General features: G+C 40.8%; 1 protein-coding gene across 1 annotated transcript; it reads left to right on the top strand.

Moving 5' to 3' along the window:
• Positions 1-49,530: 49,530 nt before the first annotated feature.
• Positions 49,531-221,718, top strand: Rps6ka5 (ribosomal protein S6 kinase A5). The gene is made up of 17 exons (XM_021178733.2): positions 49,531-49,836; positions 97,489-97,560; positions 120,043-120,261; positions 154,444-154,559; positions 158,000-158,107; positions 173,017-173,100; positions 175,066-175,169; positions 189,644-189,794; positions 193,160-193,321; positions 195,299-195,424; positions 195,802-195,935; positions 196,537-196,630; positions 200,026-200,196; positions 211,958-212,149; positions 216,153-216,312; positions 217,006-217,169; positions 218,475-221,718. Exons 1-17 carry the CDS (start codon positions 49,737-49,739, stop codon positions 218,712-218,714), a joined length of 2,397 nt encoding a protein of 798 aa, XP_021034392.1. The 5' UTR covers positions 49,531-49,736; the 3' UTR covers positions 218,715-221,718.
• The last annotated feature ends 7,603 nt before the right edge of the window (positions 221,719-229,321 follow it).

The following is a 229,321-nucleotide window of genomic DNA, read 5'->3' as shown; positions in this document are numbered from 1 at the left end:
CAGGTGATGATTAGAAGGGCTCAATGGGAGGTAGAAGTAAGAATTCAAGACTTTTTTCCCCCCTCAAACCTAACTAGACAGGAAGATTCTAGACACCATCATGTCTTTATTTTCCTCCAAATTCGTATGTTGAGACATCCACCTTCCATGCAATGGAATTTGAGGAAACACTTAGGGCTAGATGGGCTCCTGAGCGTGGGTCCTTCTGTGATGGTGTTAGTACCTTTGTCAGAAAAGATACTAGAGAGCTTCCCTTCTTAACCACATGAACACCATCCACATACCACCACCACCACCACCAATCGCAGCCTGATACCCACTATATATTCTGATGTTCCTCTGTCTCAGGGCTTTCCCAACCAGCAGTCAATACCTCCCAGTGACAGCACAACCCTAGGGCCAAAGCAGAGAGCAGGGCAGGGCTTCCTGTACCCACTCTGTAAACCTTCCTGCTTTTCCAGTGCCTGATGGCACCTGCCAGCCACTCTCCCCTGCGTGCTAGGCTCATTTTCCTTTGTAGAAAGGCTAAGCAGCCTGTCTCCAGTCTTGTGAATCCAGCCACTCTTGAGTCTCTTCAGGTGTCAGAGCCAAGGAGATAATGGTTCCTGCTGGAACAGGGTCCACGTGACAGGAGATATATGTGTGTTTGTACAAGTGAGCTTATGTGCAAGAGACCCAGGGTTTGCCATTTTCCAAAGTTCATTTCTTAGCCACAAATAATGCCCACTGGCACGGTAGCGCTTCCTGTTTTTCACAAATTAGTCATAGTAAAAACAGAAGGAGGCAAAGCCAGGCGGTTACTGAGTCTGTTTGCCTGTGGGGAATGCTGAGTTCCTCTGGTGTAGGGCAGGCAGAGGAGACCTGAGGAAGGCAGGGGTAGCCAGCTTCCTTCTGCACCCACTGCTGGCCCCGTGCCTCAGGCTCAGCCTGCTCAGTGAATTTCCTGACTGCCCTTTGCTCTCTGCCTTCTTCCCACCTCTCCACTGCCTCCATGCCAATCATCCCCAAATGGTGTCCTGCTTATATCATTTATTTGCTCCAGAACCTCCAATGGTCTTTGTACTGACCAAAGAGTCAAGTCTAAAGACTCAACCAGGCCTTTCTCTGGAGACTCTGACCATGCCCATACCAGCTCTGCTTCACAGGGCCAAGAGGGCACCAAACAGTTCAGTAACCATACATGATAAGACCAAGTTTTAAAAAGCCAAAGTTCATACAAAAAGCTCCGTGGTGACAAAATTGTAACTATGGACAGAGGTGTCCCCACGTCACATTCTGTTCTTCTGTTCTCTTCACAGAGCTTCCTGGCTGGGCCAGCTTGGACCTCCTTCTCAGGTGGTACCACCTCATCTCAGAAAACTCTCTGTGCCTCTGCTCACACAGACCTTTCTGTCTTTTGGCTCCATTCATTTCTTAAACCTTCCTTGCCATCATCTGCTGTCTGGGTTCTAGTTCATGTCCTTTGAGAACTTTCAAACTCCTTTAGCAGTGGCAGCTGAGAGGGTTGGGGTGTAACTCAGTAGCAGAGTAGATGATTAGCCTGCTTGAAACCTTGGGCTTGATGGAAGGAGGGAGGGAGGGAGAGAGAGAGAGAGAGAGAGAGAGAGAGAGAGAGAGAGAGAGAGAGAGAGAGAGAATATTCTAGGAAGGACAGATGTCTAGGCTGGTATGTAGCTCATGAGTGGATGCTTGCCTAGCATGCATGAAGTCCTAGACTTGATTCTCACCACCACATAAGCATGTCTGGTGCTGTACACATGTAATCCTAGCACCAGGAGGTAGAGGTAGGAGGTTCAAAGTCATCCTTTGCTACACTGTGAGCTTGAGGCCAGTATGGGTTATATGAGATTTTGTCTCAAAATAAACGAACAAACTATATTAGAGGAGTACTTCCCGACCAAGGCCTGACCTGGCCTCCCTGTGAGGTCACTCCCTGGTCTCTGTTTCCCAGGCCCCAAGGGGACCTCTCTTGTCTTGCTTCAGTTTCTGGCAACACTTACCATCAACAGAGGCGTATGCCTATGTCTTTCTCTCCATCTGTTGCCTGATTCTTCAGCTGGAATCTGAGCTTCCAGAGCAAGGCTTTTCCTGTGTTCTCACAGCTGAACTCCAGAGCACGCAGCAGAGCCTGGTGTGTGACACGGACTCAGGAAACCATTATCAAACTGAAGTTCTTCAAGCCAATTCTTAGATATGCTCTCCATCTAGAAAAGGCAAACGAAGGACCAGGGAGATGACTCAGAGAGTAAAGGCATTGCCACCAAGCCTGCCAACCTGAGTTTGATCCCAGGATACCAGATAATGGAAGAAGAGAATCCAGCCTCTACACATGTACCCTGGTACATGTGTGTGCACACACATACATGCATACATACATGCTAAATAAGCAAAATAAATGTAATTAAAATAGTTTAGAAATCAATTATGTTTGTGGTGAGCCTGAAATGATTTATATGCCCGAAGGCATGCGACTACTTAGGCTGCCAAAGGAAGCGATTGGTCGGTTTTATATTTTGAGATAAGTTCTCACTGTGTAGCCCTCAGCTGATCTGCACCTCACTGTGTAGGACAGGCTGGCCTTGAACTAGAGATCTTCTTGCCTCTGCTTCACTATTGATGATATTAAAGATTTGTGCCACCACATCTAGCCTTATTTTGGTTTGGTTGGATGTAAAAGTATGAAAGCTGATGCTGTGGACACTTGTGGCAAGTGTGGTGTGTGTGTGTGTGTGTGTGTGTGTGTGTGTGTGTGTGTGTGTATGTGTGTGTTACTGTGTAGCATGGGGAAAACAGAGCCTTTTTTTAAAAAAAAGATTTGTTTATTTATGTATTTAATGTATATGAATACACTATAGCTGTCCTCAGACACACCAGCAGAGGGCATCAAACCCCATTACAGATGGTTGTGAGACACCATCTGGTTGCTGGGACTTGAACTCAGGACCTCTGGAAGAGCAGTCAGTGCTCTTAACCACCGAGCCATCTCTCCAGCCCAGAACAGATCTTTGACTCTCATTCCTCAGCTGCCAGCCACCTCATTTATAAAGAAAGGGTCTCCAGCTGGGTGTGGTGAAGCCTGTTTGTAAATCTAGTCCTTGGGAAGCAGAGGCAGGCGGATCTCTGTGAGTTCAAGACCAGCCTGACCCACATAGTGAGTTTCAGGACAGCTACGGCTACAGAGTGAGACCCTGCCTCAAAGAACAAAAACAAAAGACAGGGTTTCTCGCTGGCTTTGAATTCACCACTCCAACAACTGGCTGGCCAGCGAGCTCCAAAGATCAGTCTGTCTAAACCTCTTCAATGCTGGAGGACACGTGTCACACCCTGCTTTTTATGTGGGTGCTGGGGATCCAAACTCAGGTGCCACTGCTTGCATAGTAAGCACATTACCAACAAAACTATCTCCCCAGTCTCTTTTTGTTTTTCTTCAAAAGTCTGTTGAAATATAACTCATTTACCATACAGTTCACACATTGACAGTTTGGGAGTTTTCACAGTTACAACTTGCAACCGTCGATCTGGGCTAAACCAAAATTCTCTTTAGTCTCTGTAGCCAAAGAAGATGCAAATTCAGGGGATAGGGAGGTGGCTCCGTGGGTAAAGTATCTGCTGCGTAGGCGTGAGGGCTGAGTTTAGATGCCCTGAAACCACATTTTTTTTAAAAAGGAAAAACAACCTGGGACAGAGATGTGACCTTGTTAAGCCACTGGGGAGAAGCAGAAACAGGAGAATTTCTGTTCAATCAGACTAAGCCAGCCAGTGAACTTCAGGCTCTAGGAGACCTTGTCTCGACAAAATAAGGTCGAAAGGGATCAGAGCTATCCAGTGTTGATCTCTGGCTTTCAGGTGTACACACAGACACACACACACACAGAGAGAGAGAGAGAGAGAGAGAGAGAGAGAGAGAGAGACAGAGAGACAGAGACAGAGAGAGACAGAGAGACACACACAGAGAGATTAAAGCAGTAGAAAGACAAAGACACATGGTCCTAGGCAGACAAAGAGGGAAACTGATGCTCAAGGGAAGATACAGCACAGTCACTGCAGCTCCCTCTGGTGTTGTCTCGGGTGGGTAAAGGGCTGTCCACAGGGAGGAGACAACACAACCTGCCTTTGAAGGAAGAGGGGAGAGCCTCACATCTTTGCAAACCTCTGTCCTGCTTAGAACAAGCAGAAAGTTCCCCATGCCTTGTCTTCAGAGCAACGGTCTTTCCTATCTGTGGGATGCTTGTGGTTTCCTTCACTCTCAGCTAAGAAGTGAATAGTTATGAGGGCTTTTGTGCCATAAAAACAACAGAGAGCGTGAAGCAAGCATGGGACTTATTTGGAGTCTGTCACTCAGCTATTGCAGGTGTGTGGAGTATCAGCGCCATCATACCCCCCAGTCTACTGAAGAAGAGACCAAGGCTGCCAAGCAACAGGAAGGAATTGTTACTATGAACACACAGCTGGGAAGCCGAGAGCTGGGACTCGAGCCAGACGGGCTGGCTCCTCATCAGGCATAGAAACCACGGAGGTCATTCCTTAGGAAGAGCAAGAACTCAGATGGCGAGTCAGAGGGAGGAGGCATGTGTCAAAGAATGGCCATAGTATAGGAATAAAAGAGAGAGGGAGGGAAGAGGTAGAGGGAGGGACAGAGAGAGGGAGAGAGAGGGTGTATTTGATGAGCACAAAAAATTATTCCTCAGACTTGGCATTCAGAGAGTTCTCCCTAAGCTTAGCAAGAGTCTAAGGGCTCCTCACCGATGACGCATTCTGACTTCTGTGCCCAGGTCATTCTTTTTTTTTTAATTATTATTAATTTTTTTTAATTATTCACTTTACATCCAGCTCACTGCTCCACTTCTCCCCCCACCTCCACACATCCCACAATCTTTCTCCCATCTCCCCTCTCCTTCTCCTCTGAGCAGGTAGGGGCCCCCCTTGGTCTCCCCCACACACACACTTCAAGTCTCTGCAAGGCTAGGCACTTCCTCTCCCACTGAGGCCAGACATGGCAGCCTAGCTAGAAGAACATATCCCACATACAGGCCACAGCTTTTGGGATAGCTCCTGTTCCAGTTATTTAGGACCCACATGGAGCTTGGGGACTCTTATAGAAGAATAGGGGGAAGAGTTGCGGTCCCTGAAGGGGACAGGAACTCCACAGGAAGACCAACAGAGTCAGCTAACTTGGACCCTTGGGGCTCTCAGAGTCTGAACCACCAGTCAAAGAGCATACATGGGCTGGACCCAGGCTTCCCGGCTCTTATTTAGCAGACACGCCCAGGTCATTCTATACTGTAGGATGCTCACCAGTGTCCCTAGCTCTGCCCACTAGATATCAGAAAAAAAAAAAAGTTCAGATACTGCCAAATGTCCCTTGGGGAATAAGTAAAAGTACGTTGGGCCGGGCACTTCATAGAGTGGTGGGTTGAAACCAGAATGGAGCAGAGAGATGAGGGGGTGAGAGATGAGGGAAAGAAAGCCAAAAAGCTTAGATAAGTGTTCGGAAGACTGATGTGGGAGCAGAAAGCGTGGCCAAGGGGGCTGGTGGTTGATCAAGTATATGAGGTTAGAGAGTGCAGAGAAGGTCTAGGACAGGTGAAAAGGATACAGGAGAGAGTGAAAGCTTACAGACGAAGAAGGAAGGAAGGAAGGAAGGAAGGAAGGAAGGAAGGGAGGGAGGGTGGGTGATACAAATGGATGTGAATTCCTGGCATAGACAACATGGAGTGGGATTCTCACCACGTGTTCGGAGCTCCACCTTTGAAAGCAGTAGATACTCCTACTCAAGGGACCAAGGAGAAAAGCCCGTGTTTGAAGATGCAGGATGCTGTGCATATTTAGCAGTGGCAAGGAGAGAGAGAAAGAGAGAGAGAGAGAGAGAGAAGAGAGAGAGAGAGAGAGAGAGAGAGAGAGAGAGAGAGCTCATCTGTTGCTTCTATTTTCCAAGCCAGGCATGTAGCATGGTCATCCCCAGAGCTGGGGAGGAGCCTGGGAAAGAGGAGGAAGGAGGCAGGGAGGCAGGAAGGAAAGTCAAGAGGGGAACGGTAAGATGGCTAGGTGCTGAGAGCCATTTAAAGTCTGGAGCTGGGAATTGAATATGAGGCCCGCCTGTGTTGTGTAAAGGTTTCCTATAGCAACTTCATGCTGTTTGGGGAATAGCATCGATCACATGGGCAGAAACCCTGAGAATTGACAGTAGCTTCCCCAGGTAGTCTTAAGGAGTAGTTATCCAACAGTGAGTGGGTCTGCTCTGGCCGGAGAGATAATGTGAGCACCTGTTATGTCGAGAAGCGGGAGCCCACAGCATCCTGTCATATTCCTTGGGATCAGAAAACAACTCCCTAGACCCCTGGAATCCTCACCTCCTACTCTCTGTGACTCCTGTGTACCCCAGTAAGATGGGACCAGAGACTGTTAACTTCCCACAGATGGAGAACCCTGCTTCTCTGCAGGCCGTGCCTGCCTCCCACGCAACGGCGCTTTAGTCTGGATTGGCAATGCCCTCTGAAGCCAATGTATCAAAGCTTTGATCCCAGACTACCAGCATTGGGAGATGGTAGAAGCATTAAACAGCGGGGCCTGGTGAGAGGTCTTCGGGCCACTAGGTATATACTTTTCAAGGGACTGTGAGCACCCTGTTTCCTGTCTCTACCATGATGTGAATGGTTTTACCCTTCTTCAGGTTCCCCACTGTGTTGCCTTGTCTCGCCTCAGAACCAAAAAGCCACAGGGCCAACTGACCATGAGCTGAACTTCTAAGACTGAGTCAAAAGAAACCTATGTCACTTTATAGGTGACAGTGTCAGGTGTTTATCACAGCAGCAGAAATCTGACTCAGAAGCCACCTGCGCTTAGGCAGCTGTTGCCCAGCCCTAGAGGGTTGGAAGCACAGTGAGCAGAGACCCCAGGAAGAATCAACATGCAGAACTCTAGTCAATGCCATCTGCTTGCTCATCTTCACCTGAGGCAAGCCTGAGATGGACATGGACCAAAGACAAACTCCACGAGAGACATCTAAATCGGGCTCCAAACCCTTTCTTCATCCATGCATCTTCTCCTTCATAGCTTTCACAGTAAGAGAGTTCCAGAAACCTGAGACACTGTTTATTCTATTAGAATCAGGTGCAAAGCAATTTGACTTGATGCAGAGACAGCCTGAGGAGGCAGCTGTATGCTTGGTGTGACATTTGAAATTTCCCTCAGCAAGCACAAAGGTTGGAAAACTATAACCACACCAGGGACATGGGTTGTCAAGAGATCACTGCTAGGGTGGCTACTAACCAGATAATGACAAGAGCTCAGCATCACACAGGGGCTCTCACAGAAGGTAAGACAAGCCAGGAGTGTGAAGACAGAGACGGCCTGGTTCCATTTCCACCAGAAACAGTCCAGTTCCCATCCGCAGGCTCCAAGACCAGAACGCTGATTGCCAAGGGACTGAGGTAAGGGAAAGGGGCATTTATTTACTGATGTCCACAAAGTTTAAGTCAAGCAAGATAAAGAAGGTTCTGAGACTCTATACAGCTCTGTACCCATAGTCAACAGTGTTTTCTGGGCGCTAGAAAAAAAAATGTGCTGAGAGGTTAGAGTGGCGCACGCCTTTTATCCAGCACTGGGGAGGCAGAGAGAGGCTGGATCTCCGAGTTCAAGGCCAGCCTGCTCTACAGAGTGAGTTCCAGGACAGCCATGGCCATATAGAGAAGCCCCAGAGAGGAGTAGAGTTCTTGACGTGTGCTCTATCAAAATAAAAATCAAAATTTCAAATACGAAGAAAGTAGTGTGAAGAGATGGGGGAGGGATGGAGGAGGGGAAGAGATGTGGAGAGTGAGAAAGGGAGTGCAGGAGGAAAGAAAGCAAGAAGGGAGGAGGAAGAGAAAGGAGAGTCAAGGAAGAGAGGAAGGGAAGGAAGGAGAGGGAAGCAATGGGGAGATGAAGGGAGGGAGGGAGAGGCAGGAAGGAAGAGACATAAAGTAAAAACTCTTCCCACTCCACAGCTTGTTAGAACCCAGCTCCCGAGCCCCACCCTGAGCTGACTCAGTAGACCTAGGCTGAGGCCACATTTGCGCTTCTGAGCGCCCCACCCCCCAGCTCCTGCTAGGGATGCTGGCCCAAGGCCACCTCCCTAACCAGGAGCCCTTTGGCAAAGGCAATAGGTAAAGGTGTCAGAGTCAAGTTTGAACTCTTGAGTTAGGCCCAGTTGGCAAGTTCAGTGCCTGTTCCTGTATGCCCAGGGCACTGTCACACTGCGCACCTTGAGAAACTATTTTGAAAGTCAGAAAGAAATCATGTCAAGTTCAAAGCCTTGAGGAGGCACCCTGTAAAAGAAAACGGGAGGCTATTCTCGTCCCTAACCTAAGGCATCACAACTCAGGGCTGTTTGGATCAGGCGTTCATGACAAGCACCAACGCGGCCTCAGCCTCGGGAGTCGTGAGGAGGTTACTGAATTGGTTCCCTTCCCACTCTCTCTTCCTCCTCTTCTGTACACCCGGGCACCGAAATAGGCCTCAGCGCCCACCGAGGCGCTGCCAGCGATGACATTTTTAAGCGGAGGAGCGAACTGATCACTTTCAAACTTGATATTATTTTAAGTTCATTATCTCTAAAAATCTGGGTCAGGATAAAAAAGATGAACTTGTGCTCGTAGGATGTTACAGCTGGAAGGAAACTTTAAAACCATCTCATTTTCTCATCAAAGGTGAGGAAACAGAGTCCCGGAGAGGGGCAGCGACTTGCAGAAGGAGGCGCAGCAAGCTAAATGATAAGTAAGGGCAGCTCTGGTCACAAAGAGTACTGCCTGGGTGCTAAGTGGATGGTTTTCCAGCCGTGGTATGCTGGCTAGGTTTGTTGTTGTTTTGTTTTGTTAAAGATTTATTTGTTTAATGTATCTGAGGGTTTTGTTTTCTTGCACGTGATAACTGACTGTTCTTCCAGAGGTTCTGGATCTTTATGCGAACTTGATACAGACTGGAGTCATCAGAGAGGAGGAACCCTCAAATGAGAAGGTGCTTCCAGAAGACCAGGCTGCAGACAAGCCTGAGGGGCATTTTCTTAATTAGTGATTAATGGGAGGAGAGCCCAGCCCATTATAGGTTCTGGGTTTTATAAGAAAGCAGGCTGAGCAAGCCGTGGGGAGCAAGCCAGTAAGCGGTGCTCCTCCATGGCCTCTCCCTCTGGCTCCTGCCTCCAGGTTCCTGCCTCCTTTGAGTTCCTGTCCTGACATCCTCCATTGATGGACTATATGACAGGGAAGCCTAAGCCAAATAAACCCTTTCCTCCCCAAGTTGCTTTTGGGTCATGGAGTTTCTTCACAGCAACAGAAACTCTAAGAAACCTGGGTCAGTGGGAAGCACCAGAGACTCTGCGTACACAGGCTCCTCAAATTAAGGTAATACATCTCTTTCCCTAGAAGAACGGATCAACATCAGAGTCTCTAAAAATAAGAGATTTGCAGGAGGGTGGGAGTGGGTTCTATAGATAGAGCCCTAGGTCCAGTGCATGCTAAGCCTGTGGTTTGTACACTGAGGACTGAGCTATGACCCCCAGCACAGGAGGAGTTTTTTGTTTTTTGTTTTTTTTTTTTTCACCAATGAAGCACATTTGTTAAAAACAATGGCCCCACACCACACTTCCTTTCTAAATTTGTTTTTTTTCTCTGGTGACTCAGAAACCTGGCCAGTTTCTTCCCCTTAATTTTTCTACTTCCTGCTTCAGGCAGGCCCTTCCTTTTCCTCTTTGCCTTCTCTCCTTCTCCTCTAACATTTTACCCCAAATCAGAAAGAGCTTGCTCCGTGCCAGGGCAGAGCACACATCTGTGCCTTTAACCGATAAAGATAAAGAAGCTAAAGGCAGCTCCAAATTCATTTTTCATTTTTGCCTTTTCTCCACTCTTCTTCACATAGCCAATGTTTATAGAGGCCAACAACTGCCAAGCATTCAGGAAATGCATCTGGGCTTACAGTCAGCCCCTTTCAGCAAGCATGCTCTACATGCCCATGCTCTGGGGACCACGTTCTGTTGGCCCCTGGGCAACACCAGTGATTCAGGGAAGAACAGGATTGACACAGTTCCTGTCGTTGGCGGTGTCCAGGATGACTTTTGAGAGATAGCTGATTTCTGAGTAGCGTGTAAGCACCTGCAGCAGGGGTCAGGACTTGGCAGCCGGTGTGGGAGCTGGTTCACACAAGCCTGTGGAAGTCTACCACTCATTTTTGCGGGGATCTTGTCAAGCTGGTGATTAACAGAGCCAGCATTAGGAATTAAGTTACATAACAATAAATGATATCGAAACAGCAGTCACAGACACTGACGGCTTAGCCTCCTTTCTTAATTATTTTTATTTCTGTGTATGTGGGTGTGGCATGTATTCATGCATGTTTGCATGTTCAAATGTCTATGAGTAAACATGTGTGTGTGTGTGTGTGCGTGCGCGCGTGTGTTGGGGGGCAGAGGTCAGTGTCGGATGTGTCCCCCCGACTCTCCAGTTTTTACTTGTTGAGGCATGATCTTATCTCATACCCAGAGGTCACTCTTTAGCCAGTTTGCCACAGGAATCCCTTGTCTCTGCCTTCTAAGTGGTGGGATTACAGGAGGGTCACCATTCCCACCCCGCATTTATACTGGTACTGGGGATACAAACTCCAGTCTGCTTGCACAGCAAGCAACTTCACCCAGTGAGCCCATCTCCACCGGCTCCTATTCTACAGTTTGCAGCAAAGTGTTTTGGACTCTCATATACTGTGACATGGGAGGACAGTGAAAAGACCACCGGTCTCAGGACATGCCAGCATCTATCTGCAACAGCATTTGAGGTCACTGTTATTTCTGTGAGCTATGCCATTATCCTCAGAGGGCACAAGAGAGACTCTCGGGCTTGGGCTTGGGTCGTGGTGAAAGATGCCAGCACCTACCTCAGGTCAGGAAGGTGTTTCCTTGCAAAGCAGGGTGAAGCCCCTGTGTAGTGGAGAGAGAAGATGTGAGCTTTGGATCAGAGCAGCCATGAGACCTTTAGATTCTACAGATAGAAGGTGGGCTTTTGGGATAGGTAGGTCCATGATGAGCTGAAGGAAGGGATGGGCCAGTGGAACAGACCACTGAAGCTAAGTTGAAAGAATCTTCCATACTGAGCAGAAAAAAAATAAGACTAGGATGTTAGCGCTGATCTGGCTATTCCAGCCACTACTTCTCCCGCCCCTATGTGAATTATCTCCTTTCTCCCCATTTTTCTCCCTTTTTCTCCCACACTATAAATAATTCCACGTCTTTGTTCTTTGCCTTGGGAATAGCTTCCCCAGCTGTTACTGTGTTTCTGAACTGAATAAAGCTTCTCTTGAAATCTACAAAAGAAATTGATTGAGCTCTGTGTGTGTTTTAAAGTGGCTCAACTCCACTGGGGAGGGGGAGAAAAATTTCAATTGCAAAATGAATAACGTGGAGTGCATCTAATAGCCTTTTGTCCCCCATGCGGGCAGATGTGCTGAAGAGCTCACGGTTAGAGTGGCCCTCTCTGCCACCCACTTTGCAGTGGCAGAGTGAGAGGAACAAGCACAGGCCAGGGTGGAGCATATCCTTGGACCCTCCAAGGACCCCACGCTTCTCCTCTTCAGCTCCTCCAGCCCCAGGAAGCAGCATTTACCAGCCACATCTCTTGGAAGAGCTTCAGGACTAGTTTCTTAGCAAAAATCACTGTTTTCTGGCATTATGGGAAGTAGTTCTAGAAGGCAGAACTGCCGAGGAATGACATCTGCTCAGAGAGGATGCTGAGGAGAAAAGCAAGCAGTACATATGGTCTCCTTTCAAGGCCAAAGGAGCCGGAGGCGGATTTCTTGTGGATGTTGGCTCCATGAACTGGGAGATGGCTGGAGTTTCTCATCCAGGGAAGGGGACTGGCCACTAGTGTCACTAAGAGTGCTTCAGACCACCCATGAGGAGCTACAGGAGGAGATAGCATTAAAGCACAGAAAGCAGACACATACACACATATACACACACATAAACAGACACAGACACACTCACACACACATACACAGACACACATACATACAGACACACACACACACATAAACAGACACAGACACATACATACACAGACAGACACACATACACACACAGACACATATACACACATACACACACACATACACACAGACACACACAGACACACACATACATATACACACAGACACACATACATACACACAGACACACACACATATAAACAGACACTGACACATACATACAGACATACACACATATACACATAGACACACACATACAAGCATACATATACACATATACACAGACACACACACATACATACACATACACACATATATACACAGACACCCGGGCACACATACACATACATACACACACATACATACACAGACACATACACAGGCACACACATACACACACACACACACACACATTTACTTGTTCTTCATGCTGATTCCCAGATGGTCAAATGATGGCTGACTTCTGACTTCCTCTAGATCACGGTGTGGCTTGTCACTACAAGCCTGGAAAGATTCCAAGGTGCTCCATGGTCACCTCTGCCTCTGGGATCCCGTTTTTGTGTGGACTGTTGTTTCAAACCTTGTTTTTGTTTTGTAGTAAAATGTAAACAGAATTTTTTTTTGCCAATTTTAAAGCACAGAGTTCAGAGGCATTAAATATACACGCAACGTCTCGCAGCAGTATCACTATCCGGTTTCAGGAATTTCCATCACTCCTATGGAAACCCCACATCTGCTAAGCAGCCACCCCTGTTCCCTTGGCACTTGCTCATCTGCTTTCTATCCTATGGATTTTTCTGCTCTAGACATTGTATGCAAGTGGGATGAGTATAGAGCATGTGACCTCTCATGACCGGCTTCTTTCCCTAAGCATCAGGCTGCTGTGTGTGTGTGTGTGTGTGTGTGTGTGTGTGTGTGCTGATGTCCATGTGCCACAGCATGTGTGAAAAACAGAGGGCCAAGTTTTGGGAGTCAGTTTTCTGCTTCCGCTGTGGGATATAGGACTTTCACCCCCTGAGCCACCATCCTGTAGTGTGCCCCTTTTGTGTTGAATAGTTTTTCATTGCATGGACCCATCCCAGGGTGGCTATCTTCTGTTACATTTTTGTCCATTATGTACCCAAACACAGTGCTCAGCCCCTTCCTCTATCACCACCGTGATTTCCACTACTTCCTGTGGCTAATGATATTTTACAGTATGTTGTGGAGGTTAAATAATATGTACCACATGAAGTCACCAAAAGCATTTAGCAATCAGTGTTCATCAGTATTACTAATATATAGCCATTATAATCACTCTATATCTTTACGAGCCTATGAATTCCTTATGACCTCTCCTTTCCTGCTGTGTTATATCATTTATTTTACGATATATACCTTAAGTAAATTGTATATACTCCGGGACTTGACAGCCCCAGAAAGAAGGTAACTAGATGAGGTACCTTTCAGAACAATGTTGAACTTCATCCCCCATCTTGGAAGGGATGGGGTGGGGAGGATACTACAGCCATGGTTCCCACTATACTGCTACAGCAACAAGTTCCTGACCTGCACAGGAAGCAAACTCGTGCCCAGGAGCTCTTCTTTTTCTCACACACAGGCACAACTGTTTCTCAAATGTATACTGTTGTTGTTAGGACAAATAAAAGATAACTGGTATCAAGCGTCTTACCTTTCTTTGTATGACTTCTCAATCCAATAATCTTAATATTGGAGATGAAAAACCACTAGCATATAGCAACACCACGAGAAACTCAAAACAGTCAGCTCAGATGGAAATGAGACCATCAGTGTGAGTTTAGTGAACATTTATTGTGAGTTTGGTACCAACTCACGTTCTAGGTAAGGTAATGGGGTTATGAGTAAGAAGTGGGAGGCAGGTGTGGCGGCACACGCCTTTGATCCCAGCACTTGGGAGGCAGAGGCAGGCGGATTTCTGAGTTCGAGGCCAGCCTGGTCTACAGAGTGAGTTCCAGGACAGCCAAGGCTACACAGAGAAACCCTGTCTCAAAATAAATAAATAAATAAATAAATAAATAAATAAATAAATAAATAAATAAAAAATAAAAAAGTGGGGGACTGACTTTTATTGTGCACACTGTAGCTGAGAAGACCAGAGTCAGTGAAATGATGACCCAAGTGTCAACCTAAGACCCGCCACTAACACCATCCTTCAGAGAAGAGATGAAATCAATGTGAGCCGAACTCAGGGAAGGCTTCAGACAAGAATCTGGAGGGATAAACTAGGTTGGAAAAGGGCCTGGGGCTCCAGGTAAGGCAGAGACTGAAATGAGGAAGGAGTGTGGAGCTATAAAGTTGGCTTGCCTGAAGTAGAATGTCTGATTTGGAATGTAACTTCCACAGCCCGTAGGTCAAAAGACAGAGCAGTGAAGCTGGAAGGAGGCTTGACCAGAAGACAAAATCTGCTGGAACGCACAGTGGAAGGGGCGGAACGCAGTCTAGCTGAAGCCGGAGATGAGAACCCGGAAGGGATGCAGGCAGACTCGATGATGTTTCCATTCCACGTTGTGGTTATTTCAAGAACTCCATCAGGATCAGACTCTGCCTGCAGCACCGTCTCTTTGACACAGTATCTTTGCCCTCTACACTCACAGTCTTCTAACACAGACATGCAAATTCGCATTGCTCAGGCGGGCTGCGGACCTTGGCCCCATTGCATTATTTCCAGGTTCGGGGAAAGGGCGTGTGCCCTCTGGGAGTAGACAAATGGCTCGAAAGCTTGCGGGGTTGGCTTTATAAATGTCTTCCCACCCTCAGTACTCTTTAAGGCAATGGCTTTCATGGATTGAAGTCCATCTTGACCATGTTCCTCCCTGTTCTGTAGAGGGCAAAGGGCAGAATATTGAAGACTGGTATGTTTGGACAGGCCCACACCACCACATCATCAGTTGATTAAACACCTGAGGATAAAGCCTCTTGGTAGCTCTCTAGTAAGTTGCCCTAACTTACCCTGGAGGAGAGACATGCCTGCTCTTGTCTGCACATGTCTGGGATTCTGAGAGGGACAGTATTAAGAACACACTGGACTGTAGAAGGCCTGAACATCCCCTCACCATCTTCTTACCTGTGCTGGAAGCTCACTTGTGTGATTGCTCAAACAGTACCACATGGGGTCAGAAGGATTGGGTACCACTCACTGAAGGCACTGCTAGATACTCTTAGCATCCACAAACCTACGCTTGTGTCTATCATCCTGCATCTCACTGCTGCAGCTCAGCTCAGGACCACCAGCCACTCTCCAGCTGTGCATATTAATATCTTAGGTAAGCATTCCTTGCCCCTAAATCAGATCTCTGTCTCTGCCTCTGCCTCCTTGAATTCCTTGAACTCTGTTGTGGTCTTGTTAATACCTTAATAGCCATTCTGTAAACTCCCTCTCTCTCTAGATATCGTTACTATGTGAGGTGTAGTATTTAATCTGATAATTACTGTTATTAATTAGACTTGGAAGAACCCAAGTTTGCTAATGATCAACTATCAAAGTTGAGATGACTTACCAAATGGCAGCCAAAGAAGCCAGCATAACTTGTGGGTTTATTGGTAGCCAATAAATTCTGACATTGTGGAAATGCACACTTATGTTTCCAACAGCACACTTGAGGCAAAGTCCATCGGCTTTGAGAACCATTCTTGTTTGTAATCTGTGGCTTTCCCCCATATGTTAATTTTCTATTACTATAATAAAGTACCCAAGAGTTTTATATGCAAAAAGGTTTATTTAGCTCATACTTCTGGAGGTCTTGGTCTAAAGTTAGGTGGACTCATTGCTGAGGATTTCTGATGGGGGTGTCAGATGGCAATACAGGAAGTGCATGGCAGAACAAGTTACTTACCTCATGGCCAAGAAGCAAAAACAACAAGAAGAAGGCAATGTCCCACAACCCACATCAAGAGCATCTCCTAATAACTTAAGTGCTTTGCTCCAAGCTCTGCTTCCTAAAATCCCCACCATTCATCAATACCACCATAGCAGCTGATTCCAGATTCCATCCACAGCATCCCGCTCCTGAGACCCAAAGGTTCATTTCCATCTTAGTATGCACAACTTTGATCCATCACCAAGATTCTCATTAGTGTTTCAGCCATTGCTTAAAAGCCTAAATCTGAAGTCTCCCCTGAGATGCAAGGCCAACTCAATAAGTGAGCCACAGCAGAAATAAAAATGAAAGTTGCATATATCCAAGATATGATGGTAAGCTAGCCACAGCATAAATACTCCTATATTGAAAGGAAGGAGCAGGAAACAGTGAGAGAGCTGTGCTCAGGGCAAGACCAAAACCCAGGGAACATTCATTCTTCAAGCTCCGTGCCCAGCATCTGGGGTACACTGAAGTGGAAGGTTGGCTTGCAAGAGCTTGGGCAACCCTATCTCTCTGAATTTGCTAGTTGCAGTCTAAATGACCTTTAAAAAAATTTTTTTTATTATATTTTTTTACTTATATTCTATGTGCATGCATGCACATATGTGCCCTGGCACATTTGTAGAGGTCAGAGGACAGCTTTAGGGTGTTGATTCTCTTCTTCCATCATGCAGATCCTAGGGAATGGACTCAAATTGCCAGGCTTGGTGGCAGGTGCTTTTGCTGGCTTTGATGTCTAGCTGGCCCTAACTGGCCTGTCCTTTCAGGTTGATTTTTCTTATTGCATATAGCTTCCCTTAGCAGATAGACAACTGAGCATGGCGGACACCCGGGGAGTCTCTATTACAGTTTAGATTCATGTTCTTTACACTAGATTCACATTATTCTTTCACGGGTTGCTTGTAAGGCCTTGGACCCTACCACAAACTGCCTTCCCTGCACTCTCCTTGGAAAGCTGGTGGAAGCTGCCATGACCCTATAACTCTTACATTCTGCAGGCCAGGAAAACCAGCATGGATGGAGCCAAAGTCTGCTGCCAGTGCAGGCTGTACTTGAACCTGCTTAAACTACAGCTTTTACAGGCACAGAACATTTTGTCAGTTGAATATGTGAAGTGTGTGTGTGTGTGTGTAAGTGCAGATCACAGGCCATGCTGGTCACACAGGACACTTTTGAAATTACTCTGACCTGGAAAGCTACTTGGTATTTGCACATCTCTGTGACTGTGATGGGTGAGGCACCTCAGCAGATCTCTGAGTTGTCCTCAAGGCATCCTTCCTATTGTTCTTCATGCAAAGCACTTGGCTTCTCTTTATGGGTGCTAATCCCTTTGGCAACCATGTCCTCACAGGGGCTCCTTTTTTCTGCCAAGTCTACCCTTTTTGTTTTTCTCCCTTTCACTGCTCCTCATTCTCACTAAACTTGGCTGAAAACAGCCAGTAAAACCCATGCTTCAGCTGGAATATTTCATTGCTTTGGATTTCTCCCATCACATAAAATAACCCATGATTTTGAAGTGTGACCTTCCACACAGCATCGAGACAAGGATAAGACACAGCCAAATGATCTCACGGTGTAACAAGGATGCCTCTAGTCTAACCCCCAACAGAGTCCTCGTTTACATCTGAAACCCCCTCAGCCTCTTACTGCCTATATTTCTATCAGCATTTCTATCTATATTTCTTTTCAGCATTCATCAGAATTGCCTATTAAAAGTCAAAAATGCTAAAAAAAAAAAAAAAGCCTTTTCTTTTTTGGAGTGGTAAGCAAATGCCTCACAACTGAGCTTTATCCCAGCCTCACCACTGAAAACATTTTACAACTTCTCTCTCTTGTTCCTTCGAAGTCTTCTAAATCCATCCATGAGAAAGCATACCTCCCTACCATCGAGGAGCCACAATAGCTACAATCGGCAGTTCGCTCTCGGTACCTGGTTTTCTATTAGTGTCCCATGACTCTAAACCAACAACAATAGCAAATCCAGAGATAATTATATAGGAAAAGCCTTATTGAGTTTATGGTGCTTGGGTGGATTCATCAGTTTGGCCTCTCTATGGTTGTCAGATGGTGATGTTGGAGAATACACGGCAGGAAAACTGCTTAGCTCAAGGCTAGGAAGCCAAAGCAAGAGGACAGGGCAGAATCCGGAAATTCCCTTTTAGGACAGGTCCCACCAAGCTAGTGGCCTTTGTTAGTTGCTAGGCCTAGGAGTTAAGAGGTAGCACCTCCCCAGACCTTCTACCTTCCTATTGGAAGTGTCCACTACTGCTAAGAGTTTAACTCATGGACCTTTAGAAAATACTGTAGATGTAAACTATAACACCCCATAAGAACATAATGTAATTTTGTTTTTTTTTTTAATGGATGCTTTTTATTTTATTTTATTATTTTTTTTAATGTAGAAGAACTCTGCTGCATATACACCCACATGCCAGAAGAGGGTGTCAGATCCCCTTATAGATGGTTGTGAGCCACCATGTGGGTGCTGGGAATTGAACTCAGGACCTCTGGAAGAGCAAGCAGTGCTCTTAACTGCTGAGCCATCTCTCCAGCCCTTTGTTCTGTTTTTAAGTTTAAATTATTTGTGAGGCAACTTGGGACCAGTTTGGAGCAAGGCATCTTCTTCACTGTAGTGATGTGAAAGGAACATGACTAGGCGGAAGGAAGAGAGGACAGGTTATTTAGACCCTTCTTCCAGATAACAGTTAAACAATCAGATATTTTCGTGGATCACTGCATCTTGACACAGGATAAAATGATTGTCTCCATCTTCTTCTTCTTTCTTTTTAAGATTTATTTATTTATTATATATAAGCACACTGTAGCTGTCTTCAGACATCTTTTCTTCTCTCTCCGACCCGGCTCACTCAGTCCCTGCTTGCTCGCGCCCCAAAATTTATTTTTTATTATTATTCATAAGTACACGGTAACTGTCTTCAGACACCCCCTAAGAGGACATCAGATCTCATTATGGATGGTTGTGAGCCACCATATGGTTGCTGGGATTTGAACTCAGGACCTTTGGAAGAACAGTCAGTACTCTTAACCGCTGAGCCATCTTTCCGGCCAAGTCTCCATCTTCTTAATTAGTGGGTTATAAGGAGGGTGAACAGAAGTCTTGCTTTATCTGGGACCAGGTTATATCTGTTACTTCAGTCTAGTTATAAAGACTGACTTACATAAGGCATAAAAGTAGCTTAAGCAGAAAGAGGATTTTACTGCCCAAACCACAGGCGAGTCAGACAGGATGGGAACCAAGGACTCAGCCCATAAAGGCCTGCACTGGGCCTCCTGGTTTGTTTGTTTGTTTGTTTTTTACTATGTGGCTTTAGTTGTTGCTTTTCTTTTCTCTGCCTGGTAACTTTTCTTCAAGGCAGAGTTTACACTCTCCCTGAGTGGTACACTTGACAGTTTCTATTACTAGAGAGCCCAGGAGTTTCTTAGTCGCTAGGCCCTAGGAGATAAGAGGAGGAACTTGAGGGCAGTGGGTAAAGCCAAGGGAATCCCGGTAAGATTGGGGGAAAGTGCAGTTTTAGAAGAGGTAGAGAGGTGCAGTTACTTCAGGGTCCAGAACAATAAGCACCCCATGTTTTAACAATAAGCACCCATGTTTAACAATAAACACCCCATATTTAACAATAAATACCCCATGTTTATTGAGTATACTTCCTGGCATTCATCTTCAACAAATATCCTGGTTATTACTTTATGATCCAAAGGAGAGTCTTATTTCTCCCTCACTCCATACAGAGAGATGCCATCCGCCGTGAAGTGGAAGATTATTCTAGTTTGCTTTGCTTTTTTGTCTTGCTGTGGTAACTACCATAAATACCAAAAGCCACTTGTAAAGCAAAGGGTTAGGCTTAACATTTCCAGCTCACAGTCTATCTTTGAAGGAAGTCGGGGCAGGAGCTCAAACTGAAACTGAGGCTTACTGGTTTGCTCTCTGGCTCTGCTCAGTTAACTTTCTTGCAGACCTTGCCTAGGGATGGTGCTGCCCACAGTGGGCCGGTTCTCTCTACATCAGTTATTATTTAGTCAAGCCGCTGCCCCACAGAGGTGATCACAGGTGAATCTAGTTGAAACAGTTTCACAGTTGAGGGTCCCTCTTCCCAGGTGCGTCAGGTTGACCATTAAAAACTAACCTTGGCAGAGACAGGGCTGGCCTTGCAACAGGAAAGGACTTCCTTTGGGGAAAGATGCAGTTCTTCTGAATGCGTGTGGTTTCAGGTGGGTCCTACTTTGCCCTTGGAAGGTGACTCTGTTTACCTCTCTGTGCACATGTGTTTACCCGATAAAGTCAACATTCTAAGACTGAGAGCAGAGGTCAGTGTAGCTGACAGAGACTCCTACCTACGGAGAGTGACCCTATTGATAGGGTCACGTGTTTCTTCTTCCTGACCATGGCTGTCATCTTCCCCTAGAAGATTTTTCTCCCGTGGACAACCTCTGCCTTAGGTTCCAGGTCCTGTTGGCAATGACAATAGCAATAACAAAGGCAGAGAATATTCCCTCTGGCCCATTCATCTATCCATTTTTTAAATTTTCTCTTCCTGGGGTAGTTACTAACCTTGACCCAGGATACCTGAGATGTGGAACTTACCACAGAAGTTGGAGATGTCTCTGGAAGGGAAGAAAGGTAAGTGTCAAACCATATTCCCAGTCAACTGAAGTGGAACCCAAGGTTCCAAATGGTCATCTTTTTATTTTTTTTACTGTAAATTCCTTGAAGTCAGGGTCCCTTTTTTTTTTAATTTGTTTTATTTTGTGTAACCCCAGAGTTGGCAATAGTATTTGGCACATATGCTGAATTCTCAATAATTACTTGCAATTCCCAACAGGGCCCTGTTCTCTTCTCTTCTCTTCCAGCTTGCCTCCTCTGCCTGGAACATCTTCCTTTGGCACGTTGCCTAACTAACTCCTCCTCCTCCTCCTCCTCCTCCTTAGAGGTTCCACTCATGTGTCACTTCCCCAAGACACCTCCCCTGGCCTTCCCTCCCCTCCCCAAGTCCTGGCTCTGTTAGATGCTTCTTCCCTGGATTGTCTCATTAGCCAGCCAGGGCTGTCTCTCCTACTAACCAGAGGGGCTTCTAAAGAGAATAAAGGTCCTGGCTCACAGCAGATTGTCAGTAAATAGTTGCTGAATGGGTAAAGATGGTTTTATAAGCAATGTCTGATCCTAGGCACCGATAAGATGAAAAAGATAGTGGTCAAGTTACTTGAACTTTTTTGAGGCTTAACTTTTTCAATCTCCAGAGATGAGACCAAGTGATAATACCACCTCCACCTATATTGTAGCAAATTATAGACTCTCTTTGAGCCTCTAACATTCCTAAGTAGGCCCCATGATTTGCAGCCACTGCAGGTTCATGCCTTGATTTGGACCCTGGGATCAGTCCTGTGTTCAGGGGAAATTTTGACCAGCCAAGCTTCTTTATTTATTAAATGGTATTTATGGGGTGTCTTGTCCTTGAGGCCACTCAGTCTGACAGAGTGTCTGAATAGCTACAAAATATGGACCCACAAGAGCTGCCAACACAGTACAGAGGGCCTACAGAGTGGGGGGTGACTTCTGGGGAAGAGGAAATGACAGCAGGGCTACCCAGGGCTGGCCCTCCAGTGGTCTTTGAAGACTCTATGGCTGAAGCACCAAGGGGCAGACTTTCAGGGCCTGTTTAGGAGAGAGAACAGATGGCAACTCCCTTAACTCTCAAGGAAGCCACATCCTAGTCCCTCTGATAAGCACACAACCTCAAATTTCCCTTAACCACCTTCGACACACAGAGAGTTAAACATTGTGAGGGCAGAACAAAGCTAAGGGGAGGGAGAAAGATGATTCTCTCTGTGCATATCCCTGCACTGCCCTAGGCCCTAGGTTCCTTACATGCTAGCCATCCATGGGATTGGTGGAGTTAGCATGGAACACAGGGTTTATAGAGAAGAAAGCAGTATGCAAGCTTCAGGAGGGACACCCACTGGCAGGGCGGGACAGAGTGGGACAGAAAGCACAGTTAATGCCATCAAAATGGCTGCAGCTCTTAAACATTAATACAAATTGTGAGACTGCCTGTGAACCTCTAAATTTCCCAGGTGAGTCTCAGAATCTGCCCTGCCAACTTGGACCTATGACTAGTCCTGTCTTATATAGGGTGGTAGAAGAAAGCTGAGGTTTTAAAAATTGTTAAAATTTATTTGTGAAGTGTATAATTTTGGCCATCAGAGCTTTGGACACAGCACTGAGGGACTCCACTGAAGTTGAGGAAGATGCAGAAAAAGATACAGGTAAGGAAGGCTGGAGAGGGGGCTGGAGAGGGGGGCTCAGCGGTTAAGAGCACTGACTGATCTTCCAGAGGTCCTGAGTTCAATTTCCCAGCAATCACATGGTGGCTCACAACCATCTGTAATGAGATCCGATGCCCTCTTCTGGTGTGTCTGAAGACAGCTACAGTGTACTCATATAAAATAAATAAACAAATCTTAAAAGAAAAAAAAAAAGGAAGGCTGGAGAGATGGTTCAGTAGGCAAGAACACTCAGTGTGTACAGTGGGGACCTGGGTTCAATTCCCAGCACTTACATTAGGAGGTCCACACCTGCCTATAAGCTCAGTTCCAGGGAATCGGATGCTCTCTCATTTCTGAGAGCACTTGCATGTATGTCTTTAGTACATGTAAGCAAATGTAATCATGCATACATCTTTTTTTTTTTTTTAAAAAGTGTGAAGGGATGGTGTGATGGTTTGTATATCCTTGGATCAGGGAGTGGCACCATCTGAAGGTGTGGCCTTGTTGGAATAGGTGTGACCTGGTTGGAATGGGTGTGTCACTGTGGGTGTGGGTATAAGATCCTCACCCTAGTTGCCTGGAAGTCAGTCTTCCACTAGTAGCCTTTGGATGAAGACATAGAACTCTCAGCTCCTCCTGCACCATGCCTGCCTGGATACTGCCATGCTCCCACCTTGATGATAATGGACTGAACCTCTGAACCTGTAAGCCAGCCCCAATTAAATGTTGTTTTTTATAAGACTTGCCTTGGTCATGGTGTCTGTTCACAGCAGTAAAACCCTAAGTAAGACAGATGGATAGCAGAGGGGAGCACTGCTAATACTTGGATTTTAATAGAAGCGGGGTACCCGGGGCCTCAGGAAACACCCCTCATTCATTCACCAGTGACAGTCGTTGGCTCTTCTATGTGCCAGACACTGAGCTGAGTACTGCGAGGTAATAAAGGACAAGAGAAGCCCCTGTCCTCTGTAGAACCTGGGGGTTTCCTCCTTCTAGAAGGGGAAAGAGGATGGGCGGCAAGCAAATGCACGAACGAGATCATTTCAGAAAGTGGTCCACGCTGTGAAGACAAGAGAGGGATGGGCGAGTTGAGTAAAGGATGCTCTACTGCATCAGGAGGGATTGGGGAAGTGACCCTGTGAGGTGGTCGTGGGCATGGATTCTGAATGATGCTTTAGCAGTGAGCATGGGAAGGTTTTTAGAGTGTTAGACAGAAGGCTCCAAGGCTACACCGCTTTTTTTTTTTTTAATTTTAAAAAATAGGGTTTTCTTTCTTTCTTTCTTTCTTTTTTTTTTTTTTTTTTTTTTTTTTGGCCAGGAATGTGTACTTGTATGTTCAAGAGCATGCACCCATGAACACACCTGCAGGGTCCGGGAGGGGCTGTCAGCTGTGTTCTGCTTTATTACTCACTGTCTGCCTTATTGCCTACATAAGGAGGGACAGGGAGACAAATGAATCTGAAGCCGCCCCGCCCCGCCCCGCCCCGCCCCGCCCCGCCCGATTTTTTTGTCCCCTAGCTGGCCAGTAAACTCTCAGGATCAGACTCTTTGACCAGTTTTTAATGAATCATGGGATTCAGACTCTGGTCTTCAGGCTTGTATGGCAAGTACTTTACTGAGTGACTCATGTCTTCAGCCCAGGTTACTGTATTATTATTATTTTTTTAATTAAAAGAAGAAACATTGGGGCTGGTGAGATGGCTCAGTCAGTAAGAGCACCCGACTGCTCTTCCGAAGGTCTGGAGTTCAAATCCCAGCAACCACATGATGGCTCACAACCATCCGTAACGAGATCCGGTGTGTCTGAAGACAGCTACAGTGTACTTACATATAATAAATAAATCTTTCAAAAAAAAAAAGAAGAAGAAACATTGACAACATCTATGCTGTTAGAGTTGGTATAAAAGTGTTGGGGGGGGTCTCCATTCCTTAGGAAGGTACTCCAAGACATGTGTTCTTTTGCTTCTTGCTGACAATATGACATCTGGGTCATTACCTTCTGTGTTTCTCTCTGTGTTTTAGCTGTGAGATAAGGCAGACTCTCAGATGTGGAGGAGACTTGCTCAGGGTTGGCCCCTAAACACATCTCTAGGTGTGGATGGGTGGGGCATACAACACCTGCCGATCTCCCAGAACTAAAGATACACAGCCTACATATCCATCAAAGGTCACCAGCACATGTGTTCTGGATGACACAGCCAACTCTGAATATGGTCTTTACTGGGGCCTTTGAGTCTGCCCTTAATCAGTTTCCAGCCTTGAATGGTAAGGAGAGTGTGATCAACTGGTGCCACCAAACCTCTAAGCACTGGCCTGGAACTTAGGGAGCATAGTTAAGACTAGAAAATATCTAATTACAGGATCACCACCTATACACATTGAAAGTAGTCACATGTATCAAGGACTAGATGGTGTTCCTAGTGTTGTGACCTAAGAGAGATGTCCTCTCCTGAGGGGTAAGATGAAGTAGGGTTTCTTCTATATGATGTCTTTGATGTTACACCACAGCAAGCTTTATAGGATCATCTCTAAGGTCTTTAAGTGCAAGCCCAAGAGGAACAGAATAAAAGAGAAGCGATCTAGTTAGAATGAAGAGTAGAGTCAACACACTTCAAACCTTAGGTCCTGAGCCTCTCTCAAAGGAAAAGAGGTTTTATGTTTTGTCTTGCATTTACTCCAAGTAATAAAGGATGTTTGTGTATTTGTGGTCAAATAGGCAAACTTCCTCTCCATGCTCTATCACAATTTCTTTCTTCTCTACTCTTTCAAGTGTTACCCAGCAGTGGCAGACCAAGTAATTGCTTCTCCCACAAGGCATCCATACACCAATCCTTGTAACTGTGATATTGTCACTTAATATAGTAAAAGGCTCTTCAGAGAGGTGATTGAGGGTCTGAAGATGGAGAGCTATTGGTGGGTTTTCTGGGTGGGTCTAATGTCATTCCAAGGAGGGCCAGAGAAAAGGGAGATATGACAAGATATGGAGACTATACAAATGGGCCTTGAAGATGAAGAAAGGGCCATGAGCCAAGGAATGCAAGTGGTCTTCAGAACTCAGAGGACAAAGACATGGTTTCTTCCCTAGAGCCTCTGAACATATCACAGCCTTGATGAAAAGTTGATTTTAATCTGAGAGACACACTCTAGACTTCCGATTTTCAAAAACATATGGGAGCTGTTTTAAGCCACTATAGAAATATGTGTGTGTGTGTGTGTGTATATATATATATATATATATATATATATATATATATATATATATTATGTTTCTTACAATAGCATAAGGAAATCTGTCTACCAGCTGAAGTCCTTCAGTCTTCAGAAAGTATCTGTGCATTTAGGCCGTGAATGTATTATGACTGCCTACTAATTAGCATGCAGCCATTTGAAAGTTAGAACTTAGCTGTCAGGTACTTTGGTTAGGGCTGCTATTGCTGTGATAAAATACCATGACCAAAAGCAAGTTGGGGAGGAAAGGGTTTATTTGGTTTAGACTTCCACACCATAGATCATCAGGACAGGAACTCAAGCAGGGCATGAACCTGGGGCAGGAACTGATGCAGAGGCCATGAAGGAATGTTGCTTCCTGACTTGTTCCCCATGACTTGTTCAGTTTGCTTTCTGCGAGAACTCAAAACTACCAGTCCAGGGGTGGTTTCACAACCAGGGGCTGAGCCCTTTCCTGATCAATCGCCAATTAAGAAATTGCCCTAGGAGCTAGCCTACAGCTTGATTACCATTATGGAGGCATTTTCTCAGTTGAGGTTTTTCTCCTCTCTGATGACACTGACTTGTGTCATGTTGGCATAGAATTAGCCAGCACACATGGGATGGGCCTCTTGATTTCTTCTAAGTGCTTCTTTTGCTTTGGTAATATGACATTCATTCAATTATGTGGAACATAGAACAAAGATAGTCCCCTTCCTTTTTTTTTTTTTAATCTACACATGGTGTAGATTATGCCTTCAACTCACCATGTGTTGAAGAGGGACTTGAACTCCTAATCTTCTTGCCTCTGCCTCTGAAATGCTGGGACTGTGGGCATTGCCACCATGCCTAGCTTGTACTTCCTTAATAAACTCTTTTGAATAGATGAGTGAAAACTGAACTGATTTCCTATATATTTCCTTTGTGTCTCAGAAAAATTGAATATGATGTATGCAAAGACACACTCTGTTTGCCGAACATTGTCCTAAAATCTAAAATGTTTCCTCTAGGATCCCACTTTTGCACCCTGGTCCCACAGTAATACTCAAAGCCTGTTTAGGAAATGGTTGTGTAACAAGATTTGGTTAAAGTAGAGAAATTGTTTAAAGTGATGTTCTCTAAGCATTAACTTGAGCTTAAAACATAAAAGCATGTGTTCAAGGGCTGGAGATATGGCTCAATAGTTAAGGACACTTGCTGTTCTTGTTGCGGACCTAGGTTTAATTCCTAGCACCTACATGGCAGTTAACAACCATCTTCAGTTCCAGGGGATCCCATGACCAAGTGCATGCCTAGTACCCATGGAGACAAGTAGAGAGTGTCAGATCTCCAGTAACTGGTGCCATTCCTCCAGCCCCTCATTTGCTATTCTTTTGATGGGTTACCAAGGACTTTGAATTTATGTCTATAGACAGAAATCCCTTTTATATTTTGTATATGTACCATCCAAATTTCAAATTCTGGTCCCTAGAGTTTCCTCAAATCTTAAACATAGAATTGTGATATGATCCAATAGTTCTACTCTTCAGGAGATAACTACAAGAACTGAAAGCGAGGACCCAAGCAGAAATTTGTACATCAATGTTCACTGTAGTATTTGTAACAACCCTGAAAGTTCAGTGTGACATAGCTCTTACTTATTTGGGGTAGGTCATCATTGATTGTATGAGAAAAGTCTCACATAGTCTAGACTGGCTTCTAACTCACTACAAAGCTGAAGATGACCTTAAATTCCTGGTCCTTTTGCCTCCACCTCCCTAGAACTGCCATGCCTAGTTATCTGTGATGCTGTGGTGGGCTTTGTGCAGGCTAGGTAAGCACCCAAGTACCAGAACGACGAGAACTCTAGAACTATGTCTCTAGTCCACCATCTTCTTTTGTGACCACTGTCCTTTTAATATTAGTTGTGGAGGTCAAGCCAACATCTTTAAAGCATTCTCCACAAAAAGACAGACTGTCCAATTCAGTAAATGAATAAATGAGAGGGTTGAGGGAGAAGAGAACTCCAAGAATTGAGCCTCACTCTGGGGGAAAAAACCCTTTCATTTTCCTCCACAACAACTTCACCATAAAAACTTAAGTTCCTAAACCACCAGCTTTCATTTTTAGGACAAAAGCAGACATCCAAGTCATTTACCGACAAAAGAGTTCAAAGTTATTAAATTTGGTTTTGAGGGGAATTCAATTAAATCGATCATTATCTATTCAAAGTAGACACTGTTTCAAAATTTCAAAAATAAAAATTTTAAAGGATCATTAAGAAAATAAGTTTCTTAAAAGCCTGCCAGTATTAATTGCAACTTTAATCAGAGTCTATGTGGGGAATCTGACTTGTATTATTTTTTTTTTAAGAAGTTATTTTAAAATGTAATCTTCCCGAAACAAAAAATCTCCCTGTGGTACCATCCTGCTTCGAAGGTCTCAGTGGTTCTTAGATCCTGAAGGTCACCTGTCATAGAGACGTGGCACATAGACCTTGTGGCCTGGCCCGCAGTGCCTTCCCTCCTGGCCGCATTGCTTTGAAGCTCTGTGCTTTCTCCATTTCAGTGTTTGGTGCTTTTGTTCTGACTGTTCCTGTGCACAAAATGCTGACTCTATGCCTTGCCTCTATCAGCTCAGCCTTTCATCTTTCACCCAGGTATCATCATGACCAGGAGGGCTCCATTCCCTGGGTTTGGGAACTTTCCCCGTTCTTCTACTGATAGTTCCTAAGCATGGTCCTTTGGACTATCCAAGGGACTGCTGTATACACTTGTTGTCATGCCTTCTGCTGCCTGGTCAGGACCTCCTCAAGACCAAGTGCTGCTTGTGATCCATCACTCTAACCTCTGTAGTCCTGGGTCCCAGAAGGGTCTCAAGAAAGATTGTGTAATGAATGAGCAAACTAACCACCTGGGCTAGTACTGTGTCTCTGCTGGTAACAAGATGTGACTTTATCATCTCACTGGGTCATTACCTGCTGAGCCATTTGATGACCCACCATTATTTGTTTTTATTTGGCATTTACTATGTACCAATCACGTTGCATATACTACTCAATGAACTCTTACACAATCCAGTAGGATGCACACTATTCGTATTTCCATCTTAAAACTTTTCAGATGAGACTTAGGACGTTTGCCTGGTGTTCTAAGACTGACTAATGGCTGTTTAAGCATTTGAACTTGGTAGTCTAACTGCATAGCCTCATTTATATATTTATAATCCTATATGTATATGTTGCTTATATATATTAGTAGTGACAGGCAGGATCTACTATGTAGGTCAGGGTGGGATTGAACTTTCTATTCCCATACCTCAAAATTCTGAATGCTGGGATTCCAGTGCCCTCATACCAGCTCATGCACCAAATTGTCACTGGTGAAAGTATGATGTGTGTGCATGTGTATGTACTGTGTATGTGCATAGTGTGTACATGTAAAGTGTGTGTGTATGTATGTGTAATGTGTATGAGTAGTGTATGTGTAATGTGTGTGTCTGTGTATATGTGTTGTGTGTTTCTGTGTGTGTCTGTGTGTAGTTTGTATGTAATATATGTGTGTGTCTGTGTATATATGTTGTGTGTGTCTGTGTGTATGTGTGTGTGTGTGTGTGTGTGTAATGACTTATTTCAATCACTGACTTCCAAGGGCAGCAACACTTTTTTGTGATGAGCAAAATAGTAAATATATAATAATAGTTGAATATAATATTTTCTTATTTAGATCTATTAATAAGAATGGAACTCTTTATTCTATGGAATAAAATTCTTCTTCTTCCTCCTCCTCCTCCTCCTCTTCTTCCTCCTCCTTTTTCTTCCTTTTGTATTTTTCAAGTCAGGGTTTCTCTGTGTATCCATGGCTGTCCTGGAACTCTTCTTCTGTACACCAAGCTGGCCTCAAAGTCAGGGGTCCATCTGCCTCTGCCTCTCTAGTGTTGGGATTAAAGGCCTGCACCATCGGCCCGGCTTGGAGTGATTCTTTATTCCCATGAGGTTTAAGGCTGTAGTTTGTTGACTTCCAAATCAAGCCACTCTTGCCAAAATTAGTGCCAATTCCTGCACAACACAGTCCAAGATCTGGTCAGAATCTTGGTTCTACGACTTTGGGGGAATTATTATTATTATTTAAAAAAATTCTTCTCCTTACCTCAGTTTCCCCCATTCATGCATAACCTGCTTTTAAAGCCTCCACTTTGTGTGTTCAAAGTTTCAGTCACTCACCAGTTTCTCATACTGGACCCTTAGCTCCTATTAACACCTCTCTCCGTGACTTCAAGCCACTCCACCTACAAATCTGATGAAACCTATACCTGCTGGGTGATACCATAGTTCAACCAGGGACCATAGACTCTGCTGCTATGACTCCATCCGATGTCATTCCTGATGATGTCCAGATCCTGCCAATGACCCCAGAGTGGTGTGGTTGGTGATTTTGGATGGATCAGAGTGGCTGCCTGTCCCATCCGTGGTTCACAGAGAGAAGGGCACTGGAGCAGTATTACCTAAGGTCTGACATTTAAAAGAGTATCCACAACATAATCTTTCTTATGGCAGTCCTGCCTCTACATAACCCACAGTGATCATTGGGACCTGAGCCACCCGAGCCCTCCAAGGCTCCATCAGGAGACAATTGTTAGGACTGCCCTATAGCTTTAGTGAACATGACTTTGTTTTTCTAATCAGGGAGAACTCTTTTTTTTTTTTTTTTAAGATTTATTTATTTATTATTATATGTAAGTACACTGTAGCTGTCTTTAGACACTCCAGAAGAGGGAGTCAGATCTCATTATGGATGGTTGTGAGCCATCATGTGGTTGCTGGGATTTGAACTTTGGACCTTCAGAAGAGCAGTCGGGTGCTCTTACCCACTGAGCCATCTCACCAGCCCCAGGGAGAACTCTTTATGTTTTGCTGAAATGCTGCTGCTTCTGGATTGTTCATCTGGACTCCCAAACCCTTTGAACACAGTCTTCTCCAACTTAGTCCCCATCCACTGGATTTGGGGTGAACACAGAGCTTCTACTGTGTGATACATATGTGTTTCTCCTGGATCTCCTGACTGCTTCCTGTAAAACGACACTGCTGACTGGGTCATATCTTATATGCATCCCTTTCAGGAAATGCACACTGCTGAAGATGTTCCTGGTGCAAGTATGCCTGTATGTCACCTCGTAGGTGGGTAGATATGTCCTCCTGATGTGAAGAGCCCCACCTCTCACAGTTGCAGGCCTCACCTACCCATGGTTCCCAGAGGCTCACCATAGTGACACAGCTAGGGGCATTATTTAAAGTCATGCTTCTGTGTGGTGAACATTTCTAAAAGGCTGCAAAAGCCTTCATGGTAAAAAACGTGTTATTTAGTCATTCCTCTGTTTTCTGAATACGTCGTTTTCAAATTGTTTGTTGTTATATAACAAATTGCTTCTGTGAACATTTGTATGTGAATCTCTGCCGTTTGATGGGAATGTGTATAGTCATCAATGAGGCAGAATGACAAAAAAGGAGCCATCAATGTAAGAGTAGGTCAGACTCTCTCAGCTAAAGGAATTTTGTAAGGGCCTGCTCTCAATCACCAAGTTGAAATGGAACTCTGTGCACCCTTGACACTATAGTGCTGTCAGTTTCCTGAAAGATCATGGAATGTAAAAGAGAGTCTCTGAAGCAGACCAGCACACACACAAAGTCCCAGAAAACCAAGAACTTGTGTGTTCGGAGCAGCTCCTCACACCACATTATTTAGATACAGAAATCAGGACACTCCAAGGACTTCCGGTGATGAGTCTCTCTAACTTTCCTGATGTATCTTGTTATTTTAAGCATTGTGTTATGGAAATGGGCTTGATTATATAAAATAAACTATAGCCCATTGCATCAGAAGAAATGACATGGATCCTGAAATGACTGGAAATTTCATCATGAAATAACCTTGGGGTATTTGTCAGTTTTTGTTTTCCTCCTCCAACCTTGTGCAATCCAAATGCATTCTTAATTTCCCCAACAGAGGCAATGGTTTATTCACAACAATCCCTGCCACCTTGCACATTATCTCACTGGATTCTCGGAACAGTCCTCCGAAGTACAAACAGTTATTTCTATTGTCCCAGTTTTATGGCTGCAGAAGCTTGGGCTTGATGATATAAAATGATTTCTGGTCTGTTTCCCAGTTTCCAGGCAGGCTGTAGCTAATGACTGAGATGCAGCTCTCAGATAATGATGAGAGGGCCTGAGTCCTCCTCTTGGTCTCCCCTAGTTCCACCTGGCAAGTGACAGTCCCCTGTCACAGACAGTCCCGAAATGGAGCAGAGTCCACGGGCATATGGCCACTGCTCAGGGGCTCTGATCTTGACTTACTTTCCCACTTTCTACCATGACTGTGTGGAACAAGTGAATTGTACTAATGGCTCTGCCATCTCAAAAAAACGAGGGTGCTTGGGTGGGGGTGGAGGTTGTTCTTTGAGCAAAGTGACTCAAAAGCTGAAAAGCAGAGAAGCTTCCTGCTCTTCTAGCTGAGTTAGAGATGCTATCAGATTTCAGTGTTAATTTCTGTTACTATCTCCAGAGGGAGGAAATCAGCATATGCAGTACTTCCTAGCCCTCAGAGCATTCCAGTTAGAAGCCCTACCTACCATAACTGACAGGTACTTGGCACACACTAACCCAGATACAAACCCTCCCAGCGACAAGAGCAACTTGCCTACAAGATATGCTGGTGTAATAGTGGCACAAAGCTTATAGGAGTAACCAAGCACTACCTGATTTGAGTTAAGGCTCAGTCCATGGGATAGAACCTATACACAACACCATGGTGGCCAAGAACCCAAGACTAGATAGCCAGGGGCCTAAGGGAAAACCAAACACTATTGTTCTGCTAAAGCAATGTAGCAATAAAATGATGCCTAATGACTATTCTGCTATATTCTATTATACTTACTTATTATACTTATTGGCCTTGCTTAGCCACCAGCACAGAAACTTCCTTCTGCAGCAAATGGGAAAAAGTGCCGAGACACACAGCTCAAAAATATGCAAAGTGTGAGAGACCTTGGCATACTCAGCCCTTAAAGGGATATCTCCATCAAATCCCTCTGGTCAAAGCTGTACAGAACTGTAGAGAAGAGGAAGTGGAAGAGGGCAAGAACCAGAGGGGATGGAGGACACCAAGGAATCAATGTCTTTAATCCACAACAGGGCTGGCACAAATGTAAACTCGCAGAGATTATGGAAGCACACACATCTCTTCGGTCCTAGAACAGAAAGGGGACATGAACACACGCTCCCATCCCTAACCCAGAGGGTATCTCCACTAGTAGTCACTTGTAAATGAAAAAGTAGTTTTTTCTACAGCAGTCTCATTGGTTAAACAAGCCACTCTTTTTTTTTTCCTAAGACTTTTTTTTTTTTAATTTTTTTCTGGCCCTGCTCGCTCTGACCCCACTTGCTCTGACCATATTTTATTTCATATATGTGGGTACACTGTCACTGTCTTCAGACACACCAGAAGATGGCATCGGATGCCCATTACAGATGGTTATGAGTCACCATGTGGTTGCTGGGAATAGAACTCAGGACCTCTGAAAGAGCAGTCGCTACTCTTAACTTCTGAGTCATCTTTCCAGCCCTAAACAAACTACTCTCAAGGGTAGGCTCCATGCCCAGCGGTAGATGGCTAACAGAAAATGAACCCAATGGCATCTTTGGAGGTTCTTTGTCTCATATTGTTAAGTCAGGACACTTTCCCCCATCTTGAAGGTCCTTCATGTATATCTTATGGCTTCTGGTTTGAGGCTTTTCTGAGAGTCCCTCTGAGTGTGTGAATGTGTATGTCTCTGCATCTACATCCATTTCTTGTGTTTTTTTTTTTCTGTTTCCTTTTGTTTGTTTTGTCATATTCTGATTTGTTTTTTTATTTATCTTATTTTATTTCATTATTGTTCTTTATATGCCTTTTTTTCCCCTAAGAAGAGACAGAAAGGGTGTGGATACAGATAAGAGGGGAGTTGGGGAGGAACTGGGAGGGATAGGAGGATGGGAAACCATAATCAAAATATATTGAGTTAAAAAAAAATCTATTTTCAATAAAAGAAAAGAAACAAGCCCTACCATAGTCAGCTTTAAAAAAAAAAGTGTGTGGTTCATTCTCAAACACAAATGAACAATAAGAATATCAAGGCATAATCAGAACAACACTCCATAATGAAATAGAAAAGCTACAATTAAGAGAGAAAAATAAGTCCAATTAGCTAGTCTAGGGGACACGGTTACTTAGGAAGAAACCCCAAATCCAAGCAAATTGAACCATTACTGTTTTCAGAATGACTCATGATGAAGATGTTTCCACAAAAGAAGAAATAGGACAGATGACAGAGGGAGCACAGAAGAGCTCGTATTGTTATATTGTTAAAAGACATGACCATTAAATTATAAAAGAACCACTGGACCATGGGAGGGTTACACTGTGCTGCTCTCCCAGAAGTGAGAACTTAAAGCAATTCCCTTAACTAACAAAACTAGGGGAAAAAATATAAGGAGGTCCAACAGTCACTGTTAGTAGAGTCAGGAAGAAAAGTCATATGACATCAAGGCAGAATGGGTTGTGGTGGCTCACACTTGTAATCCCAGTATTGGAGATGATGAGGCAGGAGGGTTCCAAGTTCCAGGCCTGGGCTTCACAGCAAGATCTTATCTGAAAAAAAGCCAAACACCAAACCCAAAGTAACATGCCAGGAATAACAACAGAATAACCAAAGGAGAGGAAGAAATGAAGAAGGGGGAAAAAGAGGAAGAAGAAGAAGAGGAGAAGGAGGGAAGGAGGAGGAGGTGGTCAGAGAGACAGAGACTGACCTTAGCTGATGGAACAATAAATGAAGATGCAAGTTATAGAAATGTCACAGGGTGGCGTTTGTCTGTTTGTTTGTTTTGTCAGTGAACCAAATTTCACTCCCTGAAAATTAGTCATCAGTATTTGGAATATATCATCTGACTAAACCTGTGAAAAATAGTATCAGATAAAAATTAGGTTTTATTTTATAGAAAAATAAACTGGGGAAGGAGAAAGAGTGGGATGGGGAGGAGAAAGGAGAAAGAGGAGGAAGAAAATGGAGGAGAAAGAGGAGGAGTCAGAGGAGGAGGAGGAGGGAGAGGAGGAGGAGGAGAAGGAAGAAGAGGAGGAGGGAGAGGAGGAGGAGGGAGAGGAGGAGGAGGAAGAAGAAGAGGAAGATAAGGAAGAGGAGGAGGAGGAGGAAGAAGCTCTCCCAGCATTTATTTCCACATATCTGTACTAAAAAGGCACAGAGCTGGGGGTGGGGGATCTCTAATTTGTCACATAATAATCTGATTTTTTTAGAACATCAAAGATAAAGAAAACAATTGAAAATTTAAAATATGAAGAAAAGATTGGCTATAAAGGAATGAAAACAAAACAGACATCAGACTTCTCTCTGACAACACCAGACTCTAGAGGCAACAGTGTGATGCCTGTAGCACTCCAAGGGAAAATGACCTTTGATCTAGACTACCATAGTTAGTCAAAATATCAGCCAAGGGTGAACACAGGATAAAGATCTTGTGGGACAAACATGGCTTGGAAATTGACCTGTGACACACTGGTTCTTAGGAAGTTGCTTGAAAACTCGTTGGGGTAAAAACAGAAGTTTAACCTGAGAAGTAGGCAGAGAGGATCCTGGCAGACCTGGAATTGCCCCGTGGATGCCACAGCGTTAGGGATGCAGCATGGGAGTGGGGGCGGGGCACAGAGTCTTTTAAACGCAAAGAAAATTGACTGGCTGAAGAACCAGCAATAAAATGAGCTACCATATAGAAATGGCAAAAAGATAAAAGAACTGGAGATAGAAAACCCAAGGGGAAAACATTTGCTGAAATGAACTGCAGCCCCTACAGACATTTTGTCTTTACAGGGAACAATCTGTAGATTCACTGCAACGTGGGTGCTGGTTAAGGGAGTCTCGTTTGTTAAGGATAAGTATGTGGACTAGTTAATTACGCTCAAGAATAGAATCAGCCCTTTAATACACAGCGAGACACTGGGTGCTAGGCAGGAGAGAGACTCTGAAAGAAGTGTAAGGATGATGTTGCTTTCATCTTAGAAAATGAAGAATCAAGACATACTTCTCAGGGGATTTGGCTCAGTTCGCAGAAAGCTTGCCTTGGATTCGTGAAGCCCTGGCTTTGATCCTGAGTACTGGTATAAACTGGATCATTACGCCAAAGTGAGTTGGAAAGAAGCCTGAGATATGGGGAGATTCTCAGAGAAAGAGGGAGGAGGGGGAAAGAGAGAGAGGGAGAGAGAGCCTTTGGTTAATGAGTAAGAAAGATAATACGTATATGAATGTTACAAAGTGTTTGTTGTGTTTCTGTTTTGTTTTTTGCTTTTTTTGTTTAGTTTTATTCTTTGGCTCACTAAGTTTCACTTCCTGGAAGCAGTCCATCAGTATTTAGAATATATTGTCTGAATGGGTCCCTGTGCAGAAATGAAGCAGAAAGAGCAATTGACAATGGTGGGATTTTACTTGCAAATTAATTTTAAATAAAATTTAGTTTAATTGTACAGGAAAAAAAAAAGAAGCTGACCAAAATTAGAAGGAATTTCTGAGCTTCAGCTAAATGTCTTTATGGCACACAAAGTCACTATTTTTCTTTGTCTGTGTACGTATGAATTAGGGTGCACACTTACCACAGAACATAAATTGAGGTCAGGGGTCAGCCGGGGGTGCCAGTCCTCACCTTTTTCCGAGTTTGAGACAGGATCTGTTTTTTCTTTTTTCTTTTTTCTTTTTTCTTTTTTCTTTTTTCTTTTTCTTTCTTTTTTTCTTTCTTTCTTTTTTTTTTTTTTTTTTTGTTGTTGTTGCTCATGGTTGTGTACACCAGGCTATCTGGCCCATGAACTTCTAAGAATTCACCTGTCTCTGTCTCCTATCTTGCTGTAGGAACCCTGGGGTGGCACACTTACACTAATGTGTCCAGTGTCCCCATCAATTCTGGGGACTTATTCTGCAATCTTGCTTGGCAAACACTATACTCACCAAGTCAGCAACCTCTTCCCTGCCAAAAAAAAAAAGAAAAGAAAAAGAAAAAAATTCCTAAACCATGAACTTTAAAGATAAGAAAATCACTACAAATATCACCCAGAAATTGTAATCATGCTTTCTTCAAGAAGGATTAAGTAAAACAACAACAACAACAACAAACTGTAGTGTATGAATTTCTTTTTCTATCCCTCTCTCCCTCCCTCCATCCCCCCTCCTTCCCTCCTTCTCTTTCTCCTCCTCTCTCGTTCCCCACACCCTCTTTCTTTTTAAAGGCAGGTACACACTATTCACATTGGCTGGACTACATGGGAACTCTCCATGTAGTCTAGGCTGACTTTGAACTCGTCCGAAAACTACCTGCCTCTGCATCCCGAATGCCGGGATTAAAGGTGTGAACCACCAAGCCTGGTACATTCTATTTTGGGGGGTGAATTATTTCTCTGCCATCAAGAATGAGTACATATTTAAGAGAACTTTCATAGACCTTTCTCCTAATTTCTACTTTTTTGTTTGGCATATTCTTACACTGTAAGTGTTTTTAATTTTCATTTTTTATTTAATCATAGACTCCATAGCTCCTTAGTCCTAATGCATATGTAAAATCAAAATTTAGTCTTAGTAGTTTCTTGGAATCTTCAGATCTCCTCATGAGTCCTTTCTTTTGGTTCATTTCTTGGTTGACTAAATTTCCCCATAAAGAGCATAAAGAATGAATTTACTCATTCTCATGAATGACAGTTGGTGACCAAGGGTCCCACCCCCAGCCCCTGCTCTTGACTGCTTTTATCTTGTATAATGTATTACTGATTACTCTGAAAATATTTTACCTTGACACACAGTGTGTGCTTTTTACCTGCTGTCTTAAGTCTTCACTTCAATTAGGTCTCTTCTTCTCTTGTTCCACGTTCTCTCGGTGCCTGGGGAATGCCAAGTCAGCACGTTAGAACTCCATTGCCCATTTTCCTTAGCTATCAGGTTTTTATTTTTTATTTTTTTGTATTTTCCCATAGTGCTCTATTGTGTTTTCACTGTGTGCATCCTGGTTTTGGTAGAACTGAAACGGCTTCCTCCCCCTCCTCTTGAGTTTTGTAGCTCAGTTTTCCCCCTTCTTTTGTTCTAGAGTCCCTTGTTTCTAGCCCCTGAAACTTCTGATTCAGTTGTTTTTATTTTTCATAATTTCAGAGAAAGGAAGCTTTGTAATTTTTCTCCCATGCAACAAAAACGTTATTTGTTAAGTAGTACTGCCAAAGGAGGAGAAGGGTTTGGAGCCAGTTGACAGCTTCACTTTGCTGTGATTCAGAAATCAGTGTGTCTTCAGCGTGTCTTTGAGATTTTCTCAGATGTTGCTATGTGGATGGCGGCTGAGGCCCCTAACGAAACCCTGCACCCTTTGGTTCTGGCTCATCTATTGGCTCCCCTAGAGGCCACAGACTGCAGAGATAGGTAATTACAGCCTGGTGGCTCCTTGATTTTTGCCTGTGGAGATGAACTGTGTCCTACTTTAAGTTACTCCAGTTTGTGTGAAACAGTGACTCTCTTCTTATGCCTTGCCCTGGGTGACTCTGTTTTTCGTTATTGCTTTGATTGTAATATGATCCCATGATGTATCCCTGGATGACCCAGAGCTCTCGATGTAGACCAGGATAGCCTCAAACTCTCAGAGCTCTTCTGTCTCTGCTTTCCAAGGTCCCTGAGATTAAAGGTATGTGCCACCATGAAGGACTTTCTGGTGGCTCCATTTTAATAAGCAGCGAGTGACTCCATTCTGAATATAAGCACAGAGGCAGAGTGACCCGGCATCTTGTCTGTATACGCAGGCACCACCACCTGTCCAGCCTGAGTCACAAGGAACAGAAATGATAGTTATCCACTCAAGTGAAAAACAGTCCATCTCTTTCTTTCTTTTGAAGTAAATTGGGAACATATCAGAAAAACTAGGCCTGTGAACTTATGGAACACACCAGATCAACGAAAGCTGCAGAGAAAAAAAAAATCACCTGGAACCTATCAAATGAGAAACAGCCAACACGGCAGTGGTAAATGTTCCCATTTACCACTGCATTAAGGGACCAATAGACAGAAAACTGTTTCCAGGGCTTCTGCTCAGCACCTTCCCACTGCCTGAGGTGAGTCACACCGATTGCTGTCCGTCCATCCGTCTGTTTCAGCCCAGTCCTGTGTCTCCCCTTCTACAATTAATTCCTACGCCTGGAGATGGGACTTTAGCTGCTCTCAGTAGCTCTCCAACTGCTAATTAGCTCTAATTAGGTCATCTAACCACCTGCAATGATGCTTTCAGCATCTGTCTCAGTGCTCTGGCTCTGGCTCCAGAAAGGCCACTCTGACATTTTTCTAGACATTCTGTGTTTACGTGTGTGTGCATACATGTGCATTACTCTGAGAACTGTAATGTGTGAGCTGAGAGTTAGCATTAACAATTGAGATTGGACTAAAAGTGTCTGTGACTGACTGGGGAGGTGGCTCAACAGCTCAGAGCATTCTGCTCTCACAGGGGACCTGAGTGAGTTCTCAGTACCACATCCATCAGCTTCCAGCCCCCTGTCACTTCAGCTCCAGGGCATCCAAGGCCTCCTCCGGCCTCCTTGGGTACTTTCGTTTCTGTGTGCGTGCATATTCATGTATGTAATTAAACGGAAAAAACTAAATCTGAAAAATAAAAACAAGCCTGTGATTCCCAAAGGCCATGCTATCAAGGGCAAGAAATCACGATTACTTGGTAAATTGCACAGTCTGTGAATTTACTGTTAATCCATAAACTCTGACATGTGGGAAGATATGACCATGTCTGCTCGTGGTTTTGACAGTCAGTGTGCTCATGACAGACTGTCCTTATCCTGCTGGTGTTTTACAAAAATGGTACCGTTCTCCTGTGGGTGGAGTCATGGAGGGTGTCAGGTCTCAATTTCAGTCCCACATCTATTGTCACTCCCATTAAAATCAATATTTTCTAGGTCAATTTCTGCTAAAGCCATACCACTATCATAAATGGAGAACCTGTGTCATGTTCCTTAAATAGGAAGTAGCCTTCCTTCTCTCTCTCCTTCCTTCCTTCCTTCCTTCCTTCCTTCCTTCCTTCCTTCCTTCCCTCCCTCCCTCCCCTCCCCTCCCCTCCCTTCCTTTCCCTTTTTCTTCCTTCCTTCCTTCCTTCCTTCCTTCCTTCCTTCCTTCCTTCCTTCCTCCCCTCTCCTCCCTCTCCCCTCCCCCTCCCCCACCCTTCCCTCCCCCTCCCCTTTCCTTCCCTTCCCTTCCCTTCCCTTCCCTTCCCTTCCCTTCCCTTCCCTTCCCTTCCCTTCCTTCCCCTTTTCCTTCCTTCCTTCCCCTTTTCCTTCCTTCCTTCCTTCCTTCCTTCCTTCCTTCCTTCCTTCCTTCTTTTCTCTGAGGCAAGGTCTCATTCTGTAGCACTGGCTGTCCTAGAGCTCACTGTGCAGACAATGTTAGCCTTGGACTCAGAGATACGCCTGCCTTTTAAAACAAATGCAAGGAAGACAAAAAAGATTCTGGCTAGATCTATTTCCTGCTGGAAGCTAAATCTTTCCTTTGTTAGGAGATTAGAGTGAATTTCAGAGATACTAAAGGCTACCGGCAGCATTACTACAAGTTGGAGACCATCCTTGTCTACAGAACACTATACATCATGAGACCCTGAAAAAAAGTAAAAAACTACATTATCAGATCTTGATGTTCTTTTCACCCTGTCAGATCTTCTTGATGAAATCGAATGGAAAGGCGGCTAAACAAAATTGTGCCACTTTCAAAAATTATGTTACGTAACACAGCTAGACGACTGTCCCAATATAAGTCCCTCTCCCTTTTGAGACACCAAGGGCCAATGATGTTATCCTTTAGGCCTGTGACAATGACATCCAAGGAGACATATTTTCTACTCAAGGCTGGAGGCAGGGTATGTTAGAGCTTAGCATTTTATTAACTTTGCAGTATCTGGCAGACATACTTTATGGTTTGTGGTTTGAGGTTCTCAGAGTTCCCTTGTTTCATTAAAAAGTAGGATGGCTCCCCCCCCTCCCCAACCCCACCCCTGGCTACATTTTTGCTTTGTTTTGTTTCTCTGTTGTTTTTGGAACAGGGAGAGGGAAAGGAAAGAGCTTAAAGTGTCTTCTGTACCTTCCATTAATAACTGCAGATGCTCCCTGCATTCTGTGTGGCTTCTTACAGCCGAGGACTGGTTCACCTAATAGTGGAAGCCGCTCTCGGACTTGAGTCTTCTGATTTGGTCTGGAACTCAGCACCTCTAGGTTCTGTCTAGGGTGCCAGATGGTAGAGTGAGAAACAGTTTGTTTGCTATTGTTCCCTGCCTGAGATTCCTTCAGGTCTGTGAACCTACCTCCCGGCATCCTGACTCCAGAACAGAGGCAGCATGGGAACATCAGCTGAGAGTGGGAGACCTTCAGTCTGAATCTGACACCTATTAACTGAGTGGCCCTCTCTATCCTGTACTTAGTCCCTTAAACTGATTGGATCAATATTGCACAATAAAGATCTGACAGGTTCAAAAGAGCATTAAGATCAGATAGTGTAGTTTTTTACTTTTTTTCCGGGTCTCATGATTTATATATAGCACTAAGTAGGCAAGGTTGGTGTCCAACTCTCTGGGCTGTTGTTGGCAGAGTTAAGGGACAGTGTGATATATTTTACTTTGCATTATTGTGACCCAAGCCTACAAGAAACACTTTGTAGGAGTAAAGATATACTGCAGTTCATAATTTCAGTCCGTTATGGCAGAGAAAGCATGGCGGAATGGCTTGGTTCATGGCAGTAGGAGTGTGCATTGGAGACTGTTCCCATGGCAGCGGACCAGGAAGCAGAGAGGAGGGCAGGGACCAGGGTGGGGCTTATTTTCAAAGGCTTTGTTCATCATCCCAGAGCAGTGGTTCCCCACCTTCCTAATGCTGTGACCCTTTAATATAGTTCTTCATGTTGTGGTGGCTCCCCCAACCATAACATTATTTTTGTTGCTACTTCATAGCTGTAATAGTGCTGCTGCTATGAATCATGATGCAAATATCTGTGTTTTCAGATGGTCTTAGGCAACCCTGTAAAAGGGTTGTTTGACTCCCAAAGGGGTTGAGACCCACAGGTTGAGAACCACTGTCCCAAGGGTTCCACAGCTTCTCTGTAAAAGAAATACACCGGGGAGCAAGCATTTAGGAACGTGAGTGTCTGGGGACATTTCAGAGTTAAGCTACTACATCTAACACAATGAATCTAGGCATTGCCCAAATCCCAGAGTGAGGAGCTTCTTGCTTTTATTACTTGAGGGAGGAGATTCATCACGTTGTAGTGGCTCACAGCAGGTCAAGCCTCTCATAGTCTTCAGCCCCTGTGCTAATAAAAGGGAAGTAGCTGAAATCTATGAAGCTACATGGAATGGTACCACAGATGCCTGCTCATAACTCAGAGGTTGAGTAAAGATGTCTGCTCCCCAAGCAGAGGAAAAGTCATCGTTAAAAGAAAATGAACACATCCAAGCTTTCTTCTTGATTCTTCTCAGCTTTAGCAGGGACCTCATTTCCCCTAAACTTTCACTTTCCAAATGTGTTGTGAACAGAACCTGAACCTGCTTGTTGCACATGCCCATCTCTTAGGGCAGTTATGGCTTCCTTACTTCTAATTGCTACATACAGCCCAAAGTGCATTCATTACCTCCATATTTCAAAATTTTTCCTCCTTTGACTTCTTACTGTCACTCTTGCCTTGATCCAGTCAGTTAAATTAGCCATTTTTTTTCAGTGTTTTCAGCCTATGCTTCAGTTGGTCTTGTGCAATGTGTATTCAGATGCTGAGTTTTGACCCAAGATCCATCCCAAGATTAGGTTGCAGTCTGGACATGGGCATTGTACTGACCAACATGCTGTAAAGAATGCTCCCCCACTAACCTCTGATTGGATAAGAAAAGGCTATGACTGCAAAGGAGAGAGGAAGGTGTGACTTGAGACTGAGTAGGGAGATCTCAGGTATGGACCATGGAAGAGGAAGGTAGGGGGAGGAGAAGGTCTCCAGGAGGCAGGATGGACCGTGAGGATGGACCATGAGCACATGGCCAAGAGAAAACCTCCCTGAGGACACACATGGAGCAGGACAAACAAAACAAGAGTCAGTTGGCAAGGAACACTGGGTCTGTGGCTGAGATGGGGGTTAGAATAGCTCAGAACCTGCCCAGGTTAGGCTCATAGCTTGTTAATAAAAATACCAGGTTTCTGTGTCTCTTATTCGGGAACTATATGGGCTAGAGTGGGGTAGATCCCTCCCCAAATTACATATATAAGTCTGGCTTTATGATGGCTTTCCTTATGTGATCTAATAGTGATACCACCTCTGGAAAGCTGCTAGTTTTTCAAAATTCCACTGGTTCTTATTTATCATCCTCTAATGGAAAGGCTGTACAACATAGCTGTGCCTTACAACCCAGATATACATTATATTTACTTGGGGACCAGCTTTAGGAAACACCCAAAGTTCAGGCCTGGCCCAGGGTTAATTATTCAAGTATTTGTATTCTCCTCTCTCAAAGGTGTTTCAAGTGGGGACCCCATAATGCAGTTGGGTTTGGAGGATCCCCTGTGCACCTATGTTAGCACCAACTCCTGAACCCCATCTATCCTTTCCCTGAGGTGAGCCCCATTCACTCTGTCTTCCATAGCCTTTGTTTCTCACTTAGGCTCTGGGGTCATTCATTTGGGCCAGGTTGTTGCCCAATTGCTGACCTCTAACCCCAAGGGAAATTACATTGCTAGAGAAAGACACGCAGTGGTGATCAAGATTCAGGGTGTCTAACTCCATCTGAGACCCCAGTGCTAGTCAGCAGTGATCAAAGCTGCTTCGCTGCATCTATTGCTCTCAGTGGCTGTTTCAAAGTGCCCCCAGCTCCCCCAAGTCCCTAACGCACCCCTTCCATTTTCTCTTGTCGCCCACCACAGTGTTGGGTATGAAAGGTAGTACACAGTGTTGGGTATGAAAGGTAGTACACAGTGTTGGGTATGAAAGGTGGTACACAGTGTTGGGTATGAAAGGTAGTACACAGTGTTGGGTATGAAAGGTAGTACACAGTGTTGGGTATGAAAGGTGGTATACATCCTTATTGCTAATCTTGGTTAATTTGTGCAACTCTTCTGCAATTTTATATTATCTAGAAATCAGTAAACTATGCAGATCTGGTGTGTGGGTAAAGCATTTGTTGCACTAGCGTGAGGGTGTGAGCTCAGAGTCCCAGAGCTCAGGCTCACATTAATGTTCCCAGTGTTCCTATGGCAAAATGGGAGGCAGAGACAACAAAATCCCTGGAAACTCATGGGCCAGCAAGGCTAGCTATCCACCACAGTGACAAAAATACCCTGCCTCTGACTAGGTACAAAATAAGGACTAGGACATAAAGGGGTCGGAGTACAATTTCAGGAGTTGGTCCTCATTTTCCACCTAGTTGGAGGCAGAGAACATCCAGGGATAAGGAGCTGGCACACTTGTATAAAGCACACTACCTCAGTAAGCCAGGTCACCAGCTTGCATGTGAATAACAACTGTATGACCAATAGGGGTTGGAGGACAATTTCAGGTGTCACACAGACAGACAGACAGACAGACACACACACCATATACACATACCACACACACACCATATACACACTATACACACACACACACACTACACACACACACACTCTACACACATACAGTGAAATAACTTTTTAAAAACACTGTCCCAATTATATCATTCTTTAAATCCCTTTCATGGATAAATCTCATAAATATTAATAAGGCCAGGCATATACCTTGTGCTTATGTCTTTGCCTATACATCTCATAGCAAGCTCTTGGTTATGGTAATAAAAGCTCCACTGGCTTTCTCTTGGTCTCTCAAGTGCAACAGGTTCTTTATCTGTCTAGGAACATCATCTGAAAACTCTCTTTCCCTGAACAATGCCCCTGTGAAATAGTGTAGGGTACATAACACTTTTGTAGTGAACCGTCCTACCACCTCAGTAGCTTGTACTTAAAAAGACTTATTGCAGGTCAGGTGGTTTTTCTTCCAGAAAGAACTCAGCCCAGGAGTCTTCCAAAATGAAGTTGCCTCTGTATTCAAAATGTGGCTTGTTGTGCATGGTGGCACGTGCCTTTGATCCCAGTATTCGGGAGGCAGAGGCAGGCAGATCTGTGGGAGTTTCGACCAGCCTTGTTTACAGAGTGAGTTCCAGGACAGCCACAGCTATAGATTGAGACCCTGTCTCAACAACAACCAAAAAACACTAAAACAAAATGAGAGAGGTGTGTAGAGGAGGGGGGGTGCGGAGGAGGGGAAGCTTTCTTGGTTGCTACAGAAAGGCAAAAGCTAGTGTGGGACACTGCAACTGTGCATGGGGTTATTTGGCTAGTTTTGAAAGTGTCTGGCCGTGTCTGCCCACTGGCCAACTGTCATAAGAACCAAGCTACAAAAGGACTGAAAAAAGAAAAATGTTCTTCCTGTTTGCCCAAGAAGAGGAAATGAGATTGGCGCGCATTAGGACAGTTTGTTTTTTTTTTTTTTTTTTTTTTTTCAAAGTTCTGGTTAATCTTATGCATCTTTAAAGATTCTGAATAAAAAAAAAAAAAACTTCCATACAAAGGCTTTCCAGCAACTCTAACCTAAACAGGCACTCCTGATGCATCCCATTACAGCACGTTGATATACATTCTCAGTGTGAGCAAAATGAAAAGCTTGCAGTTTCTTTATGTAGAATCACCTAGAATTTATTTCCATTCCTAAACTGTAATCTCTATAAGGAACAAGGATGGCATCTGTCTTGTGTACACTGTGTCCTTGACACCCACCACAGTAATTGGCACATAATGGGAATGAAAGTTGTTGCACAAACAAATGAACAATTGCACACAGCCATTGATCAGCTCCGCATAGCACTGCTAAGTATGAAGTCACAGTGGAGCAGAACAGACATCCCAGGCAGGTTCACCCAGGGAGCTGTGGGGCACTGATCTAATGGGGGCACCTAGATGTCTCCACTCTCTCTTTCTCTTTCTTTCTTTCTTTCTTTCTTTCTTTCTTTCTTTCTTTCTTTCTTTCTTTCTTTCTTTCTTCCTTCCTTCCTTCCTTCCTTCCTTCCTTCCTTCCTTTCTCTCTTTCTTTCTATTTCTTTTTTTTAAATTGGGTATTTATTTCATTTATATTTCCAATGCTATCCCAAAAGTCCCCCACACGCTCCCCCACCCACTCCCCCACCCACCCACTCCCACTTCTTGGCCCTGGCGTTCCCCTGTACTGAGGCAGATAAAGTTTGCACGACCAATGGGCCTCTCTTTCCACTGATGGCCGACTAGGACATTTTCTGATTCATTTGTCCCTAGAGACACGAGCTCCAGGGGGGTACTGGTTAGTTCACATTGTTGTTCGTTCTACCTATAGGATTGCAGATCCCTTTAGCTCCTTGGGTACTTTCTCTAGCTCCTCCATTGGGGGCCCTGTGATCCATCCAATAGCTGACTGTGAGCATCCACTTCTGTGTTTGCTAGGCCCCGGCATAGTCTCACAAGAGACAGCTCTATCTGGGTCCTTTCAGCAAAATCTTGCTAGTGTGTGCAATGATGTCACAATGGAGTACTACTCAGCTATTAAAAAGAATGAATTTATGAAATTCCTAGGCAAATGGATGGACCTGGAGGGCATCATCCTGAGTGAAGTAACCCAATCACAAAGGAACTCACACAATATGTACTCACTGATAAGTGGATATTAGCCCAAAACTTAGGATACCCAAGATATAAGATACAATTTGCTAAACGCATGAAACTCAAGAAGAACAAAGACCAAAGCATGGACACTTTGCCCCTTCTTAGAATTGGGAACAAAACACCCATGGAAGGAGTTACAGCGACAAAGTTTGGAGCTGTGACGAAAGGATGGACCATCTAGAGACTGCCATAATCCGGGGATCCATCCCATAATCTTTCTTTCTTTTTTATATGTAAGTACATTGTAGCTGTCTTCAGATACCTCAGAATAGTGTAGCCTCCCCCAGCCTGAAGCAGTACAGACCTTGTCACCACTGAGGTGGGGCCACCTGCGGTGCAGCTTTCTGACTTGGCTGGCTTCTTTTGAAGTGACAATTGCCCTGAGATTCTACTACCTGCTGAGAGGCTGAACCTGTCTTCCTGAGATGTTCTTGAGATAGCTGACTACCTGTGAAATTGGAGACTTACTGCTAATGGCTCTGGCAGACTAGTGCTAACAACTTGGCAACAAAACAGCAAGAAGCCTGGCATGGCAGGGGATGGGCTTCCCCCCTTTATAGTGCAGACTGCTAATAAACATTGAGCCTTGAACAGGGAATTGGCTTGGCTCCATTATTTCTCTGTCTAGTTTCTCTCTTTCAGCTCCAGCCTGCCTCCCCAGTGTACCCAGTCCTTGTAAGCCGAGGGTCGGCTTGCTACAGAATAGGACATCAGATCTCATTAAGGATGTTTGTGAGACACCATGTGGTTACTGGGATTTGAACTCAGGACCTTCGGAAGAGCAATCAGTGCTCTTAACAGCTGAACCATCTCTCCAGCCCCTCCAATCTCTCTTTCACGGTACTTTGGTACAAAAATCTGACAACTATGGAGACTACCAAATATAGACCAGTATCTACTTTTTAAAGGCCCATGAACTAAGGATGGGTTTTGCATATTTCAATGTTTGAAAAGATATTAAAACAATAATATATTATGGCATGTGAAATTCAAATTCCAATATCCATTAAGACATCTTAGGGGAACACAGCCATTTGTTATTGTCTTTCTGTTTTCTATTGACCACTTTCCAGAAAAATTGAGTAGTTATAAATGAGAGCCTACGGCTCACACAGCCTTGGATTTGCTATCTGTCCTCTAACAGGAAGATAGTTTGCCCATCCTTCATCTAATCCATGTGATATTTAGAAGATCATTTTTGCATTGCTTATGCTCGTCTTTTCTTTTCTCGTTATCACCTACTTCTGCTGTCAGTGCTACACTTGCAATACTTTCTTTCCCAGTAGTCCTCTCTTCCCGTCAGCCTCATGGGATTCAACAAGTTATCAGAGAGTGACTTTGCTGTTCTAACTAGTGTAGGGGACTTCATTACTAAATTACTTCTGTGCTTCAGTATAACATTTAAGATTCCTCATTGTCTTAAGGACACGGTTCATCTTCATTCTCAGTTTGACTGGATTTGGAACCACCTGGGAGACACACCTGTGGGTGTCTCTTTAATGGCATCCCCAGGGAGAGGCTTAACAGGGAAGATCCACCCTAGCTGTGCTGGGTGTCCTGGATTTAATAGAAAGACTGCTGAGTACCACAGTTTAGCTCTGTCTGCTTCTGACCACAGACACAACTTGACCAAGTGGTCTCCTGTTCCTCCATCTTCCCATCTCCATGATACACTCTATCCTTAAAATGTAAGTCACTCCCCAACCCTGCCCAGGTCTTTCTTTTTTCTCTTTTGAGTGTTTTCAAGAAAAGGTTTCTCTGTGTAGCCCTGACTATCCTAGAACTCGCTATGTAGACAAGGCTGGCTTTGAATTCACAGAGATCTGCCTGCCTCTCCCTCCTGAGTGCTGGGATTAAAGGTCAATGCCACCACACCTGGCAACTCCTGTTCTTTCTTTAGATTGCTTCTGTCAGGTGGGTTTTTTTTTTTTTTCCCCCAAGAAGGAAAATATACACTCATCTTTCCTATACTGCTGTTTCCCTTACACTTCATTTAGCCTGCCCATTAGGCTACCAGCATTTGATCTCCTCTAGACCTAGGCTCACAGCTTACCTCCGTGTGAAATGTCTCCAGTTTTGTCTTACTTGCCCTTTAAATTGGCTATCCAGATTTTCTCCTTGCCCTAAAAGCCTTGAGAATAATCGTTGCCATCTGTGCAATTCTCTAACGCTTAATACTGGTTCACAGTTTTGTTTAAATTCTTTATAGTTTCCTGTGCCTGTATACAAGTTGCCCATCTCTCAAGTTCCATTAATAGCTGTTCAGGAGCAGAAATTGAATCTTATTTTATGATTCACCACACTCTTTGAGTTTCTTAAACATGAAAAATTGGGATGAGGATGTAGTTTAACTGGTAGACTGCTTGCCTAGCATTCATAAAGCTGGAGAGTTCAATCCCCAGCATGTCATAAGCACAGCATGGTGGCACATACTGCGAATTCCAGCACTGGGAGGTGGTGCTAGACATACCAGGGGGTCAAGGCTAGGCTGAGCTACACTCCCCACCCCCACAAGTTATTATTCCAGATTTCTCATCGGGAGCCAGAACCTTGACTTTTTGTGTGTAGGAACTACCTGTACTTAATTTTTAAACGTAATTTAGTTTTGCCTTGTGTGAGTGATACATGCCCCTAATTAAAGCTTGGGTGGAGGTCGGAGGTCAACTTGTTAGTTCTTTTTCATTATATGGGAATTGCACTGTGGTTGTCCACGACTGGCCGCAAGCACTTTTACCCACGAAACCATCTTGCCGGCTCCTACCTGCATTTAAACACAAAATTCATTTAATTTATTTAGTGCTACAGAGAATAGTATCATTCGAAGACATGCCATCTTCCAGACAGTCACACATTTGTGGACCGTTCCCTAGGACCCTCAGACGCGCGCGAGCGCAAACACGTGGGTGACAAGTGCTTCCCTCCAGGACCCTCCTTTGTCCACTGTGATTGGCGGACCAAGCGGTCCAATCGTCTTTCCCCGCCTCTTTCCGCAGTATCCAATCAGAGGTCCGGAGCGCCTCCTGACTACTAGATACTGTTTACTAACAGATCGAAGCTGGGAATAAGGGGTGTGACCATTCTGGGGAGGTCAGGAGAGGGAAGGCCTTGCCTGCGCGTGCGCACCAAAGCGAGTAGGTGGGGCCGAATCGTAGGTCTTGCCAATCGGAGCGTTCGCGCTCCTCCCTCTCCTGCCTCCCCGCCAAGCAACAACAATTCGAGCAGCGGGGCGGGGCGGCTCCTGAAACGTCAGATCCAGCCGCCCAATGGGAACGGGCGCTGGCAGACGCGCGCGCGCTGCGCCCAATAGCGCTGGTAGCTCCGGGTTGTCTCCTGGGCTGGCTGTGGGCGGAGCGGCCTGGCGGAGGAGGTGGAGGCGCAGGGCGCGGGGTTGTGCCGTACTAGCGGTGCCCGCTGAGGGGAGGAGGCTGAGGAGCTGCACGGCCAGAGCGGGAAAGAGACTCGCCTCAGTGTCGGAGTTGTGGCGCTGCGGCAGCTCGGCTCCTGGAGCTGTGGAGAGACGGGGCGTCTGCTGTCCCATCAGGTTCCCCTAAGAGCGACCCGCGCGATCGGAGAGAGGGTGAAGATGGAGGGGGAGGGCGGCGGCAGCGGCGGCGCGGGCACCAGCGGGGACAGCGGCGACGGCGGCGAGCAGCTCCTTACTGTCAAGCACGAGCTGCGGACCGGTGAGCGACCCCGCCCTCTGCTGGCCGGGCCAGCCGCGGAGGCGCGCCTGAGAGCCGGCATGGGTGCGCGCACAGGCCAAAAGGGGCGCGGGCTGGGGGGGGGACGGGCCCGGGGCGGGGCTTCGCGGGCGGGGAATAGTCCGGGGGTCCTGGGAGGCTCTGGGCAAGGAGAAGAAAGTTTGCTCCTGCTGAGCCCCCAGTTTCGGACCCAGCCTGGGAAGATGCCTTCATGCCCCCTTTCCTGCATAGGTGACATATCTGTCACTACACGCTGTCTTGAGGGAAAGGCACTCTTTCCCTCAAGAGGTGAGCTGTGTGGAGCTGTGTGTGATGGAGCTTGAAGCTTGAACTCACTTTACCCTGCACGTCTGTCTGGGATGGTTCAGGTGTGAGGGGAGTGTGTGTGTGTGTGTGTGTGTATGTATGTCTGTACCATCCCTAAGGGACAGCGATCCTGCGAGAGGGGTATTGGTTCTCGGTTAGTCTCTGGTGAAGGAAAAAGGCTTCGTGGTCCTCTGGAATTAAGTCCTTTCTCTCAGAGTTATCGTGAAATTTGCCAGCGTCTTTTGGCAAGCAGCCTCTATACATGTAAAGTTTTGGGTGAAAGGCTTCACTAGGCAACTTCAGTGCTTGCATCCCCTGTGCTGGAGATCAGTAAAGCTCTGTGTGCTAAGCTTTTTACTTTTGCTTTTTCATTGTGTAATTCCGAGGTTTGTTTTGGAAAATTCTTATCTGGACCAATTGGTAAAGTCTGGGTCTTCCCCAGCCCCATGGAGTCAGGTCTCCCCTTACACTATCATTTCTGCATGGAGAATGTGTTAGAGTGGCTCGATAGTTATTAGTGTCAGTGGTTTTAAGATTTTTGACACTTAAGTCTTTGGCACATTATATTAAATAGACACAAATGGCAAATGGCAGGTTTCAGGTAGAAACCGGGTCCATCTTGCTGCTGTTTGGAACAGATTGATAAAGTTAACTACAACCCACAATTCTTGATTGCCCATTAGTATCTTTGGTGCCAGTCCTATGACTTAGTATAAGATGTAAATTCATGCCTTCTCATTTATCGGTTTAAGCACTGCAGTTTTGATGGTTCTGACTCTATAATGTATCCTGACCCAGTTATTCCATAGTATTTTTGAATTCCTCACATAACCAGTGTAGATTCCCTTGGTTGAGATCTTCACTCCAAATGTTATCAACAACTGATATTTTCAACAGGATTTTAAGTCACTTTTCTCAGTATACATGTATGTAGTGTTAATGCCCAGTTTACACCAGGTGCAGTGTCACATTTTCTAGAGTGAGGATTTTGGTCCCCCCACCCCCATCTTACATAATGATTCCTTGCTGTAAGTGTGTGGAATCATACAGTACAACAAATGCTGCTTGAAGTCTTCTATGCTCAGCCATTGATCATGCTGCAGCAAGCAGTCTTTTGCTCAAAGACCAAGGGGCAACCTACTTGTTAGTAGTCAGCCAACTGCTCAGTTTCTGGATTTTGCAAACAATGCTAACTCTGTAGAAAACAATGAGCGCTGTTTTATTTCCCTTTGTCAACTAACTGCGAGTGAATCATCAAGTTTGCATTTAGAAATTCTTCTGATGGATGACAAGACTGCACTGAACTCACTAGTAATGTCGAAGGACAGGAACGGCCATTTAAATGTACTGCTAAGCACGTGGACAACTGATCAGATGTAATGGTCAAAAACACTGTTAAAATATAACTTGAAAGAGTAACTCCTCCCTCCGTCACCAGCCAGCTGGGCTCCTCTTAACACATGGTGCTCTGATAGGAGCTAGAGCAGTGTGGTAGCTGGTGGCTATATTGTATGCCATAGGACAAATGATAATGGAATTAGAAACCCAGTATAAGGGCGTGGAAATGGCTCCATTATGGAGACTGAATAGTATGGCATACCCGGACATGGAGTTGGAAGACGTGATGATGAATACTAGCTCTGCCACTTAGCTGGCTGTATAGACTTGGGAAATCACTGCATTCTTTCAGGCTTACTCCTTTTATCTGTAAAATGTGGACATTGAATGAGACACTACTGGAAAAATGTTAATCAGGCTACTTGGCACATAGTAGGAAATATTTGTTGAATGAAAATTTAAAAAATGATTCCATAATCAGATCTTATTGTAAAACATACGAATTAATCTAGTGTAGCTGGGAAACGAGCTAAGTCATTGGGTGGTTAGCATTATCATATGTGTCTTTGCCTTCTCAAGCAGAGTGTAAACTCCTTGTAATCTGTGTTGCTATTGAATAGCTTGTATTTATCTTGCCCATCACAACACACAAGTAGTACAATAATTTCATTTGCCTGGGGTTGAAAAGATGGCTCTTTGGGATAGAGTACTTGCCATGTAGTGTGAAGACCTGAGTTTGAATCCTTTGGGCCTACACAGAAGCTGGGTTTAGTAGTGTGTATCTGTCATCCCAGTGCTTGTATGGCACCGTGAGAGCTGGAAAAGACAGAAGAGTCTCTGGAAGCTTGTAGGCCAGCTAGCTTGGTACACACAGTGCTGAAGAACAAAAGAGGCCCCGTCTTAAACAAAATGGAAGGTGAGGATGGATGTGGTGGCATGTGTGTGCTCATACACTCATACATGTCCCCAAACACACAGTTTGTCTGTGTGAGGTAGTAAGGCCCTTGCTGGCAGAGACTTTACTTTTTGTCTATTTGTAGCCTGTGGCGTGTGGTAGATGTTCAGATATTTGTTGAGTGAATTCAGTTTTGGATGAAAAATAAGGGCAAGGTTTGCAGATGTCAGGTCTTGATAAATTGATGGCAGCGACTATAAAAGCTGAAGAGTACAGAATTCAAGATTAAGCAAATCAATTAAACATAAATTCTTGAGTATTTTCTGTTTTCTGGTATTGAAGATACCAAAGAAAATATTCTGTGTCCAACTGTAAAGGAAGAGACCATATAAACTAATAATCAGGATATATTATTTCTTAAGTATAATAATAGAAATAAAATGTATAAATGCAACAAAAGAAAGATTAAAGCCATTAGCCTTTAAATAGTCAAATGTAACTTTGTTGAACACTAGTGGAAAAATGGAAATTATTTTACCCACTCGTTTATTCAACAAATATTTTGTCACCTCTTATGTACCGAGTGCTGTTTTACATGCTGTGGTTAATAGCGTGGCCTCTCCACTGGGAAGGCAGGTCTGAGGAATCACTAGCAGCAGACACTTGTATTGCCGCTCCTGTGTCTTAAATCTCTTCTAATCCATATGCCAAGTCTTTTCATTGCTGTCCAGGTTCCTCCCAGGAGGTAGAAAATGGACAGGATTAAAGTTCTATAGACACCATCCTTTTGTCAGTTCCAGTTCAATTCTGAGAGAATTTATTGACTTTATTGGCTTAGTTTTGATCAGGTATCTGCTTTTGGCTCATTCAGTTAACATTAGGTGATAGAATTGTTTCCTACTAACATGCCAACAACTACAGCAAAACCATGGGTAAACATAATCTAAACCCTTTAGAAGATGAAGGGTTGCTGGGGGATAATTCATTTGATTCCATCTTTGGGAGTCTGCCTAACATTAAGGAGAGGGTTGCAGAAGGTTGTTGTATTGTAACAATGGAAACTCTAATGGCTTTTAGAACGTGACTTCTGTTTGTTAGGGTTGTGTGAGCTGTTTAGTTGGTGGTTCTGACTCAGACCCTCAAGAGCGGGAATTCACACTAGGCCCTGCCCCTAGATGGAGAACTAGGAAATTGATGATTGTCCAGGGAGGGAGAATCAGTATTCCCCAGGGATGAGCCTCCTTATCCAATACAAGTGGCTAGCCCTAAAATCATTTACATATGAACAACACTAAATGGACTCAGCACGTTGCATTTATAGCTTTATTTGTATATATGCAGCAATAGTTGTTAGAGAAAAAGGGGTCTCAAATTTGAGAGGGAGCAAGGAAGAGGTATGGGGAAGGTGGAGAGGGAAAAGATGCAAACACAGCATACATATGTGAGTTTATGTAATTATGTAAAATTATGAAATGACATTTTAAAAATAAATTTAAAGCTCCCCTAATAATTAAGGTGTTAGCCAGAGCCACAGCTGAACTTACCTGGGGCTGCTTGCTCCCTCATTTACTTGGCAGGCTATATCAGTTCCTTTCTCTGTGGATCTTTCCGTAAAGGTACTTGAGTGTTGGAAGGACACAGGATTGGGCTTCTTCCCAAACAAGTGATCCAAGAGAGCAAGGTGGAAGCTACATGTTGCTTTTGTTAAATAGCTTTGTCTAAGGTATTTACATACAATTTACATATGATACAATCCTCTTTAAGTATACAACAAATTGTAGCATAGTTACAGAGACAAAACCATTGCTGTAATCTGACTTTAAAATATTTTTTCAACCTATAAAGAAACTTTATACCCATTTACATTAGCTATCCTGCATTCCCACTATCTAGTTGCTAGCCAGCCACTAATCTATTTTCTGTCTATATATTTGCCCATTATTTTATTATAATACAATTGTACACTTTTATAATTGTCTAATTTTTTTCAGTTAACATGTTACTAAGATCCAGCTACATTGTAGCATGTATCAGCACTTAATTTTTTTGCTAACAAATTGTATTTCTGTGTATTAGATAGATCATATTTTGCTTATCCATAAGTTGATTGACATTTGGGTTATTTCTTCCTTTTGTGCTATGCACGTTTGTAGACAAACTTTCCCACAGATCTGTTTTCATTTTTTGTGGCAGTTTACCAACAATAAATTTTTTTGGATTTTTATGGGGCCAAAGTTTTTCAAACTGTGAACTTTTTCCAACAGTTGTGTATGAGAGATTTTCACCACAGCCTAGGCAGTGTTTGTTATAATCTGTCTTTATGCTTTTAGCCATACTAGAATAAGTGACGCAGTATCTTTTATTATGGCTTTGACTGTATTTCTCTAATGATGTTGTGTATGCACCTAGTCCACTTGTGCATCTTCGAAGAAGTACTTACTTCTATCCTTGGCCTATTTTGCAGTTGGTTTCTTTCTTTCCTTCTCCCACCCCAAACCCCTGTTTGGATACAGAGCCTCACAGTGTAAACCTGGCTGGCCTGGAACTCCTGTGTAATCAGGAGTTCTAGCTTGGAACTTACAGAGATCCTAATGTCTTTTTTATTATTGAAAATTCTTTATTTTAGATACACATCTCTTATCAGATACAAGATTGCAAATATTAATTTTTCATAAATTGGATAGGCTTTTCATTTTGGGGGGCGGCTGGTATTCTGGGAAGTACAAGAGGCTTTAATTTAGATTAAAAACCTAGTTTTTTCCTCCCATTGTTTCTTGTTCTGCCTTAGACGTGCCTTCATTTTCTTCTAAGCGTATTGTGCTTTTTAGCTGTTACAACTAGGATTTTGATGACTTTGAATTGTTATGTAGTGTATGAGATAGTGACCCAGATTCACATTTTATATGTAGATACTCGGTTGTTCTTGTGCTAGTTTTGAACAGTCTACCCTTTTCCTATTTGTTTTGGCACCATCTTTGGAAAAAAAAATCAATTAACCATAGATGCATAGATTCATTTTAGATTCTCAGTTCCATTGCATTGGTCTGTATGTCTTTCTTTAGCTAGTACCGTAAAACTGGAAGTTATAAGCTTAGCTTTGAAGTTGGAAAGTATAAATCTTTCAACTTTATTTTTTCCAGGATTGTCTTGGTTATTTTTGGTCCGTTGTTCATTTTTCCATAAGAATTTGGTATTAGCGTGTCCGTTTCTTCAGAGAAGCTATCTGGGCAATGCTCTGATATAGTCTGTGTTGAGTTACTAGATTAGTTTGAGAGTGTTGCTCTCTTTGCAGTGTTAAGTCTGACCCATGAATATGGGATGACTTTCCACTTGTGTAGCTCTTCTTTCATTTGTTTGACAGTGCTTTGTTAGTCCTAGAGTATAAGTCCATCCTTTTGTTTAAGTTATTCCTAAGTATTTCATTTTTGATGTACAATAATATAATGAAACTATTTTCTTTTAACTTTGGAATGTTGTGTCTAGAGATCTATTTTGTCTTTCAAACTTGTTAAGCTAGTTTATTAGTTCTAATAGTATTTTAGTGCACATCTCAGTATTTTGATTCCCTAGACTACATAGTGATTGTCTTTATATACATATATACTTATATATATGGTATGTGTGTGTAAGTGAGAGAGAGAGAGAAAGAGAGAGAAAGAGAGAGAGAGTCAGTTTATCTTACTGCATCCTAACATGAATGTTTTTGTGCCGTTTTCTTGTTTAATTGCCCTGGCTAGCAGTGTTAACTAACTACACTATTCAGACATCCTTGTCTAGTGCAGTATCTAGCAAGAAAGCTTTAATCATCCATCACTAAATATAGGGTAGGCTGCCCGTGGATGCCTTGTAGAAATTGAGAAAGCTCACTTCTGTTCCTAGTTGGGGAATTTGTAAGTGGTAAAAGGGTGCTGGGCTTCCTGAGATGCTCTTTCTTCATCATGAGATGATGAGGCTGTAGTTTTGTTTTATTGATGAGGTTTATTGCATTGATTGATTATTGTATGTTAGGATGGCCTCACACTCTAGGATAAACCTCACTTAACCATGATTCTTCTTACATGCTGCTGGAGTCAATTGACTGTTAGTTTGCTGATGACTTTTGTGTTTATTTTACACTAGAAGTATCTGCTTTCTTACTCTGTGATGCTTCTCAAAACATCTTGACTTTTTTTTTCTCTACCAACTATAGAGTTTCCCTGTAGAGTTTGATTACTGATATTCTTTTTTTTTTTTGGTTTTTCGAGACAGGGTTTCTCTGTGTAGCCCTGGCTGTCCTGGAACTCACTCTGTAGACCAGGCTGGCCTCGAACTCAGAAATCCGCCTGCCTCTGCCTCCCGAGTGCTGGGATTAAAGGCGTGCGCCACCACTGCCCGGCGATATTCTTTTTTTTTTTTTTTTTTTTTTTAAGATTTTATTTATTTATTATATGTAAGTACACTGTAGCTATCTTCGGACACTCCAGAAGAGGGCACCAGATCTCGTTGCGGATGGTTGTGAGCCACCATGTGGTTGCTGGGATTTGAACTCTGGACCTTCGGAAGAGCAGTCGGGTGCTCTTACCCACTGAGCCATCTCACCAGTCCCCGGCGATATTCTTATTTGGAGTATTAAGTAAAGATTTAACAGCCGGGCGTTGGTGGCGCACGCCTTTAATCCCAGCACTCGGGAGGCAGAGGCAGGCGGATTTCTGAGTTCGAGGCCAGCCTGGTCTACAGAGTGAGTTCCAGGACAGCCAGGGCTACACAGAGAAACCCTGTCTCGAAAAACCAAAAAAAAAAAAAAAAAAAAAAAAGATTTAACAGAGGCCAGAGGAGAGGTGTAGTTTTGAACCTGCTTCTAGTTAACTTGCTATATGACGCGGAGCACATTATTTGCCTTTCTGAGCCTAAATTTTCTTATTCACAAAGCAACAGTGTTACACTGGGTGCCATCCAGATACCCAGAACTAAGCTGGTTCTGTGCAATAGACAAGGCCAGGGATTGTTATTTGCTTTAAAAGTTACTACTTTACCAGATGAATCATGTAGAATGCACTGAAGAAGAGAAGCCCCCTGCTGTGTGTGGAGTTGGTTGTCTCCTTCCATTTTCACATGGGCTCCAGGGATTGAATCCAGGCCACTAGGCTTTAGGTTTACCTGCCAAGCTGTCTTGTTGCCAGCCACCCTCTCTCCTACCCCCACCCTGCACCTAGATGCTTGAGAGATGTCTAAAAGACAGCGACTTTTAAAATTTCTATTGTGAATGTCATAGATTGAGAAAATAATCTAAGTAAAGAGAGCGGCATCTCTACGTCCTATAAAGGGGATTCAAGTGTATTTTATATTTTCAGCCTAGGGAAAAGCCTTACGTGATCTGATGTTGTATCAACCCTCTGCTGTAAAGCAAGGAAGCCTGCTGTGAACTGCAGACAGATATGTTTTGATGGGCAGAGTTGAATTCTTTCATGAGAACAAGAGATCTGTGAGAGCTTCTGTAGGGAAAATCTGACACCTTTTTGTGTTGGTTAATTTCACAGTTAATTTCAGGTTGAGCAATGTCGTTCCTCATATGCAGAGGGGGAGGGAAGAGGCTGCCACAGCATCACCCGTGAATTCTCTGAATGACTTACAGATCTTTATATTCACTGCAAAGGTGTAGGATCTCCTGCATTTATTGTGTTTATCAGGGAACATGAATAGGGCCTAAGATAGCCTGGCTGTGTGTGTTTCTAGCAATGCCTGTCTTGTTCAGTTGGCTGCCTCCGCAAGCCAAATGAGTTTCTGGACTTCATAAATCCTTACAACTGTAAGTGAAGTCTCACTTTTTCCTCTTTTTTTCAATCATCCATTAGATATTGTCCCTGAGACTAAAGGGAGAATAAGGAGATAAAGTTCTCTGTGTGTGCTCAGGGCTCATTTTTTTCTAGGCTGGCTGCCAGAAGGCCCATGGGATCTGTTTTTGCCTCCTAATAAGGGGGGTTACAACCAAATGCCACCACACCATCTTTCTTTCCTTTTGTTTCTTTTTCTTTTTCTTCTTCTTTTTCTTTTTCCCTTCCTTCCTTCCTTTTTTTTTTTTTTTTTTTTTTTTTTTGACAGGGTCATAGCCTTGGCTGTTCTGGAACTTGGAGTATAGACTGTCGTTGGCCTTGAATTCACAGAGATACACTTGCCTATGTTTCTGAAGTTTCAGGATTACAGCACCACCATGCCCAGGTTGTGTGTGGGTGCTAAGAATCTGAACACAGGTCCCACTGCAGTCATCTTACCCACAGCCCTCTCGCCAGCCTTCCAGTCCCAGTTGTTAGTACAGTACTTGCTGTTTTATCTTATCACAGTCAAGTTTTGTCTCAGGCCTCTTAAAAAAATCTTGACCTCTGAAAAGTTATGTAAATGGTATTTTGAGTATCAAAATATTTGGAATAGAGAAAGTAAACTTTGTTTTTAAAAGAATTCCATTATTAGCTCTTTTATTTAAAAATCTTTTCTGATTGGGTTTCCCGTTGTGACATATACTATTGTGTAGGCTTTTAACATGCTATCTTTGTAATTTAGGTAATGCGAATATGTTTTTAGGTACATGTTCAAATGTATATGTTTGCAAGTGTGCAGGCATACATACACACGTATGCATGCCTGTGAAGGACAGTGAATAAACTCAGGCACCATCTTTTTTTTTGTTTTGGCTAGTGAGTCTAGGGATCTGCCTGTTTCTGTCTTATGAGTATGGGCAATTTATAATCTATGTGTTCCTGACCTGAAAATAATGTAAATAATATTTTATACCAAATTATTTGGAATATAAAGGAGTGTGTATTCCAATTATGAGACCCAGATTTCTTTTCTTAGATGTGTTTCTAGGATCAAACACTTTACTAATTCAAACTGCTCCTTAGCTCATGATGAAATCTTGTGTGGTAGACTGAGAAATGACTTTTCTTCCTCTTCCTGAAGATACTCACATTCTAATCCCAGGATTCCTGGGAGAATGCTACATATGACATGGCAAAATAAGCTTGCACGTGTGATTAAACATCTTAGGGTTAAGAGATTATCCTGGTTTATCTAATCACACTGGTAGAGCCAAAGTCAGAGTTGCCTCGAGGGTGGAAGCAGAACAGAGCAGGTGATGCCTCAGCTGGAAGGGTCAAAACCTAGAGCCTCTTGATGGTGGGTGACTAAGTTTTCTCTCAGATGTCCCAGAGGAACACAGCTCTGTGGTCACTTTGATTTTTACCTCATTTTCAGACTTCTGATTTCCAGAACAGTAAGAAAAGAGATTCATGTTGTGAATAAGGCATCAAATTCATGTTAATGTTCCCAGCAGCAGTACAAAACCAGAACATTTTCCTGAAGATGGGTTGACCCAGCAGCTCAGTTTGTGCCAAGAGACAATTTTGTCCAAGGGCTGTGATGACAGAACATGGAACAGTAAATTAAACCATTTATGTTGAAAATAATAACAGTGCCATTCTCTGTAGAGGTAGCATGTTGTCCTTTCTGGAGCCTTAGGACATAACATTCCTTTCTGGTCTTACCCTAAACTTTGAACCAGCTATTCTGTTTTCATAGGAATGCTCTGAGTGGGTGCTTGAGTAGGTTTTTTTTTTTTTTTCCTGTAAAGGTTCTTGCCATAACCTGGGCTAGCCTCGACTTACAGTGAACTTCCTGCTTTAGTTTTCCAAAGGTGGGATTACAGGCATGTACCAGGGTTCCTGACCTACAAGACTTGTATTGGGGGATGGTACCCTCATCTGACAGTGTGATTGTAGCCTCAGTTCCCCTTTGAGCCAGTTGTGCTTCTCTTGTTTTTTTCTTTCTTTTCTTTATTTAATCCTAATAATATTCCCTTTATCCTTTCTATACCAAATTGTGGTTTAATACATATAACTAAGTACCTTTATAGTTAAATACATGTATACATAGCAGTAATAACATGGAAAATGTGGGAAGACAGTTGACTTTCTAGTGTTTTGCTTAAGTAAAATCTTTGTCATTCTATTCTTTTTTTTTTTTTTTTAACTTTATCCTAAGGGGGTGGGGAGTGAATTCCCTGTTAATTAGTAGAACTTTTATTTTTTGGTCAGATACAAAATGATGAATCAGTAAAATAAAGGCATACTCAAAGGACTTCTGTCGGCAGGAAACCTGAGACTGTATACAGGGCTCAGACATTTTTCTATATAAATGGAAAATTTCATCAGTAACTGAAGTATTCAGTCAGTTGAAAACTGTGTCCTCTAACCATGTAAGTCATCTGACCTGGACTTATGTGTTTTTCTTAAAGGAAGATTAATCAAAAGACATTGTAAAGTGAATATCACTGCTGTTCAAATATACAGAGTCTTAGCAGTGTACCTGATTAACCAACTCCCATGATCTTAGCTTGTTTTTTCTTTATACTCACACCATTTATTTGTAAGCAGACATCATAGTTAGGATTAAGGTGGAACATATGTAATTGGCCTCCTATGTATAAAAGTCAGAATTTTGAGCCAAGTTTCTCATTATAAGTTGAGCAAAGTGGTGACAGTTTTTATTCATCCATTTGAGGGTTATTAAATTTTTAGTAGAAAACAATGAGAAATGGCTTCTACCATCACTGTCTAATACTTGACACAGAGACCCTATATATCTGATCATATAAGTATCTTTGGGATTGCAGTATTCATAAATAGGTTCAAGGTTTTGTCTAATGGTAACAACATTGTACGATGGATGATTGAGTCTGTGGATGCCAAGCAGCTATAGCGCTGGCTGTCGTGGCTAGGGTGAAGGATGGCAGAACAAAGGAGCAACACAGATGGTTCAAAAGTCAGAAATGGGTTGGTACGCTCAAGTTTCTGAAGAAAAAGCTTCAGAGGAGACTACCACACCTAAGAAAACTCCAGGAAATCTGACTGGAATGGTAGCCAGGGCCATGTAATGTAAGATTTAGTAGGTTATGGTAAACTATTTAGGCATTGTGTGAAAACATGAAACCAGTTGGGAAATGATTAAGTTAATTTGTGTTATAAAAAATGATTCCCACTGCTTCGAGGGGGATGTGAGAAGGCTGGCTAGGACCCTATTGCAGAAATTTAGATGGAATATAAAGGTTAAGATTAGGTGATAATTAACATTGAGAATTGTGAGTATATTTGTGAAGTATATAGGAGGTAGAATAAATAGAACATGGTATTATATTGATATGAGCTCTTTGGCAAGAACAACTGTGTTTGAAGATACTATTCGTTTAGGTAGCGTATTAATCATAACTCACGTTTGGGTCACTCTTGGTCTTCCTGACCTGGCTGGGTTCTCTGCTTAGGGTATCACAAAGTGGGGGCCTAGGAGTTAGTCAGACTTGATTGTTGTTTGAGGTTCTGTGTAAAAACATACTTCTAAGTTCCAGCTTTTTGTTGATACAATTCAGGACCCGTAATTGTCAGCCTGAAGTTCCAATTTCTTTGTTGGCCATCAATGAGGAATCACCGTAAGCTCCTAGAATCTAGATAGTATGCATTCCTTTTCCAGTGCCCCCTCCTCCTTTAAGTCAGCAAAAGCATGTTAATTTCTTCAGGCACTTTGAAATTTGGGTCTTCTCTGACCTATAGGCCCAGATTTAAAGTGGCTCGTATGATTAGCCTAGCTCTGCCTGGGTTATTTTCCCATTTATAAAGTCAATTAATTTGGTGCCTCATATCTGTAGAGCCCCCTTTTTTACAAAGTGATAAATTTACTTACTCTGGGAGGAGAGAGCATGAAGAGTGGTAGTGACATGACTGGGGTCATTTTAGGATTTCTAGATGGTGAACTAGGAGAGATGACTATATAGCTCTGCAGAAAACATAGAACCTAGTTCAACAACGTAACCAAGGTAACTTTTAGGAGCCTTTGCCATATTATGATGGATATATATATATGTATATATATATATGTGGTGGTAGTAATTATGGATGATGAACCGTATGTGTCACAGTATGTACTCATTTAGCTCAGACAATAACATTGTGAATCTTGTCCTGTTATTCTACTTTAGCAAATTGGGAAGCTCAGTCTTCAACAGGTGATTTGCTCAATGTTACCCCAGAAGTGAGTAAAAGAATCAGTTGAAACCCAAATAGGTTTGGGCTCAAATAAGAATCCTGATGTCACAAAAATATAAATACCCCTAAAGCCAAGTAAGCGGGGAAGTTTTCTTTTGGAGAAGCTATAGAGAGAGGATTTAGAACTAAGTACTGAAAACAAACAAAAAACAAGAAGTTGCTAAGACAGACTACAGAGGAAGAGCCTGGATATAATCTCACAGTTTGTGGTTTTGGATGTGGATGGCTACTAAAGAGGATGGGGTGTGTATGTGGGATGTCCGCTCCATTGACCAGAGGAGCTGTGTTAAGGGCAGGCTGGTGGAAGATGAGTGGGGCAGAGTCAGATTGGAATGTTTGAAGGGTGAATTGCAAGGAGGGTAACTTTTGAGAGACTTTGTTCTAGAGGGGATTGAAATAGGGACTTCAAGGAGGTTTATTTCCTGTTTCCTTGTTTTAGGATGACTGATGCTAGATCGTGCTGAAACATCCGTGTGTCACAGAGACTGAAATTGCAATAGACCATAAATGATGATATCAAGAACCCCGAGAAGGGGAGCATTTGGTTTACCTGGGGGCTGCAGGGCAGGCTGGTGTCTGATAAGAAAACTGCTTTTGTTAGGAAAGGAATGGGGAGAGGATACAGGTGCATTTGTAGATTTGGTGACAGGAAGATATGGAAGTTTTGAGGGCATGATTGTTTTGTTCCTCTGTGAATTGTAAAGAAAAGGCAGTGCTTTATTCAGGATAAATAGCTTCATTGTTTTAAGAAAAATGTTATTCTGGTCTTTGGAAAAAGTTCTAAGATACAGAAAAACATCCTAAGAGTATTTTTTACTTGCAGGCTCTGCAGAAAAACTTGTAGCATGTTGCAGAGCAACTTACTGAAGACATTTTCAGGCCCGGCCAATGAGGCGTTTCTGTGCTCTCTATGGTCAGAGAACTGAACATAGTCTCTAGCTCATGCCAGGTTCTTAGTAAGCTTAGTTTTTTGTTTCTTTTTGAAGTGGTTTAAGTTTAGTTTAGTTTTAAATTATACTTATTTTGGTACATGTATTGGGGGAAAAGACCATTACTGTTTTGTTTTGACTCAGTTTTTGCATAAGTTTTGCATATGTTTCATTGTGTAATTCTAGAATCACTGGGATAAGTGATAATACACTGCTGTCTTCCATACCCAGAGTACAGTACGTCTTCGAGGTATGTGATCACAGCAATAAAGTGGGCAGTGTTGTTTAAAGTGCACAGATATTAAATATAACTTTGTTCGACTGCCAGTGCTCTCCAGAGACATGGTTTGAGGCCCAACCACAACTCGAAAAAGCTTCACAGCAGTTTACCACCTGGCAGTTGAAGGGAACTCGGTGTGCTGGCATTTTCGCCGAGTTTTCAAGTTCCCATGCATTTACTAAAAGTGCACTACTTGGACTTTGTAGATAGGAGTCAAGGCTTTAGCATACAGTTAATGTGTGTTGTTAGGACTATGCTGGGCACTTCCTAACTGTAGCTTATCTGGTAAGTTACTTCATAAATATTTTTTCCCATGACAGAAAAGGGGGAAAACAAACCCTTCAAATAGCAGCAGCAGACTTTTTTTCTCACTGCATACAATTGTCACCTTCGGACTGAAATTAAATTAACCCAAGAATATTATGTTTTGTAATACTGAATAATCAAGGATAAGGTTTTATGGGAAGAGCTATTTTATAATCTTACTTGGTTGGTTCCAGAAAATGAGATTATAAAATATACATTTTCTAGTTGGTATATTAAAAGCAGATTTTAAGCATATTAAATGGGATCAAATCAGATTGTTTTCTACACCTACTAAAAATTGGCTAATTAAGAGTTGACCCCCTTCCCTGTTTTCCTTCCCATAAACATACTTGTGTCTTCTTATCATATGAGGCAGCCAGCTAACCAGCCAACCGTTCCAAGTCCTCTAGTTACTGAAAAGTCTTCTTTGCACAGGGCTTTGCATAGACTTTTTATTCCACTAGTTTCTATGTTTTCTCCCCCTAGACTCTGATGTGCTTTAGTCCATTCACAACTGCTCCACGGTGACGTAGCTTGTCCCTGCTTTGCTGGTCTGATAGGATGTCTCAGTTTGAATCTAGTGTCACTTCTTTGGAGCACCTGGTGCTTGAGTGTTTATTGGTCTCCTTGTTTAACAACAGAATGCTTTTCTGCCTAGTTCTTTTCCCCACTGGCTTGCACTATCTCCTTCCTTGGGTGTTTCCGATTCTCTCTCTGAGTGAGCCCTCTTTTCTTGTACCCACTCTTTTTTTTTTTTTAATTTTTTTTTTTAAGATTTATTTACTTGTTTTATGTAAGTACACTGTAGCTGTCTTCAGACACTCCAGAAGAGGGAGTCAGATCTCGTTACAGATGGTTGTGAGCCACCATGTGGTTGCTGGGATTTGAATTCTGGACCTTCGGAAGAGCAGTCGGGTGCTCTTACCCACTGAGCCATCTCACCAGCCCCCTTGTACCCACTCTTACTGCAAGATAAAATGTTATCACTGCTTGAATGATTAGCTGAGTCTCTGTTTCTAGTTTAGATCTCTTCTTGTATTCTTCATTATTCACTTCCATCAGCCTACTGCACATAAAACATTCAAATTGTCCACAGATAACTTAGTCACTCAAGCTAAACAATGTTTCTTCTTTCAGCCTTTATGTTTTATTTTATGACATTGCTATCCTCATCCTGCCAAGACTCCAGCTAGAAACATCAAATTTCTCTCTATATGTTTCTGGCTCACCAGTTTACTCTCTCTGTTGTATCAATTGTAACTGACGTATCTCCTTTATTTCTTCCTCATTATTAGAATAGTACAGTCTTAGTTTAAGGTCTTAAGAGTCACAGCTAACAATTATTTAACTGTGTGTGTGTGTGTGTTTGTGTGTAGGTCACAGGCACCATTTTGCACTGGAGACACTTGAGGATGGTAGTGTCACATCTGTTTAATAGATACTGTATCTCATTCCTCTTGGTGCACAGTCTTCCCACCTGTTTGTCTCACTTTGGAGTCCCAAGTATAACTGTCATAAACAGTTCTATGTCAACATCAGTCTGTTGCTACCCCACCTGACCTCTAGGATAGGGTCATGCTACCAGTCCCCACGTCACTTCCCTTGAATCCACAGATAAAAGACATATACAGAGTTGTTTGTTTGTTTTATTGGATATATGTGTATATATATATACATATATATGTATACATATATATGTATATGTGTGTGTGTATATATATATATATATATACACACACATACATATATACACATATATTTCAAATGTTCTCTCCTTTCCTGGTTTCCCCTCTGGAAACCTCCTATCCCTTCTCCCCTCTCCCTGTTTCTATGAGGGTGCTCCCCCACCCACCTACCCACTCCTGCCTCCCCACCCTGGCATTCCCCTACACACTGGCACATTGGGCCTTCACAGGACCAAGGGCTTGACCTCCCATTGATGCCAGATAAGACCATCCTCTGCTACATATGTGGCTGGAGCCATGGGTCGCTCCATGTATACTCTTTGGTTGGTGGTTTAGTCCTTGGGAGCTCTGAGGGGGTCTAGTTGGTTGATATTGTTAATCTTCCTATGGGATTGCAACCCCCTTCAGCTCCTTCAATCCTTTCTTTAACTCCTCCATTGGGGACCCCATGCTCAGTCCAATGGTTGACTGCAAGCATCTGCCTCTGTATTGGTCAGACTCTGGTAGAGCCTGTCAGGAGACAGCTATTCAGACTGCTGTCAGCAAGTACTTTTTAGCCTCTGCGATGGTGTCTGGGTTTGGTGTCTGTATACGAGATGCATCCCCAGGTGGACAGACTCTTGATAGTCTTTCCTTAAGACTCCGCTCCACACTTTGTATTTACTCCTGTGAGTATTTTGTTCCCCTTCTAAGAAAGACTGAAGCATCCACACTTTGTATTTACTCCTGTGAGTATTTTGTTCCCCCTTCTAAGAGAGACTGAAGCATCCACACTTTGCTCTTCCTTCTTCTTGAGTTTCATGTAGTTTGTGAATTATATCTTGGGTATTCTGAGCTTTTGGGCAAATATCCACTTATCAGTGAGTGCATAACATGTGTGTTCTTTTGTGACTGGGTTACCACACTCAGATGAAATTTTCTAGTTTCATCCATTTGCCTAAAAATTTCATGAAGTCATTGTTTTTAATGGCTGAGTAGTATGCCATTGTGTAAATGTGCCACATTTTCTATATACATTCTTCTGTCGAGGGACATCTGGATTATTTCCAGCTTCTGGCTACTATAAATAAGGCTGCTATGAACGTAGTGGAACATGTGTCCTTGTTATATGTTAGAGCATCTTTTGGGTGTATGTGTGGTATAGCTGGGTCCTCAAGTAGTACCATGTCCAATTTTCTAAGGAACTACCAGACTGATTTCCAGAGTGGTTGTACCAGCTTGCAATCCCGACAGCAATGGAGGAGTGTAATTTTTTTTTCTCACATCCTTGCTGGCATCTGCTGTCACCTGAGTTTTTGATCTCAGCCATTCTGACTGGTGTGAGGGGGGATCTCAGGGACTAAGGATGTCGAACATTCTTTAGGTGCTTCTTGGCTATTCGATATTCCTCAGCTGAGAATTCTTTGTTTAGCTCTGTACCCATTTTTAGTAGGGTTATTTGGTTCTCTAGAGTCTAACTTCTTGAGTTCTTTGTATATATTGGATATTAGCCCTCTATTAGATGTAGGATTGGTAATGATCTTTTCCCAATCTGTTAGTTGCTGTTTTGTCCCATTGACAGTATTAATTTTTAACTTGCCTTCTTAGCACAATTACTATCTCCTGCCTGGAAAACATGCCCTTATCATTATTCTTAGCTCCATCCCTTCCACTGCTCTAAACTTTATCCCTGACTATTCACCTGTAGGAGTGGCCTGTGTGGCCAGTCCATATGGAATCTCACATGACTGCTCAACTTTTCTTCATCAGAAGCATGGTGAACATTGTCTCCCCTTCCTGTGTCTCCCTTTTCCTCCAGGGACCTGTAAGTCCAGTCTATACCTTCTGCTCAGCAATTGGCCCATAGCTTTCTTTAATGACAGATCAGGAAACAATTGGGGAACAGGACCTAGCATCAGAACCACTCCTTCATTAGTCCACTTCAGGTTGATGGCATTTACTTTAATGGTCACATACTACATATTTTGCATTTTCAGCTCAAGACATTGATTCTTGTTCTAAGGCCTAGGTTCTTGGTGAGAGCTAGCTCAGCAAGCATGTATATTTGCCTTCAAAGTAAAAAAGCATTAATAGTCCACTGGGGCAACCTTTAACTAGTGGGGTGTGGGAGCTGATAACATATGCATTGCTCTGTATTGATTCTAGAGGGGAAAGTTCTCAGACGCATTCCATCTGTTCTTCAAAGGAACTAGATTAGATTGAGATGATAATGTACCCTTGTTTTTCTCTTGTCAATTTCTCCTTATTTCATCTCATTGGGATTACCTTCCAAATAAATCATTTGCATAGCAGTCTAGTATAAGACTGTTGTTAGTGTTTATAAAGAAGTTTAAAAAGCATACCCTCAAATGTGGTATTGTAGAGGTATTGCACTTTCAGCTTAAGACATTGATTCTTGTTCTAAGGTCTAGTGTTACTCACTAGAAACCGTAACAAGGGTCCCATTGTTGGTAGCAGTAGGTGCTGATCAACATATGTGACCCTGTCATATGTGACAGGATCAAAACTAGCATGGAATAGAAGGGGAAGGTTTGGACATGTGATAGCTCTAGGATTTGAGTGTTTGACCTCTGAGTTGACTGACTCAGCTTTTGAAACTTTGGTAACAAAAAAGAGGATTTTCATGGAAGCCTTTGGAAAGACCCTCAAAGCATATGGGCATGGACAAATTTTGGTTAAATATCGGTCCCAGGATTTAAACATAAGGGTAGCAGAACTTTGTACCCATACTGTGGTAAGTTTGTATTGCCATTGGGCTTAACTGAAATTGTTCCTCAGAATTTCCTTCGGGATTTTGAGCTAATATTTATCATAATAAACATTTTGGGTGAGATAGACAGAGGGACAGAAATGAAACAACAGCTGAGTTTCTTTCACTGATGGTATAAAGTGATGTTCTAGACCCTATGTGTTGTTGCTAGCTAATCTGCTATATCATATTGTTGGCAGGGAGCGTTGACTAGCCCTGCAGTTCCCAGTTCTGTTGAATCACCTCCATCAGCCTCTGGGCATCTAGGGCCAGTGTGTCTAACTTCTTGCAGGTCATTAGTATCTTTCAGGTTAGAGTTCTGAAGATACCGAAAGATATATACTTGTGTGTGTCCTTGTGGGTTCCGGCTTGTTCTCAGGACTCTGGTTTATCCTTGCTCTTTACCTCTTCATATCTGACTTCCTTTTCAAGCTATCTACCGTGCTCTCCTTAACCTTAGCTTCAGATATAGACTACAGAGAGACTAATTCCCACACTTAGGTCAGGCACAAACTCTATTTAAGCCTTTTACTATATATCATTTACAATGCTCATACTGTTGTTTTTTGTTTTTGTTTTTGTTTTTTCTTTTTAATGTTCTCTTAACAGATGTTCAGGACTAAAGACAGGGCCTTAACATGGAAAGACCCCATGGTTCTTAGGAGGCCTAGCAAAGATCCTGTTGAACGGAATGCCTCACACATTTGTTCTTACGATTTGCCTCCTATCTTTCATCATTTCCCCTAGTACAGTAACTAGACATAAGTCTCAATATAGTTCAACAGGTGGTCATGTTCTTCTTATGGAAGAAATTAGATAATGCTGTTCTAGCTCCTGGTCATATATATGGCAACAGATCGAAGGATTATGTCGGGGAAGTGGATCTGGGAGGTAGTGAATGAAGCAGGTATGGCAAGGTAGAAAGGAAATAGGCTGGATAAGGGAGAACATATTAATCTTTTTTTTTTTTTTTTTTTTGGTTTTTCGAGGCAGGGTTTCTCTGTGTAGCCTTGGCTGTCCTGGATCTCACTTTGGTAGACCAGGCTGGCCTCGAACTCAGAAATCCGCCTGCCTCTGCCTCCCGAGTGCTGGGATTAAAGGCGTGCGCCACCACGCCCGGCTAATAGGGTGGATATTTATTTATTTATTTATTTAGTTATTTAGTTTTTTTTTTCGAGACAGGGTTTCTCTGTAATAGCCCTGGCTGTCCTGGAACTCATTTTGAAGACCAGGCTGGCCTTGAACTCAGAAATCCGCCTGCCTCTGCCTCCCGAGTGCTGGGATTAAAGGCGTGTGCCACCACGCCCGGCGAACATATTAATCTTAAGCCTGTTAGTAAAACTCACAATTAAATAGCCTAATCACTTTGTCCTAATATACTCCTGGATGATCTTTAAAGTGTGAACATGAGTTTTTGGCACAGTATGGTCAGAAGTCTCATAGAAGAGAGAAAATTGGAATGGACTTAGTATAAGTCAGGAGAATCTACTGTCTGACTGTGTTCATAGGAGGGCCCAAAGAAGAAGCCTCACCAGGTAATAAAGAAGTTTCTGATGAAGCAGACAGTCTGGAATTACTAAGAGGTACTATTCTGGAATTTCATAGGATTCAGTACTATTCATAGAAATGATGGTATTCTTCAGTGGCAGAGACAAGAAAATTGTATAGTGCTTTTACCATTTGTAACAAGGTGGATGTAACTATTATAACAGACTGGAGTGGCGTTTGGGATCCGCTTACTGGTATGCAGTGAATGGCCGAGAAGTCGTGGAGAGCTGAGCATTGCTTGACTAGTGTAGATCAGACTCTCGTCTCTGAGGAATATAAATCTTCATCTGGCTTTCACTTGTTGGTTAGGGTTGTTTCAAGCCTTGTTCATTTTACAGTAATCATAGAAGTGACAAGAAACATCAGTCTATCCCTTGAGATCTAGGTAACTTCTTTGTTTTTAGTATGTATTAGCAACTATGATCCCTTGTAAACTCAGTAACAAAAGACAGGAAAAGATTTTGTCAGTTGCCTCTTAAGCGCTGACTCTTATATCATACTCACACTCTTCTATTGCAGGGTTTGGCTTGGTCTTCCCCAGCAGTGTCTAGTCTCAGGCATGCTCCTGTGCATCTTTTGCTCTAGGATTCCCCAGTGCTCACTCAGCAGGAAATAAAGATGGGAGGGTCTGTAAGCACAAAGTGCTGGGAGTGTAGGAAGTTAATACAAATCCTAAAGCAACTTTTATCTAGTATGGGCAGAATTCATTAGAGAAATGTTTCTATTCACCTTTGCCCACACACTGCTATGAACATTCCAATCATTCTTCAGAGAGTGCCAGCTAGATTAAGCTCCAGTGTCCACAGTAGTGACTGTGTCAGCAAGGGTCCTTGCATTGACTTATGCAACATTTTGGTTTTACCATCCTTAGTCTTTTACTTCTTCCAATTAAATTACCTGTAACACAGTGTTCTGATGTTCCTTTTAAAGGAGGACCCTTTATTTAGACAGGTACAATTGTCATTTGGGTATGTATGTTTTGTCACCCACCCATCCATTCATCTGTCCAATTACAGATCAGAAATAAGGGGCTTAGAATGGTGAAAATAATTATCATGCATACCTTTAATTATCTGGTACAGCTTGAGTTCTGAACTGGAGTCATTTGAAACAAAACTTTTTTTTCCCGAGTAAACCTCTGCCTCACCTTTGAAGATTAAATTGATAGGCCTTAGTTAGCTTGGTCAACATTCTCAGTGTCTTGTCCTGTTGCCTGTGGGTTAGAACGGTTGTTTATAGTGCACCAGTCTAAACTGTGTTAGTCACATGCTCAAAGCTAACTAATTACTTCCGTCCTTTCCCCGGGCTTCATTGTGGGTCACCCCCACTGTCTATTTGGAACATGTCTGTATACTTGTGTTGCTTTTCTGAGTTCAGTCAACCCTTGTATTAGTTGTTTCTTTTTGGTTTGTTTGCCTCTTTCTATTCTTAGTTTTTATATTTCTTCCTCAGGATTTTTTTTCTTCACATCCTAACTGGTTGGTTGAAGATTTTAAGTTCAGTTTGGAGTGCTATATTCCTGTTTCCTTCAGCTGCATATGTGTTTCTTTCAGGAAGGGTTCATCAGCTGAAATGTGTTATCATTTTGTGGTAGACATTTTTTTTTATGACCCATGATAGCTACTTTTATTTCTTTTCATAATAGCAAGTAAAATATAAAATGTGACAAGAGTTGTTAAGTTTTGCATTGCTGATTGACCCTGGGCCACAGCCATGCCAATATATACATTCTTTTTTTTTTTTAATTTATTTTTTTATTAGGTATTTTCCTCGTTTACATTTTCAATGCTATCCCAAAAGTCCCCCATACCCCCCCCCCCCCACTGTGGTAGACATTTTTACAGCCCTTTTCGTGTCTGCTGCCTGTGTTTTTGGTGCTGTGCTAGTTCTCTGCTTCCTACTTGGAATAATCCATAGCGCTTTCATTCATGTGCTCACCGATGGTACTGGCAGACTGGTGGCATTGTTACATCTTCTCTTTGGTTTCTTTTGGATCCTTGACTTTTTTCTATCTACTTTCCCTTCATTACCATGCAGCCAAGCATATGTGCTGCTCTATCTGGTTACTTACTGTCAGAAACTGCTCCTCCAAGACTGACCCCTTTCCTAGCTGGGGTTTAACCCACCAACTCTGACCTGTTCTCAGTGTATTGGTGTACCATTGTACTTTTCTGGGCATGGTTTGTCTCACTCTGTCTAAGTTCTTGGTGCCCTTCTATTCGTTCTCAGTGTTGCAGAAGTCTTTCCCCTGTCTCCAGACTTCCTGTGGAAGGGAACTCTGCTGGAATTTGGCTGTTTTTTTCCATGACAAACAATTTAGAGGCTGTGGTATTATCTTTACCATTGAAGGCATGACCCAGAATTATTTTATTTGCTTTCTTTGTTCTCTCTATATTTGTCTGTCTGTCTGTTTTTAGGATGGATGGATGAATAGGCAATTAATAGACAGTATTAGTTGACCCTGAAATCTAGAAATTTATTGTACTTTCAAGGCTCTGGTTAAAGTCCTATCTTTTCTTCTTTGAAATCTTATCTGCTAAATGACTTAGTACAGGATAGAGACAATTGATGAATGCCACCTCTGTCAGCCATGAATAATGTGAATATTTTGCATCAGATTGATCTTCAATTTAAAAAAAAGTATAGGTAGAAAAGTTACATAATGATTGGGTTTATTATTGTCATAATACTAAGATCTAAGGCTGTAGTTCTCAACCTTCCTAATGCTGTGACCCTTTAATACAATTGCTCACACTTATGTGACCCCAACCATAAATTATTTTTACTTCAAAATTACTTTTGTAATTTTGCTACTGTTATGAATCATTGTATACATATCTGTGTTTTCTGATGGTCTTAGGCAACCCCTGTGAAAGGGTTCTTTGACCTCAAAGAGGTTGAAATCTACAAGTTGAGAACCACTAGTCCAAGGTAATAAAATCACCTCTTTCTCCTACATAGTTTATAATGTTAATTTTTTAAGATTTAAAGTGCCTTTCATCATTTCTCTAATGATGTTAAATAGTTAATCTGGAATCTAAAATAAATTTCTTATATACTATCTGTAAAAAGGCTTCTGTAAAAATACTGTTTTTTAAATAAATCATTTAAATATATAAGTTATCTAATATAGTTTTGTATATGAAATGTATCCTACCTGTCAAATGGTTGAAAAATCTCATAACCTTGTGAATTTGGGTTCTTTTTTTTTTTTTCTTTGCACTGGGAAAGCATACTAACCATACTGGACCTTAACCGTACTGGGAAAGCTCCCTAGTACTGAACCACCAGTGCCAAACTTTGGTTCTTAAGTGTATTGTACTTGGTCTTCCACCTTGGCTTTGGATGTGGCTATGCAGAATACCATTATATGCTAGGTAGATATGCTTTTTTAGGGCCTATGATTTTGGTGGGCTTTTTTTTTTTTTTTTTGTAACTGGTTTTGAACTGAAGGGTTCAATGATATATCCTTAGAAAACTGATTATATGAAAATTTAGATTCTATGCATGTTAATGTTTCTAGTGATAGAAACATTAAAAATGTTTTACATTTTTTAATTCAAGTTTTCATGGCATTTAAAAAGTTTGACTTTCCTTCAGATCAACAGATCCACTTAATCCATTTGTTTTTTATAATGTTCCATTTTATGTTGTGGCAATGTGTTGGACACAAAAATCAAGTGAGATTTTGGAAACTCAAGTAAGAGGTCTGTATATAGCTCTATGATAGTTCTCAGAGCTCTCAAAAGGACCGTCTTACTTCAGAAACCCCTATAGAAAAAAAATACTTTTCTAAGTGGTAGATGCTAGTGTTGGACCTCATTGGTTTGCTGATGTATAAATCAGAAGGAAAATGGCCCTGACACGAATTGGTTCAAAATAGATTTTTTTTTTTTTTTTTTTTTTTTTTTTTTTTTTAGTTTCCGGTATTCTGAAATTAAGTAAAAAGAAAAGGGAATAGGGTGGATATTTATTTATTTAGTTAGTTAGTTAGTTATTTAGTTTTTTTTTCGAGACAGGGTTTCTCTGTAATAGCCCTGGCTGTCCTGGAACTCATTTTGAAGACCAGGCTGGCCTTGAACTCAGAAATCCGCCTGCCTCTGCCTCCCGAGTGCTGGGATTAAAGGCGTGCGCCACCATGCCTGGCGGGTATTTATATCTTAGCTACATTTGTTCATTTTTTCTTTTCACTGAAAGATAGTTTTCTTTACTTTGTATAACTTAAACTGTACCACTGTATATGAATTTCTGCACATATCCACCTTAGAAATAGTAAGAAATATAAGAGATTATACTCATGTAGCAATTTCTTTGGAAATATTTTAGTTCTATTTGGTCATTATCTCTGATTTGCTCTGCATTGTTTAGCACTGTTGTTTGTAAGTCATTCAAAATTGTGAGCCTTTCTTATCACTTGGCTTTGCCTTTGTAAAGTCATGAAGTCATGGTAAATACTCATGTTACCCCGTGTTTCAGAAAATGAAACCAAGCGTAAGGGATTGCTCACACATCTTGTAAGTGGCTGAAATTGATGTGAATCCATAATTCTCGACTTCAGAAATTGTGTTCTGATGTTTTTTCCATGTTGATTTTGTTTTAGTCCTGCCTCAGAAGAGCATAATTTTATTTGTTTATTATCTGCCTGTTTCTTAGGGGTTGATACGTTATCTTTTCAATTCAAATTAATTTAATTTACTTTTGAGATAGAGTCTTGTCATGTAGCCTAGGCTTGCCTTGGACCTCTAGTGCTAGGATCACAGATGTGTGACCATGCCTAATTGGTCAGTTGGCTGGTTGGTAGGTCTTTTGTTTCTGTCTGATTTCTCCAGTCCCTCTTTTCAGCTCAGGCAGAAGAAGAGGTGGTTTGTGTACATGTGTTGTCCTTTGTCACAGGTGAGAACAGAATTAGTCTAGGGTAGAGGTTTAACAAGGACTGTTTGAGTTGTAATCAAAGAAATCTCTCAAAGATGATCGTGAGGATGAGATACTAGTGAAGTTCCAGATCCACTGAGACAAACTTTTTGACAGTAGAATGAACACTATATTCCTTGTAGAAACTCTTGCATTGTGGAGGTGACTGAAGAAAGGTGAGACAGAGTTCCAGGTAAACTATCTGTGCAACTATGGAGGCTCCAGGAGCAGAACCGAGGAACGATGGATGCTAGGACTCTGGTTCAGATGCTGGTCTCTTAGTTTTTTATAATGTGCGGGTGTGTGTGCGTGTGCGTGTGCGTGTGTGTGTGTGTGTGTGTTTGACTGAGTTTATATATGTCTTACACACGACCAGGTACCTGCTGAGGTAAGAAGAGGGCTCCTCTGGTTCTGGAATTGCAGACAATTGTCAGCTGCTACATGGATGTTAGGAACTTCAGTTTCATGCTCTTAACTCTGTAGGGCCATCTCTCTACCCCATGGTCTCTAGTTCTTATTTTTTGTTTTTGTTTTGACAGATCACTCAAAAATTGTGGATCTTTTCTGATGACTCCCATCAGAATAACGATGGGTATATATACCCATAAAACTACAAACTTAACATTATCTAATCTTAGCATTACTAATTTAGTTGAAGCATATATACATATACATATACATATACATATACATATACATATACATATACATATACATATACATATACATCCCTCCATGTTCATCAGCTTTTTGTTGCAGAGAGATAATAAGTTAAGGTGGGGTCATAGGCTTTCTATCGCCATGATAAAAGACTGTGTCCAAGGCAACTTGGGACTTGTGTGCATGTGGTGGGGGTATTTCAGTTTATGTGTCCCAATTGCAGTTCATCGTGAAGGGAAGTCAGGATAGGAACTCGAGGCAGGAACTGGGAGGCAGAAACTGAAACAGAGACCATCGGTGTGGTCTTACTGCTGCTTACTGGCTTGCTCTCTATGGCTTGCTCAACCTGTTTTCTCCATACAATCAGAACCACCTGACCAGGATGCAGGCGCTTCACAAAGTGGGCTGGGCCCTCCCTCATTTACTATTAATCAAGAAAATGCCCCACAGGCTTGCCATAGGCCAGTCTTATAGAGGCATTTTCTCAGCTGAGAGTCCCTCTTCCCAAATGATCCTAGTTTGTGTATAATTGACAAAGAACCTAGCCTACAAAATTAACTTCTTATCATAATACCCATTACTATTCAACCACAACTTTCATTTTTTGTTTGTCCCCAAGATCTCATATTAATATCAGCATCACAATCTAAGACATTCTAACTTTTAAAAGTCCTACACTCTATAAAATGTCCTTTCTGAAAAGTCCAAAGTCTTTATAAAATTGCAACAAGTTACTATAACTATAGTTATTATAAAATCAAAAGTAAAGTTACTCCAAGATGAAGAATCAGGGCACAGTCACTATCAAATCAAATCAAAACCAAATTTAAACAATGTAAAAAGGTTAATGCTTGATGTCTGTGACCCACTCGTGATATCTGGGCTCAAAGGGTTTAATTTTCCCACCTCTGCCCTTGGCAGAGCACCAGCTTGTCTCAGAGGCTCAGCCTGGCTTCACTCCACAGTTGTTTCTTTAGAGTGACTAACCTTGCCACATGGTGCAAAGCTTCAACTTCTTTCAGTGAACTCTTGCAACCTGGTGGGGCTTCTACTGTAGCTGAAACTGCATCTTCACCAGTGACTTCTCCTGGCTCCTCACAGTACCAGCCCTCAGCTGTTCTCCAAGACCCTTTTATGCTTTCAAAACTGCTACCATGAGAGACTCTTACACATGACCAATTTCATCTGCCAGCATGAGATGCAGCCTTGGCTTTCTCTGAACCACAACCCCTCTGTGCTTCCTAGAGGAAATATTCCCAGAAGATTTCACTTCAGTTTTGCTGGCCTCTTAATCATATTTGATTTCTCAGCTCCCACTGACTAGAGCCACATATTCTCAATTCTGAATATCACATGAACAATCCCAATAGAGTTTTTGAAGAAGTTTCAAACTTCCCTCTGCACTTTAACAAGCTAGGCATCCATTGTCTACATAGCCCTCAACATTCTTTTCCAAACTTCTACAGAACAACTTATTAAGATCTGAACTTTAAATGGCATTTCCAGCCCTAAGTTCCATGTCCCTTCCACATTCCTCCCCCCAAAACGTGGTCATGTCTGTTACAGCCAATACTGTATTCTCTGGTATCATTGTCTGTATAGTTAGGATCTTTACTGTTAAGACAAAATATCATGATTAAAACAACTTGGGGAGGAAAGGGTCCATCCAGGTTACATGTCCAAATTACACAGTTCATCATGAAGGGAAATCAGAGCAGGAACCAGAAGCCTGGACTAAAGCAGAAACCATGGAGGAACCCTGGTTATTGGGTTGCTCCTCATGGCTGGCATTTGTGAGAATTCATTCGTCTGAATGGCCAGATCTTGGAGCTCAGAATTAAGCATTTGTATACATAAGACCAACCTCCAACATTTCTCCCTTTTGTCTAATAAAAAGATTCTTTCTCTTATAAGAATAAACTGCATACAGTGATAACAATTATGAAAACTATCATGTAATAATTATATTTACAATTTTTAGTCCATGGGATAAAGTACTCTATTGTCTGTCCTATCTTGGTGAATTCAGAGTTCTGTTGCTAAACCATTTTCTGTCATAACTTGCATTACTAACCTAAAAATACCTTTTTAGACTTAAAAACAACTTTTTAAATTCTTTTTTTTTTTTTTTTTTTTTTTTTTGGTTTTTCGAGACAGGGTTTCTCTGTATAGCTCTGGCTGTCCTGGAACTCACTTTGTAGACCAGGCTGGCCTCGAACTCAGAAATCCGCCTGCCTCTGCCTCCCGAGTGCTGGGATTAAAGGCGTACGCCACCACGCCCGGCCTTTTTTTTTTTTTAAACTTTTTAAATTCTTAATAATTTAAGTTTAGTCATGAGACCATAACTATCTAGTCTTTAGCCCCATCAGAGACTTGATAAAGAGTAAATATTACCTTAGTATGCAGGAAGTGTAGACAAACAGCTTCCACAACCATAGAAATGACAGAGGGGCTGGATGCCTGAACAGTTCCCCCCAAATGTCTCTAGAACATTGGAGCATCCATCTTTAGCTTTCTGGCTCAGTATGTTTGTCAGACTTTTTTGTGGCGCAGGAATTATGAAAGGCTAGTTGACCTTGTCTTTGCAAAGCTTGGCAGTTGACTTCCCTGTGACCAGGTTTGTCCATTTTGGATGGCATTCTGTCTGCAGTTGAAGCAAGGGCAGTTTTGCCCAGTGGCAACTTGCCGCATTTGAAAGCAAACTCCATAGGAGGGTCTCTGGTGCTCATCATCTTTTATGAAGTGGAGAGGGGTGCTGCCAAGAGCAGACCTGTCTCATTGTCAAAAAAGGCATTTTATTAAAAAAAATTTTTAAATGCTATATTCTGTGGATCTCTGAAGTTTAATTTTTAAGACCACCTATCTATCAATAGTATATCTAAATAGGCAAACTTTTTTTTAAAGCTATTTACTATCTAGGAAGCATATTTTATGATAAATTAGTCTAGTATCTAACATGACCATGAGTTGTTTTATATAATTTTTCTCTTATTAAAATTTGGATTATTCGATTGTCTTTGATGAGTTCTTTATGTACAGCATAATGTTATATTCTTGTGCTTATCTATACTGTTGTAGGTATATTTTATTCATTTTATGGTTTTCTATTGTTACATTTATGAAGACTACAATTTAATTGATTATCCAGTCAGTGGATATTTTAGCTGTTTTCTTTTTTGTGTTAAAACCAGTTCTACTGTGAACATTTTTTGCTATATCTCTTGATGCATATATGCTAAGAGTTTCTCTTAAGATAACACCTTTGTTCTCTTTAGTTATAAATTGTTTATATATGTTCTATTACTATTGTTATCCTTTTGTTATTTATATCCCTGGCTGGTCTAAACTCACTGTATAGACCAGGCTGTCTTTGTACTTGCCTAGTGTTAGAATTATAAATGTGTAACACTGCTCTAAACTCTGCTCAGAACTTTTTATTGTCAGATTAAAGAGTAATCTTTGGTTGGACATGTAGCTCATTTGGTAGAATGCTTGCTTAGGATACAAGAAACTAGATTTTGTCTCTCTCATGACCTAAACCAAGTGTGATAGCACACATCTGTAATCTTAACATTCAGACTGTGAAGGCAAGAGGATCAAAAGTTCAGGGATATCTCTGCTAGGTGCTGTTTATGGAGTTCAGTGCCAGTCTGGGCTACCTGAAACCCTACCTCAAAAACAAAACAAAACAAAAACCAAACCCCCTAAAACCTAGCCTGTAAAGTGTGAATATCACTGTTCTTATGATGTTGGAGTTTTTCTATTCTGGGTTACTACTAAAGAGGTCATTTTCTACACTTATTTGACTTTTAAAGATCTTTTATAATTTTTCCTTTGGATGTCTTCTGTTTCTTTTTCTATGATGTCACTACCTTTTTTATGGGGGTTCTTTATACATTCTGGAGGGTAATCCCTTGTCAATGCAGAATCTTTTGCTTTTCTTGGGCATGTTTTTTATTTCTACTGTATATTATGTTATTTCTTTGTCTGGATGTATGTTTCTCTAAGAGTCACTTAGTTCTCCAGGGCCCAGAGCAGTCAGCAGATGGAAAGCAGTCAGCTGGAGGTTCTTCTCCCTCCAGCCGTTTCACTGTTGTATTTACTGAAGCATATGCATTGAGCTTTAATAGGACAGAGTCATGGAGCCATCTGGGCAATGAAATTGAACAGCTTACATGTAAAGTTTTTTTTAGGGCTGGTGCATTAATTGTCAGTATGATTTTTTTATTAAAACATTTTGTTCCTATTCCTTTAAGATCTTGACAGTTTTTTAGTTGAAGACTTCTCTGTGACCTTGTGTCCTATGAAGACTTGGATTATATAACTTTTAGATAAGCCATGCTGACCATGTAGAATGAATGAAAAATAAACTCGTTTTAAGCTGCTGACCATTTAAGCTAATCCATAATAATACTTTAAGGTAAAGGACTTTGAGAGATGATCTGCTGTGAGGAGGCTTGGTAGGAAGCGTCTCAGAATGACTTTCTAGGACTTTTGTTGCTCCAGAGGGTCCACTATATTATTAAGCACAAGAAAGTATTCTGTTTTCACTGAGAGTTAGATGCAAAAAGGACTGGAGGATTTTAGACCTTTGAAACAATACTCAGAAACTTGTAGACCAACTTGGAAGCTTCTAGTTTGCCTTGGGAATTTTAGGAACATCAGAAATTATATGTTAATAGTGAACACAGGATAGATGTTAGGTCTGGAGAATGACAATTCCATGTTGGAAATTGCTCATACCCCATCCAAATACTGAAAGAAATGCAACTGAAAGCGTACATTGCCCATACGTTCAGTATTGTTGAGAGAAAAGGAATTACACTACAATCTTTAGATTACTTATCATTAGGCAAAGACAAAAAGCATAAATTCTGTAGACTCTGTACTCCAAGTCGGGGGGGGGGGCGCAGAATGGAGGAAGGGAATCTTAAGCAACACTGTGGAAAAAGAGGAAAGTGTCCCCCTTAATTTAGGCCAAAACCAAACCAAATGAAACAAGCCCTAGAAAACATCAACAGTGTGTGCCAAGATACTCAGCTCCAGTTTGGGACTTGTTGTCTTGGAGTGTTAGCTAAGGAAAGGGGCATGGTAGTAAGAGGGCCAGGAGGGGCAGCTCTAGGGAATACTGCTTCTAGGTAAGAACTAGATAAACAGCAGCAGGTGGACAATTCGGAAATTTGACCAGTAAAATTTGAAATGATTAGATTTTGCAAAAACAAGATAAATGACATACCAGTCCTTCTTCATCATCATCTCCTAAGCCAAGTAAACTTCACTTGAATGGCTAGAGATACAGACCTTTAAAAGTGTTTTTATTTTTAAACATTTATGTCTGTGTATGCACATACATATGTACATATCATATAGTAGGTGAGTGACAGTCAGCGCACACCTTGTGAGAGTTGGTTCCCTCCTTTTACCATGTAGGTCCTGGAAATCAAGCTCAAGTTGTCAGACTTGGCTACAGTACCTATACTCACTCAGGCTTCTCACCAGGCTGCACTGGCCTTTTGTGTTCACAACCCTGAACACTGAGTGATTACAAACAGGAAAAAGAAACCCTATTGTAATAATAAACCAGAAAATACAAATCAAAACAGGTTTCCACACTGTGCAGATAAAAACAAGAACATGTTGAATAAATATCTTCAGGCAAGGATTAGGTGGTATAGAAAAAACAAGAACAAGCTAAGAAAGAAGTAGATTTACAAAGAAGAAAATGCAGTGAGAATAAACTGGATTCTGGGAAAAAGAATAAGAGAAAGACAAATGACAGCTATGTTTATATAGTTTCCGAGGAGGAACAGATAATAGACTCCAATACAGTTTTAATACAGACATTGAAAAAACAAGGACACATTGCTTTTTAAAAGTAGGAGATACCGGGTGTGGTGGCACACACCTTTAATCCCAGCACTTGGGAGGCAGAGGCAGGCGGATTTCTGAGTTCGAGGCCAGCCTGGTCTACAAAGTGAGTTCCAGGACAGCCAGGGCTACACAGAGAAACCCTGTCTCGAAAAACCAAAAAAAAAAAAAAAAAAAGTAGGAGATACAGGAGCTGGAGAGATGGCTCAGTGGTTAAGAGCATTGACTGTTCTAGAGGTCCTGAGTTCAATTCCCAGTAATCACATGGTGACTTACAACTATCTGTAATAGGGATCTAATGTCCTTTTCTGGTGTGTCTGAAGACAGCTAAAGTGTACTCATATACATAAAATAAATAATTCTTAAAAAAATAGGAAATATAGTAAGAAAAAAGTGTTTTCTTTCAGAGTTAAAAATGATCGAAATGGATAAAAGTAAAGACGATAAACATAAACAGCAGGAAGAAAAAGTAAACTATCCAAGAAAATAATCTAAGGAATCAAAGAAGACTTAATTGTAAGAAGGAGTATAGAACATGAGTGCCCAAATGCCTAATGTCTTTTCTTCTTTAACCACCACCTGTGTTCTCTAGTTGCTGGTGATTCTTGGAAAGACAGCTTATTTAATGTGAAGTGGCTTGGTGGTTTTATGACAGGCCAGGCTTTTATAACACCTAGAAACATGAGTATTATTGGTATAATTCACATTCTGTTGCTTCAACATAATACTTGGGTTTTATCATGCAGTTAGATCATGACTCTTGTGTTCATATTCTTATTTGGTCAGGATAAGTAGGCCATATGCTTATTTGTTCATTGGAGATGCCTTATGCCACTGTACAAGTTTAATGTCCAGTAATTTCATATCTACATAGTTTCCTATATGAGGAGATTATAAGCAAATTCTCCACAGAATGGTATTGGTTGCTAAGCTTGGAATGAGTGGAAGAGTTGGAAACCCACTGTTTTGTACTCATGAGGCTAAAGACTGGCTTGGGTAAGAATCATCAATGACTATCAAATGCAGGTCTTAAGATTTGGCAATTGTGCCATTTTGCATGTACTTGGCCCATGCACTATTAGGAAGGTGTGGCCTTGTTGGAAGTGCATCACTGTGGGAATGGACTTTGAAGCTCCACCTAGTGCAGAAGAGACCCTCCTCCTAGTTGCCTGAAAGACAGTTTTCTCCTGGTTGCCTTTGGAACAAGATGTAGAACTCTTAGCTTCTCCAGTGCCATGCCTGCCTGGACACTGCCATGCTCTTGCCATGATGATAATGGACTGAAACTCCAAGCCAGCTCCAATTAAATGTTGTCCTTTATAAGGATTGCCTTGGTCATGGTGTCTCTTCACAGCAATGGAAACCCTAAGACAATGATGAATAGGGCATTTTAATGGTCTTACAGTATCTCCACACAGGTTGCTTACTATATGGGGAAAATTAGTACCAGTTAGTGGAGAGCCTGGGCAGCATTCGGCCTGGGTGAGCAAAACTAACATCAGATGGCCTGACATTAGATGCTGCTGGCTGTGATAACACCAAGATGCATGTTACTTAAATACTGGACACTTACAACCCAAATCATGAGAAAATGACAAAATTTTAGATAAGTCATAACCCAAGCCGCTATTCTGCAAGAAGTTAGTCATAAGAAACAAAATTTGAAAACTTCTGCCAGGTGAAATATGACAAAAGAAACATGACAAAATAAAGGAACATCTTGGTCCTAGAAAGTGCTGTAGATGGTCCAGGACACTCGGTGGTAAACACAGCTTACCTTGGCCTCTGGTTATGATGGTGTGAAGGCACCTAATATTCATACTTTGAATTTTTTTATTTTAATCTCTTTCCTGGAGAGTGATACATGACTCAGTCCTGTCTTCTGATGCTAGGTAGCTGAAGAGCCTTACTTCCTTGTGGGATCTCAGCCAGCCTGATACTCATGAGGGGAATTCTTTGATTTTCTGCCATGTGCTGTTTTGTTAAGGTGGGGAATAAAGCAGGGTGTGTATATTCAGGGTTTTTTTTTTTTTTTTTCTTTTTTTACTTTGGGTATTTTAGACTTCAGACAGGTTTATCAAGAACATAGCCTATTGCAAGTCAAGAAGCATCAATGTAGTGTAGATAGATACTGCCCCCATAGTAACTTTCCTTTTATTCTGAACGGTAACAAGGATAGTGTCCCCCTAAAAGCTACAGTCAGCCCACTTTCCTTATACTTCTCACTGTTGTGTGCTCATTTTGTCTTTGCTGTTGTGCCCTAGTTAGATGGGGCTTGCCAACCCCTGTTTACTCTGACAAGTGGACTCAATTTACTTAGTGCTGAGGACTGTGCAGGCACAGTGCCTCAGTTTCCCTCAGCTTCTGTGACCTCTCAGAGCTATTCGGTACCATTTCTTTTCTGTACTGCATGGATTCAGATACCACATGGGTCTTGTTTAACCCTTGTATTAGGAGAAACAATCATGTTCAGATAAAGCATTCTAGACTTCTGCTAAGAAGTGTGAAGAAAGATAGGGGCAACAACAGCTGCTCTGGCAAGGCCAGAAAGAAACAAAAGCGGCAGCATTTGCATCTGTCTGCATCATCTGGCCTGAGGGAAGGAAGGGGAGGTTACCCTCTGGTGCTTCTGGCCTGGGCCCCAGCTAATGTCCACACTCACGGTGCTCCCTGCCTTTGGGAAAGAGCATGGCATTAAGGTAGTCCTCCCAGTGCAGATCCCCTCTATACAGGGAATTCTGCCTTCTGCTGTGATGTTTTGCTTTCCTGGCTGTATCTTGTGTTTCCTGTCACCATACTCTGCATGTAATTATACAGGCTACCAATTGAGCAGGCATCCTGAAGGTTTCCTTGTATCAAGTGTTGTACTAAGCACTGACAGAAGTAAGACAGACCCCCCACCCCACCGCCGAGCCCAGGTACCACTGAGTCCATAGGAGACACTTAGGACTATTTACTGCCCTATTTACCCTTAAAAGTGATCAGATCTAAACATTAGGAAGTCTCAAGTAGATAGTGTACTGATGAGTACAAGAAAACACCTGAAAGTTTGGTGACTTTCCCAAACTTTTGGTGACTGCTGAGGGTAGGGAAAAAAACCCTGAAAGTCAGGAGAGACAGAAAATCACCAAGACAACAGAAGATTGCAAGACTGGGAGTGTGTACAAAGTATAGACCTAGGCTGCCAGGAGCAAGGGGCAAGCAAGCACAGGACACCACCAGGAAGGAACCGGCTTGGGAGAGAATGCGTGTGAGTCTGGAAGACTTTAAGTGAAATAATAAGTCGGTTGTATCTTAGAAAGACTAGAAGCGATCGTGTAGAAGATGGAGCTAGCACACCGTGTACTGATTAATACAACAGTAAATACGCAAATGGCAGGGCTGCCACAGACCCCAGGAAGAAGGGAAAGGGAAGAAAAGCAAATTCCTTAAATGTGTTATTTAACCAGTTCTGCACCAAAGAAGACATTAGGGATTACTAATTACCGGTTTCTGACTAACTGCACTACGTTCATTTCATTATGGCAGTCTGTGATAATCCTTAAGTGATCCTGAGAGTCTATAAAGTACTAGGGATTAAAAAAAACATTTGTCTATTAAAGTATTATTTTCATATGTTGCAGGGTTTTGGCTTTGCTTTAGTGTTGTGATTTAGTAGCACATTACTGTTACGTGTAGCTTTATGCAGATGTTTAGATCCCACATAAGCTTATGAGCTTAGAAAACATGTATATAGCATTTTAAAATGAAGATGGCCTGTCAGCAGTAAATCATTTACTATAATCAAATTACTTGATATCTTGTAGCTATTATAAGACATAACTTTATTTAAAAGAACTTTACATTTAATTACTGCATTTCCTGGCTGTGTAATGTGACTGAACTTTAAATACTTACAAAATTATTTTTAAAAAGATAACTTAGGGAACAATACTCCAAATCAAAAGGAATGTGTAGAGATGTTCAAGAGCTTTATTTATAAAAATGCATTTTTCCTATTGTTAGCTCATAAATTATTAACCATTTGATATGTAGATTTCAGATAGCCATGCCTCAGATCTGACTCTAGGATACAGAACAGATCCTCCCTGTTTGCACTCATCTGCATTTCTTATTAAATTCAGACTTTAATTTACAATGCAAATCATACTTTAGTATTTAGCAAGTAAAAATTAGCTTTTTAACAAATGATAAATTCATTAAAACAAGATATGTATATTAGCTTCCGAAGTACTATCAAAATTATTTTTATTTACTTTATACAAATTTTGAATGTTTTCATGCAAGATGTCAGTTTTTAATAGTCCCAAGTAATGTTCCCAAGGATCGGATTTCAGCTTGATACATGAAAGTACAGTGGCTTTTTGTTCCTCTTGAGTTATGACCTCGTGTTTCCATTCCAGGTCTTTGTCACCTCTGCACTTATTTCTTCTGTGAGAGAATACTTGATCCACACCCTTCCCTTTGCTGTTCTCCAGATGACGCGCTGCTAATAGAGCCAATTTGAATTCTATTGGTGCTACATGTAGCAACCTTGAATCACATGTTCTTTTGGAATAATTTGTGCTTACAGCTCTAAAACTTTCAAAAGGCTACTGACAGCTCATTTATTAACAATAATCCTACTTTAAAATGTTAATTTTAACTCACAACGGATTATATAATCTGATGCTGTGGAAACCAGGGGCCAAAGAAACTGGATGTCTAATAAATACCCCCCTTCTTGTCTCAGTTTTGCTGTCAACCCAACCCATGCTCTAGCTCCAGGTCTAGGCATAGGCTCCCCTACTTTTCCTATTTCAAGGTTTGTGTGAACTCTAAAACCACATAAGCAATGCTTCTAATTTTCTTACAAGGTGTTATGTTAGCACAGTGCTGCCCTGCAAGAAGTTATAGGTCTTTGTGTTTCTAAACACAGATATCGTATATAGTAGTCAATTTAAAAATTATGTTAAAAGAACTAACTTCCACAGATGCAAAAGTAACCAGATAGCGCTGGTCAGTGGTGACACACACCTTTAATCCCAGCACTTGGGAGGCAGATTTCTGAGTTCAATGAGCCTGGCCTACAGAGTGAGTTTCAGGACAACCAGGGCTACACAGAGAAACCCTGTCCCGAAAAACAAAACAAAGCAATGACAACAAAAAGTAACCAGATAACTTGCACATTTATAAACTTTGATTAATTCATAACATAAAGGAATCATGTATTTATTTACCCTTATTTGTTTGCTTATTTATGTTTTGAGCAATGTCTCAAGTAGTGCAGACTGTTCTTATAGTGGACATTGGCCTTGAACTCCAAGTTCTCCTGCCTCCACCTCCCAAGTGCTGGAATTACAAGTATGTACCACCATGTGCAGCTGTTCTCCCTGATTTTTAGCATTCTGTATTGTTCATCTTTCTTCTTATTTATCCGTAAGAGCTCATACACATACACACATTTACATTCAGCACTATATTAGTTTGTGGATCTAGACTGCCCAGACAGTGGTTAAGTACTATTCTGGATATTTCTCTAAGACTTGTTGTGAAAGTAATACTTAAATTGGTAGGTTTTAAGTTAAGCACACTTTCACAAAGGTAGGCATTCATAGCAGCATTCTATCATGAAATGAAAGTTTTATATTAAGCCAAGCAAGTTCTGAAGGTAACGTTACATGAAGTGGCCTAAAAACCTATGTTTCTCATTCCAGTTAAACTCCCTGCCTGTGCCTGTGATCTCATGGACAGTCCTTAATGGTTAATTGCCAGAGGAATAGAAAATTTACACATAGCTTATAATGTTTTTGCATGATACTCAGGTACCACATCACAGAGGGCATTTGTAGCTTTACCACTTATTTCTGAGACATCCCTGAGAGGCAGTAGTGAAGGGATTTTAGGAGTGCAGGACTCTTGAGTAGTGTATATGGATGCTTACTTTGCTTGGAAGGAACAATGATCATATATGGGTGATTCTACACTAACTTGGGGACAATATAGCCATTAGTCTGCCTGGCTAGTCAGGTTAGATGGAACACCATTAGAAAGTGGAGTCTAGGAAGGCTGATGATGTTTGTGGTTTGGACTCTTTAAGTGAGAAAACTCATGATGATATCTGTGTCATATATCAGTGCCCACCAAAATTTTGAACTCAACAAAAAAAGATACTAATAATCACTGCAGTATGGTTCAAGAGACTAATGAACAAAATGGCTATGGTACAAAGGGATCATACATGGGCTCAGCAACATGGGTTTTTACTCATGGAAGCGAGTCTGGCTACAGCTGATGGCAAGTGTGCATGCAGCCTGCTTTCAGCAGAGACTAGTACTGAAACCTAATATGGCAACATTGCTCAGAGTGATAAGGAACTAACTAGTGGCAGTTTGACAACATTGAACTGTGTATATGGTAGAGGGGCAGTATTTGCTCTTACTGGGTCCTGGTTTCATCTCCAGTGTATTGACAGATAGCCACTTAAGGGAGAAAGGAGTTTGTTTCAGCTTACAGTTCAGAGTTATAGTCTATCATCAAAGCTACAGCGAGGGAAGTCAAGGCAGGAACTTCAAACATCTATCCCATCTAGTCTCGAGCTGAGAGACAGAAGTGCACACACAGGCTTGCTGGATTTCTTCTGCTCAGCTGGATTTCTTCATTTGTAAACAGTTTAGGACCTCTGCCTAGGGAATGCTCAAGCAGCCTTCTGTTAAGAATCCTAAAAAGATGGGGGGAGGGTATGGGGGACTTTTGGGATAGCATTGGAAATGTAATTGAGGAAAATATGTAATAAAAAATATATATTTAAAAAAAAAAAGAATCCTAAAAAGAAAAGAACCACCCTGAGTTAGGGCTCTCCGTCTTCACTCATCTGTATCATCCTGGTGTTGTAGCTTCAGCTCTATTTCTCTTTATTGATGTTCTCTCTGTTTACTTAGATTCAGGTGGTGGCTAGTTTTGTAACTTTTTTTGTGTCCATCTCTTTCTATTTGTCTTATAAGTCAGGTAATAACTGTGGGCTTTGTTTGTTTGTTGTGTGTGTGTGTGTGTGTGTGTGTGTGTGGTCTCTTAAAAGTTTTTCTTAATTTAAGTTTTAGCTCTAGTGCCCTCCTTACAACTTTATTCAGATGTCTGCACAGAACTTTAGTTTCTCATCTAGAACAAGCACACCAGCCCTTTGGGATGTTCTGCCATTACTATACATCCATATTGAAACTCCAGAATCCCTTTTACCTTTAACACAGCTATCCATCAGACTTATATTTCTTGTACTCTGCTGTGTGACCATGTTAGTCTGTTTGGGCTATAACAGAATAGGTGGATTAGGCATTTGTAAACAATATAAATTTGTTCCTCACAGTTCAGGAAGTTCAAGATCAAAGCCCTGGCAGACTAGGTGTGCCATAAGAGCTCTGCGTCATAGGCAGCCCTTCTTGCTATGTCCTCACATAGGCTTGTTCAAGCTCCTGTATAAGGAGATTACCTCATGCATGAGGGTGGAGCATACCATTTCTAGAGAGCACCATCACTTAGTACCATCACATTTGGTATTAGATTTTCACATTTTTTTTGAAGGTACATAAATATTCAGCCCATAGCTGAAGCCAGTGGAGAAAAATGGCTGAGCAAGTCTTTCTGCAGAAAGATATTAAGTCCTTTGGATGTATGCCAAGGAGTGGTCTAGCTGGATTATATTAGATGCTCTTTTAGCTTTTTTTTTTTTTTTTTTTTGGCCCTCACTGATTTCCATTGTGGCAGTACCCACCACAGGATTTCAATGAATCTTTGAAAGTGATGCTCAGATGTTTGCTTTTTGTTGTTTCAGCATACAAGGCATCTATTCTGTGGTTTTGTGTTTGAACTGAACATTACAATGATTCTTGGATTCATTCTTTCCTCCTCATTCTAGTTTGTATTCAGGCCAGACTCTTACTCAAATATATATATCTTATTTTGGTAACCTTGCCATCTTTCAGCATTGAGGTTTTCTTTGCTTGTAGCTCCATAGTATACTATTGCTAGAGTAACTTTTTCTGGAGCATTATTTTTAGCATGTTAAAAGCTGTTAATTACTTACAGATTTAATTAAGACAATTAGTTGGACGTTCTAGGTATTCAGTCAGCTAGTGCCTTTTTTATATTATAAAAGTTTTCCATATAATATAGTTAATGAAAACAGCCCTCCTCCTCATCTATTAGGGAAATAATTACTCCTACCTCGGTGCTTTATTCTGGCATCTTTCTCACCTATAATTCCTCAGCCATTCCCCAACCTCTTTTGTGGTATAAAGAGCTGACTCTAGGACCTTGATGTATGCTAAACAAATAGTCTACCACTGAACTGTACCCCTTCAGACCCACACTAGGAGTTTGTAAACTTTTCTGCAGCGAATGGATGAGGGCTGTATATTGACAATGACTGTTCTGACTAGGTCCATGTGATAACCATGCTTGACGTGTTATAGAGTCCGTTAGCCCACTAATTTATATTTCTCATAGTCATGCAAATTTAATATAGAATTTAGTTAATTTGTTAACTATATTGGGGTTCTAATCATATAGCAGGAAACATTTGACATGACTTCAAAAACATCATTATTCTTATTTCTACTTGAATTTGAATTTTCAGAAACACATTTAAAAAAATTAAGCCTCTTCATAGCTTTAACATAAGTGAATATAATCAGATTGATGTAATCAAATGATTTTAGCACATTGGATTACATGTGTTTAGCAGAAACTATGGCAACAGAATGAAAAATGTGTTCTAGTGATTGTTTTTTCCACAAGAGTGGAGAATTCAGAGTTAAACATTTATAATTTAAGAAAAAGATTATGAAGCCAGTCGTGGTGGCGCACGCCTTTAGTCCCAGCACTTGGGAGGCAGAGGCAGGTGGATTTCTGAGTTCGAGGCCTGCCTGGTCTACAGAGTGAGTTCCAGGACAGCAAGGACTACACAGAGAAACCCTGTCTCGAAAAATAAAACAACAACAACAAAAAAAAGAAAAATGAAAAGAAAAAGATTATGGGTGATAGGTATTATAAATTATATTTGATAATTGAATTGTCTAGAAAGTTGGATTAAGAAACTATTCATCAGTCACAGATTTGTGATTCAAATATGCCATGAAGAATATGGTAAAAATTAATGGTATTTTTGAGGTATAGGGTTATGACATATTTTGAAGATCTGCTTAATTATTTTTAATGTTTACATCTATTTTATTTATCTATATTGGTGTTGTGCATACATGTGTGTGTGTGTATGTGCCAATGCCTGAAGAAAATAGAGGATGTCAGATCTCTTGGAGCTGGAGCTAACAGATGGTTGTATGCTCCTAGCACGGGCGCTGAGAACCAAAGTTTGGCCTTCTTAAGGGCAGCACATGTTCTTAACTGCTGCCCATCTCTCAAACTGCAAGGTTTACTTTAAACCTATTTATATCATCTTTCTTTTATTAAGCAGTGATCCTAGATAATAAAAATTATTTAAATATGGGGCGAAAGTTTTAAAAAAATTAATGCTTTTTAAATTACATCAGTTTTGATTTTAAAGCTACCAAGATGGCTTTTATAAAAAATAAAATAAAATAGCAAGTGCTGGTCACTTAGGGAGAAATTGACCTTGTGCAGTATTGCTGGAAATTTAAAAGTTATATAACAGCCTTCATGAAAAATAATGTGGAAATCCCTGAAAAAAATTAAAAACAGAATTACCAGTAGTACTTTCACTTTCCCTAAGATTTCTGTCTATATAATATTTGAAAGCAGTCTCCATGTTCATAGCTAATAATTGGAAAGCAACTCACATGACTATTGACAGATAAATTTACAAGCAAATGTAGTATATACATATAATGATAAACTACTTAGTTTTGAAAGGAAGGAAGAAAAATTGACACATGCTTTAACATGGATGAAATTTAGAGACTTTATGCTTAATAGAACAAGCTAGCCACAATAAAGTATGATATCACTTAAATAAAGACATATGGAGTAGCAAAAGTCATAGACATAGAAAGTACAGACTTGGTTGTCATGGGCAGTAGCTACTTACCGATCATAGGGCTTTTAATGTCACAAGATGGAAGTTCTGCAGGGGTGGTGGCTGCACAACAAAATGAGCGTGATTAGTAAGGGTGCCTGGTACACCTCAAATGGCTGAGAGTCAACTTTCTGTTACATGGATTTTACTATGAGAAAGATTGAAAAGTCATACTTTCCCAAACTGCACGTGGCTGTATTAGTATGTATTTATCAAATGCTGAGAGGGCTGAACGAATCAAATGATGGTGTAAGGAACCCCATCCTTTTCTTCCCCTTTCTCTCCCTTGAAGGCAGGATTTTACTTTGTAGACCAGGAAAGTTTCAAATTGCAGTCCTCCTGCCTCACCTCCCTAGTGCTGGGACTATAGACATATACCATATCCTGCTTAGGACCTAATTCTTTTAAACCTGTTATGTAAGGAAAGTTTTTTTTTTTTTCTCTATGACTTGTTAATAAATCAAACTGTTTTAAAAGTGAATCATTTTAGTGATTATTTGAGTTTTGACATTTAAGAAAATATCATTGGATGTGCCTGTGAAGAGGGAGCGTAGTTAAACTCCCTTTCAGGGAGGATCACTGAACCAAAGAGCGTGCATTAGAAGAAAATAATGTTGATCAGAAGTAAAGGGTTTTCAGCGTATTTTAATGAGAAAAGTATTTAGTTAGACTTGTTTTGGGAAAGCACTGAAGTTGTTTACTCCCCTCTTTTCCTAAATAATATTTAGATAAAGCCCAGTAATGTATTACTTTAAAAAAAAAAAAAAACTATGAATGTAGGGAGCTATGTGGGAATGGAGACAGAAAGATTGTAAGAGGGGATTCAAGACACAAGGACACAGTGTCTTCCAGTTGCAGTAAGACTGACACATATAGGAACACACAGAGGCTGGCAGCATGTACAGGGACAACACAGGTTCAAGCCAGACATGGGTTGGGGTGGGGGTGGGGGTGTCTGGGAGGAGACGGAGAAGGGGAAACTATGATCAGAATGTATTTTAGGAATTTTTAATCAGAAAATTCTCTTTGTGTAGTTTTAGGTAGGGTCTTATTATGTAGCCCCACCTAGCCTGGAATTCATTTTGTAGACCAGGCTGGATTTGAACTCAAGAGATCCTTCTGCTTCTGATTCAGTTAATTAACAATTGAGACGGGCTAGTCGGCGACCTTAGAAAAATATAAAATATTTTAATCAAGCTTTACTAATATTTACATGTTTACCTCCTGTGGGTTCCACATTCAATCCCAGCTCTGAAAATCTGATGAAGCTCACACTCCTGTGGACTAACTGGCCAGCTCCAAATTATGTCTTTAAGTCTGTTAATGCACTTTTTTTTTTTAATGTTTCATAAGGTGGTGTTTGTGAGGGAAAGAGTTAACTCTTTTAGAGTTTAGGCTCAGGTTCTGGTTTGGTGTCATTTTGCTGTTCTAACCAGAAATGCCCAAACTCTCGTCTACCAGGAGCCACAGGGACCTGTCCATGTCCAGCAAGCAGCAGTCGCTTCTGAGAATCCGAGTACTTAGCCACCTTAGCAGTAATTGTGCACACTTCCATTATGTCAGCATAGAACTATTATATGAATTTTCCTTCCCGACCGGCTCTGTCTAGTCATGATCTCAGGACCAGCATATCTAGGCATGTGGTTTATAATGTTAGAAGGGAAAGGAAATAGTTAGTGAACTCCAGTTATCTTATTCAGACTTTCATAATAAAAATACCATTGACATATAAGTTAGGAATGGGGCTCACACTCATACTCACCGTACCTGAGAGGCCAAGCAGAATTGCTGCTGATGTGAAGCTAGCCTGAATTACATCATTCCAGGCCCACCTGAACAACAAAGTGAGTTTATGTAAAGTGACCTTCTCTAAAACCAAAAATATGTTCCCAAACAACAACAACAATAACAAATTCAATAAATAGCCATGACTCCCTTCTGGAGGCTGAAATGCCCAGGATCAGACATTGTCAGCTGTAGTCCCTGGTGACTGATTTCTCATGTGGCAGGAAACAGAGCAAGAAAAGAAACATATTCTTTCCTGTCTCTTTTTAGAAATTATTTTTTATTTAAATGTTGACAAATTTATAGATGTATGTAGTATATTGTGAACATATTCATCATGTTATCCTCTTGTCAAACAAACAAACTGGTCAAAACATAGCATCAGGACAACCACATCTGCTTTGCTAACTGCCATACACACTGAGGAAGAAGACCGAGAGAGCCGTCTGTCTGTCTTCCCTAAGAAGTCAGGCCGTGCTGGAAATGTGAGTCAGAACTCCTCAAATGGGGCAGGTGAGGTGGTTCAACAGGTAAAGGTGCTTGCTGCAGTGACTGGAAACCTGAGTGGTCATGGGACCCACAAGGTAAAAAGAGAGACCTGGTTACCAGAAGATATGCTCTGCTTGTCACATACATGCCACAGCTCATACACATAAGTCAGTAAGTAATAAGTGTAAAAAATGAAGACCCATATGATTGATTATTATTATATTACTTTTATATTTTTACAGTCCAGTAGTTACCCCCTTCTACTCCGCCCTCCCACAGTTCCTTATCCCATTCCTGCTCCCACCTGTGGGAGGATGTGTCTCTGCACCCCACCCCCACCAGGCCTCCCCATTTCCTGGGGCCTCAAGTCTCTGGAGAGTTAGGTGCATCTTCTCCCACTGAGGCCAGAGCAGGAAGTCCTCTCTTGTATAGGTGCCCGGACAGGGGTGAGGGGGACAGGGGGCTCGGATCAGCTTGTATATGCTGCCTGGTTGGTGGCTCAGTGTCTGAGAGATCTCAGGGGTCTGGGTTAGTTGAGACTGCTGGTCTTCCTATGGGGTAGCCCTCCTTTTCAGCTTCTTCCAGCCTTCCCCTAATTCAACCACAGCCCTTTTCAGTCCAGTGGTTGGGTGTAAGTATCTGTATCTGTCTTAGTCAGCAGCTGATCTTTTTAACGTAGGAACTCTACCTGCTACCTGCCCCTCTTCCCCATTCATGTATTGAAAACAATGTAATTTTTAGTTTTCTTTCAGAATTTTGTACTTACACAGGCTTACTAGCCCCTCTTAGCTGTGGGGAGAACTAGGAAAGGAGTGTGCTGGAGGCATAATCTGAATAGGAGAAGGAACAAAGGTTGCTGTCCTCTTACAACCACAATAAAGTGCCATCACCTTTGTGGTGGGGACAAGGACAGTGGCAGTTGTAACTGCTCCAGCCGTGTTGGCTCTGGTGCCTTGGCCCCAGGCCTGAAGCTCATCTTCTGAGCAACATGATTTGGACTTATTAAGCCTGTGACTGTCTCACAAATGTAGAAAACAGTTATGAGTTGGTAATGTTTATTTCACCTCTAAGGTGAAATAATATCTGTAAATATTTTGTCTTATTCTAATAGTGTTAGTATTTTTATTTGGAAGTTTGAGATCTTGTTCTTGAGGCTAACAATTTAATTAAGAAAAAAATACAGTTTATTTTTAGCACTTCATGTTCAAAGGCTTTAATTGTACTGACAAAACAATAGCATAGAAGTGAGAACTGTTGAGACTCACATGTTTGATTATGTGTTTGTTTCAGAATCTATGTAATTGTAATACAATGTTACTGTTTGCTTCTTTAAAAAAATCCTTTCCCTGTCTTAGTTACTGTTCTATTGCTCAGAAGAGCCACCATGACCAAGGCAACTCTTGTCAGAGAAAGCATTTAATTGGGGCTTGCCTACAGTTTCAGATGCTGAGTTCATCATCATGGCAGACATGGTGCTGGAGCAGTAGGTGAGAGCTTTACATCCTGATCCACAGGCAGCAAGCGTGGGAGTGGGCTGCAGACACTAGGCCTGTTGTGGGCTTTGGGAGCTCAAAGCCCATGGAGGCAGCTTTCTCCAGTTCTTTTCCCAGCAAAGTCGTGCTTCCTAATCCTTTCCAAACAGGTCATCAGCTGGGGGCGAACCATGCAAATATATGACCCTATGGGGGCCTCTTTTAATCAGAGCACTGCATACCCCAAACAGAAACCTTAGTCATGGTGAGCTGGGTGGACCCACTGATCTGCTTAAGACTTACTGCTCCCTTTAAAATTTTTAAATTAAAATAATTTAAAACTTAATTTAAAATATGAATCTAGTTAAACTTTGACAAAATATTGAAATTACTTACTGCCTCATACTTGTAGCTCTTAAATTTCTTACTTGAGCCAAATTTCCTTAAAGTTATTGATGTTATTTCTCCTTCAGTGAAATGAGCCAGTTCAAGCCAGATTAGGTTACATTAAATGAAGGTTGATTGGGAAGCTGCTCTTAGGCAAGTTCACTGGCCCCAAGGACCAAAGCCAGGGAAATCACTATGGGAAAAGAAAGGGGAAAGGTTGTGGGCTTGTGTGTGTGTGCATAGAGAAGAGGAAGAGGAAGAGGAAGAGGAAGAGGAGGAGGAGGAGGAGGAGGAGGGGGAGGAGGAGGAAGAGGAGACAAGGGGAGCACTGGGAGACAGAATGTCTGGATTATATTGGGAGGGACGTCTGGGGGAAGCTGGAGAGTTTAGGGTTGGGGGCAGGGTAAGCCAGGGAGGGACTGAGGGATGCTGGGAGAACCTGGAGGCCAGGTCTGCTTTGGTATGTAAAATATGCACCTCAGTCCCTTGTCCCCAGGTCTGAAACCAAACAGGCCTCACAGTTTATTTACAAACACTTGACTTGTATATATCAAGTACTGTATAAATTTACTGTATAAAATTTGACTCATTCAGTCCTCATCACAACTCCATGAGGTAGGTCTCATTCTATTTTCTGTTATTTTAGACATTTTGAAAGATTTGTATGCTGAACACCCTTTATACTCACTGTTTGCATTCTGTATTTGTTATATCTGGCTTATGACTTAGCTGTTTATATTCAGCCATCAGTCCGCCTTACCTGTTTAATGCTTTCAAAGTAGATTATAGACACCAGTGTGCTGTAAGGGTAGAGTTTGTGGCTGTTGTTAATTGTCTATATCTTACATTATTGGGAACTGACACACAGAGAAGTGTGAAGGGTTCATAGCATTTAGGTGATCTAGTAGTTGGATCAAACATTCTTGACGACTTCTACAGAAATTGTCACATAATATCCATAGGCATTATTATAAAGAGCACTTTGTTCAGTCAGTTTTAAGACTGCATTATCTCAGCCTTGAAGTACAAGATGTGTGAGGTCCTGTGGGAAAGAGGCCACTTCACTCTGCAAAAGGCAGCCATTTTTCATTTTTCCCGCCAGAGTATCCCAGTCCCTCTTTCCTCCCAGCAGCATTTTCACATGTGACTGGGCAGGACTAGAACTCCGTGGAAGACGACTATGGGAAGTGTTCACTTTTAGCACATCCTTTCTTTGCTTACTTAGGAGAGAATATGTTCTGTAGAGTGTGTATATTTCAGCCACCCCTAGAATTCTAGAGCTGACAGGAGTCTTACAGTTCTCTAGCCAGCACATCCACTTCAGAAGGGGACTGAGACAGAGTGTGCACATAGCTAGTGTAGATTAGCACATGCCCACATTCTTAGGGGCACAAATGGAACTAGAATGTAGTCCAGTATTTAACATGGTAGTTACACACTTAGTATGTGTTGCATAAATAAATACTTGTCAGTCTATCCAGTTTTCACTACAAATCTACCTCTGTTTAGACTTCATGTTGATTTACCTATGGTACAAACAATGTCTGGTCACTGCAGTTTAAAGAAAGCTTCCTTTATTTATCTGTTTATTTAATTTTAATTTAATTTTATTTTATTTTGAGACAGGGTTTCTCTGTGTAGCCCTGTCTATCCTGGAACTCACTCTGTAGATCAGGCTGGCCCCAAACTCTAAGAGATCCTTCTGTGTCCCTCCCACTCCACGCTTAGTGCTGAGATTAAATGCTTGTGCCATACCTCCCCCCCCATGGTTTTATTAAAATTAAGGTACAAAGTACAACCATACAATTTAACAACTAATTACTTAGAAAAAGCCCAGGTTAAGAAACAGAACTTTGCTGATCCTCTCAAAGTCCCCAGTGACTCCTCTTGTTGCCAACCCCTTTAATTTTCTTTCTTTTTTTTTCTCTTTAGCCAACTTAACAGGACACGCAGAGAAGGTGGGGATTGAAAACTTTGAGCTGCTGAAGGTCCTAGGAACTGGAGGTAAATCTCAGGTTTATCCCCCCTTTAAGAACAACACACACTTGTTATTCTGTGACATAGCGTTGATAGCCTTTATGTGGAAGTCATTGGCAGTTTTAGAAGCATGAGGCATCCATTAAGAGAACTCAAGAATTTCTTTTGCCTGATACAGTCCCAGTATGTGAGATGCCAGGGCAACACTAACCAGAGTTTCAGGCTAGCAGGACCTAATCTCACAAACATGCCAACAACAAAGAAAGCCTTTTAAATCTTTTTTATGTGTTGGGAATATAAATTAGTCTTTAGAAGTCACTAGCATAGGTAGATAGCTTATTATATGCCAGCACCTTATAAGTGATTTATGTTGATTGAATTAAGCCTTCTTTTTAAGACTGTTGTAATTCAGGGCACATCATTGTAATAATGAACAAGTCAGAATTCTTCTCTTCATTAACCCAACACTTAAGAGTCTGGCTAATTGAAGCCTAGTTCTATTTATATTCCATCCTCTATGTAAGATTGAAATGATCTGTATTCATTAACATTTTAGAAAGCTTTTCCAAGTCATAAATTTAAAACAGTCATAAAGGAGAACATATACTATACAATTATATAATAGAGACAATTATATTAATGCCTACTTGTATTTGCATGGAGAAGAGCCTCTGGAATGTATCCTCAAACAGTAACATGATATGATGTCTGGGTGATCTTGTATTTTGAAAATTCTCTGCCTCAACTTCTCTTGTTCAGAAGCCCGGCTGGTTTCCAGGCATAATATCAAGATCCTGCACTCAGCCTGTGTACAGTGTGATGCTCCACTGTCACTCTTCTCTAGTTAATTCACAAACTAAGCCACACATTTGCACTGGGCCCTGCCAGTCTTGTAGCTGGTTTTATCAATGAGTACCTGTCCTGGCCCTGGAATGTCCTGCTCTGCCGTTACCACAGCCAGGCGAGCTGCTGTTCTCATTCTCCTCCACCAAGTCCTATTGAAAAAGTTCTGAATTCTTTTTCTGTCCTTAGCAGACTGTGGCCACTTCCATGGAAGGAGAAGCAAGGCCTTAGAGGACAGACCATTTTTCCTTCCCATTAAAGTTTAACTTCACAGTTTAAGGAGCACCTGCCTTTTTAGATTTTTCAGGTCTGATAGGAGGTTGCTACCACTACCAGCATTCCAGCAGAAGAGAAATCTGGGCTTCTGTCTCTACCCTTGCTTAGCATCACATATATTTGTATTCACATGAACAAATTACCTTAAGGTAATTCAGTAGTGAGCTTTTGTGCCTTGGGTCCTGTCATACAAAGTTTTGTTTTATAGCTATCTGTAGTTATTTAGCATACATACAGTGTAGAGCCACCTTTTATAAGTACCAACGAACAAGCCTGATGGAATATTCTTACCAGCTAAGGCTATGATGCCTTGAAAGGGTCTTAGTGTTAAATCAGATGCTCAGCTTGCGCATTCTCCGGATCATTTTTAGGTATATATTCTTCAGGAACAAAGTTAGGCCCACCTTATCTAATTCACAAGGTAGAATGCTTTTGGAATATCAAAGTAATGTTGGCTAGTCCTACCTTTGTTTTCTGTTTCAAAGGTAGTACCTATCTACGCACGGGGGAAACAGTCCAGAGCCGTGGTGAATGGCTCCCTTAAAAATAGTGTTTGCAACATACAGTCAAAAACTTTTCAGGTCAAGTTATGCTCACAGGGTGTGGTGCATTTTCGTAGTTTCTTTCTTTTTGGTGACAGCTTAGTTGAGATATAGTGCATGTGCCATGCAGTTTTCCCATTTAAAGTATCCAGTGCATGCTTCCAGTGTGTTTAGACCTGCGCAGCCAGAGCCACAGTCAGTTTCAGAACTTTTTGATTTAACCTCAATAAGAAACCTCAAGTCCTTTAGCTGTTACTTTGTAAGCGTGCCATCCTATCTGTCCCTAACAACCACTAAGTTATTTCCTATAAGTGGTTTCATACAATATGTGGATTTTGGTGTCTGGCTTCTTTGGTACAGCGTAATATTCTCTAGGTTAAAGTATGTTATAGCAGATAGCACCTCTTTCCCTTTATGACCAAGAAGTTCATTGTATGACTGTAGCACGTTTTCCTCGTCTGTTTACCAGCTGATTACAGTGAAGGTTAGCGTGATTGTCAGCTTGATAGAACCTGTAATCCCATGGGAGGAGAGTTATCTGCATTCATTAGGTTGGTGGTGGGCGTGTCTGCTGTCTTAAGTTAACTGAGGTGGGAAGACCAAGCCCAGTGTGTGTGGCTCCATTGTCTAGGAGAGGTTCCTGAGCTGTTTTAGACATGGAGGAATTGAAGTAAGCAAACAAAAGCATGCATCCATTGCTCTCTGCTTTTGACCATGGGTGTGGTGGGACTAGCTGTTGCTCATTCCTGCCTTGACTGCCCTGGAGTGATAGACTGTGATTGGAAACTGAAATTAACTCCCCTTCACCCTATGTTGCTTTTTGTTAGGATATTTTATCGTAGCAGCAGGAGTGAGACTAAGACAGTGACTCCACTTTTTATCAGAGAATCATAAACTTGAGTGCTGTCAGCATCAAACTCAGTGTGTCATGTCAACCTAGGTTTCCATTTCTTGGGTATAATCCTAGAAGCGAATTGCCAATTTAAATAGCAACTCTGTGTAAATTCTTGAGGAGCTGCTAGACTGTTTCCCAAAATGTCTGCACCATTTATATTCTCGTGAACAGTATGTAAGGGTTTCAGGTTTTGCACATCCTTGTCAACATTTGTTATCTAATTTTTTATCATTTTATTACATGTAAAATCACTTAGGTCAATCTTCAAGGAAAACATCCATTAATATTTCTTATAGTCTGGACAAATGATTAAATTGTATTAGTGGATTTATTGCCCATTTTCAGATATTTTACAAAAAGTCATACATAATTTTACATTGGTTGCATAAAAATTATATAAATTTCTGCCTAGATTTTCTCCAGTTTTAAGTCATCTTTAATGTGATAGTGGTTTTGTTTGTTTACTGAAGGTTGGGTTTAACAATTCATATATTGGTTATAAATCTGAGGCAGAAAAATATTACAAGTATAAATTTCACTTTTTGTCTATGTTGTTTGGAGAGTTTATAGCATCTTGGTGTTTTGAAGAGATTCTCAACTAAACCAGAATTCCCACCAGAGCGGCTGGGAGCTCTCCCATTGCCATAGGATACTCCTCAGTGGTACTTAGCCCAAGGCTCACGTGTTTGCTCAAAGCCAAGGAGACACACAGGAAAGCTGCTGGAACTCTCAGACGTCCGTCTGTCACCTCTGTCTGCTCATGTGCACTTCAGGTTTACCTGCTCACTTGCTGATACCAGACTCAACCCTGTGTTCTTGGCATCCCAGGATAAACCCAGTGTGGCCCTCGTTAAATGGAAGGCCCAGTCTGATGCTGGGGCAGCGTAAGTTACAGGAATTCAGTACCCCTGGCACACCTTTTCCCTATTTATTGCTATTTCAGGAAAATGGGCTTTGGGTAAATACCTCCCCATTCATCATTGCCTTTATTTTATTTACAGGAAAACTAAGTTATTTTATAAGTGGAATCTACTATATAATACCTAATACAAAGATCTTAAAATAGAATTTTTTTTCTTTTCTTTTCTTTTTTTTTTTTTTTTTTTTTTTTTTTTTGTAGCCTTTGCTGGCCTGGAACTTGCCATGTAGACCTGGCTAGCCTCACACTCATAGATATCCATTTACTTCCTCTCTGAGAACTAAATTGGAAATTAAAAAAATAACTCATATTAAAATACTGAATGAAACCCCATTAATCTAACACTGCTATCTTTCTAACCTCTTTGCATTCATTAACTGTTAATGAGTACTCTAAGGTTGATAAGTTTATAGAGCTTCATATATTTAAAAATAATAAAGTATATTTCCTTTTGGGTAACATGAACGTGAATGCTGTTTGGTCTAAACTGAGTGTTATATCTTGATTATTAATCTGAGTCAACTCATCACTAGAAAACATTGTTATTCTATAAAAGCTGTCTCAGTCCTTATTCACCATTTGCATTAATGCCTCTCCTGTGGCTCTGATCAGCTACCTGGCACACATTAGGTAGAGGGAGGAAGGGTTTATTTTACTTAATAGTTTCTTGGAGAGAAGAAGGCATAGTGGTGTACATGGTGGCAGAAGCATGAGGCAGGCAATTTGCTCACATCTCTGTGGGTCAGGAGGTAGGGAGCAGATACTATAATCCTCAGGCAGGGTCCATCCCCCAAGGGATCCCTGAATATTTGAAAGTAGACTACTTTGCATTTTGGAGATTATGTTCTGGAAAAGACGTTAGATATTTTTCCATAGAAAGTTTTAGAAATGTTAGCTTTTGCTATGCTCTTTAGTAAAAGTAGAAGTTAGCAGCGTAATTAGCCAAAAGAAACTGTTTACATACTTTAACCTCTGCTTTTATCAATTCAAATACTGTCCATTTTACTTCAATAGAAGTATACCAGCTACTTCAAAAAGAAAATTCATACTGAGGTCATGTTTTATTCCAGCTCTGGATAAAGCCACATGACACTTAAATCAATGGTAATAGATAACTTCTGACTTCTACTGAATTTTAAATTTAAAAAGCATTCTGTGAAGATGAAATATTAGTTTTCATATCACATTTTATAGTATGTAACAAGACTTGTAAAGTTAATTCAATTTCTTGATCTGGCAGTTTTATATATGGCAGAATGTTCTAGTTACAGAAGTAGAAAGGAAGAGCTACTTTATCTTCTCTTTTAGGTTAGATGACAGTTAAGATGTTCTGAAAACCCCTTTATTAAATCCCCAAAGTGCTAGATAAAATGTATTTTAAAAACTAGGTCTGCCTCTGACTGCATAGGTTAACTCACAGAAATAAGGGAAAGCCTCAGGTTCACAAGAGTCAATGGGAACAAGAGTATAAAGAACCGAATAAGCTCCCTGAAGACAGGAGTTTCGCTGGGAAATCTACAGTAAAGTGAGCCAGTTTTTAAATTTGCAGTTTGCATGCTTGGTGTGGTAGATTGTATCTAAGGCACAGGAGAGATACCAACAGCTACTGCTCATTAAAGAAAGGAATCAGCCTGCAAAAGGATGGAAAAGAAACTTTCTGGTCAGCATTGGCTCAAGAAATGCAATTCTTTAGAGCATGCTCAGCTACAAGCAGTCTCAACAATATATGCTATGTAAGAATTAAGGTCAAACTGGAATCTAACTTTATACTAGTATTTTATAGAAAAAGCAACCATTAATCCTCTCAGGAGGAATATACTCTTCCCACATCTCTTTCTATGTAGTGGACTGTGTGTGTATTTGTCTGGTGTGTGCCCGTGTGTGGAAGCCATTATTTGCCATTAGATATCTTATCAATCACTCTCACCTTTTCTTTCCTCTCCTTTCCTTTCTTTCTAAAACAACCTCTTGCTAAGCCTGGAACTCAACAATTCAACTAGGCTCTTTCCCCAACGAGCCCATCTAATCCCCCCAGCACTGAGGATGCAGGCCAAGGCTGCCGCATCCAGATTTTACATGGTCTTTGGGGATTTGAACTTAGCACTTTACAGACTACATAGATATCAAATTCTGGAGAAAGTTATACAGGTAAAGACCGTACTACAAACATTGCAAACATCCAGGAACAAGGGAGTATGTTTGAGAGACTGGAAATAACAAAGAAACATAGATACAGATTATTTATTTTAGATTTGAAATAGGATGTAATTGCTTATGGTTGTTTTAATAACTCATTTCAGTTGGAAAATTCAGTGTATATTTATGGGTTAGAATATAATGTTTCCATTTATTTATACATTGTACAGAGATTTACTGAAGATAATAATCTAACATGTTTATCACTTCACTGACATTTTTATAGTAAAGATGTGAAAAACATCTCGTAGCAACATTGAAATAAGCAGTACATTGTTGTTTTTAACTGTGGTTACTCTGCAGTACGATAGTATAATGCTGAAGCTTCCTTTGCCCCTCACAGGGTATGGTGGTGTATACTTTTAATTCCAATACTTGGGAAGCAGAGTCAGGCAGATCTCTGAGCTCAAGGCTAGCCTGGCCTACATAATTCATTCCAGGACAGCCAGGGTTACATAGATTGGACCCTGTCTCAAAAGGCAGACAACAAACACATACATATGTACATGCAGGCAGAATACTCATAGACATAAGTAAATCTTTTTAAAAACACAAAACATGCTATCTGGGTTTGGCACATGCCTATAATCCTGGCACTTGGGAAATGAGGAGAGGAAGACTGCGATTTCAGGGTCAGTTTAGGCAATCTCAAAAAGAGAGAGAGAGAGAGAGAGAGAGAGAGAGAGAGAGAGAGAGAGAGAGAGAGAGAGAAAGAAAGAATGAGTCAATGAACAAGACATGCTAAACAAACTACTATGCAGATTTTCCGCCCCCCCCCCCCAAAGACCATGGGGCAGGAGAGATGGCCCAGCAGTTAAGAATGCTTACTGTCCTTTCAATGTGCCTAAGTTCAAGTATCCCCCAGCTGTCTGTACTCCCAGCTCCAGGGGGTTTATACCCTCTTCTGGACTCTTATGTGCACCTGTACACACACACACACATGTACAGGCACACACAGATTTAAAATAATTTTTCTAAACATCTACTTAAGGTATAGACCAGCAGAATACTATTTATTTTACCAGTGCTACTATTGTAAGTAGAAAAAAATTATTCAAATTTTAAAAACTGTAGATTTTTAACTTGAAGATGAGATAAAAGTAAAGAGAATTAATGAATTGGAAGATAGATTTGAGCAAAAGATGCATAATAATATATTATGAGGGAAATGAACATATATAAAAAGTGAGGTCAAAGCAAAGAAGATGTAACAGTTGTCTATCCACAGAAGAGATAACAGAATAAGGAAAGACCTGTTCAGAGAGATGACAGCTGAGTATTTTGAAGTTTGATTAAACATGAATTCTGAAAATTAGGAAACACAGAAAATCCTCAGCAGGCAAGTAAAAAGTTCTTCTGTAAATAAATGAAGGAAGCTGGCTGAACATAAGGACATAGAGATAACCCAAAAGCAGCAGTGAAGATATGTTTTGAAAATAAAGAACAATTATTATTTTTCTTTTTAAAAAATTCTCTCATATATTACATCTAGACCACAGTGTTTCCTCTCCCCTATTTTCTTCCCCCCACCTCCCCACTCTGTCAGATCCACCTCTGCTCTGCTTCCCCTTAGAAAAGAGCAGACCTCCCAGGGACATGCCGACAAGCATAACAAGCTAAGATACAGCCAGGCACATAACATCTTATCAAGGCTGGATGAGGCAGCCCAGGTAGGAGGAAAAGTAGGCAAGTAGGCAAGAGTCAGAGCCAGCACCCACTCCCACTGTTAGGATTCCTACAAGAGCACCAAGCTACTCAACCATAACATAGATGCAGAGAACCTAGGTAAAACCCCTACCAGCTTCCTGATCTCTGCTGGCCCCATGAGTCCCAGTCAGTTGATTGTGTGGACCATAACTAGTTTAATTTAATCATAATTGCTGTCTTCAATTATGCAGCCATAGAAAGATCTTTGCAGATTGTACAGTGAAATGGCTGTTCATCTAGAATTGTGTCTCTAGCCGAACTGTTTTCCAGAGGTTTAGACAAAATAGATTTATATATGTATGTATGTGTATGACTGTGTATGAGCATGTGTGTGTGAGCATGTAGGTATATGTGTGTTGTGCATATGGAAGCCAGAGCACAATCTTGGCTGTAGTTCCTCAGCTACAGTCCACGCTGTGTTTTGAGATAGGATCCCTCACTGGTGTGGGACTCAGTAATGAAGCTCGGCTGGCTGGCTAGCAAGCCCCAGGAATCCTCCTGTCTCTGCCTTCCCAGTACAGACGTGACAAGTGTACCCATGTTTTGCTTTTTTATGTAAGTTCTGGGGATCGAATTCAGATCTTCATGCTTGTGACAGCAGACACTTTACACTGAGCTGTCTTTCCAGTCCCAAATAGATACTTTAAACATATAAATGCTGAATATGTTTTACACCAATAGTTCCTCACGATATAAAGGATGAGCTATTAGGGGTAAGAAAAATTATGCCAGGAGAGTTTCTGAGATACAAAAAGGATTAAGAGGAAATAAAATATAAACAGTATTACTTATGTAAGGCCATAATGTCTCATTTGTGTAATTAAATTAAGACAGCTATGGAATATTAGATAAAAGTTACATGATTTCAGAGGTGACAGGAACTCATTTTCTGAGGTACATGCTATAAAGTGCATATGAATATAAGTGTATAAATAATCAAACTGCTGGGTGTGATAGTGCATGCTCTTAATCCTGGCTCTAAATCTCTTAGTGTGAGGCCAGCCCGGTCTACATTTCCTGTTCCAAGACAGAGACCCTGTCTTAAACAAATTACCAAACTTACATCAAAAAATGAGACAAGAAAATCTGCATGGCCCTGTAACCATTAGTGTGGTCAGTAAGCAACGGTCTTCCGAGTGGAAGCTGTGTGGTGCAGTTTGAAAAACAAGTTGTTACCAGATCTTAAAGATAGTTCTAAGTTCTACAAACTCAGAATAGAATGAAGTTCCTTCCTCCCACTCATTTTCTCAGGATACTAATACCTTGATTCCCAGAACATGCCAGGGGAGTATAAGGAGGGGAAGCCAGAAGCTGTTTCACATGTGAGCATCGTGTCTAATGTTTGCAGAGCCAAACCCTGGGCTGCTTTCAGCACATCTGATCTTTGACTAATGTCCTTCTTGCCTCTGGGTGTTTGCTCACGGGCCTGCAAGGTGGCCCTCAGGGGAGTAATTGTGTTTCTGTCTTGAACTTGTCCAACCATCTCCCTTTCTCTTCCCCTCCTGCCTTAATGGGTCTATTGTTAGCCACAGATGCTGCCCCTCTCTCTCTCTCTCTCTCTCTCTCTCTCTCTCTCTCTCTCTCTCTCTCTCTCTCTCTCTCTCTCTCTCTCTCTCGGTGACAGTGCAGCTCTTAACTAAGAACTGTCACTGTAGACGTTTCTGAATTTAAAATCAAAGTTTTGATGACTAAATGGAGTAGGTGGACAGTTTCATTATGAATATAATAAAATCAATTTTTATTCAAAATTTCACCACTAATCTTTCGGTTTTATTACTTTTTTAAAAAGATAAGTTTTTCCAGCACCACTTAGAATAATAGAAGAACTTCATCACGTGTCTTTGTGTGTCATGTAAGGTTTTTCTTAGGAAGTAAAACTTAAAACTCTTTTCTGATAAATTAATTTATATATATTCTGAACTAGAAAAACTTGTTCATTGAATTGCTGAAATGTGGCATTGCTGAATGTTTGAACATTCAGAGGCTCTGCTATTTTGTTCTTTTACTGCTGATTGAACCTAAGGCCCTGTGCCTGGTAGGCAGGTGCTACACCCCTGAGGTACACCACCAGCCCTCTTAACTTCTGCTTTGAGGTAAGAGCTCACTAAATTACACAGGCTAGCCTTGAAGTCAGTGTCTAGTTTAAGGTAGCCTTGAACCTGGAATCCTCCCGAGGATCTGTGTCATAGGCCTGCTCTATAAGACCAGCCCAGGTTCTATTGTTTCTTTTTTTTTTTTTTAATCTTATATTTAAATTCATGTGATATTCTTAACCCTTTACTTGGAGCCTGGTTGGTTTCCTTTTGAGAGTTCTTTAGTCTGTTACTAGCCTGCTGATTACTTTCACAACCTAGAAACTTTGAGATAAACTAGACTCTTCTCTATCATTTTTTCCTTTTAGTTTCTCCTGAAGTCGGAAACATGGCGCTTAGGCTGTGTGTACAGTAGGGTGTTAGAGTACCTATCATTTCTCAGAGGTTAGATACGGAGTCAGAAATCCATAGTGAAATTGTATCCTAGGTTGGAAAAATAAAACTATTTAGACCTTCCATGTAAGGAGAGATTATCAGTTACTTCATATAATTGCTTACTTTGTTAGCATTCCTACAAAGTAGTATTTCTAATAAAAATACAACTGTGAACAATATTTTATAAATGAAATGCTTGCAAGTTGAAAATTTTATTAACATTTTTAAGACATGGGTTTGAATGTTGCCTTCATGTCAATTAAAAAGAATGCATTCTTTATCTTTTTTTCCCCTAACCATTTAATAATTGGAGTTCTGAAGCATAATAAAATCTCAAACTGTATTGTGGACTAGCAGATACATTTTAAGATATATATCTATACAAGTGCTAAAATGCTCAGATCGCTTGATACATTCAGCTCCCAGGTTCTCTTGCTCCAGGGAGTATCATCATCATCTTCATCATCAGGATCCCAAGTTCAAGGCCATCTAAAACTAGAGACTGACTTGAAGGCCAGCCTGTGTAATTTTAGTGAGCTCTTATCTCAGAAGTTAAAAGAGGGCTGGTAGTATAGCTCAGGGTTGCCCAGAATTGACTTGTGACCCCTAGAGGGATTCAGAAACAGGGATCTACAGCCACCACAGCACTTGGGATCAAGTTGCCCCTTGCCAGTCCATTGTCCATAGCAAGTGAGACTTATCTTTCTAAAGTACAAATTAGATCATAATACTTTTCTACCCGAAAATTATCAGTCCACTTCTGTTACTTGTTAGATTCATTCACTCATTTATTGGCATTAATTAATTAATTAAATGCTGGGAATAGAGTAGTTGATTTTTTTAAAAATTACTTTAAAAAGCTCACAATGTAGTGAAACAGACTTTCATGTAATAATAAGGTTTGTGAAACCTTGAAATGAGGCTAAGTGTGGAAGTCTAGACTTTATTCATAGTAGTGTCTAATGAGTAGGACCACCTCTTCCCATCCTCCTCACTGGGGCTCTCCTTAAAATCCGAGTTTTTCCTTATGTGGATGATATCAATTAACCAGCAACAGATTTTACCAGTTGTACTGTGGAAGTGATGATATATGTGGTAGAGACTCTTTGGGTTGCTTACCCTAGATCCTGTGAGCCACCTAAATAATGTACTCTGTAATATGGCGTAACCCAACAGCTCCAGGTTCTGAAAACTCCATCAGGGTATGTCTCTCTGTGTGTGTGTGTGTGTGTGTGTGTGTGTGTGCGCGCGCGCACGCGTGTGTGTAGCAAGCTTACAGTGTGTATATAATTCCTAGAGGTTGTTTATGATGTTTTGTACCATATGAAAAGTATTGAGATACTTTGCCTTCATAGTATAAATAACAGTTTTTGTTATTGATTCCATATGAAATCACTGTAGCTAGCGAGAGCCCAGGGTGGGGTTTGAGTATATAGGATTTATTCTGAGAGTGCTTCAGGAAAGCAAGAGTAGAGAAGACTGGTGAGTGGGGCGAGCCTAAGCAGGTTTGTGTCTGGATAGTCTGTATTTAGCTTGAACTCATGGGTAGCTCTGGATAGGAAAGAGGAAGCAGACTTTCTTTTTTTATTATTAATCATTTTATTTGTTTATATTTCAAATGATATCCCCCTTTCCGGTTACCCCTCCACATACCCCCCCCAATCCCATCCCATCCCATCCTCTTTTTCCCCTTCCCGTTTGCCTCTAATAAGGGTTCTCCTCCACCCACTCACCCACTTCCGTCTCTCCCTCTAGCATCCCCTACACTGGGGCATTAAGCCTCCTCCCCCTTCCCATCGATGTCAGATAATGTCATCCTCTGCCACATATGTATCTGGAGTCCTGGCTTCCTCCATGTATGCTCTTTAGTTGATGTTTTAGTCCTTGGGAGCTCTGGGTGGTCAAGTTAGTTGATATTGTTCTTCGTACAGGGTTGCAATTCCCTTCAGCTCCTTCAGTCCTTCCCCTAGCTCTTCCATTGGGGTCCTGGGCACAGTCAGATGGTTGGCTGTGAGTGTCTGCATCTGTATTGGTCAAGTGCTGGTAGAACCTCTCAGGGAATGGCCTTACCAGGCTCCTGTCAGCAAGAGGGAAGCAGACTTTCAATGCCCTTGTTATTTGCTGGCTGAAGGCTGCTTGAACAGAGGTGAGGTAGAAATAGAAAATGGGGCATGTAGTTAGAAAATGGGGTGTCTCATTAGAAACCAGGGCAGCTGCTGCACCATGCTAGGGGACTTGGGGATCATGGTTCACATCTGCATCCTTTGCAAATGCTCATCAACTATAGTAGTTAAGATTATTAATTATAGTAGTCTTGATTATAAAGAATATGTGAACATTATTTATGAATATGCCATTTTCGATTTCTTGCTCCTCATTGGAAGCTTTCCTTTTAATAAGATCCTTTGGGAATTAAATACATGGATAACTTTTTCTAGCCTAAATTTGGCAAAACTTACCCATGGAATCGATTCCCAAAGGATCTTATTAAAACTCAGAGTAAAACATATTGGTTTCCTTTTTTCCAGTTACTCACTCTCTCTCTCCAATTGGACAAAGACTCTTTGAATTTTCAAATTATTTGGGACCAAGTACAAGAAATAGCACCTTCTGGCTTCACCCACTGGAGAAAAGTGACCGCTTCCCCTAGTAACCATTAGCTGCGTTCAGATCCTCAGGGAGGGAGCGTGGGGCCTCGTGAGCTCCTCCCTTTCTCTGTGGCAAGCTCTCGATGGGGCCAGTCCTGTGTTAGTCTTGTTCAGATGATGACATCTGCTGTGAATTCAAAAGTGTGAAGACCATGTGATAGCAGCCAGTCTGCCCTCCACAGTACTCCTTCTGGCCCTTCTGTTCTTTCTATTCCCTCTTCCATGACGTCCTGAGTTTTAGAGGGGATAATATCAATGTATATTTATAGCTGAGCATTCAGCAGTCACTTATTTTCAGCATATTGACCAATTAATGGTCCCTTCAGTATTTACCAGGCACGGTAAAAAAAAGAAAAAAAAAAAAAAAAAACTTCTCTGACCAATGCTGAAAATAGCCGTAAACTCGGTCATAAACATAAATATTTAGAAGTCACTTTGATGTCCATTTAGCAAAGCAGTAATTAACAGGAGCTTCTATACTAGGGCCTGTGACCTCTCCAACCATGGCTCTTTTGACCATGTTTGTGATGCCAGGTGTGTGTAGGAGGCCTCAAATGCAGTCAGAAAGTGTTTGGATAGCCCTGCAGCTGACTTGCTGCTGTTCTTTCTTGGCAGGTCAGTAGTGTTAGCATGCAAGGTCCACAGCTAAGTAACACTGTTGATGGTAACCTCCACCCCCAGCAGCCAGCATAGCACTTTCTGACACCAGCAGAGCTGACAGCAGGGACGGCACCTCCAGCTTGATTTCTTTCTGTCCTATGCCTAAAGCATGTGCTATCTTAAGCAGAGGCTCTTAGCATCTAGTTGTAATGGACATCTAACAGCAGTGGCAGTACCCTGTGTTGTTTTGGGGACTTGAGGGAACTTTCAAGTTATTTTTTTGTGTGACCTATATAGCAAGAAGTAGATACATTTTTGTGTGTGTTGAAACTCGCTATTATTTTGGAATTATGTATATAAGCACAAAGATACACATAGGTTTGTGGGTTTTTTTTTTTGTTTTTTGTTTTTTGTTTTTTGTTTTTTTGCGACAGGGTTTCTCTGTGTAGCCCTGGCTGTCCTGGAACTCACTCTGTAGACCAGGCTGGCCTTGAACTCAGAAATCCGCCTGCCTCTGCCTCCCAAGTGCTAGGATTAAAGGCATGCACCACCACTGCCCGGCTCATAGTTTTTTCACTAATAATTAACACTGGTTTTTATCTATCAGGCCCTCTTCTATGTAACTTAATTTCCAGACTGCATAACATGGGAGTTGTTTCTAACCCAAATGAAAGCTGAGAGACAGACATATTAAATATTTTTCTAACCTCACATTTAGTAAACTACAAATCTAGGCTTCAAATGAATATAGTCTGACACCAGAATCTGTTCTTCATTTCTGCACCGACTCTCTCTCCCTCCCTCCTTCCTCCCTTGGGCTCAGATTTATTTACATTTAGATATATATGCACATGTGTGTGTATGTTTAAGAAGAGGAAATGAACTGGGCGTGGTGGCACATGCCTTTAATCCCAGCACTTGGGAGGCAGAGGCAGGCGGATTTCTGAGTTCGAGGCCAACCTGGTCTACAGAGTGAGTTCCAGGACAGCCAGGGCTGGAAACCTGAAACCCTGTCTTGAAAAACCAAAAAAGAAAAGAAAAGAAGAAGAAGAAGAAGAAGAAGAAGAAGAAGAAGAAGAAGAAGAATTGGATCTTTCATGAATTGCTTTTAGTATGCTTCATCTTCTTTCATTTCTTAATGCATCGATACAGTCATCCACAACCAATACACAGCCAATGTTTAAACGAACACTAGTGGACAGACTTAACAAGAACTGAAGTTATCAGATGGCTTCTATATCATGAACATTAAATAATGAGAATGGCATCTTTGGTGAAGAGAGACTCTTGGAAACATTACATATAGATTTTTATTTTAAGTGACAGAGGGGCTAGAGAGATGGTTCAGCAGTTAAGAGTACTAGCTGCTTTTTCAAGATCTAGGTTTAATTCTTAGCACTCACATGATGGCTCACAACCATCTATAACTCCAATTCCAAGAAATCTGATGCCCTCTTCTGGCCTCCATGGGCATCAGGCGCACACGTGATACACAGACAAACTTGGTTCTACTATGGTGGCAGTGAAGTTTCCTGAACTCACTTTCATCATAGAATATAGCAGGAACTCAGATTTAACACCACAATTAACAAACAAACAAACAAACAAAGAAACAAAAAACACCAGAATTAAAAGATTACTTCATGACAATCCATTGTTCTTCCCAAAAGAAAAAGAGTTGGCCAGCCATTGCTTTGTGCTACAGATGTAAGTCACAAGATTATTCTATTAAAGACCCAGTTTTAACTTTACGTCAAAGTCATTAACAGACATTTTGGTAACACTCTGAAAAGCTCTTTCTCTGGTGTTCTTTTTTTTTTTTTCCATGAACTTAGCATTGTATTTCCATGATGTGTGAGTTCCAGAGCTCTTTGCTAGTGAGAAAGTAAATAAAGTCATATCTGATCTGGGATTTTATCATTCCATTGAGTAATGGAAAGTCAATAAAATAATCATAGAATTAAATGTAAAATACATTTGTGATCATTTTCATGAAAGAAATACCTTGGATTATGAGAGTGCAAAGTAAGAAGAAATGTGCTTGTCTGGAAAGTCAGAAAAGGACTGAACCAATGTCCACAGAAGTAAACCAGTGTCAGGGCGGAGAGGATGGGAGAGGCATGAGCCACCTAGCTCAGAACTGGGCTATGCTAAAGATGCTGTCAGTGTCGAGAGCAGTGTGGCATGGAGTATTTGAATGCAAAGGGTGGTTTTTTGTTTTTTGTTTGTTTTTTAAGTTAGAGGACAGCACAAAAGATGTGTTTATCAGGTTATGGATAAGGCAAGCTGGGAAACATAACTTGAAGGATTGATGGGCCTGGCCCTGTTTAAAAGATTCTAATAATCCAAGATAAGGAGAGGATTACATTTTGTCAGTAGTGTGATCCTTTAATTAGTAGTCAGGCTCTTGTTTGACAAGATTGAGACTTGTGGTTGTCAAAAAGGCTGGAATCATTAAAGCAGGGTAGTTACATGCATTTCTTGGAATACTTTTCACTTAGAATTTACCCATATACATTTGTTGCCAAAGTTTAGCTGTAGACATATGATTTTGAGAACTGGCTCATAATGGTTTAGTTTGCTAAAAAGTCATGTTTGGGGGGCTGGTGAGATGGCTCAGTGGGTAAGAGCACCCGACCGCTCTTCTGAAGGTCCAGAGTTCAAATCCCAGCAACCACATGGTGGCTCACAACCATCCGTAATGAGATCTGGTGCCCTCTTCTGGAGTGTCTGAAGACAGCTACAGTGTACTTACATATAATAAATAAATCTTTAAAAAAAAAAAAAGTCATGTTTGTACTGATTCATCTAAAAGTAACAGTGTCAGATTCTTTCAGGTGTAATGAGAGCTTAGACATATTTGAAGTAATCCGACTACAGAGGCATCTTGGATTTAGTTTTGTCCTGGCCTTTCAGTTATTTCACCCACAACTAATATTTTAGAAGTTCATTTTTTAAGTGTCTTACTTTTAACTATCTGTTCAGAACAATTGGCCTATTTTTTCATATTCACTTTCTTGGTTTATGTAATATTTAATGATAGTGCAACTACAGAGCAGCATATACAAAAAGCATAGCCCTGTAGGGCAGCAAGTGTCTGTGACAGGTGGGAAGCAGGGAGTGAAGTAGGCTCAGGCGTTGATTATGCCGTGCACTTAGAGAGAGAATGCCAGTCTGGAGCATTCTAAGTGCAAGTCCCTTAGAATTTCTGCTGTTTAAAAAAAGCAGCTGTTTGATGTGAGCTTAAATAATAAGAGGCTTGTACAATGTATAGTTTTAAAGAGCATTAGAAAAATTGAGTGACAGGAAATGGGTCTCAGGGTAGTTGTCACATTGAAATCCCAGTGAGAGTAGCATGCCCAGGTTGAGTGACTTAAGGAAGGACATGAGACAGAGGCTTTCTAAACAGTTGCCCTTAACCTTTTATGACCTGTGAATGCTTCACTCAGAAGAATGCATGTGAATAAAAATTAAAAGTTTGCACGCCTTCAATTACAGTTGTTTCTTTGTTACTAAACTTTCTGTAGCTATGATTAACATGCCTCCCAGAACAATGTAAAGGGAGCAGTTGTTTGCTTGGCTGTCAGTTTTCAAGGTTTTTGGGTTTTGTTGATTCCCTAGTCCTTGCCTTTGCTGATTTTTGGGCCTTTGGGGGGAGTAAGAACATCATGGTTGAGGGAGCACACGAGAGAGACCAGCCACGTCGTAGCAAACAGGAAGCAAAGAGTAAGGAACCAGGTAATAGTAAGCTGTAGACTTCTTCCAGATAGTCTCTACTGCCTCCCGGAGTAGAGCCGTCAGTTAGCAGCCAAGTAGGCAACACATGAGTCTATGTAGGGCACTTGATGTTAAAATTATAATACTTTCAGAATTTATATATTTATAGGTGGACTACAAGAATATGTTTGTTTCCTCTGGTGTTTTCTGTTTTTTTTAATTGATTCACTTTACATCCCAATCCAAGACACCCTCCTTCCTCTCCTCTTAGTCCCACTTCAGTCCCATGCTCCTTCTCCCTTTCTCTCCTCCCCTTCTCCTCAGAGAAGGGGGAGGATAGCCCATGAGTACCAGCCTGCCCTGGCACATCAAGTTGAAGCAGGACTAAGCATATCTTCTCCCACGAAGGCCAGACAAGGCAGCCCAGCTAGGGGAAGGGGATCCACAGGCAGGTAACAGAGTCAGAGGCAGCCCTTGCTCCTAAATTGTTGGGTGACCCACATGAAGACCAATCTTCACGTCTGCTACAAATGTGTAGGAGGCCTAGGTCCAGCCCAGGCATACTCTAGGTCCAGCCCAGGCATACTCTAGGTCTAGCCCAGGCATACTCTAGGTCCAGCCCAGGCATACTCTAGGTCTAGCCCAGGCATACTCTAGGTCCAGCCCAGGCATACTCTAGGTCCAGCCCAGGCATACTCTAGGTCCAGCCCAGGCATACTCTTTGGTTGGTTCAGTTTCTCTGAGCCCCCATGGGCCTGGGCTAGTTGATTCTGTTGGTCTTGTTGTGATGGTCTTGACCCCTCTATCTCCCTCAATCCTTCCCCTCACTCTTACACAAGACTTCCCAAGCTCTGCCTAATGTTTGGCTGTGGGTCTCTGCACTTGCTTCCATCAGACGCTGGATGAAGCCTCTCACAAGACAGTTATGCTAGGCTCCTGTCTCCAAGCATAGCAGAGTATCACTAATAGTGTCAGGAGTTGGGTGGGTCTCAAGTTGGCCATTCCCTCACTCTGCTTCATTTTATCCCTGCTCATCTCGTAGCAGGACATTTTTTGGGTCAAAGGTTTTGTGGGTAGGTTGGTGGCCCCCTCCCTCTACTGGAAGTCCTACCTGGCAACAGGAGGTGGCTACTTCAGTCTCTGTATCTCTAGCTGCTAGGAGTCTCAGCTAGGATCATCCCCAGAGACTCCCTGGAACCTCCCCTGTCTCAGATCTCCAGCTTGCCCCAGATATGCCCCACACACACGGTTTTTGTTCTCTTTCCCAGTCTTCATCTGTATGCCCTGGCCCTATAACTGGTCCCCACCCTGTCTTCCTCCCCACCCCCTATTCCATCCAATACCCTCCCTTCATCCACCTCCAGTGTCTATTTTATTTCCCCTTCTGAGTGAGATTCAAACATCTTCCCTTAGGCTCTCCTTCTTACTTAGCTTCTTTGGGTTTGTGGATTGTACCATGATTATCTTATACTTTACAGTTAGTATCCACTTATAAGTGAGTACAGATCATGTAGATCTTAATGGATCTATCCTCACTCAGGATAATATTTTCTAGTTGCATCCATTTACCTGAAAATTTCAGGATATCTTTGTTTTTAATAGCTGAATAGTATTCCATTGTGTAGATATGTCACATTTTCTTTATTCATTCTTCAGTTGAGGGACATCTAGGTTGTTTCCAGTTTTTTACTATTATAAATAAAGCTGCTATGAACATGGCTGACCAAGTGACCCTGAGGTATAGTGGAGCATATTTTGGTTATATGCCCAAGAGTACTCTAGCTGGGTCCTTGGGTAGAACTTCTCCCAGTTTTCTGAGAAACTGCCAAGTTGATTTCCAGAGTGGTTGTACAAGTTTGCACTCTGAATAGCAATGAAGTGGTGTTCCCCTTTTTTCCACATCTTCACCAACCTGTGCTGTCATTTGATGTCTTAATTAGGGTTTTAATTGCTGTGAACAGACACCATGACCAAGGCAACTCTTATAAAGACAACATTTAATTGGGGCTGACTTACAGGTTCAGAGGTTCAGTCCATTATCATCAAGTCTGGAACATGGCAGCATCCAGGCAGGCGTGGTGCAGGAGGAGCTGAAAGTTCTGCATCTTCATCTGAAGGCTGCTAGCAGGATACTGGCTTCCAGGCAGCTAGTGGGTCTAAAAGCCCACACCCACAGTGACACACCAACTCCAACAGGGCCACACCTTCTAATAGTGCTACTCCCTCGGCCAAGCCTGTACAAACCATCACACTTTGAGTTTTTGATCTTGGCCATTCTGATAGGTATAGGATAGAATCTCAGAGTTATTTTGGCTTGCATTTTCCTGATGACTAAGGACATTGAATCTTTCTTTAAGTGCTTCTCGGCCATTAGAGAGATTCCTCTGTTGAGAATTTTCTGTTCTATACCCCATTTTTAAATAGGGTTATTTGGTTTGTTAGTAGCTAATTTCTTGAGTTATTTTGTATATATTAGATAGTAGCTCTCTGTTAGATGTAGGTTTGGTGAAGATCTTCTCCCATTCTATAAGCTGCCATCTGGTCCTATTGATGGTATCCTTTGCCTCAGGAGCTTTTCAGTTTCCTGAGGTCTCATTTATTAAGTTGTTCTTAGTAGCTGAGATATTGGTGTTCTGTTCAGGCATTTGTCTCCTGTGCCAATATGTTCAAGGCAGTTCCCCACTTTCTCCTCTACTAGATTTAGTGTATCCAGTTTTATGTTCAGATCTTATTATTTGCTGATGAGATCACATATTTTAAGGTAACCAACACAAACAGATCTAAGAGTGCGCACCTAGAATTTGGGCTGAATGGGCAAGTGTGATCATGAACGACTGGGCAACTCATCTGTCCTTGAGTTTCCTCCTCTATAAATTGAGATGCTCATCAGCACCTCTTAGGAAGATGTTCTAAGAACTGAAAGAGTTAATGTGTCTAAAGGCTCTGACACATACTTGGTTTGGGGTGCTTATAGCCTGTATCTCTCACAGGATCCACGTTCTTTTGTTTTGTTTTGTTTTGTTGCAGACAAATATGGTGTGCTAAGAAGGTGTTTGAGAGACACAGAAAGGATTCTTACTTTTCAGATGCTAGATAGATTACATAATTTCTAGCACTGTAACATTCTAGAGATTGGCATCTGGGAGAACATAAGTTAGTGGTAGGGTTGTGTATGTATGTAAGGTATATGGAAGCACTAAGATTGCCTGAATAGGACTTTGCTTCCTCCCCAAATTGTATAGCACCTTCTTCTACTGGAAGATAAAATATATGTTATTAGAGTGGCTTCTATCTTGGTTTCATTGCTGCTATACAGAATATGCTGTTCTAGCTTCATTCTTTAGGTTGACTTGTTAGATCCTGAAAGTTGTAATTTTCTTTTTTGATTCACTTCAGCCTTTCTGAGATCTCAACCTATAATTATAACACATACCTAATACAACACAGACTTTTATTCAGAATATGCTAAACGTTTTATAGCACTGATTTTATTATAATCTAGAAAATCAGGTTCCTAGCATTCAGGAAGATTTTGATTTTTTACTCATTTACTGATAGACTGATTCTGGAATTCACACTACTTGCATTTGAATCAGGGTGGTGGCTGCTGCTGCTGCTTAAATTATTTTTTCTCTCTTGAAACTGTCACCATAATTATCCTGGGAACTTCTAAGAGGGACAAAGAGAGGTAGGGAGTAAGGAAGAAGCCATAGGATGGAGGACTCCTTTGCCAACCGAGGCCATAAACTGGAATGGACTAGCTCTTCTCCACACACTTGATCATTTGTTTATCTTTCCTCTAGATCACACCTTTTGGCCAGTTTCATTAATTACTATGAACTTATTTCCTTATATCTGAAATAGAATACCTGAAAGTACCACTTCACTGGCTGTGGTGAGGATTGTGAGTCGGTATGTAGAAGGGTGTGCTTAGCTGAGGGCCTGGCATGGCCTGTTCCCTCTCAAGGGTTGGATTCTTTCCCTCAGGATTAGTCTAGTCTAGCATTAATCCATGGCATATCAAGTGTTGGTACTGATCTAGTTCTTAACTGAACTGAATCAGAGTGGAGAGCCTTTCTCATAAAGCTTTCTTAGTCTAGTAGGTAGATGATAATAGAATTATGGGTTAGATACAGGGAGTTGTTAGCAAAGTAATAGGAGCAGTGATCTGGATTAAAACTGAGTCCAAACTCAAAGTGGTCTCATTAAAGCATTTAACTCCTGAAATGGTATTGAGCATAGCCATTCCAAGACACATTTGAATTCCAAGCCTTCCTCCTCTTTTCCTCATCTCTCTTCCTTTATCTCTTTTCCTGCTCCTTCCTCCTCCTCCTCCTCTTCCTCTTCCTCCTCCTCTTCCTCCCCCTCCTCCTCCTCTTCCTCCTCCTCCTCCTCCTCTTCCTTGAGGAAAAACATTCAGGGAAGCTGCTCTACCCACAGGGCTAATTCTTCAGTCTGGAGGGGCAGTGCCATATATAGGATTGTGTCTCCCACAGGCTTTACTTATGAAACACATGATATTGACCCAGGAAGCCACAAATCATTTCTGCCTAGAGATTTAAAGGAGTTTCTGTCTATATGACCTTCAGTTCTGGGTATTTTAATGTTTTTAAGTGTAAAGCCCTCCTTTGTTTTATATGATGTCTTTATATTGCTTGGTTCTAAGAGAATAGATAGAGAGGAATACTTGAAGTACTTTATTTATCTGAATTATTAGACTCATATTAAGAACTGTCTTGGAGGACTGGGAAGATTGCTCAGTGGTTAAAATGCTTACCATGCAAGTGTGAGGGCCAGAGTTTGAATCTCCAGAACCCACAAAAATGATTGGTTGGCTTTGTGACCTTAATTCCAGCAAGACTGGGAGATAGACAGGATTCCCAGAGCAAGCTGGTTAACATATTGGTGAGCTCTAGATTTGATTGAGTCTGCCTCAGAGAATAGGGTAGAAGAACAATCAATGATGATACCTAACATCAACTTTTAATCTCCATATACATGCGAACAAGCATGTTCACATATATGCAAATATGCATACATGCGCACCACACACGAATATGAAAAAGAAAAGGGAAAAAAAACTCTTGGAGACTGGAGTTAATGATATTAATAATGATAATATTGATATTATTATTATTAATGATATTTAATAATAATAATGATATTCACCTAGAATCTCAGACATTGGGAGGCTTATGTAGAAGGATCTAACATCAAGGCCAGGCTGTGGAACATACTGAGACCCTTTCAGGAAAAGAAAAAAAGAAAAACAGAAAGAAAGATAGATTGATCCAGAGGTAGATATATACCTATATACCTCAGTGTTTTATCTGATGTCTAAAATGTTCTACTTGTTCCTGAGTTAGGCTGGTTAGCTGGCCATAATAACAGTTACTTTCTCAGACCTAAAAATATTGAGGAGAGAATAACATTTAGATTGAAAGCAGAACTTCATCAGAAGTGGCTAGATATGTAAATACTGAGGGCTAGAGCTAGAAATATGTTTGGCAAAAGGCTAAATAAATTATCAAAGAACTATTTGAAATAGCACCAAGCATGTTTTTCCCTTGAATGAGTGTTTGTATGTGTTGGCTGAGAGCATTAATTTTATTTCCATAAAATACTATTCTGCCAATGTGGTATTTTAATTTTTTTCCTTTTCTTCAGCTTATGGGATTTTTTTTCTTTTCTTTTTCAGCTTATGGGAAAGTATTTCTAGTTCGTAAAATAAGCGGCCATGATGCTGGAAAGCTGTATGCTATGAAGGTTTTAAAAAAGGCAACAATAGTTCAGAAGGCTAAAACTACAGAGCATACAAGGACAGAACGACAGGTTCTGGAGCACATTAGACAGTCACCATTTTTGGTGACATTGCACTATGCTTTCCAGACAGAGACCAAGCTTCATCTCATCTTAGGTAAGTGTCCATTGTTGTCATACTTTCTCTGAGAACATTTTTCTTTAGGTCTTGAGGCAGCATAGTTTGGACTTAATGAAATTGTTTTGCCTCTCATTCTCTTTGTGGTGGCATTTCCTTTAGCATCTTGCTCTGGAAGTGAAGACTCTTCCCCCACCCCAGCATGAAGAACTTTGTACACCTCTATTCCACACTCCGTGATTACTCAGTGTGCATCCAACCAGAGTAAGGAACTTGACAGCCCTGTGGGCCCTGATTGGTACTTAGTTCTCAAGATTGCACAGGTCTGGGTTGACAGGGGACAGTTATGGAAGCTGATAGTGAGAAAACATAAACAGAATGGTATTTCTGGGGCTACTCTTCATGTTCTGGTGGGAAGCCTGAATATAAAGGGAGTACCCTGCTAATCCCTAAACCCTTTCATTCCCCATAGGTATTTTCTGAATCCTTTCCTTTCCTCCTTGGCCTGTTGTTTATGATCTTTGGGAAAGCCCCAGCATATAGTGCCATAGAAAAATGGGACACTTTTCTGGTCCTACTAGAAGTAAATGCCAACACTCTGAGTGTCGCACTCTGACATAGTTGCAGATTTCACGGTACTATTTGCAGATATGTATCATAACTTCCTCCTGGAATTGGTGTGAGAATTAGATAAGCTAGAATTGCATGTTGCTCTGGAAGCAGTATCTATTTAAGTGTCAAGAGTATGTTCTTGTTACTTAACCTTCACCATATCTGACTCCCAGCAAGATCCCTTGGCCCTACAAGAGCCCCTCTCCAGTATGTAGAGGTGTTGGAAGCTGCATGTACTGAGCTTGCATATCTTGTATACTCTTGAAAGTTAAGATTGGGACTCAGGTCTGACCCAGTGTAAAGTCTGCTCTCTTTTGGTGAAACAAAGCTGTCTCCATTTATTGATTAGTTGTAAGAGTTTTTAAATATGTATGTGGCAATTTTATTATATGCTCTTATTATCTAAAATTTGGAGTTATTTTTCTGCCATGAAGTTACATGTTAGGCTAACTGTGCATTGTTTGTCATCAACTAAGAATACCAAATCTTATATATGAGTATAAGACAATCACTCATGTCCTATCAGAGTGCCTAGCAACCTCATCTTCTTCCCATTGTTCCAGTGTCAACTGGCCCTGTGTTCTGCCTCCTGTGTACATCCACTGTATTAAGTGACTATTTATATTTGTTTTGTTAAATTTTTTTCATACATTATATTTTGATCATTTTTTTTTCATTCACACTGTTTTTCAAAAGACCATTTTCACACTATTAATCCTATCCAGGAGCATGGGAGATCTTTATATCTTTTGATGTCTTTCTCCAATATCGTCAAGGTTTTACTATACGGGTCTTTTGCTTGTTTGATTAGAGTTATCCTAAGATCTTTTTGAGTTTATTATGAAAGCTACTGTTACTCTGATTTCTTTCTCAGTCTGTTTATCATTTTTGTATAGGAAAGCAAGTGATTTTTGAGTGTTATTTTTCTGTCCTGCTCCTTTGCTGAAAGTGTTTATGAATTGTAGAAGTTTGCTGATAAAGTCTTTAGCATCCCTTATGTGTACATTCATGTCATCTACATAAAGATTCTTTGACTTCTTCCTTTCTTGTTTGTATTCCCCTTGACCTCCTACAGTTGTTTTGTTGCTGTAAAATAAGACTTAAGTACTTTGAGTTTTTTCTGTTTCAAGTGCTTTCTGTAGAGCTGGTTGGTGAACAGAGATTGCTTACATTTGTTTTTTATAGTAAAAGGTTTTCTCTCTTTGTGGATTATAATTGCATGGGATACTGGTCTGAGCTTGTATGTATGTGTTTTCAGAAGTTGTTAGAACATTCATTTGCCTCTTCTGGCTTTCAGAAGGAAAAGTCAGGGTTATTCTAATGGGCTTGCCTTTCCTAGTTTCTCCTCTGAAAATACCCTATCCTCTCACCTCTCCCCCTGCTCCCCAACCCACCCACTCCCACTTCTTGGTCCTGGCATTCCCCTGTACTGGGGCATAGTACCTTCACAGAACCAAGGGCCTTTCCTCCCATTGATGACCGACTAGGCCATCTTCTGCTACATATGCAGCTAGAGACATGAGCTTTGGAGGTACTGGTTAGTTCATATTGTTGTTCCACCAATAGGGTTGCAGATCCCTTCAGCTCCTTGGGTACTTTCTTTAGCTCCTTCATTTGGGACCCTGTGCTCTGTCCAATCGATGACTGTGAGCATCTGCTTCTGAATTAGTCAGGCACTGGCAGAGCCTCTCAGGAGACAGCTATGTCAGCAAGCGCTTGTTGGCATCTGCAATAGGGTCTGGGTTTGGTGGTTGTTTATGGGATGGATCCCCAGGTGGGGCAGTTTCTGGATGGTCCTTCCTTCAGTCTCTGCTCCGAACTTTGTCTCTGTAACTCCTCCCATGGGTATTTTGTTCCCCCTTCTAAGAAGGATCAAAGTATCAATACTTTGGTCTTCCTTCTTCTTGAGTTTCATGTGTTTTGCAAATTGTATCTTGGGTATTCTGAGCTTCTGGGCTAATATCCACTTATCAGTGAGTGCATATCATGTGTGTTCTGTTGTTATTGGGTTACCCCACTTAGGATGGGGTATCCTCCAGATCCATCCATTTGTCTAAGAATTTCATAAATTCATTGTTTTTAATAGCGGAGCAGTACTCCATTGTGAAAATCTACCACATTTTCTGTATCCATGCTTCTGTTGAGGGACATCTGGGTTCTTTCCAGCTTCTTGCTATTATAAATAAGGCTGCTATGAACATAGTGGAGCATGTGTCCTTATTATAAGTTGGAGCATCTTTTAGGTATATGCCCAGCAGTGGTATTGCTGTATCTTCTGGTAGAACTATGCCAATTTTCTGAGGAACCACCAAACTGATTTCCAGAATGGTTGTACCAGCTTACAATTCCACCAGCAATGGAGGAGTGTTCCTTTTTCTCCACATCCTCGCTAGCATCTGCTGTCACCTGAATTTTTGATCTTAGCCATTCTGACTGGTGGGAGGTGGAATCTCAAAGTTGTTTTGATTTGCATTTCCCTGATGATTAAGGATGTTGAACGTTTTTTAGGTGCTTCTCAGCCATTCGGTATTCCTCAGTTGAGAATTCTTTGTTTAGCTCTGTACACCATTTTTTAATAGGGTTATTTGAATTTCTGGAGTCTAACTTCTTGAGTTCTTTATATATATTGGATATTATTCCCCTATTGGATTTAGGATTAGTAAAGATCTTTTCCCAATCTGTTAGTTGCCGTTTTGTCTTATTGACAGTGTCTTTTGCCTCACAGAAGCTTTGCAATTTTATGAGGTCCCATTTGTTGATTCTTGGTTTTACAGCACAAGCCATTAGTGTTCTGTTCAGGAATTTTTCCCCTGTGCCCATATCTTCAAGGTTTTTCCCCACCTTCTCCTCTATAAGTTTCAGTGTCTCTGGTTTTATGTGGAGTTCCTTGATCCACTTAGACTTGAGCTTTGTACAAGGAGATAAGAATGGATCAATTAGCATTCTTCTACATGCTAACTGCCAGTTGAGCCAGCACCATGTGTTGAAAATGCTGTCTTTTTTCTACAGGATGGTTTTAGCTCCTTTGCCAAAGATCAAGTGACTGTAGGTGTGTGGGTTCATTTCTGGGTCTTCAATTCTATTCCATTCATCTACCTGTCTGTCATTGTACCAGTACCAGTTTTTATCACAATTGCTCTGTAGTACAGCTTGAGGTTGGGGAAAGTGATTCCACCAGAGGTTCTTTTATTGTTGAGAATAGTTTTTGCTATCCTACGTTTTTTGTTATTCCAGATGAATTTGCAAATTGACCTTTCTAACTCTGTCAAGAATTGAGTTGGAATTTTGATGGGATTGCATTGAATCTGTAGATTACTTTCAGCAAGATAGCCATTTTTACTATATTAATCCTGCTAATCCATGAGCATGGGAGATCTTTCCATCTTCTGAGATCTTCAATTTCTTTCTTCAGAGACTTGAAGTTCTTATCATACAGACCTTTCACTTCCTTAGTTAGTGTCACACCAAGGTATTTTATATTATTTGTGACTATTGTGAAAGGTGTTGTTTCCTTAATTTCTTTCTCAGCCTGTTTATCCTTTGAGTAGAGAAAGGCCATTGGTTTGTTTGAGTTAAGTTTATATCCAGCTACTTCACTGAAGTTGTTTATCAGGTTTAGGAGTTCTCTGGTGGAATTATTCGGGTCACTTATATATACTATCATATCATCTTTAAATAGTGATATTTTGACTTCTTTCTTTCCAATTTGTATTCCTTTGATCTCCTTTTGTTGTCTAATTGCTCTGGCTAGGACTTCAAGTAATATATTGAATAGGTATGGAGAGAGTGGGCAGCCTTGTCTAGTCCCTGATTTTGGTGGGATTGCTTCAGGTTTCTCTCCATTTAGTTTGATGTTGGCTACTGGTTTGCTGTATATTGCTTTTATTATGTTTAGGTATGGGCCTTGAATTCCTGATCTTTCCAAGACTTTTATCATGAAGGGGTGTTGGATTTTGTCAAATGCTTTTCAGCATCTAATGAGACGATCATGTGGTTTTTGCCTTTGAGTTTCTTTATATAGTGGATTATGTTGATGGATTTCTGTGTATTGAACCATCCCTGCATCCCTGGGATGAAGTCTACTTGATCATGATGGATGATCGTTTTGATGTGTTCTCGGATTCAGTTAGTGAGAGTTTTATTGAGTATTTTTGCATTGATATTCATAAAGAAAATTGGTCTGAAGGTCTCTTTCTTTGTTGGATCTTTGTGTGGTTTAGGTATCAGAGTAATTGTGGCTTCATAGAACGAATTGGGTAGAGTACCTTCTGTTTCTATTTTGTGGAATAATTTGAGGAAAGTTGGAATTAGGTCTTTGAAGGCCTGATAGAACTCTGCACTAAACCCAGCTGGTCCTGGGCTTTTTTTTGGTTGGGAGACTATTAATGACTATTTCTGTTTCTTTAGGGGATATGGGACTGTTTAGATCATTAATCTGATCCTGATTTAACTTTGGTACCTGGTATTTGTCTAGAAATTTGTCCATTTCATCTAAGTTTTCCAGTTGTGTTCAGTATAGGCTTTTGTAGTAGGATCTGTTGATTTTTTTTGGATTTCCTCAGGTTCTATTGTTATATTTTCCTTTTCATTTTGTTAATTAGGATACTGCAATATTAATATTCTTTCTGTTCTGTACATTTAGTGTTTTGATTATTTTATGTCATGGGTATTTATTTTCTGGTCCTGTCTAGTCGGTGGTCTGTATTCTACTTTGATAAGGTGCATGAACCAAAAGCTGGTAAGAGTCTAGATTTCTCCATCCTGCATTATTGCATTATACCCTGCCCTTCTCTTTCTCTCTGATGTCATACTCTCTCCTTTCTTCTGGCTGGATCCCCTCTTCTTCTTTTGTTTTTTATTATTTATTGCAACTACTTCAGTTTTCTCTCTTTTTAAAAATAAATTGTATTTTACTTTTAAAAGAAGATAGGAATTTGATTAAATTCCCATTAAATCACTTATTTTCTATTATTTTTAATCTCAGGCATTATCCCATAATCAAATACAAATAAAATAAGGAAATATTTCTTATACCAACCCAAGAATGGAATATGGCCCAGGCAACATTTTCTTTCCACAGTAAGTTTCAGTATAGTAAAAAACATGCCATTCTGTCCACTAGATTTATTTGCACAGTTGTTCTTTGTCCACGGTGAAAGCCATTTTTTTATTTGAGTTTAAAATTGAACTTTCTAGATATTCAGTACAAGAATTGTTATACACTATACTTTGGTTCCGTTATTGTTCGCAGTACTCTGATACCAGGGATTTCCAAATAAGGTGTTATGCTTAGTTCCTATGTTGATCTCTAAGACTGCCCTAACAATATCACGGGCTAGGTTGCTTACCCACATGGATTTATTTTCTCAGAGTTCTAGTCACTACAGGATTCAAGTGTTGACAGGGTTGGTGTCCTCTGTGGCTTATAGATGACTTTCCTCTTTTTGCCTCTTTTATATGGTCATTCCTCTGTGCGTGTGTGGCCCTGATGCCCCCGCCCTCTTTTTATATAAGTCCTGTTCTTGTAAAGATACTGAGCTAATGATCTCATTGAAATTCTAAATAAACTCATTCTCAGTTACTTGGGCTAGGGCTTCAAAATATGAATTTTGGATATCCTCAGTTAGACCATTAAAATCCCTAATATTTTTTTTATGTTATTATTAACTGACTTTATCTAGTATTTCTGTGAGGTTATAACAAGTCTTTACATGTTTAACTCTTTAAGGCTTTGTCTTATAGGAAAATATCATAGATGTTTAAAACAAATAGAGAATAGCACATTTAAAAAATTCTGTTATGAAAAGGTATCTCACACACATACACACTATATAGAAGAAGTTTTTTTTTTTAATATTTTTTATTACTTATTTTCCTCAATTACATTTCCAATGCTATCCCAAAAGTCCCCCATAGCGCCCCCCACTTCCCTACCCACCCATTCCCATTCTTTTGGCCCTGGCATTCCCCTATATTGGGGCATATAAAGTTTGCAAGTCCAATGGGCCTCTCTTTCCAGTGATGGCCGAATTAGAAGAAGTTTTATTACCTTACACTGTACAGTTATTGACTGAAAGTTTGCCTTCTTGTTCTTCAGTTTTAGGATGGTGAAAGAGTAGTATGTATTCAGGAGTAATTGTTCTCAGATTCTGAACTTTGATTCCCCCTCAACCAGGCTAGCAATATTTGACACTCTTCTCCTGTGATGTGGTCAGTGTCATTGAGTCACAGTGCAGTCACAAGGGGAACACATCTAAAGCTCTGCTGCATTGTATTGCTAAGCTAGGCTATTAAGTATATTAGGTATATTTAATGCATTTCCAACTTAGTATTTCAACTTAAGTGGATTTATCAGGACAGAGTACTGTCATAAGTAAAGAAAGCATATGTATCCTTTTGTTAAGACTTAGAATAGCCTAATAAGTCTTTAAAAATATGTGTATGTTTGATCAATGAGAATCTTGTGTAATTAATTAATTATTTATTTATATTAGTTAGTGATATCTGCCTTTTCTGTGGTGGTTTGAATAAGATTGGCCTCCATAGGCTCATATATTTGAGTGCTTAGTCATCAGGGAGTGGCGGTATTTGGGAAGGACTAGGAGGTGTGGTCTTGTTCCAATAGGTGTGCCCGTGTTGGAGGAAGGTGTCACTAGGAGAGAGGGGGGTGGGCTTTGAAGTTTCAAAAGCCCAAGCCAGACCTAGAGTCAGTCAGCCCATCAGTCTATACCTGTCTGTCTCTGTCCCTGGATCAGGATGTAACACTCTGCCATTACTCCAGTGCCGGCCTGCATGCTGCCATACTCCCCACCATGATAATAATGGACTAAATCTCTGAAACCAAAAGCTAGTCCCCAATTAAGTGCTGTTTTAAAAAATAGGAGTTGCTTTACTTATGTCTCTTCACAGCAATAGAATAGTGACTAAGACATTTCCCAACTAATATATTTTTATTTTCTTCAATACTCAGTTGTTGAATTATTCTACAGCTGTCAAATAAACTACCTTGAATGGAGTATCTAAGCAATGATTTAGACTTTTTTAGATTAGAATGTTTAGAATTCTTATCATTCTAGGGAGCTGGGGAGGGCATTTCTCTACTGCTTTGGCTGCTCTCATTTTCATGGTATGTAGTAGAAGAGCTAACTGGTCAGAAGATCCATGGTAGATACAGTTTCATATCTGATACTTGGTGTTATTGTTGGCTGGGCCACCTTGTTTCTCCCCAGGGCTACTTTCCATCCTTGAGGACAGCAATTCAGCTTCTTTAGTCTGGCAGTCTGAGAGTAGCACATGAAGACTGGTGGAGGTGGCACAGCTCATCCAGGAACTCAGGCAGTCATTCGATCAGCACATGATCGCCTAGATTTATCTCTTACTGAGGGGGAACAGCAAAGAGTTTGTAGTCATCTACCAAACAAATATGCATTCAGATGTAACAAATTAAAAATGGTTTGACTAATTCAGGAAAACTTCCTTCCCTATGTCTTTTTTTTTTTTTTTAAATTGGATATTTTCTTTATTTACATTTCAAATGTTATCCCCTTTCCCGGTTTCCCTCCCTCCCGGAAACACACCTAACACATCCTCCCTCCCCCTGCTTCTATGAGGGTGTTCCTCCACCCTCAATTACCCTACACTGGGGCATCTATCGAGCCTTCATAAGACCAAGGACCTCTCTTTCTATTGATGCATGACAAGGCCATCCTCTGCTACATATGCAACTGGAGCCATGTGTACTCCTTTGTTGATGGCTTAGTCCCTGAGAGCTCTGGGGGATCTGGTTAGTTGATATTGTTCTTCCTATGGGGTTGCAAACTCCTTCAGTCCCTTCTCTAACTCCTCTATTAGGGACCCTGCACTCAGTCCAATGGTTGGGTGCTAACATCCACCTCTGTATTTGTAAGGCTCTGGCAGGGCCTTTCGGGAGATAGCCATATCAGGCTCCTGTCATCATGCACTTCTTGGCATCCACAATAATGTCTGAATTTGGTAAATGTATATGGGATGAATCCCCAGGTGGGACAGTCTCTGCATGGTCTTTCCTTCAGTCTCTGCTCTACACTTTATCTCCATATTTGCTCCTGTGAGTATTTTGTTCTCCTCCTAAGAAGGACCAAAGCACCCACACTTGGGGCTTCCTTCTTGAGCTTCATGTGGTCTGTGAATTGTATCCTGGTTATTTTTAGCTTTTGGGCTAGTATCCACCTATCAGTGAGTGCATACCATGTGTTTTCTTTTGCTATTGGTTACCTCACTCAGGATGGTATTTTCTAGTTCTATCCATTTGCCTAAGAATTTCATGAATTCATTGTTTTTAATAGCTGATTAGTACTCCATTCTGTAAATGTACCACATTTTCTGTATCCATTCCTCTGTTGAAGAACATCTGGGTTCTTTCCAGTTCCTGGCTATTATAAATAAGGCCAGTCAGAATGGCTAAAATCAAAACCTCAGGTGACAGAGATGCTGGCGAGGATGTGGAGAAAGAGGAACACTCCTCCATTGCTGGTGGGAATGCAAGCTGGCACAACTACTCTGGAAATCAGTTTGATGGTTCCTCAGAAAACTGGACATAGTATTACCCAAGGACTCAGCTATATCACCTCTGGGCATATACCCAGAAGATGTTCAAACATGTAATAAAGATACAGGTTCCACTATGTTCATAGCTGCCTATGTCTTTAAGCTTATTCTTCTGTTGAAATTGGGAAGTTAGATATAAAGGCTAGATAGATTGAAGTTAGACAATTGGGGTTGGACTATACAGTAGAAGATGCTGTATATTTTATATTATAAAACATTAGGAGAAATCTATAATCTGGTCATTTCTAATTCAGAATGCTATAGTTGGATTAGTAGATGACTATATGATTCCTTCATTACCTTCTTACATTTTTCCCTTAAAAGTGAATATGTTCTGTGTGGTGTTTTGACAGTATATGATTTCAACATACTAAAACAGATGGTTCATGTAGCAAAAAAAGTTCTGTAAACTTTATATCAATTCATAAAGATTTTCCTTGCTCTTTTAAATTTCTGCACAGTATTCCATCCACTCCATTATGTACTCACGCAGTTCCCTAATGCTGGGTCATTAAGTTGTTGTTTGCCGTCTTATTGATGCTTCTGGGTTTAACTTACACATCCATTGTTCTCAACTTCTACAGAAAAGCCACATGGGAAAAATCTGTATTCTAACCATCTGTGATTGTGTCAAATACCATTCAATTGTATGAGAGTATGCATTTCTTTTTTTTATTATTATTATTAGATATTTTCTTTATTTACATTTCAAATGTTATCCTCTTTCCTGGTCTCCCTCCGAAAATCCCCTATTCCCTCCCCCTGCTCACTAACCTACCCACTCCTGCTTCCTGACCCTGGCATTCCCCTATACTGGGGCATCGAGCCTTCACAGGACCAAGGGCCTCTCTTCCCATTGATGACCGCCTAGGCCATCCTCTGCTGCATATGCAAATGGAGCCATGGGTCCCTCCATGTGTACTCTTTGGTTGGTGGTTTAGTCCCTGGGAGCTCTGGGGTACTGGTTAGCTCATAGTGTTGATCCTCCTGCGGAGCTGTAAACCCCTTCAACTCCTTCGGAGTATATCACCAAATTTCTGTATATTTGTGGATCTCTTAAACAAGGAATCACGGTGTGTCATTGTAGGGTCAACTTTCTTTTTACTTGCTTCCCTGGGCTAGTGGCATCTTCATATATTCTTGAAGAACCATTTTATGGTTCTGAGAATTATTTATTTGTACTTTTTGCTCATTTTTTTCTTAATTTCTAGGATGTCTTAGAAAGATTAGCTATTTGTGATAAGTTGTTAGCATATTTTTCATTTCTTAACTTTGCTTATAATGCTTTTATCAAGCAAATCAAAATTTAAATACAGTAGAATTTGTTTTTAAAATTATCTTTATGGCCTTAGTTTTGAATCATAATTGAAAGACCCTCTGTCTCTTAAGATTAAAAGGAATTTGTTGATTTCTTTTTTTCTTTAGCATTTTCATGGGTCTAGTTTTTATTCAGAGAACTTTGATCTATGTGGAATTTTTGTTTGTTGAGTATGACAAGAAATAAGGGTCTAGATTTTTAGATGGCCACTCAGCTTTTCTGCATTATTGAGAGAGAGAGCTCATTGTTTACCCTGGCTTGAGTTGCAGCCTTTTTCATGTGGATGTATCTGGATGTATTTCTTGACTTTCTGTTCTGTTTGTCTTATTAGATAATGCCCAAGCACTGTACGTGCTGTGATACCTTTATCAAGGCATTACAATATATTCTAGTAGTCTGTACTGCCAATTCTCCAACATCCCTTGTTTTTTTATTGATGATACTGAGAACTTTATGAAGGGATCTTTTCTGTTATTTTACAACATGACCCTTATAATCAAAGTATCTTGTTCTAGGGAGAGAAAAACTTGTTAGTGGTTTTACTGGGTTGTCTTTGAATTAAAAATTTTAACTTTGAGCAAACTGAGATTTTGATGATACTGGTTATTTGAAGAAGATGGTATTTCCTTGTCTGTAGGAATCTGCAACTGAGATTGTCAAGAATGTTTTAACATTATCTTTCTACCTTTGTCTTTATTAGTATTGAACATACCATCATTTGTTGCTATTGTGAGCATGACCTACTGTATCTTAAAGCTGATGGATTCCACTTTTCTGCATTAATTTTATATCTTGAGATCTTTCAATCCTGCCCCAGGACATGTTGTTCGGTTTCTATGATGTTTCTTTATCTCTTATTTTCCTGATGTTTAATTCAAGATTTATAGCCATCCATAATGTATTAAGGGATGTTTTAGAGATTCAAGTCAAGGCTATCATCTGGCTCACTGCAGAATGTTTGACAGGGCTGACTCTAGAGGGATAAAATTTGCTTGGTTGGCACAGGCTTCTCCAAATAAGATAATTGTGATCATAGTGGTATCTTACCAGATGCTATCTGTGACATTTGTTTTTAGTATCCAGTTATGGAATAGACTAGCATTTTCTAACAGAATTGAGCATGTATGATTGCTTCCCACAATAAGCTTTAATTATAATTATCTCTCATTTGTTTATATTCTATCTTCCATTCTCTAAGTCAGTAGGCAGTACTTTTTCTGACCAGTATAGGGCCAGATGGTAACTATTTTAAGCTTGCAGGCTTTCAAGTCTTTTTGACCATAGATTGTAGTAAACAAATATAGTACAGTTCCAGCAAGATCTTAATTATAAATTGGTAGTGGACTAGATTTGCCCTCTGAGTTATTATTTGCTGTCCCTTGCTCTAAACTCACCTGTTGAAAGGTAGGTGTGTGTGTGTGTGTGTGTGTGTGTACACATGTGGAAGGCAGAGGTTGTTACATTAGATGTCGTCCACAATCTATCTTCACCTTATCTTTTCAGAAAGGGTCTTTCTCTGCACCTGGATCTCATCAGTTAGGCTAGCTTGGGGATTTAATAGGGTCCATATGTATTCTCTTGTTTTGAACTTCCCCAGCTCTAGGAGTACAGTTGTGTACCTCCATATCTGACTTTTTTCATGGGTTCTGGGGATTAAACTCAAGTCTTCACACTTAGAGAGCAAGCCATTTACGGACTGAGTCAAGTCTCTAGTTCAGTTAAGTCACATTTTTCTATAAAATGTTGTTCTATAGCTTCTTATGTTCCTTGTTTTATCTTAACTATATGACATCATATATATCTGATGTTCCCCCTTTTGTATTTCTTGCAGCTTTTCCAAATGTTATAATATGAATAACTTTTTTTTTTTTTTTTTTTGGTTTTTCGAGACAGGGTTTCTCTGTATAGCCCTGGCTGTCCTGGAACTCACTTTGTAGACCAGGCTGGCCTCGAACTCAGAAATCCGCCTGCCTCTGCCTCCCGAGTGCTGGGATTAAAGGTGTGCGCCACCACGCCCGGCAACTTTTGTTTTATATAAGTTTCTTTCTACCTATGTTCTGATACAAGAAATATAAAAACATTTTCATCTATTTTCTGGTTTTTGGAGCTCATTATTTCAACAGAAGTTGAAAATCTATGTGGAAAATAATCTGTACAAAACAGTTTTTTTCTTCTAATAGTCTCTGAAAATGGTGATTTTTCAAAACACTGGCTGATCTTTGACTTTAATAATCAGTCAGGTTAATCAGTGGGATTTATCAGACATAAAAGAAGCTAATTCCAAATGTATTTAGAACATTTTTAACAAATGCTACCTCAGTCTTGTAGACAGTTTTGTCCTGATGTGTCATCCTTTTCAATAGGAGTTAGATGTTTTAGAGATTGAAGTTCATGTTTGAGTCCTAGTTTTATCTCAGAAATTGCAAAGGTGTTGATGCTTGATGAGATAGTAACAATGGTTCATTGTGCATTGTAGTAGCAGATGTCACGGAACAGACAGGAACTGCTGTCAGACATCCCTTCTTTTAAGTAAATACAGCTGATTCACAAGAGAAGGCTCCCTGTGGCGGGTTTGACGAGCTGCAAGGTGTCATCATGTGAAGAGTGGGCATACAAAACTAGAAACAGAAAGGAAAGCAAGTGGGACTGGAGCCTGAAAGCAGAAGAGAGACTTTCCTTGAAAGCAGGAGGTTGTAGTTTGCCTGTCAGCTCTGCTGCTTGCCCTCCCACAAGTAGGCTTGTAGAAGCTGTGAGCACGGCAGCCCCAAAGCAGCTCGTGGGCTCCACCTGTGGCTCTTGCACTGCATCCTCAGTGGAAACTGCACTGGAGCGGTTCTGTAGTTCCAGCAGTACTCAACATTAGGTAGTGTGTACAAACGGAAACCTGTGAATGTGCTCTACCAAAGAAAGATGTCAGCTCCCTTTCATCAGAGGGAGTTACCCGCTTTGCTCCAACAAGGGCTTCTTGTCAGGGAGAGTAAGAGCGCCAGGAGGGTCCTTGCTTCAGCAGCACACACGCTAAAATGGGAAGCGTACAGAGGTTAATATGGCTCCTGCACAAGCAGCACAGGCAATTCCAGAGACAAGGTTGTTACAAATACGGCAGAATCGGACCTTTTAGTTTTGAAATATACCAAGTGGATAAATACTATATATTTGCTATTCACAGCAAGAGACTTTGTTTGCAGTGGTGGTTCTGTTTAATAAACCCTTGAAAAGTTTGATTTAAGTTATCTGTTCTTCAGAATAAGCCTGTAGACTGTGGTTCCTTACTTGTTTTAAAGGGTTTGTTGTGGATGTTGACAGTTTCAAAGGTGTGTATACTGAATTTTAGTTATTCTCCCCCCATTGCTTTACTTTCCCAGCCTCTTCACTGAATCCTTTCTTCTCCCAGGAAGCCTTCTTCCTATAGTCTTGTCTTCTTAGGCATGTTACCCACTGTACCTGAGCAGGACTTCTGCATGAGCCTGCCTAGTTACTCACTAGACAGCTTTATACCACCAAAGAGTGACACTCCTTCCTCCAGCCACTGTTAACTTTGTAATTCTTCAGGGAGGTGTGAGGCCTCATAAACTCTTCCTCCTTCTGCGATGAAAGTTTGATGATTCTGATCTTGTACAGGGAACCTCAGCTGCAGTGAGTTTATATAGAAGGCATGTCCTGTTCAGAAGATGTTTTTGTTAGGCCCCGGCATAGTCTCACAAGAGACAGCTATATCTGGGTCCTTTCAGCAAAATCTTGCTAGTGTATGAAATGGTGTCAGCGTTTGGAAGCTGATTATGGGATGGATCCCTGGATATGGCAGTCTCTAGATGGTCCATTCTTTCGTCACAGCTCTAAACTTTGTCTCTGTAACTCCTTCCATGGGTGTGGATGCTCACAGTCAGCTATTGGATGGATCACAGGGCCCCCAATGGAGGAGCTAGAGAAAGTACCCAAGGAGCTAAAGGGATCTGCAACCCTATAGGTGGAACAACATTATGAACTAACCAGTACCCCGGAGCTCTTGACTCTAGCTGCATATGTATCAAAAGATAGCCTAGTCGGCCATCACTGGAAATAGAGGCCCATTGGACACGCAAACTTTATATGCCCCAGTACAGGGGAACGCCAGGGTCAAAAAAAAAATGGGAATGGGTGGGTAGGGAAGTGGGGGGAAGGTTATGGGGGACTTTTGGGATAGCATTGGAAATGTAATTGAGAAAAATACGTAATAAAAAATATTAAAAATTAAAAAAAAGAAAAGCACAAAAAAAAGATGTTTTACATCAGCTTTCCCCAATATGGCTCTTAAATTCTTTTTGCCCCTTCTTCTGTGGTGTTCCTTTAATATTGAGGGTTTGTGTATATGTGATATGCACTTCCTTTAACAGCTGAGCACTCCATAGTCACTTATTCTCCACACTTGTAACCAGTTATGAATCCTAGTATTTTAACCACTACAGAAAGGGCCTCTGCTGAGGGCTGCACTAGTCTATGAGTAAAAAGATAAGTCTATAAAAGGCAGTTCTTATTATATCTGTTTAGCAAAATAATAATAGTAAGTTCTCCCCTTTGGACTATGGCATTGGTTTTGTGGCTGGGCTTACCGTCCTAGACAAGAGTGCTGTCCTGTGCGGTAGGCTGTTACATCAACCAGAAGGCAGTATGCTGCCCCGTGCCATTATGCCAGGATTGCAACAGTCATGCCGGATTGATTAGTACTGTAGCTCAGAGTTTATCTTTGGGTAAGAATCTTAAAGATTTACCTTCTAGGAGCCTTTATAGAATCTCTTATACCTAAAGCTTCATCACTGTCTTTCTGTCCATTTGCAACAGCTTACCCGACTTCACTGAAAATTTATCAGATCCAATGCCTACAAACTCAGATTTACTTAAAATTATCTGTATCTTGGGACTGCGTCATAGATCGACAGTGAATAAGGATGTTGATTGTGATGGTTAGTGCAAATTGCCTATTTAACAGAATCTACTTGGGAGATGAGCCTCCAGATATGCCTGTGGGGAACTGTATTGCTTAGGCTGATATGTGAAGACACACTCACTGTGGGTGGCACCACTCCATGCATGGGATCCTAGACTGCCATATGAATGTAGAAAGTGAGCTGCGCAGCCGTATGCATTTGTCCTCTGCTTCGTGATTGGATGTGCTGTGACCAGGTGCTTCACGTTCTGTCACCTTGACTTCCCCACTACAGATGGTAGCAAGCACTTTTGAACTATGAACCAGAATAAACCCTTTCTCCTTAAGGTCGCATTTATCAAAGTATTTTATCACAGCAATAGGAAAAGAAATTAAGACACCTAAGAGTTATAGGGGTTTTGTTTTATTTTGTTTTTTTTTTTGGACACACTGTTGAATATAAATGACTTCTAGCTTTAAGAAAAAAATTATTTTATTTTTAATGAAGTAAATATGTGTGTGATTGTGTGCATGTGGATGCAGTGTCCAAAACGTTCAGAGAGGGATTCAGAACCTCTAGAGCTGGAGTGAACCTCTGATGCCCGATGTGGGAGCTGGAAACTCAGGGGCTGGAGAGATGGCTCAGGGGTTAAGAGCACTGACTGCTCTTCCAGAGGTCCTGAGTTCGATTCCCCAGCAACCACATGGTGGCTCACAACCATCTGTAATGAGATCTGATGCCCTCTACTGGTGTGTCTGAAGACAGCTACAGTGTGCCTATATATCTTAAAAAAAAAAAAAAAACAACAACAACAAAAAAACCCACAAGATTATAACATCTTTAAGCTTGTTGTGGTGGCACACGCCTTTAATCCTAGCATTCGGGAGGCAGAGGCAGGCAGATTTCTGAGTTTGAGGACAGCCAGGGCTATAGAGAAACCCTGTCTCGAAAAACAAAAAACAAAAAAACAAAAAAAAAAGGACACTCTCTACTCTTAGCCACTGGGCCATCTTACCAACCACAGCAACTTAATAAAAATTGGCAGTATTTACTAAATTAATATGTAAATATCTTGTGACTCAGCAATGTAGTTTTAGATATCTGAGCTACCAAATACCTGCCCACCTAGATTAAAGTATATTTTGAGAACATTTCTTACTCTACATATTATAAGAATGAGAATGCAGGTTGTCTGTAAGCCAGAGAATTTTAGATTTCTTCCTCCAGAATCACAAAGGAGTGGGGTGTGATAGGAATGTGGCAACTGTTTTTACAGTCTCTTTTTGATTGCTTTAGTATTTACTTGCCACCAGGCACCACTTTGGGTATTTTTCAGTATAGCAACTCATAGGTCTTTGCAGGCAGCCCTTAGGGATTGGTGTATCGCCTTTGTGGTACAGATGAAGTGACTTGAGCGAGATGGCCGACCTCTAAAGAAGTAATGTGGCATCTGTGTGTCCAGCTCCTGGGTTATTTTGGTGCATCAGGAGAAGCACATTTATTTTAGTAACAGATTGTGGAAAACAACTGCAATGTCTATTTTTGTTACTTTTCTTTATCTTTCCCAGTTTACCCTTCTTCCTACTTAATAAGCCTTCTTACCATGTCATCACACTTAGGCCACTGCATTGCTTAAAGAAGCTCACTCACTTGAAGCAGAACAATGCATGTTAAATAGAATTGTTTTTTGTCTCTGTGACAAATGACTGAATTCAAAAGGGAAAGATTTTTTTTTTGACTCATAATTTTACCCTATAGTTTGCCAACTCCGCTGTGTCTTGGCTTGTAGCAAGGCTTAACGTCATGGTGGAAGGGCATAGTAGAAAAATACTCTTCACTTACACCATCCAGGAAGCATAACAGTAACAGGAAGGGGCACGACCAAGATATGCCTGACAAAGACCTGACCACAGCAACACATTTCCTCTTACCAGGCCCCACCCTGCACCATCTTTCTACAGTTTATATGGATTTTTGAGTTTATCAATTGATTGTTAAACTGTTAATAATTAGACTGCATAGACATATGGGGTTTGGGGTGGGGGCTTTAGTGCAATCTCAATTCAATCTAATTGCCAATCAGGAGTAACCATGACATACTCTTAACTCCATAGTCAGGTTTTCAGACCACTCTGACATCCTGTCTCCTCTCCTACCAATCTCCTGTTAGTCTGCTCTCCTACCCCCACTGTAACCGAGCTAAATTATTTACCCACTCCTCTGTAAACATGCAGTTTTTGTTTAAAAATTTTTTCTGTTTGAAAACAACTTCGGCATTTCCTAACTGAAAGTGTCAGGTGCAATTCTTGATCTCCCCAGCCCTCGGCTAGCCCACTTTTTCTGGAGCTGTTTGACTTAAATGATTTGATGTCTGTAAAGTGCTTAGTGCCATCGCTGGCAGATAGTGATCCATCAGATTAACTATCAAAATAAAGTTGAGAAAAGTACAAGATGGAACTAGAACATCTTGTTGTGGTATAAAGAAGAAAGTGTAATGGGGGCAGAAGCAAAGCTCTCCCTTGTGGAATAATACTGACGTAGAGAGGGAAAGAGAGTTATAAAATCATCACTCCACACTAAAATGAGTGGGTGGTAGTTTAGTGAGAAGCAGGATAGTTTTGCATAATCTCAGTTCATTTCTTCATGGTTTGCCAGTTGAGTACAAGGAGAAACATAGTAACTTTACAGTGGAGAAAACTGACAATCAGCACTTGAATGACTAAATTAATGGCATGATCAAAATTAACTCTAGTGTTGGGGAAACTCGTCTGTATTTCCCATGTGACCTAAGAAGCTGGTGTCATCCATTGGTATTTGTTTGAGGAGTTTATTACTTTCATATGACCATGACAACATCATATAAAATCTACATTGAAGATTAGTGCACACTCAGGATGTATCCTCTTTAAAGATGTCAGGAGTAAGAAAAGAATGGCGGAAGCATCCACACATGTCTTATGTAATTTCCAATGCGTTGTGTGATCTTGAGCTGGATTTTAGAGTGGAATAAAGTCACTACAAAGAATCCTGGGCAAATGACAAAATTTGAGCAGGAAGTCTAGATAAAGTAATGGTATTTTTATGATGTGGTTATGTGAGAGAATGTCTCTGGAAAGTTTTAGGAATAAAGAACAGTATTCTCAACTGGTTCAGGGAAGATACAATGTTAAAAGCAGAGAATTCTACAGCAAATGAGCAAATAGAGGAGTGTTGGATTTTTATGGGGGTTCTTTGTACTGTTAGACAGTTTTGTTAAGTTTGAAGTTGTACCATTAAGCTTGTTTTGTTTGCTTGTTTCATTCTGTTTTTATAAGGCTATAGTTGAGACACTGTATCCTAGGAGAAGCTTCAGTCTTTCCTCATTTAGGAGCACTGTGTGGAGTAAAGGATTATTTTCTTAGTTTCTTAGACTAAAGGCAGAAACTGTTTGAGAGCACCCTGCAGGCCCTCATACTGTGTACCTGAAAACAGGATGCAAGTTTTCTAAAACCATGCTTCCCATGTTTGTAGCTTCCTGCTGTTTGGACTTTGTCCAAAGCCATTAATAGTGTATCAAGAAAGATGTATATATTGTAGTATCTGTTACATTAGTATAATAGATTATACATCATTTCTCAGAACTGGACATTCGATGTCTCTTGGTTGTAAACTATCTGAGATTCTAATCCCTAGTGAAAGCATTGACTGTAGATCTTCTCTCTTACCCATTTCTCATCTATCTGTTTGCACAGGTAGACAAACTAAAATGATAACATCTCAGGACAAGTTTAAGAGGTTTGCAAGTCTGCAAGCATTCTTGTAGGCAAAGCCAAGTCCTATTTGTTTCTTTCTCCAAGAACACACAGCTCTGTTTTCAGTAGTCTAAGACACAAATTGCTGCCTTTGAATTTCCTACCCTAAAACTCTACCACTGATTATTGTACTTTAGCACAGCTTTAGGGGGAAAAATTAATCTGAGAATGATGGCACACACACCTATAATCATAGCACTTAGAAAGCTGAGTTAGGATGACTGTTAGGAATTCAAGGGTACCCTGAGCTATATAGTGAGTACCAAGCCAGCCAAGATTCCATAAAACAGATTTACACTAAGTGTTTACTATACATTTTTAATCCTACATAGAATCCCCATAGACTGTCTACTCGGGGGTTCTTTGACTGCAAATGAGCCTTCAGAAATTTAACTGGGACAAGTGGGTTCTCTGGAAAGTCAGTTGAGTCAGATGGTGTTTTGCTGGGGCAAATACAGTAAGGAGTATTTTCCTGAAGCAGACACAAGTGAAAGGATGTGTTCCTAAAGCAGACACATGAAAGAACATTTCGCTGAAGCAGTTTGAGAGCAAGGTGAAAGGCTAAGGCAAACTTGTGAAGGAAGGTTTTACTGAAGCAGACACAGGTGAAAGGATGCTCTGCTAAAGCAAGCACGTGAAAGGACACCTGATGGAGGGGTCTTTGCTAACAACACACATGTCATGTATTGGTCAGCCTTACATTGCATAGTTGAGCTGGGTTTGTCGGGACTCCATAGAGAGAAACATACCAAAAAACTTCTGGTGAAGTGCTGCAGCTTCTTGCCTATTCTGTGGACTCGGGCTGATTGGCACAGTGATGTCAGCTGAGATAGACACACTTGGAGTTTTGCACATGCTGAGGCAAGACAGGTGGTAAGACAAGAGCCGTGGAGGACTCGTGATGTCTGGAGGGTGTCTGACTAGTACTCAGCCAACTGTGAGAGAGGCTTGCTGGTAGAACTAGCTATGCAACACTTGTTGGTCTCAAGTCTTTGCTGATCTTTGCTTGCTGAGAGAGGCACAGCTGAGAACTTCTGATGTTCCTGGTGTCGGCTATGGTCTCTCCTGCTGACTTGGGCCGATTTGGCTGAGTCCTGGCTGGCTGCTGATCTGTGTTTGCTGAATCTTGACTCTGCCAAACTTGAATCACTGTGATTTATCCCTGTGAGCTGAGCTGCTGAGTTCCTGACAACACAGATGGGGTTTGCTCCAAAGAACTATTTCTAAACAGGTCCACTTCCCCCATATCCTTTCTTTTCTACTACCTCTGTTGGGTAGTGGGCTAGAAGGGAGATTAAAGCATTTAAATGCCATCATTAAAAATAGGGTTTGACAGAGAGTCTCAGATACCAGGAAAGCCAGAGGCTCCCAGAACTCCATGGGGATGACATTAGCTGAAATGCCCCACAAAGGAGAGGGAGAACCTGTTGAGACCATATCCAGGAATTAGGCATGGCCCCTTAGTTGAGGGATGGGGCCATCCACCCATCTCCAAAATTTTAACCTAGAATTGCTCCTGTCTAAAGGAAATATAGGGACAAAGAATCGAGCAGAGACTGAAGGAAAGGCCATCCAAAGACTGGGGATCCATCCTACATGCAGACAGCAAATCCAGACACTATTGCTGATGCCAAGATGTGCTTGCTGACAGGAGCCTGATACAGCTGTCTCCTGAGAGGCTCTATCAGATCCTGACCAATACAGATGCAGATGCTCACAGCCAACCACTGGACTGAGCATGGGGACCCCAATGGAGGAGTTAGGGGAAGGACTGAAGGAGCTGAAGGGGCCTTATCTGCCATCACTGGGAGGAGAGGCCCTTGGTCCTGTGAAGGCTTGATATCCCAGTGTAGAGGAATGCTAGGGCGATGAGGCGAGAGTGGGTGGGTGGGTGGGGCGAACGCTCATAGAAGCAGGGTAAGGAAGGATGGGATAGGGGGTTTACAGAGGGGAAACAAGGAAAGGGGATAACATTTGAAATGTAAATAAATAAAATATCTAATTAAAAAAAAGAAGTAGATAGCAAGAAATAATCAAATTTGGGGCCGAATTCAATAAAATAAAAACAAAGGAACAATACAATTTAAAAAAAATAGAGTTTGAAAAAAAAATTAAATTTACAGAAGATAGTGAAGTTATGTGACCAAAATAGAAGATTACATGACCCTAAGTAATTTAAATATTGCAAAGTAGCATAGTTGCTGTCAGGAGGTTTAGCTAAGAGTGATCAGCAAGGTCAGCATTCTGAGAAGGGAAGCAGCAGCAGAGCAGAGAGGGGAGAAGAGATCCCCAGGCAGCGAGTGGTACGGAGCAGTGTTTCTCAGTCTCGTCATCTTTGTTCTCCACATAGTCAGATGGATAACTCTGAGAAGTTTATTTAACCTCCACGTTTCACTTACCTCTAACAATTACTGTATTTTCTCTTAAGACTATCATATTACTGTAATAGTACCTACTTTATAGTGTTGTGAGGATCAGGTATTTCCTTCCTAAACAGAATCAGTATAAAATAAGTGCCTGGTGTCTATAGTTGCTATTCTTAGGCTAGTCTCAGAAGCAGTAAGTTAGGTGTTCAGGCCAGTCTTAGACACTGGATTGAGTTCCTTTCAGGAGCTTTTACTTTGTCCCCAATATAGGGAATTAAGGTACGACTTCTGTGCAGCTAACAGTAGCAAGAGTGTGTACTGACAGTATCACTCAGTCCATGTTTGTTGTGATTTTATTTTGTTGTTGATTGTAGTATAAACTAATAATTAAAGAGGCAAAAACTAAGACATCACATGCTATTCCTACAGTGTTCATATAATAAGAAACTAAAACTAGCATTGGCTTAAACAAAACAAACAAACAAAAGACAACTCAGGCGTACAAATTGTGCCACAAGTCAGTACAGTACTTATGAAATTTTTCATAGTTTTATCAGGAAAGTAACTGCGGGCAGACGAGAGTCCAGCAGGCAGATGGCCGTGTGTAACTCTGGCAGCCGTTCTTACTCAGCTCAAGTGTTCATTGCCTCTCCAATGTGAAATGGGATTTGTGGCCAGCTCAGCAAGCTCATCCACCTAGCCAGTGCCGGAGCAGGTTTCCTTGAGCTAACAGGCTGAGAACCCTAAGCCGCTGAGGGCAGTGAGGACTGACTACTTGTGGTATCACTGACCATTTTGAAGTGGGAGGGCTGCAGTTGGCTTGCAGTAGTTGGTGCAGATGCTGTTTCTGTTGTTGTTTTGAGATGAGACTTTGTCTTTCTACCTCAAACTCTCCTTGGGTAGGTTATTTAGGCAGGCCTTGAACTCAAGATACTCCTGCCTCAGCCTTCTGAGTGCCGAAGGACAAACATTTACCATTGTACTGGGCTCACTGCTCTCCTTTGAGAGAACTGAGGTTCACCTTGGTATAGTGCTATCACCAGACTCCTTTTCTGTCTGGTTTGTGGTTGCACTGCCAGGTGGGCATGCTTGAATTTTACTCGAGTCATCTGGCCTACTGAAGTGTGAAGGCCCCAGAGCCTCAGTTTCAGTATATCCTTGGTAGTCAGCTGCATACAAAGTGCTCCCTATTACAGCTCTGAAGCTCTGAAGCCCACCAGCTCAATTGTAATTACAGTTAAAGAGTACAATAGCTGTGCCAAACTTGGTCATTTAAGGGTAGATTGACCAAGTGCTCAGGAAAACGGCCTTGTGTGAGTGCTTGGGCCGGTATAGCATCCAGGTCCAGGAGTTGCCCTTCGACCTTCGTACATGTATGAAGCTATATATATATATATATATATATATATATATATATATATATATATCTTTAAAAATGACTTGGATTACAGTTGATAAAGGCTGTAGCCTTTTTGCTATCTAATATCAAAGAAGTATGTTTTAAATTACTGCATTCATCTTTCTAAGTGTTTCCCTCCAAAGGCCATCCCAGAGGTCAAAATGTAGTTGAGAGGTGACAGACAGGGCTAAGGAGTTAGAAATGGTGCTTTGGGGCCAGTAGAGGGGCTGTTGGTTATGGACGAGGAGAATTCTGCAAACAAGGGAATGAGTACTGGAGAAGTCACCCAACTCCTTAAGGCAGAGATACTGAATGGAGATTCTAGTAACTCCTTGATTTGGGGGACAGAGAGTTTGGGATTAATTACTCTCAAGATGTTTGGACTTGGTAAACACAACACAATTTTAGTCAGAATTCTAGAAAGAGCATGCTTTAGCAGTAACCATCACATCCAGGGCTGGAGCCATTGCTCAGCAGTTAAGAGCTATATTACAGTTGCAGAGGACCTTTATTCCATTACAGAACTCAGGGTGAGTACCTCACAGGTATCTGGAATTCAGTTCCAGAGAAGTTTCTGGGTTCTATAGGCATCTGCATTCATGTGCATTCATGCATGTGTGTACTGTCCCCCATACCCCAAAATACAGAGAGGGAAGAGGGAGAGAAAGAGGAGGCATTGTATTTCATCCCTTTTATTCTAGCACTCAGGATTCGGAGACAGACAGTTTTCTTTGAGTTCAAAGCTAGCCTGTTAGTGCTACATAGTGAGACCCCATTTCAAACAAACAAACAAATAAACAAATAAAAAAGATGGCAGTGAGGCATTCAAGGGCTGCACAAAAAGGGCAGAGTGATTAGATTTTGGAAAGGGCCTCACAGTGTCATATTTACTTTGTGTTTTCACAGCAGAGCCAGCAGTTTTATATATTGAAACACCTAGATTGTAAAACAGAATAGTTACAAACTTACTGTTAATCCTGAGATTCATGAGAGAAAAAAATAGTTACACAATTTTGAGCCAAATTTTAAGGATGCTGTAATTAAATACTGGCCTGGTTGATGGACTTTGGCCAGGTCCACCCTTGTGTTCCCAGAGAATGGTTACAAGTCACATTTTGCAAGAGCTTAAAAAGGCAAAACCCGCTTTTATCAGGAGCAAGTATCCATCCTAATATATTTTCTGCCTATGTACCTCCTGCCTAGATGTGGTCAAGCACATCTGGTATGGATGTGTCAAACAAACTTTTTTAGGGAAGTAAAAATTATGTGGCTTATTGTTTCCCAAGAACTATAGCACCCAGCATTCCAAGAAGTTATCTATCCTTGGGCAATTGGGACTTATAGGTTAACTTTGGATCTTATGTTACCCTACTACCACAACCATAAACAAGGACCTGAAAACTGGACTTGCCTATTAAAGGTAACTCATAAACTATCTCCAACTAAGTTTAGATATTAACCATTCTGACTGGATAGCCCCTATTTGCATGAAGTGCTTGGATGGAGACCTTTGCTATGAACTTGTCCAAAATTAAACTACTCTTTTTTCTTTGGTCAGGGAGCCACTGGCTTGATTTGCTCTTGGTCAGTGTTGTGTCTCTCATCAGCTCAAGCTGACATTCCTGTAATGACTTCCCCTATATTCTTCTGGATCTAGTCTTGTCTTATGATTTCTGGATCTAGAACTTGGTAACTAACAGTGGTACATCCTGGCCTCTTGAATAAAATAAGAAACCATGAATTTATCCAGCTATAACTAAAGAACTAAATGTTTAATGAGGTCTAGGGTAGCTATATACTTTAAAATTACCTTTCCAAAAGTGAGTGCTAATTATAAAGATGAAATGTGTGCTCTCTTTCTTTTGTAGTAGACAACCCAAAGAAATCTACCTTACTCAAATGATCAAAGTAAAACTCACTGTGAGTAGGATGAGTTGAAATAGTGTACCAACCAAGAAGATACTGCAAGGTGAGCATGCTCCCAAAGATGCACACCTGAATATGATAATGGACCTGTGTGAGGCCAGCCCTGTGTGACACTTGGCACTGTAACCTCAAGTGCCAAGGTTATGGAAGCCAAGGAAAGAATGAGAATTTGTTGCATATTTGAGAAAATATGTTCCAAGTTAAACATATTCACTATAGAAGATACTTGTGGAACAACTTAAGTAAGAAATTTAGGCTTGTGGATTAGATTGTAATGATAAATTCATGTAAACTTCCTGATTTTTAAGTGGTTATGTTGTATGAAAGTGTATATTAATGATAAGGCATCAGTTTGTTTGGTTGGTGGCTTAGCTGTTTTGTAAAAAGAGTCCTACATGCTGCACTTACAAGTCTTCTGTGTGTTAATAGTTGATTTAAAGTAAGCAACAAGGTCCAGTTCTATATATGAATATAAAGCAAGTATAAAGTGAAAACTGTAGAGTATACTTTTAAAAATATGACATACTTGGCTAATAAATTTACTCAATAGAATAGAATGGTTTTTTACATTTTTTTGCTGCTTAGAATTGTACCATGTTTAACAACTCTATGTTGTTTAAATGCTGTTTTCTGTTTTAACCGTATTGAACTTTGCATTCAAAGTTGTCCATGTCAAAACCTCAAACAAGCCTTTTGTGTTTGTAGAGAAACAGATGTTATAATTCCATGCAAATACAAAACAAACTAGAAAAATAGCTATCTTGAGCATGCTGTGTCAAAAACATAGGTCGGCATGTTTATAGCTTTCCACACTGTAAGAATTTATTGAACTGTAAATTCACATGCTATGTTTGTTGTTGGCCGCAGTTTCCCTAGTATCCCTGATTTCCCGTGATAGCTAGTTGAGGCAAAAATGGTTTCTTGGTTTCTTTTATTATAATCTTAAGTTAGCCATTAGGCCACATACTACCTATCACAGTAAATTGATCAACCCATATTAGTGTCAATGTGGGTTAAGGTTAAAGAAGTTGCAGCAGAGTAGAAGAGAACTTCCTGAGAAATTGGGAAGCAGATATAGATGCAAAGAGACTCACTACAGGTATGTAAAATACTAAGACTCCACCAGGAGCTTTGGTGGTAATTTAGCTTCCAAGTCCAGCCATAAGGAGTCTCAGGGTAAAGTGGAGCTGCCCAGACAAAGGGTAGGATCATGGAGGCTCTAGAGATAAAGCACAGAAACAGATCTAGACTAGGCCTTGCATAGGCCCAGTCAGCAATGAGGACAGAGCCCACCCTATGCCCCAGAGAAACTTGGGAATTCAGTCTCTTGATGTGTACAGTGAATAGTCAGATGACAGGTTGGTGAGGGCTTTTGATAGCTCCTCTTTATGGGGTCCAGATGTGAGCATTGTAACACCTCTTCCAAAGTCTGCTATGCTCAGTAAATTCTCAGGCCTAGTTTTTCTGGTGTGATTTTTAATATGCCCATGTGCTCATATAGTCCAGTTTTACTTTGATAAGTTTTAGGATTTTATTTGTTCTACTTTTAGGAGTAAATTCTGGCTGTCTCCCCAGTCCCACCCTACTCCCAGTGCTGGAGTTACAGGCATGCTCTGAGTTGCCTGTCTTTGTACCTGAGTGCTGTGATCTAAAAATCAGGTCCTCTTGCTTGTGCAGGAACTGGGCCACTGAGCCATTTCCTTGTTTAGATGCCTGACAAGAAGCAGAGTCATCCTGCTGCCATGTTTGCACTTAAAGTGGACTCAAATGAGGCTTGCAAAATGAAGACTTTTAGTGCAAGGCACGGCCTTAAGAAAGCTTTTACCAATATGGAGAAATTTAGAGTAGTCTGATCTCAACAATAACTCAATAAAAATCCAGTTCTGTAAAAAGAAGACATGGAGAATAACTAAAATATCTGAGAAGTTGAGAATTCCTTTCCTCTAACACCTCATACTGCTAGGGTGCAAACTCTGTGCTGGCTCAGGGCTCTGGTCACCCCAGTTCTGCTTTGTTTGTAGGGTGGGGTTCCATGCTGTTAGAGGGAAACTAAGAAGGGATGGCACTCGAAGAGAATCTGGCCACTGTCCTAAGGAAGTTTTGGTTTTGGTTTTGCCAGAGAAAGAGGTAGTTCATAAGAACAGAGATGTCCTGGGCACTTACTAACAAAACTGACGATTTGAGACAGAGAGTGCATTAGAGTATGGTGGTGCTTATGCGGAGTATGGTATCTACATTATGGCAATTAGTGGAATTTTTGGATGTAGGCAACTTAAAAAGTCCTCTTAGGGTAAGAATAGGGCTCAGACACTGTCCTCAGACTACTCATTTAAGAGCCTGAATTTATTGGACCAGGCTGTGGAACAGTTAGTGCCCCAGAGAATTATTGGAAACAATTGAGCAATCAAATAGTAATTAGTGAAGCCTAGCAGCTGTTTGTAATACTAGTAGAGGCAGAGAACCTAGCCAGTGAGGGAAATTTGTTCAAATTCTCAGGGCTCTGTTCTCTGAGGAGCAACATTGGAGGTCTATGTTGAAGATCAAAGAGACTTGACTAAATTGCCAAGCCAAGCTATTAAATAAGGAAAGAGCCAAAACAATAAAAACAAGCCAAGCTGAGTATGTGGCTTCTACTTGTAATTCAACATTTAGAAGTCTGAGGCAGAAGAATCACCACAAGTTTGAGGACAGCCTGGGCTACCATGTAAGACTGGCTCAAGACAAAACAAACACACATTGCCAGGGTGGACTAGGGGAGTTGGAATCAGTTCATAATTTGGATCTCCCACAAAAACAGAAAATGAAAAATAACTAGGAAGACTGATATATAACAAACTATAAATATGTACTTGCAGAGAAAAAAATGTAAGGTAATAATCATAGCAACGTTTTAGATGTGGAACATACAGTTGCCCTCAGTATCCTTGGGGATAGAGGCTTGGGGACATAGCCTCTACCTGCGGACCAGAGCCAGCAAATGCTTGTCTCCTTTACAAAGTGGTTCGTAGTACTGTGTGTACCTTGTATGTGTTCTATTGAATATGCTAAATCTTTTCTAGATTGTTCATAACTTACACAGTGCAGATAGTTGTTATCTGTGTTTTTTATTGAATAATAACAAAAACAAAAGTCTACAAGTTCAGTTCAGACACAGACTTCCTCCCAAATATTTTCAATCTGCAGATCATTGAATTAATAGATGTGAAATCTATAAGATCCAGAGTGCCAGCTGTGCATAGTTATGCTGTGTGTAATATTAATAGCACAAAAAGGAGGAGTGAGGATAAAGCTGATTAGAAGTAATGTTTTATACATTACTATGTCAATATGTAGAAAGCTAGCAAGAGAACATTAGAAAATAAAAATTCTTTTAAAAATTATATATAGTATATGTTACTATATATCCAATGAAAGATATAGAAATAAAAAACAACAGAGGAACAAAAAATGGTATATGTAAAGTGACAAACACAAATCTAGCTATAATCAATAGCAACATTAAATACAAATAGCTACCTATTCTAACTAAAAAGCAGAAGTTGTCAGACTTGAGCAAAAAAGATTTAAAAAAATTGAACTGCAGGATGTTAGAATGAGGTACACTGTGGATTTTAAATATATAAATATTCTAATGGGAGAGAGATGGGAACATGGAAAATGTTCTTCTGCAGAAAGTAACCACAAAGATGGATAGTGTCAGGTCCAAAGGAAATGAGAAAATTTTAAATAAGTAACAACATATGTATGATGAATAAATACATTTGATCAGGGTTTATATGTTCCTATAAAGGTATACTCAGGGGAGGGAATAGGCAGAGAGGTTTTGGATGTCAGCAGCATGGTTTCATTAGGAGGGATTCCCCCTTAGAAGGGGCCTCATGTATTCCTCTCTCGAGTTTTGACACCAGATGAATGAAAGGAGGACATGACCTCTCCAAGGTATGGGTGAGAAGAAGGATTTTATTGTAGATGTAAGGGAGAGACAACCAGAGGCATCTGGAAGAGTCCAGAGCAGAGAGAAAAAGTAGACTGAACATGACCAATAGTCTGAACATGGCTGGAGAGGGACTGGTAGCATAAAGGAAGAGAAGAGAAGACAAAAGAAAACCAAGAGAGTAGCCAAGGACTAAGAGGAGGAGGGGGATGAACCAAACCAAGAAAAGTTCCTGGCTGAAATGTTAGGGTTATATAGGAATGAGAAGCTAGGAGAAGATAAGGAAGGACTGTGACCTGGAGAGGTGCAAGGTAGGGTATGGGGTATGCCAGCCAGGATGACTCTGAAACAAATGCTTGCTGAGAGAGCCTAGAGGCCAGCTTGAGCTTTAGTATGTTCATGGGTATCTCAGCCATTTGTCCTTGGTTTCTTTGGGACCTGACAGATAATTAAACACATCTCAGACAAAATGGTCATAAAAACAAAACAAGATATTACTAGATATTGGATGGGACATTTCACAGTGCCTAAAGAGCCAAACTCATTATCAAGATGTAATGATTATAAATAAACATGCATACCAAATACGTAAAGCAAAAACTGAAAGAAATAGAAAGAGAAATAGACAATGCAATAATACTGTCTTACTTCAATAATTGTAAACATACCTAGGAAAATATCAAAAAGGAGATAAAAATCAGCACTTTACCTACACTTGTAACAGACTTGTATAGAATTCTCTTAAACAGCCCCAGTAACAACAAAGTACAGAATATTTTGGAACAATAACAAAGTACATCTATTTGAAACATTAAATAGGCCATTTTCCACACCATAAAAACCTCCAAAATAAAAGGAGTTTAAAACATTAAGAAGTGTGTTTTCTGAGTACAGGGTAATAAAATTAGAAATCAATAGCAAATAGAAATGTGTAGTCCTTACAGATGCAAATTCAACAACATATTCCCAAATTGAAAAAGAAAATGTGTCAAAGAAGAACCAAAAATAATTTAATGAGCGAATATGAACATAAGACTTATTTAAACCTTTGAGGTGTTGCTAAGGGTGTGCTTACTGGCACATGTATATCTGTAATCGCCCAAGTTTAAGAGAAAAATTAAAGCACCATAGTCGGTAATTCAATTCTCCACATTTAGCCATTGCAGAAAGAAGAGCAAACTAACTCAAAGCAAAGAGAAGAGAGGTAAATAATAAATACCAGAAGACAATTTCAACAGAGATCATGCAAACAATAGGGAGATATCAATGAAAGCCAAAGTGGTCTTTGATAAGAAAAACTAATAATAAGCTTTTAACTAAACCAACTATTTTTTTCTTTTAAGGAGAAAATCTGTAAAATCAGTAGCGGTATAGAGAGCATGACTTCTGAATTAAAATGAATCACAAGGAATTCTGTGAACAACTAAGTAAGAACATAGAGTTTACTGGGTGTTAAGGTAACCTAAGTGCCCAGCCAAGGATAGTGACCCATGGCTGTAATCCCAATACTCAGGAAGCTGGGGCAGCAGGATTGTAAGGCTGAGGTTAGCCCAGGCAATTTAAACGAATTCCTAGAATAATACAGAGTACTTAAATTGCCTCAAGAAGAAACACTTTATGTTACTACTGTTGGTGAAGATTTCAAGGAAGTGGAGGCATACTTGAAGAAAGCTCAAGGTCCAGGGTCTTCATGAGTGCATGTAAACTAAACATTTACAGAAGACTTGATACCAGTTTTTTCTTAAAATTGTCCAAAAATAGAAAACACTTCCCAACTTGACCTTTGAGGCCACTCTTATCTTAGTATATAAACCAGACAAAAACATCACAAGAAAACATGAACTAATATCTCCTATGAATAAAATACAAAATTACTCAACAAAATACTACCAAACAATTGAGGAATAAGTAAGAAGGATTATATAGCATGACTAAGCAGGATTAGTTCTAGGAATAAAAGACAGTCCTAAAAGCCTCCACTCAATTTACCACGTCAGTAGAAAAAAAGATCGTATGGTCTTCTCAGCAAACACAGGAAAAGCATTGGCTGAAACTCAGCGTTCATTTACCATGGTAAACATTTACTAAAACAGGCAAAGAAGTGGGCTTTTGGATGGGATCAAAGCATGTATGAAAACAAAGCAAAGCACAGGGAACATAGTTTTAGTGATGGAAGACCAAGTGCTGCTCTCCTGAAATCAAACGTGGAATGAATATCCGTGTTTACACTAAAGCCTGTAGCTTGCAAAGTAAAAAGACAACCTTAAGATGACATGATCATATAAAGCCCTAAGGAATCCATTAAAATATTAGGTTCAATAAAGAAGTTAAGCAGAGTTGAGATTAGTTTAATCCATTAAAATATTAGGATCAATAAAGAAGTTAAGCAGGATATAAAGCACCATACAACTAAGTTTTGATATTCTTTCTTTTTTAAAGATTTACATATTTATTTTATTTGAGTGAGTACACTCTTGTTCTCTTCAGTCACACCAGAAGAGGGCATCAGATCTCATTACAGATGGTTGTGAGTCACTGCGTAGTTGGTGGGAATTGAACTCAGGACCTTTGGAGAGCAGCAGGTTACGTGCCCTTGACCTCTGAGCCATCTCTCCAGCCCTTAAGTTTTGATATTCTTACATTCCCATTTAGTTTAGAATAAATACAGCAAAGCATTTGGCAATAAAGAAGTGTACAACTTTACACAGTGTTCCAAGAATGAAAGTGATCTATGTAAATGAAAAGACATGACGTCTTCCAGGAACATTAGGAGCGACAACATTCCTAAATCAATTATCAGACTTAGTATTCAGCTATTTTCAAAACTTCAGGTCATTTCTTTATAGAATTAACAAGGCGATCCCAAAATTCAGGTGGAAACTTAGGGAGCTGAGGAGAACTTTAATATATATTTTTTAAAAGAACCAGAATAGAAACCTCACTTCATGAATTCAAAATAAGATTGTAAGCCAGGTCTACACCTGTACACCTGCTGCTCGAGAGGCAAAGGAAGGAGACATGCTTGAGTCTAGAAGTTGACGGCCAGCCTGGGCAGTACTGAGACTTTAAGCCAAAACAAAACAAAACAACCACCCAAACAAAACAACAACAATGAAAAGTCGGCAGCATTACTCCGATTGTCAAAATACGACTCGAGTGTAAGGCTAGACCTGTGACTGATGTGGTCCTAGAGTGCAGAGATCCTTATGTTTACAGTCCACTGGATTTTCAGCAAGAGTGGCAGTGAAGAACAGTTGTTCAACTAATGGTGCCGGAACCATTGGATCGCTGTATGATACAGTATGAAATTGAACCATACCTCACAACATAAACAAATGTTAACGCAAAAATAAATGGTCAAAGATAAAAAGTAAGAATTTTTTTAATTAGATATTTTTTTTATTTACATTAACATCTTGATTTATTAAGCTTGTCTTCTTAGACTTATAGTTTCTTTTTCTTGAGTCTCCCCAGCAATGGAAAAACACTTCCTATATCCCAAGCAACAGTAACTCACAAATAGCTATTGGCTCTGTTTAATAGAGAATTGGAGATTAGAGGGACTTAACTTACTCACAACAGAGCAACAGTAGAGTGCTGTCTATTTGGAGTTCTTCAGTTACAAATCTCTCATTCCCCTCCCTGAATGTGTCACATCGCCTCTGAGACAGGAGTATGTTGAAGGTGTTTTGTTTTGCTTTACACTGGACTGTCCTGTGGTTTTAATAATTATTTTCAGAGAGGGAAACCATCATTGGGGGCTGGTATTTGTTTGACAAGAGAACATACTAGGGTAAGGAATATGAGCAGAGTTCACCATACATAGAAAGATGTCAGAATGAAACCCATTGTTTTGTGTGCTGAGTAAAATAACAGGAAACAAAGATACACATACAGAACAGCAGTAAAAAATAATTTTTTTTTAAGTTAAAAAAGTATTGAGTGCTGGATACAGGCATTTGTTGTGACGTAGTGTGGTGACTATATTGGTCTTAATGCTTAAAACTGTAGTGTAGCAGAGAAAGTACAGCCAACATTGGGAACACAAGGAGAGAAATGCATTGGTAACGAGGTCTTTACTGATACGGTGCTGCCATGAGGGAGAGGTTGGCTCTGCTGAGTGTGAGCACAGATGATGAGGTGACTGAGCTGAACATTTGAGACTGGGTGAGAATTTGTCCTTTTATAGGTTGGTGTATATTTCTGTGTCATGACGATGGAAATTTAGGCTTAAGTAAATAACTACTTAAAAATAGAAAATTCCTGCCAGGCGGAATTCCTGCCAGGCAAGTGCCTTTAATCCCACTTGGGAGGCAGAGACGGGCGGATTTCTGAGTTCAAGGCCAGCCTTGTTCTACAGAGTGAGTTCCAGGACAACCAGGGCTACACAGAGAAACCCTGTCTCAAAAAACAAAAAACAAAAAAAACAAAACAAAAAAAGAGAGAAAGAAAGAAAATTCCCTTGTTCATTTGTAGGAATGTTGTGTTCCTTTATAACTAACTTTGTGTTCGTCTACTTTATAAACATCTCAGTAAAATACAGAAGCCTTAGTAAAGGGAATGTCCTTTGTGGTTAGTCTCTGATGAAAGTAGCCATCAATTTTTTTCTTTGAGATCATTCTCTTGCATGATTTTAAACACTTTATAATAATAATCTGTTGTTACCTAAATTCATCCATTTCAGTTTTTCAAGTAATCTCAGTGTTTCTTTCTTTTCCTTCAATGAGGCGACCTTCCTTCTTAACTTAGGCACTTTGCCTCCTCTTTCACCATTTCCCTTGTGATAAGAAGAAATGGCATCTCTGGGTTTGAGGACTGATGCAGCCATGCTGTGCTTCTTTTCCCCATAGTTCTTTTTAGTCCTCTCCCTATGGAGCTGTGAGACTGCTGCCTGCCGCCTAACTGTATTCTTTCAAAATGTGTGCAGACAATTGTGGGAAATAGGAAATCGATCCACAAGTCTTAACACTAGTGATTGGCAGCCATTGCATGGAACAAGACAGGATTTTGCTAATGTTCTTTTGGGGATCTGTGTGGGGTTTTTTAGGGGAGGGTTTGGTCGTCATATGGCTGATGTTTGACGATCTACAGTAAGTTACACACTGGTGGCAGAGGACTTGGAAAAGTATTCTTAAATCTGTGTGGATTTTGTGTCATAGTTTTAATGGCAGTACTCCTTGCACATTAATCTGGTTTGGTTAGGATGATCATTGTTTTAGGAAATTGTATGACAATATGAAATTAATAATACTGTCTAATGAAACTGTCATATACTGAGAATTACACAAAAAATAAATTAATGGTTAGCCCAGAGTGATTAAAAGGAGTTATTTCCTTTCATTTATGAATGCAAGTCAAAGAAAGAAAAATATATTTCATTTTTAGATTATATAAATGGTGGAGAACTTTTTACTCATCTTTCTCAAAGAGAGCGTTTCACAGAGCACGAAGTGCAGATCTATGTTGGAGAGATTGTGCTTGCCCTGGAACACCTGCACAAGGTAAGGCGCTTTGTCTTTGGAGTTTCTTTTTGAATAGTCTGTTAACAGAGGTGTTGATGGAGCTGAACAAGTTGATGTTTCCACATGTTGTCTTGGGCTTATGAATGTTACTGTTCTCTCAGTTTCATAGTTCCTTTCTATGCATTTTACTTTTTGCTGGGCTTGGTGTGGTATGCCTACAGTCCCAGCACGCTGGAGCTGAGGTGGGGTCATGAGTTGAAGCTAACCTGAGTCACAACATGAGACCCCAACTCAATAATTGAACAGAAAATAAATAAATTCTTGTCTGAACAAAACATAACCAAAAGAAACAAAATAATGAGCTTTTTTTCTTATTCTTTGCCTTTATGAAAAAAATCCCAGTACTTCATTAGGGGGGGAAAAAAGGTCTTTGGTCTTTAAAATGAAGCCCAAGCTGTACAGTATATTTCCTTGATTGTGACTTGCTCCATGGCACAGTCCATCTGTCTGTACTCAGAAGGCACTCCCTGGCTTTGCTGCTGAGTTAGAGTGATTCCCTCCCTCTGTGCTAACTTACTCTGCACCCGCTCTACCCTGCTCCCCCTCATTGCCTCTGTGTGCCATGCACTCAGATACGGAAACTGATACCTGGCCATTGTATCTATGATCTTCTCAGAACTATGTACAAATTAGTTTAAACTCCATGATACTCTTAACCTTTGGTCCATGAAATTTTGACTTATTTAAGTTAGAGAAGCAGATGGTTTCTTTGTTGCTTCAGTGTGTATGGTTTTCTTCAGAAATAGAAATGCTAAAGTAATTTATATCAAAGGTGTACAAGTTCATAAAGGAACAATAGGATTTGAGTCACTAAATTTCAACAACCCAGATATATTCTGAAGCCACTCTTTGTCATGTCTGTCATGCCTCCCTTAGTTAAGATGAACAGATTAAAGTTCAAATATATAACATAGAAATCTTGGGTGCAGGGAGTTTTGACCAAAATTGAGTCAAAGATGGAAATAGTAGATGGGAGAGACTGAGAAAAGATTCTGAAAGGTACTTGAAAAAAAAAGGGCAGGAGTCCAACAATGGCTGATCTAACCCAGAACAGAAACAAGACCAGACAGGTAGAGGGAGACAAAATGATAATCTTTAGAAAATTCCAGCACCTGAGAGCTTCAGGGATCAGGGTTGTGAGTTTGAGGTCATCCTGGTTTTATGGAGTGAGACCCTGTCTCAAATGAAGACTGACTAATACTATGTGAGAAACAGGAAGAGAAGAGAGCTGGAGGGAGAGGAGGAGAGCAGGGGCCATAAATGGCCATTCTCTGCTGCTTTTATAGAATTTTCACTATGGTGACATGCTTAATGGCTGTGCTTATTTTTGGGTGACATGATTTAATTTAAACATTTTTATATCAGAAACATTACTATTCAGAGTAAACCACAAAGAACTTTGTAGCTTATAATTAGGTATAATATTTTATAATATAAAAATGACAATAAAACTCACCATAAGTACTAAATCAAAAGCAAGACACAAACAGGTAAGCTGGAAAATAGTCTATAAATTATATACTTCAATTGATTAATTTTATTTACTAAAGGAAGATTCCATTTCACTCATTATTACTAAATAGTAATAAAAACATGGATGTCGATAACATAATGGAACTGGGAATAAATGTGATAGCTACACAACGAATGCAGTATAGTAAACAAGTTCTAGGCTGTCTTACCCAAAAAAGATTAGCCAGCAATGCTAATCTTAATAAAGATGCTAGTACTAAGTCTTATAGGAAGAAAGAAAGTATACATTTATTTGGAATTGATGAAGTCAGCTGGACTACATAGTTTGTTTCTAAAAGTCTTTCCAAAGAGGTTGAGAGATGAATGGCTGCTGGTTAGATGTGTGCAGTGCTTCAAGTCGAGTGTCTGTTCAGTGCATGCTTGTGTTTTCCTTCCCACCTTTCCCATAAACCACTTTAGCTCTCATAGGAAAACTGCCTACTGATATTTGTTCTTGTTTTTGCTTGAGGGGGGTTGTTTTGGGGTTTTGATAAGGGAGGTATAATTTTGATTTCAGTTTTGAGAAGTTATTAGAAATCTGTTTCCCTGTATTTAACACTGAGGAAAGCAGTATTTCAAAGTATCAAAACATTTCATCCATGCAGATATTACTGACACATAAAGTAGTATTGAAGTGGATCCGTCAGTCACAGCTTAGATTTACATTTTACAATAGAAACGTTTCACTATGCTGCTTACATGAGAAACAAAACACAGGCTTACAGTCTTGAACTGTATAACATTTTCACTCAGCGATGGACCAGACATTTGACTGTGACCTCATAGGATTGTAATGGAACTTAAAATTTCCTGTCAATTAGTGGTTTTGTAGCTGTCCGATTGCTGTATTTGATCCCATCCCTGTTACATGAGGTTGGTGTAAATAAACCTGCTATGGCCCCATTCATATAATAACGCAGCATGTGTCATTAAGTACAGCAGAGTAGAGCCCTATAATGGCCAGTAGCCAGCCATGCTTCTGACTTATGTATTTAGTATACATTTAGCCATCTTCTTAGAGGGTTTACTGTAAGACAGTGTAAGACAGTCTGCTGCGTACACTGGCAGCAGCTTTATACATCTCATGTTTACTCTGTGATCCTTTCTGCTTGATTTGCCCATTTGTTTTACTCTGTGGCCTCAGGAGGAATGGGATTTTTTTCACTACACTATCAAGGTTTGTGTAAGTACACTCCATGATGCTTTCACAATCAAAATCACCTAACAGCATATTTTCCAGAACATTCCCTTGTCATAAAGCAGTACGTGACTGACTGTATAAATGTTATTTAATGATTTGTTTTGCTGATTTAGAACTAAACATAAAAATTAATCTGTGCTCTTTAACCTTTATATTTAAGAACTTATTACTCAAAAAACCTTTATTAAATGCCTGTTCGATAATTGCATTATACAGGATACTAGATAAGTGTATAAAATCTGAAAAAGGAGACAGTGCAAATATAATATGATAAGTAGTACATCCCTAAGAAATATGTACAGGTAAGTACACAGTTTGAAAACAAAGAAATGATCAGCATAGGGTAGGCTCTTTAGGAAGCTTTGCTAAAGCCATGGCAGAGTTGTGGGTGAGAATTGTCCAAGAATGCCTGTGAAGATGATTTGGAATGAGTGTGAAATAAGAAGAGAGGCAGAAAAGGCAATAGTCAGCAAAGAGACCCCGAAGAAGCTGGTCCCGGGGATAGAGCATCGTCACAGAGAGAACTAAAATACGTTTGGAGAGCCTGGGGAAAGCCAGCCCCTGAGCCCAGGGTGGAGCATTTGCTCGCAGAGTTGCCAAGAGCCACAGGAGCCTGAAGAGGAGCCTCCTTAAAGGTAGACAGATGCTGTCTTAATTCATCTGGAATGTATCTTAAAATGCATCTTGTTTTGTTTTGTTTCTACAGTTGGGGATTATATACCGTGACATTAAGCTTGAAAATATTCTCCTTGATTCTAACGGCCATGTGGTGCTGACAGATTTCGGTCTGAGTAAGGAGTTTGTGGCCGATGAAGTAAGTATTCTATTTTAATTTAAAGTTAGTAATAGCAGAATATAAACAAAGATGAGAGAGATTCATTGCCAGCAAATATTGAATATGACAGTAGTGCTGTAGGGGCTGCAGGTTTTTGTGCAGGCTTATTCAAATATGAGACTGCTTGAGTGGCAACTTACTGTCACAAATGAAAAACATCATACCTGTCATACTGGGATGTGTCACAGTCAAAACACAGGAACACAACACAGTTTATTCAATGTCCCTCGGAGACAAAAGTCTCTGTCCCTTGTGGTACATCTTTTGCACGAATGCCAGGTTCCCACAGAAGATAGTAAGGTGAGACATATGCAGCCCCATGCACAAGAACAGCTTCTTGAGCATGCTCCTGCCACTTTTTGCCAAAGCCTGTGTATGTTACTCAGTTTATTTTTATTTTAATGTTGACATATTCTCTGTGGTGTGGTGTAAAGATCCATTGGGAGTCTCAGACAGGGCTGCAGATCCTCATGGAGTACAATGATAAGAAAAAGAGGAAGCATTCATGTTTATTTCTCCAGCAGAAGTCAGGCTTGCTGCAGAAGCTACACAGCAGTGCTGATGTGAATGGCTCATTGAAGAATATTGTGTGGGAATAGCCACTGAATCAAACTTGAGGAAACAGGAGGAGGAACTGTTAACATTTAAAGCAATGAATAGAAGTTAGTGAAAAATAGGGAAATGTTCCAGCAGGGTCCTTATGAATAGAGGTACCAGCTACCAAGCCTGAGTTTGATTCCCAGGACTTACATAGTGGAAGGAGGGAGTCAGTTCCCTCACTTTGTCCTATCACACACACACACACACACACACACACACACACACACACACACACAATTTAAAAAATAACGAAAGGATAGCTTTATTAGTATCACAGTGAACTCAAGACACTTCATGATGTGATGATTGTAAAGCTAGCAGTATTGTATTGTGGTGAACTAAATCTGAAAGTAACTATAAGTATTCAATGGCTTGTTGTAGAAATTTAGGAAAAGACACAGTTTTAAATTTTAAGATTCATAACCACACAGCCCCTTAACAGCCTAAATAGGGACCACCGAAGAAAACTCTTTAAAACTGATAGGATGCTGAGGTGGCATTCTCCACAATAGATGGCTTCCAGCAGGGGTACAGGAGGGGATGGACTCACCTCTGTTTAAAGGACAGACCACTGAGAGTTTGCGTATACTCACTCCTGTGAGCATGTACATAACACAAGGTGGACTTTTTTTTTCTGGGAGTGGGTTATGGGGGGACAGGGAGGACCAGGAAGTAAATGTGATAGGGATGTGCGATGTAGAATCTTCAAAGCATCAATAAAAACATTATGTTAGAAAAGATTTATGGTTATAGCCAGGCCTGGTGACTTAGACCTAAATCCCATCTCCTTGGGAGGCTGAGGCAGGAGGATGTCAGGTTCAAGGCCTGGCTGTACAACCAAGTGACCTTAAGAGCAGCCCAGGCAACTTAATGCTGGGCTTAGTTTCAAAGTAAAAAGGGTTGAAGACGCAGCCCTGTGGTTGAGTGGTGATTAGTGTGTGCACGGGCCTATAGTTGGTCCTAGTGATGGACAGATGGGTGTTAGGTAGACAAAAGCACACAGATTATTATTACAACGTAGCTCCTTCTCATAAGGCAGCAGGGGAACCCTTCACACACTTGCCGGGGTCATCACCGAAAGGAAGCTGATGCTCCAGCAAGTCTGTAAGACTGGCAAAAGGTCACCCTTTGGCATCGTTGCCCAGAAAGTCACTGGGCACAGATAATTATACAACTCCCAAAGGAATTAAAATGGCCACAAATAGAGTAAATCTGGGGTGTGGCATGTTGCACAGATTGTAAGCTTAGGGTAGGAGAAGACTATGTCTCTGTGCTGTTTTTGGAGATGAATTTCTTACAAGTCCATTATTGCACTAGCAAGAAAGCTGGGTCGCTAGAGACCTCTCTTTTTTTATTGGGTTCACTTTTTTTTGTACCGGCATCCAGTGGGTATTTAGGGTAGCCCCAGATCACAGAGAAGTAAGTATAAACATGCTTGCCTGAATGGCATGCTAGTACAGTGAACAGAGGCATAGGTGTCAATCAGCTGCCGATGGGTATCTTCTCACCAGAACTTCCAGTACAGGATCTAGTGACCTTGACACCTCCTGGCAGCCAGCCCAGGGTTCTGGACAAGCCACTGCGCTGCATGATGGTTTTCTGCAGTAAGGGGATGCCATATATTTAGTATAAAATACAGAGTTGTGAATAAATATAAGAGTGATTGCTCAGTGGTTGTGTATAAACTTAGACCCAGTAGTGAAGCTGATATCAAACAATCACAAGTTGTCCACGTGGGCAGCTGAAGTAGTGGTAACTCTAGCTTTCTGATAGGTTAGTGTGTATCAACTTTGCTTCCTGCACAAAATCATTTATAATATCTCATAGAATTATATTTAAGCTCTGTCTGTTTTTACCTTTTATGTGTGTGCACACATATACACACTGTATATAAAACCTAAATAAATCCCCCAATTAGAATTGTGTCTTATTCAAGATATCATTTTTTCTTATCACATATACATTTTTAAAATTGATTTTTAAGAAATTTTACTGCTTTTTTTCTTTACACTCCAGTCTTTGTCCCTCTCCCAGTCTGCCATCCCACAATTCCTCATCCCATTCCTCCTCCCCTGTCTCCAAGAGGATGCCACTCCCCCAACCAGGCCTCCCCACTCCCTGGGGCCTCAAGTCTCTCAAGGATTAGGGGTGTCTTCTCCCAGTGTGGCCAAACCAGGGAGTCCTCTGCTGTATAGGTGTTTGGGGTTGGATGGTGGCTCAGACCAGCTAGGGTATGTTGGTCTCAGTATCTGAGAGATAGCAGGGGTTAATTGAGACTGCTGGTCTTTCTATGATGTAGCGCTCCTCCTCAGCTTCTTCCAGCCTTTCTCTAATTCAGCCACAGGGCTCCCTGACATCACCCCAGTGGTTGGATGTAAGTATCTGCTTCTGTCTCAGTCAGCTGCTTGTTGGGCCTCTAGGAGGACAGCCATGCTAAACTCCTTTCCATAAGCACACCATAGCATCAGTAATAGTGTCAGGCCTTGGAGCCTCCCTTGAGATGGATCCCAATTTGGGCGTGTCACTGGACCACCTTTCCCTCAGGCTCCTCTCCATTTTTGTCTCTGCAGTTCTTTTAGGCAGGAATAATTCTGGGTCAGAGTTTTTGACTGTGGTATGGCAACCCCATCCCTCCACTTGATGCCCTGTCTTTCCACTGGAGGTGAATTCTACGAGTTCCCTCTTCCCACTGTTGGGTCCTTCCCTTTGAGTCCTGAGAGTCTCTCACCTCCCAGGTCTCTGGTACTTTTTGAGGATCCCCCTGCCTCTCATCCTACTCCATCCCTAAGGTTCCTTATTTCCATTCATTCTGCTGGCCCTCAGGGCTTCTCTCCTGCCCCCCTTCCAGATCATGTTTCCCTCTTTCCCTCCCGCTCTAGTCTCCCAGCCATATCCCTCCCTCCCTCTGCCTCACACAATTGTCTTCTCTTCAATCCCAAGTTGGATTGAGGCATCCCTACTTGGGCCCTTCTGCTTGATAAGCTTTTTGAATCCTGTGGATTGTATCCTAGGTATTCTGTACTTTTTTTTTTTTTTTTTTTTTTGGCTAATATCCACTTATTAGTAAGTACATACCATGCATGTCCTTTTGGGTCTGAGTTACCTCACTCAGGATGATATTGTCTAGTTCTGTCCATTTGCCTGCTGTCCTTGTTCATAATAGCTGAATAGTACTCCATTGTGTAAATGAACCACATTTCCTGTATCCATTCTTCTGTTGTGGGACATTTGGATTGTTTCCAGCTTCTCTGGCTATCACAGATAAGGCCGCTGTGAACATAGTAGAGCATGTGCCCCTGTGGCATGGTGGGGCATCTTTTGGGAATGTGCCCAGGAGTGAAATAGTACTGGGTCAGATAGATCTACGTCCAGTTTTCTGAGGAACCTGCAGACTGATTTCCAGAGCGGTTGTAGCAGTTTGCAATCCCACCAGCAATGGAGGAGAGTGCTCTTCCTTCTCCACATTTTCTTTCACCTGGATGAAATGGATGATTTTCTAGACAGATACCACGAACCAAAGTTAAATCAAGAGCAGGTAAACTATCCAAACAGGCCCATATCCCCTAAGGAAATATAAGAAGTCATAAAAAGTCTCCCGACCAAAAAGGCCCAGGGCCAGATGGCTTTAGTGCAGAATTCTATCAGACCTTCAAAGAAGACCTAATCCCAGCACTCCTCAAACTATCCCATGCAATAGAAACAGAAGGAACGCTACTTATCTCATTCTATGAAGCCACAATTACTCTTAAACCACACAAAGACCCAACAAAGGAAGAGAATTTCAGACCAGTTTTGCTTATGAATATTGATGCAAAAATACTCAAGATTCTAGCAAACCAAATTGAAGAACACATCAAAACCATCATTCACCATGGTCAAGTAGACTTTATTCCAGGGATGCAAGGTAGGTGCAATACTACAAAAATCCATTAATGCAATCCACTACATAAATAAACTCAAAAAAAATCATACGATCATCTCATTAGATGCTGAAAAAGCATTTGATAAAATACAACAGCCCTTCAAGATATCATTTATATGTGATAATATGCTAGAATCCAGGTTTAAAAATTGAAATCTAAAGCACTTCTGGTCTCAAGCATTGTAGGTACGAAATAATTAATTGGTCTTCAGGTCTGACTGCTTTTTAGAATTTTCCAAAACTAGTCCTGAGTGTCTTGTTTAGGATTTTTGTTGCTGTGATAAAGCATTATACCCACACATTACTTGGAGAAGAACGGGTTTATTTTATCATACTTTTTCCCTGAGGGAAGTCAGGACAGGAATTTGGAAGCAGCAGTTGAAGCAGAAGCCCAAAAGACGTGCTGCCTACTGACATGTTCCTCGGGCTTTTTCCATCGGCCTTCCTTAGACAACTCAAGACCACCTGGCCAGAGTGTGCAGAACGTCCCACCCCATGGACTAGGCCCTCCCACATTAATACTGAATCAAGAGACTAGCATACGAACTTCCTACAGGCAATTTGGTGGAAGCATTTTCTCAACTGAGGCTCCTCCTCCCAGATAACTCTAGTATAAAGACTAAAAGTCCTAAATTTTTATCATAGGTATATTAACTTTGTTTACTCATCCAGTATGTATTTACAGATCGCTTCTAAGCTAGATAGCAAAATGAGAAAAAATTAGGGAAGCTCTTACTTTCATGACACTGTGATTGTAGCTATAAATTTTCTTGGATATAAAATCATAGTTATAAAATAGATTTAGATGGATTTTGATTACTTCCATTTGATTTGTGTGTGCGTGTGTGTGCATGTATGAGTATTTTTCCTTCATGTATGTCTGTGCCCCACATGTTTGCAGTGCTGTGGAGGCCAGATGAGGGTATTGGATTCCTGGAACTGGAGTTTTAGATAGTTTTGAGTGGCTTTGTGGGTGTTAGGAACTGAACCTGGGTTCTCTGCGAGAGCAACAAGTGGTCTTAACTGCCAGGCTGTCTCTCCAACTCTACTTCCAAGTCTCTTTTTTTATTTTAAAACATTTTGTTCCTTTATAAAAGTTTTAGTGGCAACTTTATTAAAATGAAGAGGATTACATGTTTATTGTTTCCTCTTCTTTAAACTCAATTAAAGTAAAAAAGAGAAGTGTTTATACACTCTTAAAGGGAAGGGCAGATAACGGGAACTACATTTTGGTCAATGAGATGGCTGTTTGAGCTGAATCCTAGAGCAGTAAAGGAAGAGGTTCAAAAGCAGACTGCTTTGTTCCTCTGCCTCCTCAGAGCTGCTCTGGGTTATAGCCACCAGTTGTTTCTCAAGCAGACATGTAGATTATTAAGGAGCTGGGAGGATTGTTTGGGTGTCCTGTAAGAAAGATATGAGTCCCTGTATCCCCAGGTCCTAGGCCACCTCTGTTGATTAGGTACCTATGAGGGAAGATGGTAAAGGTCCGATGGACTGCATTCAAGGCACAGTTGAGAGTGAGGATGCCATATGGAAATTACTGGGGAAAACAAACTGTGACACCCTGTACTGTCTGGGGCCCGGGGCCTGTTCCATCACCTCACTGTAAGCACAGGAGTGTCTTAGACAGGGATATAGAGGGTTCCCACTGAGAAACCAAGAGCAAAAAAATTAACAGATCAGGGCTGGAGAGACGGTTCAGTATTAAGAGCACTTTATGCTCTTGCAGAGGACCTGAATACAGTTCCCAGTGCTTACATGGCAGCTCACAACCCTTTGTAACTCCAGTTCCAGGGAATCGGATGTGATTTTATGACCTCAGACACACTTTAGATACATATGTTCAGGAAAAACACTCATACATATAAATAAGAAGGAAGCCCTGTTTTAGAAAGTTGACAGATGCTGTCATTTGGGGATTTTGAGCGTGAAACTTCGCAGCCACACCTCTGCAGAGGAGGCTGCGCAGAAGTATGTCTGTGGTGGTGTCTTGGTCCTGTGATAGTTTTATGTATATATTTCAGTGCAGTGGGTTCTTGTGAGGTGGCATGTTTAAAGTATCTGACCACACTGCTAAAGTGTCCTTGGCATGTAGTGTGTGGGCTATCCCCTGACAGCGAGACCTAATAATTACTTTCCTCTCTCCCCATAGATGCACACATCCATTTGCTCATTTATTCTGTGTGTGTTTGTTGAGGACCCTTCTACGTGCTAGATAATTAGGCTAAATACAAAGCTGAAAAGAATCACTTGGTGAGTATTTATAGGCACATGTGGCTGGTTATTTAGTAATAGGAGAAAACAGACTAGGTTCCTACAGAATGGTGAAATGTTGGGACTCAGAACAAAAGAAAGCTAAAAAACAATAACCAAAGCTGACCAGAATTAGGTAGATCTTGGATGGAATAGTCACACATCAGCAAATGTCCTGTGACTGCAGCAATTGCTTCTCCTCTTATGAGAGAAGGGTCCTTGTTTTCTGCTGGTCAGGCCAAGTGCTCTCCCCTAAGAGAATGCCAGCATTTGTTGTTTAGAGTTCAAGCTAAACCAGAGAAGTAAGTCATTGATAGGTTCACTACCTCACTGACTGCAACCAACTATATTTTGACAGAAAATTACACTCTTGGGTTCTCACAACTTACTGCCAACTCATTCTTTCTCTTGGCCATAAAGATCATACTGTCAGGCGTATATTCTCAGCGTATATTCTCAGGGATCAGATAGGAATTTTCTTTTCTGGAGTCTTCTAAAACTTGATCTAATGGCCTTTTGTTTCCCACCCCACCCAGCACCTGTTTATTAAGTGTCCTGACCCAGCCCCTTCCCTTTTAACGGATACTCCTTGAGACTGTTCTGTTTGGGTTAGCATTTCTTTTTAGGTTCCTTTTTGGTTCATGTGTCAGCCTAAGTCACTTATACCTAAGTCTTGGTAGGAGCAAATGGATTCTTTCCCCCATCCCTTCAGCCTGAGTCTGTCTGTATGTGCTTCATCTCATCTTCCACTCCTCCATTCACACTCTGGCCTTACTCATCCTTCAAGCATGCCTAGTAGCTTCTGTTTTAAAAAATTTAAAAATAGGGAGATGATGGACAAATGAACTGACTTAAAAAGACAAAACAAACAAAAACCCCTGGGTGTCTTATTTTCCCTCTAGCTCTTTTGCTCCTGTTGTCTGTCCATGTCTGTATGTCTAACTCTTTTATTCTTGTTGTCTGTCCATTCCTGTAGACTGCCTCCACTTACACGTCAGCATTCCTACGTCTACTCCTCAGCAGTTAACTGATGCTGTCTAGCCAGGATCACTTAGTGCTTTTCCTTCCTTACCTGGCTTATTTGTATTGCCTTAAGCAATACATGACTTTTGACCTTGGAGCTGCAGTTCACCAGCCTCTGGCTTACTGTTGCTTTGCAGTTTCTTCTCCTACTACCTTAGGCTTCTCCATGACTTCCTTTCAGGTCTTGTTAGCTGTCCTCTCTCCTTGTATGCCATCCATAAGTACTGCTAACTCTGATCTCTCTTCTGGGCTCAAGCCCTAAATATGTTTGTAGTATTGTGTTCCTTTAACTTCTATGCACCTTGAACTCTACATTACTAGAATGGAACAGACCATTTCTTACCCAGATCTGCTTTTTTCAAAATCTGTAAATTCTGACCTCACATGATCTGGGAAATGTACTTATGTTTACCTTTTAGCAATTTACTTTTTATGTATGTTTAATGCGTTTTTAACAGCATAATACTGTTTTAATAGCAAAATTATTTTATTTTCAAATGATACCAAGTACCTCCTATATGCAAAGTATTATAAGGGACCCTAGAAACAGGATGGTGACCCTAACAAATCATACATCTTAGAGGTATTTCTTATATATATGCTTGATTATTTCTAGATAGATTTGCTAATTCTGAATTATATACAGAACAAATTTTATTTTAGTAATTTTAAACATCTTTTTGTGATAATAGCTACTTTGTATAGTTTGATAACTTTTATTGGTATTTTCCTTTTTTAGTTGTTTTTTTTTTTTAATTTATGTTTTCTTTTTCTCAAAATTTGGTTAACCCCTTAAGGTTCTGGAAGTAAAAGACAACATAAGTCTCTATAGACTAGGGTATGTCATTTGTAAGTGTTGCTTTGATCATTAAAAATGTTGGCTGGGTGATAGAGAGATGGCTCAGCAGTTAAGAGCATTTTCTCCTCTTCTAGAGGACCTTGGTTTCATTGGCAACACCAACATGGTAGCTCACAACTGTCCATAACTCCAGTCCCAGGGGATTTGGTGCCCTCTTCTGGCCTCCATGGGCACCAAAGAACACACATGGTGTAGACAAACAAGCAGGCAAAGCACCCATAAATATGAAATACAACCAACAAATCCTTTTTTAAAAGAAATGTTTGTTGAGCTAAGCAGGCAATCTGCTATGTATTGCATTTTTAATTCTAATATGGAATAAGACAGTTAAAATAATAATAATATGAAGATAATATCCTTGACAAAATTATCTTCTTTGTTCATACACAGTAAAATAATGTTGAGAATATATGTTCATGTATTGTTCACTATATAAATATGGCTTAAACATACTTTTGACATTTTGGCAGCCAATGTTTAAAATTTTTCTTAACAAACAAGAATCCTCAGGTAGACAAAATTTTAAGTTTTAGTTAAGAAAAATAAATCCCCAACACTTAAAAGTGAGATATCTAAGTTAAAGCCCACTGTCATGGTATTTATGCTTAAAAGGAAAAGGCTAGAAGAGCATGACTAAAAAAGCAAAAGCAAACCCTTGAACCTTTGATGGATCCAGGAGCAGGGATTCGCTGACGAGTTATCTGAATGTGTAAGCAGCACTCTGTTGTGTTGAGGGTGGGATCTTTGGGCCTTTTAGTTATTAGCCTCCAGATCCTAATTTCTCCATGTGTAACACAGGAACTACCTTAGCTACTTACTGGACTGTCCTAGCTGTGTAGCAAGCTCCTCATGCAAGGGTAGTTTGTATGTAAACATTGTAAGCATCCACTTCTGTCTGTAAGGTATATTATTCAGATTTCAGATTATTGTGAGAAAAGTTAAAATTTATACACAAGAATCTTGTTATTCTTCCTTTGTTTTCTTATTTGTAGAAAGCTTGTATCTTTCTCTAATAAATGTCTAGTTAGTAATGCCATTTTCAGGCTTTGCTTAATGTAATGTATATCTCGAGATGGCTAGATGTGTCACTTTTCTTTTGCTGTAATCACGCATTATGACTGGAGGCAACTTATGGAAAAAAAAAAAAACAGTTGAAATTTGGCTTACAGTTCCTAAAGAATGAGTCCGTCATGGCCAGGAGGTGTGGTAGCAGACAGAGGTGGCAGCTGGAACTGGAAGCTCAGGTCACGTCCTGAACTGAAAACAGTAGGCAGAAAAAGCACATCAGAAGTAGGGCAAGGTTTTAAAATCTCAGAGCTCGCCTCCAGTGACATAATTCCTCCAGCAAGGCCATTCCTTCTAAAAATCCCCAAACAGCATCACCAACTGGGACCAAATATTAAAATACCAGAGCCTAGGGCAGACATTCTCTTTCAAACCACAGTACTGGATCGGAGTTGGGATCCACACAAGCATTTTCACATTGAGAAATAAATACACAGTAACTATGGCAGTTTGTGATTACCTCTACCTCCTGTCTTGATTGATTTGTAGTAACATGTATTCATGATGGATTTTCATATATATATGCTCCTGAAAAACCTACTAGGTCTCTCTTAATTACTCCTGTCATTCATTTGCCAAAATAAGTGACTCTGGATAATAAGAACACTAGAGTATAAAGTCTGTCTGCCCTTCACTTAAAACAGTTACAATTGGGCCAGAAAATTGGCTCAGTAAGAATAGGGACTTTATGGGACACACAGGGTGGAAGGAGAGAACTGACTCTACACAATTGTCCTCTGACCCCCAAACACATAAATACATAAACATAATAGAAATAGAAAAGATATACTATAAACTATTCCAATGTTACCATATTTCACTCTAGCCAGTTGTGAAGTTTCTGCATGTGCCTCCCCCATCAGGGCAGACGCTTTGCCCCTCCACAGAGCAAGGACTAGATGAAACCACAGTTCACTTTTGCTTTTTCTCATATCATAAATGACTGGTTTAGGTTAACCTTACTCAGGATATTGTTTTCTTTCCCCCCTCTTTTTGAGTCGATGTATCTGAGACAACTTTTGAACTGACATTTTCCTAGTAACTTCTAAGTACTGAATACTCAATTTGTTCAAATAATGTTAAATATTTTTATTTGCTTGAAAAATATCTATCTTCTAGTTTTATCTTAACTATCTTCTTTATTATTTTGGTTTTTATTCTGATGAACTGCTGTTGGATACTGGTGTCGCTGAGAGTAGGCTGGTCACACTGCCTTGGAGATCAGGGAAAGCATTTCCATGAGGTGTCCACTAGAGGGCCACTGGCCACAGCAAGAGTGGATGAGGTGCACCTGCCAGTGTAGGACTGTCACATTTACTTTCTGAGAAGCAAACAGAAAGTATTTAAAACTATGTTGAGTGTCAGGAATAAACCCAGGGAAATTTAACACAATTTACTCTGGGATAATAAGATTGAAAATGCATGATTAATGTTTGCATTCTGTAAATTTCTCTGTAAAATACTATTTATCAGATTTTTTACAGTTTTCATATACTGTTTTTATCGTAATCACCCTCCTTACACAACTCTTTCCAGGTCCTCCTTACCTCCCTATCCATCTAACTTCTCTCTCTCTCTCTCTCTCTCTCTCTCTCTCTCTCTCTCTCCCCTCCCTTCCCCTCCCCTCCTCTCCCCTTCCCTCCCCCCCCTCCCCCCTCTCTCCATGGAGTTCAGTTTGTGTTGGCTGAGTACTCCTGGGCATGGGGCTTGCTCTGAGGTGTGGTCAGTGTACCAGCTGTCACACCATTAAAGAAATGGACTTTTCTTCTCCTGGCAGCAATTAAATGCAATAGCTCCTTGATAGTAGAAGGGCCTTCTGCCTGTCTCCCACCTTCGTGTTAGGATTTTGTCTGGCTTGAACTTTGGCAGATATTATGCAGTCTGCCCAGTTGTATATGAAAAGAAATTACAGTGACCTTGAAATGATGCACTCCTACCTCTCTGGCTCTTACAAGATTTTGTGTGTGTGTGTGTGTGTGTGTGTGTGTGTGTGTGTGTGTCAGGGTTGGGACAAGGTCTCACTATGTAATCTTGGCTGGACGGAACTTGCTATGTAGACCAGGTTGACCTTAAATTCATAAGAGATCCTCCTGCCTCTGCCTACCGAGTACTAGAATTAAAGGCGGGTGCCACTATGCTCTTGGCTTTCTTACATTCTTCCTGCTTACCCCCACCACACGCATAGATCCTTGAACCTGGAGAGAGGGGTGTGGTAGGGACATCCCACTTGGGTCCAGCCACCAAACTCTCCTAGTCTCTGCATGCTGACGAGTTGTGGGTGTCTGAGTTAACTGTCCTCTACTGCAGGAAACTTCAATGATGAAGGCTAAGGGAGGAGTTCACTGATGGGATAGTAGCAAAACATTAGGAGTCATTTTGTTGTGTTGTCCATTTAGCAGAGTAATAGCAGTACATTTCTGCCTTGTGCATGTCTGTGTGTGTGTGTATATCCATGGCATGATGTGCGTATGAAAGCCAGGGGGCGAAGGTAATACAACACCATATAAATTCAGCAATCACACTTTCAACTATGTACATTTTCCATTTTTTCCTGCATACTCAGGACTTAGTGAATCATTGTCTGCCAGTGTTGTCAAGATATGGGGAGCTAATAGTGAGGCAGAGACACAAAAGTTTCCCCTCTAAGCAGGCAGCAGACATGTGTAAGTCATGTACCTAGATAGTGTATCTGTAATTGGTGTCACGGAATCAGATTCCATAGGAAAGAAATGGAAGGATCAGGACACACTAGGTTACCCTGGAGATGCTTTGCTAAGAAGGGGGCATGTGAGAAGTGATAGTGGCCATGTGGGTATCTTGTGGGTATCTTGTGTAGAACAAGTGATGGTTAGAGTAGTGATCTAAGGACATGGAACCATGCAGAATAAGACTATTAGGTCAGAAAGGGCCTTGTAAGTGTTACAGCTTCTCTGTACAGACCAGTAGCCCCTAGAGAATCTGAGTAGCATGGCCTGAACCGAGCTGTTTTAGAATGTAATTCTGCTTGGCATGGAGGGTAACTCAGAGGGGGACAGGAAATAGGTTAAGGAAGCTCTTATAGTATCGGCAAAAGATGGCATTGCCTGAGCCAACAGTGATGGAGAGGAGTTTCAGAGGTAGGCAGATCTGGAGTGAATTTTGACAATAGAACTAATGGAAATTTTTATGAATTAGATATGGGATATGATTGAGCCTGAAGAATCTAGGGTAGCTGCTAGAGCAACTGACAGGACTTGGGGTGGGTAAATGAGGTCAGTTGGGTAAGCTGAAGTTACCTGATCCACAAGACATAAATACTTCATATACTCTTAAAGTCAGAGTTACAGATAGTGTTTTAGAGAAGAAAATCCAGATTTTTAAGACTTTTAATTTGAAGTTTGTCTGCATCTATTCATTGTGTATGCATGTGTGGACACATATGCCACAGTGCACATGTAGAGATGAGAGGACAACTTAAAGGAATCTGAGTATTAAACTCCCTTATTTACTAAGCCATCTTACCTGCCCTAGTTTGGACTTTTTATCAAATTAAACATAGAAACCCTGTCTCAAAAAAAAATAAAACAAAAAATAAAAAATAATTGATTTTCATTGTGTCACACTGAGAAGGAAATCAGCATAATTTTAAATATGTGAAGCAGAGCCACCTATAAATAGAAATGAAAGTTTTACTAAATTTTCCTACAAGGTTAGTTTTCTAAACAAAAATTAAGAGAAGCAATACCTTTAAATTCATCATAATTTTTGAGTTTCTAAAACTTGACTTAGCATTTGATGTTTTAGAGATGTCTTGATGGCATCTTTAAAAGTAATATCAAATGAAGCTGAAGAGATGTGTCTTGCTTGCTGCTCTTGTATAGAACTGGGTTGGATGCTCAGTACCCACATGGTGGCTCAAAATCTTCTGGAACTCCAGTTCCAGGAGATCCAGGGTCCTCATCTGGCTTCCTCGGGCCATAGGCAAAGACTCATACACAAAAAATAAAAACTAATGTTTAAAAATATGAATAGTAACAAATAACTTTGATTCATTAATTTTTTTATATATTGCTGGAGGTTGGCTCTGCAGTGTTTTTGCTTTGTGTTCAAAAGGAGATATAGCATACTAAGTGCTATATTAACAAAAACAATTTAGTTTTAAGGATTTTTTTAGAAATACATTTTGATGTGTTTTTAATAATCTGATGAATACGCCCTGAAACACATTTTCCCATGTAATAAACTGTTTAAAATCATTGTCTTTTGTATATAAACTTAGGTGAATTAATTTTATTTAATTCTAATCCTTTTGGTAGTTGTTTCTGTAATATCGGTTGGTCATGAGATGATGAAGCAGAGAGATGTGGCATATGTTCCATGACTTACATTGGCTATTTAATGCATAGTTCTGCAAGCTATCAACAATTCCCTATTCTCCCATACCTGGGTTACTAGTGTTAGCTCCTCGGGGAAATAATATTTCAGTGTCCTAGACTATAAAGGGAACAAAGCCAATCATTATATTGATGTTATTCTTATGTATATGTGTGTTATGATTCACAGTTTTAGTTCATAGTGCTTAAAAGCACTGTTTCTGTGGGGGTTTTTTAACCTTGAACCAATAAATCAGGGGCTTCTGTTAGGTCTGTGTCACAGCTTCAGTAGTAGTCATTCTTCACGGTTCCGCTGGGACATAAGAAGACAGTGCTGACTTTGCTTGGGACTGACGGGGGGATAAAGTATAAATCAGAGATCTTTCCCCATGAAAGTGTTGAAAAAACAGTTTTATAGCCCTGGCTGGCCTAGAACTCACTAGGTAGACCAGGCTGGCCCAAACTCAAGTATTCCACCTGCCTCTGCCTCCTGAGTACTGAGATTAACAATGTTCATATACCACCACACTTGGCATTTATGAAACATGTTTATGCCACCAAGGTTCAAAGGACAGCAAAGAAGCATTAATGAATGGGTTAATGTGGGAAGGGTTGACGGACGCCAGCCATCAGTGTTTCAGGCAAAACGTTTACCCAGGGCCCTCCAGAGTAGGCAGTCTGTTCTGTCCTGATATAGAGCTCTGCCGGGCAGATAGTACCACTGCTCCTGTTGCTGTAACTCAAGCACTGACTGACGTATATTGCTTGCCACGCCAGCTTGAAATCACATCCCCTTTTTGTTTGTTTGTTCAAGACTGAAAGAGCATATTCTTTTTGTGGAACTATTGAATACATGGCTCCAGATATTGTCAGAGGGGGTGATTCGGGACACGACAAGGTAGGTTCTGCCTTTGATCCTTCTTTGTGTATTTCTAGAAATTGTTCAGTAAGAATGAATCCTCATTAATAATTTTCTGTATAAACTCTTAATCAGGGCCATATTTCTGATTTGTTTCTCCATTCTGTGTGCTTGAACACATTATGAGTTTTAACATTTTGTATTGAAAAAACACAAAATTTAAGACAATTTAGGTTTTCCTTTTAAGGTTTTATTGATGAAGGCTTTTGTAGAGTGACATTTTTGTTAAAGTTGGGACTTTGAAGTTATTCTTCAAACAATTATTTACAAACAAATAAATAAATAAAATTTATTTCTATTGGAAGAGCTTAAACAAAGCACCAAATGTGACTCCATTTAAAAATAATTTCTGTTGTATGAGGCTCATTTGAACCAAGCATAACATAGAATTGCAACTGAATCCCTATGTATGTGGCTCCTCTGCGTCGTGGGGAGAGATTTTGAACAAAGTTTTATTGTCACAGCTAAGTTCTTCAGGAAAATACAGGAAAAGATGGAGGCCGTGCTTGCCACCTTTGGTTAATAAACCCTAATTAGATGTTGCCAGGCCACTTAACAAGAAAACCACTCATTTTATTCCCAGTTTGCCTTTAGCTTCACAAAGATATTGATACCTTTGTTGATTACTCTCTTAACAGAAATAGCATTTTTCATAACCTGGAAAGGAAAATTCTACACTCATAATAGTCTGTTTTCCTAACCCACAAAGCTGCATTTCTTTTTCCTTATCCTCTCCCTTGTGTATGTGCCCATGAAGAGAGAAGAAAGAAGCCGTCAGTTCTGAGATGTTATAAAACCTAGCTCATTTTCCCATCGTGTATTAAAGGCTCACAATTTCCTCTCACTTTTGATTTATTAATCCCATTCCCAGGTGAATCTGGCTGGTTTGTCCTTACTGTTTCTCTCTCCTTCATCCCCCTTCAGTACACCACATATACAGTCTCGGTGTCTGTGGTGAGGGCTTGGTCTTGTTGTTATGACCAGTCCTCCAAGCACATTCTCCAAGTTGCAGTGGCGATGGTTACTGACCCATGGCTAGCACCTGATCTCAGGTGTGTACTAGCCAAGCAGCAGGGCTTCATGCCCTGTGCAGGACAGTCTGAGAGCACCGACTCAACTGGCATTGGAACGCCTTCTAGGAATTTGGGAATTAAAATGCTGGTTTAGCTTGCTTCATGGTATAATTTAAAGCTATTGTGCAGCTTAATGTGAATTTATAACTTAGATTTTGAAATTTTTCTTCTAAAGCTTAAAGGAACTGAGGCTGGATAGATAGCTTAGCAGTTAAGAGCTTAGTGGAACTAATTTTCGACTAAGAAAACTTTGTATTATACCTAGAATTTCTGCATGATTAAGATCCATGTTATAATGAGCCAAAAATATTCTCTTGAATATTTATTGTTCAGATAATTTATAAATAGTTTTCTAGTTTAGAGTACAGTTTATTTTTTATTATTTTAAATCTCCCCATAGGTGGGAATACTTAGATATATTCTGTAAGAGAATTGACTTGTAAGGGGGGTGTTTAAAAATAACACCCTTGTGTAAGATTCATATATTTTTGCCTTTGAGTTTAAGGAACTCCATCTGGTTCTTTGGGCATGAATACTTTATAAAATGTGGTTGATACTTTCTCCCACAGATCCTAAGTCCAGTGTTCCACCTATCTTAACTTTTAGAAAAACATTTTTAAGTTAAAGTGTTTGAAATTAACAATGGTAAAACTGATGGATTTAGGAAATTGTTACAGCACTTTCTGATCTAGGAATACGTAGGCATTTGTCCTCTATCTCTTATATGTAGTAATTTAGTACCCTTGCACAGAAAACTATGAAAACTGGTTTTTGTAAAATATTTTTAAGTATATACCTTTATTTTGATCCTTTTTTGTAATGTATATTTTAGTTACTAATTCTACAAAATGAAATTGTTATTGTTTTATAGGCAGTTGACTGGTGGAGTTTAGGTGTTCTAATGTATGAGCTACTAACTGGAGCATCTCCTTTCACTGTTGATGGAGAAAAAAATTCCCAGGCTGAGATATCTAGGTAAGACTTAAACAAATGCCATCAAAATAACCTCCTGCAGGGCTCCAGAATATTACCCCCTCTGCTCGTTCATACAAATATCACCGTTGCAGTGTTATGGTTTTGTCCTATTTTTACTTGAATTTTCTAACATTGAGAACAGATTTGACAGAAGTAAATATTGAGTCCACTTCAATGAATATGACATAACAGGGATCAATTTGCCTTCTTGCCTGAAACAATTTTAACAATGGAAAAAAATGTGAAACAGCAGTTTTGAGGACATCGAACATCTGACAATGGAGGGCAGAGGTTTCAAAGATACAGAAAATAAACAAGGAATGCCCTAAGATTGTCCCACATGACTACCATAAGAGCGCCCAGGATGAATCATAGGGAAGGACAAACCCGTGAGCCATTGAAGAAATGGAACTGATGGTCTAAGGAGACCTGGACAGCTAGGTTGCTGACTGGATGGAGTGCCTGAGTCCAGAGATTTGCAGAAGTATTGTTATATGGAAAATGCACACCATAAAATGCTTATTATTTTATAGTTATTTATATCATAGTTACTTTTCTTCAAATTGATCTACATATTCAGTACAATTACAGTTTCTACTGGCTTGCTTTGTTTGTTTGTTTTAGTAGAAACAATCTGACCTAACTTGACAATCTGATCTAAAATTTAGGTAGAGATGAAGAAGACCTGTACTAGTCAGATTATCTTTGAAGAAGAACAAAACTGATTTCAAGACTTATCCTAAGCTGTAATGATTACACACTTCAGGTTTTGGTATCAGGACAGACAGATGACTACTGGAAATGATTTGTGTGCCTGCAATCCCAGTACATGGGAGGTATAAACAAGAGGACTGCTATCAGTTCCAGGCTAGCCCACCTCGTCAATGCCACAAATGTAGAGCAGCCCCATCTATCTATCCAGCGTGACCTGTTCTCTGAAAAGAAAAAAAAAAGAAGAGAGAGAAGGTGGAAGGAAGGATAAGAAAAGAAGATAAACTAAACAGCATAGAGAGCCCAGAAATAGCACAGGCAACAGACTTTTGACAAAGTGTCAGTTACCTGTCACTTGGGAGGGGCTTTTCAATAAGTGATGCTAGAGCCACTGGCTGCTCCGGTGGGAAAACATGAACTTCAATAAATGCTTAGTACTAAATAGAAAAAAATGCACTCAAGAGAAACAGTAGGCCTAAATGGAAACGTTATAACTATAAAATGTTTATTTTTTTTTAATCTGTAGGACTGGGAGATGCCTCAAGTCTAGTGACTCCCCAAACCCACATAAAGGTGAAAGAGAATGTCATGAGGTCTTCTATGACCTATGTGTTGTGACACTTGCATCCCCCTCCTCTAAGTTAATTAATTTCTAAAATTCCCTGTGGCCTTGCATCAGCTAAAAATTTCTTAAGTAGAACAGTCAATAAAAGAACGTGTATATAAACTAGACTGTTTCAAGATTACATATCTCTGTTCTTTAAAGCACTAAGACAGTAAAAGTGACAAGTCACTGTAATAAAAATTTTAAATCATATATCTGATAAAGGTCTGATACAAGAAACACATAAAAACGTAGGGAACAACCAATCCCAATATACAATAGGCAAAAACGCTGAACAGACATTCCAGCAAAGATCATCAGTGAATAGCAAATAAACATGTAAGAAAATGAGTAATGCCATTGGTCTTTAGGGGAAACGGATTGCAATCACAGAAAATGCTACCATGCACTCGCTCAGTTGACTGTGAGTAAAGGCAGTGGCCATGCTAAATGCTAGTAAGAATATGGAGGAGATCGGGCAGTGGTATCACACACCTTTAATCCCACACTTGAGAGGCAGAGCAGGTGGATCTCTGAGGTCAAGGCCAGCCTGGCCTACAGAGTGAGTTCTAGGACAGCCAGGGATTCAGAGAATACCCTGTCTTGAGAAACCAAAATCAAAATCACCCCCCACAATAAAAGAATATGTAGGAAATGCAAGGGAATGTGCACAAGGGGAACATACAGTTCAGTGTAAGTAGTACCATGTTAAAAAGGGCCAGTTTCTTTAAAACTCAAAACATTATCTAATACGTGCCATCCATTCTAGCCCTCAGTGTTTATGAGGGAGAACAAATGTGCTTACAAAACCTCCTAGAGCAAGTGATCCCAAACTGGACACGTATCTGTCAACAGCAGCTAAACAAATCATGCTGTATCCATGCAAATGAAGAGCTACCTAGTGGTAAAAGTGTACACTACATTAATACATACAAACAGTTGGATAAATCTCAAAATAATTGCAGTGAAAGAAGCCAGACAATATAGAGCATTTACTGTGTGATTCCAGTTCTGGAGAGTGTCAGCAACAGGAAGCAAAATGGTGGTTTAGTGTGGGTCTGGCGAGGGAGAAGAGAAGGAAGAAACTTCAAAGGAGCATGAGAAACTTCGGGTGGGGTTGCGTTTCTTCATTATCTTGAGTGTGGTGCCAGTATTACACTTACATACACAAGGCAGACCTCATCCACTTTGTGTGAATTCGTTGGTCTTGTACATCAATGAAGTAAAGTAGTAAGGTGAACCATTTCCAGGACAGACTCAGAAGTAAATAACTTCAATATTTCAGCCTACTTAATACCTAACTTAAATGAGCAGAAACATTTTTAAAATCAGCTAAAATTATATCTGTTACAAAAAATTCTAAACACTATCTTTAAATTGTAATTTTAAATGAAGTTTTAGTTTGAAAATTCTCCAGGTGGAGTGTGGTGATTCGCATCTATAATCCAGCTGTTTTTGAAGCTGAGTCACAAGAGTTACAGATTTGAAGACAGCCTAGACAGAATTGTGACACTCCCATCTAAAAGAAAGTAATCAATTTTGGGAAAAATGCCTCAGGGTTATAGGGGATCTTGGCCATCACTGTGAGAACTTGGCTCATGGTTTCCTCCCACTCTTGCTCTGCCTGCCTGTAGAGAGAAGTGCAGCGCTTGTGATATCAGAGACTTTTTAAGTGGCATTCACATTGAAATTGATTTTGTTTCCGTTACATCAACCATTTCTTATCCTGAATCAAAGTCTATCTGAAGTCTTTAAACTAGAACAAATAGATTTTCAAGAACCAAATACTCTCCTTTACTCGGTTCTCTCCTTTGTCAGGTTAACTCCTTTTGGTTAAAGCTTGGTGAACACGTGATCTTTTGGCATCTGGGTGGCTGGCTTGTCCTACTCGATAGTCCTACTCGATAGTCGTTCTGGTTGTACCACTGAGTCATGTCACTGAGAGAGGTGTATTGTCTTCTCTCTGAATGGTTTCATTGGTGAAGGCCTTGTTTTTTTCCATTGACTTCTTATAGTCCCTAATTTTTAAGACAGGGTCTCACTGAGTAGCCTGGGCTAGTTTGCAGTTTATGTAGACCAGGTTTGCCTCCAATTCATAGAGATCCACCTGCCTCTGTCTATCAAGTGCTGGGATTAAAGATATATGCCACCATACCCTGCCTCTGTCACATAATATTTTTGATTTTCAGGATCTTAGCCTACTAAGGACCAATTCATCCTGTACTTTTTAATTGAGATGCTTCAAAATAATGTATTATCCATGTTATTTGCTTGCTATTGTTATCTACAGATAGTCTAAAATGTTGAATAAAAGTGTTAGTATATAAAATTTCAAAAGATAGTAAGGAGTCCAGCTTTCTTCTTCCAGTTAGACTCTTCCTGGATGTGGGTGCAATCCCTTACTTGCCCCATGCTGTCCAGGAAAGGATTTCTAGGTCAACGTTTTCATGGATGCTGTGTCCCATATTGAGTTGGTTTAATTGTGTGTGGTCCCACCACCTCCCTCCAAAAAAAATGGGCCAAAATTATCATTCTTTTCACTTCTGACCTTGTGCTCTCAGGAATGTAGAAGAATTCTGCTTATTCTTTCTAGACATTGAAGCAGGCAAGCGTAGGGATAGTTTAGTAACCTGGGATATTATGTGGTTTAGGCTATGCACACATTCCTCTTCTAATAATGCACTTAACAGCCTGAGACCCTTATCTGTACTAAGATACATAGTCCTCTCTGAACAGTCCCACTTGACTGTTAAACTCAGTTTCTCTTCAGATGTATTCCCAACAGACACAAGGACCAGTTCATCCATTAGTTTTGGGTGAATGCTCATTAAAGCAAAACTCAGGCGAATTTTTAGATATAATCTGCTATTTACCATTTTATGCCTATGCATAATTGGGTGTGCATTTGATTAAAATTAGATACTTAATGGGAAAGGACATATACAGTAGAATTATTTACATGATCTACTCTATCAGCAAAAATAGAGAATCTGTGGCACCCCTTAGTAACCTACTTCTTCTCTTAGCCCCATCAAAGGAAGCCCATACAGTAACCAAGGCCCCTGAGTGTCACTGTTGAGGCCTGCTGCACCCCTGTGCTGCACTTCTGTGCTCCGTTCTGACCTGTTCTGTGTAGCTTGTCTTTGAATAAAATTTCCTTACTGCCTCTGCAATCTGTTTGAGTTTTTATTTCAAGCCTTTGATTAGAGTCTGAGAATCAGGAATCACGTGGCTCAGACTCCCAATCACTGGTAACAATATTACTGCAGATATTTGAAGAGAGTTTTATGTAGGACAGACTTTTTCAGTTCTGTTGACTGTTCCTAAGAAATTATTTCAGATCCCTCACACCGTGTCAGACAGCTAACTTGTTGACTTAGACTTGCGTGGTTGCTGTTTAGCTTTTGTGTACCCGTTTCTTATCTTTATCCATGTATGTATCATGGGTACATATCTTTCTTATGTGTCTTCCCACTAACTGTCTGTGTAGAACTTTGCCTTTTAGAGCATGTGTTACTTCTGAACAGGAAGATACTGCCCCATCAAGAGAGTCGTTCTTCCTCCTACAGAATGGGGCCATGAAAACCATGATAAATGAGTATCTTTTCACCTGAAAATCAAGATGTAAATGTTTATCTTCCAAAATCATCTCTTGACAACTGTTTCTATTTTTCTCTGCCTTTGAAGTGATATAATACATTTGCCATGAGGTGTTTATTTGGTGTTTCATTTTTTTCTCAGTAAATTATGCTAGATTAGTGTTTCATTACATTTTTATAGGTATAGTTGTATTTAAGTCTAGATCTAAGTGTTATCAAAAGTCTAAGCAGCCCTCAGTATCCATAGGTTCCACATCCTTGGACCAACCATAAATCAAAATATTGGAATAAAATGCATCTCAGGAAGTTCAAAATGTAGAACTTGAATATAATGCACACAAAGCACTGTGCTAACCCTGTATGAATATAGTGATGTATAGACCCTGGTTTACCCTCTTGCCTTTCACAGCCCTCAGTCTCTAGTTCACATTGCTTGAGCATTGCCCAATTCAAGTCTCACTCATAAATGTATAATTAGATCTATAATTGATACATCAGTATTGAACAAGTTCAGATTTTTTATAGTTATCTCCAAAACAATACAATGTAATAATCATTTACACATTTATGTTGTATCAGGTATTAGAAATTGTTTTATACAGTGAGACTTTCTTGACCCACCAGTAGTATAAATAATGATATGGAAGTTTCTAACATAGTTTAAACCTTAGGCCTTTTGCTTGGGCATTCTACCAACCACTCTAAACTTAACCCAACCATTCTAGCCTACAACCTACCACATGGCTAGCTCAGTACCTTTCTCTGCTCTGCTGTAGTCCTTATCTCTTTCTTCCAGGTCCACTCACAGAATCACCTGTGGCTGCCTGTTCTCCCAATGCCCCTCTCTCTGCCTGGGAATCTAGTCCTCCACTTCCTGCCCAGCTATTGGCTGTCAACTCTTTGTTACAACTAATCAAAACCTCTGATGCAATTCTAGTTTGCCTTTAAGTGGTTGACGAAGGTTGAATATTTACAAAATATAAGTGATAGGCCATAGAAATGGCAGTACCAGTAGCCTGCCAACATTTAGCTCTCTGCTGGTACAGAATTAACAATTGAAAATACATAAATTCTTTACACAATGTGAAGGTTCCCCCGAGAGTTTTGAGTCTGTGGGAAAGTGTGCATGGGTTGTATGTACATACCGTGTCCATGTTCTTTTATATAAAGAACTTGACATCCTCAGAGTTTTGTATCCCTGGGGTTTGGGAACCAATCCCTTCCAATGCCAAGGATAGCCATATCAAAAAACAGCCTTTAGTATTGTTTAGTAGTGGTCAGCTAACTATAGTTAGTAGGCAAGAGTTATTCTTTTTGCCAGTTTGTTTTGTTTTCGCATTTTGGTTTTTGCTGGGGAGGATGGGAGTTATGAGCTAAGAATGCTGTTTACATTCTTTAAAAAGAAAAAAATTCGTGATGTGAAAATTCTGTGAAATATACATTTGTATCCAGTAAAACTTTATTAAAACATAGCCATGTTTATTTATTAGTATATTTTCTTTTACAGCTTTTTACAAGAGTCACAGAGTTAAATAGTTAATTACAGAGACCTTGCAGCTTACAAAGCCTAAAATACTTATTGCCTGTCTCTAGTATTCTCTTACCCATTAACAAGTAACAAATTGCCTCAAAACTAAGTGGATTTATCAATATACATTTTATAATTTCTGTGGTTTAAGAATTTAGGGTATAGCTCAGGTGTATGTTCTACTTGAAGGCTGTGGCTAAGTGTCTTGGTTAAGCTATAGTTATTTCAAGGCTCATCTAGGAAAAGATCTGTATCCAAGCTCACATGGTTGTTGGAAGATTCAGTTCTTTGTAGACTGGTGGACTGCAGGCCTTAGTTCCTTGCTCACTGGTGGCCAAGAGCCATCTTCATTTCCTACTGTGTAGGCTAGCCCAATGTGGCAGCTTATGCCATCTAAGCATTATAACATCATGAAAGGCATTTAACCCAAACATACCTAAGGGGCTGTCAATTCAGAACTAACTGTGACATCTAGAGACCAACCTAGACATTCTATCTACCATTTGTGCTTTATGAAAAAAAAATTACCAACTCCTAGTTTGGGTGATTAATTTATAGTTGTTCTGCCTAGGACTTTTTTCTTAGAGAATCACTGTAATACAGTAATTTTTATATGACTTTTTATGTCTTTCTGATTAAAAAGCTGAAAAACAAGACAGTGATTCTGGTATGTTTTATTTTCTCCAGATTGATTTGTCAGTTATCATTTTGAATTCATTTGATTGTTAAAACTTTGTTCCAGTTACAAATGTCTTGCCTTGGGGTGATGTACAAAACAACTGGAAGTCTCCTGGGTTCCGTTGTCATTGTTGCTGTTGTTCAAGAGTAGATGCACAGCTGGACCTGGCGGTGACCTCTTTTCAGCATAGTTGAGTCAGACAAGCTTACGTCCTTGTTTCTCCTACCTGTGAGAGACAAAGACTCTTTTTGACTACCAGAAGCAGGGTAGGAATGGGCACCTGTCAGGCATTCCAGAAATTGGACTAGAGACATAAGAGGTTATGGAGTGCGTGAGGGAGGACATGAGGAGCTATGTCGCAGCACGGTACTTACAGGGCTGTGGCCTGCAAGGGTATCATGCGGGCATGAGGAATGCACTCTTTGGGGCTCGTTATCTCATGCGGTTGGATGGCTTCCTGGGAAGCTGGAACGTTATAAAGTACATAAATGTATATATAACTCAAGATGGCCAAGTGTAAGCAAAGAGCCTTCAGAAGCAGACAGAGCTGCCGAAGAATCTTTGTTCCCAGTGAGTGAACTGCTTTGGCTGTGAAGTTACAAGCTATAGAGACCAAATGAGGGCTTCATAATACCCAAAGTGAAATGATAGCCTGGAATTTTCTGCCCCCTTGGTAGCCAGTTCCATATCTAGAGAAAGGTACACTCATGAAGTTGCCCCCATAGCCCTAGAAGCCAGGATACTGTGTGTAAGCATCTAAGCTGAGAAATTGCCCACATTATATCTCAGTAAAGTTTCTTTTTTCTTTTTTTCCCCGTTATTTATTTATTCATTCACTTTACATCCCAATATCAGACCTCCCTCTCCTCCCAGTGACGCCCTTCACACAATTCCTCCCCTATCCTCCTTCCCTTTTCCTCTAAGAAGGTGGAGGTCCCCCTAGGTTTCACTGCACCCTAGCACATCAAGTTACTCCAGGACTAGGTGCATCCTTTTTCATTGAGACCAGGCAGGGCAGCCCCTTTAAGGAAATGGGATCCACAGACAGGCAACAGAGTCAGCAACAGTCACAGCACTTGCTCCAGTATTTGGGGGACCCATATGAAGATCAAGCTGCACATCTGTGATATATGTGCAGGGGGCATAGGTCCAGCCCATGCTCACTCTTTGGTTGGTGGTTCAGTCTCTGAGAGCCCCAAAGGGGTCCATGTTAGTTGACTCTGTTGGTCTTCCTGTAGAGATCCTATTCTCTTTGGGTTCCTTAATTTTCCCCCAACTCTTCCACAGGATTCCCCAAGCTCCAGCTAATATTTGGCTGTGGGTTTCTGCATCTGTTTCTATCAGCTGCTGAGTGGAGCTTCTCAGATGACAGTTATTCTAGGATCTTGTCTGCAAGCATAACAGAGAATCGTTAATAATGTTAAGAATTGGTTCTCACCCATGGGATGGGTCTTAATTTGGGCCAGTCAATGACTGGGTAAATTTGCAACCCGGACAAGCAGACAGCACCAACTGCTGTGTTCCTAAGGACTCAGCTACCGTGAGGTTGGGCTGGGATCAAGCACATTGTGACTGGGAAGTTACTTCATACTGTCTCACTGGAAGTGCTTATTTTCATGCTGCTGGTGTTTTTTTCCTGGGCTGGTAAGATGCTCATTTCTGAGAAAAAGCTGTCAAATTATGGCCTAAAGACAGTAGGACACAGATTTAATTGGTGAAGTATTTGCAGAGTATTTTTTTTCCTAAGGAAAAATCAAAATTCCTTGTCCTAGGTAAACTTATGTAATGTGTAGGAAGATAAGGGAAAAAGACATGAAAGATCACGTGGGAAGTTTTGATAAATGTCTGAGTGGTAAGACACTCTTGAAAGTACAAAAGAGGTGTGGTTCCTTAGGGACCAGGTTGTCAGGGAGGTATTCATAATGGAGCTACAGCGTGGGCTGTACCATGCAGAGCAGATGGTGACAACTATGTACAGTGGCACCCTAGAGCCTATGCATGGAAAGTTCTAGATTCCTTTGTCACACTGTGTTCTCAGTGAATCTGTGAAATGAAGTTCATCTTAATCCTATTCTAAAATTAATGTGTAATAGTTTAAAACATACCCAACAGGTGCTGTTGATAACAACACCAAGAGTGATGCATAAGGCACACACCTGTAATCTTAATACCTTAGACATAGAAATAGGGAGAGCTCAGAGTCACTCTTAGCCATATAGCCAGTTTAGAGCTATCCTGAACTACATGAGATGAGACCCTGTTTCAAAAACAGACAAATACTGGTTGGAACATCTTCTGGATATATGCCCAGGAGAGGTATTGCTGGATCCTCCGGTAGTACTATGTCCAATTTTCTAAGGAACCGCCAGACTGATTTCCAGAGTGGTTGTACAAATCTTGCAATCCCACCAACAATGGAGGAGTGTTCCTCTTTCTCCACATCCTCGCCAGCATCTGCTGTCGCCTGAATTTTTGATCTTAGCCATTCTGGCTGGTGTGAGGTGGAATCTCAGGGTTGTTTTGATTTGCATTTCCCTGATGATTAAGGATGCTGGACATTTTTTCAGGTGCTTCTCAGCCATTTCATATTCCTCAGGTGAGAATTCTTTGTTTAGCTCTGAGCCCCATTTTTTAATGGGGTTATTTGATTTTCTGGAGTCTACCTTCTTGAGTTCTTTATATATATTGGATATTAATCCCCTATCTGATTTAGGATAGGTAAAGATCCTTTCCCAATCTGTTGGTGGCCTTTTTGTCTTATTGACAGTGTCTTTTGCCTTACAGAAGCTTTGCAATTTTATGAGTTCCCATTTGTCGATTATCGATCTTACAGCACAAGCCATTGCTGTTCTATTCAGGAATTTTTCCCCTGTGCCCATATCTTTGAGGCTTTTCCCCACTTTCTCCTCTATAAGTTTCAGTGTCTCTGGTTTTATATGGAGTTCCTTAATCCACTTAGATTTGACCTTAGTACAAGGAGATAGGAATGGATCGATTCGCATTCTTCTACATGATAACCGCCAGTTGTGCCAACACCATTTGTTGGAAATGCTGTCTTTTTTCCACTGAATGGTTTTAGCTCCCTTGTCAAAGATCAAGTAACCATAGGTGTGTGGGTTCATTTCTGGATCTTTAATTCTATTCCATTGGTCTACTTGTCTGTCGCTATACCAGTACCATGCAGTTTTTAATCACAATTGCTCTGTAGTACAGCTTTAGGTCAGGCATGGTGATTCCACCAGAGGTTCTTTTATCCTTGAGAAGAGTTTTTGCTGTCCTAGGTTTTTTGTTATTCCAGATGAATTTGCAGATTGCCCTTTCTAATTCGTTGAAGAATTGAGTTGGAATTTTGATGGGGATTGCATTGAATCTGTAGATTGCTTTTGGCAAGATAGCCATTTTTACTATATTGATCCTGCCTATCCATGAGCATGGGAGATCTTTCTATCTTCTTTAATTTCTTTCTTCAGAGACTTGAAGTTCTTATCATACAGATCTTTTACTTCCTTAGTTATGAATACAGAAAATGTGGTACATTTACACAATGGAGTACTTCTCAGCTATTAAAAAGAATGAGTTTATGAAATTTCTAAGCAAATGGATGGACCTGGAGGGCATCATCCTGAGTGAGGTAACCCAATCACAAAAGAACTCACATGATATGTACTCACTAATAAGTGGATATTAGCCCAGAAACTTAGAATACCCAAGATACAAGATACAATTTGCAAAACACATGAAACTCAAGAAGAATGAAGACCAAAGTGTGGACACTTTGCCCCTTTTTAGAATTGGGAACAAAACACCCATGGAAGGAGTTACAGAGACAAAGTTTGGAGCTGAGTCAAAAGGATGGGCCATCTAGAGACTGCCATACCCGGGGATCCATCCCATAATCAGCCTCCAAACACTGACACCATTGCACACACTAGCAAGATTTTGCTGAAAGGGCCCTGATATAGCTGTCTCTTGTGAGGCTATGCTGGGGCCTAGCAAACACAGAAGTGGATGCTCATAGTCAGCTATTGGATGGATCACAGGGCCCCCAATTGAGGAGCTAGAGAAAGTACCCAAGCAGCTAACGGGATCTGCAACCCTATAGGTGGAACAACACTATGAACTAACCAGTACCCCCCGGAGCTCGTGTCTCTGGCTGCATATGTATCAGAAGATGGCCTGGTCGGCCATCAGTGGAAAGAGAGGCCCATTGGTCGTGCAAACTTTATATGCCTCAGTACAGGGTAACGCCAGGGCCAAGAAGTGGGAGTGGGGGGATGGGGGGGAGGATATGGGGGACTTTTGGGGTAGCATTGGAAAAGTAAATGTAGAAAATACCTAATTAAAATTAAAAAGAAAAAGAAAAGAAACCAGACTGTGAGAGCCAACAATGTCATGAAATAGAAAATTGAGCCAGGTGATGGTGGCACATGCCTTTAATCCAAGCACTTGGGAGGCAGAGGCAGGCGGATTTCTGAGTTGGAGGCAGGCCTGGTCTACAGAGTGACTTCCAGGACAGCCAGGGCTATACAGAGAAACCCTGTCTCGAAAAACGAGAGAGAGAGAAAGAGAGAGAGAGAGAGAGAGAGAGAGAGAGAGAGAAAGAGAGAGAGAGAATGAATAAGGAAATTGTAAAGTTGCATAAAGACACAACCGTGTGTCATAGTTTCAATAGGAAGTGTCTCTCACAGACTTCGGGGGTTGAAAGCTTGGTCTCTATTCATCGTTGGTGCTGTTTTGAGAGATTGTGGAAATATTAGGAGGTGGGCCCAGTTGGAGGAAGTGGGCCTCTGAAAATTGTGTCTTGTCCTAAACTCTTCCTTATCTCTATTTTCGAGTCCCCATGATACAGGCATCTCTGCTCCACTCCATTTTCCCCACCACAATCAAGGTGTTCAGCCTCATCCATAGTGACAAAGCCATCAGAGTGAGGGCTGAAACTGTGAGCCGAAACCAACCCTTGCTTCTGAGTTCTCTACCCAGTAGGCTGAAGGCCTTGTAAGAGAAAGGGAAGCCTGAGGTTATGTTCCTGCAGGGCAGGAGCTAACTAAACCCTTTTTCCTCACTGCTCATCGCTGGCTGAGGATCCATCCTGGACCTACACCTGTGCAACAGGAATAGACCAGGTATTCTCCACCTCACACACCAAAAAGGAGGGGTATCTCACCACCTTCATCCTGGAGGCTCCTTCATGCCTCTTCCTCTCCATTCCCAATCTGTAGAGGGGTGCACATCACCAACTCTCAAGTTAACTCCTGGTTTTGGCCATATTGTGACTTGAGATTGACTCGTGTTTCTCCACACTTCTTTACCAGTTTTCACAGAAATTCCTTCAGATTTCAGCCCAATTTTTCTTCCTGTTGCACTCCCTACTTCACCAGTACCTCTGAATATGGGGCATGCCCTCTGCACACCCTTCTTGGTTCATGTGTGCAGGACAAAGCTCCCAACATGGGCCGCTGTCCTATGAGCCTGTATCGAGGCTGGGCATAGCAGCAGAACCATCTTGTTTTCAGAGGCTCCTCCTGACATACCCACAGGGGTAGGTTCTTAGGCCCTGTGTGTTGTTTTAGGACTGACGGTTGCTCTTAATCTTTGCTAGGTATATAGTAGAGAGACTTCTAGTGGGTATTACAAACCTTAAGAGACATCAGCCATGATATATATTTCTCTGTCCTGATGCAACAATACCAGATGTCACCAATACACAAGGAATTCTTTCCTCTAAAAAGTATAGCAAAAGTACAGTAATGGGAAAGAATGTGTATGCTTTTCTCTGAGAAAGGCCACTCTAACAAGTGGCCTGCCTCTGCTGGAGGTGAAAACCCTGCAGTTATTGAGCAGCAACAGACGAATTGATAGCTGATAGCAAGAGCGGGATGGAGTCTGTCTGTCTGTCTGTCTGATCACTCTTCTCTTTGGTTCCCAGAATAGAGTTTTAGGAGTAGAGTTAACATCATGGCTATAATTTTCTGACAAAACTGTAGTTCCAATATCATTTGGTGATTCTCAGTAGCAGGCTGATACAAATTCTCTGTCGTGATATCCCTTTTAGATAGATACTATTATTACTATTACCATTTTATAGGCAAGGAAACTGAGAAACAAAGGAATCCTTTAACTACCCAAAGGTCAAACGGCCAGTAAAGAACAGAGCAGAGCCAGCCTTAACCTCCATCCTGCCTCTAAGTCGATGGTTTTACCAGGCTATGCTTTCATATATTTAGGTTTTATGGTGGGGGTCCCCTATTTTTATTTCTAGTTGGTGTTTTGTTTCTGTTTGTTGTATGGTTTTGTGATACTGGATATTAAACCTAGGGACTCATATATGAGCCTAGGGCTTTCCCATTGCACTCTCTCTCCACCCCAGTGATACTTATTAACATGTACAACACAGGATCTTGTTGTAAACCAAAGTAATGAAGCTCATCATGATGCGTACTGTGCTAAGTAAGGTTCTCATCTTGCTGATCTCATTGTTTCTCTCATTAAGTTACTGATTTGCCTCCTCACAGGTGAGAGTGTATGCTTGGGTTGGATTATTAAAACTATGATCATAGAATACACTTCTCACACAAACACAGTTGCCTTTTAACTTTCCCGTAGTGAATGCATTTTTCTATCTGACTCCCACTCTCCCATGCACTGGATGGGCTGTGTTGTGGAAACACATGAAGAAACAGATGCTTTTGCCACTGAGAAACCAACCTGTAGTTGCAGATGACAAGACTTAGCCCTTAGTCACATGGTACTGGCTGTCCTGTCATGGCTGACTTCCCTGGTGCCTTTTAGGTCTTTAAAGTTCCTGCTCACTGGGAAGAAGTGAGGTAGAGGAAGATTATAGTTCTCTCGAGTTAATTCTTCTGATATTGTTAAAGAGTTGTTAGGATCACTCTGAACTGTGAGCGGGAGGTGTAATCTAACCCAGGTCCCCTTTTTAAATTTTTTAAGTGAAATATTTGAGATAATAGGTTTGTTTGTTTGTTTGTTTGTTTTAAACCAAGATTGACTTATACTGAATAGCCCAGTGGCCTTCCATTAATTCCTGCTCATACCTTTATTTATTTGATTGACAGGTTGTTGTTTGTTTGGGGGGGGCAGTTGTACACATGTTCCCTGCCCTACATGTGGAGATCACAGGACAGCTTGTGGGTCCAGAGTTTGAACTCAAGTGCTCAGGCTTGCCAACAAGTGCTTTTATCCTCCGAGCCATCTCCCTAGCCTGTGCTATCAAATAGTTTTCTCACATATGTAGTTCGGTTTCCAAATGCTTCACCACACTCACTTTTAGCCAAATATCCATTGTTATGACGTCATGATCCAGTTGTACTAACAGTAAACTTTATCCATCCACAGGAGAATCTTAAAAAGTGAGCCTCCGTATCCCCAGGAAATGAGCACAGTAGCTAAAGACCTACTTCAGCGTCTCTTGATGAAAGATCCCAAGAAGCGATTGGGATGTGGCCCACGGGATGCAGAAGAAATCAAAGAACATCTCTTCTTTGAGGTGAAATTTTGGAGATGAGTATATTTAATCCCCCTTGGGGTCACTTCCCCATTTCGCCTATCTTAGTCCCCTAATTCTTATTATGACAGATAATGTTTAGGAGGGACCAGACTTCTACTTGTTTAGACCTAAATGGCTTCCCTCCTAAAGCACTAGGAGGGAAGGTTGTGATAGCATTGCATCTTCTCCACAGTGACATCCAGCCTCTGACACTAAGACAGGATGCTGTCAGCTACAGAGCACATGCTTGAGATTAGAACAGATGAGTTGCCCAAAATATTGCCCCTCAAGTCTCATTATGCTCAGGTTTGCAATGTGTTAGGCCACATTCATGTAGCCTGGAGGTTGGACACAGCTGGTAAATTCTAGGCAGTGCTTTCTGTAGGTTTTTCTGTAGGCACATGAACGGATGAGATGTGTAGCCTTTGTATGATTCATGAGCTGTTGTACTGGGTTCCACCTTTTGGTTACCGATTCTGTGCCTCTTTCTGTTTCCAGGAGAAATCTTAGAACATTCCCTCCTGCCTGGTTCTCAGTCAGTGTCGGTGGCATACATTTCCATTTGCTTTCTCTGTCCTGTAACAGCGCTTTGTTTGTTTTTTATGAAAAAGTCAAGGGACACTATTCCACAGAGCACCAGCACATCCGCCAGCTCCGTAGTCTCAGCTCTCTCCGAGTACAGGCGTAAACAGTGGGGAGGATGGCTGGGCTGCTTGATAACTTCAGCCTAAATGGTAAAGCCTGACATGGCAAGGCCTCCATTTCTAACATCCTAAACGTTACAGCGTTTAAATAACTTCACAGATCAACAAGCATGGCCTTGGTGTTTAATGGTCTGGTAGAGTCATCCACGTTATGTTTTTGTTCTGTAAAAACGCATTATTATCACTAAAACAAATAAACAGGGTATAGCAAGCAAAGAAGAAACAATTATGTCAGCTTAGCTTTCATAGTGTTGCTGTTGCTTGTTAAACATAAAAATGCAAGGCTGGGGTGTAGCTCAGTGGTGGAGCATTTGTGTGGTATGTAAGAGGCCATAGATTTTTGTCCTCTGTGTGGGGGCTGGGAGGTGATTTCCTCATTGAAAATGAGGTCTCTTCACTTCTGTGAGAACAGAGTATGTTTATTTTAGTCTCTCCACCCGTTTTTTTTTTTTTTTTTTTTAATATTACTGTCAATCTTTAAAGTTCGGTAACACAGAGACAATGAGTTGAACTCAGTATTGTACATTGGCTGAGAACTATTACTTTTCAAACATACATTATATCTTGTTCATACTTGAGCTTAAAAACTAACAAGTATGTAAAATTAAACAGAATGCTCTATTGTCCTTTTCTACAACTTTTTTTTCCTCAGTTGTTCCCTGAGTTTGTGAATATTATGGTATGTCTTTAGTATAGGAGGTACTTATCTTCTTGACAGCTTGGAATAATAATTTTAATTTATGTAATTGCTTTCACTTTTAAATGATGGGGTAGACCAGAAATCCACTTACAACGATCTGAATGATCTTTTCTCTACAATGCTGTAGAGGTGGGAAGAATCATAATAGCATTCAATTTTCTACACATTGAACATTCTTCTGGTAACAGTGTGTTTCTTTAAATTACCCCTTTACTCTAGAAGCTTGTCAGTTTTCAAGATTCTTTGTGTTGGTGCGTGTGTGTTCATACATTCACTCATGCTCGTACATACACACACATGTGAAGGAGAAAAGACAACTCATGGGAGTCAGTTCTTTGCTCAGCCATGTGGGACGCTGAGGGACAAACTCAGATTGGCATGTTGGCCAGCAGACATCCTTACTGTGCCAAGCCACTTCACCTGGCACAGAATTTTTCTTGGTGTATCTTCAGTAAGGGAAGCACAAAGCAGATGGCTGTAACAGAAGCTATCACAGCCTCACAGAGGAGTGAACACTAGCTAGAAAGTGGACAGAACTCTACTCCACACTTCTAGCAACAAATACTTCAGTGAAAAATATTTAGCTCTTATTTCTGAGCCTCAGATTATTTCTGAGACAAATAAAAAAGAAAGAAAGAAATTACCTCTAACTCTCATCATAACTGAAAAGCTTGAAGAATTACCACATAATTATTTCTACTTCCTTTATAAAAGAACCTATTTTGTTAATTTCATCAAGTGTAGGTTTCACATTTCCCCACCACTGAGTCAATATCCATCTCTAAATTGGAAATCACTTCTCCTATTGATGGTGCTTCTTTCTGTCTTAATGGTATATAGAATGATGGTATCATCTTATTTTGAAGACTGAGTAAGAAATCTTTAAAATTCAATTCAGTGAGAACTGAGAATATTTTAATTAAAGGAGCATAAAGAAACAACAGAGGATTGAATTAGAATAATACAGAACGTGTTAGTTACTCAGACAGTGTGTATGGGAAACAAGAGGCAGTATCTCACTAAATATTGAATGGGGTTGAATGAGCTACAATAGCAAACCCTCCAGTATACACAGACACTTGACTCATGGCACTTTTACTTCGTAATCAGTCCAGCGACCCAAAGGGAAACCAGTGTAAGAGGACTCAGTGAGTCCCTAGAAAATAGGGGTTGGTATCACAGCCACAGAATACACTTCAGCCATTATAGCAGTACTTTAAGGTTTGAGGGAGACGTCGGTTGGACGGTTGGTCGGTTGGTTGGCTTTCATTTTGGCTTAATTCTTTTCTGCCAAGGCTCAGTACAAAAGTAATTTATTCTGTTATCTCTGAGGTTATGTCTTGGTGCCCTCTAGAGGACACTGAGATTCCTGCATTAAGAAAGCTGCAGGCACCTTCCACATACTACAGACTGAAAATGGGATCATTCTTGGAAAAAAAAATATTTTTAATCTTTAGTTTGAAATATACACTCTTATTTTTAATCAGACTTGCTAGTAACTGCGCTCTTAGCTAAGAGTGGTGGCGCACACCTTTAATCCCAGCACTTGGGAGGCAGAGGCAAGCATATCTCAGTTCAAAGCCAGTGAGTTTAGATAGAGTAATGGTTCTCAACGTGTGGATCGTTTGACCACCAAACCTTTCACAGGGGTCGTCTAAGACCATCATAAAACATAGGTATTTACACTATGATTCATAACAGGAGCAAAGTTATAGTTACAAAGTAACAATGAAAATAGTTTTCTGGTTGAAGGTCATCACAACATGAGGAACTATAGTAAGGATCACAGCATTAGGGAGGTCGAGAACTACTGCAGTAGAGAGTTCCAGCCTGGTAGAGCTACCAAGTAAGACTCTGTCTTTAAAAAAGAAAAAAAAAAAAAGAGTAATCATATCTATTGTTCATAGCATAGTTTGATTTTTTTTTTTTTGACTTGTCCCAATCTTCTTGCTGTGCTCTAGAAGATAAATTGGGATGACTTAGCTGCCAAAAAAGTGCCTGCGCCATTCAAGCCGGTGATCCGGGATGAGTTAGATGTGAGTAACTTCGCTGACGAGTTCACAGAGATGGACCCCACCTACTCTCCGGCTGCCTTGCCACAGAGCTCCGAGCGACTGTTTCAGGTAAAGGTGCAGCATGCCAGACATGCTTTGGAAGAAAGCCAGTTTCCCTAGTGAGGTGGTTTGTTGGCATAAAGTCAGAATTGTATAATCTCTTCAGAATTAAATTTAGAGATATGTTGAGGTACTATCTGGAAGTTTGCAGTTTACTAAATAGCAGATTTTATTATAGTTTTTAATGTGTATGTTTTAGGTTTTTTGTTGTTTTGTTTTCTGGGGGATTGGTTTTGTTTTGTTTTTTTGAGACAGAGGTTGGATTTTGGGGATTTGGATTGTTTAGTGGGATATTTTGTTTGTTCATTTGAGACAGGGTCATGCTATGGAACCCTGGCTGTTCTGGAGCTCACTATATATAACAGACTAGTCTTGAACTTCTGCTTCTCCATAGCTCTGATCAAAGGTGTACATTTGAACAACCAACCTGTGTTTGTTTTTTATGAGGAAGTATTCATTTTATACTTGAAAATTCATTTCTGCTGAGGCTCATATGAAAATTATAATGCTATTTTATTTTTTACTCCATTCTTTAATCTACTCAGTGTTACCTGGACCTTTATCTTCAGTGAATAATAAGTTATACATGCTCTCTAATTCTTAAAGTCTTGAATCGAGGGGGCCAGAGATGTAGAGTGCTCACCTAGCCGGCAGGAAACTCTGGCTTTGGTTTCTAGTACTGCATAAAACTGGGTCTGGTGGCACTCATCTGAAATCTCAGTGTTCCAGAGGGTAAAAAGTTCAAGGTCACCCTCAGCTACACAGTGAACACAGCTGCCAGTAGAACCCTGTCTCAAAAAAACAAAAACGGAAGGGAGGGAGACAGACAAACAGATTTATTTCTAAAGACTTTGGGTTTCAGTCCATGGTCTCCCTGCAGTGATGGCTGTAATCTGGGAATGCGAGCTAGAATAAGCCCTTCCTCCCCAAGGTGGTTTTGCCGAAGTACTGTTTAAAGATTTATTTTTATAGTTCTGTACATGCATGTATGTATGTATATGTGTATGTATGTATGTATGTATATATGTATGTTGTATAGAATTCCTTGGAGCTGCAGTTTCAGCTTGTAAGCTGCCTGATGTAGGTTATGCTTTGAACTTCATGCCCTCTGAAAGAGTAGTGTGCACTTTGACTCTCTGTTTACCTGTTTGTTTTTGTCAGTATTTTATCACAGCAATATGTGTAGATGTGTGTATGTGAAATATTATATAAAACACATTGTTTTGTATTTTAACTTTAAAAAATTAAAAGTACAGAATATTTTTTAGGAAATGTTCCTTTTTCAGATGCAAGATACTCTCTGCCCATTGAACTGTGTCATAGCTGCACTTCTCTGACCACTGACAGTGCCTGTAGTGTGCTTTGCTCTGGCCATTCAGAGTGTGCCTCTCACCTATCCTATGACACTGGAGAACATGGCCAAGTATCTATGTAGGTGTTTGTTTTTTAAATGTCCTAGCTTGCACAGAGTAATCATGTGTCATTTATCACTCTGGCTTACCACATCATCCTTTCACTGGGCTTATTATTTTCCAAAACTCAATTTTAAGTTTAGTTATTCTGAAAACATAGAATACAGATTCAATAATTGCTAAATTAAAGATGAACTTTTATGAAACTTGTTATTTTTCTACAGTTCTTGGGCCACTTTATGTGATGTGTTGACTGTATCTTTTCTGAGGTTAGATGTGTTTATAAACAGATATTATCAGCAGTGCAAAAGGTTTACAGGCTTGCATCAGATTTGGGAGTGGAATAGGGAGGAAGTCTTTCTGCCTTTATTTTTGAGTTGGGCTAGTTCTGCCAGAAGATGGCAATATCTCCTTCTGAAAAGCATTTGCTATTGAGTTAATGCTGTATTCTGAATGCAAATAAAATTATCTTCATCTGAACATTTTTTTCTATGAGAAGAAATGATCGCCATCTAGACCGTGCCTAGCTGTGAGAGTGCAGAGCTTTGAGCTTTAGCATCTCTTCTCTTTTCAGGGCTATTCCTTCGTTGCTCCATCTATTCTCTTCAAGCGTAACGCAGCTGTCATAGATCCTCTTCAGTTCCATATGGGAGTTGACCGTCCTGGAGTGACAAATGTTGCCAGGAGTGCAATGATGAAGGTATATAGGTCTGGCTGCCTCAGTTTGGATCTGTGGTTTTTGTGAATATTTAAACACCAACTGATGTTCTTAAGTCTAGTAAACTTACTAGATTATCACTCAACTAAAAGGCAGCTTTAGAAAATGAGTAAATAAGTGGGAATAGCAGTGTTTTCCCCAGAAGATTGTCAACTGCCAACCTGTATGAGCTCCTTTTTGCCATGATAAAACATGGTATATTTTGGACAAATGTATAGATGAAAATATAAGCATACTAAATGAGTTTTAATTTATTGCTTTCAAATTTCTGAATCATTTCACATTAAATTACAGCTTTACATATGCTTTGTGTAGTACTACCAATTTTATTAAATTAAATGATGTTGATCTTTTACCAGGACTCACCATTCTATCAACACTATGACCTAGATCTGAAGGACAAACCTTTGGGAGAAGGAAGTTTTTCAATTTGTCGCAAGTGTGTACACAAAAAAACTAACCAAGCATTTGCTGTCAAAATAATCAGCAAAAGGTATGGCCAGTCCTAGCGGACTTTCTCGGGGCTTTCTACCACTTGGGAAGTTCTGGAAATTACGGAGAAGGAAGTCAGCGGTTTCCTTTGTGAGGCTTTTTGCACCTAGGCTGTTATTTGCCTTTTTAGCTGAGGTCCAATACTTCTAGCACTAGTGTTCTCTGATGATGTAACCAGTTTTGGACGAATCAGAATCTGTTGTGTTTTTTTTATATGAAAACTGTCTTGTGGTAATGATCTATTTAATCAGATTTGCTTGGTACTTTTATTTGTTGAATATTTGAAGTCAAGAGTATTTAGCAAGCTTCCTGATGGCTTTAAGAACAGAGCTAGCTAGTTCTGGTAACAGGTTATTACCACTGCTAAATTGTCAGCAAGAAGAGCATCCATTTTTTTTGTATGACTAGCTCTCTTCTGATTCAGAGGGAATAATTTTCTTTAAAACAAAGTTTTCTTTTCCTGGTGGGTGGTATGATTACTACTGTTGTGGATATGTCATTTGGAGACTTTGACACAGGCATTCTGAATACACTGTAAATAAAAACAATCAGGGAGAGAGCACTGACGTGAAACTCTGCTGGAAAACTATTTGATCTTGTAGGATGGAAGCCAATACTCAGAAAGAAATAACAGCTCTGAAACTCTGCGAAGGACACCCCAATATTGTGAAACTACATGAAGTTTTTCACGATCAGGTATTTCAAGGACTCCCTCTATCCGCGCACATGGGCTAGGTCAGATACAGGGTTCAACTTCTCACCAGTTTTATTGGTGCCACTGAGTGAAGCTCAGGGGTGTCTACTATCACCCAGCCTCTGGGAAGGGGAGAAAAAGTAGCGCACACACTCTCACCTCTGCATCAGTTCATCCTTTACTTCACCCATCTTGGCATAGGTGGATGCCAGAGGGGCAAGAGGCCAGCGTGCCACTGTCACAGATTGCAGTGTGCTTATTGTGAGTGTGGCTGCCATCCACCCTCACTTAGTTACTGCGTAGTCAGTACTTAGTGACTTTAAGCCTTCAACATTCTTTACATTTCTAGCATCAGACAGACTGACTCTTAAGCCCACATGGTGCAAGTTAAGGACAAATGGGAAGCAGAAAGACAGATGTTCCCTTTCATCTTGTTCCAGGTGGCAGCATCTGCTCAGCCCCCAGGACAGGTTTGTCCTGTGCTCTCTTCTACTCTTAGCTCTGCTTTTCAACAGAAGTCTCACACGGAAGCCTGTCACTTGGACATGGCTGGTCCATAGCACCTCCCATGCCAGAAATTGTGCTATTTATTCTTCTCTCTGACAATGGACAGGTATCAAAGCCTTCTTAGAACCTAAGCTTGTTACCATTCTATGCCTATTAAGGCACAAATACCAAAACAAGTCCTGAACATGTTTGGTTTTTTTTTCTTCTTCTTCTTCTTCAAATTTTAACAACAAAGGACCTGAGATTCCTAAGAGGCTTGAGACTTGTACCAGGATCAGTAATCAGTGACAATCTAGAAAAGAGAACCTTTCCAGGCACACATTATTCTGTTGTTGTGACATTCTTGACTAGAGTAGCTTTGGGGACTCAGTTCTGAGTAGCACAGCTAAGAGTGACTCATCATGGTGATATCAGGTGGCAGCAGGAACACATCATAATTATAACTTTTGCCTCCGTTTATGCAGTATGTGGTCCAGGCATTGTACTGTAAACTCTACATATATTATCTTAGTCCTGGCTTAACACTGTGAAGTCAGAAAACAACTCATAGAAGTTTAGTTACCATTAGTTAGCCTTCATGGTAAGGCTGGTATCTAAGCCCCACTATCCCAACTTCAGAACACAACAAGCTTTTAATTACTTTGCTATGCTAGTCAGAGGAGGCAGATACACAGCCAGTTGTTATGTCAGGTAACAAACATCTGAAATTGGTATCATCTTCTCCTTCCCCTGGTTCTCATGAGAAGAGAAGCTTTTGAAGCAAGAGCTCTTGAGGCTGCTGCCCTTGTGCCTCCACTGCCTTGAGGCTGCTGTCCTTGCACCTCCACTGCCTTTTGCCTTATTGACCTACTCAGTCAGACTCTCATGGGAGCAGTGAAACCCTGGCCATTTGAGGTGCACACTAAAGACAGCGTCCTGTTGATGCAAATACAGAGAAAACTCACCTATCAATCAAGAAACTGATGGATGACACCCCCACCTGCAGTTTTGCAGATCACTGTATCTCAGTCCAAACTTTGGATCTTGGAACTTCTGACTAATGTCTTATCTCAAGAATTCTATACCAAGTTTTAAAATTTATGTTAAAAGTTTATTTTTGTCAATTTTTAAATTTAAGAGTCATTGGAGTAGGACTTTTCTTATGATCTAATGCCACATGTAGTATAAATATAATAATTGGCTGCTATGCACTTGATAGCTAGATATGTCTCTAGAGTTTTACCCACGATAGGTGATCCTCATATCTATCCAATCCTTTTTCCAACCAGGGGTGATGGTGATCAAGAGTGACTCTTCAACCTTTGGCTGCACAGTAGTGCAGCTCATTTGTGTGCTGTGATCTTTTTATATCCTCTGTATGTTCCTAATTGCTGCTGTAACAAATTACCACAAACTTAATATGTTTACTGTTAAACGATGAATGGAGATAACAAGTTTGCAATCAGGTTCTCTGATCTGTAGTCAAGGAGTGGACAGAGCTGGCTCCTCCTGGAGACCCTAAGGACAACTTGTATACCTGACTTAGCTTCTGAAGGCCACTCATTTTCTTTAGCTTGTTAGCCCTCTATTGCAGTACTCTGATCTCTTCTTGCACAGTCTAATCTTATACCTTAGATGCTGGTCAATAACTCAGGGTAACCATCCCATCTCAAGAAGATTAATGATGGGGCTAGCCAGATGGCCCAGTGGTTAAAAGCTCTAGGTTCAATTGCCAGCACCCATGAGGCATCTTACAATCATCTATAACTATAGTCCCATTGGATCCAGTGCACTCTCCTGGTGTGTAGACACATATGCATACATACTTATTTACGTACATACATACATAACACATGCATACATTCATATATACATATGTACATATATGTGTACATCTTTTCAAAAAAAGAATTTTAAGTGTGGTAGTACATAATCCCAGCACACAGGAGGTAGAAACAGGCACATCTCTTAAGTTCATGGTTTGCCTGGTCTACAAAGTGAGACCCCATCTCAAGTTAAAAAAAAAAAAAAAACAGCAATAGAAGAACCTTAATTACAATTACAAAGTCCCTTTGCCATCTATAATAAGAAATATGGATTTGAAGGTTAGGACATGGCATCTGGAGGCCATCATTCAGTTCCACCTGTGGATTTTCTTATCCTCTACATTTTATTCCTAAGGGTCCTAGAGTTTATAAAGGTGTCTCAGTTGGGTTTTATTGCTGTGAAGAGACACTGTGACCAAGGCAACTCTTAAAAAGGCAAACATTTAGTTGTGACTGGCTTACAGTTTCAGAGGTTCAGTCCTTTATCATCGTGGTGGGAAGTACTTGATGCTAGAGGAGCCAAGATATATCTTGATCCAAAGGCAGCCAGAAGGAGACTATGTTCTGCAAACAGCCAGGAGGAAGGTCTCTTCCACAGAAACATATACAGTGAGATGCGGGTATTTGCAGTAAATATTCTCAGAAATCCTGTAATTAGTCATTGAGCCCTGAAGTTATCAAACACTGCCTTTCTTTCATGGGAAACTACCCATTAGCTGAGTGGCAGCAGTTGCATATATCACTAGTTAGCAACCCCCTGCATTATTTACCATAGATTTTGTCATCTCGGCTCTCAGTTTTAAAGTGAAAATATAAAAACCCAAGAGAAGATTAAAATAGAATTCAACAGAAATGAAATGAAGTAAAGGAAAAGACTGTAAAGATTTTGCTTAAATATTTGAAATTTTTCATTGCTAAAATAGAATTCTAAAAAGCTACATTATTCTTTAACTCTTTAAATGCAAGGATTGTTATAGGTTGTTTAAGCAAGGGATTATTTAAAATTGCTGAATAATAAATAACCTATAAAGTAACCTTATCTTTTCAGTAAGACCCCACTTTATTCTTTCTTTTCATCTTTCTAGCTTCATACATTTCTTGTGATGGAACTTCTGAATGGCGGAGAGCTGTTCGAACGCATCAAGAGAAAGAAGCACTTCAGCGAGACTGAGGCCAGCTACATCATGCGGAAGCTTGTGTCAGCTGTGAGCCACATGCACGATGTTGGAGTGGTGCACAGAGATCTGAAGCCTGAGGTGGGCCTCTGTGACCTTGGACAGCTCAGCCTGCTCTCCTTGCTCGCTAGCCTTAGAGTAGCTGCCAGGCTTTAGGGCACTTTCTCTTTCTCTTGGGCCATAAGTAAATACTGGAAGATGTTTCTTAGGATCTTTTCTTTCTCTTCTCTTTTCTGTGTCAGTCTAAAAGGAATTTGTTCTTTTTTCCCCCTCTTGCCAGCTGATCATCTTGAGGTTATATTTGTAAGTGTGAGAGCCTTTTATGGGAAAAATGCTTCATGCAACAGTTGTATACTAAAAATAGCGATGGAAAATTTTGTAGCAAAAAATAATAGCACTGCTATATGTATTCCATCTTGGGGAGTTTGTTGGCTTGATAGTGTATTTTGAAACCTTAATTTTCACATTTTTAAATCAAATTGATAGCTCCTAAACAGTAATGTATGGGATTCTGTTCTACATAGTTACACATGAGGCCCTGCCTTGGTTTAATAAGCTGTCCTATCTATATGTGCTTCAGGATGCTCACGACTGTGGTATTTATAGACCTGGAGAGCGGAGCAGAGCAACAGCTTTTTATATTTCCTTAAGAAGGCTAATTAAGAAGGTTTTAATTCAGAATGATCCATTTTTAGTATCAAAAATATGAAAATTCCTCAGTTTTTAAAAATAAGTAATAATGAGCTTGGAAAACAAAAGCCAATGACTTTTTTTAAAAAATTATCCTTTACCATATGAGAAATTATATATATTTCTGCTCTAAAATAGGATATTATTTTTAGTTTCTATGTGATCATAATATATTTTCAAGTCTATTTAAAATATTAATGGGCTTGATGTTCCTTTTTATTAAATCAAAAAAGAATATTTCTGTAAAAGCAATTTTTTTAATCTTGTGCTTAAATTATTTAAAAATGTTTTAAAAGATGGGCAGTAGTGGCACATACTTTTATCCCAGCCCTTGGGAGGCAAAGGAAGTGAGATTTCTGAGTTCAAGGCCAGCCTGGTCGACAGAGTGAGTTCCAGGACAGCCAGGACCACATTGAGAAAACCTTTCTCAAACAAAATTGATATTTTAAAAGTGGAAATGTAGGGCTGGTGAATTGGCTCAGAAGGTAAGAGCACTGACTGCTCTTCTGAAGATTCCTGAGTTCAAATCCCAGCAACCACATGGTGGCTCACAACCACCCGTAATGAGACCTGATGCCCTCTTCTGGTGTGTCTGAAGACAGCTGCAGTGTGTGTATTCAAATACAGCTCTCCCTCTGTATCTGTGGAGGATTGGTCCCGAGGCTCCCTACGCATATCAAACCTCTTACATGAAATTGAATATTATTTTATTTTCATATAACCTACATGATCCTTTTGTATACTTTAAATCCTCTCTCTAAGTTATTTATGATATCTATTTTGATGTAAATGATAAATATGTATATTTTAGGGAATAATCACAAAAAAAAATCTTTGCATATTCTGTACAGTATTTGAAGGGGTTTTTGTTGCTGTTTTTGTTTTGTGGGTAGATTGTTTTGGTTTGTTGTTTTGGTTTTTTTGTCTGTTTGTTTGAAGTTTTTAGTGGGTAGTAGTTTGAACCCACAGTTGTGATCCTCAGGGGTACAGAAGACAATTGATTTAACCCTTTAAAGGTTTTAAATTTTTGAGTACTTTGTATTACTGTTCTTCACATTGCTAGTAATTAATCAGAAGTGGCTTGTGTCGTAGGAACTCGCCGCTCTGCTAGCTCCCCTCGGCTTCCTTCATCCCAGTTCTCACTCTCCTACGTAACACCCACTGGAAACATGGTGCTCTGGGCTCCGAGATGAGCTGTCTAGTTTAAATGTGAGAGCACACGACTTTACTTAAACGTTTGCTTGATAGACAAGGAACAGGCATGCAGTGTTTTAATGGAAAAGATCTGTTCCATGACTGTATAGAACTCATTTTCACATGTTTTATTCTTTGATAACTGGCCATCTGTCATCTCATGGTGTCTCGAATGAGGCACATGTCCTCTGCAGCAGAATTTAAATTTGTCTTCTTCCTTTCCTGATCAAAAAGATGCTTCTGTAGCGTGAAGTGGGGCAGACCTGTTAGATTACACTGTATGTCCCACCATCATTTTATTCTTAAACTAGGTTGTAGGAAAGTAAAACTGTACCTTTGAACTGGCACTTTCCTAACTATAGCTCTCACTTTGACTTTTAAATGGCAGAGTATATTATTTCCAAACTACACGTTGAATCCCTTTCCTAGGCAGCATTTTAGTTGTGACTGTTTAGATAGTTAGATGGCGTTCTTTTTCTGCATAGACAGAACTCTAAGCTCTAGGTGAGAACAGACAGATTTAGAAGCTGGCTGGCATTCTTAGAGGGCTGCTTGGTAGTCTTCATATTGATCCTCTTAAAGGATTAAGAAAGTTCTGGATGTGATAGTATTTTCAGGCAGGAACCGAGATGAGGATAGAAGTGGCTCAGCCGTTACTTTTGTCCCTTCCTGGCCATGTACACACCCATGTGGAACTGTCCTGACACTTCCCTTGCTACCCTGGGGCAGGAGGTCGGAAGTAAGCAGTAAGCTCTGGTTTTATGTGTTATGAGGAGGGTTAGAGTCGCCAGTGTAAAGGGAATGCCCTCGCTTCCGACAAGATGACCAAAGAATTCCTTCATTAGTCTTAGTGGAACAAACCCGTTCTTTCCAGAGCCTTGACAGGCCCCGTAGAGATGGAGCCAAACGTGCTTCTGGTAAGATGTGTAGCACACCGCCTGGCACTGCACAGAGAACCTTCAGTATAATTGCTGAAGGACAGATATGTCCCAAGAAAACACCCATGATTGGTGACCTCAGTCGTCAAAAATCAAGGTCTGAGTATTGTATGATAGAAAACTATTTCAATTTTTCCTTTCTTTGTTTTTTCTACCCCCTTCTTTTTTTACATTAAGTTTTTTTCTGTTTTATAATTTCATGACTGAGTACTGTCTTTACATCATTTGCACTTACCTTCTCCCCACTCCACCTGCCCTGCCCCCTCACTCCTGCTGACTGCGAGAGATTAGGTAATCCGTCAGGGCTTATCCTTGGAGAAAACTGAGTTTCCCTTTCTGGGCAGCTATTAGTTGCCTGTAGCTGTTCATCCAAGGCTGGTAGGGCTTTGTAAGAGTTCTCTCATCTATATTGGAATAGCAACTGATGCTGTCATTTGCTGCTCTTACGTAGGCTACCAAATTGTTACAGTTGCTTGGGTACAGCTCCCTGTCACACACAGAAAACATTCTCACAGCAAATATTCTGTCCGCTGGCTCTTAACCATCCCCCGACTCCTTTTGTGGGATGTTTCCTGAGCCTGAAATGTAGGAGTTGTGCTGTAGAACATTGAAGATGAGCACCCCACGGTTTGATGCTCTCTATATTTTAACCAGGTGTAGATTTTGGTGATGGTCTCTTGACTGCTGTAAAATGAAACTTCTTACCTGAGCATGGTGGCACACACGTTGAATTCTACCATTCAGGAGGCAAAAACTGTGAGTTTGAGACCAGCCTGGTCTACATAATAAGTTTCAAGTCAGCCAAGGTTACACCTTAGTGAGACATTGTCTCAACAGAAAGTGTGTGTGTGTGTGTGTGTGTGTGTGTGTGTGTGTGTGTGTGTGAGTGAGGGGGATGGGAGGGAAGAAGGGAGAGAGAGAGAGAGAGTGTTAGTTCTTTAATGAGAAGTGAGAGCTACACTTACCTGAGGATATAGGAATGACAATACAATTAAGAATACATAGGTTTAGGAATGTGTCATTAGCAGATTCTCCTCTAGGGCCTTTGACCAGTCATAGCAGTTAACTTTGGGTATATGTAGCAATGCTGGTCATTGCTGTGGTTCACAGACATTATACGTGGGTAGGACTGCTGATTGCTTTTCTCCCTTGGCAGTTTGAATGGCAGCTTTGAATACCATGACAACATTTCCTCAGGAGGAGATTTCCAGATCAGCTTTAGTCCAATTCCTCCAACTCTTGTGTCTGAAGTGTAGTATCTTCTTCAGCAATAGTCTTAGGCACTAAGGTCAATGGCAGTAGCCTATGTTTGGGGAGTCTATTGAACTCCTATGACCAACAATGGTAAGGAAGGTTTCCCATGCTTGGCACTGAGTTTCTGTTAGTCTATGGCTCTTAGGGGAGATCATTATTACCAAAAGTAGAATAATTTCATTTAAATTTTATACACACACTCACACACACACACACACACACACTTGTATATAGTTTGATTGTTGTTTTTTAAAAGAGTCTTTGTGTGTAGCCCTGGCTGTCCTGAAACTCACTCTGTGTACCAGGCTGGCTTCAAGCTCAGCAATTCATCTGCTTCTGCCTCCCTAGTACATGTACCACCACTGATCTGGAAAACCTCAGGGATGTGTGTGTGTGTGTGTGTGTGTACACTGATTAGTGTTTTGCCTACATATTTATCTATGTGTGTCAAATCTCCTGGAACTGGAGTTATAGACAGTTGTAAACTGTCATATGGGTGCTGGGAATTGAACCTGGTTCCGCTGGAAGAGCAGCTAAGGCTGAGCCATCTCTCCAGCCTCTGTATATGTATTTTTAATGAACATAAAATAATGTTTTCCTACAGATTTCCTAAAAGTCATTGTTCCCTTTCTCTCCCTCCCCTTCTGTGCTACCCTTTTTAACCCTCCTCAGATTAATAACCTCTTCTACCTGCTTTTCTTATTTCTTCCTTCCTTCATAACACCTGTGTCCTACTGTCCTCCTCTGTGGAGCTGCTCCCCACCCTGCTCCATGGTCTCATCTTACTTCCTACTTTCTGCAGGTACTCACATCTGAAAATCTGCAGTTAGAGACCTCAGATGAGAGAGAATATGTGACTTGTCTTTCTGGATATATAAGCACCTCAATATGCTTTCCATTTCTGTCCTTTTACCTAACATTTTTATGATTTTATTTTTCTTTACATTAAATAGAATGTGTGTGTGTGTGTGTGTGTGTGTGTGTAAATAGAGATAGAGATATATACACCACATTTTCATTATTCACTCATCAGCTGAAGGACATTAAGGCTTTTTCCATTTCCTGTCTGTTGTGAGTAGGCTGGCAATGGTCACAGCTGAGCAAGTATCTGTGGAGTGGGACAGAAAGGCCTTTTATTTTCTCCTTTAAGTAAAAAGTTTAGTTTAAGTATGTCAAACCTCAGGATAGCTGTGAGTGTGGCCCAACCCAAAAGAGATTGCCTTGATACATTATTAGATATTTTTCTGTGTGTTTGCTTTTGCTGCTTATTTTCATGCATTTATTGTTTTCTTTCACTTTATTGAGACTGTTTCACACAGCGTATTCTGATTACGGTTTTCCCTCCCCCACTTCCTCCCAGATCCTCCTCCCCTCCCACCCATATCCTTTCTCTCATTAGGAAGCAAACAGGCATCTAAATAAAAATAATAAAATAAGATGAAGTAAAAACAGACAATCTGGACTAGGACAGAATGAACAAACAGAAGAAAAAGAGTCAGAGGAAAAGCACAAGAAACACACAGACCCAGACGTTTGCAGTTTTAACTTGATCTGTCCATTCTTGAGCATGAACTTTCTAGACTTCAGCAGTGTGCTGTCAACGGGTTAGACAGGCCTGGAGGTTTTTTTTCTTTGTATCAATGAGACATGAAATGTTCTTTATTTCAACTAGATCAGTAAGAACGTAAATGATTGTCCAGAACTGGAGTCGTTTAATCACAGTAAGAGCTTAACACTGTCTAAAGACAAAATAGCCAGATTCGCTTTGACACACTGACTTAAGCTATCTGTATCAGTAGTTAGTTAGCATTCTCTAAGCACATCTGGAACTCCAAAGTGTTCACTCAGCCAGAGCAGTAGGGCCCTGAGTGAATGAATGATTGAAAACAGTACTTTCTGAACAGTGCAGGCAGATTTCCAAACATCAGACTATTGCCTGTTTTAGCAAAACTACTTAGGAATATAATACAGATCACTGTGATTTCATTAATAGACTGCAGTAGGTACATATTTATTTTATTTATGTGTTTTTGTGTTTGTGTTGAGGGTGAGATTTGAACTCAAGTACTTATGCTTGTACAGCAAGCATCTACCCACTGAGCCACCTCTCTGGCCCTTCATTTATTATTTCATTCAGCAGTCCCTTCCGAGATAGTATGGTCTTGATTCCATAAAGTGAATATCACAATAAAGCAAATTGGGAATTTTTTTACTTCATGGTACACATAAAGTTTTATTTTTGCTATACTATATTGAGTATGCCTTTTAAACAATGTACAGATCGTAATTTAAATTTTTTGTTACTATTGTTGAAGAATTCTAGTTATCATTTGAGCTTTCAATAAGTCCTGATTATTTTGCTTTAGGATGCTCTGTTGCTGTAGTAGTTGACTCTGCCTTTCCTGAAAGACTTCACTGTAGCATGTTTACCCGTGGTAGAACTTCTATCAGAATTGGAAGCCATGTTTTCAACTCTCCCACTGCTTTATCAGTTGAGTCTGTGTGAGATTCCAGATCCTATGCGGTCATTTCAACAATGTCCACTGCATCTTTACCACAGCAGACACCAACTCAAGAAACTACATTCTTGTTCCAACTCCTCCTCATGGTCTAAGGCTTTTGAGCAATCGCGTCACATCTTCCGGCTCTGTTTCTTTGCTGTTTCTACTACATCTGCTTTTACTTCCTTCGTTGAAGACTTGAGCCTCTCAAGACTATCCATGGGGATTGGAATCAACTTCTTCCAAACCTTGTTAGTTGATATTTTTATCTTTGAAATCGCAAGTGTTCTTAATGGTATCTGGCATAGAGTATCTTTTTCAGAAGACTTTCAGTTTATTTTGCTCTGATCCATCAGAAGAATTATGACCTATGATAGCTATATCCCTAAGTGTACGTCTTAAATACTAAGACGTGCGTGCATAAATAACAGTTGGTGTAGGGGCTACCAAATGGGTGTGGTGTTGGCAGACCCTTGTTTGTGCTTAAGAGGTTACTCTTAAGCACGGAGCTTTGGGTGACCCGTTACATGGTTAATGAACATATGTATTCTGAAAGGTGTCTTTTTCTGAGCAGTTAAATGATCAGTAAATCATGTTGTAAGCACAGATGCTGCCATCCATGCTGTTGGTCCACTTAATGAACATTGACTTCAGCTTAGCATCACCAGCTGCCCCCTCCTCTAACAGTACACCACCCTGTCCTTTGCAGCTCTGAAGCCAGGCATTGCTCAGTTTACTCTCCAGTTGTGATCTCAGTGAACTCAGCTGCCTTCTGGAAAACTTGCTGCAGCTTCCACATCAGCACCTGCTGCTTCAGCTCGCATGACTTGTCATGGGAAGGACTTTTCTCCTGTAAGCCTTAGGAGCCAACTCTGCTAAATAGCTTTAAACTTCTCAACAGGTGGCCTACCTCTTTGTCTTTACAGAATTTAAGAGTTAAGGCCTTGCTTCTAGTCAGCTAAGGGAATGTCATGGCTGGTTTGATCCATCAGATTTTCTCTGTGTGAACAAGATGGCCTTTTTGGTTTTTGTCATTTATGTGTTCACTGGAGTTATACTTCTAATTTCCTTCAGTACCTTTGACTATGCATTCATAACTTAGCTAACCGGCGGCACAAGAGGCCTTACTCTTGGCCCCTGCTGTCCGTCTTCTCTACCTGCCTTCCTCGGTGAACTTCAGCACTTCTTTTAAAGTGAGGGATATTGTAGATCCCTTTTATTTACTACCTTGTGGGTTCTTCTTTCTTCTACCCTTTCAACCTCCTAACACTAGATAAGAGAGAGAAAAAAAAAAAAGATAGAGAGGAAAGGGGGAAAAAAATCCATGAATAAAGTCAGGGATCATAAAGGAGGTGACATTAGACTATTTCCTGATGATTAGGGCCATCGAGTTCCTTGGGGCAAGTTTAATCTTTAAAGTCAGGATAATATAATTTGTTCTTGTTGTTTCTTCTTTTTGCACAACTACTAAACAAATCACAACCAACTAACCCACAACCACCTCCTGGGGCCCTAGCATTTATGAACCCTCTAAGAAGTCCCCAGAATTCCAAACATCACACAATCGCAGAAACTACCTGCAGCTGGCAAAATCACATCCCTCCTAGAGCATGAGGCAAATCATAGTCAACTGCTATGGACAATCTGAAGCAGCCCCATATTTCATACCTGGGATTAAGACAAAAACATATTCTTATCTGTGGGGTTTTAAATCATTTATTTATTTATTTATTTATACTCCAGATTTTATTCTCCACCACCACCCAAGTCCACCCTCTGACTGTTCCACATCCCGTACATCCTCCCTACCCCATCTCCATAAGGATGTCCCCACCACCCACCCAACCAGACCTCTAAACTCCCTGGGGCCTCCCATCTCTTAAGAGTTTGGTACATCTTCTCTGAATGAACCCAGACCTGGCAGTCCTCTGCTATATATGTGTTGGGGGCCTCATATCAGCTGGTGTATGCTGCCTGGTTGGTGATCCAGTGTTTGAGAGATCTCAGGGGTCCAGGTTAATTGAGATTGCTGGTCCTCCTACAAGGTCACCCTCCTCCTCAGCTTCTTCCAACTTTTCCCTAATTCAACCACAGGAGTCAGCAGCTTCTATCCATTGGTTGGGTGCAAATATCTATCTACTTGTTGGGTCTTCTAGAGGACAGTCATGATAGGTCCCTTTTTGTGAGTGTTCCATAGCCTCAGTAATAGTGTCAGGTCTTGGAGCCTCCCCTTGAGCTGGATCCCATTTTTGGCCTGTTGCTGGACCTTCTTTTCCTCAGGCTTTTCCATTTTGTCCCTGAAGTTCTTTCAGACAGGATGGGAACCCCATCCCTCACTTGATGTCTTGTCTTCCTGCTGGAGGTGGGCTCTAGAAGTTCCCTCTCCCTACTGTCAGGCATTTCATCTAAGGCCCTGGCCCTTTGAGTCCTGAGAGTCTCTCACCTCTCAGGTCTCTGGTACATTCTGGAGACTACTTCCCAAGGTTGCCTGTTTCCATTCTTTCTGCTGGCCCTCAGGGCTTCAGTCCTTTTCCCTCACACAATACCAGATCAGGTTCCCCTCTTGCCTCCCACCCACACCCATCCACTTTCCCTCTCAGGCCCCTCCCTCCCAACTTGTGTTTGCTTTCTTCTCCCTCCCAAGTGGGACTGAGGCCTCCTCACTTGGGCCCTTCAGCTTGTTGACCTTTTTGAGTTCTGTGGACTGTATCTTGGGTATTCTGTACTTTTTTTTTTTTTGGCTAATATCCACTTATTAGTGAGTACATACCATGCATGTCCTTTTGGGTCTGTGTTACCTCACTCAGGATGATATCTTATGGTTCCATCCATTTGCCTGCAAAACTCAGGATGTCTGCATTCTTAATAGCTGAGTAGTATTCCACTGTGTACATGAACCACATTTTCTGTATCCATTCTTCTGCCATGGGACATCTGGGTTGTTTCCAGCTTCTGGCTATCACAAACAAACCCACTATGAACATAGTGGAACACGTGCCCCTGTGCATGGTAGGGCATCTTTTGGGTATATTCCCAAGGGTGGTATAGCTGGGTCTTCAGGTAGATCTATTTCCAGTTTTCTGAAGAACCTCCAGACTGATTTCCAGAGTGGTTGTACCAGTTTGCAATCCCACCAGCAATGGAAGAGTGTTCCTCTTCCTCCACAACCTCACCAGCATGTGTTCTCACCTGAGGTTTTGATCTTAGCCATTCTGTGTGGTGTAAGGTGGAATCTCAGGGTCATTTTGATTTGTCTTGAAAGGCAAAAAACCCAGAATAGCAAAAACAATTCTTAACAATAAAAAGAACAGCTGGGGGAATCACCATCCCTGACCACAAACTTTACTACAGAGCAATGGTGGTAAAAACTGCAAGGTATTGGTACAGAGACAGACAAGTTGATCAGTGGATTAGAATTGAAGACCCAGAAATAAAACCACACACTTATGAACACCTGATCTTTGACAAAGACACCAAAAATACACAATGGAAAAAATAAAGCATCTTCAATAAATGGTTCTTATCTAACTGGCTGGCTGTATGTAGAAAAATGAAAATAGACCCATATTTGTCACCTTGTACAAAGCTCAAGTCCAAGTAGATCAAGGACCTCAACATAAAACCTATACACTGAATCTAATAGAAGAGAAAGAGGGAAAGAGCTTTGAACTGATTGGCACAGGGGGAAATTTCCTAAACAGAACTCCAATGGCTCATACTCTAAGATCAAGAATTGATAAATGGGACCTCATGAAACTGGAAAGGTTCTGTAAGGGGAAGGACTTAGTCAATAAGACAAATCTCGGCAATCTACAGAGCATGAAAAAATCTTCACTAACCCCACATATGGTAGAGGGCTGATATGCAAGATATATAAAGAACTCAAGAAGCTAACCACCAAAAAACTAAACAACCCAATCAAAAAATGGGGTATAGAACTAAACTGAGAATTCACAACAGAGGAATCTCGAAGGGCTGAGAAGCACCTAAAGAAATGTTCAGCATCCTTAGTCATCAGGGAATTGCAAATCAAAAGGACCCTGAGATTCCACCTTATCTGTGTTTTTTAAAGAAGTCAAAATTCTCACTACAGGATATATGACTCTTCCTTTCATTTGGCCACTTTATAGAACTGTTGATTGGCCTAATTTCAATATTGCATTCCAGGGATTAGATTGGCCTGAGGGAAGGAGAGAGATGGGAGACATCTGTCCAGTGATATTGTCAACACATATGTTTCTTGATTAATTCATTGTCATATATGCAATTCAAAGTCCCCAAAGCAATGACAATAGTAATAGTAATAGCAAAGATTACTTGTCACTGGGGCTAGCCGGTTAAGAGCAGTTGTTGCTCTTCCAGACAACCCAGGTTCAATTCCCAGCACTCACATGGTGGCTCACAGACTTCTGTAACTACAGTTTCAGAGGATCCAACCTCTTCTGGCTTCCAAAGATACCAGACACAGACACTCATGCAGGCAAAACATTCCTATACATAAAACAAAAGTAAATAAATCCAATCTCTAATTATTAAAGATGACTAGTCACAGATCACCACATAAATGGAATAGTAATGAAAAAGCTTGACATACTATAGAAAATACCCAAATCTGACAAGCACAGTGTAAGCACACCTCTGAGGTGTTGAATGGTTTCTTCAGCATGGGGCTGCCACAAACCTGCAGACTGTTTTAAAAAGACGGTCTAATAAAATGAATTATACCTGTATGTACCTGTGCCAGGCCCCAGGGACAGCATCATAAAATGGACCCAAAGTCCCTGTCCCTTATATCATTGTTGTCTGATGGAGACAAGAACATCCAGCTAAAAATGAGAGATGATAAGTGCCCTAAAGCATGATGGGAGAAAATAGGGGAAACTGGATCTTCAGTGTAGTGAGGCGTTTAGGGCAGCATCTTTCTCTAAATGGGAGTGAGTATACAGGAGTCAGGCAAGTGCAACTGAGATGCTTGAGGGAGTGGGAAACAGACTCAGACAGAGGAAAAAGTGGAGACTAAGGGGCTGGCTTGGAGAAGCATGTGTGATCAAGGAGTATTTAATCTGACACTGTAAAAACTGAAGTGATGCAAAACAGTATAAAGAAGAAGGTAAGTGGTGTGCTGACACCCACGCCCCAGATTGACCCACAAGACTATGTGCTCAGGTCAAATCCGAGAATACACAGACAGTATATCCCATAGATAAGTCAGCAGATCTCCTGTCATCCCCATGGGAATCTAACCAGAGCATTGGCATCCTACAGAATCTGTTGTTCACTGATGAAAACGACAATTTGGAAATTAAAGTGATTGACTTTGGGTTCGCACGCCTCAAGCCACCTGACAACCAGCCCCTCAAAACCCCATGCTTCACCCTCCACTACGCAGCACCAGAGCTCCTGACGCACAATGGCTACGATGAGTCCTGTGACCTGTGGAGCTTGGGTGTCATCCTGGTGAGTTCGTCCCACCAGCCATTAAGCCTGGTCTGCTCTTTGGTGGCCTGGTGCTTAGCTCTCACTGCTGTTTGTCTTAAGTTCATGAAAAATCTCCATGTACTGGTCTGTTTTCTGTATAACAAGCAGTGGCCCCACTAATGTATATTTCTGCTTCGTGGATCCTATAATAGAAAAAATGTAGAATTTAGTTATCTTTGGAAAATATAAGTTGCAGTGGTTCATATAGAGTATACATCGTTGTTTTGAAAGAAGCTAGTGTTGTGTTAGACAAAGTATGAAAATAGTGGCTCCTTAATAAAAACACGTATTCTCTGAAATTCTACACTAAACGTGTAAGTAAAAAGAATTGTTTAGGATAAACCGATACATTTAATAGATACAACTAGAAATATAAATAGTTCCTGTGGTAATATGGAGAGAACCTGCTTTTCACAAAGTGTGCATGATGTGAAACTAAAGAAACCTCCAGTATTTCACCTCAAAATAGCCTGACTTGGTCTTCATATATCCTGTAACGCTGCATGTTCAGGAGGACCTTGCAGGTACTGCCGAAGACTAGAACTGAACATCACATTTTGGCACAGTGCTGTGGAGGCTTCTCCCCTCTCTCACTGCATGGACATGGGTTTTTAATCTACCCTGTCTACACAGCGTATGTATATAGGGTGGCTGGGGTTGGTTGGTTTGTTTGTTTCAAACAAGGGACTATTCTCTACAATAGCAGTGCCCACCATTTGTGACTGTGACTATGCTCTGTGATACCATTAACCTGATTTTTATGCTGTTTTTCTTAAACATTTAACCATTAAATGTATGTACATGTTATATTAATTATACCTGTAGTTGGAGTCTCCAACATTTATTGAACCATTCTTTTGGTAATGAGCTGTTAGTATTTGCTCCCCCTTTTTTCACTAATTATAAGCTATAAGGATGAATCTTTCTCATATACACAGTTGCATTTGCCTTTAGTTCCCTTAAATTCCCAGAAAGGTGTCCTTGTTTTCATTTTAACATAGAGGCCTGGACTTTCCTCTGTTAGGGTTGGTACACATCATCAACTCTATGTGAGCACGTTGGATGTTACCCATCTTAGTCTTCAGGTACACACCACTGTTCTTAACGTTGGTAGGCATCCCTTTTAATACGCAGTCTGAGCTTCTTCCATACATGTGGACATTGCTTTGTTTGTTTATGGATTGCCACTTATGAGTTTGCCTATTTTCCTCTAGGCAGCTTTTCTTACAGAGAAAGCTCTAATAAAGATAGTTAACCTTTGTGTTTATCAATAATTGGAAGTGTTTCTGTGGCTTACCTTTTTTTTTGTTTGTAGTAAATAGGATCTTGATTTTATTTTTAGAAAAGTTTAAGGAGAAGTGGTTTTTGCTTTTGAATTTCCATGTGGTAAAATATGTCAGTCTTGTCTTCATGGCATGTGGCTTTGATGTCAGGTTGTCACTGCCCTGCCCTCAATTCAGGGTTCCCGAAATACTCCTTCAGAACCACCATCTTACCTTTACATGGGCCATCTGTATTCCATCTGGGTTTCCCCAGTGGCTAGCCACTTGCTCCTGCAGGTTGGCTCTTTACTTTTAAGCCTTATATGACTTTCATCTGGGCACTTTAAGTCATCATTTATCACTTTCAAACTGAATTTACAAATTTAGGGATAAGAAGTTTAAATAAAAACAAATAAGCAACTTCTGTAGGCAGAGAGTTTTGAGGACTGAAGTTGATGATATTTTTATTAGCATTGTCCTAAAAACATATAAATACAAAAGAGCCCTTCATTTTCTGTATTTTCTTTTTCATTATAAAAGAGATGGTTCTTTAAATTTAGACCCATTGTGACCATAAAGCTCCTTTAAGGTTTGCAAAGAGTCTCAGACATCCAAATAAATGTAGTCAAGCTCTTAAGTATATCCTAATTATTTCTTACATATACATATATTAATTTCATATATGTATGTATGTATGTATGTATATGAAAACAACCCTCTGGGAAGGCAAGGTAGAAGCTGCCCTGCCTAATAGATTTAATGGTTATATGTTTAAGAAGAACAGGATAAAAATTAGGTTAATGGTGTCGTAGAGCATAGTCACAGTCACAGACAACAGGCACTGCCTTCTTTTTACAGTGCACACTGTATTGTACAGACTTCCAGTTTTTTCAGTAGATGATTTATAAGCAAAAAGGTGTCATGAGGCCAGACTTGGTGGCTCATTCCTATATCCCATCACTCAGGCAGCTAGGTAGCAACAGGACTTTCAAGTTCCAGGCCAGCCTAGGGTACAGTATGAAATCCTGTCTCTACAAACAGTACAAAGTGCAAATCATGCACTAGAAACCCTTAAGGTACAGAATTTGTGTATTATTTGAATCCTAATTCCACAAAACCTAATTTAAATTGTTTGTTAAATTCACATTCTAAATATAATTAATTGATATAGCTATAATTATAATATATACCCAGCTTACATAGTGCAATGTTCGTATTACAAAATATGATCATTCATTGGATATCGAATACTACAAAAAAATTACTGCTGTTTGTTTTTTTTTTAGGAGTGACGTCAGTTGTGGTTTGTTAAAGCCTCGTCTTTTGTAGATACATAAGAAAACAGTTGCAGAAGAAAATGAGCAAAATCAGCAACTGATTTTGATCATTTCAAATGATCAAAACAGAGTTTTGCTAATTTCCCCATGAAATGAATGCATCTCAGCTGTCTAGACCCTAACTTCCCTGCAGTAAGCACAAGCAAGCCCAGCATGTATTTGGAGCTCTTTATTTTACTTTAGAATTAGATGCCCCTCTTTCATCTTGCATTTAATAAATTGGAGTGTTTTTAATTAATTATATTATCTTTATTGAATCAAATAAATTACTCCAAGGAAATATAGACTATGTGGTTTGATTATAATTTAGTGTACATCAAGAATGTTCAGTTCTTGTTTGAAATGCTCAGAACTTTAAAGTAGAACTTGGACAGCTTAACAGTCTGCTTGGGCTGCTCATAATACTGCAAAGTGAGTGAAACAGCAGAAACATATTCTCTCATTGTTTTAGAGGTTGGAGCGTGCAAGGCCAGAGGGTTACGAGTGTTAAGGCCATAAGGTGTCTGGTGCAGACCCTCCCTCTGAGGACAGCTGGCTCTCTCCTTATTCAGCCTCTCTGTGGCACGGGGTTGAATAGACAGGACTCTGGCGTCCATTTTCTTAAGGGTACTAATTGGATCAGGACCTTTGCTCATAACTTCCTTTCATCTTCAGTACCTCCAGAAAAGCCTTTTCTCTAAATACAGTTATGTTGGATAATCATATCTAAATTTAGGGGAGATCAAACCTTCCATTCACAACACAATATTTATAACAGTGGTCAGTGGACCCGGAGCATGCCTATGAATTAGCACATGATTCCATTGCAGCATTTTCTCCAAGTGTTTTATTCTTCACCTCATGGTTCTCTTTGTTCTCAAATTTTTGGTTTTTTTAAATGAGAATGTAAGAGAATACAACTCTGAATGTCTACTATTTTTCTGCATTTGCATTTTATAATTCCCCTATGTGCATGTTCTGTCAATATGTATATACACACGTAAAACATGTTCAAACATACATATATATATAATCATATATATGTATAGTTATACCTTTTATTTTTTTGCTATACTGTTTGCAATTAAAGATAGAAAGTTATTCTTTATAGAATTTGATGGCTAGCTGTTAAACAAAAATTGTGAGATCTCATCCCCCATTGATTGGGGCTACCCTAGGTATAAAAATAATTGTCAATTGTGATGTCATAAAAGCTGTGCTCCTTCATTTTGCAAGTCTTTGAAATGTTACTTTGGTGATAGACATTGTCTCTGAAATCCAGTGATGCTTACTGTAGTAGCAGATAAATTATGCTCATAGAGTTAGTATTAGCTTACTGTCATGGCGTGACAGTGGTTTTTGCAGTTATTCTGATTTTTTTTTAACTTTCTTTTATCATGGCAGTATACAATGCTGTCAGGGCAGGTGCCATTCCAGTCTCATGACAGAAGTTTAACATGCACCAGTGCAGTAGAAATCATGAAGAAAATTAAAAAGGGAGATTTCTCCTTTGAAGGAGAAGCATGGAAGAATGTATCCCAAGAGGCTAAAGATTTGATTCAAGGTAAGGCACTAGAGAAATCTCACTGTGCCCAGTACAGAAGTCTGTGTTTATTAATTGTTCCAGAAATCCATGAGGATTCTCCAAGTCTTGCCAGGTGGCTCGTCTTCTTTTTTTCTGGAACTCTCCCTTATAATCTCATCCCATTTGCAGCATGCACTACCATGGCTCCTGTTGGCATCTTCTTACAAACCCTAAACAAACCTCGTCTTTTCTTGTGTGCTTTTCCCAACTATGTTTAACCGGTGTTGTGCATTTTGCTGCTGTACTGGTCCCCTCAGGTCAGAATAGCTGTCTTTGTCTCTTCTATGTCTCCCACTCTCTCCTCTTTGAGTGCCTGCCCTTAAGTCTCTAGTGCCTTACCACATTCCTTATCCGAGACGATGGTTAGTGTTGGTTTTTCTGGAACTTACCAAGGCACCAGTGGTGTCCTTCTGAGGGCTGGTTATTTTCTCCTGCTTGAAAAACCTCAAGCCCTGGCTTACAGCCTCATAGAAATGATCTCTTGTGACCTTTTCTTAAAATCCAGTGCCCTCAAGTGGATTTAGGTATATATGAAAATACTTATGTAGGCGGTAAAGGCTTATTGAAGCAGTCATGTTGCAAGAACATAATTGACCTTCATGTATCTGAGGCTGTTTGTTAAACTATGTTTAAAGTGGAAAGCTATAAAATTTAAATGCCTTATTCCTGCAGGGCTTCTTACAGTTGATCCAAATAAAAGGCTGAAAATGTCTGGTTTGAGATACAATGAATGGCTTCAGGATGGCAGTCAGCTGTCCTCCAATCCTCTGATGACTCCAGACATTCTGGGATCTTCAGGAGCAGCTGTGCACACCTGTGTGAAAGCAACCTTTCATGTGAGGCCCTGTTCTGTGTGCGAGCTCTGAATCATGTGTTGTGATTGGGTAGCTTTGAAGACAGTCTCCATAAATACATAAAACAATTGTGCAATTTAAAATATAGGTGTGTTTATAAACTGCTTCATGTTGTGAACATAACATGAACAGAAAGCACATGGCAGATTGGAGTTACTGCTAACTCACCAAACACTAGCTATTTAGAATTTGTTTCTGGAGGGGGACAGTAATCCGACATTTGAACATTTGAAAATTCAAACATATGTAAGAGCTCTCTCAAATGAAAAATCATTTCCTAGGAACAGTGTACAACAGAACACTGGGAACTGAGGCCTGGGTGAAAGTCCACCACTTAGCACTCTTAGTGCCCAGCAGAGAAGGAAGGGTGTGGAGTAGAGGAGTTGTCCCAAGCAGAGGCAAATGAGTGCACAGAATTAGTGCAAGATGAGCTGAAAGAGGCATAAAGAATGTGAAGGGATTGTCCTGGGGAAGGAGAAGGAATGGCACTTCTGCTGCCTCAGAAGAGGATCTGACAAGTGTGCAGTGGGAAGGAATGGAGAGAATGGCTTCAGGAATCCAGTTCTTCCTGGGGGCATGTGATGTGAGGCAGTCAGGCATCACTGTGGCACTTTCCCACATGACGGAAATTCAGGAGAGAGTTGATAGTGGCAGCTCACACCTGTAATCTCAGCACCTGGGAGGTGGAGGCAGGAGAATCAGCCCCAGGTTATTCTTGGCTACTTACAAGTCTGAGGTCAGCGTGAGCTACTTGAGGCCCCGTCTCAATAGTTAGCATAACACAGGAGCTGGAGAGATGAGTCAGTAATGAATAGCGCTGCTTGCTCTTGAGTGGACCTGAGTTAAATTCCCAGCACTTACGTGGTAGCTCACAGTGGTGAATAATTCCACTCCATTCCAGGTGATCGAATCCCCTCTTCTGGCCTCTGCAGACACAGACATACATACAAGCAAAACACCTCCTCATATAAAATAAAATACTTTAGTTAGCACAAGAAAAGCAACAAAGAGAAGTAATGATGGCTCTGGGACAGCTCAGCTGGTACAATTCACACAGGGTCTCGGTGTCACAGCACTTGCCTGCCCTGTGCGAGGCCTGTCTCCACACTGGCACGGGACAACTTTGTCCCTGTCATGAGAACTGATGCAAATGTTTTTCTGAGTTTTGTTCCAAGAGCAACTTGGAACTGTGGTTGCCAGAAAAACTGCTTCTGCTTCAAGTCAAACCTCCTAGAGAATCCTGAGTGCTGTGATCCTCATGTCCCCTACCCACCCCTTTCTCCGCAGGCCTTTAACAAATATAAGAGAGAAGGGTTTTGCCTGCAGAATGTGGATAAGGCCCCTTTGGCTAAGAGGAGGAAAATGAAGAGGACCAGCACCAGCACAGAGACTCGCAGCAGCTCCAGCGAGAGCTCCCGTTCCTCCTCCTCCCAGTCCCACGGCAAGACAACGCCTACCAAGACGCTGCAGCCCAGCAATCCCACCGAAGGCGGTAACCCAGACACCCTCTTCCAGTTCTCAGACTGACCCTTGCACCTCAGCTCCCTCAGCATGTGCCTGAGGTATGTTCCGTGCTTTAAAAGATGTGTCTCGCTGTTCTCATTGGAATCTGCCTCGTGACGAATATTTTTGGGGGAAGCCTATTTGGTTATCCTTGTCCAAAAGCACTGGACAGCGTTACTGTGAATGGAGGACAGGTGAGAGATACTTTTTAGCAGACTAACGTGATGCCAGCTCGAGATTCTTCTTGAAACAGCAAAGGTTTCTGTAACTTTAGTGACTGGTTAGCTAAGTCACAGATTTTCACCCAGGTGTTTTCACCAAGATGTCTGCCAAGAAGACTTGAAGACTTCTGCCATGCCTGGTGGACAAGGAAAATTTTTAAGAGACTTTGCACCTTTTGGGTAGTGATTTACCAGAGAGAAAGGTCTGTTTTCAAAAAAGATGCTATAATGAATTTTATGTGTGGCTTGTTTCTTAAAAGAGAATTTAACTTATTGTTTTTATTTTATGGTCATATATGCTGATAATCTGCTATTATTAATTGTTTTCTAAAAAGTGAAATAAGTATTTAAGAACTTAAGGTCCTATGCTTTGCACCTGGGACCCATCCGAGATGCATGCTAAGCTATGTTTGTTTTTAATTTTACACTGCTCTTTCCTGGCAGTTTGTTTTAATGGTTATTGCAGGAATTAAGGTACATGTCTCTTGGTTTTATGTAATATGGCACTTTATAAAATAGTATGAGTATTGCAGTCTGTCTTAGAAGGTGCACTGTGTCACGCATAGGTACTGTACTTTACCATTCTTCTTCTTATCGACTTAAATTTGTCCTCACATCTCTCTTCTGCTTTCTATGCAGCAAGTAGAAAGGGATGTGTTGTCTGATGACTCATTCGCCACTTATGCACCCATCCGAAGGAAAGTAAAGGGAATTCTATTCAACACTGTGCTTCACATCTGTACACTGTGTTGCCCTACAGCGAGCCAGCTCCTCCTGTAGGCAGAGATTATGTACATAATATTTTAGAACCATAACCTATACTTGTTTTGAAATGTTTCTGTTAAATTTTAAATCCACAGAGCATTTTATAAACTTATGCAGAGCACTTTTATTGCTCAAACGTTCTGAATTCATACAGACAAGTGCTATGCCGTGAAGATATTTCATTGAAAGACTGCTGCATTTTAAAGTACAAACTAATTAATTCCCTATGCAAAAAAAGGAAGTCATAGGATTTGTATGTTTTTTTTTTTCTTTAAAGCCATTACATGGAATGTCAAGACTGAGAAAAATGATCTTCACTATGTTTACAAGAACTGTGCTTAAAAGGATAGTGTCTAACATGTTTATTTGACAGTTGTGTTAATGATAACCTCGTTAGCATTAGTTTGGAATTTGGACACTATACCTATTTATCTCTTTCTTAAGGTAATAGCAGCATTAATCTCAATCTGTGATGAATACTAAAAATAACTGCATTCTGTGTAATGGTAATATATTTATTACTAAGTCAATGTACATATTAATAGTATAGGCAACAAAATGGCAAATATTAAAATATTTTCAAGATATTATATTATCCTGTTCACTTTTTGTTCACAGTAATTACTGGGGATATTTTTTGATACTCTGGCCAAATGGCTATATAATTCTCAATGAGTCAATAAAAATTTTATACTCCTAGCTTTGGGTCATTTCTAGTAATGATAGGAAACTCTGTGAATTACTAATAAAATGTAGCTGTTTCACAAAAATGTGATGCCCTTGGGCAGAGGTTTTTAATAAGAATATGTCCACTTATTTTTACACTGGGTATATCTAGGTTATATTTGGAAATGTATAAGTTAGTTCTTGAAGTTATTCGTAAATGTGTATCCTGTAGGAAATACGAGTTACAAAGTACAAACTAAGGAGACTGTTGCCAACAGAAATTATCCAGAAAAGGGGTTCAATTCCCTCATGATTGATTAGTTCATTGTGAATATTGGAAATTGATGGGTTCTTCATTTCTTCACCTGGTATCTTCTGGAGGATTCGATAGTCACTGAGACAGGCAAAAGGCAGGTAGAGGAAGAAGAGGAAGCTTGCTGTCTGTGAACTGGTCAGACTAATCGAATCTTCTACAGGGAGCTTGGAAAAGATTCGAAACTTCAGCAAGATGCTGTCACTGTCACCGGTATAGAAGTGCTTGAAAGGCAGCACAGAATGATCCCTTGCAGATTCTGTTAGTGGACAGCAAGGTTCCTTTAGAAACCACAGAACCTCTAGTTGCTCACATCAAAATGAAACAATAAAAATGCTGCATACAAAAATACTAAGTGAGGGGCTGGAGAGATGGCAGCAGTTAAGAACAGGCACTTTTCTTGGCAGAGAAAGATGTGAGTTCCGTTCCCAGCATCCATGTCACCCAGCTCTCAACAAGCCTGGAGTTGCAGCTGCAGAGCATCCCATGCGTCTTCCTGTGCACAGAAATATTAAGTGAAATGACTTTTGATTTGAGGAGTAAAATAGAAGTAGGTGAGAGAAAAATCAATCTCTGCTTTAAGTTCCTTTTTTTAACAATGGTTTTGGCTGTAGAGTCAAATTATCCTACCAGTCTTTATTGATTACATTGTATGTAATTTATGCCACTGTATATCCCGAGTCACACATGGTGTAATTGTGTATGTCTAATACATTGAAAGGCAAGGATATGAGAGGGGAACAAAACTAAAGTAGAGGGCTTTCTTGTAATAACTATGCCAGATCCTGCTGCTGAATGAACTAATTTAGCTCTCTTGAAATCCATCGGTTCTTCCAAACCGCTATAAAAACCATTTAACTATTGGAATGAAGTGAATTTCAACACGATTATCTGTCTTGAAGTTGCAGGCTCATGTGTGCATGAAAACTGCCTTTTTCTTTTGAGATTAACTGCTAATTAAGTAATTATGCAAATGGCTGTATTTTAAATGCGAGGTGGTTATTTTGAAGAATTCTACTAGGGTAACAATGAGTGATTTGTTTGTTTGTTTTTTAATAAAGAAAATCCTTTATCTAAATATGAACTCAAGTATTTTATAAAAGCATATAATTTATTGTCTACTTGTTCACTGTTCTTCTATTTCTTTTCTTTTTCTGATTTTTCAAGACAGGGTTTCTCTGTGTGTAGCCCTGGCTGGCCTGGAACTCAGAGGTCTGCCTGCCTCTGCCTCCTGAGTGCTGGAGTTACAGCGTGCCACCCCATTTAGCCACTTTTCTTCTATTTCAGACTTCTACTTTTGTTAGATTTATTAAGAATAAGCTGCCTTAAAATGTTGGAAGTTTCACATTATTGGCTCTTAGAGCTTCTGATTACTTTCAGGTGTTTTCCCAGAGATCAGCAACAAGCATCATTTAGGGTGCTGGCAACATCTCTAATAGTCTTTGGTCTTCTAAGTTAAATTCTTAACATGTTCCTTACATTCTGTCAGAATAATTGTCTCTCTCTCTCTCTCTCTCTCTCTCTTTTTTTTTTTTTTTTTTTTTTACTGGGCTATTTTGAACCTCTTTTAAGCCCACCAAATAGCTCTTAATTTTTTTCCATTTTTTTGTTAGGTATTTAGCTCATTTACATTTCCAATGCTATACCAGAAGTCCCCCATACCCCACCCCACTCCCCTACCCACCCACTCCCCCTTTTTGGCCCTGGCGTTCCCCTGTACTGGGGCATATAAAGTTGGCAAGTCCAATGGGCCTCTCTTTCCAGTGATGGCCTATTAGGCCATCTTTTGATACATATGCAGCTAGAGTCAAGAGCTCCGGGGTACTGGTTAGTTCATATTGTTGTTCCACCTATAGGGTTGCAGTTCCCTTTAGTTCCTTGGGTGCTTTCTCTAGCTTCTCCATTGGGGGCCCTGTGATCCATTCAATAGCTGACTGTGAGCATCCACTTCTGTGTTTGCTAGGCCCTGGCATAGTCTCACAAGAGACAGCTATATCTGGGTCCTTTCAGCAAAATCTTGCTAGTGTATGCAATGGTGTCAGCGTTTGGAAGCTGATCATGGGATGGATCTCTGGATATAGCAATCACTAGATGGTCCATCCTTTCGTCACACTTCCAAATTTTGTCTCTGTAACTCCTTCCATGTCTCTTAGAAGAATTATTTTAATGAAATATCTTTAATCTAAACTGCTGGCCTCTCAAATGTCTTCTTAAATCCAAACATCCCAATTTTCACTCTTTAATTATACTATGTGAATGCCTACTGCCACATCATAGCAAGCGCTTGTGAAATACAAGTCACTGTTTGGGTTTCACTTGTGATGGTTTGGTTGGTTGGTTTGATTTGGTTTGGTTTGGTTTGGTTTGGTTTGGTTTGGTTTGGTTTGGTTTGAGACATAACCCTGGCTGTCCTGGAACTCACTATGTTGACTAAGCTTCCCTCAAATGCACAGAAATTCACCCCTATTGGTAGGATTAAAGTCAGTGCACTGTCATGCCTGGCCCCTGTTAATTACTTTAAAATTCAAGGATGGGGGAACCCAGAAGACCCACAGAAGAAGAGGAAGTATGCCTCAGATGTTATAGGTATTGTATATCCTGCGTGAAGAAAACAACTACTGCAGCAATGCAAGCTTTATCTCCGTCTTGTTAGGTAACTGCACTCTCAATTGTGCCATGCTTTGGAAAGAATGTTTTCTTTAAGAATAGTTATTTATTTGGTGAGCATGGTGTCACACGTCTGTAATTGCAGCACTTAAGAGGCTGAGATGGGGTTAGGAGATCCAGGCCTGCTTCCCCTGCTTAGTGATTTCTGTGAGGGAAAAGAGATGGTGGCATAGAGTATTTGATGAGCCTCGCTTCCATCATTGTCATTGTCACTTGCTTTGGAGCTTCCTCTGTACTCTGCTGAGCTTTCTTTACGCATCCAGTTCTATACCCTGTTTAATCATAGACACTAGCTCATTTCACCCCGAGGGATTCTTCCCTCCCTCTGGCTTCCTGTACATCCTAACTGGTGAATTTGGGAAGTAAGCAGGTGCCATGTTCCTTCTCTCCCTAATGCTGAGCTGAAAAGGAGCCCCCAGGATGGGTGCTGTGGATTGATAACCAACCATCCCTTTGTCATTTCTAACCATGGGGAAAGGTTAACACTTTGTATTAGGAGACTTATAATAGAAGACAGGATTCAGCAGGCTTCATTTCTGTCATGCACCTGCTGGGATAGGAGGAAGGCTTGTAGTATTTTCTTAGCGCTACTTGGCTGAGTGTAAGATTTTGAGTTCTTGAGTAAGATTTGTATTTCCGGCAGCATCTGCTCGTCAGATCATAGGATCCTGGGGCCCTGCCTCTCACTGTGCCGTTTACTTCAGCCTCTTGGGTTGCATGACACTTTGCAACTCAGGTGTTTATAAAAATTCCTCTATTTTGAAAATCCAGTTTTATTCTTGTCCCTTTGTACATTAAGAAGGTTTTTAAATCTTTGCTTTGAAATCCTATGTTTTTTTAAAAAAAAAAAATGTAAGCACATTTTGAAAAAAAAAATGTGGCTTGATTTCTCTGACATTTCTTCTTATAGACAGATTTGGAAATTATCATTTATGTAGTTTGCTCTGCTTTAAAACCCAGTGAGATTAAAGTACCCGACATTTTGCCTCCAGTGATCGTTTTCAGTTTATGAGGGTGGTTGTATAGACATGAGCCCCTCCTGCAGGAATGATTATGTGACAGCTGTCCTCACTAAATACCCACGACTGTGGTGAGCATTTGCTTATTCTTCACAGTTTCCCTTAGGTGCTCTACTCCTGTCGTCCTGCTGGCTGAGACTACGAGCACGGGTGAAAGGACCGCTTAGTACATAATAATGCTCATAGTCTCTTGGTGAGAGAGAAGGACAGCAGATGCTGTGGACTTAGAACCTGAATCCTTAAGTACCAAGGTGTGGGGAAGCAGCTCTAGAAACCTCACTGGCACGACTTGGTTGAGAGGAAACCACATGCACACACAGAGGAGGAGTTCCTGAGGTTGGCGCTCCGGGTGCAGCTGGCATAGTTCTCTCAGAGGTGGCACACACCCGCCGGTGTGGGGCAGAAAACTTGGTGAGAATAATTGAAGCCGAGATCAGTGATAAAACTGTTCTTTCACAGCTTTTGACAAGTTAAGAATCCATCTCACCAAAAGATAAAGGAGAAAGGGAAAAGAGTGACTTTCCTCAGGTTCTGTGTGGATAATTGGGAGCCAGAGCCCAGTTGCCTTAGATCAGATGAACCCCCTTCCTCTCCATGACACTGGCTTGCTTGACTACACTGGAGTTATGTTGTTCCCACATTTGGTATGTGTCCTTTCTCTTGTATCACTTTTCCATTTTCAAGTTAATAAGTCTGTGTACAGTGAGGAGCCCTACCTGACCTCAGTGAGAAGGGGATTTTTTTTGTATGTGTGTGGAAAAGTGACCCTTAATGGAAGCATGCTGGAACTGTTCATAGCTGATGTGATCACTGACTGTTGGTGTTAAGTCCGCCATATTAACGTTCGTTTTCCATGTGTCCCACTTCCTCCTTGACTCATATTTGCCTTACACCCTCTTCTTTTAAACACAAGGTTTTGCATTATGTATTTTTAAAGCCTATATTTTATTGATGTTTGATTGTCTCCTTTTTGCTATCCATTCTGTCTCACTCTTCTGTATTTCCACCTGAGATTATCTTTTCTGTCTGGAGCATTCTTTTTGAAACGGAGTCAGGTGGGGTTGTAGAGACAGCTCCGTGGTTAAAAGTACACAGGGTTCTTGCCCAGGACTGTAGTTTTTATATTAGGCAGCTCACAGGCACCATAACTCTAGCTCCAGGGGGACCCAGTGCCTCTGGCCCCCTGCTGCGTACACTTAGGTGGACCCATACACAGACATGTAATTAAACGTGAAAACAAATCTAAGATGAGTTTAAAGATAGATGAGTTCACATCATGCAAAAATCAGCACTTTTGACAGAAGACAGCTATGACATCACTACCTTGTATCCTCTTACAGAATTACTGTCATATGTGGTCTGTCCTTGACTTTAAAAACTTCATTATATGACACAGTGCTTCTTTTAATGCCAGACTTGCCTTCAGTGGGTTCTCTTGGTTTTTGTTTTTCTAAATATTTTGCTTTTATTTTTCCTAACACCTTTGTTGGAATACAATGTATTAACAGCACGAATCAAACACTAAAAATGCACAGTTCAGTGTTGCCTTTATTTTTGAAGTGTACTGCTGAATATGCAGTCCTAGGTTTGCCACTTTTAAAATACTGTTACATTCCTTAAAATCTGTGGCAAACTCAGTTCTAAGTCTTATTTCGAAGAGAAAGTATCTTTTCTCTAGCTAGATGGGAGGGAGAAAGTTGAAACAAGTTACAAATTATCTCCCCATTTTTTCCATCCTCTTTCCCTGTGGTTAAACCTATTTTTACCAACCTGTCTTCTAGTTCACTGGGTCTCTCTTCTCCTATGTCTATTGAACTTGAAATTTAATTTTCTATATTATGTCAAGGTCTAAAATACTCATTGATTCTTCCATATACCCAAGTCCCTAGGGAATTCCCATTCTTCCTTTTTTATATTCTTGAACATATTAATTAAAATTATCTCAGCTCTCAAAAAAGAAAAAAATCAGATTGAATTACCTCATATTGGTTGTTTCTGTTATCCACATTTTCTCTTAGGTTTCAGTCGTTTCCTCTTGTTTTTTGGTTTGCCTTGTGAGCTGATCAAGCATCTTACATTGTGGTTTTAAGATCACAGAAGCTCTGGGTTATGTGGTCTCTATGAGGGCTACGTTTTCTTCTGGCTGTTACATGAAATGTAGACAGAGCATCATGACTGCATCAGGGATTGGTGTTTGGGTGAATTGGGGCTTACATACTAAACTTAGCTGTTACTCCTAGCAATTGGCTGCTATGGGTTTCAATTGGCCCAACTGAAAATCTGGGGTATTTATCGGGGCCACTTTACCATAATGATCCTGAATTCGCACATTTGTCTGCTCAGCACCAAGAGCTGCCAAGACTTCTGGCCAATTCTTTCAGCTTCCAGTTAGCTTAGGCCTCCATGTGTACACATACACACACACCACACCACACCACACATACACTACACATACTACACACACACATATAAACCACATATATACCACACACACACACACACACACCACTGTTTTAAAACAAGGGAAAAAAAGTAATGAAACCCATAGGAACAAATTTATGGAGAGCAAAGGAATCTCTGGAAGGAATTCATTTTTTGTGTGTGTGTGTGTGAGACAAGAGGCCTGATCATCAGTTCTCTGAGGTTTCTTATTTTAACTTCAGTTTTTGAAAAACATTTCACAGGTGACTAAGCCCTCATTAAATGTATCAAGATGCTTAAAAGTGGTTTGGTGTTCTTAAGTCAGTCTTCCAGAAGAGCTTAAATGTCAGCGTTATCAAGAAAAAAAATGCATGCTGGGTACCTACCACTATTAAACACTTCAGTCACCTGAAGTGTTTCAAAAACTGCATCCACTCTGGAGTGTCTGCACGTTTAATCTCAGCACCTGGGAGGTGGGGGCAGGAGGATCATGAGACCAGTTTCCTCATGTAGGGGCTGGAGAGATAGCTAAGCAGTTCAGAGCACTTGCTCTTACAGAGGAGCCAATTCTTAGAATCTCCATAGCAGCTCACAACCATCTGTAGAACCTAGTACCAGGGAGTCCAACCCTCTCTGACTTCTGAGGGTACCTGGCACACACATGATGCATAGACATATATGTTATCAAAATACTCATAAGCATAAAATAAATAAATCTTATTATTAGGAATGCTAAAGAATGATTTTCTCATCCACTTAAGTGAGTTTGAGACCAGCTTGGGTTAAATGAGACCCCGTTGAAAGAAAAGGAAAGAAGGGTGGGGGGAGGAAAAATCTAAAGAAGAATTATCTTTCTTCTCCAAACACAGAGTCAAAAGGTAAATGTTGTATTGCTGGGGCTTGAACTCTGGGCCTTTGTGCACGCCAGGTAAGGAAGGATTCTACCACTGGGCTACACAGCCACCTAATGGTTTGTACTACTAATTATAGTAGTGGTTTCGTTTTCACGTGGTAAAAACCAGTCAAAAAAAGTAGAATTTCATTATATGTGGTAGTTCTAAAAACTCTTAAGAAGCATTTCAAGGGCTGAGCAGTAGCCCTGAGCACCCAGGCTTGGTGTTTGGAAAGGTGGCTCTCTCTCTAAGCACAAATGCCCGCACACTGCGTAATGCCATTTAGAGTAAAGATGCAGAATGACTAGAACCACAGATGTTGGAAGGTCTGTGATTGCCACGGACCGCTGGGAGTGGGAAATGGAGGTGACCACTTAGACTGTTGAATGAGGTAACAGGGCATGGGGTGATGAGGTGGTCTGGAACTAGGTAGCTGTAATAGTTTACGGTGTTGTGCATACTCTAAAACATCTGAGTGGCACATTTGAAATGATTGCTGTGGGGGGAGATGTGCTGTCCAGAGTGGCCTCTTAACACCTGAGCCGGGGAGAGCCTTCCCCTGCCACTTCCCAAATAACTGGAAACTGGAGGAGTCTGACCTTCATTTTAATTTTTAAAACTGCAAAATAACAATAAAACCTCTAGAAAAAATAGTCACTTGAGAAATGGCCCAAACAAGAACACCTGACTGAAGAGTGTCAACCAGCCCTCATTAACATGATAGATATTACCTTTGGGGACAAAATAGTCTCTTATAGATGACACCAGTATTCTAGCTGGAGGGAAGGGGGCCATGTTTTCCCAGTGCCTAACAGACCAGAGTGCTGTCTGTGTGTTGCTGTTGACCACATCGAGCTTCCTGCTCTCGTGGTTAATCCGGAGAGCTAGTTGCCCTAATGAGAGCACTGGATTCCCCTTTCAGCTCTTTCCCTGTTTGGTGTGGGCTTCCTGGACTCTAGATCCTGTGTTTACTGACGCTCTCAAAGGCACGTTCAGCTGCACCGGCTAATTGAACGGTTACATACTCAGTACAAAGCCATTTGAAGCATTGACCTTTCAAGCAATCAAAATACTTTTAAAAGTTGCAGAAATATCTTTCATATCTCTCATAACTCCAACATTTACCAATTTTTAAAAACAGTGCTCGAGGTGAAGACACAAACCCGGGTCTTTTTGATTGAGACCAGATCCACACCTCCAGCCCCCAAAGGCCTTTAGCTTGGTTAATTTATATTCGTAACACCTAAAAAAGTTTATCAGTGTAACACTGAACTCAAAGATCTTTTTATCCCCTGACTGAGACGTCACATGATATAACATTAGTTTCTGGAGGAGGCAAAGATGAACTGTTTTGGAGAGAACAAAATAGGTTTTAAATTTTTCAGAGTGCTTTTATTAGCAAATATAAATAGATTTTTTTTCAAACTGCAGATTGTTTTTTTCATAAGATATTAATGTGAATATATTACCATATAATAAAATTAGAACTAAATTTTTGAGTGGCAAACTTTTTAAAAATTATTTGTACTGATAATTATTGAAATGTTTTCTTTAATATATTTGGAATAAAATACACCCACATGTAAGAACATGAATAAGTATCATATTGCATCATAGTCTAGTTCTTTATCTTTTTAAAAGCTAGAATAGGCTGGGAGATAAAGAC

The sequence above is a fragment of the Mus caroli genome, unplaced genomic scaffold, assembly GCF_978045245.1.
Source record: "Mus caroli unplaced genomic scaffold, Mus_caroli_1 scaffold_14, whole genome shotgun sequence".
In the NCBI taxonomy this organism is placed as follows: domain Eukaryota; kingdom Metazoa; phylum Chordata; class Mammalia; order Rodentia; family Muridae; genus Mus; species Mus caroli.
The sequence above is the reverse complement of the archived record's forward strand: the minus strand, read 5'-3'. Positions and strand labels throughout refer to the sequence as shown.

Excerpts from the sequence above, each read along its gene's own strand:
- Rps6ka5 (XM_021178733.2), top strand. The coding sequence starts at position 49,737 with ATGGAGGGGGAGGGCGGCGGCAGCGGCGGCGCGGGCACCAGCGGGGAC. Across the intron at positions 49,837-97,488 it reads CAAGCACGAGCTGCGGACCG|CCAACTTAACAGGACACGCA; the intron begins GTGAGCGACCCC and ends TTTTCTCTTTAG. Across the intron at positions 175,170-189,643 it reads TCCCAGGCTGAGATATCTAG|GAGAATCTTAAAAAGTGAGC; the intron begins GTAAGACTTAAA and ends ATCCATCCACAG.